The sequence below is a fragment of the Myotis myotis genome, unplaced genomic scaffold (assembly GCF_014108235.1).
Source record: "Myotis myotis isolate mMyoMyo1 unplaced genomic scaffold, mMyoMyo1.p scaffold_m19_p_6, whole genome shotgun sequence".
Lineage (NCBI taxonomy): Eukaryota > Metazoa > Chordata > Mammalia > Chiroptera > Vespertilionidae > Myotis > Myotis myotis.
This window is the reverse complement of record NW_023416368.1, coordinates 30,096,973-30,385,330: the sequence shown is the minus strand read 5'-3', so window position 1 is coordinate 30,385,330 and position 288,358 is coordinate 30,096,973. Positions and strand designations below refer to the sequence as shown.

General features: G+C 42.5%; 2 protein-coding genes, 1 non-coding gene and 2 pseudogenes across 4 annotated transcripts; 1 reads left to right on the top strand and 4 right to left on the bottom strand.

The window, feature by feature from the left end:
- Positions 1-104,856: 104,856 nt before the first annotated feature.
- CTNNA1 (catenin alpha 1) lies at positions 104,857-287,377 on the top strand. 2 transcript variants are annotated; one of them, XM_036313850.1, is made up of 18 exons: positions 104,857-104,974; positions 141,735-141,841; positions 143,951-144,146; positions 158,422-158,588; positions 159,106-159,225; positions 166,935-167,204; positions 169,387-169,590; positions 239,722-239,802; positions 245,023-245,175; positions 263,857-263,949; positions 270,750-270,906; positions 278,815-279,015; positions 279,768-279,919; positions 282,278-282,388; positions 283,490-283,671; positions 283,777-283,882; positions 285,354-285,488; positions 286,174-287,377. In XM_036313850.1, the coding sequence occupies exons 2-18, from the start codon at positions 141,737-141,739 to the stop codon at positions 286,459-286,461; spliced, it is 2,721 nt and encodes a 906-aa protein (XP_036169743.1). In that variant the 5' UTR covers positions 104,857-104,974; positions 141,735-141,736; the 3' UTR covers positions 286,462-287,377. The 2 variants fall into 2 exon arrangements, with proteins under 2 accessions (XP_036169743.1, XP_036169744.1); XM_036313851.1 differs by lacking the exons at positions 285,354-285,488; positions 286,174-287,377 and adding an exon at positions 284,314-285,347.
- Positions 118,491-119,929, bottom strand: LOC118658378 (annotated as a pseudogene).
- Positions 215,605-217,837, bottom strand: LRRTM2 (leucine rich repeat transmembrane neuronal 2). Its single transcript, XM_036313852.1, has 2 exons — positions 217,696-217,837; positions 215,605-217,354 (listed from the first exon to the last, which is right to left on the bottom strand). The coding sequence occupies exons 1-2, from the start codon at positions 217,697-217,699 to the stop codon at positions 215,805-215,807; spliced, it is 1,554 nt and encodes a 517-aa protein (XP_036169745.1). The 5' UTR covers positions 217,700-217,837; the 3' UTR covers positions 215,605-215,804.
- LOC118659404 lies at positions 238,342-238,446 on the bottom strand. Its single transcript, XR_004968536.1, has one exon. It is a non-coding gene; the product is annotated as a U6 spliceosomal RNA (small nuclear RNA).
- On the bottom strand, positions 271,455-274,421 carry LOC118658377 (annotated as a pseudogene).
- Positions 287,378-288,358: the final 981 nt, after the last annotated feature.

Here is a 288,358-nt window from a genome sequence, read left to right as displayed (position 1 = left end):
CCGGCAACCTTTTGGTACATGTGAGGATACCCAACCAACTGAGGTACATCAGCCAGGACTTTATTGATTGATTGATTGATTGATTTTTAGAGAAAGAGAGGAAGGAAGGGAAAGGGGAAGAGAGAGAGAGAAAAACACACAAACCATTGATCTGCTCTTCCACTTACTTATGCATTCTTTGGATGATTCTTTTTTTTTTTTTAATTAAATCTTTATTGTTCAGATTATTACATTTGTTCCTCTTTTTTCCCCCCCCATAACTCCCCTCCTCCCAGCTCCCGCCCCACCCTCCGCCCTCACTCCCCACCCACTGTCCTCTTCCATAGGTGCACGATTTTTGTCCAGTCTCTTCCCGCATCTCCCACACCCCTTTCCCCCCCAAGAATAGTCAGTCCATTCCCTTTCTATGTCCCTGATTCTATTATGATCACCAGATTATTTATTCACTTGATTCTTACATTCACTTGTTGATAGATGCATATTTGTTGTTCATAATTTGTATCTTTACCTTTTTTTTTTCTTCTTCCTCTTCTTAAAGGATACCTTTCAGCATTTCATATAATACTGGTTTGGTGGTGATGAACTCCTTTAGCTTTTCCTTATCTGTGAAGCTCTTTATCTGACCTTCCGTTCTGAATGATAGCTTTGCTGGATAAAGTAATCTTGGTTGTAGGTTCTTGGTATTCATCACTTTGAATATTTCTTGCCATTCCCTTCTGGCCTGCAAAGTTTCTGTTGAGAAATCAGCTGACAGTCGTATGGGTATTCCCTTGTAGGTAACTGGGTTTCTTTCTCTTGCTGCTTTTAAGATTCTCTCTTTGTCTTTTGCTCTTGGCATTTTAATTATGATGTGTCTTGGTGTGGTCCTCTTTGGATTCCTTTTGTTTGGGGTTCTCTGCGCTTCCTGGACCTGTAGGTCTATTTCTTTCACCAGGTGGGGGAAGTTTTCTGTCATTATTTCTTTAAATAGGTTTTCAATATCTTGCTCTCTCTCATCCTCTGGCACCCCTATAATTCTGATGTTGGTGCGCTTGAAGCTGTCCCAGAGGCTCCTTACACTATCTTCATATTTTCGAATTCTTTTTTCATTTTGCTTTTCCAGTTGGGTGTTTTTTGCTTCTTCGCATTTCGAATCTTTGACTTGATTCTTGCGCTCCTCTGGTCTGCTGTTGGGTGTCTGTATAATATTCTTTATTTCAGTCAGTGTATGCTTAATTTCTAGTTGGTTCTTTATCACAACATCGAGGGTCTCATTAGATTTCTTGAGGATCTCACTACATTTATCGGCGGTCTCACCAGTCTTTTCGAGGGCCTTACTAAGTTTATCGGCAGCTTCTAGACAGTTCTTAAGAGACCTTAAAAGTGTGGTTCTGAACTCAATATCCTCCATTGACAGTTTTGTCCTGTTTCTTTGTCTCCGCATTTTTTATGCTTTCTTGGTGCACCCCCTAGTGGTCTTTGTCCGCAGTCTTGTTGCCTTTAAGCCTTGATTGATGTCAGCAATACCGGGGTGATTTGACCTCCAGGCTAACTGGCTATGAGAGTCTGCTGTGTCTGTAGTGGGAGGGCTTCTGTGCTGGATCTCTAGGGCGGTGCTAATCTAGCGTTTGCCTGAGGCTATCCGGCAAATGGTTCTGTGCAGGGCTTGGGCGGGGCGGGTCCCCGGGGATCTACAGGGCGGGGGAACAAGCAGTTATGGCGACTCTCAGTTCCTTCCCCAGGGGCTCTGCCTCCCAGCAATGGCTGCAAACCTCGGAGAGAAAGCTGCCTTCGAGTTCCGACCGAAGCCAGACAGTCCCGTTTCTCCCGTTTGAGTCTCGGTCCCCAGAGACTCGCGGGATCTGGAGCTCAGAGTCTGAAACTCCCTCCCGATTGAAAACAACAACCGCGCCCTCCGCCGCCAGCCCGCTCCGCGCGCACACTCCGCACCTGAGTATTTCACTTCAGCACTGCGCCTCCTCTGAGTCTGAGTATGATATTCTCTTTCCTCCTAGTTGTAGAATTTCCACTCAGCCAGCCTTCCCGTGGTTCTGGGTGATGTCCGTTCTGTCCTTTAGTTATATCTCTGAAGTGGTTGTTTGAGGCAGCGATCTCCGGCGTTAACCTATGCCGCCATCTTGGTTTCCTCTTTGGATGACTCTTGTATGTGCCCTGACTGGGGATCAAACCTGAAACCTAGGTGTATTGAGATGACACTCTAACCAAATGAATACCTGGCCCGGATATTATCTTACACTTGGGATAGATTTTGTAATGTCATGCACTGGTCATTGGAAAATATAGATTCTCTTGAATTATACAGATCTTCCAAATGTTGATACATTTCATTATGTTTTCTAAATCACATTCATAATATCACCATCAATCTCTTTAGAGAAATCTTAAAGCATTGGGAAGCTGTCATGTTCATGGTGGTAGGTACAAGTGTTCCAAAATTCTGATTTTTACTTGTAAGCTTGAATTTTGTCATTGGCAACAAATGCTTTCGGTTGTTTTCCTTGAAGTGACAGGCTCGCTTTGTTCATTTTGGGGAAATTGTCTGCCAAACACTCAAGTCTGAATAATCTTAGTTTCTCTTTCAGTTCTTTCAAGTAAAAATGATGTTCCATGAAGAGAGAGGCTAGTTCAGCTTGAAACTCAAACAATTGCAAAAGTGCTTTTCCTGGAGACAACCACCATTGTACTTGGAATACCGAAGACCTGTTTTATGTGTATTTTCTATTTCGCCAGACAGAATATTAAAAACATTACTCAAGCCCTGACCGGTTTGGCTCAGTGGATAGAGCGTCAGCCTGCCGACTCAAAGGTCCCAGGTTCGATTCCAGTCAAGGGCATGTACCTTGGTTGCGGGCACATCCTCAGTTAGGTGGTGTGCAGGAGGCAGCTGATTGATGTTTCTCTCTCACCGATGTTTCTAACTCTCTATCTCTCTCCCTTCCTCTCTGTAAAAAATCAATAAAATATATTTAAAAAAAAAACAACATTACTCAAGGGTTGAGATTTAGTAAAAATTAATAATTTGTACTGTTTATCAAGGCTATTCCTAAGTGAAAGTGATTTTTTTTTTAACTGCATATGTATGGCAGAGAGGAGTAGGAGGACTGCTAGTACAGTTTAGTGCCACTGCTTTGATTTGTGCTAAGGTGCAAGCTATTTTATTCACTATTGCTTTTGTACTATTAGTACAAAAGTGAACACAGTGAAAAAGACCAATAATGTCTGAAAGTGTTAGGAAAAGAGTTTTGACCTTGTGGACTCATAGGGTCTTGGAAACCTCCTAAAGGTCTATGGATCACACCTTGAGAACCACTGCCCTAAATGACATGTCTGAGTTCAGGGTTTGACCCTAGGTCCTCTTTTCTTTTTCACTCTCTACTCTCTTCTTAGGTGAACTCCTCTACTCTTTTGAACAACCTCTGAGCAAATGACCCATACATGTGTTATCAGGAGCCCTGACTTCTCCTTGGAGCTCCGGAACAACATATCTAGCTGCTGATTCAACATTGGTACTTGACTCAAAGACTCCTTCCGGATAACCTGTCTAAGACTTCACTTGTGGTCTTCTCCCTTATTGTCTTTCATCCATTTACATTTAAGAAGCCAGAATCCTTGTCCTTACCACATTCACCTCCCCCTTATACAATAAAATATCAAGTCTGTTAATTTTATCTCCTAAATCTCTTTTATTAATATTTTTGGTGAGAGAGGGAGAGAGGGGAAGAGAGAGAGAGAGATTTGTTAGTCCACTTATTTGTACATTTATTGATTGATTCTTGTGTGCACCCTGATGGTGAATTGAACCCATAATCTTGCTTGACACATAGAGACGACATTCTGTAATCAACTGAGTTACCTGGCCAGGGCCTCCTAAATATCCTTTTATTTAAAAAAATTTTGTTTAAGTTGATTTCAAAGAGGAAGGGAGAGGGAGAGAGAGATAGAAACATCAGTGGTGAGAAAGAATTGTTGATCAGCTGCCTCCTGCACACACCCTACTGGGGATTGAGCCCACAACTCGGGCAGGTGCCCTGATTGGGAATTGAACCGTGACCTCCTGGTTCATAGGTTGACACTCAACCACTGAGCCACATGGCTGGGGCTAAATATCCTTTTAGTCTATCACTTCTTTCTATCTTTACCACCACCTCCACTATCAAAGTCAAAGACACCATTATCTCTCGCTGGAATTACAGCGGTTCTCCTACAAGCTATTCTCTAAAGTTGAGTGATCTTTTCAAAACACAGATCTGATCATGCCAAAACCCTGCTTAAATCTTTCAGTGACCTTCCCATTGCTGCTTTCACAATGAAGGTCAAAATCTTTAACATAGTCTGACTCCCAATTCTAGGTCAGGTTCTTTGGTATATGCTCTCCTAGAACATGTTTCTTCCCTTCATAATGCTCATTATGGTTTGTACTATTATGAGTGGGATTGTTTGATTATTGTCTCTCCCTGATGAGCTCCTAAGTTCCATGATAGCAGACATTTTATAAATATTTAATTTACTGAGTCAGTGATCAAATGAGGCCTAGGACAACTCCTCTGAGCATAGATTAACCATTGAAAATTAAGTCTTCTGCCCTAGGCCCCTGAGTTTGGGGAAGACCTATTTTTATTTCTATTGTCTCATAGCATTTCAAAGAAAAATGCTGCCTTGTCCTAGGCTTTCCATCAAAGTGTCCTCCTAAGAGCTGGGGCACATTAATCTTCCTTTTGACATAGGAGCCCTCAATGCTCCCCATCACTTATGCTGCCAGTGGTTTTTGGAGGTTAGCTAGCAATACTGGCCTTTCAGGAATATAAAGGAGGACACCTCATCTCTCTCCTACTAGGTGCTTGGCTAGGAGGCCTATTTCAGCAAGAGAGAATAAAATATATCCAGGAGCTAAGAGGGGGACAAAAGGAGAATGAGTCATGATGTTTGTCCTCAGGGAGACTTTAATCTGCTGTAGAAGACAGAACCCCTATCTTGGTTCATTTTATTTTAGCTGAGGTAAATATAGCACTGAAAGTGGCCTTTCCTATAGGAAGGAAGGGAAACCAACATTTATTACACACCTGCTGTGTTATTAACCCTTTGCGGTCCAATGTTATTTTTGGAATTCAAACAGTCTGGTCCAAATTAATTGACGGGATTGAATGTTGAACTTTTTAATGTTCTTATTGCTTGACGTTGGACCTGCTCCTAGCGCCTGGTCTGTCGAGTCAGCCTCAAGGTTGGACCGAAAAGGGTTAAGCACCTACCAGCCACTTTGACTTTTGTTCTCTCATTCAATCTTTACAACAACCATATGAGGTTGAAATTATTGTCCGTTTATATAGATGAGAAAACAACTGAGGCCAGAGAGATTAAGTTACTTGTATATTTAATATAGTATATTAGACCTATTGACCTACCCATTCCACAGCCCTTTTTATGAGACTCTGTACTGGCCAAAACTTGGCTGCAGGCCATATTCTATACCACATGACCCCTCACCCCCAGTTTCTTAAATCTTCACTCACCTACCTCCTCTGCCCTAGGTGATTGGACCAGAGGGAGGTTCTGACCAAAGTCAGTCAGTAAATAGGCTGGCCAGTCACTCTAATTTATGGCCCCAGTGGAAAAAAGACGAACTGGGCCAATTCGATTCCCTCTCTTGCAAACCGCAACCTAAAGTAAAGGGTTCTCAGCAGCAACCAGAGCCTGGGAGAGAAACAAACTTGCCCAGTGTGTCCGATTTACATTAAGGGCAGTTGGAACTTGGCAAGGAAGAGCTATGACCTTCAGCCATTGAGGAATCTTCAGTCTAGATTCCTTCCAGTTTGAGCACCTGTCCCTGGAGTGTCCTGAGAAGCCCCATGTGGCTCCTCATGCATTCTGACACTAACCTTCCGTGTTTGAGCTAACTTTACCTTAAGAGTTGGACTCAGATGGTCTTAGAATTACAGTGTGAATAAAAGGAGCACAAGTTGTGTGGTCAGATGGTCTTAGAATTACAGAGTCAGAACCTGAACCCAAGCCCATCTGACCACACAACTTGTGCTCCTTTTATTCACACTGTAGAGGGCGCATCCCTGAGCAGTCAAGGACTCAACACCCTGGAATGAACACAGTTAATTTTGGAGAGAGGTACCAATTTAAAGAAGGATGTGCTATGTGCTCTGAGGTGGTCAAAAGCCTCATTAATCATGTCTGCCTTTGTTTTGGGAATCCTTCCTGAGAAGTAAAAATCATGCTGACTAGAAGCCCTCCCATTGCCAGCCACAGTTTGGTGTGTGATGTTATGTGTGAAGTCACTAGTGGTCAGTGACATCACTCAGCAGTGCCATTCACATAATGGCCCTAGACCTTGGGTAGCTCAGGGTGGGGAACTACAGAGAGCACAGCTTTGGAATAGGGTAGAGTGGGATTCAGATCCTCTTCTTGTCTGTCTTTCCTCAGGAAAGGCAGCACTACTTTCCCAGTCTGTTTCTTAGTGTCTTCATTGGTAAAATGGGGATTCCTATCTCACAATAAAGATTACAAGAGATAAATATGCAAGACCCTACACTGGGGGAGTTAGTGTTTAATGGGTACAGAGTTTTAGTTGGGTAAGGTGAAAAAGTTCTGGAGAGAGATATTGGCGATGGTTGTCCAACATTATGAATGTACTAATGTCACAGAGCCGTACATTTAAAATGGTAAATCTTATGTATATTTTACATTAAAAAAACACACCAAACCTTTACACTGGTCTTCCATGTAACAGCTGCCCTGTAAATGTTGGTTTCTATCTTCATCTCCTGTAGCAGAAGCCAAGGTCCAGTCAATCCCAGGGCCCTTAACCCAAGGCAACCCTCTCTTCTAAGACCCTGCGCCCTGAGACCCACTGTAGCCCTCTGCCCTAGAGAGCTGGAGGCCCATTGGGGCAATGAAGTAAACTCTCCAAACCTGGGAGATTAGGACTGCTATGATATGAGCACTTTCCAGGGCAAGAGGCCAGGAGTTAGGCTGGAGAAGAGTGAATGGTTGAACTGCATCTCTGCTGGAAACTCCAGAGCTCTTCCAGGCGGGTTCCTTTCTAGCCATCAGTTTTCTGATCACACCACTGGCAATGCTTACTGTGTGCTGTGTGGAGCTGGCCTGGTGCCCCCACCTCTTCCTCACAGCAACCTCCCTGCCTTTTTCAAAGCCGGTGCCTGTATTAATGTGATAATGCCATGATAATGGCCAGGACATGACTTCAGCTAGCTGATTAGGCCGTCTGGAATGGCATCTGAGGCACTGCCTTCATTCTCCCTGGTGAGGAGGCAGCACAGGCACTGACTAGGAAATTGCATCTGGGAAAGCACTGAGGGGGAAAATTGGAAGTACCAGAATTTCCCAGGTTGCTATTCCACAGGGGCCAAACATCGTTAGCAGCAGCACTAATTACGATCCAGGAGAGTCAGGCCTGGCTGCTAGCCTGCGCAGGCAAGTCCTTGACAGCGGCCTTGGGAGCCAGCAGGGCAGAGACAGAGCTACAGGGAGGCTGGGCTCCGAAGCCTGAGGAATCCAGGAGAGGAGAGACTGCAGGGTCATTCAGACACGTGGGCACGGGTGCCCTCATGTTTTTCAGAATGCTTGGAACTATGATAGGAAGGGTAGAAGTTAGATTGCTGGAATGATTTCTACATGCCCAGAATTCAGAGTTGTCTGTACTTCTTCTCTTTTCGTTCTGTCTTGTTCTCTACGCTCCACTGAAAATTCTCGTGTCAATGTCACCAATGACTTCTCTGTTGCCAATTTCAGAATTCATCTCTCTATCCTCATCTTATTCATCTTAGCAGAAGCATTTGTCATGGATGGTCACTCATTTCTTCTTAAAACACTCCTTTTATTTGGCTTCCAAGACACTTCTTTTTCAGTTCTTTTCCTACCTGTGCTGGCTCCTCTTCATCTTCCCCATCTCTGGGATGCCCCTGGACTATCATCACACCTCTATTCTACTTTATCTACTCTCATTCCCTAAGAAATCCCATCTATCTCAGGACGTTAAATTCAGCTGCATGTCGATAAATCCCAAATGGATATCGTCAGCCCCTACATCTCCCCTGAACTTTAGAATCATATCCAGCTGCTACTTGACATCTCCTTGTGAGTGTCACTCACAGTCCGCTCAGACACACTGGTTCCCCAGTCTCCTCTGTTGCAATAAATGCAACTCCGTTGTACCAGGTTCCACACTTTGAAGTTATTCGTGGCTCTTCTCTTTCTGTCATGCCCCCTTATCCAATTCCTCAGGAAATGCTGTCAGTTGTACCCTTTAAATTATCTCCAAAATCTGGTCACTTATACTACTCCTACCCTCTTCAGAGCCACCATCATTATTTGCCAAGGCAATTCCAATCACCTCTGAATGAGTTACAATTCAAATGAAGCTGTAATATCACAGTCTCCAAAATACAGTGTTTTATTCAAGATAGAAGATTACTTATTTCTCAAGTATGACCTGTGCAAAGTAGTCTAGGGTTAATACAGTCACTCCACAATGTCGGGATCCTAGCTTTTCCTGGCTTGCTACTCTGTCATCTTCAACATGTTACTTTCATCTCGTGGCCTAAGATAGCTGCTCCAGCTGCCACATCATGCCCACGAGATTCCAGTCTGTGGAAATGGGAGGAGAAGTAGAGGGCAGGCCCATTCCTTTAAGAACATGACCTGAAAGTTGCAGATATCCCTCTGTTCACTAGGATGCTCTCAACACAGCAGCCAGAACAGTCCTGTAAAATCAGAACATGTCATTTCTCCATGCACATCTTCTAATGACTTCTCTTTCAAAATGAAACCTAAAATCCAAGGCCCTCTGAATTCATCTCCTGCATCTGTCCCTCTTGCTCATTTTACTCCTGCCATGCTGGACTCTTTCAAAATGCTTCCATCTCAGGGCTTTTGTAGTTGCTGTTCCCTCTGCCTGGAATACTCTTCCCCCAGATTGCTGCAAGTTTAGCTTCTCCACTTGCTTCAGATATCTGCTCAGATGCCACCTGAAGTAATATTATATGTTTATTTTTGTTTTTCCCCACTAGAACATAACCTGTGGTGCACATGCTTGTTGAATGAATGATAGATGAAGATGGCAGAGCCTGGGCTCAAAAATGGCAGGAAGGGGCTTCTTCCCTAATTATTTCAGGGAAGACCTATTTCTTTTTTTTTTATTTTATTGATTTTTTACAGAGAGGAAGGGAGAGGGATAGAGAGTTAGAAACATCGATGAGAGAGAAACATCGATCAGCTGCCTCCTGCACACTCCCTACTGGGGATGTGCCCGCAACCAAGGTACATGCCCTTGACCGGAATCGAACCTGGGACCCTTGAGTCCGCAGGCTGACGCTCTATCCACTGAGCCAAACCGGTTAGGGCAAAGACCTATTTCTTGATCTCTGTCATGGTTCCAGTTTGGAAGCAGAGACACTTTCATTTCTTGCTTCTGAGAGGTCTCTTCTGTTCAATTTATCAAATATTCATTAGCCACCTAGTGTGTTAGGTGTCAAGTGTGGTGGATATAAAAGGAGAATAAGCTATAAATCAGTATTGGCCCTCAAGAAACTTACAGGTTGGTTAGGAGCCTTAATTTTGTCCCTTCCTCCCCCCACCCCCTTTTCTTTGCAAGTATGACCACTGAGGTACAGTGCAAAAGGTCAGGGAAAGAGCAGCTCCTTTCTTTTTGGTGGCACTATGAGGGAGGATGGTAGGGTATACCAGTAAAGAGAAACTGACCCATTATAGGTTATAGTTCTATGTTATGGTGGGCTTCTTTCTCTGACTCCCTAGGGACTAGGGCCTCTCTTACTGCTGGTCTCATTAAGAAACAATTTGGCCCTAGCCAATTTGGCTCAGTGGGTAGAGTGTCAGCCTGGAGACTGAAGGGTCCCGGGTTCAATTCCGGTCAAGGGCACATGCCTGGATTGCTCAATCCCCAGTAGGGGGCATGCAGGAGGCAGCCGATCAATGATTCTCTCTAATCATTGATGTTTCTATCTCTCTCTCCCTCTCCCTTCCTCTCTGAAATCAGTTTTATATATCTGTATCTATATCTATATCTATATCTATATCTATATCTATATCTATATCTATATCTATATCTATCTATCTATACACATACTAGAGGCCCGGTGCATGAAATTTGTGCACTCAGGGGGGCAGTCCCTCAGCCCAGCCTGTGCCCTCTGGCAGTCCAGGAGCCCTCGGTGGATGTCCGACTGACAGCTTAGGTCGGGCTCCCGGGGAGTGGGCCTAAGCCGTCAGTTGGACATCCTTTGTGCTGCTGTGGAGGCAGGAGAGGCTCCTACCACCACCACTGCGCTTGCCAGCCATGAGCCTGGCTTCTGGCTGAGCAGTGCTTCCCTTGTGGGAGTGCACTGACCATCATGGGGCAGCTCCTGTGTAGAGTGTCTGCCCTCTGGTGGTCAATGCGCATCATAGCAACCGGCCATTCTGCCCTTAGGTCGATTTGCATATTAGCCTTTTATTATATAGGATATTTTATTTTAGTTTAGTTTTTTTAATATATTTTTTATTGATTAAGATATTACATATGTGTCCTTATCCCCACATTACTCCCTATCCCCCCTCCCCCCCGCTCATTCCCTCACCTCCCCGTTGTCCGTGCCCATTGGTTAGGCCTATATGCTTGCATATAAGTCCTTTGGTTGATCTTTCCCCCTTACCTCCACCCTCCCCTACCTTCCCTCCAAGGCCTGACAGTCCAATCAATGCCTCTCTGTCTCTGGATCAGTCCTTGTTCATCAGTTTATGTTGTTCATTATATTCCACAAATGAGTGAGATCATGTGGTATTTATCCTTCTCTGACTGGCTTATTTCACTTAGCATAATGCTCTCCAGTTCCATCCATGCTGTGGCAAATGGTAACAGTTCCTTTTTCTTCTTCCTCTTCTTAAAGAATACCTTTCAGCATTTCATATAATGCTGGTTTGGTGGTGATGAACTCCTTTAGCTTTTTCTTATCTGTGAAGCTCTTTATCTGACCTTCAATTCTGAATGATAGCTTTGCTGGATAAAGTAATCTTGGTTGTAGGTTCTTGCTATTCATCACTTTGTATATTTCTTGCCACTCTCTTCTGGCCTGCATGGTTTCTGTTGAGAAATCAGCTGACAGTCGTATGGGTACTCCCTTGTAGGTAACTGACTTTTTTTCTCTTGCTGCTTTTAAGATTCTCTCTTTGTCTTTTCCCTTGGCATTTTAATTATGATGTGTCTTGGTGTGGTCCTCTTTGGATTCCTTTTGCTTGGGGTTCTCTGCGCTTCCTGGACTTGTAAGTCTATTTCTTTCACCAGGTAGGGGAAGTTTTCTGTCATTATTTCTTCAAATAGGTTTTCAATATCTTGCCCTCTCTCTTCTTCTGGCACCCCTATAATTCTGATGTTGGTACGCTTGAAGTTGTCCCAGAGGCTCCTTACACTGTCTTCATATTTTTGGATTCTTTTTTCTTTTTGCTTCTTCGGTTGGGTATTTTTTGTTTCTTCGTATTTCAAATCTTTGACTTGATTCTTGGGATCCTCTTGTCTGCTGTTGGATCTCTGTATATTATTTATTATTTCAGTCAGTGTATGCTTAATTTCTAGTTGGTCTTTTTTCATATCCTCCAGGGTCTCACTAAATTTATTGGCGGTTTCCATAAAATTCTTGAAAAACCTTATAAACGTGGTTTTGAACTCTATATCCAGTCGTTTGCTTTCCTCCATTTCTGTCATTTGTGACCTGTTTCTTTGTCTCCGCATTTTTTTTGCTTCCCTGTGTTGGTAGAGTGGTTTTGTGTGCTAGGTGTCCTATAGGGCTCAGCCTACCTAGTTACCTGAGGTGGACACTCTTGGTGCACCCCCTTGTGGGCTTTGTGCACAGTCTTGTTGTAGTTATGCCTTGATTGTTGTAGGTATCACTGGGAGGACTTGACCTCCAGGCCAATTGGCAGTGAGAATCAGCTGTGTCTACAGTGGGAGAACTTCTGTGCTGAAGACACCCTTCTGGGGCAAGACTTGCTTCAGTGGGGCTTTGGTGCTCACTGAGTCTGCCCCCTGAGTGTGTCCCTTATGGATCTGAGGAGTTGTAATCTGGATGGTCCCACTCTGACCACTGGGTACACTGGCTCTTGGATCTAAGGAGGTGCTAATTTAGTCTCTCCTAGCAGGAGCTACGAAAAGATCTGCAGATTCCCCTTCCTTTTTTGGAGTTTGGAGGTGCCCAGATGAGGCCCAGCTGTGAAGCAATGCAAGCTGCTGTGGGGCCTTGGGCCTTCTCTTGGAAGTTCTGGGTCTGTCTGGCCCAGCTGTAATTTGTTAGGTAATTTTCAGGTTGCAAAGGGCCAGGGCATTCATATGCAAAAGCCTCTGCCACAGCCTGGGTGGGGCGGGGTCTCAAGGAATCAACAGGGCGGAGCAAACAGCTATGGCAGATCCTCAGCCCTGCCCTAAGGGGCCACGCATCTCAGTGTCCCGGTAATTTAATTGCTGCAAGTACCTCTGAGAGAAAGCTGCCCTCGAGTTCTGAGTTCTGCCCGCTGCCAGACAGTCCAGTTTCTCCCCATATGAGTCCTGGGTCCCCAGAGACTTCCCGGAACTAGAGTTCAGAGCAGTCGGGAGCTTGTGACTCCCTCTTGATTCAAAAAGACAGCCGCGTCCTCAGGTACCAGCCCCTTCCCGCGCACGCTCGAGCCTCCGTACCTTTGCACTTTACTTCCGCAGCTCCTGACTCTCAGTGTGCTTTTCTCTTTCCTTCTAGTTGTAGAATTTCCACTCAGCCAGCCTTCCTATAGTTCTGGATGATGTTCGTTTTGTCTTTTTGTTGTATTTGTGAAGTTGTTGTAGGAGACAGCAAGTTCGGTGTTTACCTATGCCGCCATCTTGGTCTCCCCTATATAGGATATTTTAAAAAGTAACAATTTGAACCAGTTATCACTCAGTGGATGAGGGAAAAGTGGGGTGGCCAGAGGGTGGGGGGCTGGAGCGGAGGAATAGAGTGAGGAAGGGCTGCAGCTGAAGGACAAGGGAGCTCAGAAAAGCTGAGTAGGAAATATATTACCTAAAACAATTGTTCCATTATCTTTTCCTGCTCAGGGCAAAATGCAAAAGGTCAGGGTTGGTTATTTTCCCCAGACTCTTCCATGAAGGGCCACTTGGACACTGCTTTGACATTTACAGCCTGAGAAGAGCAGAGCCTCCTCTGAGGCCTGACTTTGAACTTCCACTTTGGGAAAGTTCCAGTTTTTTTTCCTCTTTGGAAAAGGCTGCTTGTTGCATCCCCTTCTAATTTTCTTTCTCTTTTGACAACCCCCTTACATGTCAGAGGTAATGCCAAAAGCAGTGGTTCTCGAACTTAAACATGCAATGGAACCACTTTGAGGGCTTGTTAAAAGAAGATTGCTATTGTCATCCCCAGAGTTTACTAATACAGTACATCTGGGGTGGGGCCTGAGAATTTATATTTATAGCAAATTCTCAGATGCTGCTGCTGCTGCTGGTCCCAACCACACAGGCTAATGGGGGAACAATTAGCCCAGAACAACTAAAAATGTCCCATCCTTGATCTTCCACTCCAGTCCTTTCCTTCCACTCTCTAAACACAGGGAAGTGGGCCTTGAGTTATCACAAGATTAATTCAAATTAAATGCCAAGGATTTCCTGACCATCAGAGTTGTTAGCCAAGTCAGTCTCAGGAATCTTCCTCCATGTAAATCTTTGAGAATCTCTTCCACTCCCATATGTCTGGGTAAGTGAAGATCTGTTATTCATATACAACTTTAACCCCTGCGTACAACCCCTCAAGGTAGGGAATCCCTGGATCTGAGAATTGTAGAAACTTGCAGGTGGGGAATGGGAGAACAATAGATGCAGAATAAGCAGAGAGAACCTCTCCCCTCCCACACTTCTATTACTTTGAAATTAAAATATTTGTTTGTTCCTGGGCTCTGCTTAATGCTGATGTCTGGGAAACCATTTATGCTTAATGTCTCCAACCCATTAGCAGCCTGGCATGGGGCTCTGCTAATCAGATTCCTTAATGGCAGTGCTGTGAAGAGTGAGGTTGTGGGGTGTCTGCATCAGCACCAGCCCCAGCTTCCCAGCCCCAGCTGAGGAGGAAGCTTCTAGACAGAAATCAGGACCCAGATAGGTTCAAAGGTGTCCTGAAAATGATTCATGCCGGTGTAGGAGGCTCATCTAATGGTATCCTGTCCTTCCACCTACATTTTGGTAGAGATGCCAGAGTAGACCCCCTAATCACCTTGGGTGAAATAGCAAGACCCCACCATCCCTCTCCCCTCCCCCCCATTCCTACTCTAGCTTGCTCTCTCCTCACATTAAAGGACAGTGGGCTCCTTTTGAAGCATATTCCTGTACCACTGACCCTCATCAACCATTTATTGAGGACCTCTATGCATGAAAGTCTCCTCTCCCACACCACCTGCTTCCCCCTCCAAAATTCAAAATCCAAATGTTGTTCTGTCATTAATAGATGGTGAAATCCTTTGGCCTGGGGATCCCTGAGGACTGTTTAGCTCTAAGAATCTGTGGTTCTGCCCTGACTGGTTTGGCTCAGTGGATGGAGCGTCAGCCTGTGGACTCAAGGGTCCCAGGTTCGATTCCAGTCAGGGGCATGTAATGTACCTTGGTTGCAGGCACATCCCCAGTGGGGGGTGTGCAGGAGGCAGCTGATCGATGTTTCTCTCTCATCGATGTTTCTAGCTCTCTATCCCTCTCCCTTCCTCTCTGTAAAAAAAATCAATAAAATATATTTAAAACAAATAAACAAAAAAAACCAAAAACAAATATGGACATGAGTTTAGAGGCAAGAGGTTTTAAAAAAAAAATCTGTGGTTCTGTGTTGGCTGCTACCTCTGCAGCTGCTCTTAAAGAGTTCTGTGGGGGTTTTGATCTACAGGCGGAATATTGGGAGTGCTCTCATTGAAAGGTAACCAGATAATATTCTCAGAGAGGAGGATATGTATGCCTTGAATCCAATCTCAAAGTATTTGTCTCTTGCTCCTCTTGACATCTCATGATGCTTTTGGTCCTACTATATAGATAACTCAAACTACTGGTAGCTCCACAAAATGCTTGGAAGCAAAGACTCCCTTCCACCCCCACCTGCTTCAAAGAAACACTAGAGAGAGAGGAGATGAGTTTCTGCTGTTAAGAAGCATGGAAGAAGCCAGCAAGTGCCAGTGACTGGTTCATGCTCACCCTCCCCTCACTCTGGGAACTCCAGGGCCTGGAACAGGTTGAATAACTCTAATGGGGATCCCAACACTGAGCCCCAACTTCCATCAGAATCACAGGGCTGGACAATGTTGATTTTTCTCCTTCTATGTAGGGAGAGCCCATATGGACACCCATATTCCAGACAACCAAAAAGCCACTGGTTGGCCAAGAGTTTGGGGCCTCCTCTTTCCTGCTTTCTCCATCCTGGCTCCTCACCCTCAGGTTTGAGCTATGGGGAGCCCTCTCCAATTTGCTGGAACAGAACTTCACAAGCTGCTCCTATTGTGGTCTGGGCAGCCAGCCCCCCAGCCTGCTGCTCCTGGAAGAAGGCTGTGATGTCAATAATCGGTCTACAGCATCCCTCCACATGCCAATCCCTTCATTGGGGGGTGGGGGGGGGCATTTGGAAAGAATCACATTTGAAGCAGGCAATTTGGAGAGAGATGGGCAGAATGGAGGAAGGGAGAAGTGCTAGGTCGCCAACTGAGCAAAGCCAGGCCACATTGTGCCTACAGCTCAGCCTTCCCACATGGCCGGTTCAGACCCATCTGCCCGACTGTCATCCCCTCTCCTGCTCCTGGGCCCTGGAGAAATGCCAGCATTCCCCCTCTCTGTTCCTCTGCCTTCTGGGTCCCACCTGGCCCATTCCCAAGATGCACAAACCTTCCAGCTGGAGGATGGCTTGCAGGCAGGCAGTGTAAGTTGGGCAAGGTCTAGAACTGTAGGCCTTAAACTCATGATCCTGTGTTTTCAAGCCAAGAGTAGGTGGGCACATTTAGCAAATGAAATGTCACCTGCTTCCTGGTCCTTTTCCCTACCAGGACATGATCTCCCTGAAGCAGGCTTTAGAGGTGGAAGTCCTGTGCTTGACACAGATTTGTTCCTTTTCTAGCTGGTAGCTTTGGGCAAGTTCAAGTCAACCCTCTGAGAATCTACTTTCCCCATCTATTAAATGAGGACATTAAGTAGGGTAATTTGAGAGGGAATGAGTAAATCTGGAACTGCAGTACAGATCTTAGTTCTCTTGCCCTATTCCTTTGGGTGCCCCTGGATGCTGGTCACACAGGAGATGCTCTCTTGTCTGCCCGTGGGGTCAGGATGCCCCTAAGAGGTAGGCCCACTCTGCCCAGGAGCAGCCAGAGCTCTGAAACCTCCAGGAAGGGATGTGTGAGTTCGTATCTCTGTTATTTTTTCCAAGGACCCAAGGGAGGGGAGGTGGGTGGGAAATAACTTAGGTCAGAGGAAGCACTGTGAGTGGTGGGATGGGTTGGGGAGGGGAGGTGGGTGGGAAATAACTTAGGTCAGAGGAAGCACTGTGAGTGGTGGGGTGGGTTGGGGAGGTGAGGATGGGGTGAGGAGGAGGGATGGGGTGGGTTGGTGAGGTGTCATTGCCTCAGAAGCCCCCAGTGTGTGTGTGCGCAGGGTTTTTCTCCTGCCCAGCCATGGCCCGGTTTGAAGAAGGAATCCCCATTGAATATTGATGTCACAGACTTACCTTCCCCCTCCCCCAACCTCCTCCTTGGTGGTTTAAAGAAATTATTTGGACATAGGAGTTAATGGAAGTAGGTTGCTAGTGTGTGGGCGAATTCATCACTGTCTCTTTGTATTCCCAGAGCAGATCTGTCTTTCAGGGTGAGATATCTTGCAGTGACTTCCCAAGGTGTGAGAAATACAGGCTACTGTGGGAGGGCAGGATTGGGGCAGCCTGGATAGGGATTTTGGGAAGCTGGGGTGACTGCAAAGTGGCTGTAGAGATTGACTGGGAAGGCTTTCCCTTTTGTTCTTTAATTATGGAGGGAAAGGAGGCAGAGGATATTGGCATTGCTGGGAATTCTGCTGCCCCAGACCCCCCTCCGCCAGCTGTCTCTTGCCCTGGGAAGTAGGCATATCCCCTGCAGCCCACTGCTCAGGGTGAGGCAGGCTGTTTTTTGCAGCTGTTGTTGGCAGTGATGAAAGAGATGGAGAGGAGGGGAAGGGAGATGAAGGGGGTCTGTTTGATGGGATTGTGCTCTGGAGAGAAGACAACTATCTCTCTTCCCTTCCATTCCTTATTGGAGCAGCTCAGCACTTCCTGAAGGTAGCACTCAGGGAGGGAGTTTTTTGAAAGCACAAAGACCTGGTGCTGTAAGGCTTGGAGTCTGGGAGGGGGGCGGGGATGTGAACAGGGAAGATAATTATGCAGCGGGGGGGGGGGGGGGGCGCAGAACTCTCTGGGCTGAGAGGGAGCAGCTGCCCCCTCCAACCCCGACACAGCTAGTCCTTCCCCACAATCTAAGCACGTGTGTGTGTACACATGCATGCACTCCTCTATTTAGTGTGATCACAGAGATACAGCTATGAAATGTTTAGAGGGAAAATTACTAGAAACTATACTGAGGCTTGTTCCCTACCTTTCCAGCTGTTCAGATGGTTTTTCTCTGATATTTATTTGGGTCTTATTTGGTCATCACTCCACTCCTTATTCTTGCTTCTTCTCCCTATTCCTCTGGTTTTCCAGTGTTCTCATTCATTCTCTCTCTCTCTCTCTTTCTCTCTTTCTCTCTCTCTCTCTCTCTTTCTCTCATCTTGAAAATGGGATGTGTTGGACAAAGTTCTCTCTCATCATGAAAATCGGATGTGTTGGACAAAAACCCTTTCTTTTAGCTGCCACTATTCAGGATGCAGCAAGATGGATTTAAATCACATAAAAGAACGAACTAGGAGTGGGGAATAGTGTGTGGTCAGGAAAGAAGGCAACTACTGGGGTGGACTATGGAATCCTATAGACTCATAGAATATTGGAGCTACAGATACCTAAAGACTCTACAGATATGTAGCCAGAGGTTCTTAGATAAACAACTATTATTATCTGTTATAATTTGTATTACCAGTGGTACATTTGGATGTGTCCCACTGGTACCTGCGAAGAAGTGGGGTCTCTCCTGTGCCCCCTAAAAGGCTGGCAGATCCCCCACCACATACTCACTGAGATGATTCACTGAGTATGGAACAGCCTCTTTCCTCTGAGGCTCAGAGGAAGGGGTTGATTGTACTACCCAAAACATGAAGCTAGGGACATCTGCAGACTGGACAGCCCTCATATGCCCAGAGGCCAGGCTGTAGGGCCCAGTATGTTGTCCTCCTCCCAGACTGTTCTCTAGACATTCCCTCCTCAGTGACCCCGGGGGAAGTCCAGCTCTGATTCAGGCTCTGCAGTGTATAGAGGGGGCAGTATAAAGTAAGGTCCCTCCTGCTGGGGCAACTAGAATCTGTTTTAACCAACCTACGTTCCTTCCCTCCCTCCCTCCCTCCCTCCCTCCCTCCCTCCCTCCCTTCCTTCCTTCCTTCCTTCCTTCCCCCTAAAGCTGGCTTCAGCCAAACAAGGCAGCAGGGGGCGCTCCTGGGTCATCCCAGGAGAGAATTCTGGGCAACAGGTTTGTTCAGCCTGGACTCAAAACACTGGAAATTTTGTCTGTCTACTTATCAGTCTGAGGGTGAGCAGGGCAGACCTTTTGAGAGCTGGAAACAATATTTTTTCTAGCAGGCAGAGTCAGAGATGTGAGAGAAAACTGACTTTTCTGACTTGTCCCTGAGATTTCTCAGGCAGGAAGGAACCTGACTTTTGCCTCTGGGAGATCAGCTAGTAGGGCAAGTCTCCATCCTGGGGCCATTGCCAACGCCAGGTGGGTCCCAGTTTGGACACGATGCAACTCCTGGCCCCTTGCCTGTCCCCAGCAGCTGACTCTGGTTTGGCTCTCTTTGGAGAACTGAATCTTTTTCAGAATGACTTCCAGATTAATCTGTGTAGCTATTGCCCATACCTTGCCCACTAGGTTCTTCATCGCGGGAAAGGAAAACAAAAGTCTTTTTCTCTTTTCTCCCAGATCTAGCAGAGTGCTCTGTGACTGTTCCTGGACCCATTTGGGATTCAGATGGGAATGGGGTGAGGCAGGGAGTGCTGAATAGGTCAGTAGAGTGTGGCACATTCCTGACCTTAGCTGACACAGCCAAAGCTTTCTGGGCAGCAGCTGCTTCCCAAGACTCCACTCCTGCATTCTTCTAGTCTCCATAAAGCCACGGACACTTAGGAATTCCTCCTTTCCAATAACAGGGCCTGTTTAGACACTGATTTATGGATATAAGGAGGGTAAGATGCCAGTATCAGGTTACACAGCCCCCCCTCAAAAATCTGGCCTTTAGCTCTAGCACCTCCAAGTCCTCTCTATTCAAAGAACAGGGCATGGTGCCTGGTGTGGAGGATGGGCTCTCCGGGCTGGAGACAAAGGCTTTGTTGCCAGCAGAGCTGAGGGCACAGGCCCAAGTCTGTGAATTTATTCTGGGAGAGGACATATCCGAGTCATCCTCAGATCTGGTTTCTGGCATCAGAACCGAAGTCACTGGTTTTCCCTAGAGTCTGGCTCTGTCAGAGCACCAGTGCGCCCCACAGGGCTTCAGGGTTGCTGGGAGCGTAAAGGCAGATGGTATTCCAGACTAAGGAGGGGTGGATAACGCCAGTGTTGAAGGCCCTGGGCATGTATAGCATGAGAACTGCCTCGCTTTCCTCAATGTCTTACGGGTCCTGACAGCCCTAGCCCACTCCCACCCTACCCTACCCCAGGCATTACCTTACAAGCTCTCTAGGGCAGTAGAGGTTAGGGATTGGGCCTTTTCTGATTAAAAATCTGCAAAGAAACAGATTCTATAGCTTGCCTGTAGCCTTTTCCATGTGTCTCCCACCTCTTTTAACCAGAACATTTTCCCTGAGGTTTCATCTAAGTTCTTCCAACTATAGTTTTATTTTTATTTTTTTAAATATATTTTTATTGATTTCAGAAAGGAAGGGTGAGGGAAAGAGAGATAGAAATATCAATGATGAGAGACACCGACCGGCTGCCTCCTGCACACCCCCCACTGGGGACCGAGCCTGCAACTCAGGCATGTGCCCTTGACTGGAACCTGGGACCCTTCAGTCCGCAGGCAGATGCTCTATCCACTGAGCCAAACCAGCCAGGGCCTAACTATAGTTTTAGCCAACCCTTTAGCTTGTGGCACACTCTGGAGACCCCTGGGACACCCATCTATGCAATTCGTGTGCCATTAGATAAGTGAGGCGCAGATGTGTGGAAAGGGCTAAGAATGAGGAAGACTGCATCCCAAATCAGCCTATTCATGGGTCTGGAAGTGTTACTGGGGGGGAGGAGTGTTGGTGTTTTCAAGGAGGAAGATGGTGAGGGTTTGGGAGCAGTCTGTAGTTGCTTAGTCATATCTGAGGTCTCCTAATCCAAATGAGGCCTCAGCTGGACCAATAAAAGACAGGAACCTTTTTGATGCATTGTAGCCCCACCTGCATGGTTCTGTCATCCGTTTTCTTGTGTCTCCTATCCCAGCCTGGCATCTGACCCTCTGTGTAGGAGCAAAACTTTTTTCCATTCTAAATGACCATTTACTCCTTTCCCCAGTGTGCTGGACATTAGGAAGACAACAGCCTGCTCAGGAAACCTCAGGACCCTGAGATGGAAATGAGGGAGTGCAAATGTCAAAGGCTCATTCTTGGTCTAGACATGAGTTGGAAGTTCACTAGCATGGCCATTAGGAATGACCGATCCCCACCCACTCACCCATTACAATTCCAGAAGCCTCATTTTCACAGCCCCTACTGCTTAGGGAATTAGGAGTTTGGGTCAGCTCAGTGATGGCTCCCTGGTATATAATCTGAAAGCCTTGAGGTGAAAAGGGGGATGTAGAAATCATAATAATAGCAGCTCCTATTCATTGAACACTTTCTATGCTTAAGGTATTGGTCTAAGCATTTCACATGCTTTATCTTTTATAATCTTTAAACAACCCATTAAATAATGAGCCCTATTTTGCAAATGAGTAATTTGAGGATTTAATGACAATAACAATTAAAATAGTAATAATGAAAACATTTTAACCGCTTCAATTTTTATTTATTTGTGTTCATTTTTATTGTTTGTTAATCTTTACCTGAAGATATTTTTTCCATTGATTTTTTAATTATTTTTATTTTTAGAGAGAGTGCAAGGGAGGGAGGGATGGATTGGAGGGGAGAGACAGAGAGAGAGAGGGAGAGAGAGAGAGAGAGAGAGAGAGAGAGAGAGAGAGAGAGAGAGAGAGAGAGAGAGAGAGAGAGGAACGAGAGAGACACATGGATTGGTTGCCTCCTGCACATGCCAATTGATACCTGGGCTGATGCTCTAACCGTGGAACCACACTGGCCAGGCCTAATTTTGTAAAGCTAATCCAGTGGCAGGCCCTGCAGAAGAAGCACATTATATGTATGATATTAAGTCCTGGGAATTTACCATATTATCCCCATTTTTAGCTAAGAAAACAGACTGAGAGAGGTGACTTGCCCAAGGTCACACAGTCTTAGAAAGTGACAAAGCAAGAGCCAAACCCACTTCTGTCTGATTCTAAAACAGCCTGTGCTCCTCATAATTCCTTAGCAACACTGCCTCCCAAGGGGCCATCATGAAGGGAGCAGGTGGTTATGGGAGAGAGTTCTACTGGCATTTATTTATTTATTTTTAAATTCTATTGGCCTTTAAAAGCAGGGGGCCCATAGACTCAGCCAGGAACTGAAACATCTGCCATGCAGGGAAGCTGTGGAAGAGCATCCCCCCTATTCCCACCTGACAGTGAGAGAAGCTTTGATGCTATCTTCTCACCCACCTGGTAGTGCAAACCCACAAACTGCAGGAAAACAGACCCTGGAACAGGCTGGACAGGGAGGCAGGGGATGTTAGCTTTGGCTTGAAGCTTCTGCTTCCTTGCTCATTCTGAGATGTGTACCCTCACCCTGGCAGCCTGCTCTCTTTCCAACCTCACTGTGAATCTTACTGGGCTATGGTTGCCTTGGTAACTTAATGGGGAACTTTTGAGGCTTTCTCGAACCAGAGAGGACTATGGAGGGAGGAACCATGTTCTGTTAGGCAGCCAGTCACAAAAGAGAAGAAACCATTCCAGTACTCACTGCCCCCGCCAGCCAGCCAGCCCGCGCCAGCCAGCCAGCCAGCCAGCCAGCCAGCCTGCCTTCCTTGGGTCTGGCCTCATACTCTCTGTTGCATCTGTAGAAGCTTTGCAGCTTTGGAGTCTGGGCCGGTGGGGAGGGAGCTGTTAGGTACTGCTGTGCCCTTGGAGTTGGCTCACTGTTGCTAGAGCTCCCTGGACTCCTGCTTGCTCCTGTGCCCTGACTCTGAAATTTTAATTGGTTTTATGATGTTCAATGAGTATTTCTTATGAGACAACTAATTTCAATGAGGGGAGGTCAGGTCCTCCTCTGTTAGACTTGGTGGGGCCTCCAGATTGCTGACTCCCCAATCAGCACCAGGCAGACTGATGAGATCCCAGTGGGCCGGGGCAGGTTGGTGGGGGAGGGGGAGATAAGCTGGGGATGGGAGGAGGTGCCAAGTCTCTGTGATGAGACCAAGATGGAGCATGTGCACTGCCTGACCTTTGAAGAAGCCCACACATCTGAGGTGGGCCCCTGCAAATGCTGTCCTTAGGAAAGGGAGGGAGAGATGTGGATCTCCTTCCAGGGGCCTATGGCAACTCTCTCAGGTTTCTAGGGAGATTCCTACATGGGGTTGTCCTGGCTGTGTGAAGAAATCCTCAATCTTTTTATTTTTGCAATAAACATTAATATTTCAAGAAAAACGATTTAAAATATAATAATACATGCAATAAACATTAATAGTTCAAAAAAAATCTTAAATATAATACTAGAGGCCCAGTGCATGAAATTGTGCACGGATAGGGGCCCTAGGCCTGGCCAGCGATCAGGGCCAATCAGGTTCCCTGCCTCCCTGCCTCCTCCTTCCCTCCACCACTGCTGGTTGCCCATCATGTTCTGTGCCGCCCCCTGGTGGTCAGCGCACATCACAGCAAGTGATTGAACTCCTGGTCTCCCAGTCAAACTCCCAAGGGGACAATTTACATATTAGCTTTTTATTATATAAGATTACCAAAACTATACTAACATAGTATAATATCACAAAAGTAGGAGATATTAAATATCTGCAAATAACAAGATTACTTCTATTCTAAGATATTCTTTTCTCTGGCTCTATTTTTGTTCATCAGTTTATATTGTTCATTTTATTCCACAAATGAGTGAGATCATATGATATTTATCTTTCTCCAACTGGCTTAGTTTGCTTAGCATAATGCTCTAATGCTCTCCAGGTCCATCCATGCAAATGGTAAGCGTTCCTTTTTTTTTTTCTTCTTTCCTTTCTTTTTCTTTTTCTTTTTTTTTAAAATATATTTTATTGATTTTTTACAGGGAGGAAGGGAGAGAGATAGAGAGCTAGAAACATCGATCACCTGCCTCCTGCACATCTCCCACTGGGGATGTGCCCGCAACCCAGGTACATGCCCCTGACCGGAATCGAACCTGGGACCCTTCAGTCCGCAAGCCGACGCTCTATCCACTGAGCCAAACCGGCTTTGGCTCCTTTCTTTTTTTTACAGTAGCATAGTATTCCATTATATAGATGTACCAGTTTTTTAATCCACTCATCTGCTGATGGGCACTTAGGTTGTTTCCAAATCTTAGCTATTGTAAATTGTGCTGCTATGAACATAAGGGTGCATATATCCTTTCTGATTGGTGTTTCTGATTCCAAGAAATCCTTAATCTTGACACCATTGTTACCTATGGAGCTGTTTCTTCTTCCTTCTTTCCTAGTCTTCATCCTTTTCATTCTCCCACAGTCTCAGTCTAAAATATGGCTTATTTCTTCCTTAGGTCAGTCTTTATGACTGGTCTCTGTTTCTCTCTTGGTCTTTCCCCTCAGTCCTACCCCTGAATTAGTCAATCTATCTATCTATCTATCTATCTATCTATCTATCTATCCCCCTCCCTTCCACCTCTCTCCCTCCCTCCTGCTCCTTCTCTCCTCCCCAGGTGGGAATTGACTTGCTGCCCATTACAAGGGCAGCTCCACTCACTCACTGATTGCTGGCACAGACGGCGTCTGCTGACAGTGGGGGATGGACAGTGCAAGAAATTCTACCAATGCTGGGATGGCTTCCCTCTAACCCTCGTGTTCAGGGAGAGCATGGGGGCCAGAGGTTTACTCAATCTCTCTAGGCTAGAAGCTGCCATCCAGGTTTGTGACTCCCAGCTAGGCTGAGAGATTGGCCCTGTCTCTAGACCAGGCTGAACAGCTCTGTGCCTTCCTCCCTCTGGGAAGGATCTTTGACAACCTGTTCTGGTTCTAGTTACAGCCTGTCTGATCTCATGTCCTCTTCCAAGGGAGAGAAGGTGGCTGACCCATTCATGGCAGATACATAATTGCACTTTCAGACAGAGCCAGTTACTGGATATGACTGGCAGTGGGACAGAATAAATTCAGGAAGACACTTACCTTTTCAACATATTGTCAAAGTCCCTCTTCCCTTTGTTTTCTGACTCAGTGGCCAACTCCCCAGGAATTGCTTTCTCTTTAAAGTAAGTCCAACCTTGCAAGGAAAGAAGGAAGGAAGAGACTGGAGCTGCCTAGGTCAGGAGGGCTGGAGTCCTTGGCTTCAAAGATCAGGCCCTCTTTCTTCTCCTCCCCCTCCATTTAATTAGCTAATGTCTGTAAAGGGCTAGATGGCAGGAAAGCCCTATACAAATATTGAGTACAATTTCATTTCCAAGATTCACCAAGAATATACGAGTATTTGCAGACTTTAGCTTAAGGTCACTGGGCCTACCTGGGAAAGAAGGACTCCCCCCTGTAGGGCCCAGAGAGAGGAGGTCCCTCAGAAGCTGGGGCAGGTCAAGGAGAGGCCACAGTGGAGGCCAGGGTCCTGTCTCCTTGGTGTTTCAGCTGAGCATCTTGGCACCATGCTTGCTTTGCACTGTTCATGTCCCTCCTAACTGCTAGGATCCTAGAGGCTCAGCCCTCTCTGCAGGGACCACCCTCAGAGACTTTCCAACAGGAGATTATGCTAATATGCACAAGAACTAATATTTACTGAACACTTACTATGTGTCAGGCTGTATGAGGGGGAGGGGAGCTTTTCAGCTTGGGGAGAAATGGCTCCTTCTCTGTGGCAGTGAGTGGAGGAGCTTTCCAGTAGGTGAGCCCTGTGAGCTGTAAGCCAGGTCTGTAGGAAGTCCCTCTAAAACCTCTAGGAGCTGGGTAGCACTTATGCTACTCTGACCCAGGAGAGGAATTTCTGTTTGCAATCCAGGTCCCTCTACTGTGATGTTCGCCAAGCTTCTGGACTGTCCCCTTCTTTTCCCAGTGACAACTCATCTGGCCCTAAATCCTTGACAGGCTCCATGTCCAAGGGGCAACTTTCCAGAGTTTGTGCTCCAAGGCCTGCTTGTGTGTCCCTGTCCCTGTCAGACTTCTATGTTATCCAATACAGAGGAGTGGTTCCCTCTATCCATCTCTGGGCAGGACTTGGTTTTGGATGAGGGCCAGAGTGGCAGAGGCTGGGAGAGTGGAATAGCCAGGCTTATTCCTCATAGCTCCATAGTCCGGGTGAGTGCATCGAGAGGGCAAGATAGTCAGCAAAGCAGGGAATAATGGAGGGTTCCGGAAGAGGCAGGCAGGCCAGGCTGGGAATATTGATAATGTGTTTCAAACATCTCCTGGGCCTCCTTTGTCCCCATCCCTTACCCTCTAAAATTTGAACAGAGCTGGAATGGGTTCTCTGAGAGACAAGGTCCTTTAGCCCCAAGCATTGCCAGCCTCCACTCTGTCCCCAGTTGTTCTCTGGTTTCTCTCCAGAGCCCAAGGGCCTCCATATATCATCAGTTCATTCCCATTCTGATAAAAGTCACTAGTTCTTGAAAAAGCATTGACCCCCCAGCTGAGGCAGCCCCGCACAACCTGAGGAGGAGTACAAATGGATGGAGACATGGGGGTGAGGGGCAGACACACACACATAGGTGCACAGACACAAACAGTGATACTTGGTCCCAGGGGTGTATTAATGGACACAAACCCCCTGATGCATACAGCACACATACTTTTGCACACGGACATGGGGATTTTTTACATGCCCAGGTGTAGTTATACTAGAGAGCCCACAGAGCTGATTCACTGTAGCCACTCAGTTGCTTACAGTCCCTGAGAGTCACTCAACATCTAGACCTGCAGTGCAGCATCCAGCAGCCTCAGCCTCCTGCAAACACAGAGGCCAGCTCCCCAGACTCAGGGGAGGGGAATGGAATGTGGAAGCAGAGGTTAGAGATCTGTGAGTTCCATTAGCCAAAAGGAGCATGTCTGGAATCTAAAAGCACAGGGACAAGGGCACTGCAGAACAGTTCCTGACAGCGAGTTCACATTTCCCACCCCCTCCCCAGCAGGAAGAGCCTCACAGTCATAAAGACATTTAGGGATTAGAGCAGCTCCCTCAATAAAAGCTGCTTGTTCAAAAGGTGCCTCAGACTCCTTTCACTGTCCCCCTTTTAAGGCCCTGACAACCCCCATTCCTTCCTTCCAGGCTCCTCTCCTCTCTGCCCCTACCGGTGGGCACAGGTATGAGTCTGGTTGGGCCATGCTTTTCAGCAACCCAGGGACCTTGATGGGGAGTGGAGGTGATCAACACTAGCCACTGACTCATGATCCATAGAGGGGCAGCTCCAGGAACATCCAGAGTTTTCCCAAAGGAGAGGAAGGAGGACCAAGGACCCAGGGAATGATCCTAGTTTACCCAGGGTGACTGCCTGACCTAGGGAAGGACGAATCTATTTACTGCTTACAAGTTGGGGTACAATGGAGGGGTAGGTAGAGTCATTTTCAACTTCTAAGACTTCCTCTGGCAGCCACTCCCATGCATTCAGTTATTTCAAAGAATAATTAATACCTACTATGTGCCAGGTTTTATGCTAAGCACTTGGAATACAGTGGTGAATAAGACAGATTCTAGTCTAATTGGGAAAACCACAAAAAAATGAGGAAATGAATACAGGATTACTAATGATATAATGAGTACTATAAAGTGAACAAACAGGTGCTGAGATAGAAAGGGGAACCTACATCAGATAGAGTAATCAGAGAAGGATAGTAACATAGCAACAGACCAGGAAAAATAGGAGCCAGGGGAAGAGCATTTTAGGTTGCAGGAACTGCCAATGCAAAGGCCCTATGGCGGGAGTGTTGGAAAGCAGAGACTGGTGTGGCTGGAGTGAGGTAATGAGAGGAGGAGTGGTACTTGATGAGGTTGACCTGGTTAAGATGGGCAGGGTCAGGTCTTGCGAGCCATGGCAAGGAATTTGGTGTTATCCTAAGGATGGAGGGAAGTTCACAGAGAGATTTAATCAGGGGATCAGAGCCATGAACTGACCTTCATTCAGCAGGAGGATGTGTAAGAAGGGTACTAGTGGATGCAGGTAGGTCAGTAAGGAGGCTATTGCAGTCATCCTAGCAAAGAGGGCAGGTTCCTAAAGAGGGAAGGAAAGCAGCCAACTTTTTTTTTTTTTTAGGGAGAATCAAAGTCCTCAAGGTACCTGCTAGGAACTAAAGATGAAGTCCTCTCTTGATTTGTTCTCTTATCACCAAGGTACATCATGGGATTTGCCATCCCAGCTCAGGACAAAGCCATGGCTGGTGCCTTCTCATCCCCATATCAGCCCATGGTGAGGATGCTGTCTTTTGAAGATTCTCCAGGGAAGGTGCCCACCTGCCGCCTTCTGGCACATCCTGCAGGACTGGGAGGAGTTTGCCATTCTAGGGGGAGGGGGTAAGTTTCAATGTCTTGCCCAGTTGATGTGGAGCATGTCCATAGTGCTACACACTGGGTAGTGTCCAGCTCAGACCTGGCTGAGTCAGGAAGACACAGAGCCACCCACCTCCACTCCCTAAGACAGAGCTCAAGAGACCTTGGAGCAGTGGTTCTCGAGACGAGGCCCAGAAATCAGGATTTTTAAAAGATTCCCAGGTGATTCTAATGTGCAGCCAAGGTTGAGAACCACTGCCTTAGAGCCATTGCAGCTCCCAGCTGCCCCTCCCACCATCAATCAGGGAATAAGAAGGATGTCAGAATCAGGACTAGGGGAAGGAGGGGCCTGCTCAGGGCCTGAACCACCCCCCAGGGATGCAGGAATATGAGGCAAGGATCCTGAGCTTGAACATTTACAGGTAGCACTCAGGATTGAAAACTGATTTATAGTCTGCCGGCAGGCAGGAGGGAGCGGAAGGAAGGTGGGGAGCTCTGCTCTGTGTACACTTCAGCCTTGTTGGGCAGTGGTAATTATATATTACATTGAACTGTCCTTGTAGCACACTGAAGGGCAGTGGGAATGAGACTCTAAATCACACTTCCCTGATGCTCCCCATAGCTCACCACTGTGATGTGGCCCCAGAGCCCAGGACTGACACTTCTACACACACACACACACACACACACACACAGCTGGGGGTGGGGCGGGGGGGACCAGCCTGACAGGGGACCCACAGAGCAGGAAGATGGGATAGTAACACTTCTGTCAGCTTCCAGGATCTGCTCATCCTAAAAGCCTCATTGTTTATTACCCCCCTCACCTCCCATATTCTCTATCCCCCTTTTTCTACTGGGGCTTGAATATGGGCTCTGTCATTTGAAGAAGACCTCTGTCCACCCTTCATTCGTTTGCTCCTGCAGCATCTCTTTTCACACCACAGCCACTACCTTGGTTTGTTTGGGATCTCATTATTTTACTCATGAATTTTCGTAACTGTCTCCTAACTCACCCTTACCCCTAATCCAATATTCTTTGTTGCCAATGGTGACCTCCCTAAACACACCTCTGACTATAATCTTGATCTCTTTGGTCAGGGAATTGTAAGTGTGGGCAGAAATGGTCAAAGACTTTGGGTTCTTGAGGGCTCAGGAGGGAAGAATTCTCCCCAGGCTCTTTGCAGGTTGGTGATTGCTGGCTCTCTGCCCAACCTGAGCCCAGGAGGAACACTGGTACTCCTTCCTTCCCTGGCTAGACCTTGGTCCTTAGACCAATCACTTGGACTTCCTACAAATACCTTGTTCCTTTCTCCAGGGCCCCAGCCACAACTTTCTGGTTCATTAGGGAGGTGGTTGTACTTAATGATGATGAGAAAGGGCTCTCTGGGATCAAACAGATCTGGATTTGAATTCTGGCCAGGACCATGCACCAGTTATTTGAGTAGTGAACTGATTAAGAACAAGAACTATGTGCCCGGCCAGTGTGCTCAGTGGTTGAGTGTCAGTCAATGAATCCGAAGGTCATGATTCGATTCCTGGTTAGGGCACATACATGCCTGGGTTGTTAGCTCAATCCCCGGTGTGGGGCATGCAGGAGGCAGTTGATCAGTGATTCTCTCTCATTGATGTTTCTATCTCTCTCTCTTCCTCTCTGAAATAAATAAAAATATATTTTAATAAAAATAAAAAAAGAAAAGAACAAATACTCTGCAGCCAGACTGCCTGGGTTTGAATCTTAGTCTCTTACTCTTTAGTCTGGCTAGGGCAAGTTATTTAACTTCTCTGTGTAGTTTCCCCATTTCTCAAATAAGGATGATAATAGCACCTAGCTTGTAGGGTTGTTGTGCAGATTAAAGAAGTATAATATGTAATAATATTTGTAATCTTCCCTGGATCGTGAGCTATTTATTATTGTAATTTCACCTCTCAGAGTCTGTTTCCTTGTTTATAGCAAATCTCCATAACATATCTCTTCCCTACCTCAAACTCTCTAAGACTCTCCAAATGTTAGGTATTATTATTTATCAGGTACTTGCTTCTTGAGGTTTTCAAGGTTTGGGCAAGAGGTTCACCTTCCCTTTAACAACCAAGCATTGCCTTCATCTTCCTCCTTCACCAGCCTCACAGAAGAAAATGGTGGCATTCTGGAGCTAACAGCAACCTTGAAGGCCATAGGGTCCTCTTCTGCCCAAAGGAAGGGGCATACTAGGCCATTCTGGCAGATGGGCCTCTTTGACAGAGAGAGATGGTTTCAAATGAGGCTGATAATTAAGACCAGAGAGTTTAATCTCTTCATTGCAGAAGTTAACCCAGGTTTATTACAATTTGGGGAATCCCTCTTTAAGAAAAATAGTATAAAATTATAAACATAAAATTAAGAGCAGGCTTTGAACAGGGCCTGTGCAAATGAGAAGCCCTAAAGCTTAAGTTTCATTAGCTTCATGGAAAATCCACCTCTGCCACCGCCACCACTTCAGGTGGGCATTTGACAAATACCTGTCAGTTTTTATGACCAAAACAAACCATTTTTACTGTGGTATAGACCAGGACCTCCAGAGCTCTAGAGTGGGCACTTCCTCCACCCAGATTCCAGAAGCACCCCATTATGAGGACTGTGGCACTGCCTTCACTCCAGACTGACTGTTCTTTTTCAATTCATTTGCATGTGATTTGCATGACCTTAATATTCACACTCATATTTGGAAACCTTCCTTAGTCTCAGTGTAAGCTGGATTCTTGGTACTTAATTAGCACATGAGATTGAACTCTCTTCCCAGATGTAGAGGGTAAAATACAGTCAAGTTGGGGGTGGGTGGGAGAAGGGTATGATGATGACATTTGTCTTAGAGTCAGTTTCTAAAGTTTCTAGCCCTACTCAAATTCTCCTCCACTTATCCCTATCCCCTGCCAACCTCATCCCTTCCCATTTTCCTCATGATTATGAAGTTGGGAATGCGCATACAGTATTCAAGGACACACATGCCTATCCAAATGCTGGGCTTCCTGTGGCTCAAGTGTATGGTCCCTGAAATCAAGAGGCACGCGGCATCAAGATGCCAGCAGACAAGAACACATGGAGTTCTTCCTCAAATTACCCCCAGGAGAATCAGCCCCCCAGAGTCCTTTAACATTGTTTGGAAGCCCAGATTTTCCCCCTTACTGACAGAAACAGATGATGGGTGGGAATGTGTATGAGTGAGAGTGTGTGTGTGTATGTGTGTGTGTGTGCAAGCATATGCACATAAACTGTACATACATATAAAAAGTGTGCACACATTTGTGAGACAGTGAATGACCATGTGCACATTAGTACATCTACTAAGTCAGGCAGAGGAAGTGGAGGTGAGGATGTGGGAAGGAAGGTCTCAGTCTAAGAAAACCACATTGTGGTTCTAAATGACATCAAAGGTGAAATCTGCTTCCCCAGACCTGCTCTGTAATGGAGAGGCAAAAAGAAGCTAATAAGTCAAGGAAAGCTCTCAGGGCAGGGATGGGGTGCAGCTGCCAGTGTCACCACAGTTCCAGCAATGACATCACTCTCCCAGATTGCTCCTCTGAGGTGGTGAGTCACCTGGAGCCCAATCAATACTGCATTACATTCGTCTATGCCATCTTTTATGCTCTCATGAGCCAGTTCATGCTTTTCTCTTCCATGTATCCCAGTCCCTGCCTCCTCTGTACCCCTGAGGAGCCTGAGCCTACACCCTGGGACTTAGCTCTCTTTTAAACTTCTGTCAGATAAGGCAGGAATCCCTGCCTCTGGGCGAGGCAATCAGAGAGAAGAGAGGGAACAAGAGAAATAAAAAGAGACATTCTTGTATGTATAGGGGGGGTCTTGGAACAGAAGGTAAAAACTTGCAGAGCCAGCTTGTGAATAAGGAGAGGAGAAAGTGGAAGAGGCAGAGGAAGGAAAACGGAAAAGAAAAGAAAACCAAACCCTAACCGGTTTGGCTCAGCGGATAGTCGGCCTGCAGACTGAAAGGTCCCGGGTTTGATTCCGATCAAGCGCACATGCCCGGGTTGCGGCTCAATCCCCAGTAGGGGGTGTGCCGGAGGCAGCCGATCAATGATTCTCTCTCATCAATAATGTTTCTATCTTTCTTTCCCTCTCCCTTCCTCTCTGAAATCAATAAAAATATTTTTGAAGAGAAGAAAAGAAAAATAAGCTTAAGAAAGAAAGAAAGAAAGAAAGAAAGAAAGAAAGAAAGAAAGAAAGAAAGAAGGAAAGAAAGAAGAAAGAGAGAAAGAAAACTGAAAGGAGAGCCAGAAAAAAGAAGAAAGAGGGAACTGGGATTGGGAGGGGAGGTGGGATGAGGTGAAGCTGACATCTGTGGTTTCTCATTTCTCAGGATCTTAGGATTGCTACCTAAGTAGCAATACAGTTCTCTAATTATATTTGGATTCCAAGACTTGGTGATATAGGAGGATACCCAACACTCTAAATTACTTCCCTGCCAGAGGAGCCCCAATGTCTACCCTTTGAGGTCTCATCATAGTCCCACCCTCATTAAAGATGGGGGTGGGGGAGGTAGAAACCGGACAGAGGGGAGGAGCAAGAGTGAGAGGCATGGGAAGGAAAGGCAGCATCCACTGGGGCAGCTCTGGTTTCTCTCTTGGGACTTCAGTTTTTTTCCAAGCCCTTGGCACCTGCCCAACCATTGTTCCCTCTGGCCTGACCCTCATGCTCAGTGGCAGCCTGAGCATCATCCCTTGTCACTGACGGGAATCAGAACAGGGGCCCCTTTATCTGAAATGAAAGAGACTTGACTGCTTAGTCTGTGACTCTAATTTCCCAAGATGTTGTTTGTTCCTGGTGTAAATTGAGCTGCCACAGGAAACAGCCTTTGGGTTTGTGTCTGACTCAATCAGAGAAGTAAGGTTGGGGTTCCACCAGACCACAGAGTGTCGGGTGGAGGAAGACCCCTGTGTTAGGATTTCTTCTCCCCATGTTTTGTGGCTGAGTGTCTCTACAAACAGGAAGGTCAATCTCCAATCTCTATTTCTCAAAAACAATACTGATACCAATGATCGATCGATCTATCTATCTATCTATCTATCTATCTATCTATAAAAGCCTAAGTGACTGTCCGACCATTCAGCCGGTAGCTATGGTGCGCACTAACCACCAGGGGGCAGATGCTCAATGCATAGGCATGGAAACATGGAACAGACTGATGAATCTCCGAAGGAAAGAGGGAGAGGGGAGGGTGGGAGGAGATTAGCCAAGGATCTTATATGCATACTAGAGGCCCATTGCATGGATTTGTGCACTGGTGGGGTCCCTCGGCCTGGCCTGTGGGGATTGGGCTGAAACCAGCAGTCTGACATCCCTCAAGGGGTCCTGGATTGCGAGAGGGCGCAGGCCAGGCCAAGGGACCCCACCAGTGCACAAATTGGTGCACTGGGCCTCTAGTGATGATGATGATAATAATAATAGCTATCATGTACTGAGCACCTAATATATTCCAGAGACTTTGGTAAATGTCTTATGTACATTATTTCATTCAATCCTGTAACAACAGCATGGGATAATCACCACTGTGGAAAGTGAAGGAGGAAACTGAGGTTTCCAGAGGTTGCTTAAGATGTCATAGTTTGAGCCCTGGCCGGTGTGGCTCAGTGGATAGGGCGTCGGCCTGCGGACTGAAGGGTCCCGGGTTTGATTCCCGGTCAGAGCACATGCCCGGATTGCAGGCTCCATCCCCAGTAGAGGCTATGCAGGAGGCAGCTGGTCCATGATTCTCTCTCATCATGGATGTTTCTCTCCTTCTCCCTTCCTCTCTGAGATCAATAAAAATATATTAAAAATATACCAAAAAAAATGTCCTAAGTGGTTTGACTCAGTGGGTAGAGCGTAGGTCTGCGGACTGAAGGGTCCCAGGTTTGATTCCGGTCAAGGGCATGTACCTTGGTTGAGGGCACATCCCCAGTGGTGGGTGTGCAGGAGGCAGCTGATCGATGTTTCTAACTCTCTATCTCTCTCCCTTCCTCTCTGTAAAAAATCAATAAATATATATATATTTAAAAAAAAAAAAAAGATGTCATAGTTTGAGGTGGAGCTGAAATTTAGTCCCAGATCTGTCTGATAGTCCCTGCTTCAACATTGCAGCCTCCTTTTCAATTTGAGTTGCAATTCAAAGCCTTTGCAGTGGGACCTTGACTTACAAGTGTCCCGACTAACGAGTTTTTCGAGATATGAGCCGTCTCTCGGCCGATTTTTTGCTTTGAGTTGCGGACTAAAATTCGGGTTACAAGCCAGCTTCAGATACCCCACCGCTAGTTGGCGCAGCGAACGTCACAGTGAACACCACAACATCAGCCCAGCATCACGTGTCTCACTCGTTCACTTTTTGATTTGACGTACGAGTAATTTGAGTTACGAGCTCCGTCACGGAACGAATTAAACTCCTAAGTCAAGGCCCCACTGTATTTCCAGGAAGTACTCATTCCTTGCTCCCTCCCTTACCTCTCCCTCCTGCACCAGCCTCAGGAAGCCCCTGGTTGCCAAGACTGCCCCTCCTGCAGGCTCTTACTAGGTTTGGAGTTCCCTTTGTAGCCCTTGGGGTTGAAGCAATCTGGCCCTCCACTCCCACTCCCAGAGAGGGTCGGGGTGGGGTGGGTGGGGGAGTGGCTGTCATTTCACACCACAAACAAAAACATGAGGTTATTGGAGAGGTTTAGGGTCACATGGTGCCTTGGACTCCTGGTTCTGTGGAGTCCCACAAAAGGGGATAGAAGAACGTGGAAAACTACCAGATCCTCAAGGGAGCTGAGGATAGGGGCAAAGGTGGAACAAGAAAATCCCTTTCCCATCAGACCCTGTGCCCCAGCAGGCTGATGCTGCTGTTTGGGACAGGGCAGTCACAACTTTTAATGCTGCTTGAGACGCAGCTCAGCCTGCATTACTAGACTCTATGTTCCCCAGTGGAATGAACCTATTCCAGATCTTGGAAGGCCCCAGGCACCTCCTGATACACTCAGAGAAAACAATGTGTTGCCTTAGCTGGTTTGGCTCAGTGGATAGAGCATCGGCCCACAGACTGAAGCATCCCAGGGTCGATTCTGGTCAAGGGCACATAACTCAGTTGCAGGCTTGATCCCTGGCCCTGGTTGGGGCACATGTGGGAGGCAACCAATTGATGTGTCACTGTCACATCAATATTTCTCTTTCTTTCTGTATCTCCCCCTCCCACTCTCTCTAAAAATCAATGGAAAAATATCCTCGGGTGAGGTTTATTAACAACAAAACAAAAACAAAAAAAAGAAAGCAATGTGTTGCTAAGGTTTGAGGCAATCTTGGGGCCACCTTCCACCAGACTGTCTTCTCCAGGCCCCTCTCAGAGGGGATGTTCTGGAGTTCTACTGGGAGAACCGATGTGGACCAAATATTCCTCTCAGAATTGTGAGCAAATCAGGGAGAGATCTGCAGTGTGAAAAAAAAGACCAGGGCAAAGACAACTGGGTATTGTCATGCAGGAAGGCACAGTCACTATGCCACCGAGGAGAGAGCCATAATCACGGAGATGGAGCAGAGCAGCAGAGAACATCGTCCTCCTTTCCGCTGGGGTCGGGGCACATGTGCTGCAAGGTGGCTCTAGGCAAAACTTAGGGCAACCCTCCTTTTTAAAAAATCTTAATTTTCAATTAGAATCTACATTCAATGTTATTTTTAGTTTCAGGTGTACCGCATAGTGGTTAGACAGTCATTTTACAAAATGATTTCCCCCACATATCAAGTACCTACTGAGCAGCCCCACTTTTCTTTTTCTTTTCTTCCTCTCTCTCTCTCTCTCTCTCTCTCTCTCTCTCTCTCTCTCTCTCTCTCTCTCTCTCTTTGAGAGAGAGAGAGAGAGAGAGAGAGATTTATTGGTTACTTCCCATACATGCCCCAACCAAGAATTGAACCTGCAACCTAGGTATGTGCCCTGACTGGGAATCGAACCCACAACCTTTTGGTGTATGGGATGACACACCAGCCAACTGAGCCACCTGGCCAGGTGCTCCTCTTTTCAATATAAGGAAGTTGAAGCTCAGAGGGGGACAGAACCTGCCCTAGATCATACCACTCCTGAGTGGGTCTTCCAGTCAGTGTTCTGGGGCAATGAAAAGAGGCAGCTCTTCTCCAGCTGTCTTCTCTAAAGCAGGGAGGTCTGAAGGGGAGAGCTCACAAGTTCCACACTCCCTCCCCTCCCCCACACGATATCAGGGGCTTTGTCTAGCATCTGTAAAATGCTGTGAGCCCTCAGTCCCCTCATTAATAAAAACAAGGACAAGAATATCTGCTTTTCTTCCTAGCAGCGCTGTTATTGTGAGGATAAGCTGGAAATAATACACAAAGAGCTTTACAAGCACAGAGTGTTATTAAGTTTGTGATTAGAACAGGTCAGTGAGGGCTGCAGGAATAATGGGAGGATTAATGCCGATGCTCTGGGGAGGAGGGAGGCTAAAGTCTGCTCTGTCCCCTTCTATGGGTCACCTGCCCTGAGAGAAAGCAGTCGGTGTTGGTGTTTCCAAATTGACTTAAGTAAGAAATGTGTTACAGCAGCCGGCCCTCACTCAGTCTTAACTTGCCCAAGGCAGAGACATTTTAATTTTCGAGTCATAATGAGAAAAGAAACTCAAAATTAAAGAATATTTCAGGGAAGCAGTCAGAATAGCTGCCCAGACTCTGAATTGAGGGGAGAAATGTAAATTAAATTTCCTTCTCCCTCCCTAGCTCCAACTGGACTTGAAGAAGCAGGGCAAGCTAGGACACAGCTGGACAAAGATCCCACAACCCTGGCCCTGAGGTCAGATGGGCCCTGCCCCCACCTCAGGGTGCTGACAGGATGACAAGCCGCAGAGACCTTCTACCCACTCACAAGAGAGATTTACCTCCAGCAAGGTCGTCTTTTCTCAGGCCATGACCCTGCTGAGTGAGGTCAGGCCCTGAATGTTGAGTTCAGAGAAATTGGGGGTGACTCCTTGGTCCCCTGCAGTCTAGTTTTCTGAGGCACAGAGATGCTGTGGCCTACTTTTATCTCCTCTTCTCTCAAATGCTGGCTCACTCATGTACACAAACATCTCTCTGTTCCCTATAAGTTATGGTAGGGGTCCTGGGGATGGGGAGGGGCTGCCTGAGCCCTCAGCTCACATTTTTCTGAGCTTCTATCTGTTCCCAAGGGAACACCCTTTTAGGCGCAGTTGGCTTTCTCCTTTCTCCCTCTCCTTTTCTCATTTACTTATCCAAAAAGCATTGTGGGGTTGGGGGGTGGGGGTAGTTGTGTGCCAGGATCTATGCTGGGGTCTGGGACTATATAAGTAAACCAAATCCAGTTTTTGTTGTCAGGTGGAAGAGAAAGACAGGTGGACTGAAGATTGCATAGAGCATGCTCAGCAGTCAAATGCATAGTTATTGGAAAACTCTGGAGTCAGACTGACCTGGTTCTGAAACTGCCTTCATTCCTCACTCCTAATGGTGTGACTTCAGACAAATTGTCTAACCTTCAGTTTACTCATCTATAAAATGGAGATATCTCCTTATAGGATTGTTGTGAAGATTAAGTGAGATAATCCTGGTAAATTGCTTGGAACAGTGCCGGGCACACAGTAAACATGCACTAAAGGCCAGTTAATATTATTTGAAGTGTCCTAATGATATTGCTGACATTTATTACCCTTTATTGGGTGCTTATTCAGACAGTCAGGGTGCTATGGATACAGCAGTGATTCAACTGTAGCCCTTGTCCTTAAGGAGTTCATAATCTCTTAGAGGTGACAGATATGTAAACAGACCACTGAAAAATTATTACCACTGCCAGCATCACTTAAGACCTGTCATTTTCTGGCCCTTACTATATGACAGGCACAATAATAGGTTTTAAAGATACATAAAATACATTTTCTCTGTCCTGGCTGGTGTGGCTCAGTTGGTTGGAGCATCTTCCCGTACACCAGAAGGTGGCAGTTCAATTCCTGGTCAGGGCACATACCCAGGTTGCAGGTTTGGGATGTATGCAGGAGGCATCCAATCAATTGTTTCTCTCTCACATCAATAATGTTTCTCTCTTTCTCTCTCCCCCTTCCTTCCTCTCTCTCAGATCAATAAAATATCTTTTTAAAAAAGATACATCATCTCTAATTCCTCCCTAACTCTGCAAGGGCTATATTACCCCCATTTTATAGAGGTTTCATAATAATTTGCTCAAGATCAGGCTGTTTGCAGAGTGAAGTACTGACTTGAAGGAGAGTGATCTCTGTCTGAAAAGAGATCAAGGAAGGCTTCAGAGAAGAGGTGATATTTGATCAGCATTTTGAAGAATGAATAGGAGTTTTCCAAGAGCCAAGACAGGAAAGGAACAGAATAGCACAGCACTTCTATGGGTCTACTGGAGGACTGGAGCTACAAGCAGCACCAGCAGAAGTTCCTCAGGCCTGGAGGTCTTCAGGTCTCACACCAGGGAACACTAAACCGGGCCATGGTTACCTGCACCTACCCTGACAACCATTTCCTTCTCAAGACCATATCATAACCTACATGAAAGGTGATTATTTTAGGGAGAATATAGTCAACAGGCCTGTGATCCCAGAGGATTTCACTGAGGCATGGAGTTAAAATAATTGCATGGCATTGGAGCCCCTCTCCCCATACCTGTTGACTTAGCCAAGGACCCAGTGAGTCAGGGGTATACATCGGGATCCCCAGGGAATCTGAGAGTCACTGCCAGGGCTGGTATCCGGGAGATAATCTCAAGGGCCTGCAGAAGACCCCACCAGATTTGGGGCAGATAAGTGAAACCTCTTCCTTTGTTACAGTAATTTCCACTTCATTCTTTCTCTCTTCCTGTCACTCTGCTCACACTTTCCACAGCTGCAAAGGAGGCGGCCATCCTGGTGCAGTCACAGGTCTAATGATCTGAGCCCAGATGGCATTAGGATCCATCTGGCTGTCTCCATACCTGGGAAAATTTGGACTCATCATCATTAACTTTCTGTTTCCCTACTCAGAGCAGGTAGAAGGAGACATCTTGCACGGACAGCAGCAAGGGGAAGACTCCTAGAGCAAAGCAGCCTTTAGAGCAGCCGTGGGCAAACTACGGCCCGCGGGCCGGATCCGGCCTGTTTGAAATGAATAAAACTATTGAAAAAAAAGACCGTACCCTTTTATGTAATGATGTTTACTTTGAATTTATATTAGTTCACGCAAACACTCCATCCATGCTTTTGTTCCTGCCCTCCAGTCCAGTTTAAGAGCCCATTGTGGCCCTCGAGTGAAAAAGTTTGCCCACCCCTGCTTTAGAGCCTAGCTCAGTGGTTCTCAACCTTCCTAATGCCGCGACCCTTTAATACAGTTCCTCATGTTGTGGTGACCCCCAACCATAAAATTATTTTCGTTGCTTCTTCATAACTAATTTTGCTACTGTTATGAATCGTAATGTAAATATCTGATATGCAGGATGTATTTTCATTGTTACAAATTGAACATAATTAAAGCATAGTGATTAATCACAAAAACAATATGTAATTATATATGTGTTTTCCGATGGTCTTAGGCGACCCCTGTGAAAGGGTCGTTCGACCCCCAAAGGGGTCGCGACCCACAGGTTGAGAAACGCTGGCTAGCTCAAGTCTCAGGGCCACCACCTTTAGCCAGTATAGCAAGGGGCTCCTGCGCAGTCGGGGGGTTTTGAGGCAGACTTTGGGGGAAAGTATATGACCACAAGTTAGTGAGGCTTCGGTGCATGTGACAGACAGATTGCAGGTGCTCTTCAAACTTCTGCTTGAATAACGTGGCTTTGGGGGAAGGAGGAGGGACAAGATAAATGTCCCTGAGGCTGACCCATTCTCCATCCTCTCCTTGAAATGGCCTCCACTGGCCTCTCAGACCTAATTCATTCCTCACATTAGAAGTGGCCCTGAGGATATAAAGGACAGCAGAGGGAATATAGTTAATAATATTCTAATAACCGGGAAGGCCGGGGAGGGTTGAGGGGCAGGAGGGAGGGGGGTAAGAGATCAACCAAAGGACTTGTATGCATGCATATAAGCATAACCAATGGACATAAGACACTGGGGGGTAGGGGAGGCTAAGGGCAGGGGGAAAATAAGGACACATATGTAATACCCTTTGTAATACTTTAAGCAAAAAAAAAAAAAATTCTAATAACTATGTATGGTGTCAGATGGGTGACAGATTTATCGTGATGATCACTTAGTATGTTATATATATAATGTCTAATCACTAGAGTATACCTGAAGCTAATATAATATTGTATGTAAACTATAATTGAACAATTAAAAAATGACTTAAAAAAAAGAAGCAGCAGCCCTGGGAGGGAATACCCGCCCCCCCCCCCCCAAAAAAAAGCTGGAAACACGTGCACATTCCAATAAAACACTCAAAGAGGCAATTATTTCTGGGCTGCCTATCCCAGGCCAGAGTACAAGCAGCCAGATTTCCAGAGCTGCTTCCATTGCCTCTGGCTGTTGGCAAAATTAAACTTCTTGATAAATGAGGATGAGCTGGCCCCCAGGGTTGGAATCGTTCACCTGCCTGGGGCTGAGGGTGCCAGGGGTGGGAGTGGGGACAGGGGTAGATTATGGAGGAATCGAAGCAGTATCATAAGCCCCCTACCACGTAGCACATACCTGTGTTATGTGCACATTGAAATGTATTCAGAACATGTACCAAGTCTTCATGTCACCTACTAGAATGTGGGCTTGGTGAGAGGCTCTTGATAACTGCCTGTGTTTCCAGTGCCTGGTATAGTAGATGCTCCCTAAATAGATACTGATTCCTGAATAAATATAGTTAGTTACCAGGCCAGAGTCTCCTGATAAACACTGTGAGAATCCTTCACGGCTGTTAGGGAAAGCCCCAAAAGTCAAATTCAAGAACTGACATATACCTTATTCAAATGCATAAGAGTTTTAATAAGAGAAACTTAACATATGCGGAACAAAGCAGCTGCTTCCAGTGGTGGCCTGCCAGGAAGACTCCTTATCCTTCTTTTTATAGGGGGTTAATAGTAAAACCACCAGTAAGAACCGATGCAATCTAAGTTAACAGATGACATCAGGCAGTTATCACACTCTGCATTCATTAACCTCCTTCCTGGGAGGCACTCCAGTTTTCTGGGTAGTCAGCCACGCCTGAGGCTACAAAGAGTTAAGTGTCCACCATTTCCCTGATGCCTTTGCTGCTGGAGTCATATTGCATCTCAGTGAGTTCCCCTATACTAGCCTTTCATTCAACATGGATCACATGCAGGTACCTTGAGGAGCAAATTAATGCTTTTCCTCCTTACCTTTCCCATGGATGATGCCGTGGATACTTAGTAAATTCCCCAAAAAGTCAGAAATGGTTTCCTTGGCACACAAAGGGGTGGGCAGTGGCCTGATTGGGTGCCTTACAAACAGGAGGTGCCCTCTAGGGCCTCAGATTACTACAGTTCCCTCTTCATCTGTGTCAGGAACATGCGCCTGCCCAGACCAGCTTCTACCCCCCTCTTTTGATATACACAGCTCTCCCTCGTATCACAGCCTCCCTTCCCAGTGTCATGTGATGTCCCTCTTACTCCATGGGATACCTCTTGTGCCCCACTTCAAATTGTCCCAGCCTTATCTCTACTGGCTTCAACCAGTTTATGTGACCTTACCTGACAGCACCTTCCCCTCAGGCCCCTGACCTTACTTTCTGGCTTTCTGCCCCAAGGGCTTCTTTGTGGCTAGAGAACTGAAGTGTAGGTAGTTAATACCCTGGAGACAATTCTTGACAATAGGGGTAGGAATCACTGGATAAATATTTCCCTCTTGTCCCAGTTGCCGATTTTGAGACCCTTCAGAAATGTTTTCAGAATGTTCCCTGGTTGCTTAAAGCTGTAACCAACTCAGTAACACATTTGTACATTGTCACATGAGCTCTCCTCTGTCTCTGACCCTCACCCCTGCTCCCTGGATCACAGTCTTTGTTCCATGTTTGGCTTTCAAGGGTACTCAGACTAAATCACTTCCCCTTCCCTTTTGTTCTCTGTCCTAGCCACACTGGTTGCTTTTCAGTTTTTTTTTTTACTTTTTCCCACATCAGGATTTTCAAACAAGATTTTCCCATCACCTGGAGTGCTTTTCTTTCTGCTAGGGAAGCCCCTTGGCTGAGACCTGAAGGATTAGGAGGCAGCCATGAGAAGGAAGATCTGGGAGAATGTTCCAGGCAGAGAAAACAAGCCAATTGCAAGAGCCCTGAGGAGGGATTAAATGTGGCATGCTCAGGGGTCAGCAAGAAGGCCTTTGTGGCGAGAGCAGAGTGAACGGGAAGAGGGGCACAGAATGCAATCGGAGAGGGTAGGGGCTAGACCAAGTGCAGTTTTGTGGTGCACAATAGAGTTTGTATTTTATTTTATTTTATTTTTAAATATATTTTATTGATTTTTTACAGAGAGGAAGGGAGAGGGATAGAGAGCTAGAAACATCGATCAGTTGCCTCCTGCACACCTCCCACTGGGGATGTGCCCGCAACCAAGGTACATGCCCTTGACCGGAATCGAACCCGGGACCCTTCAGTCTGCAGGCTGACGCTCTATCCACTGATCCAAACCGGCCAGGGCTAGAGTTTTTATTTTAAATGCATCAGGAAGTAAGCTCCTTTGAAGCAGGGATTATGTTGTTTGATTCACCGATGGTCTCAGTAAGTAGTAGGACTCATAAATGTTTGTGAAATAAGTGAATAAACATGCTTGCCTGTACTCCTTGTTGACATAAGAAATGTCCAAACTTCTAGAGTATTTTTATGAATTTCTTTGTGCAAAACTGAGGAAAATTACCAGAAAGCAAGATCTCAAATGTCTGGAGAATGGCAGCTTTGCAGCTTTTTCTTACGCATTTGAAGTTAAGGAGGGAACATAAAGAAGATTACCTGAAGGTGAGGGAAAGCCTGGTGGGGATTGGATTACGGGATGGCTAACAAGATTATGTGCTCTCTTATGCTTATTTCAAAAGTGTGTTAACTTGGATGCACAAACACAATGGCCAGGGAGGGCTTCCTTAGGCAAAGATAAATGTTTTACTAAAAACATTTATATGCTCGCAATGTGACTACCCACCATGACCTGCCCAGTTAGGAATTTATGATCATATCACCCGTGAGGTTACTTTCTGTAGAACTCCTTTTTTTCCCCAAGCCATGTCCCAGCCACCTCTTGTTCCACACAAGGTGACAGATTAGTTCTCTTTTCTAAAATGACAGCTCCAGGAGGGATGGGGTCAGGCTAGTTTTGTTTTATCCTGCGAGAATCCTTTGGGAGTGAGAGCCCTGCCTGCTTTGCACACTGTCTCTTCTGTCTTCTCTTTTCTCCCACACTCAATTCTAACACTGTTGCTCATTTCTCTGCTCATGCTGGGCTCTGCTCCTGACACCATTAGTCACCTCCCTCAGATCTCAGCTTCCTTAATGAGCAGCTGTCTTGTCTTCAGTCTGAGACAGGCCTCCCCCTGCCTGCTGCTTCCTGGGTAAACCAAGGTCTGGGGTGGGAGTATAATACTCAGAGAAGGATCACAGTCTTCTTCCCTGTTCCCTCACCACTCCATGTTCTGAAGGGGGTGGGAGAAAGCAAGGATTATCTCTGGATAAAACAGGAGGTAATTGCAAGACATCTAAAGTTTAGGGGTAGATTATAAAGGAACGCCCAGCTTCCCTGATGGAAAGAGTCTATGGCGGGGACAGGAACAGAATGAGAAAGCAACAGGAGTAACTGAGGCAGGGCTGAAGGGGAGAGATCCCATTCTGGTGGGCAACTGAAGCCAGGGGGCCTTTGCTTGGCCAAAGGCCTTTCCTGGGCTGGCCAGTTTCTGCCCTGTTAATCTTCTTCCTGTGAAGAGGCAAGGAGGTGACAGAGTAACTTTTTAAGGGCTCTGCCTAATACCAGAAAACACTTGAGATTCTTTGATTGTTGGTTGATCTGAGGCAGCCCTGGGGAGGGACAACCACCAAGGGGCCAGGGTGAACAGAGAGTTTCCATACTACCGTGCCACAGTAACAGGCTGTACCTGGCAGGGGCCCTGCAGAAAAGAGATAGCACACTCAGAAGGTAAGTTGAAGAGAAGCTAATGAAGGGAATACTTCCTGGGCTGGGTTACAGGAAGCAACAAAGGATACAGAGACATCCAGGGCCTAGCCACAGAAGAAAGACTAACAGTTCTTGGCTTGATGGGAAAGGGGTAAAGCAGGGAGTGGTGTTGCCAGTACCTGGTGAGACCTGTATGTGGGAGAGCCCTGGTCCTACAGGAGCTGTGGCCTTGTGTAAAGGAATATACCTGCTGCCAACACTGAGGTCCAGCAGAGCAGATTGACACCTGCCAGTGCCTCCCATTGACCAAACCCAATAGGGAGCTAAGGGTGAAGAGCCAGGGCATTACAGTCCAGAGCCTAGGAATTCATAGCTACCTGGAGTACTGAGCAAAGCAGAGAAGAACATTCTCATCTTCTCATCCTGATGTCACCTGTCCCTGGGCCTGCCTTGTCCCTACCTGGTTCCTAAAAAGCTTATAAGTTCCTATGCCATCTGTGCTCAGAACCCATAGCATCTCTCAGGCTAGGTGGGCCTGGTCTGGGCCAGGCTCAGGGGATGCCCCAACCATGTGGGGAGGATTTCAGTTGCCCTGAGTCTACCTCTACCTCAGCTGCTTAGGATCAGGATTCCTAGATGGCCCCATTCTCCTTATGCCAGGCTGGGTAATTACACTTTCCTAACAAACCCTTGCCTCCATTTGAGTCTCTTTCAACTAGATGAGGCAAGGGGTTTTCCCCTGCTTCTCCCCTATCTGGATCTGTCCCTTATTATCTGAAATTCCATTTTGATCTGAGGAGCCTGGAGAGCTGGGAGGGGGTGGGGGGGGGGCGGAGGGGGCACTCTGACCCACTCAGCATCTCAAAAACTAAGAAGGGGTCTATTCTTGCTTGACTTATCCTAGAAATGCTAAGGCCCTTCCTCCTCCCCCTTAGAACAATTAAATTATTAAATTCCATGGGTCCAACACTGTCCTGGGTTTCCACCTTGAACCTTAATTGGTCCCTTCCCCACACCAGCTCATTTCTCATCCTGGGTCTCCCTAAAGTTCCTAAGGGAAGAGCTTGAGGTGTACTCGAAGCTCTGAAGCCTAGGAATTCAGTCACAAATGTGTACTGTGTCATTCAGGGTTCTCCAGAGAAACAGAACCAATAGGAGCTATAGATATAAATATAGCTATAGATATAAAATTGAAAATCAGATTTATTATTGAGAATTGGTTCACACAATTATGGTGGCTAAGAAGTCCCATGATTTACCATCTGCAAGCTGGAGACCCTGGGAAGTTAGTCTGTACTCTGAAGGCCTGAGAACCTGAGAGCTGATGATACAGATTCCAGTCTGGAACTGAAGACCTGAGAACCAGGAGCACTGAAGGCAGGAGAAGACTGATGTCCCAGTTCATACAGTCAGGCAGAGAGAGAATTCAACTTTCTTCCACCTTTTTGTTCTATTTGGGTCTTCAAAAGATTGGTTAATTTTATGTGTCAACTTGACTGGGACATGTGATGCCCAGATATCTGATTAAACATCATTTCTGCGTGTATCTATGAAGGTGTTTCTGGAGGAAATTAGCGCTTGAATTGGTAGACTAAAGTGAAACAGATTGCCCTTGACAATGTGGGTGGGTAATAATGTTTAACCGGATATCTGACCACCCTGTGTTCCAGTCAAGTTGACGCATAAAATTAACCATCACATATACCTACCAGTTTAGGTAACTGTTTATTCTTCCTCTCTCCCCAGCATCCAGGACCAACTGGGCCCTAGGTTCTACTAGTGCACACACTTGGTAGTAGAAGACTACTGTTTTGACCTGTCTAGCATTCATTTCCCCTGGCACCAGCTTTGGGGATTTGGCTTGGGGCACTACTTTAGTAGTTATAATCTTGGTAGACTATTATTGAAGACTGCCTCAATTCCTTGGCCAAGGAGTTGGCATGCAACCTAAGCTAGGCCAATCAGAGGGACTTTCTCCCTTGAATCTTGAATGCAATGACATGAAAATAGAATTCATTTATCCCCCAGATAGCACCCTGAAGAGATTGTTTCTGAGCCCCAGTTCCCTTGATTTCACTGTCCTGGTTCCTCATCTTGCTAGAACAGCCTCTTCAGTATTTTCTTTTCTTTTTTCAAATATATTTTTATTGCCCAGCCATTGTGGCTCAGTGGTTGAACATCAACCTATGAACCAGGAGTTCACAGTTTGATTCCAGGTCAGGGCACATGCCTGGATTGTGGGCTCGATCCCCAGTGTGGGGTGTGCAAGGGGCAGCTGATCGATATTCTCTTATCATTGATGTTTCTGTCTCTCTCCCTGTCTCCCTTCCTCTCTGAAAGCAATAAACATATTTAAAAATTAAATAAATAAATATATTTTTATTTCAGAGAGGAAGGGAAAGGAAAAGAGAGATAGAAACATCAACGATGACAGTATGATCAGTTGCCTCCTGCACACCCCCACTGGGGATTGAGCTCGTAACCCAGGCATGTGCCCTGACCAGGAATTGAACTGCAACCTCCTGGTTCATAAGTGGACACACAACCACTGAGCCACACTGAGCCTCTTCAGTATTTTCTTTGATTCTGTGAGCTACCCCATTTCTTTCTAGTATAATCATTTTTTTTTGTTTGTTTCAATTAGCTAAAGTTTTTCTGTTGCTTGCAACCAAACATTCTCACCAATAAAAATTCCACATTTTTCTAGGAGCTGAGGGGTTTGTCTCTAGTGGGTTCATGTCTGGAATCTCTGGCTTGGATGCAAATCTCATCTAGTTCTGGAATGAAAATGAAAGAGAGCTCCCATTGCTAGTGGATGCTTGTCACACACCTCATCTTAGGAACCTGTTCTTCGTCGCCTGACTCAAAAAGAAGCACTCCCAGTCTGACTTCCAGCTCTCCACACTCAGGTCACAGCCTGAAATAGCCACACTTATCTCCTATGCCATGACTCCCTATCACAAGTTCAACAGCCAGGTCAGGCTGGTCTTCTTGTTATTTTCCACAAATAGCAAACTCTTTCCTGTGTTGTGCCTTTGCTCATGATGTTCTTGGACACCTGATAAGCTGCTAGCCCTCTGCTGAGTGTCTGAACCCCTCTCAGCCCTTAAAATCTTGGGCCACATCCTGCCTCTTTCTTTCCTAAGCCTCCCCACGGCTGCTTCTGAATCAAGCACCTCAGTGGCCACTCTTACTTATGTGGGACAGAGCAAATGATTTGTGTGGTTGACTTTATTTCCTTTGTAGACTTAAGTCTTTGAGGACTAAGATGTCTTGGTATTTTTCCTGTATGGGCCTTTGTGTATGAGCCTGAGAACATAGTGGATGCTCATGTTTATTTCTCCACCCCTGGTTTGATAATTGTCTTGGTCCTATAACCCATATTATTCTTTCATTCATTTACCCAACATTTATCACCCACCTACTAAGTGTGGGTTCTCTACTAAGCTCTGGAGGTACACAGTGAATAAAACATAGACAAAGAATTCACAGTCTAGCAATGAAGATTTATTGAGAATTAGATGTAGCAGGATGACTTACTGGGAAAATAACCTTGTCTAGTTTTTCTCAGCTGCAGGTTCACCTCAAAGGAATGAAAAGCATTCCACCCCTCCTGGGGGAAAAGCCTGACAGTCTTTTTTCCTTCCTTCCTTCCTTCCTCCCTCCCTCCCTCCCTCCCTCCCTCCCTCCCTCCCTCCCTTCCTTCCTTCCTTCCTTCCTTCCTTCCTTCCTTCCTCTCTCTCTCTCCCTCTCTCTCTCTCACTCTCTCTATTTTTTAAGAGATTTTTTGACAGAAAGAGAGAGAGAGAGACACTGATTTGTTGTTCCAGTTATTTATGCATTCATTGATTGCTCCTTGTGTTTCCCCTGATGGATGGAACCCACACCTTGGCATATGGGACAACACGACAACCAACTGGGCTGGCCAGGGCCAGAGGTTTGGACTTTCTTGAGCCCCACGAGGATTTGTATGTTTCTGGGTAGAAAGGGGAAACTGTAAGCAGCAGACTACCCAGAGGACAATTCCACACAAGCTTTCCTAAAGAGATTAGGATTGGTAGCTTCTTCCCAGTTTGAAGAGTGGTGGGCCCAACTCAGGAGGGTTAGTTGGAATTCTCAAGACTAGAATGGGAATGAAGGTATGAATTCCACCAGAGCAGAGGGACTGAGCTCACCTGACTGCAGGTCTTTTGAGATGAGGCGACCTAGAAAGATTATTTGGGCAAACAAATACATAACAATAGTAACAACCAGTATTCACACTATATGCTCAGCACTATGGTAAGCACTTTATATATATTCATTTATTCCTCACAAGAACTCTATGAAATAAGTAATATCATTGTTTCCATTTTTTTTTGTGTTTTTTTTTTCTACATTGTTTCCATTTTATAAATGAGGCAAAAGAATTGCCCAAAGTTATAGACATGAGACTCAAACTTAGGTAATCGCTGAAAGCCTTGAGTGCCTATGAGGCCTGAGCACAAAGGATCACAATTCTGGGATCCTTGGCAAAGGTCTCTGTGGCTGGACTTTTCACAGAGAGGATAGAGCAGCTTCAGAACCTGCACCTTCAGATGTATGTCATACATACCCCAGCCCAGGCAGAGGGCACAACTGTGGCAACTGACATGAATTGAGGACTTAGTAATCTTGGTAAGAAGGGGCTTATATCAGTTAACAATGGCTACAATAATGCTGTATAACAATCACCATATTTCACTGCATACAACAGTGAGCATTTATTTAGCTCTTGTGCTTGGGGCCCAGCTGGGGGCCAATTGCTTATAGGCTGGCTTTGGCTGGGGAGGTTTGGCTCTGCTCCGTGTGTCTCACCCGTTTCCTAGGACCAGCAGGCTAGTCAGGGAATGTTTTATCTCATGGAGAAAGAAAAAGCACAAGAGTAACAGCCCCAATGTGCAAGCTCATTTTAAGCTTCTGCTTATGTCAAGTCTGCCGAAATACCACTGGTCAAAACAAGTCATAGAGTCAAGGGTTGGAGAAAAACACTTTATCCACAGAAGAAAACTCCAAAGTTACCTGGCAAAGAATGTGGATATATAATCCTGTTAATAGGCAGGAGGAAAGAGATGGAACAATAATGTAGTGTTCCACAGTACTTAAGTTGGATTTTATTTTCATTTAGAGTGATGATGAAATCCTACATTATATCATGGAGCAGTTCAGGCCTGTTAGAAAGATAAAATCTATATTCGGGGATCACAAAGTTTGCTATGTGAATATTTAAATTTTTAGTTTTTATTTTCATGAATATCTTTAAAATGCCTTTTAACAAGAATATGCTCTGGGGCCCTAGCCAGCTAGCTCAGTTGGTTAGAGCATCATCCTTATACGCCAAGGTTGCCAGTTCCATACCGACTTAGGCACTTATAAGAATCAACCAATGAATGCATAAATAAGTGGAACAACAAATGGATGCTTCTCTCTCTCTCAAACCAATCGGGGGGGCGGGGGGGAGGAAGAATATGGTCTGGGTGGTCTAGATGGCTACAAGAGCTACCTTACAATTTTCAAAGTCCCAGTGATGACTTAGAATAACAACATTTAACTTTTTAATGCAGGTTTCTCAAATTAGGGTCTGTATTTTTAGGGAGTCATGCATTTTCAAGGTTGGAATACATTAGTGAGAATGATCTTCAGCAGACAATGCATAAAAGAGGCCCAGATATAGTCCTGTGGATATCTAAGGGTGCGGGCGGCTGGGAAGCTATGGGACTTAGGGGAAGACTTACTCAAATGTCACCACCACAGAGAAGATGGTGGCATTTGAATAGGTCTTGAAGGATGGTGGACTGGGGTCCTGGGAATAATCTGATTATATGTGGATATAATCCGATTTTTAGTTTCTAGGGCTTCCCTGGGCAGAAAGAGCTTTAACTTCCACCTCTGCAAATCTGAAATCTGTTTATGCTTTTTTGTTTTTTTGCATCAAGGTCTTGTCCACATATATGCTGCTAGCTTTTGAAGAAGAGGTTGTGGAATGTCAGTGGCTGAACTTCGTAGATTTGAGCCAGGCCAGCCAGGGTTCAAAGCTTGGCTTTGGTATTTACCAGCTCTGGGCCCTTAGGCAAGTTGCTTGAACTCCCAAAGCTCCAGTTCTCTTGTTTGAAGAAGGGAATCCTAATTCTCTCATGGGGTGTTTAAAGAATTTAGAGCTCTCTAGTGAAGCCTATGTTTCCTTTGTGGAAGATTTTTTTACTTCTGATTTAATTTCTATAATGGTTATAGGATTATTCAAATTTCCTATTTCAAATTGAGTCAGTATTAGTAAGTTATATATTTAGAGCAATTTGTTATTTCACATATATCTTTTATTGGTACAAATTTTATTCATAATATCCTCTTATTTTCTTCCTCATGCCTGAAGTATCCATAGCAATATCCCTCTTTTCATTCCTGACATTGTTTATTTTTGTCTTGTTTCAACTTTTTCTTGATCAGTATCATCAGATTTATCAGTTTTCACAGAATTGGCTTTTGGCTTGGCTGATCCTCTCTGCTGCTTATTTGTTTTCTATTTCTTCAATTTCTATTCTTCATGTTGCTACTTCCTTCTATTTTCTTTGAGTTTATTGTGCTGTGTTTCTTTCTAACTTATTAAGATAGATCTTTAGCTCATTAATTTTCCATCTTTTTTCTTTTCTAAGATGTGCATTTAAGGCTCTACATTTCCTTTGGAGGTTTAATGAGAAAGATTATATTTAAGTGCCTGGTCCCAGATAGGCCCTCAATAAATATCTTACCACCACCATCATCATCATTAACCAGTGTCAGATGTGATGAGACTCCCTAGCAGTTTCTAGTTCTCTAACCCTAATGTGACACGTCCCAGAGTATTCATCAGTGTACTATCTGAGGCCTTATTCCAGCCACAGATTTCCTCTCTTTTGGGGTTTTGGGGAGGGTCCTCTGAATGTTAAGGTAGGGCACATACAGGAACATGTATCTTTGGCCCCATCTTCTTCAGAGAGCTCAAACCATGTCTTCCTAGGATGGCTGGCAAGGTCCCAGGCCCATGGGTTCTAATATACACACCTGTGGCAGATTTTATTTTGCAAAAATGACTATAATATTTCCCATCCTATATGCTCTTCTAGAACCTTCTTGTTTTCCATGCTAAGAGGTGGAATATAGCTCCTTTCCCCTTTAGTTTGGTGGGCTTTTGGCTCTTTGTAGATTATGGATTATAGACCATGGGTTGCAGCATAAATGATGTGGAGAAACTTCTGATGTTTGGTCATAAAAGGAGATGCAGCTTCCACCTTGTTCGCTGAAAAACTAATGATTGGAGTCCTGAACCACCACAGAGGAAGTCTGACTACCTTGTGGCTGCCATGTTGTAGGGAAGCCAGACCACCTAGCAGAGGCTCTATGCAGCCTCCAGTCCTCATCTTCAAGTCAACCCCGGTCAGCATAAGATATGTAAGTAAAGGAGCCTTTGGTGATTCCAGCCACTAGCTGTCGACAGACCTACATCCTTCTAGTCTTTCCAGTGGAGGCCACAAACACTGTGGAACAGAGACAAGACATATCCCACTGTGTCTGTCCAAATTCTTGATCCAAAGAGTCGTCGTAACTTAATGCAGGTTCGGCTGCTTACCACAATGAAAGCCAAATTTGTGAGACATAGGCTGGTGAGAAGGAAAGCAGTTTATTCAAATGCTGGGGAACTCTTGTCCCAAAGTCCATCTTAACACCTCAGTACAGGCAGGGGTTTTTATCAGGAGGGAGAGGGAAAGCAGAACAAACAAAGAAATCAAGGGGGCGGGGGTTGAAGGTTCTCTGCGTGTAAGTCAGCACAGTCCATTCCAATGATTATCTTGAAACCGGTCAAGCAGAGGTCTGGTTTTTATGATTGAGAGTTAGCAAGTCTCCTGGAGCCAGAATGTCCAGTTGTTGAAGTCATCCTCCTTCCCCGAAGCTAGTTTCCGGAACTTTTACACAAATATACTGGTAATCTGTGGTTACATATTAGTTAACAATTCCTCTTTTATAAAAACATATTTAACAGAAACAATATTAAAAGAATGGAGGAGTGGGTTACAACTCTTCAGTGTCAATTCTATCCTCCACAACCCTGGAGGGAATTATTTTTTGGTAATGTTTTAATCCTGATTTAATTTATTATGAAAAAGGTAGACCTGCTGTGAAGCAAACCTATGCAAATTAAAAACTGGTATTCCTTTTATGATAATTAGCTAGGTAGATATATACTTATGCAAGATGAGCAAGCCATCATAATTTTTTAAAATATATTTTTATTGATTTTAGAGAATTTGGTAATGTAGCAGGATACAAAATAAACACCCAGAAATTGATGGCATTTTTATGCTCTAATGAATTCTCAGAAAGAGAAACTAAACAAACAATCCTATTTACCATTGCAACAACAAAAAAATTAAGATACTTAGGAATAAACTTAACCGAGGAGGTAAAAGACTTGTACTCGGAAAATTACAGGTCGTTGAAAAAGAGATAGAGGAAGATACAAACAAGTGGAAAAATACACCGTGTTCATGGATTGGTAGAATGAACATCATTAAAATGTCCATACTGGCCATAGTTAGTTTGGCTCAATGATAGAGCGTCGGCCTGCGTACTGAAAGGTCCCTGGTTCAATTCCGGTCCAGGGCACATGCCTGGGTTGCGGGCTCGATCCCCAGTAGGGGCGTGCAGGAGACAGCCGATCAGTGATTCTCTCTCATCATTTATGTTTCTATCTCTATCTCTCCCTTCCTCTCTGTAACCAATAAAAATATATTTTTAAAAAATGTCCATACTGCTGGGGCAGTGTGGCTTAATAGTTGAGTGTCGACCTATGAACCAGGAAGTCATGGTTAGATTCCTGATCTGGGTACATGCCCAGGTTGTGGGCTCAATCCCAGTGGGGGACATGCGGGAGGCAGCTGATTGTGATTCTCTCTTTCTCATCATTGATGTTTCTTAAATACACTCTGCTGGAATTTTATAAGGAATTTCAAGATTGAGCTTCAGTAAGCCTCTGAGGGCAAAGAAGCCAAGCCACACAGTTGCCTTCAGGCTCTGCCTGCAATACCTACTACAGGTTTGGATGGAGTCCTCAAGTTCTTGGGGTCTCCAAAATGTCTTGAGGTTCTCTCCTTGCCATCTCTCAGGAAAGCAACCTCCATTCCTTACCTGGAAAGATTGCCATGAACAATGTGAATAAGTGAGGTACCAGGCCATTTCTCCAAGAGGCTTTTATTGGCTTCAAAGTCATTCTTCATTCTTTAAAGTTTTCTGGTGACATCTAGAGTCTAGGCATGTCTCTCTCAGACATGACATTCCAGTCAAAGTCCTTGTTAATAAAACCACAATTGGAAATTGGTTTTATGTGTCCTATTATAAAGAAATCAGATTCTTATCACATTCATGCAAACAAACATATTGCCATGGAAATAATATTCGCTCATTAAGAGTTTTCAAATTCTGGAGGTATCAGGTAGGGAGAACAATATAAGTGCCTCCATATTGCCTATGAAAGTATAATTACCAAATTGCTTTATGAAAATTAAGTTTGTTTTTATCTGGAAAGTAAGAGGAAAATCCTTGCCCTTTTAACAAAGTGGAAAAGAACCAAACTCCAACTCTGTATTAGCTTACTTTAAAAAATAATTTTTAGACCTTTTAGCCCATGTCACTCGGCGCTTAGAGACTCTCCCACAGCAAGCACTGAACCTCTCATCGGTTTCTCCCCCCTTGCTCTGTTATGCAGTCTGGAGGCTGGAGAGGATGCTGGCTTTTGACAGCCATGTACCCATGAAATAGTCGCATCACCTTTGGGACTTGTTCTTATTGGTTCCCTGTTACTGCCCCACATTTAACATGCTCTACAATGTTCCTCCCATTCTCCCAAGTTTCCCCCCAAATAACTCCCATTTCTATCAACACAATCTTCACTGTTCAGTTGTCTGGGCTTAAAAACTTGAAACTTTTAGTCACAATATTTCTATTCCCCTTAGGGACTGTCCCAAACCTTCACCCTTCTTCTTGTGACCTCATTGGAACGCCATCTTCTTCGTTCTTCACACACAACTTTGTCTACATCATGGAGGGTACTGATACCAGCAAGGGTGAACTACTTGATCTTCCTGCCCTCATCCCTAGCCTAACCCAAAATCTTATCTAGGATGATCTCAAACTGTGATACAGTCATTACAACAAGATCTGATCAGATTAATATCTGAGGGCAGAAACCACTCCTATTCATCTCCGCATCTCAGCCTGGGTACAGGCCTGGCTCAAAGTTGGCTTCAACAGATATTATGAAAGAAATAAAGGAATGAATCCCATAAATGCCTTGTCCTCTGTTATATGAATGAGGTCAGGGGAGAAAAAAAAATAATTTTTAAAATTTATCTTAGAGAGAGAAACATATATTTGAGAGAAACATCAATCAGTTGCCTCCTTATGCATCCTGAGCACCAGGGCTGGGATCCCCCAGGGTCCCCACAACCTGGGTATGTGATCTGACCAGATTCCAACTGGTGGCCTTTTGATATACAGGATGACACTCAACCAACTGAGCCACACCAGCCAGGGTGTGTGTTAGCTTACTTTTGATCTTTAAATTCACTTACTGAATTAAATTCATTATTCAGCTTAACTATATAATTTCCTTCATAAACATTCTACAACTTTCCTAGTTCCTTTTAGTTTTTGTTTGTTTTGTTAATCCTCACCTGAGAACACCTTTCCATTGATTTTCAGAGAGTGTGGAAGGGAGGGGGAGGGACAGAGAGAGAGGAAAAAAAAGAAAAACATTGATATAAGAGAGACACATCGATTGGTTGCCTCCTGCACACTCCCCCACCAGGGCTGGGGATCAAGTCTGCAAACACGGTACATGTCCTTCACAGGAATCAAACCCAGGACCCTTCAGTCTGCAGGCCGACACCCTATCCACTGAGCCAAATTGGGTGAGGCTAGTTTGTTTTTTATTTTTTTAAAAATTTTATTGAGAGAGAGAGAGAGAGAGAGAGAGAGAGAGAGAGAGAAATATCGATGTGAGAGCAAAACATTGATCAGCTGCCTCCTGCACGCCCCTACAAGGGATTGAGCCCACACGCTGGGCATGTGCCCTGACTGAGCACTTATTACTAACTGACCTTATCTTGCTGATTTATTCCTTGTTTATTGTATGCTTCCCAGACTATAATGAAACTCTGAAAGCACAGAGAGCTGTCTGTCTTGTTTATTACTGTAACCAATGCCTGGCACAAAGTTGGTGCTTAATCCATATTTTTGGTGAATGAATGATGGAATGAGGGATATGCAAGTCTCTCCTTAGGCCTGAGATGTGGCCTGGCACCTGCTAAAATGTTTGACATTGGAGAGATATCCCTGCCTGGCCGTGAGCTTCACTTGTGCCTTTAGGCAGGTCCCTCCTAGACAGTGGGAGGCCCCCTGTGGCCTTGCCCTTGTCTTCTGTCATGTCCTAGTCAGCCTGTTTCTTTCCATGCTTCCAGCAGGCCACAGGGCATTAATGATTAAAAGTGCAAACATGCTCAGGGCCCGTATCAATTAGATCACATGCCCACCATGTGGGCAGCTCATTAATTCCAATAAGCCAGGACCCACTCTCACAAAACCTTCTATCTGTGTACTGCATTTGATAACTACAAAGAAAACAAATAAGGTTATTATAAAATTAATTTTACTGATCATCACATTCTTATCACATAATAAGAAGCAGAATGTTTCTGTTACCTAAGCATTTAACTAAAATCATTGCTGTAGTGATAAACTGAATCCAAAAAAACAATGAAAGTCACACTGGAATATGCAACTATAAAGAGCCAATATATTTTTCTTTTATGACATTATGAGCAAAATAAATTATGGGATTTTATTTTCAACAAAACAAAAACTCATCTTACTGCTGCAGTGGAAGAGAGAAGCCAGCAGGATGAAGACTGAGGCTCGCTTTGCAAGGATGTCACCTTGTTGTCTCGCCCATTTCCCTGACTTTGGAAGACTTCTTTTTTCTTTTTTTTTGTCTTTAATATCTAATTTGAGAGTATCTTTTGGATATCAGACTGGCTGACACAGGCAGAGGAAACAAACAGAAAATCCATAAAAACCTGTGTAAGAACATTGGGAGAACAATTTCCAACAAAATTTTGAAAGAGGTTTGAGAGAGAGAAGCTGGCTCTGGGCTGGGACCTTGGTTTGACAAAGCCAAGAAGGGCAGAAGAGTCCAGCCAAAGGCTAGCATGCTCTGGACTAACTTACCAACCACTGCAGGCAGCCCTGTTTGGGCAGTTAGATGGGGTGGGGATGAGAGCTTCTATATGCTCTCAGAGGCTGGCAGACAGACTCATCTTGCTCTCCATTATTTCCTCCCAATTCCGCTGCTTTTGGCTAGCTAAACCATTCAGCATTCCCTGTGTAAGCATCCTACTTTACCTCTTTTATGGCATTCTCATACTATCCTGCTAGTATGCCCTGCCTTTTTCATCTATGTACATCTAGATATTCTAGTGTTGTTCAAAACCCAGCCCAAAGGCCACTTCCTCCAAAAAGCCTTCTCATTTTCCCAACTGGAGAGTATTGCTGTCCCCTTTGACTCCTAATGCCCTGAATCATAGAATGCTGGTCACTTTCTATTGTATATGAGTGCTTACATGCTTCTAACCCTTGTTTTGTTTTGTTTTTGTTTTGTTATATATTTTTATTGATTTCAGGGAGGAAGAAAGAGGGAGAGAGAGATAGAAACAACAATGATGACAGAGAACCATTGATTGGCTGCCTCCTGCATGCCCCCTACCGGGGATCGAGCCTGCAACCTGGGCATATGCCTTTGACCGCAATCGAACCCGGGACCTTTCAGTCCGCAGGCTGACACTCTAGCCATTGAGCCAAACTGGCCAGGGTAATATTATTTTTTACAATTATTTGCTTTTCCTCTCTATAAAAGTGTTATACATCTCCAAATATCACCATGCAACTTCCAGTACCTCTGTGGAAGGAGGCTACTTCATTACCCCATTGCTACCAAGTTTTGTTATGTGGCTTGCTTTGACCAATCAAATGAGAACAGAAGTGATCAGAGTAGAAGCTTTAGGAGTCATAACAGTATCTTTTGAAAAATGCCATAATTTGTCCTACAAGATTCTTTGTGATCTGGCCCCTGCCTCCTTCTTGGCTATCATCTCTCTTTGTTCTCTTCCTGGCTCACTGCTTTCTACCCACACTAGTTTCCTTCTGTTCCTTGAGCAAATTCATTCCTGACTTAGGACCTTTGCACTGGCTATTATATTACCTCTGCTTTGACTGCCCATCCATAGATCTGCCTATAACTGACCTTTAGAGGCCTCCCAACATAAAGTGAACCCAGTCTCTACCACACCACCAGGTTTTATTTTCTTATGGGAGAGCATGCCCCTACATGCTGAGTCCCTGGTTCCAGTCCCTGTGGCCTTGGTTCTAGGCTTTCTTTGACCCTTTGATTAGAATCTTCCCCAAGTTTGAGAGTCAACACATTCAGTTTTTGCTTAAGAATCTGAGGGAGGTTTCTGACACTTTGAGTAGGAAGAGTTTTACCTAACCAAAAGCTGAGGCTAGTCTCTACAAAATACCCCACCCCAAGGAAGGCTGCTCCTAAGTTGAGGCCCTGCCTGTGCAAGAAGCCCCACTGGCTAATTTATGTTAACATCCTTAAACCTTCTATCCTGATAGGAAAAAGCCATCTCCAGCTTCCACCAAGGGTAGAAGGAGGCAGACTCACAGTTTATCTCCCAAATGCCATGACACCACCAACCAGCTATCAGAGTTTTCGGGGAAGCAGAGTAAGACAGAAGAATTTAGGGAGAAAGGAACCTCAGGGAGGTGTCTGCATGATCTGCAGTTTGCTACCATCTCCAAAGAGTTGAAAGGAGCTCGGCAGCTCTGCCTGTCTTCTGGTGGGTGATGATCACAATTGCATTTACTGAGCAACTTTTGGATGCCAAGCACTGTGATAACACAACTGCTGCCATTTGGGGAGTATGGTCTCTGGACCAGGCACAGTGCTAGGCACTCTAGAAGCATTATAGCACCTAGTTCTCCCAACAGTTCTCTGAGATAGGTGTTATCCTTACCTAACAGATGAAGAAATAGGCTCAGTGAGCTGAAGGGACTTGCCAGGTGATTCCTATTGCAAAGGTGATCTTCCTTCTACATGGCATTGTCTCTTTGCTAAACTTCCTGGTGCCTGATTCCTAGCATGAGAAGAACCAGTGACTAAATGCAGGTACTTTGACCTGCAACCCAGCCAATGAATTACCAGAGTGAGGACCTACCAGCTCAGGAATTTGACCCTCAAGGAAGCTACGCCAGACCTTTAACAGCTGTGCGTCAGAGGGAGATACCAAGGTCTGAGTCACTTCCTTGGGAACTCCCTTACAGAGACTGTCCTTGGAATAATATAATTCAGGAACCTGAGCTGAACTGCCAGTGGGGCTGATTCCTGCCAACTGCCTCAGGTTACTTACCTCTGACTGGTAGCTGCAGCTGAAGGTGAGCTTGGAGCTTCTCCAAATATGGACAGGCGTCTTAAATAGAAACTACCAGGGTAAGACAAATAGCAAGTGTAGAAGGCTCCATGGGGGCAGAGGTCTGGGAAAGGAATGGAGTGGGCCTCTGTCATCAAGAGAAGGATTCCTAAGGCCTCTCTCTCTCAGGGGCATAAGATTCTGAGATTCTGTGGGTTAGGGATAAGGCTCCATTAGTGAAAGGCCTGTGCCTTGACCTCCTATAGGAGACAGTGAGATCATTGGTGTATACATATGTATGGCCAAGAGCTCAGTAGGGATTTGGTGGACAAGAGTAAAGAGCTCACCTTGGATGCTGACACAGGCCTGAGGGTCCTGGGAGAGTCATACATGGTATCTTAGCAATTGAAGCCTTTAGGGTCATGGATTCCAACCTCTTTGTTACACAGGTGGAGAAACCACAGCCCAGGTAGGGGAAGTGGCCTGCTAAAGGTCCCACAGCAAGTGAGTGATAGAGCTGGCACCTCCCACACTTATATACCTTCAGGTGAGAAATCCCTCATCTCTTTCCTCTTATAGCACTAAGAATAGAACATATAGTAGAATACAGGAAAGGAGCAGTGTTAGCCTGGCTGCTTTGGGGAGATCCATGTGCCTGAGCCCATGTGATGCCCCCTGAGTATCCCTGGAAAACCAAGTTGACATCCTGAGTTGTGTGGATGGGGTTCATGCTTGTGCTAATCATACACCAACACACCTCCAAACGCAGAAGGGTGTTCCTGAAACCCTCTGGGCACGGAACTTTGCCTGTGATTTTCCTCTGATGATATCTTGTTTTGCCAACTAAATTAAGACTTTGACAGAGAACAGAGACTACCTCTAGCAGTTTAGTTCAATTAAGATTTCACATCAACAAATTAAAATGCATCTTCACCGTCTGCAAAGTAAATCTGCCTGCATTTAGGAGGAGGCTCTGTCACTGCTGTTTAGGCACCTAGCCTATGATTGCTGAGCATCAAAGAGGACCCACCCCTTCTGGGCCTGGTTTGGGGTTCAGGGCCAGGGTTTGTCTCCAGGGACGATAGCTTCTGGGCCAGGGCTTCCCAATTATAAGTGTGAGGACTAAGCTGAACCTTTGATGAAGTTTTCCCTGGTCCTCTGTAAAATGACAGAAATGAGGAAGATGGCGGCATAGGTAAACACCGGGAAATTATTGCCTCACACAACAATTGAAAATTACCGCAAAGGACTGAGCAAACATCATCCAGAACAACAGGAAGGCTGGCTGAGTGTAAATTCCACAACTAGAAGGAAAGAAAAGCACGCTGAGAGCCAGAGGCGCTGCGGAGGTGAAGTGCAGAGGTACGGCGGCGCGCGCGCGAGGAAAGGGGGTGGCGCCTGAGGACGCGGCTGTCTTTTTGAATCACAAACTCCCGACGGCTCTGAACTCCGGTTCCGGGAAGTCTCTGGGGACCCAGGTCTCACACGGGGAGAAGCTGGTCTGTCCGGCAGCGAGTGAACTTGAGGGCGGCTTTCCCTCAGAGGTGCTTGCAGCCGTTACCGGATCACTGAGACGCGCGACTCCGGGGCAGAGAATCGGCCATGGCCGCTTTCTCCGCCCTCTGACTCCCTGAGACCCCGCCCCACCCAGGCTGCGGCAGAGGCTTTTGCATGTGAATGTACCTAACTGCAGCCGAACCAGGCAGACCTGGAACTTCCAAGAGAAGGCCCAAGGCCCCGCAGCGGCTTGCATTGCTTCACAGCTGAGCCTCTTCGTGGCTCCTGCTGTGTGGCCTCAGGCAGAGGCTGAATTAGCACCTCCTTAGATCCAGGAGCCACTGTACCCAGTGGTCAGAGGGGGTCCATCCAGATTGCAACTCCTCAGATCCATAAGGGACGCACTCAGGGAGCAGACTCAGTGAGCACCAAAGCCCCACTGAAGCAAGTCTTGCCCCAGAAGGGTGTCTTCAGCACAGAAGTTCTCCCACTTTAGACACAGCTGATTCTCACAGCCAATTGGCCTGGAGGTCAATTCCTCCCAGTGATTCTACAACAACCAAGGCACCAAGAGTGCACCAAGAGTGTCCACCCCAGGTAACTGGGGAGGCTGAGCTACTGGGCCCTACAGGACACCTGGCGCACAGGGCCACTCTATCAACACAGGGAAGCTGCCAAAATGCGGAGACAAAGAAACAGGTCACAAATGGCAGAAATGGAGGAAAGCAAACGATTGGATATAGAGTTTAAGGCCACGGTTATAAGGTTTTTCAAGAATTTTATGGAAACCGCCGATAAATTTAATGAATCCCTCAATAAGTATAGGGAGACCATGGAGGACATGAAAAAGGACCAACTAGAAATTAAGCATACACTGACTGAAATAAAGAATAATTTACAGAGATCCAGCAGCAGAAAAGAGGATCCCAAGAATCAAGTCAAAGATTTGAAATACAAAGAAACAAAAAATACCCAACCGAAAAAGAAAAAAGAAAAGAGATTCCAAAAATATGAAGATAGTGTAAGGAACCTCTGGGACAACTTCAAGCGTACCAACATCAGAATTATAGGGGTACCAGAAGGAGAGAGAGGGCAAGATATTGAAAACCTTTTTGAAGAAATAATGACAGAAAACTTCCCCTACCTGGTGAAAGAAATGGACTTACAAGTCCAGGAAGCGCAGAGAACCCCAAACAAAAGGAATCCAAGGAGGACCACACCAAGACACATCATAATTAAAATGCCAAGAGCAAAAGATAAAGAGAGAATCTTAAAAGCAGCAAGAGAAAGACAGTCAGTTACCTACAAGGGAGTACCCATACGACTGTCATCTGATTTCTCAACAGAAACCATGCAGGCCAGAAGAGACTGGCAAGAAATATTCAAAGTGATGAATAGCAAGAACCTGCAACCAAGATTACTTTATCCAGCAAAGCTATCATTCAGAATAGAAGGTCAGATAAAGAGCTTCACGGATAAGAAAAAGCTAAAGGAGTTCATCACCACCAAACCAGCATTATATGAAATGCTGAAAGGTATTCTTTAAGAAGAGGAAGAAGAAAAAGGAACTCTTACCATTTGCCACAGCATGGATGGAACTTGAGAGCGGATAAATACCACAGGATCTCACTCATGTGTGGAATATAATGAACAACATAAGCTGATGAACAAGGACTGATCCAGAGACGGAGAGGCATTGATTGGACTGTCGGGACTTGGAGGGAAGGTAGGGGAGGGTGGGGGTAAGGGGGAAAGATCAACCAAAGGACTTATATGCAAGCATATAGGCCTAACCAATGGACATGGACAACGGGGGGGTGAGGGCATGAGCGGGGGTGGGGGGGGGGTGGGGGGTAGAGGGTAACGTGGGGACAAGGACACATATGTAATATCTTAATCAATAAAAAATATATTAAAAAAAAAAAAAAAGAAATGAGAAGAATGTAGTCGCATTTCCCATAAAACGAAGTCAATTTAAACCAAAGGACTATTGACAAATACTTTTCGAGTGCCTAATTTGTCAGTCACTCTTCAAGGCACTGAGGATACAGCAGTGAACAAAGCAGACACAAATCCTGACTCTCCTGGAGCTTTTTTTCTATGGGGGAGAGACTGATAATAAACAAGACGAATGAGTGAAATATGCAATAAACTAGAGAGTGATTAAGAGCTATGGAAAAAAATCAAGCCAGGAAAGTGGATAGGGTGTATGCAGGGCAGAGGAGTAGTTGAGAAGGGCATGAGAAGGTGACAGTTGAGTCAAGACATGAAAGGTGAGAAATTGAGCCATAGGAATTTGGGGGATGTAGGAGGCAGTACTCTGGGGAGAGAGTTGCCGGGTACAAAGACTAATGTGGAGCCCTGGCTGGGTAGCTCAGTTGGTTAGAGCACCCTTCCGATATACCAGGGTTGTGGGTTCAATCCCCAGTCAGGATACATACAAGAGTCAACCAATGAATGTATGAATAAGTAGAACAGATCGACATTTCTCTCTCTCTCTCTCTCTCTCTCTCTCTCTCTCTCTCTCTCTCTCTTTCTCATCAATTAAAAAAAAAAAGACTAATTGTAGGTGATGTGTGGCTGGAGCTGAGTGACAGAAGGGAGTGGAGGAGAAGAGGAGATTGGGGGAATGGGACTGTAGGCCTGTAGTCCATTGTAGGAACTCTTGAGTAAACAGGAAGCCATTGCAGAGTTGCAGCAAAGAGGCCAGCTCTGTCATAGATTTGAACAGATGGTACATAGAGAGAAGGAAGGCAAGGTTGGGAGTAGGGAGACCAGTCAGGAGACTATTGTAGTGACTGAAGTGAGGTAATGGGTGGCCAGAGTGATAGCTCCAGAGCTGAGGGAGACATTGGTTCAAATGTTTGAAATTAGTAACATCCTAGGAAATCCAGCATGTAAGGTTGGCATCCCCTTGAGATCTTTGCCAAAAGGCAATTCCATGGGTACTTAGCTGTGGGAAATTGTGACAGGGCACTCATCTCCTTAATAGCAGCAATGTGGGGCTCCAAAAAGTGGACCTTTTCCTCTGTAAATGAGATGAATGATTTTTTTTTATAGAGAAGGCAGGTAAAGGTGTTTCCTCTTTGAAAATTAGAATAGAGAACCTGATAAAATGCAAGCCCAGGAGGGCAGGTACTGTGCCCACATCCTATTCTCAGATGTTCCCCAGCACCTATTTCAAATCCCACGACATGTGTGCCCCCAAAATAGTCGCCAAACACATTTTAGGTAGGAATTAAGACAGTTTTAATAACAAATTCTGAAGATGTATCTTTCTCTCTCTTTTTTTTTCTTTAACCCAGAGGGCTGTTTGTGTGAGAGGTTTTTGTGTGTGTTTGTTTTCTGTGAATATAAAGAATTATCATCACATAGATAATGTCCTCACTTCTGAAGAATATGGGTAATTTGGGGGTTGTTTTCAATCTCTTCCTTCCTCTTCGTTTGTCTGTTTCCCTTCTCCCTCTTCCTCTGTAATCTTAGTTGGCCATCATATAAAACTGAATAGAGTTTTATGCTTTCTGTTCTTACTACTTAGTCGGTAAGTGGAGTGTTTTTTATTTCTATCTCTTAGAAAAAACCAACAACTAAATTAAATTTTTTTTTTTTTACTTTTGTAACTCTCAATTGATTTTTCTCTCACTGTATGCCAGCATACTCACTTTCTGAGCCTAAGAAATGGGTACTACTTCCTGGTGAGAAGGAAAACATATTCAGCAAGGCACTCTGGACTTTCCACTACTTCAGCCTTCTCCCTAGTTAATTTGTATGATAATTTGCATAGATCTACATATGTTAAGCAATCAGCCTCTCTCCTTTTATATTTAAGCCTAAAATAATTTTGATTTTATGATGTTTTTCTTCTCTGCTGCCTTCTTTATTTCTTACTGGCTCTGAGATTTAGATTTTTGTAAAAGGAATTGATGAAAGGCCAAGGTACATACACCTTACCCCAGCAGCCATGGAGGAGAGGCAGACTGAGGAGCAGCATGGTGAGATTGTCTTTAGGATTCATTTATTCATTCACCAGATGTTTATTGAGCACCTACTATGTGGTAGGCTCTGTGCCAGGTGCTAGAAACACAGCAGTGAGCAAGGAGGCACAATTCTTACTCACATGAAGCTTTCACTCAACTGAGGAAAAGAGACAATAAACAAGCAAAACACAAACAAAAACATGATTTTTGATGCTAACAAGTGCTAAAATGAAAAACAGTGACTAGAAAATTGGTTTAGATTGGGTAGTTCATAGAATGTCTCTCTGGAAAGTGACATTTGAGCTGAGGCCTGAATGATCAGGAGATAACAATGTAAACATCTCTGGAAAAGGGTCCCAGACAGTGGGAACAACTTTGAAAGGAGAAAGAGTTTGGAGAGTTTGAGGAACAGAAAGGAGGCGTATCATTTAGAGCACTTTCGGTGGAAAGAAAGAGAAGTTGCTGCAAATTCGAAATGGCACAAAAAGAAGGACTTTTATTACCTCACATAAAGAAGCTTGGGGGGTAAAAAGGGTAGAATTTTAAATTGAGCAAATCAACATCACCCAGGGCAGCTATTTTCAACCTTTCTCATCTCATGGCACACATAAACTAATTACTAAAATTCTGCGGCACACCAAAATATACATTATATTTTTTGCTGATCTGACAAAAGTATAATTTTGATTCATTCACACTGGATGGCTATTACTGTGTTGGCTGTTGTCATTTTTTAATTTGACAATCTAAGTGAAAAGAAGTTAGTGCCCCTGACTGTTGCCAGTGAAAGCAGCACCAATTGTTATTGGCGATTGGAGCTCAGTTCAGCAACCTCAGTTCTTGAGTTCTGGCTTAGAGAAGAATTCAGAGCCAAGACTCAAATTTATAAGAGAAAGTTAGTTTTGACAGTCACAGAGGTAGAAGCAGTGAACTGTAGAAGAAATGGGCTTAGGAAACAAGTTACAGGGGCAAGAAGAGGGGCTCTTAGAACTCGGGAGAAAGAGAGAGGCAAGGAAAATGTGAGTGGGTAAGTCACAGGTTGTGTGTGTGTGTGAGAGAGGGAGAGAGAGGAGGGAGGGAGGGAGGGAGGGAGGGGGAGAGAGAGAGCGATTCTGTCTTGGGGGATTTTATCTAGAGGTCTTCAGGGGAGGATCTCAATAGAATATTCATTAGCTTTCCAGGTATGTCCCTAGGTCTCCACTGATTGGTTGGCACCAAGGCAGGGGGATCATTAGTCAATGTAGCTGGTCCTGAGGCAGCCATGAAGGGGCTTGTCTGGTTTTGCTGCTTTTCTGGGCCTGGAGCTGAAACACAACTGAGGCCTAGATGTATTAGATAAAGGTCAGAACCTCGTTGTCCTGGGGATTTAATGCTTAAAGGCTATTTTCTGGCCCCCTTTTTAGTTCCCCCTCTAAGGGGGTTTAACGCAAATGACTAGCAACATTCCAGGGAAGGATCCAAACTGCATGACCAACAATACGCTAGGGGAGGAAAGGTCACCGAGGTTCCAGCCCAGATTTGCTCATTACTAGGTACCCAGGGCTTTCCACCTAGTGACCTTCTGTATGTACCTGGCCTTTCATCCTTGCTCTGCTCAAGCCTGTCTAACTGCCTACCATGTGACTAAGTATTCAGATACTGCATGCTTTTAAAATTCTTGCAGCACACCGGTTGAAAATCGCTGATCTAGGGGCAGACTATTCCCTTCTTTCTGTTCAGCCACCCTCTTGTGGTGACTTCCTTTCAGATGCCAAGCTGACTGCTAAAGCTCCAACCTCATACAACTTCCTCATTCTTGGCATTCACAGGCAGAGAGAGGCAGAGGACATACCCTTCCCTTTCAGAACAAGGAAATCCTTCCCTTGACTCTGTGAAGATTTCTCTACACATTTCAGATATCACAACATAACAAAATTCATCACATACTCATTCCTAAAGTGATCAAGAGGAGAAAATGACTCAGATTGGTTTAGAATTGGGCGGGGGAGCGGCCTAGCTTCTACTAAACTTTGTTGTAGAACCAGTGCTCCCAAATTTTGATTAAAACCAGGCTTCTGAGAGTAAAAGCAGGTTTCTGTGAGCCAGGAAGAAGTGGAGCACAGCTTGCTGTAGTTGGTGCTCAAGAATATTGGCCATAGGAGGCCAGTGTGGCTGGAGCACTGGCATAGGAGGAGCTTATGGAGATGGAACTGAGGAAATGCAAAACTTGTTTCAGGTTCTTCAAATGTAATCTTTCAGAAATGTGTAAGTCTCTGTAAGCCTTACCCCATTTTGCACCAGTTACTCCCTCCAGAACTACCCCCACTAGAGGTGCCACCCCATCTCTGGGTGTGGAGTTATAGAAAGACTGTTCAGATATCAGACACTGACTCAAACACTGACTGATGACCCTGGGTAAGTCACTTCCCTTCTTGAAGTCTTCATTTCATTATCTATAGAAATGATACAACATTTGTTCTGCTAGTCCTTCAGGGCAGTTGTAAAGACCAAATGTAAAAAGATTGGCATGTCCTTTGAAAAATGTAAAATGCCACAGTTGTTATTATTGCTACGGCTGTCATTCCTGTTCCATGAGAAACGAAGGGGTTTGAAATTTTTGAATAGTCACATCCTAGCTTCTTGGGAAAGGATGGTATCATTTTGGAAAGCTGCATAAGGAGGGCATCCTTGGGCATCCTTTTGCCCTTCCTTCCCCCAGACTTTACTTCATTGTCTCCCAGCCCCCCAGCAGCTTTCTGTACTTCACATCAGAGATGTCCTTAGAAACAAGCTAGGCTGATGTTCAATGAAATGTAAGCTAAAGCTGGCTGAGCTATTATCTTTTTCTCTTGATAAAAAGAGGGGATGTATTTTCATTACTGGCAGAGTGCTTTTAGCTGGGGAGGACAATTAAGCCTGGAAATGCAGCAATCCATTTCACACTGAGAGGAGATTTGAGAGATGGCTCTCACCATACATCCAGGCCCTGGGGGAGCCGAAAATATGGCCACCATTCCCAACAATAAAAAGCCATAGAATTTTTGTGGTAATATGCTAAAACAGCCCCCAGATGCTCTCAAGTGATTTGCAGTAGAAGGGAATGCTGCTGCTGCTACTCCAGTGAGAGCTGTGACCCTGACACTTCTCCACATAACTCTAGAGTCAGACCCTTCTCAACCATTCTTTTCCTTATTTTCATCATTTCTTTAGGTAGACAGGGAGAAGTTCCATGTTATGGGTGGCAGCTTCTACCAAATGTTACATTTTAGGTTTAGACACTCTTGATTTTCCTTCATAATCTTTTTTTTTTAAGTTAATGATTTTTAAAAAAATATTTTTATTGATTTTTAGAGAGAGAGGAAGGGAGAGGGATAGAGAGATAGAAACATTATCAATCAGCTGCTCCTTGCACGTTCCCTACTGGGGATCGAACCAGCAACCTTTAGGTTCCTCAGCCACTGAGCCACACCAGTTTGGCCTTCATAATCTTTTGATCATCTTCTGCACCCCTCAAGCCAGACCCTGTGTCCATAGAATCAGTTCTCTAAGACCAACCTAGTTGTCCATTCAAAGCCCTCTTCTAGGATAGGACAACCCTCCTCCCTCCTCTCTACTTAATGTTTTTTTCTTTTTTATGTTTCTTATGTTTCTTTCTTTTTTAAGTGATGAATTTGTAGCTCTGCTTCCCAGCTTCTTGAGGCAGAGATGAGATGACTACTTCCTCTCTACCTTCCCTGCTCCAATGCAAGCGGGGGTGGAGGGGGGCAGGAAGAGTCTATGTCACCCTTATACTAAGAAGTAGGGACAGTTTTCCCCACTTCCTTCATCTCTACATCTTCTGCAGACACCACAGTGCCTGGGACAGTCAGCTCTCAGATGTTTGGTGAATGAATGAATGAGTGAGTGAATAAACAAATGAACAGAGCCACCTCTGTGTTGGTTCATGTCTCATGGCTTTATCTCTTTATTCTGTTCTATACCCACAGCTCCCCCCATTATAACTTAGAAAGTGGAAATTACTTCAGAGATGCAGGGACTGAGTGTCAGTGGAATGATAGCGATCTGGTACATTATTACAAATTTTTTTTCTTAAACCTCTTAAGCAATAGTTTTCCTCCTGATTACTGTTAGAAGGAATCCCAAATCAGTTGTGAACTTTCGCCTGCCTTGGGGGAGTAAGAGGAGAGGGCTGGGGTAGTTGTCCAAGCTTATAATCTTCTCCATTACTCAGGCACGCTCCCCTGAGCTTTTGCATGATTTTATTTTAATGCTGTTATTTGTATTAGGCTAGACTCCAGCCCAGCCAGGCCAAAAAGGGAGGTGGGGGAAGCAGGGAGGAAGTGATGGAAAAATAAACCCTGAGGGTTCATGATGACCTGACCATGGCTTTAATATAAATCAAATTTTCTCTAACCTGCCTTCCCACAGTCAGCATTTCTTTTAGAAATAATTTGTAATTATCAAATTCCAGTTAGGCCAGAAGACTCCTTGCAAAGGACTTTGATGTGATTAGGGGAAGGCTTGGAAATACATTTGCATGGTTGTCCTCTCTGCCAATGACATTCCTGGAGAAGGCACATTGTCTTTCCTGACAAGAGAAATTCCAAGGGCATGTAAGATCTGGGGACCAGACTTCAGGGTCACTGGGCTGCTGCTCCAACGCTGGCCCAAGAAGAAGAGCTTTCCTGGAATAGTGAGATTGACAGATTTTCCATCTCAGCATTCAAGAGCAGAGTCAGTGAGTGGCCCAGAGTGGGACAGTGCCAGGTTTGTGCTAACAACTGTGCCCAGCACTTCAGCATGAAGGCTCTTAGGTAACTGCCCAGCACCCAACATGGGTCATCTCAGGGGAGTCCTGGTCTTGCCCCTAGCTAAGAAATAATGACAACTTGCTCTACCCCTTCTCACATCTTAACCCTTCAACTCTGCAGAAGCTGAGCCAGGGAGAGACAAAAGTTAAAGGTACAATGAAAAATAAAAAATATTGTTTAAAGAAATTAAAGAAAACTTAAATATATGGAAAAACATTCTACGTTCATAGAAGACTCAATTGTTAAGATGGTCATACCCCCAAAATAAATCTACAGATTCAACTCAGTTCCAGTCAAAATCCCAGCTGCCTCATAATAAGAAAAATGCTGAACAGTCTTGGCTGGGTAGCTCTGTTGGTTAGAGCATCATCCTGATATATCAAGGTTTCGGGTTCCATCCCTGGTCAGGGCACAAACAAGAATCAACCAATTAATGTATAAATAAGTGGAACAACAAGTCCCTCCCTCCCTCGCTCCCTTCTACCCTCCCTCCCTCTCTCCCTCTCTCCCTCTCTTCCTCTCCTTTCCTCTCTCTCTCTAAAAAAAATCAATACAAGAAAAAAAATTTTAAGCTGAAAAAACTGAAACGTTTTCTGGAATCCATTAGAAACCAAGGTCACAGGACAAACTGCCACCCTAAAACTAGAGAAACAGGTAAATACATAGAATACAGGTCAGTTTACCTGAAACAGAAGCTGCTGGAGCCAGGAACCAGTAGGAATCCGGTACTGATACCTGCACAATATAGATGAGCCTTGAAAGTATTGTGCAAAATAAAAGAAGCCAGACACAAAAGGCCACACAGTATATGATTCCCTTGATATGAAATATTCAGAATAGGCAAAGTCACACAGATAGAAAGTAGATAGTGGTGGCCAGGGCTGGGATGAGTGGGAAATGAGGAGTGACTGCTAATGGATACAGGGTTTCTTTCTTGGGTGATAAAATGTTCTAGTGTTAGATAGTGGTGATGGTTGCACAATTTTATGGATATTAAAAAAAATTGTACATTTTAAAATAGTATTATGCTGCCCTGGCCAAGTAGCTCAGTTGGTTGGAGCATCGTCCTGATGCTCCAAGGTTGTGGGTTCGATCCCTGGTTAGGGCACATACAAGAAGCAACCAATGAATGCATAAATAAGTGGAGCAACATTTCAATGTTTTCTATCTATCTATCTATCTATCTATCTATCATCTATCTATCTATCTATCTCTTTCTCTCCCTCTAAAATCAATCAATAAAATTTTTAAAAAAATAGTATCATATGTGATACTATTATATGATTCACATACATGAATTATATCTCAATTAAAAAACAAAAGTTTAGCAAAGGATTCGGAATGGAAAGTCCACATTTTTCTTCATTTTGAGCCTGCAGACCATTTTCAGGAACCAGAGCCTTTGTAGGTCATTTCCCTGCTGACTCACTGACCAACCTAGCTCTTGACCATTCTGCTCCCAACTCTCCACACAGTACTTCCTGTGTTTTGCTGATTTGATAAGAGGAAGTCTGGGAAATGGAAGGAAAGAGAGTGAGGGAGGAGCCTGAATAAAGGTGGCTAGGACTGGGAAGTACTTGAAATGAGACTCCAGAGCCTCATGATCCTGCTGCTCTGCAGGAGGCCACCCCCTCCATGAAATCTCTCTGTTTTTTTCTTTCGCTAAAGCATTTCATCTAACATACATCATTTTGACCAAAAGACCTTACACTAGATCCTTTACTGCCGTATAGGCTCTCTGACTGTTCCATAGATAGACATTTTACTTCTTCCAGGTGTGTGTTCTCTCCACAACGTCACAACCTATTCCATAGCAGGACCCCTATCTTGGTCTCACAGATCCTTAATCCAGGAAAGAACTTTGGGCATCACCTGGCCCTATCTTCCTAATTTAAATGTATCCAACTATTGGACTCTTGAGTTTCTCCAAGTCTCTCAGCGTCCTGGGGTCATCTTTCCCTCTGTGTTTGGCTAGAAGGACCCACCTCATGTTGTCCCCAACCCCCAGTACAATAGGAAACCCACGTCCTGAACTCTGTCTTTGGGAATTCTTGAGGGGCAGTAGTGTGTAGTGTTTAAGAGAATGGGTTTGAAGCCTGGGTTCACATCCCAGCTTTGCCACTTACTTGTGGTATGACCTTGTATTAGTTATTTAACTTTATGCCTCAGTTTCCTTGTATATAAAATGGGAATAGTCAAAGTTCCTCCTTTGCAGGGTTGGTATAGCATTAAATGAGTTACAAACAATATACAAATATAAAGCACTTAGCACTGTACCTGCCACTCCATTATTTCCAATAAAATTATTTGCTTTTATTACCTGTTTCTGCTGAATTCTTGACCTACTTTGTGCCTTGTTGCTTTCTCCTCTTGTTATCCGGGGAAACTGGGTATTTCCTTTCCCACTGGGTGCTGAGGGTGGGGTCCTTACAATATCTCAAGAAAAAGAATTTTCTGAGACTCGCACGGGAGGATAAGTGATTTTTACTTGAGTGGAATTACATCCCTGGGTCTCCAAAGTCCTATTCCAGTCATAGAAGAAGAGTAGCTGGGGTTTCACTAACGCTAGAAGCAAAGCCAGTATCCAGTTTTCATTCCATGTTGCAGCCAGGTCCAGTTCAACATCAGGCTAGTTTCAGTCTATTAGTCCATTGTGTGTGGGGTTCGTGAATGCCAGGAAGCGGGAGCGAGAGAGCACCACAAGCCAGGAGTCAAGTGCAACATACCAAGAGGAACCAAGAGAAACTAAGAGCAACAAGAGAACAAATGCCTTTGTTTAGGGGATTAAATATCCCAAATTTTATGCCCTTGCCATGGCCATGCCCATTCTGGCCAATGACCTGTTCCCAGGTGTGACTGACAAGTACCTTCCCAGTGTCACCCCGACTTTATTGGGCATGAGTCTATTCTCCTCCCTGTCCAGTCTTTTTTCCAGAGAGATCTGTAGGGAATACACTGGTGGCTCCCTGGGGAATATAAAGCTTTAGCTTCCTGATGAAGCTGCCCAAATGATATGCCTATAATATTTGGCCTTCTCTTTTGCTCTTTCCTGTTATTAATAACTAGGTAATTATAATGGTATCATTCTCATGTTGCCAATATCTCTTCACTTTCTAAAGCACCTCTAGTTAACGACTATATGTAGTAGACTCACTAAAAGCTTGTGGGAAACAGAAGGGGCCATGTACCACACAGCCAACAACTTAATATTATGTCTCGGGCATCGCTGTTATTTAAAGTCCCTCAGCCCTAGCTGGTTTGGCTCAGTGGATAGAGCATAAGCCTATGGACTGAAGGGTCCCAGGTTCGATTCCCGTCAAGGGCACATGCCTGGGTTGTGGGCTTGATTCCCAGTATGGGGAGTGCAGGAGGTAGCCGATTCCTTTTCATCATTGATGTATCTAACTCTCTCCCCCTCTTTCTTCCTCTCTGAAATCAATAAAAATATATTTAAAATAAATACAGTTCGCTGGTCATTCCTGCCACTGGACATCTCTCAGCCACTGTCCAACTTTTCCTCTCTAATGCCAGCTTGCTGCCTTGCTGTGTACACCCATTTTTCATCAACATCTTCTCACATCTCTTCCTTTCCCCCAACCCTGGAAACAGGAATTCTGTTCTCTTGCTAAGCTTCACTGGCGTGGGGGAGTGAGGTATAGGAAGTGCAAAGAGATATATGTTTGACATTTAAAGAGTCCTTGAAGGTAGTTTCCTAATAAAGACGACTTTCTTACTCACTATAAGGACTTAAGGAAGCCCAGTGGGGTTCAGGGACACCCCAAAAGTTCCTCAGCTAGGAAGAAGTTACCATCTCCTCAAGGAGCATTGCATACCCAGCAAAAGCTATATAAAACCCGCACTGCACAAAGCACTAGAAAGCAGCATAAGTAAAACCAGCGTCTCTGTGCCACTTGCCCTACATACTTTGTTACTAGGCCCGGATGATTGGGGAGTTACTGTTTTTGAGGGAGAGTCAGAGGTGATGTTTTAGCCCATGAAGGCCTCTGCTTCCCAAGGCCCAATTTTCCTCTGGCACCACACTGAACTTTTTCTTTAGCTGCCAAGGAAGGCAGGACTTCAGCAGAAGGTAATTTATGTTAATTTTCCCCCTTTCTGGTCCATTAAGTTTGTAATGGTAATATATCTTACAAGGGGCCTCACTACATGAGCTGCTGCATCCTTCCTGGGGCCTACTGCTGGCACACCATTCAGGGTTCTGTGCCTATCTTTCTCCACTGCCTGGGGACTCCCCACCTTCTGGGCATTGGTCGGGGACAGAGTTGGTTTCCATCTGCTCAGATGAAAGTTAATGGTTCCCTGCAGTGGGACCCCTGAAAGCTCTGGGAGGACAATTGCTACCAACAAAAATCCTCCCTGGGCAGTTTCTTCACAGTTCCTTTAACCACCCCTGTTCCAAGCTCAGCTTGATAGAATCTAATGGGTGGTCTCCTGAAAGGAGGCTAGGGTGGAATAAATTAAGCAACATACATTTCAGGACCATCTGTTACATATGCTGTCATGTGGGGAGTAGAGGCTTGGGGATTAAAAAAGAAATACAAAACACTTCCTGCCCTTCAGGTGCTTTTGTTATCTGGGAAATTGGAGTATCCCTTTCCTCACTGAGTGCTTACTGTGGAGTGGAGTCCTTACAATACCTCAAGAAAAAGAATTTTTTTTTAAAATATATTTTATTGATTTTTTACAGAGAGGAAGGGAGAGAGATAGAGAGTTAGAAACATCGATGAGAGAGAAACATCGATCAGCTGCCTTCTGCACATCTCCTACTGGGGAAATGCCCGCAACCCAGGTACATGCCGCTGACCGGAATCGAACCTGGGACCCTTCAGTCCGCAGGCCGACGCTCTATCCACTGAGCCAAACCAGTTTCGGCAAGAAAAAGAATTTTCTGAGACTTGCATGGGAAGTGAGTGCTTTTTATTTGAGTGGAATTATATCCTGGGTTTCCAAAGTCCCATTTCCCCTAGTCCAGTTCTGGAAGAAGTGGAGTTGGGAATTCAGTAGAGCTAAAAGCAATGCCAGTGCCCAGAGCTTCCGTTCCATGTTGCAGCCGGGTCCAGTTCTCCATTAGGCTAGTTACAGTCCATTAGTCCATTGTGTGAGGGGGTCGGGAGAGAGAGACCCAATGCAGGGGAGCAGGAGCAAGAGAGCCCCGCAAGCCAGGAGTCAACCAAGAGCACCAGAGCACAAGAGGAACAAGAGAGCAAACTCTTTGTTTAGGGATTAAATATCCCAAATTTCTCGCCCTTGCAGTGGCTATACCTATTCTGGCCAATGACTTCTTCCTAGGTGTGACAGATAGTAAGCACCTTTGCTAGTCTTCCCCCCCTCCCGCCCCCCACCAACTTTACTAAGTATGTGTTTATCTCCCTGCTCTCCAGTTCCTTCCTCCCCACCCCCCGATCTGCAGGGAACAGATGCATAAAGCTGTAGCTTCCTTTTCTCCTTTCCTGTTACTAATAACTAGGTTTGATACCGTTGTAATAACCTAGTTATTATTTAATTCTAATTAATTTAAATTTATATTTAAATAGCCACAGGTACATAGAGACTACTGTATTATACAGTGCAATTCTAAATATTGTGCATAAAATATAGACAAAAAAGGAGTGAGAATTGAAGTAGGAAGACTAATTTAGGAATGCAATAGTCCAAATTATAGACAATGGGCATTTGGATGAGGTGGTAGCACTGGGGATGGTGAGAAATGGTTAGATTCTGGATATATCTTGAAGTAGAGGCAACAAGCTGATGAATTGAATATTATAGAGTACTAGAGGCCCGGTGCACAAAATTTGTGCACTGAGTGTGTGTGGGGGTGTCCTTTAGCCCTCAGGAGATGTCCAACTGCCATGGACGTGAGAGAGGCTCCCCCGTCACTGCTGCATGCCAGTCATGAGCAGTGGCTTCTGGCTGAGCGGTGCTCTCCCTGTGGGAGTGCACGGACCACCAGGGGGCAGCTCCTGCATTGAGCGTCTGCCCCCTGGTGGTCAGTGTGCATCATAGCGACCGGTCATTCTGCTGTTAAATTGATTTGCATATTAGCCTTTTATTATATAGGATAAGAGAAAGAAAGGAATTGAAAATGGTTCTTAAATTTTTGGCTTGCCTGTCTCTTGCTGTGGGGAGTGAGAGCTCCAGAGAGGACTTGCACTGATAAGTTGGTGCCAATCTTCTCAAGGGGTATAAAAGATCCTTTCATTCAGGTCATTCTATAAGCATGTTAGGGACAAAGTTTATTCCTTTTTTTTTTTTCATTTTGAGGAGAGTGGAGATCTCACACTGGGATGTGTGCAAAGGCAAGAATAATAAATATGGAGAACCAAGATGGCGGCATAGGTAAACACCTGTACTTGCTGCCTCCCACAACCACATCAAAATTACAACTAAAATACATAACAACTATCATCCAAAATGACAGGGAAAGCTGGCTGAATGGAAGTACTACAACTAGAGAGGTAAAGAAGAAAGCACATTGAGACTGGTAGGAGGTGTAGAGGTGCAGAAAGGGCTGGCACTTGGGTGTGCTGCTTTTTTAATTGGGAGGGAGATACAAGCTTCCACTTGCTCTGAGCTCCAGTGCCAGGCAAGACTCGAGGGGGCCCAGACACATACAGGGAGAAATTGGACTATCTAGCATCGGGGCAGAAACTCAAAGACAGCTTTCTTCCAGATGGAGGTCCTCGCAGCAGTCATTGTTCCCTTGCTGGGACCTCCCTAGTGCAGGGCAGCCATTTCTGTTTGCTCCACCCTGGTGATTCCCAGAGACCCTGCTCCACCCAATTTACAACCCCACCCAAGCTGTGTGTAGCAGCTTTTGCATATGAATGCTCTGTCCTTTCTCAGGCTAAATATCTGTCAAACAAGCTTCAGCTGGGTCAGGGAGCCCCAAACCTATCAATAAAAGGCCCAAGGCCCGGCACCAGCACCAGCCTGCCTTGCTTCACAGCTGGGCCTTGTCTGGCTACTTTCAAACCCAATACAAAGAGGAGGAATCTTCAGATTTCTCTGTAGCTCCTTATGGATGGCCCCAGGCAGTAGCTGAATTTGTACCTCCCTGGAGACCCAAAAGCCCAGTGGTCAGTGTGAGACCATACCAGATTACAACTCTTCAAATTCATAAGCGACACACTCAAGGGGCAGACTCAATGAGCACCAAAGCCCCACCGAAGCAAGTCCTGCTCCATAAGGGTGTCTCCTGCACAGCAGCTTTCCCACTGTAGTCTCAGCTGGTCCCCACAGCCAATTGGCCTGGAGGTCAATTCCTCCCAGTGACACCAACATCAGTTAAGGCTCAACTATAAGACTGTGCACACAGCCCACAAAGAGGTGCACCAAGAGTGTCCATCTCAGGTGATTGGGGAGGCTAAGCCCTATAGGACACCTACTACACAAGGCCACTCTATCAACTCAAGGAGACTTAACAGCTACCCAGTACATAGAAACAAACACAGGGAAGCAGCAAAATGCGGAGACAAACATGTCACAAGTGAAAGAAATGGAAGAAAGCAAACTACTGGATATAGAGTTCAAAACTACAGTGATAAGGTTACTCAAGAATCTTCTAGAAACTTCCAAGGAACTTACTGAGACTTTCAAGAATCTTAGTGAGAATACCAAAAAAAAAAAAAAAAAAAAAGGAAAAGGACCAGTCAGAAATTAAGCATACACTGACAGAAATAAAGAATAGTATACAGTGATTCAACAGTAGACTAGAGCAGTGGTCGGCAAACTGCGGCTCGGCAAACTACGGCTCGCTAGCCACATGCAGCTCTTTGGCCCCTTGCGTGTGACTCTTCCACAAAATACTGACTTCTGCAAATGGGCCATGAAGTTTTAATCGCACTGTATGTGCGCACCCGCACGTGGTATTTTGTGGAAGAGCCACACGCAAGGGGCCAAAGAGCCGCATGTGACTTGCGAGCCGCAGTTTGCTGACCACTGGACTAGAGGATCTTGAGAATCAAATCAATGATTTAAAATACGAGGAAGCAAAAAACACACAACCAGAAACAAAAAGAAAAAAGAATCCAAGAATATGAAGATACCTACTGTAAGGCGCTTCTGGGACAACTTCAAGCATATCAACATCTGAATTATGGGAGTGCCAGAAGAAGAGAGAGAGCAAGATATTGATAACGTATTTGAAGAAATAATGACAGAAAACTTTCCCTACCTGGTGAAAGAAATAGACTTACAAGTCCAGGAAACGCAGAGAACCCCAAACAAGAGGACTCCAAAGAGGACCACACCAAGACACATCATAATTAAAATGCCAAGGGAAAAAGACAAAGAGAGAATCTGAAAAGCAGCAAGAGAAAAGCAGTTAGTTTCCTACAAGGGAGTGCCCATATGACTGTCAGCTGATTTCTCAACAGAAACTATGCAGGCCAGAAGGGAGGGGCAAGAAATATTCAAAGTGATGAATAGCAAGAACCTACAACCAAGATTACTTTACCCAGCACAGTTATCATTCAGAATTGAAGGTCAGATAAAGAGCTTCACAGATAAGAACAAGCTAAAGGAGTTCATCACCACCAAACCAGTATTATATGAAATGCTGAAGGGTATTTTTTAAGAAGAGGAAGGAAAAGAAAAAGGTAAATATAACAAATATCAACAACAAAGTGACAACAAATACATATCTATCAACAATTGAATCTAAAAATCAAATGAATAAAAAATCTGATGAACAGAATAAATTGGTGAATGGAATAGAATCAGGGGCATGGAAATGGAACAAACTGATGATTCTCAGAGGGAAGGAGGTATGGGGGGTGTTGGAAGAGATTAGACAAAGATCTTATATGCATGTATGCATTACTTATAGACACAGACAATAGGGTGGTGAGGACCTGGGGTGGGGTGGGAACCGGGTGGAGGGGAGCTATGGGGGGGAAAAAGAGGGACATCTGTAATAATCTCAACAATAAAGATTAATTAAAAAAAATAATAAATACTTTTCTCCAGCAGTAGATAAAATAAGAATGTGGAGTAAACTAATCTGGATTTGAATCCCAGGCCCCTCCCACACTAGCTGTGTGATTTGGGGCAAGTAATGTCAGTTAATTACTTTTTCTCTAAGCCTCTGTTTACTCATTTATAAATGGGACCTCACAGGTTTGAAATGAGGAACACATAATGTATGCAAAATATTGTGCATGACACCTGACACATAGTAAGAGCTCAGTAAATGCTGATTTCCCTTCCCTGTAAAATTGGCCAACGCTGCTCCTAGTAGCTTTGGCTCCAGACTCCTCTTGTAGTATGCTTCCCAACACCTCCTGTGCTTGACCTGGATTTTTCATGGCTTGCTCAGATCCCTTCATGGCCTTTTCTCCTCTGCGTTAATTCTAAGTACCTGCTTGTTATTAAAGCAAAATTCTCTCTTTGCCTATTACCTTGTGATCTGAAAAAGCAGCTATAAATAGAAAGTATGCCATACACTATTGGCATTTTGCTCTTTAAAGGTTAATGGTCAGGGCTGAACCTTTGTAAAGCTTGGCCTACAGCATTCACCAGATATTATTGTGCAGGGAAAGGGGGCTGAGAGGATGTGGGGAAGGTGTTGAAGGTCTGCCGGCAGAGTGGGATGGTGAGTCTCTATAGGGAGAATGATACATTCTGGTGAAAAAAGATGGACCATTGGAAGGCCCCAGCCATGAGAGGTAGTAGGACTGTGGCTTCCATCCAGCCCCCTTCCTGGACTGAGTTCTTACTGACTGTCTCTTGCTGGGGAGTGAGAACTCCCGAGAGGACTTGTGGTGATAAGTTGTTGCCTGATCATGCTTCACTTGCAATTTATTTAAAGTTGACAATAGGGTTTCTCCCTTTTACAAGCAGATTTTCAGCACTTAAATCTCTGAGGTTGGATTTTTTTTTTTATGAAAAGGTAGTTCAATTTCACACTTATTATAGCACCTGGCATCTTGTGCCTCCAGAGACTTTATAAAACTAATGAAATGAAACCCTCAGCACCATTGTAAACAAAGAAGGGAGAGGAGAGACCCCATATCCCCTCCCCACAGGACACGAAGGACCAAACATGCCTCACTTCCACCTCACAGGTGGACCCAGATTTTTTAACCAGATTTTTAAAAAGTCAATCTTCAAAGGGCTTTTGGTTGTTCCTCAGAGGGTTGCTAGCTCAGAGCTTCTCCTGGAGGTCAGGATCTGCCTAAAAAATGGTCAGTCTGGTATTAGCATACAGATATGACCTACCGGAGATGAGGCCTTCAGACTCAGGTATTCTGCTCCTGCTCTCCAGGATCAGTATCAGACGATAATTAATAAAAGAAGTTGGATTAATCTTTGCCAAATGTCCCCAGGAGTTGCAGTATGTGAACCTGTCTGCCCAGAGGGAAGATGAGTACAGGATTTGAGGTGTGGTTCAACTGAGGAGAAGTACAACTATATGGTTCTCCTCAACCCCATAACCCAGCTAATTCTGATATCCTGTCCATGATTGGGTCCCTATCGAAAAAACAATGAGCTTTATAGTCAGAGACCTGAGTTCAAATCATCATTCTGTCACTTACTAGCCTTAAAACTTAATTTCTCCAAGTCTCAGTTTCCACATCTGCACAACAGGAATAAAAATATGGTATGCTATTGTGGTCATCACTTTGTAGTGTATACAAATGTCAAAGCATTATGTTTTACACCTGAAATTAATATGATGTATGTCAATTACACTTTAAAAAAACAACAATTTGTCATGCTCACAGATTCTGAGAGTCAGTAATTTGGACAAGGCACAGTGGGGATTGGTTGTTTCTTCTTCATGATGTTTGGGACTTCAGCTAGGATAACGTGAAACTTTTCTCAGTTGTGACTGTTGACAAGAACATCTATTCATGGCCTCTCCATGTAGCTTGGGCTTCCTCACAGCATGGTGGCCTCTGGAGTCTGGGACTTCTTACCTGATGACTCCAGGTTCCAAGAGTGAGTGTCCCGGCCTACAAAGCAGAAACTTCAAGGCCTTTTATTACCTGGCCTTGGGAGTCACAGAGCATCACTTCCACCATACTCCATAGTCAAAGAAGTCACCAGCCTGCTCAGATTCAAGGGGAGAGGACACAGAATAGACCCCTCCTCTCAGCGAGAGGAAGAGCAAATAATTTGAAGCCATGTTCTAAAACTATCACCAAATCTTCCCTTACTTGGTTCCTATGAGAAAAGAAATAACAATCTTGTGCATAGTATGGACTCGATAGTTTTCTGTATTCGCCATCTCCTTTCAGAATAATTTGCACTGCAAAGGAGAGAACACAACCAGTGTTGCCAGTGTAACTAAAAATGCTTCTGTCTTTTCTGTCTTATGTATGGGGAAATCATCCCTCAATGCCAAATCTTAGGGTGGTGACCTGGGGCAGAAAGGTGGTTTAATATTCCTTAGGAATTTTCAGAGCTATTTCTCAGGATAGAAAATTAAAGCAAAAAATGGAAAACCAAGTCCAAGATAGAGAAGCTAGCCTTATGATTCTGTCCTATGAACGTCCAAGCCTTGCACTTAAAGCTCTAAGGTAATTTTGTGTTTAAGTGTGTCCTTTCTTTATGCCCTTCAAGGAAACCACCCACAGAAGTGTTTGCATATCTCTGATGGAAAGAGCCGTCCGATGAGGCCGAGAGTCTGAATCAGAGGAAGGCAAGGAAGCTTTCAGGCTTGGAGCCCACTCAGAGAACACAAATTCCAGATTTAAAATTCAACTCCTATTTTTTGAAGTCCAAGTTCCATTTGCTTTTGGCAAGCTCACTTCTTTTGTTCACAGAGAAAGTAGAAGCTCTAAGGGGCTCAGAGAGAGACCTCTCTCACACCAAATCACTCTCACAAGGCCACAGGAAGAGCTGAGTGTAAATGAATCAGGAACTTATAGCTTCTTCCCCTGCCCCTTTGAATTGTATAAGGAAACATAAATTAAGGGGAAATTTGCTAAGGGAAAGAAGAGTGTGCAGGGTTTTAGCTAACTTTAAGGCTTTGAAAGCACCTTTGGAATCATGTCATAATACTTTCTGTTGGGCACCAAGAGATGCTGGTGAGCAGGTGGACAATGAGAACCATATGGGACAAGCAGAAAGGCACTGGATATCAACGAGGTGATAAGGTGAAAGGTGGTATATTAGTTATCTGTTGCTGTAATAAATTACCCCCAAATATAATGGTTTAAAAATAAACATTTATTATCTCACACGGTCTGGGGGTCAGAAGTCAGGGAGCAGCTTAGCAAGGTGGTTCTGGCTCAGGGTCTCTCGGAAGGTTACATCAACTGGGTCTGCAGTCATCTGAAGGCCTGACAGGCTGGAGGATCTACTTCTAAGATGTCACTGATGTGGCTTTTTGCTGGAAGTCTCAGTTTCTCCATAGAGATGCTTATGATATGGCAACTAAACCTCAGAGCAAGAGAGAGAGAGAGAGAGACTAAGAAGCTGAAATGTCTTTTGTAACCTAATATCAGCGACATACCATTAGTTCTGCTGTATTCTATTGGTCATGTAGACTGACTCTGGCATAGTGTGGGAAGGAACTATACCAGGTGTGATTACCAGGAGGCCGAGATTATTAAAGTCTAAATACAGATGAAAGGGCACAGAAATCAGGAGGACAGGTGGTTCTGGGCTCCTCCCCTGAAAGCTTTTTGTTTCAGAAAAGGGCAAACTTCCTATGATCTCCACCCTATCTTCACTCCTAATCTGCTGTAAACTCTATGAGGACTGGGGCTGTGTAACTGTGTTTGTCTTATTCACTGCTCTTCCTGGTGCCTGGCCTATGTCTGGTATATAATAAAGCCCTCGATAAATATTTGTTCATTAATGTAACACATAGGAAAAGACATCTGACTTCCAGGCTCAGGAATGTGGACTTTGTACTGTGGGTGAACAGAAGCCATTGGTCAGGGCACCCTCAGGTCCAGTTTATGTGCGGACTCTTTCTGTTTCAGCCGCCTGGAACACTCTCCTCATTCAAGGAGGGGAGCTGGTAACAGAACAGTCTTGGAGGAAGCAGGGTGTATGTGTGTGTGTACAAAAGGTCAGGTGGAAGGAAAATATTCCAAGCCCAGAGCAAAGGAAAAAAGAATGGGCGGCCAAAACCGGTTTGGCTTGGTGGATAGAGCGTCGGCCTGCGGACTGAAAGGTCCCAGGTTCGATTCCAGTCAAGGGCATATACCTTGGTTGCAGGCACATCTCCAGTGGGAGGTGTGCAGGAGGCAGCTGGTCGATGTTTCTCTCTCATCGATGTTTCTAACTCTCTATCCCTCTCCCTTCCTCTCTGTAAAAAATCAATAAAAATATATTTAAAAAAAAAAAAAGAATGGGTGAAGATTCCAAGACTTTGAGGTGGAGAAGAGGGACTTTTTAAGGCCACAGGGACAAGAGAAAGGAGGAGTGAGGGAGCTTTGCACTGCCTTGCCTAACTACTAGGAATGATGAGGGAAAGGGGGGGCGGTATCTTGGTGCGGGGCTGTTTAGTTTCAAGGAACAGAAACCCACTCAAATTGGCTCAAGTTGATTGTAAAACTATGGCAGTTTGCAGCAAATGTTGCTGTTGCCCTGCTCAAATTCTCTCAGTGCTCACCTCTACATGCAAATACCTGAGGGCTTTGTTTTGGGCACAGGAACTCCTTGGCCTCTGTACAGGGAAAATGGGAAGTGCCAGGGAGTTAATGGCTCAGCTCTGGAAGCAGCTCTCAACCAATGACAGAAGTGTATGTATAGCCCAGCCTCCTCACCCCATGAGGCACCTTCTACATTGTCTTCCAAAGTTCCAGCAAATCTGAGCTCCAGTTGTCCATGTAGTTACACCTTATAGCCCACCCTTCTGTGGCTTCCTTCCCCTCTTTGTCTCACTTTCTTACTCCCCTACCAGCATTTCCTGGAATCACCTCCCAAATACTAGTAAATTATTTCCCTTTGAACTTTTGTTTTAGAATCTGTTTTAGGGGAACAAAATCAAGACAGACATCTCACAAAAACACAAGCATAGATGTCAGTCTTAGGTCTTGCTTGTTAGAAATGAAAGACAGGGGCTGCTTTTTCAAAGCCCAGCACTGCGATGAAGCGCCTACAAGGTGCTTTCCCTCTTCTGGCATACTTCTGGTGGTTATTATGTTAACAGAGCCTCTGTCTCTTTTTTCCATCTGTTTATAACCTACCTTCTAATTGCCTAGTTTGGTATATGCCACAGTCTCTGCTCTGTCCCATATACCCTTGAACTCATCTTTTTGTGTCTGATGTGTCTGGAAGAGCTGCCTAAGCTGTAAAGTGCTGAGCAAATAGAACAGATGAGAAAGAGGGAAGAAAAGAAAGAGGAGGAAGAAAAACAAGAGGGAGGAAGATGGAGGAGCTAGAAAGCGGAACACATTAATGCAGAATCAGACACAGAAGGCAAAGGCAGGGAAAGGGAGGCAGGTTACAGAAAACGGGCACAGGTTGGGCCCTGAGCTTTTTTCAGAAGCCAGTATTGTAATAAGGCCCGTGAAAAGCAGCCATGGGCCTCAGCTTGTAGCAGGTTCTTTGACTGCATTTTAAACAAACCCTGCCATCAGGCTGGCATGTGGCAGACTGGAGCTGCAGTGCTGATGCTGGGCTGCTCACAGCTGGGCTGTGTGGGGTGTCTTCATTTTCCTCTTTGTTTTTGTATCCACCGGCATCTAGCAGGTTGGGTGGCTCAGATGACTTGCAGAACTGAGGCATATACTCTCCTGGGTGTGTGGTACTCTGAGCACAAGGATCCCTCCCGGGAGCTGACCTGCATACCACCAGGCATACAGTATGGGCTTTCTTCAAGGTTGACATCCCAGGCAGGGATGAGAGTGAGCTGGGGAGTGGGGGTGGGAAGCTTGGGTCAAATGTCAACAAGGCCAATCTGGCCCCTCTGGACTTTCTGGGGAGATAAGGCAAGGACTGCAAATGTGATGAACAAAGAATGCAGGGTGGCTGGGATGAAAGTTCTCTTTGCCCTTTTCCCACCTGGAGGCTTTGTGCTTCATGCCTTCCTGGAATGCTCCTGCCAGGTGAGCTGGGCCCCAGGAAAAAGTCTGGCTTTGCTGCTTCTCAAGGTTGGGAGGCAGCAAATCAACAGTACACAGAGGAAACAAGCCTGGTGAGGGAGAGGTAAAAGGCTCCAACCAGAGTGAGACAGTATTTGGGTGGGGAAAGAGTCTTTGTTGTGTTCATGCATGTATGCATTCATTCATTCATACATTCATCTACTCACAGGCATTTCTTAGTTGCCTAGGAGGTGCTGAGCTCTAATGCACAAAGCTTTCTGCCTGTGTGTCAGGATGCTGTCCCTGGGGATATTCCCCTGCTGTGATGAAACCAATGTTCTCTGTTCTTTGAGGAGCAAATTACAATTGCTCAGGCATGCAGGTAGATATAAATTCCAGGCTGCTGCCTGTGGAGGGGATGAGCATAGAGGCCCGGCAGAACATGCAGACCCCTGGCCAGTACTTTCCTGCCCATCCCCCACATCTCCCTGAACCTCAAGGGAGGTCCCTTTTACTTGGGCAATCTGCCTTTTTGCTTCCACTGTTCTTCCTTTCAGTCCACAAATATGGGAGGGACTTGCAGGATGACGTATTTTTCCTTCTTTCATCCTTTCTCTTTCCTTTCCTTCTTTTCCCTGAACATCTACCAAGAGCCCGGCACTCTAGTAGGTGCCCTCCTTAAAGCTGTTGAGAGAAATGGTGCTTTCCAAGCAAGAAGTATTATTCTGTCATTCTTCTTCTCTCTCTGGCCTCAGGGAGCTAGGTAGATACGCTTTTCCTCCCTTTCCTTTTCCCTGCCTCAGTTCGGTTCTCTGAGATCACAAAAGCTGGCTCTTTGCTCCCTCCCTGGGGACAGTCCATTATAGCCCTCCATTGCTTTCCCCACTCTCTGGCACCGATAAGCCAGATGAGGCTGAGGCACGGTGAGTCCTGCTGTCTGTGTCTGTGCTCATCCCATTAGCACTTTGGTCACCTTGGGGCTTCAGAGAGCCAGGGGATTTTCATAACCCCCAGAGGAGACTAAAGTTACCCTAGCTTTCAAGATGCCAAAGGTTCCCTCTCATGTGGCTCCCAACTCAACAACCTACCCCCTTGTGTGTGTGTGATTCGTTATTTATTATTTATTTATTTTTTGGTTTGTTTCTGCCTCAGGCACATTTTCTCTGTAATTTTTGGAACCCAAATATAAGGGAAATCTCATTTGCTCCATTCTGACTCATTTACAATTAAATACACTTGTTCCCATCTGTGTCTGTATACATCTGCATACATTTGCTATAGCATCACCCTTAATTTTGGAAAATGATGTGGCTGGTGGTATTTTTACCCTCACTGTCAAATTGGCTGAGAAGACCAGTGGGTGTTCACCCACCCAATGACAACCCCCACACAGGCATTTTCCTGAGACAGGTGGGAGTGACATTTCTTTCATGGGCAGGACATGCAGACCCCCTGGCCAAACTGGTGTTTGTGGTTGCCTATCTTACTGGGTCCATCTGCCAGGACTGGGTGTGTGCCTGTCCCTTTCAGTGCTTAGGCCTCACTGACCACAGAGATAGGCCTTGACTCCCTATGACACTTGCTGGCAGATGCTTCATCGAGCATAGAATTTGGAGGTGGGAGTGGGAGAGGGCTTCCTGACTCTCAGGGAAGGTAACACTGAGGAAGTACTGCCAGGTCATTGAAGCCCATCCCCTCCCAGCCTGGGCAAAGTGAGGAGCTGTCTTTACCATTCAGAGGGATGTGTGGGCACCTGCCTCACCTATGTACCTATAAATACCACACCATGATTGTCTACTGCTTTTTTAAAAAACCCGTTACATTGTAAAGCCATTCACATTTAATGAAATGATGGTTCCTGTCAGCACACGTTGAGCCCTTTTGCTATTATCTCATTGAATAATGTTATTTATACCCATATGTCAAAATAGAACTTGGCCAACAAGAATTACAGGATGCAGAAAATATGATGTCGACTGCTGCCAATCAGAAAAAAGTTAACATCAGAACAGTATTCGAAACAATACTTACTTTCTGCTGATCTACAGCCTCTCTTGGAAATTCTGTGATGGGCAGTGCTGCTGCTGCTATCCTATATGATAAAAGGCTAATATGCAAATCGACAGAACAGTGGAATTACCGGTAGTTACGATGCACACTGACCACCAAAGGGCAGATGCTCAACACAGGAGCTGCTCCCTGGTGGTCAGTGCACTCCCACAGGGGGCGTACATTTCAGCCAGAAGCTAGGCTCACAGCTGGCAAGCACAGCAGTGGTGGCAGGTGCCTCTCCTGCCTCCGCAGCAGCGCTAAGGATGTCCAACTGATGGTTTAGGCCTGCTCTCCAAGGGCTCCTGGACTTCGAGAGGACTCAGGCCGCAGGCTGGACTGAGGGACCCCACCCCCACCCCCAAGTGCATGAAATTTTGTGCACCAGGCCTCTAGTTGATAAATAATTCAGAAAAACTGGACCTTCATATTTTTTCTTTATCACTTCTATGATACTAGACTCCATACTTCATGTTGAACCAAGTGCACTTCTAAGAGGCTTAGGATGATGCCAGCATAGTCCAGAGTGTCTTCCTGTTGCCTAGGGCCTCTTTAGGCTGAGAAATAATGATGCTATGGGCACCAATTACAACCAAGGGTTCTTTTTGTACTTGGTATTGTCTTGGGCCTATTGACTCCGCAGAGGTGGAGGAGCCCCAATATTTTCAGTTTAAGGTTGGGGATCGGTTAGTTTCTCTCTTCTGGTGGGTTCCTGGGTATCTGTTTTCTCCATTGAGAACCTCTGTTCAACATTATTTGACTGGTTAAGATCTTATCCCTTGCTCAGTCTGAGCTACACACACACACACACACACACACACACACACGAGTCATTTTTGGCACTCATGGGCAGAGTCAGCTGTTCCTTAGACAACCAAACCTATTATTCATAGCTTCCTTTACGTAGGTTCTAGCTTCACAGTACCTCTTAAAATTTCCTCTCTTTTGCCTGGTTAACTCCTTGACTTAGCCACCACTTTCTCCAAGAAATCAAGCTGGGCTGGATGGCCCTGCTCAGAGTCCACACAGTAGTATAGTATAACTGCCTGGAAATGTGTCTATGGTTCTAGTAGGCTGCATGCTTTCTGCAGGCAGGACCTGTGTTTTGTATCCCTTGTGTCTAGTGCAGGGCCTGATGCTTGGTAGCTATTTGATAATTATGTGTTAAATGAATGGATGAATGAATGCATTCATAACTAATTTTTAGAATCCAAGCTCCATAGAGTCATCTGCAATCAGTTTATTCTGGAGAAACCGGTTTCCTTAAAAAGAAACGAATACTGCATATGTAGAGATAAGCATTTAGAGTGATCTACCCCAAAATGAAACAGTAATGACAGTAATGGTTAAAAACAATCTGGGGTAGTAGAATATAGGTGATTAATTTCTTCTTTTTACTTTTGTGTATTTCCTAACTTTTCTATGATGAGATATCTATAACAAAAGAAGTATATACCATGCACAATTATATAACTGCCTTAAATTCTTTTTACAAATTTGCTTTAAATGCCTCTTCCCCTTCCCAAAAAATAAGTGATAAATAATGTTTATTAAGATTAGACTATTGTCAGTCTGAGAAAGACAAGTATCCCATGATTTCACTTATATGTGAAATCTAATGAACAAAATAAACTGATGGACAAAAAAGTTTCAGAGGCACTGCAGCATGGAATAGACTGACATATATCAGAGGGCAGGGGGAGGGGGATGGGAAGAGATTAACCAATGAATTTATATGTATATATGCGTAGCCCATGGACAGACAATAGTGTGGGAAGGCCTGGGGAGGGGATGGGAGAAAGATGGAAGGAGTCAATGGTGGGGGGTGGGGGACATCTGCAATACTTTCAACAGTAAAGATAAATATAAAAGATATTATGCTGTTGTGACAGTATGGTCCTCTGAGAAACAGACACCAAGATGAGATTAGGCGTGCAGGAGGTTAATGGGGGAGCATCTGTGAAGGAAAAAGTGAGAGGGAGCTGGGGAAGATAATGAGAGTCTTCAACTAAGATGCAGGTTTAACAATCTAGAAAAGGAGATGAGCAATTAGGGATGATAGGGTAAGAAGAGCTTCAGACTGTAGTACAGTTCTGAAAAAGTCTCAGGCAAGCTGAGTGGGAGCCCCTGAGCAAAGCTTGCCCCTCTGATGAAAGGATTAACAAAATGTGGTAAACATATATTATGAAATATTATTCAGCCTTAAAAGGAAGGGAATTCTGACATGTTACAAGATCTCTGAACCTTGAAAACATTATGCTATGCAAAATAAGCTGGTCACAAAAGGATAAACATTGTATGATTCCACCTAGAGTAATCAAATTCATAGAGATAGAAAGTAGAATGGTGGTTGCCAGGAGGTGCGGGGAGAGGGGAATTGGAAGTTAATATTTAATGGGTATGGAGTTTCAGATTGGGAAAATGAAAATGTTCTGAAGAAGAATGGTGGTGATAGCTTCACAACAATGTGAATGTCCTTAGTGCCACTGAACTGTACAGTTAAAAATGGTTAAAATAGTAAACTTTATGTTATGTATATTTTATCACACACACAGAACATTTGCCCATCAGAGGAGTCCCGTGTTGGGCAGGAATGGTCCAACTCTGGTATTCCAGTTGTGCTTAATTATGGGCTGAGAGAAGCCAAGAGGAAGCATGGCCTTGGTAGGGATGCTGTGATGAAACCCCAGGTCAGTGAACTCTGCTTGCTGTAACAGTTCTCTCAAAGGCAAATCTGAGCAGTGCATCTGCATGGCTGCCTTAGCTGTGCAGTGCCTCTGGACTCAACCGTCTGTTTCAGCACCCAGCTCTGACACTTTCTGACTCTGAGACTATGGAAAAATGATTCAACTTCCCTGGGCCTTAATTTCTTTATCTAGAAAACAGGGGTGTTGATGTTGGTAGCTACTTTATAGGGCATCACATAAATGAGTTGTAAAGTACTTAGAACATTGCCTGTCATAAAGTATACTGTTTGTAAGAGTTTGCTAGTGTCATCATGAAGCATATTTTTTTCATGTAGGCACCATGATAATGCTTCACAGAGACTACTTCAAAAGAGCCTCCCAACAACCCTAAGAGTCAGGTAATAATCTCTCCATTTAGAGATGGGGAAACTGAGGCTTGGTGAGACCACACAGTCAGTAAGAAGTCAAGTCACAGGTGGCCCAATGGGAGAGTCCAGGTCAGCTGCTGGGCAATGCTGCATTCTGATCAGCCCTTTGCCTGTGGTGCTGACTCTGGCTTCATTGTAAGATAAGGGTTCCCTCCTGACCCTTGTCTCCAAGGATGGCATTTTCATCGTCATCATTGTAAAACATGCCATCATCTTCATCAGCATTATCCAAAGGGACTTTATTGAAAGCATCTAATTACACATTCTGCTGTTCTGTATTTTAGACAATAATGATTATATTTCTAGGAGCTTAGTAAGTAAAGCTTGGATGAGCATGTTAAGGTCTCCCAAATAGCAGAATAAAGGCAAAGCTAAAGAGCAATTCACTCCTAGTGGTGTCTCCTCGGGCAGGCTGCTGGACGTCTGTGAGCCTCACTGGTTGGATGAAACCTACTTTCCTTCCCCCCAGACGCTAGTGAGACAAGGTTTGAGGATGTGCCTGGTGGAGTGGGAAGGACTGTACAAACTTTAGCTGGCACTTCTCCCAGACCTCCTTGATTGATCCTGCCAGAGGTGATAGTAAGAATACTCCTGTACTTCTCACCCATGAATTAACAGTTATTGCCCACTTGGAAGTACATGGATGGTGAGAAACAAGGTCTTCTTGGCCATAACCACTCACTTTTCTTCTTAGTTATCAGAATTCAATAGGGTGTTATTTTCCTGGTTTGACCCATATGAAGGAGCTGCCTCTCTGTAGTTCTAGATTTATGACAACCCCGCCTACCACTTCCATAAAAATGCCATAGTTTCCTAATCCATCTTTCTCTGAACCATATTTTTCTATCTAGTCAATCAACAAACATTGTTTTTCAAATTCATGACTCCTGCCATCCTGGGCTGGGTTGTGGGCGGTAGGGAGGCAGTAAAAGGGTGGCCAATGTCTTTTGCTAAACTGGTTGTTGCTCAACCCAGAAAATCTCAAAAAAGATTTCACTGAGGGCATGAAGCAAATTTTCCATAGGATCTTTTCTGTTAGATAAAGTGTGGCATGTTGTGGGGCCTCAGCCCAGTTTCCTCTCTGTGTCCAGAGAAGTTTCTAATATTCCATGTGGCCTGGTTATTCTCCTGCTTGACACTGTTTAGCAGTTCCTTGCTGTCCCCAGAATGAAGTTCAAAAGAATTTATTAGCATGGCATGATTCTAATCCTAGTCACTTCTCCATTCTCTTTTATCTTCTTGTTCCTTTCTATAACCCAGCCGTACTGAACACCTTGCTTTTCCCCAGAATTCACTATGTTCTGTTGCCCCCATGCCTTTGCACAAGCTGTTCCCTTGCTCTGGAATGCCTTCCCTTCCCCTCCAAATCCCCTACACCTGGCTAACTCCTTGTCTTTCAGGCCTTTTCTAACCCACAGAGCGGGAGCTTGAGCTCAGTAGGCCCATACCACTCTTCCCCTCCTGTCTGTCTGTCTGTCTATCTATCTATCTATCTATCTATCTATCTATCTATCTATCTATCTATCTAAGCTTTATTGAGGAATAACTGAAAAAACTTCCTATCCTTTTTTAAAAACTTATTTAACTACTTACCTGCAGCTCATCCCTCAGGTCTCCTGAGTCCTCCCAGACTATACCAGGCTTCCCTCTTACACATTCTCACATTATTTTCCATTCATAGTTCATATCACAAAGGATAATGATAGGTCTGGGAGAGTATTTAATTAACGCCCGTCTCCTCTACTAATCTGTAAACACCATGGGGGTATGTGCCTTGTCTGTTTAGCTCACCACTGCATCCCAAGAGCTTGGCACATAAATATTTACTAAATGAATGAATGAATGAATTCCTCCCATAACACATGGAGATTACTTCCAGCATAGCACTTAGCTCATTATTTTGTAAGAGCCTACATACTTCTCTGTCTCTCTCCAGCTGTCTTGTAAGCTCCTTGAGGGGAAGAATGATGTTTTGCCCATCATGATTTCCCAGAGCTTGGCACACTGCCTGGCAATTAGGCTCTCAATATTTTTGAATAGATGAATAAATGAATGAATGAATGGCAAGCACTCACTCACATTCCCTTATACTTCATTCCTAATACAGCAAAGTAACCTTTTAAAAATGCAAATAAGATCATGTTAACTCCACTGTTTAATCCCCCAGGGGTTTCCCATTGTCTTAAAGGACATCCCAAACTCCCGTACTACCTACATACTTTTCTGACCTCATCAAGTACTATTGTTTTCCTCATTTACTACCTCTCAGCACACTGGCCTTTCTTCTGTTCTTTATTCCTACCCTAGGGACTTTTCACTTATTTCCTGCTCTGGGATATTCTGCCCCATCACAGAGCTCATTCTAGTCATTCAAGTCTCAGCTCAAACATCACCTTTTCAGTGAAGTCATTCTTTACCCCTCTACCTATATGATCTGCCTCCTTCCTATCACTCTTAGCACTTATGCCTATTTGAAATCATATTGTTCATTTAATTTTTTCTTACTGTCTTCCTCCCTCTCTCTAGAATGTAAATTTCATGAGGGCTGCTCACTACTGCATTGCTAGAGTCTAATACAATGAATGTCACATAGTAGGTGCTCAAAAATATTGGTCGAATGAGCAAATAAATGGATGAATGAATGAATATGACAATAGCCTTCTGTGATGGATGGGCTGGTCTTGCCAGACTCACAGGCAAACAGAAGAACGATTTATTGTGATTAAATAAATTAAGAAACAGGACTGGTCAGAACTGATGGAAGGAGCCAGGACCGAATATGCTGCCAGATTCCACTGTGAGCTCATGGAGTCCAGGAGTCCCAGAGCCTATTCAGCTCTGACTCCAGTCAACCCAGAATCAAATTCACCCTGGGTAAACCCAAAACAAAGATGGCCCCAGCTTTTCTTCTTTCCACTTTTTCTTCTGTATTCAGAATGCCCATATGGGAATGTAAGGGGCATGCAAAGATTCCTGAATGATGTATCTCTCTGCTGTGTTCCAACAGGTTGTCTTTTTCTCAAAGTTTCTTGGAATTTAGAAAAATTGTTATGCAACAGAAGCAATCAATGGAGACAAACAATTCATTTACCAATACATCTGAGATCTAAAGGGTATTAATGAAATTAAGTTTATATTACAATGTAACAATGATTTTGATAGCACTTTCCATATGCCTACAAAAATCTAAAAATGCCAGACAAAAAGTGAATTTTTAGAATGGTGAATACAAACAATCAAGTTTCCATAATAAAGCCTACTGATACTTGAAAGAGACGAATAAAGCACAATCCCGTTCCTCCAGCCTCCTCCCCTTTTAAAAATATTTCTTTTTAGATATAATTTTGCTTGGTTGCCACAGTGTAACTTTTTTCCTTTTAGGTTCTCTTTCTCCATTGTTATCAACAAAAATATGAGCATGAAAGGGCGGGAAGTTGCCGGGGTCCAACCCCAGCGGGTCCAGGGGTCCCCAAAGGTGTGGACGGAGTCGGCAAAGAAGGAATGACACGGAGACAGCGTTCAGCTGATCAGCAGCCTAGCCAGGATCTCTAGCCAAGTTCTGGTCAGGATCTCCAGTGAAGTTCTGGTTAGGATCTCCAGCCAGGTTCTGTGTCCATGTTGTCTTGCTAGGTTCTCCAGCCAGGTTCTCCAGGTTCTCCAGCCAGGTTCTGTAGCCAAGTTCCCTCGCTAGGTTCTCCAGCCAGGTTCTCCAGCCAGGTTCAGTCACCAGGTTCTAGTCAGGTTCTCTTGCCAATTTCTGTAGTCAGGTTCAGTCTAGGATCTTTTGCCATGTTCTCTCCCTAGGTTCTGTCTCTAGGTTCTGAGGCCAGTTTCTGTCCAGGATCTTTTGCCATGTTCTCTCCAGCGAAGTTCTTCTGTCTCTAGAGAACGTTCTGTGTAGGTTCTGTGCCTAGGTTCTGTCTCTCTTGGTTCCGTATACTAAGTTCTGTGTCTTGCTGTCTTATTACATCTGTATTTATACCAGTTGATTCAATCCTATCAATCTCTATTACAAAGGTTAGGGCGTTTCTTATCTCCATTCCAGGGAGTAAAGATTATGTAGCTTAAGCATGATTGTTCGTAGTTAAAGTGATTAATTACCCACCTGGCACTAGTTAAGAGGTTTTATTCCCTCCCTAACTTCAGGGGAAAATCCCTACCTGGGGAAACAACCTTTCTCAGAGAGGAGACCTTGGTTAAAACACATAGTGCCAAGAAGGTGAGCAAACATATTAAGAACAGTATGCCATATATGCCAGGTCCCTTGAAACAGCAAGCATGGACCGGCTCCTGGCAGGAAGTGATTGTTTTGTGTACATATCTTTGATCATATGAGAGAGGAAAGAATCATGAACACCTACTGCTGATTGGTTTTAAGAACTAAATGTTGATTTCATTTTCTGTAGGGAAGAAGAATAACGTGAATAAAGAAACCCTTACACAATTTTCATAAGTGTCAAGGGCTTGAATTTGGTTCTTTTTTTTTTTTTTAATTGATTTCAGAGAGGAAGGGAGAGGGGAAGAGGGAGAGAAACATCAATGATGAGAGAGAATCATGATTGGCTGCCTCCTGCACGCCCCACACTGGGGATTGCGCTCACAACCCAGGCATGTGCCCTGACCAGGAATTGAAGCGTGACCTCCTGGTTCATAGGTTGACGCTCAACCACTGAGCCACGCAGGGTGGAATAAGTTTGGTTCTTTTATTTAAAACTTAACTCACTGGTTAAAGCCAACAGCATTCTCTATTAGAAAAGACCTGGAAGGGAAATAAGCCCCTCTTCATTCCTACTCCTACCTCCACACCAAAAGCTCCCAACTAACCCCTTGTCAAACTGCTTAAAGCTGTGTGAACCAGACATTTAAATTACCTCAGTCATGGTATAGTTTTGGCATGGAAACTATTTTAAATGTGGCTTTTTCAACAAAGATTTTCAGAAAGCCATTGACATTTCAGAGGTTAAGTCGGGGTGGTGAAGAGCCTGGTTCTGAATTCTGGCAGATCTAGGTTCCAGCACTGCCACAAACTCCCAGTGTGACCCGATCCTGTTTTCGAGTTTACAGGATGAGGAATGCAATAGTAACTACCTTAGGATTGGTAAAAGGCTTGGATAAAATGTGTAGCTCTTAGCGCAGAGCCTGGCATGTACCAAAGACTTGATAAATATGAGCTATTATTACTTTTAGTCATTGAGTGTTAAAATAATATTGTATGAGCAAGTGAATTAATGAATGAGTGTTAAGTATATTTTACTTTGTTTTCAGGCTCAGGCTTAGAGTAGGTATCAGTGATTCTCAACTCTGGATGCACATTAGGATCACCCAGGGATGCTAAGATTTTAAAAATTCATAGTCCCTAACCTAGAGCATTGCCCCAATACTCCAAGGTTGTGGGTTCAATCCCCACATAGGACACATACAAGAATCAACCAATGGCCCTAGCTGGTTTGGCTTAGTGGATAGAGCTTCGGCCTGTGGACTGAAGGGTCCTGGGTTTGATTCCAGTCAAGGGCACATGCCAGGGTTGTGGGCTTGATCCCCAGTAGAGGGCCTGCAGGAGGTAATCAATGATTCTCTCACACTGTTGATGTTTGTATCACTCTCTTCCCTCTCCCTTCCTCTATGAAGTCAATAAAAATATATTTTTTAAAAAAACTACTGAAGATTGCACATAAAATTTCTTTAAAAAAATCAATGAATGAATGCATAAATAAGTGGAACAAAAAAATCGATGTATTTCTCCTTCTCCCTTCCTCTCTTTTTAAAATCAATAAATTTTTTTAAATGTCTAGTCCCTACTTAACAACAATTGAAAGGAACCTCTGGGGGTGGTCTCTGTATAGCATATATATATATTTTAAATATATTTTATTGATTTTTTACAGAGAGGAGGGGAGAGAGATAGAGAGTTAGAAACATTGATGAGAGAGAAACATCAATCAGCTGCCTCCCGCACTCCCCCCACTGGGGACTTGCCCGCAACCAAGGCACATGCCCTTGACCAGAATCGAACCCAGGACCCTTGAGTCTGCAGGCTGACGCTCTATCCGCTGAGCCAAACCGGTTAGGGCTGTAAATCATATTTTAACTAGAGGCCCAGTGCATGAAATTCGTGCATGGGTAGGGTCCCTAGGCCTGGCTGGCAATCAGGGCCAATCAGGGCCTTCCTTCATTCCATGCCACCCCCTGGTGGTCAGTGCACATCATAGCGAGTGATTGAACTCCCGGTCTCCTGGTTGAACGACCGCCTGAGGAGACAGTTTGCATATTAGGCTTTTATTATATAGGACTAGAGGCCCGGTAAACAAAAATTTGTGCACTCAGAGGGGAGAGGGGATCCGTCAGCCCGGCCTGTGCCCTCTCGCAGTCTGGGACCCCTCAGGAGATAACGACCTGCTGGCTTAGGCCTGCTCCCGGGTGGCAGAGGGCAGGCCCAATCCCTAGGTGCAGCCCCTGGTCGGGCTCAGAGCAGGGCCGATTGGGGAGTTGGGGCGCCGCCCCCTGTCATGCACAGAGCAGGGCGGATCGGGAGGTTGTGATGCCACCCCTAGTCACGCTCAGGGTAGGGCCGATTGGGGGGTTGGGGCACCGCCCCTGTCACACTCAAGGCAGGGTCAATAGGGAAGTTGTGGCGCCACCCCCTGTCACGCACAGAGCAGGACGGATCAGGGGGTTGGGGGCACTGCCCCCTGTCATGCACAGAGCAGGGCCCATCAGGGGGGTTGGGGCTCTGTACCCTGTCACACACAGAGCAGGGTTGATCAGGGGGTTGGGGAGCTCCCCCTGTCACGCACAGAGCAGGGCCGATCAGGGGGTTGAGGAGCTCCCTCCTGTCACGCACAGAGTAGGGCCAATAGGGGAGTTGGGGCACCGCCCCGTCACACACAGAGCAGGGCGGATCAGGGGGTTGGGGTGCTGCCCCCTGTCATGCACAGAGCAGGGCCCATCAGGGAGGTTGGGGCTCTGTACCCTGTCACACACAGAGCAGGGATGATCAGGGGGTTGAGGAGCTCCCCACTGTCACTCACAGAGCAGGGCCCATCAGGGGGGTTGGGGTACCGCCCCCCGTCACACACAGAGCAGGGCAGATCAGGGGGTTGGGGCGCCGCCCTCTATCACCCACAGAGCAGAGCCGATCAGGGGGTTGGGGCGCTGCACCCTGTCACACACAGAGCAGGGCCGATCAGGGGGTTAGGGCGCTGCACCCTGTCACACACAGAGCCGCAGGGCGATCAGGGGGTTTGGGCGCTGCCCCCTGTCACGCTGATCCCGGTTCCGGGAGGCCTTGTGGCTCCGCTTTTACTATATAGAATAGAGGCCTGGTGCATGGGCGGGGCTGGCTGGTTTGCCCTGAAGGGTGTCCTGGATCTGGGTGGGAGTCCCCACTGGGGTGCCTGGCCAGTCTGGCTGAGGGGCTGAGGGCCGTTTTCAGGCTGACGGGTGACTGAAGTTCCCAACTGCTCCTTTTTTTCTTTATTTCTTTTTTATTCTGGGCCAGCTTTAGCTCTGAGGCCTCGGCTGCTGAAAACAGATTTCTGGCCTTTGTTTACCGTCTGTATTTGATACAATGTTGCGGTCCGGCTGGCTGAAGCCCAGCTGAGTAAAGCAGGTTTCTGGGCTTTTTTTAGCTTCTATATTTGTAACATAGTTGCTTAGAGTTGCAGCTGAGAGGTCGGCGAGTCAGGCGGGGAATGTTGGAGTCCTCCATCACTGAAGCAAGCAAGCCTCATGTTAGTTTCAAGGTGCCTGGCTGCCGGCCGCCATCTTGGCTGGGAGTTAATTTGCATATCTCCCTGATTAGCCAATGGGAAGGGTAGTGGTCGTATGCCAATTACCATCTTTCTCTTTTATTATATAGGATAAGCTCTCATGGTGATTCTAATGTGCAGTCAGAGTTGTGCATTACTGAGCTACACAGAAATGAGGAAAATACCCTAATGTTAGCTAAGTTAATAAATAAAACTGCCAGGATGGGCAGGCTTTACTGCTTTCCCCCCAACCCATCAGAAAGTAACTGAAAGGCAACCAGGGTCACCGGGCATCCAATTGCTTTTGACTATGATGTGGTCCCACTCTGGTTTATTGACTCTTGTCCAAATCTGACCTTCTTTGTTGGCTTTTCCCAGGCTAAGACAAAACTTTCTTTGATTTCTTCTTTGGAACTTAATGGGAGAAGGGATGGATGCCATCATTTCATGGTCACAACAAGAGGTAAAAATTTTCCAATTTTTCATACTAAAGCTTCCAAGTCAGTTCTCATCTTCTTCATTCTTGGATCTTCACTCATTTTGATTCTACCTTCCAGAAGAATTGTGGAGAGACTCAAATGAGGTCACATTCAGAAGAGTGCTTTGTAAACAGTAAAGCTATTTAACAACACAATGTATATAAATAATAATGAAGCCCTCATAATGTAGAGAATATCTAATATTCATCTTTATTGAATTTTGACATTGAGTTATTTTTTAGAATACTACATAAAGTCTTGCTGATTTACTTTTTTAGATTTTTTTTCTCCCCCTTGACATTCTTGGTGCAGCTTATCTCTCGTGATTATGTGCACTATGTTCAGTAACCTGAAGTAAATTGAAACCTGAAGTTTCAACCCAGATGTCATCAATTGATATTAGTGACTAAGTCCTTGGTTTCAATGACATGTTTTTCCCTCCTATATCCATGGCCAAACTATTCTGCAAATAGTTTTAAAGTACATTTTATGTTCCAGGCATTGTATTAAGTTATAGGAGCAGAGAAGTGAAAAAGTAGGACAAAATTCCTGTCTTCCTGGAGCTTAAGGTCTAATGTAGGAGACAGAAAGTAAACCAGTAGGCAAACAAGACGATTCTAAAAAGGGATGAATGCTATAAAGATTAGAAATGCAGTAATGTGGTGGAGAATTACTGGGATGTGGGGGAGTGTAGTCAGGGAAGGCCTCTCTGACCAGGTAGTATCAAAACTGGCCCTGAAGAATGAGAAATGGTGTGGAGTGACAAACAGGCAGACATAGAAGATTTTTAGGGCAGTGTTATTACACATTTGTTCCAACTGGTTGATGTACAAGAATGAACATAAACTATGGACTTTGGGCGATTATGATGTGTCAATAGGTTCATCAGTTTTAACAAATGTACCACTCTGGTGGGGGATGGTAACGGGGGAGGCCATGCATGTGTGGGGACATGGGTTATATGGGAGATCTCTGTATCTTCTCAATTTTGCTCTAAAATATTAAAATAAAATCTTTAAAATGGCTTATAGGTTGGGAAAAAAACCAATACAAATAGTCTTAAAAAATCCAATATGTAAGACGTTAAGTGAAATATTTAATTAAAAAAAAACAGAGTAAGAAGGAGGCAAGCTGAAGAGTTAGGGCAAAATGATTTTCAAATAGTAGGTACAGTAAATGCAAAGACCCTGACTGTGGGAAAGGATTTGGTGCATTTTAGGAAAGGAGATGAGGGATCTGGGTTGCAGAGGGGAATTCAGTCTCCTGTTCTGGCTCCTCTTCTTATTGGATGTTGGTCCTTGGCTCCACCTCTTCTTGCCGTATATTCCCCAGGTGCAGGTGACTCCCACAATTCTAGCTCCACTGAGGTCTTTCCTGAGATCAGATCTGGACATACCCCTGTCTACAGGCCATCTCCTCTTAGAGGTTTGGTAGGTACTAAAACTAAGCATGACCAAAAATAGCCCTCTGTCTACATTATTTTCCACCCTCCACCCCTATGCGCTTTACCTCCAGGGCTCTCCATCTGGGTAAATGGCACCACTATTTCCTCAGCTGTTCAAGTCTGAAACTTTTATATCCAATCCACTTGTAAGGCTGAGGATCCTCTGTCCTTTTGCATAGCTTCCAAATCTACCTGCTTTTTTCCCATCCCATAACACTTAATATATTATATACTATCCTATATACAGTAAACCTGAAAGTCCCTCTATCCCCTCCTGCATTTAACCACTGTCATACTTAGCTGAGTATCCTTACAGACATGTAACTATTCATTCAACTGAGAATCTGTTACCTGCCAGGCACAGTTCCAGGTGCTGGAATCACAACAGTGAACAGAAGAGAAAAATATCTGCTTTAATGATACTATATTCCATTGGGGAAAACAGCAATAAATACATAAATAAATAAATAAATAAATAAGCATATAATGTATTAGGTGATGACAAATGCTATGAAGTACAGTAGAGTAAAGAAACACAATGAGAAGGGAGGGAAGGGAAGTTGGTGCTAGTATTATTTTACAAAGGTGGTAAGGGAAAGCCTTTAGGACAAGGTGACATTTGAGCAGAAATCTGAAGGAAGCCATGGAGTGAGCTAAGGGGAAAAATGTACAAGAGGGAGAAGACCATTTCAAGCAGAGGGAACTGGAAATGTAAGGCTCTGAGGCAGGAAAGTGCTTGATGTGCCATGGGCATGTCTAGGACCCCAGTGTGGATTAGAGTGGAAAGATGGAGGGAAAAGCCAAAGATGGGTCTGAGTTGCTGGGAAAGATAATATAAATTTTATTCAGAGTGAGATGGGAAGAACTGGAAGGTTTTGAACAGATGATATGTTTTAAATGGCTCAGCTGCTATGAGAGAAAAGCATTAAAACAAATATGTATTCATTGTTTAAACATAAAAGGAATATTATGTGTATTGCTTTACAATCTGTTTTTCAAAGTGAATTAAAAAAAACAAAATATGGTCGTTATTTCTTTGTTTAAAATTCTTTGTGGTTTTCCCTCACAATGAAGTCTAAAACCTTATAAAACCCTGTCTAGTCTGGCCTCTGCCTACCTCACCAGCTCCTGAATTACAGAACTTCTTTTCCTGGAATGGGACTCAGGGCCTTCAAATGTGCTTGTTTAGAATAGAACCCTTTCCTTCCCTCCCTATCCACCTTGTCAATGGCTTTTCTAGATCCCATTTACTAATTTTTTCATTCATTTAACTAATATTGATTGAGAGACCTGCTAATGTGCCAGGCACTATTCTAGGCACCAGGGACATAACACTGAACAAAACAAGCTCTTATGGGGCTTAAATTCTAGTGGGACGAAGACAGAAGAACACAATAAATTAAAAATATGATATATACATATTTATATATATGATTATTTTATATAATAACCCTATATAATAAAAGCCTAATATACTAAGTGTCTGATCATCTGTTCAATCAAAGTGTAATATGCTAATGATATGCTAAGACCGCTCAACTGCTTGCTATGATGTATACTGACCACCAGGAGGCAGGCGCTCCAACTGGTAGGTTAGCTTGCTGCTGGGGTCTGGCTGATGGGTGGGGTCCCTTGGCCTGGCCTGCACCCTCTTGCAATCCAGGACCCCTTGGGGGATGTCGGAGAGCCAGTTTGGGCCCAATCCCGCAGGCCAGGCTGAGAGAGCCCTTTGGTGCATGAATTTGTACACCTGGCCTCTAGTAAATATACATAATGACTTTATATGTCAGGTGGTGATACACCCTAAGGAGCATATAAAGCAAGTAAGGAGGGATGGGATGTGGGGGGAATGGGTTACAATTCTAGATAAGGTGGCCAAGAGAAAGCCTCACCATGAGAAAGCAACAGCTGAGCAAAGACCTGGGGGAGGTGAGAGAGTGAGTCAGGCAGCTATTTGGAGGAGAGCATTCCAGGCAGAAAGTAAAGGCTCTAAGTAAGAGCCTGCCTGCTGTGTTCCAGGAATAGTAAAGAGGCCAGTGTGTCAGAGAAGTGTGTAGGGGGCAGGTGAGCTCTGGAGGCCCTTATAAGGACCTTGCCATTTACTAAGTGAGACAGGAGTCATTGGAGGGTTTTGGCAGAGTAGGAGTGACATGTTCTGATTTCCATTTTAATAGGATCTCCCCAGTCATTGAATTGAGATTAGACCGAGGGAAGCAAGGGCAGAAGTGGGGAGACCAGTTAGTAGGTTCCTGTGAAATTCAAGCTAAATGATGGATATTGGATTGATTCAGGATGGAAACTGCAGAGATGGTAAAAGGTTGGTGGATTCTGAATATATTTTGAAGGTAGAAGCACAGAATGTCCTGAGAAATCAGACATGAAATGTGTGAGAGAAAGAAAACTTTGGATAACTCAAAAGTTTTTGGCCTAAACAAGTAGAAAAACTGAGTTGCCATTTAATGAAATAAGGAAACTGTGGGATTAGCAAGTTTAAACAGAGATCAGGAAATCAGTTTTGGACATATAGACACACCAAGTGTGAGATGCCTAGATGCCTACTGGATATCCAAGTGGGAGGGACCAAGTCAGGAGCTGGATATGGGAGTTCAGAATTCAGGGGAAAGGTTCAGGTTGAGATACAAACATGAGATACAGACTGGATGAGATGGCAGACAGACATGGTTGCTGGCAGACAGAAAAAGAGGTCCAGGGATGGAGCGTGGGACACTCTAACAGCAGTTTTTAAACTTTTTGATCTCAAGATCCTTTAATACTCTTAAAAATTTTAGAGGATCTTAAAGAGCTTTTGTTAATGTGAGTTTATCAACGTTTATTGTATTATTACATGTTATCATACAACATTTTAAAAAGAAAAATAACCATGTTTTATAAAAGAAAAGAAAATTGAGGGATGTCATTGTTTTGCATTTTTGTGAATCTCTTTAATGTCTCATGTAATGAAAAGGTAGCTGGGTTCTTGTATTTGCTTCTGCATTTCATGAGATGCGGTATCATATATCATGTAGCTTGTGGAACACTCTAATGTGTACCATGAAAGACTGGGAGTGAAAAAGGCAACTGGTATTTTAGTATTTTTACAAAAATAGTTTTTACCTTACTACCCCCTGAAAAGATCTCAGGAGTCCTCAGATTGCACTTTGAGAACTGCTGCTCTACCATTTGCAGGTTGGGAGGATTAAGGAGACTAAGAAGTTGCAGTGAGGGAGGTTGGGGGGAAATCAGAATAGCCTGGTGCCTTGGAGGCCCAGTGAAGACAGCATTTCAAGGAGGAGAGTGATCAAATGAAGTCAAACATGGACAGAAGACTGACCACTAGATTTGGCATCATGGAGGTTATCAGGGATCTTGATAAAAGCAGTTTTGGTGGAGGAGATGAGTATTAACATCTAAATGGAGTGGGTCCGAGCATAAAAGTCACTTCCTTATGTCACTGAACCCTCGATTAGGTTAAGCTCCCCCCCTCAAATCTACTTGCATCTCTCCCCTATCTCCACTTTGACCTCCTTTTTTTTAAAAAAAATATATTTTATTGATTTTTTTACAGAGAGGAAGGGGGAGGAATAGAGAGCTAGAAACATTGATGAGAGAGAAACATTAATCAGCTGCCTCCTGCACACTCCCTACTAGGGATGTGCCCGCAACCAAGGTACATGCCCTTGATCGGAATTGAACCTGGGACCCTTGAGTCCGAAGGCTGATGCTCTATCCACTGAGCCAAACTGGTTAGGGCATTGACATTTTTTAGTTTATCAGGGATCAAGTCATTTTTATTCACTGCTGCTTCCCCAGCAGATCGCAAGTGCCTGGGATATATCAAGTCTTTCCCAGTAAGCTTTTCAAGTTTCTCAGAGGTAGGGAACTGACTCCCCTTAGCTGGGGTATACTGCACGTCTCTCATCATATTCTTTCTGCTACCTGACCCTTCTTTTCACCAAATAAACCTTGTACTTTCATATCTAGGGACTGTCTTAGTCCATTCGTGTTGCTATAACAAAAATACCACAGACTGGATAGTTTAAGAACAAAAACTTATTTTTTTAAAAAAATATATTTTATTGTTTTTTTTACAGAGAGGAAGAGAGAGCGACAGAGAGTCAGAAACACAGACGAGAGAAAAACATCAATCAGCGGCCTCCTGCACACCTCCTACTGGGGATGTGCCCGCAACCAAGGTACATGCCCCTGACTGGAATCGAACCTGGGACCTTTCAGTCCTCAGGCCAACGCTCTATCCACTGAGCCAAATCAGCCAGGGCCAGAAACTTATTGCTAACAATTCTGGAGGTTGGAAAGTCCAGCATGGTCATTTTTAAAAAATATATATTTTGATTGATTTCTGAGAGAAAGGGAGGAGAAACATCAGTGATAAGAGAGAGTAATTAATTGATCAGCTGCCTTCTGCATGCTCCATCCTGGGAATCCAGCCCACAACCTGGGCATATGCCCTAGTCAGGAATTGAACTGTGACCTCTTGGTTCATGGGTCGACACTCAACCAGCTGAGCCATGCCAGGCCGGCCAGCATGGTCATGTTTTGGTGAGAGCTTTCTTGCAGTGTCTTCACATGGCAGAAGGGGGAGGGGATCTATTTGGGGCCTTTTTTTTTTTTTAAATGTTAAATAAGGCACCAAGCCCTCATGACCTAATCACTCTGCAAAGGCTTATCGCCTAATACCGTCACCTTGGGCAATAGGTTTTCAACGTATGAATTTTGGGGGATACAAACATTAAACTTTTGTAGCAGGGCCCCCTGCTTAGAAAGACCTCATGCTTGGTTTAATACTCTGCTGTTGGTGTCTTGAAATTGTTAATTTTTGAACAAGGGGCCTCACAAATTAAGTAGCTAGTCCTAAGTGAAGTGATGGATATACAAAGTTATGGAGCATAATCCTTTAACTCTATCTTTTGTTAGTTCAATCAAATATTTGTTGATTGACTACTATATTTTTAGGTAGCCAAGTGTAGTGCTGGGGAAGCCATGCCCACTCCAGGCAGGAGCGACCAAAGGGGCAAATATTCTGAAGTTAGAAATAGAACAGAGTGTAATAGGATAAGAATAGCCTTGTTAAGGTTTTGGGCACATTCATCCACAGATGTTAACTGGGCCCAGAGGTTCTCAACCTGTGGGTCGCGACCCCTTTGGGGGCTGAAGGACCCTTTCACAGGGGTCGCCTAAGACCATCAGAAAACACATATATAATTACATACTGTTTTTGTGATTAATCACTCTGCTTTAATTATGTTCAATTTGTAACAATGAAATTGGGGGTCACCACAACATGAGGAACTGTATTAAAGGGTCGCGGCATTCGGAAGGTTGAGAACCACTGGCCTAGGGGCTGAGCATTGTGCTGAGTGCTATCGGGGATACAGCTCCTGTCTTCCAGGAGTTTGCATTTCCCAGGGGGAGGAGGAGGGAGGTGTGAGTAGTAAAGGGTGAACATGCTGAGGGCAGGTCTCCCTAGCACCCTGCTCAGTACTCAGTACTAAGTCAGGAGTGGCCATTGCCTTGCATTATTTTGGATTTATAGCCCAATACTGAAATCAACCTTGTTCATCACCCTACGGGGCTGACAGTGACTATGTAATATTGTTTTGTTTTCTTTGTAGTGTGTTTTGTTCTTTTGAGCGTTCACCAGGAAGGTACGGGAGATAGTGGGAATAAAATTCCCTAAATGGCGGGAGGGATAGGGATAGAAGCTAGGCCGTTTTGGTTTCCTCGTCTGTCAAGTGAGCGGATGATTTCCAGAAGGGCTTCCCTCTCGCATTCTGAGGTCCCTAGGGTCGGTTCTTGTGCCACTCCGCCTCGAGCTGCGAGGCCTCCGTTGCTCTTGTAAAACAGGGGGTGGGCTTAGGGCACCTTTCTGGGAGCCAGGGGCTCCTCAGAGGCCGGTGCCCAGGTCCTTGAAGCAGCAGCCAGGGACGGGGCCTGCGCAGGCCGCGCCCGGAGACTCACCTGTGTGCCGAGCGGTGACTCACCTGCCCTCCCGCCCACTCTCGCTGTTCCAGGAATCACCGCTCCTCCTTCCTCTGGGGTCACTCCCGGCCTGAGAAGCCGCTAGGGGTCTGGAATGAGGTAACTGTGGGGTGAAGGGCGGGGTTCAAGAGGTCCTTTTGGGGGTCCTGGCCCGGCGTCTCCAAGCTCTCTTGGTCGGGGGCTCGGTCCCCAAAGCGAGGGCCGGGAAAGCAGGGCAAAGGCGGGAGGCGACTGGAAGAGCGCGCCGGAGGGAGGTGCCGGGAAGGGCGGGCGGCGCCCGGGCCGCGGGGCGGGGGCCACGGGTGGGGGGCGGGCCGGGGGCGGGGGCGTCGGGCGGCCGACTTCCTCCTTGGAGCCGGACGGGAGGGAGACAAAGCGGCGTCCGTCAGTTTGGAGCCTCGGGAATTTTCCTGCGCTCGTCCCGTTCGCCGCAGGTAACTCTCGGCCGGGCTGGGAGCTCCCTAGCGGGGCCGAGGGGCCCTGCGGGCGGGGCGCCGTGTCCTCTGCGACGCCGCGGGGAATCGGGCTCCGGGCGGGCGCGGCCGGCCCGCTTCCCCGGCGGGGCCTCGGGCCTGGGCCCTGGCGGCCGGGCGGGGCCGGCCTGGGCCGGCGCTCGGGAAGTTGAGGGGCCACGGCGGCGGAGCCCAGCGAGCCTCAGCCCCGACCGCACGGCCGCCGCGCTTCCTCTCGGGAAACTTTCTCCCGGTTCCCAAACTTTGTTCAAGTGGCCTCGGGGCGCGCGCCCGGCCCGCGCTGGCCCCCTGGGCTGCCTTTCGGGGAGGAATCTGCGCGTAGGTCCCGGCACGGGAAGGTTCTGGAACGGAGTTTTCCGGGGAAGTGATTGTGGTTTGTGGTTTCCGTGGCCGCCGCCCCCCCGCCCCCGAACTTGCCCGGTCAGCTGGCCGGGACGTCGCCGGGTCCGCACGCCGCCTCCCCCGCGCGAGCGAGCGCGAAAGTTCGTGCGCTTGCTTTCCCCGACCGTCGGCGGCGGACGGCGCGCCACACCCGCGCGGACCGGGCGGGGACCGAGTTAGCCCTCGGAGGCGACTTCTCAGGCTCAGGAAACTCTCAGCTCGGGTTCGTTCTAGCTCTCCCGGTGGGCGTTAGAGGCTTTTTGGTTGACTTTGAAAGGAAAATGTCGACTGAAGGCCTCACCTTGGCCTGGCAGGAATGGCTTCCCAGTAATGCAGGCGGCGGTTGGCTCAAGTCCAGAACTGACACCCTCTTCTTGTCCTCCGGCGTCTTTTTAACATTTTTGTTTGGTTTGTACCGAAGTTAACACTAAGTTAGAAGAGAATATGTTAAGTCTCCGACAAAACTAAGGGTATTTCATATTTATGTTGAAGGGAATGATGTTTTATTTTGTTTTATAAGAGAGGAGAAGTTATCCACGATCTCTGCCCACTTATTTACCCTCCTTGACTTTTATTAAGTTAAACAGTAATTTCCCCCCCACTTTCTTAAGGGCCCACAGACGATTAAGGTACGGTCTCTACCCCAAGAGCTGTCAGTGTGATCAGGACGGCACACACCCAGGTGTAGAGCAAGGCAGGCAGATCGCATTAAGCGCCATAACAGTACTGATGAGAAACCTGTGTGTGGGTCAAATCTTACATAATAAGAGAAACTTGTAGAGGTATGAAGACGGGGGCTAGTTTTCTTTGGATTAGGCCAGAAAAGCTTCTAGGAGGGGGTGGCATTTGAACTGGATGAAAACGAGTAGAGTTAGGCCGAGGGAGGAAGTATGAAAGTGTATGGGAGTCTGTGGAATTGTGATATGACTGTCTTCTGGGTTGCCTTCTCTTGGCTCTCTCCCCCGTCCCTCCCCCCAGTCCACTCACAGCTAGGATTCTATCCTGTATATCTCAGCCCTTCACACCATTGATGTGGCATTGCCCTCACTCCCATAAGGAATATCTCAATCTCATGCCATACAGTGACTTTGGAGATCAGGGGTGCCTTCTTCATCCAAGTTGAGAATCACTTCTCTGCACAGTCTTCCTGTCATCAAACTGACATGTTAAAGTCCAAGGTTCTACTTTTTTATTTAAAAAATATTTTTATTGATTTTAGAGAGGGAGAGAGAAAAAGAAACATCAATAATGAGAGAGAATCATTGATCGGCTGCCTCTTGGACACAACCTACTGGGGATCGAGCCCACAACCAGGGCATGTACCTTGACCTTCTGGTTCATAAGGCTGCCACTCAACCACTGAGCCACACCAGCCAGGCCCAAAGTTTCTTTTTTATTTTTTTAAATAAAGTAACACATTTTTAAAAAAGTGAAAAATAATATATTTATTGATTTCAGATATGAAGGGAGAGAGAGAGAAACATGAATTATGAGAATCATTGATCGGCTGCTCCTGCACACCCCCTACTGGGGATCGATCCCACCACCTAGGCATGTGTCCTTGACCAGGAATTAAACCTGGGACCCTTCACTCCGGCAGGCCGACTCTCTGTCCACTGAGTCAAACTGGCTAGGGCCCAAGTTTCTATTTTGAGTAAAGATCTTACCTGACCCCATGGTCAACTGTGCACAAGAGAACTACATGTTGTTCCAGGGGCTTCTCAAACTCAGCATGCTCAAAATGAGACAACTTTTTTTTCTGGAGACCTAAACCAGAGGTGGAGATCAGTAATTGGCAGGGCACTGGAATTTCTTTGAGAACAGAACAATAGTGTGACATACCTGGTTGTTGGGGGTGGTGGTATGTATGCTATTGAAGATCTGAACAGAGGGAACAGGGTCCTCTGGTCCTGTGCTGTGTAGAAGTCCTGAGACAGGAAAGAGCTCCGTGTGTTTAGAGACCTAAGAGAAGACCCGTGTAGCTTGAATACTTTTGGGGTGAGGAGAGGCCTGCATGAGATTGCCAGGAAATGCCAGGTCACATGTTTGGATTTTACTCTAAGGAGTCATTGTAGAGCGTTTTCATGCTCTGATTTTCTTTTTAAGATCACTAGCACTAGTGCTTGCAGGGCTTGTATTTGTATACAAGTGGAAGTAGGGAGTTAAGCTAGGATGATGTAGTGAAGGTGTTAGAGATGAAGGAGCTGTATTTTCGAGCAATGAGATAGGGCTTAAATATGGATTGGATGTAGGTGGTCTAGGCTCATCTGTAACGTGTTTCCTCAGTGATGCACCCTGCAAGAATACCACTCCTTCCCCATTTATATTCCATCATTTTCATGATGAACTCTTAATAATATCTCTGGACTCAAATCAGCACTTTACTTTCTGGTAGCAAACCTCTTCTCACCGGATGGTGTACTCCATTGTACTATACTATTTATTGATGTCTGTCTTTGCCTTTCCTGCTATTAAGTGAACCTGTGAGCATCTTGAAGAGAGGGATGGATAGCCTTTAGTCTTTGGCATAGTAGGAGTTGTGGAGTGCAAATTAGGTACTTTGTTGAGTGAAGGAGGAGAGAGTCTTTTCTGTCTGGAGTATAGCTTGTGGGTGGGACTATGGTAGATGAGGAAACAATCGGATTATGGAGGACCTTAAATACCATATTGCTGTTTTGGGCAAATTGAGAACCATGTCCATTTCACTCTTCCTTTTTATCCAGATCTAATCAAAGATGACTTCTTCTCCATCTTATATAAATACTTTTTTTCCAGTCTCTATATTTTTACTCTAGTTTAGGTTATCCTTTTATCTTAGAACTTTTATTCTTTTATATATGAAACTACTTGTTTTCTGGATAAATTGTTCTGTTTGTTGCCTTTTATATATATTTTTCTGCACCCCTCTTTTCCCCCTCATCCATCTGACAAACTCATTTATTCTTTAAAACCCACCTTAGACTTGGCTGCCTCTGGGTTTTTTCTTGGATCTCAGTGCTTCTTAGGTACCTTGTACAAATTCTGTGGTTGCATCTTTTATACTGTTTGGTAAATATTTTTAAGGTATGACTTCCAGCTGGGGTTTTTTTAGAAGGGGGGTCTAGGCCTTTATTTTTTTTTTAACCCTCACCAGAGGATTTGTTTTTATTGATTTCATTAAGAAGAAAGGGAGGGAGGATGGGAGAGAGAGGGGAGAGAGGAGGAGAGAGAGGAGAGAGGGGGCGGGGGAGGAGAGAGAGAAAAAGAGAAAGAGAAAGAATAATGTGAGAGAGAAACGTCGATTAAACTGCAACCTAGGTATGTGCCCCGACCAGGAGTCAAACCTGCAACCTTTGGGTGCACGGGATGTCGCTCCAATCAGTTGAATCACTGGCCAGAGCTAGGCCTTTAATTTTGATACAATTTTTAAGACATTAAAGTATAACATAAATAAAAGTATAATATACATATAGAAAGTATTCAAATCATGAGTGCCTGCTTAAGGAATTATTTGAGTGAATACCACCCATATCCACCGTCCAGATCAAGAAACAGAAAATTACCAGTACTCCTTTTTGTTCCATTGCAGTCACTACCAACCCTTCCTCGCCCTTCACTTTTTATTTTTTTCTATGCCTGGAGCACCCCTCTTTTTCCCCTAGTGAAGGTGGTGGTATGTATGCTATTGTAGGTTGCAAATACTTAAGCTGAGACATTAAGGTTGCTCTGTAAGTAATTGCCGAAGTTAGTTGAATTTCTTCCTGTCTTCCCCTTCAATCATTTTGTCTTTTCCATACAAGCAATACTCTCATTTGAGAAACTTACTGCTATCTTGTTGTTGCACTGGTTAGGCTCTTAGACTGGCATTGGCACTCAAGGTCTTCTAAATTCTGACCCTAACTTACTTTTTTAGGCTATTTTCTACTATAAATTGTTGCTACATGTCCTTTGCTGGGCAATTTGTACTGGATATTCCATTCTTCTTCTTCTTCTTTTTTTAAAAATATATATTTTATTGATTTTTTACAGAGAGGAAGGGAGAGGGAATAGAGAGTTAGAAACATCGATGAGAGAGAAACATCGATCAGCTGCCTCCTGCACACACCCCACCAGGAATGTGCCCGCAACCAAGCTACATGCCCTTGACTGGAATCGAACCCGGGACTCCTCAGTCCACAGGCCGACGCTCTATTCACTGAGCCAAACCTGTCAGGGCCTCCATTCTTCTTTGACACAAATGCTGCCCATCTCTCAAGGCTGATTAACATGTTTGTTTTCATTGAGACATTGGTTATCATTGCTGAAAGTGATCTTTAATTTATCTGAAATTCTAAAATTTGCACCTGATTATGATATTCTCACTCATATATCCTGTTTTTGGATGTGCTGAAATACACATTCATTAAATAATAATTTCCTTTTCCTGTCCCCCAACCCCTGGCAACCACGATTGTACTTTTTGCCTACTTGAATTTGACTACTGTAGGTGCCTCATATAAGTGCATTATACAGTATTTGTACTTTTGCGCCTGGCTTATTTTACTTAGCAGGATACCTTTAAGGGTCACCTGTGTTGTAGCATGTGTCAGAATTTCTTTTTAAGGCTGAATAATATTCCATTATTTATTTATCTATTGATGGACACTTGGGTTGCTTCCACTTTTTGGCACTTACGAATGTTGCTCTGAACATGTTTGTACAAATAAGTATTTGCCTTCCTGCTTTTAAGTCTTTTGTATATATTACCAGAAGTGGAATTTCTGGGTCATATCATAATTTTGTGCTTATATTTTTGAGGAACTGCCATACTGTTTTCACAGTAGCTGTTCCAGTTTACATTTTTACCAGATTTATATTAGGGTTCCAATTTCTCCACATACTCACCAACACTTGTTTTATTTATTTATTTAATAAAATAGCCATCTAATGGATGTGAGGTGATAGCTCATTGTGGGTTTGATTTGCCTTTCTCTAATGATTAGTGATGTTGAGCATTTTTTTAATTTGTTTATTGTCCATTTGTATATTTTCTTTGAAGAAATCTCCATTCAACTCCTTTGCCTAATTTAATCAGGTTGTTTTTGTTGTTGAGTTGTAGGAGTTCTTTCAATTGGATATTAGTTTCTTATTAGATATATGACTTACAAATATTTTCTCCCATTTTATAGGTTGTCTTTTTACCCTGTTGATAATGTCCTTTGATAATGGACACTAAACAGTTCTGAGGCCGCCTGCCACTACTTGAGCCAAATTAAGCAGAGACAGGGTTGAATCATATGTGAGTGTTTATTCCAATAATGCTGGTATTTTGGAGAGAGCATGTCATCCTAAAAATTCTGCTCTCCCATACCCCATTAGCTGGCTGATTATATAGGGACTAGAGGCCAGGTGCACAATTTGTGCACAGGTGGGGTCGGGCTGGCCAGCCCTGATGGGGGCCTGGCGAGGGGCAGGGGCTGCAGGTCGTTGGCCGGCTGGCCCAGCCACCGATTGAGGGGAGGAGGGTCAACTGGGGCCTGGATCAGGCTGATTGGCTGCCACAGTGTGCGTCATAGCCACTGGTCGTTCCAGTCGTTCTGGTCATTCTGCCATCCGGTTGCTGGGGATACACACACACACACACACACACACATAGACAGACAGACTAGAGGCTTGGCGCACGAAATTCGTGTGTGGGTACAGTCCCTAGGCCTGGCCTGCGATCAGGGCCATCTTCCCCAGATACCCACAGCCAGCCCTGCCCCCTGCTGCCACCCATCCCCGGTTCCCCGTTGGCCATCGGGTGATCGGTGCCTGATGGCTAGGGGAAGGGACCGAGAGGTCAGCTGTTCCTGCCCACTCACCAGTCCCGCCCCTGCCACGGGTAGCCATCAGGCGATCGGAGCCTGCTGGCCAGGGAAGGGGACCAAGAGGTGGTCAGTGTGCCTCGTAGTGACTGGTCCAGTGATCGTTCTGCTCTTAGGGTCAATTTGCATATTACCCTTTTATTATATAGGATAGAAGCCTGGTGCACAAGTGGGAGTTGGCTGGCCTGCCCTGAAGGCAGCCCCAGATTGGAGTCGGGGGGTCCCTGCTGGGGGAGGGGCTGGCCTGGGTGAAGGGCTGCTGGGGGTTTGCAGGCCGGCCACACCCCCAATTGGAGTGGGGGTTCCTGCTGGGGGAGGGGCTGGCCTGGGCGAGGGGTCGTGGGCGGTTTGCAGGCCGGCCATGCCCCTGACTTTGTCAGGAAGGATGTCGGGAAGATATCTGGTCTATCCTGTCTGATTAGCATTTATCCCTTTATTATTATAGACTAGTAGCCTGGTGCACGAAATTCGTGCACGGCGGAGGGGGGTGTTCCTCAGCCTGGCCTGCACCCTCTCCAATCTGGGACCCCTCGAAGGATGCACTGCTGCTGGTTTACAGGGATCGGGCCTAAACCGGCAGTCGGACATCCCTCTTACAATCCGAGACTGCTGCCTCCTAACCACTCACCTGCCTGCCTGATTGCCCCTAACCACTCTGCCTGCCGGCCTGCTCACCCCCAACTGTCCCCCCGTTAGCCTGCTCGCCCCCAACTGCCTCCCTGCTGGCCTTCTCACTCCAAACTGCCCCCCCCCCACTGTCCTGATCACCTCCAACTGACCCCCACTGGTGGCCTGCTTGCCCCCAACTGGCCCCTCTGCTGGTCTGCTTACCCCAATGGCCCCGCCCCCCACCAGCCTGATCACCCACAACTGCCCTCCCCTCTTGGCCTCTAACTACCTCTACCTTGGCCCTGCCACCATGGCTTTGTCCAGAAGAACGTCTGGAAGGTCTCCTGGAAGGTCTCCCAGTCTAATTAGCATATTACCCTTTTATTAGTATAGACAGAGGCCTGGTGCATGGGTGGGGGCCGGCTGGTTTGCCCTGAAGGCTGTCCTGGATCATGGTGGGGGTTCCCTTGGGGCATGGGGTAGCCTGGGCGAGGGGCCTGTGGTGGTTTGCAGGCCGGCCACACCCCTATGGAGTGAGGGTCCCCACTGGGGGTGTGTGGCCAGCCTGGGTAAGGGGTTGAGGGCTGTTTTCAAGCTGGCCACACCCCTTCAGGGTGGGGGTCCCCGCTGGGGTGCCTGGCCAACCTGGGTGAAGGGCTGAGGGCTGTTTGCAGGCTGGTCACACCCCCTTCAGGGTGGGGGTCCCCGCTGGGGTGTCTGGCCAGCCTGGGTGAGGGGCTGAGGGCTGTTTGCAGTCTGGCCATGGCCCCGGGCAACCCAGGCTCCCAGACCCTCCTTGAGCGGAGGTTACAGTGGCTGGAAGTAGGTATCTGGGATTTATTTATCTTCTATAATTGAAACTTTGTAGCCTTGAGCAGAGCCCACAGCCTGCCAGGGCAGGCAGGAAGCTTGGCTTCCTCCATCGCCAGGGGCAACCCAAGCCTCCTGTTCGCTCCAGCTCCGTGGCCGCCACTGTCTTGGTTGGGTTTATTTGCATAGTCGCTCCTGATTGGCTGGTAGGTTTGGCTTGTGGGTGTAGCAGAGGTACGGTCAATTTGCATGTTTCTCTTTTATTAGTTAAGGAATAGCGATAAGGAAGAAGGGCTATGTACAAGGGGAAGAGGGGCAGTATAAAGGCTGCAGGGTCCATGGTCTGTGCATCTCTTTCCAGTATCTTGAAATCCGATAATAAGGTAGTTAATCTTCTATGATGTTAAACATAGCTCAGCATGTTCCTGGGTCCCGAGAATGGTCAGCATTCCTGAGGCAAACTCCCAGAGAGGATCTGAGTCCAGCAGTCAAGTCAAAGTGTGTCCTGTCCTTGGTCTGCTCTCAAAATGTATTTTCTTTTCTGAGAAATGGACCCATCTGGACTCCAAGGTGTCTTTTTATAGCCCTGTTTTTCTTCTTGCAACACATCCTCCAGTTTTCCAGGGTCTGTAAGATTAATAATCATTAAACAACTGTGGTTCTATTACTATTATGTGCCCCTTTCCCTATCACTTTGACTCAAAAAAGTTTATTTTTTAGTTGTTGTGTTGTAAGAGTTTTAAAAATAATCTGAATATTTAAAACAATGTTTTCATTGATTTCAGAAAGGAAGGGAGAAGGAGAGGGAGAGAGAGATAGACACATCAATGATGAGAGAGAATCAACACATCAATGATGAGAGAGAATCATTGATTGGCTGCCTCCTGCACGCCCCCTACTGGGGATTGAGCCTGCAACCCAGGCAAGTGCTCTGGTAATTGACCCTGGTTCATGGGTCAATGCTCAACCACTGAGTGACACCAGCTGGGCTAAAATATTCTGAATATTAATCCCTTATCATATATGATTTGCAAATACTTTTTCCCATTTTATAGGTTGTCTTTTTACCCTGCTGATAATGTCCTTTGACTTTAACTTTTTGTCAAGTTCAGTTTATCTATTTTTTTCTTTTGTTGCCTGTACTTCTGGTGTCATATCTAAGAGATCATAGCCATATCCAATGTCATGGAGCTTTTCTCCTATTCTCTCCCTCCTCCCCCTTCAGCTGAACTGTGGGAACCTTGAGAGCAGGAACTAGGTTCCTTTGTAGCCACTTTACCTTCCAGCACAGTGAACACATGGTAAGCTAGGACGACCTGGGGAGAGAATTAAAAGAAATTCTTAACAAGTCATAATCCTAATATATAAAGAGCCAGGGTCCGTCACGACCTAAACGTCTGGATGGACGACCGAATACCAGGCTAGGGCCCCGGCTGGTGTGGCGGAAGTCAGTCCTGGGTCCCGTGGGTCCCGACTGCCTGTGGTGTGGCGGTGGGAGGGAGCTGTGGGAACAGAGCCATGCTGCCATCAGACTGGCCTCTGGGTCCCTCCTCCTGCCTGCAGGCTCCGGGGAACCAGAGCCATGCTGCGATCTGACTGGCCTCTTGGTCCCTCCCCCCACACGCAGGCTCTGGGGAGCCAGAGCCATGCTTCGATCTGGGAATCTTGGTCCCTCCTCCCTGGCCCACAGGCCCGGGGAACCAGAGCCATGCTGCGATGGGTCTGTAGACCCTACCCAAGGGGTTCTGGATTGTGAGAGAGTGCAGGCTGGGCTGAGAGGCTCCCTGCCCCGAGTGCATGAATTTTTCTGCACCTGGCCTCTAGTAAACAATAAAAAGGTGTGTGGTAGGGTATCTTTTGCTGTTGCTAATTTGTCATTGATTATATGTCTACTAGAGGCCTGGTGCACGACATCCGTGCACTGGGGTGGGGTGGTGGGGGGTCCCTCAGCCCAGCCTGTGCCCTCTCATAGTCCGGAACCCCTTGGGGAATGTCCAACTGCCGGCTGGACATCCTCTGAGAGGTCCTTAGCACTGTGCTCACCAGCTGTTAGCCCAGTTTCTGCCTAAGCGGCATTCTCCCTGTGGGAGCACACTGACCACCAAGGGCAGCTCCTGCATTGAGCATCTGCCCCCTGGTGGTCAGTACACATCATAGCGACTGGTCGTTCGCTGTTCAGTCCATCTGTTGTTCGGTCGATTTGCGTATTAGGGTTTTATTATATAGGATTACCTGATGGCTGGTGATTATGTGCTTTTTTGAGTTTTTAATCTTATGAGTACCAGCCTGAGAGTGAACTTTGTCATCTGTGTAATGAATAAGATGATTTATAAAGGACTAGTGACCCGGTGCATGGATTTGTGCACATCGAAAGGAAATTAATTAGAAGGTGGCTGGTGGGGTGGGACTGGGTGAGACAGGCTGGATTCACCCTGGAGCCAACCTCCCGTGGTCCCTCCCTGGCCAGCTGCACCTGGGGTGGTACTGAGGCTTGAAGGGCGTCTGCGGAGTGAGCAGGGTCCCTCTGGCAGGTGGGGTCCCTCGGCCTGGCCTGCGTGGATCAGGCTGAAACCGGCTCTCCAACATCCCCGAGGGGCCCCAGAGTGGGATAGAGCACTCTGCAGAGTTGCTGTTGTACAGGGTGTGGAACGCAAACACAGGTGTGCAGTAAACCAGATTCGGGGCCAACAGTGCCCCAGCAACAACATAACTCACGGCTGAAGGTGAAATCATGCAGCCCCGTGAGGAATCGGGCTCCCTCCTCTCTGGTTTCAAGGTGCGTCACCCAAAAACCACTGCTGCCAAGTCACTAACTCGGCAGTTCCTGCGTTGAGCGTCTGCCCCCTGATGGTCAGTGTGCATCATAACTACCGGTCGGATGGACACTTAGCATATTAGCCTTTTATATGTATAGATATTTATTTTAGCCTCTAATGTGTTAAAATGCTAATTTATTCTTTCAGTTTTGGAGTGCTGGACAGTACAAATTTTTATCCATATTAAGTGGGTTGTCCCATAAATAAAACCAGTGAACTAGTTCAGTTTTTAAATAGCATTAAGTTGCTGATTTACCTTCCTTGAGATTCTTCTCCAGTGGTTCTCAACCTGTGGGTCGTGACCCCTTTGGCAGTTGAACGACCCTTTCACAGGGGTCGCCTAAGACCATCCTGCATATCAGATATTTACATTACAATTCATAACAGTAGCAACATTACAGTTATGAAGTAGCAACAAAAATAATTTTATGGTTGGGTCACAACATGAGGGACTGTATTTAACAGGCCAGAAGGTTGAGAACCACTGTATCTAGACTGTAAATTCTTTTGTCAGATGCTGAGCTTCAAGGCAATTACATTCTTTTGTAAATCCTTGTCTTCTGTGATACCTGACTTAGTTCTAAACCCATAGCAGATACTCAGTAAATACTGAATTAGTTATAGTAGATGTACTTAATGTTATATGTAGAATTGTGTCATGTTGATATGGGGGTGAATGGCTTTATACCCAGTTTATTAAAGTTTAAAAAAACTTATTTTTTTCTTAAGTAAAGCTCATTTATATCACCTAGAGATAAATACTGTTAATATTCTGATGTATAGCCTCTAACCTTGTGTATTGATTATGTATAGCTTTTATAAAAGCAAGATGTTACCTTATGCTTTTTGTAATCTGTCCATGGATTGTTACTTGAACATTTCCTGTGTTAGTAGTTTAAGATTAACCTTTTGTACCGCTAAGAAAAAAGAAAGACTGCCAAAAAACTAGGAAATGCCATCAGATGTAAGATAATCCAGATTTTTGACTTAAAAATGTGAAATGCCCATGTTTCAGAATTGATGAAATATGATTAATTGCACAATGCTAACATAGCAGGTTTTTTTGCCTTTGATCAGGTTTTTATTCCAAACTAGTGTCTCGGTGCATGGATTTGTGCACATTGAAAAATTAATTAGAAGAAATATTTTAATATTGCTATTCACATCTTGCTAATGAAAAGAAAATAAGATTCCACCAAGTCTCCTACCTACCTACTCCAGGACTTCTGTGAGGATCAAATGAGAAGAGGCACGGGAAAATGCTTCACAAACATTTGGTTAAACTGTAAAATGTTTGCACCTGGCTATAAAGCAAGTCGGGTTTCTGGGCTGAAGAAGCTCCAAGTAGGCTAGTCACTAGAGAGAGGAAGCTGGTGCTGCTATGTGATGTTATTACCTGGCGCCCACAGCCACTGTTTCTGGGCTGGGCTGTGGGCCACATTTTGTTCCATGGGGTCTCGGCAGCGTTGGCTATGATTTGGTGGGCTGTCACTCCGGGATGGTGGCAGGGCCTGTGTCCCACTTGGGGGAAGCCGAGTATTGCTTTGTTGGTACCAGGTCTGCAGTGCCGTTTCTTTGTAAATGGCCAGTGTGTGTCATAGCAGCTCCTGTGTTGAGTGTCTGCCCCCTGGTGGTCAGTGTGTGTCATAGCTACTGGACGGACAGACACTTAGCCTTTTATATATATAGACTAGAGGCCTGGTGCACAAAAATTTGTGCACTCGGGGGGTATGGGGGGTTCCTCAGCCCAGCCTGTGCCCTCTCGCAGTCTGGAACCCCTCAGGGGATGACCACCTGCTGGCTTAGGCCTGCTCCCCAGGGGATTGGGCCTAAGATGGCAATCAGACATCCCTCTGGCAGCCCGGCAGCCCTCGGGGGATGTCCACTTGCCAGCAGGGAGCAGGCCTAAACTGCAGTCGGACATCCTTAGCGCTGCTGAGGAGGCAGGAGAGGCTCCCACCACCACCGCTGTACTGGCAGCCATCAGCCTGGCTTGTGGCTGAGCAGAGCTCCTCCCATGTGAGAGTGCCCTGACCACCAGAGGGCAGCTTCTGCATTGAGCGTTTGCCCCCTGGTGGTCAGTGTGTGTCATAGTGATCAGTCATTCCCAGTCCTGCTGTTAGGGTCAGTTTCCATATTACCTGTTTACTATATAGGATAGAGGCCTGGTGCACGGGTGGGGGCCGGCTGGTTTGCCCTGAAGGGTGTCCCGGATCAGGGTGGGGGTCCTGCTTGGGTGCCTGGCCAGCCTGGATGATGGGATGATGGCTGTTTGCAGCTGGTCACACCCCCTTCAGGGTGGGGGTCCCCACTGGGGTGCCTGGCCGGTCTGGATGAGGGGATGATGGCTGTTTGCAGCTGGTTACACCCCCTTCAGGGTGGGGGTCCCCCTGGGGTGCCTGCCCAGCCTGGATGATGGGATGATGGCTGTTTGCAGCTGGTCACACACCCTTCAGGGTAGTGGTCCCCACTGGGGTGCCTGGCCAGTGTGGGTGAAGGGCTGGCTGAGGGCTGTTTTCAGGCTGGTGGGCGACTGAAGCTCCCAGCCTCTCCTTTTTTCTTTTTCTTTTTTTAATTCTGGGATTAATTTACCTTCTATAGCTGTCACTGGAGCTTAGAGCAGGCTCCAGCTCTGAGACCGTTGCCGGCTGAAAGCAGGTACCTGGGTTTGTTTAGATTCTATAATTGAAACTCTGTTGCCATCACTGACCACTCTAAGCTCTGAGGCCGCGCTGGCTGAAAGGTTTCTGGGGTTTGTTTAGGTTCTATAATTGCAACATTGTTTCATCTGGAGCTCAGAGATGAGCTGCGGCCGGCAGGAACATTGACTTTCTCCATCACTGGAGTAAGCAAGCCTCATGTTCGCTTCAGCTGCCTGGCTGCCGGCCGCCATCTTGGCTGGCAGTTAATTTGCATATCTCGCTGATTAGCCAATGGGAAGGGTAGCAAGGTTATGGTTAATTACCATGTTTCTCTATTATTAGATAGGATTAGCTGTGCAAAGTGATTTGACTTTTATGGAATAAACATTTAAATTTATGCCACAAGCGTCTTTTCTTCTGTAGTGGGCTTCTTTTCTGTGGACTTCTTTTCAGCTGCTGGTTTCTTGGTAGCTGTAGCTTTTTTCCCCACCCAAAATTTCTGCTTCATGATTCCCACAGCCTTCTTTCCTTTCTTCTCTACTACAGGGGTCTTGCCTGAAACCTCCTTCTGATCTAATTTGACTTCTAGCACTGCAGCAGCTACTGCTGCTGCTTTATCCATCTGGAGGTTGTGGTTCTAGGCCTGATGAAGAATGGTGCTCCGGTGCATGGTCTTTGTATATGGGTTTAGCGTCAACATGATTATCGGGTTTTCCAGTGGATTCTTTTTTAGGACTCTGCCATGAATCTTCTTGTGTAGTGCTTTGGCTGGGCATTTCAAGATTCTGCTAAAATATGTATTGAGCTTCTTGTGAATGGGAAGGTTGTAGTTACTATTGAGGGAGGCAGCTTTACGCCAGGTGCCATACAGATCATCTTAATTTGTGGAAAGCACTTTCAATCCAAATGCAGAAATGGCCCACATCCCCACCAGGAGCAAGTTTCAAAATGTTCAGTTTGCTTACATGAAGCAGAATAATTCCAGGGATGATTCTTCTGAAGCTTTGATACCATTGTCCTCATAGAATTCCGTGGTCAGCAAACTGTGGCTCGTGAGCCACATACGGCTCTTTGGCCCCTTGAGTGTGGCTCTTCCTAAGCCTTAGGAGTACCCTAATTAAGTTAATAACAATGTACCTACTTATATAGTTTAAAAAATTTAGCTCTCAAAAGAAATTTCAATCGTTGTACTGTTGGCTCTGTTGACTAATGAGTTTGCTGACCACTGTCATAGATGATGCAAGGTCCCCTGTGCTGGATATGATGACTGTTTCTCATTAGCTCTCATTCACTTTTTGATATAAGTCCAGGTCTTAAGTTTCTTAAGAAGCAAATCGGCCTCTTTAGTTTTCTTGTAGCCTTCAACTTTATCTTCCACCACCAAAGGAAGTTCAGAAACTTCCCCAATATGATGACCTTTAGACATGACTAGTGCTGAGAAGGCTGAGGCAGCCAGGGTAGAGAACATGGCATATCGCTTCTGTGTTGTGTTCATTCTGCAGTGCCAATGGCGCCAGGTTTTAGTTGGTGCAAACATGCAGCCTCCATAACACATATTTCCAAAAGCATCCTGGCCAGAATAACGAGTTTGACCACCTCCAACCCTGGAGATTTGAGCCACAGTACCCCAAGACTCAGCATGTTTTGATAATCTGCCAATTCACTGACAGCTTAGGGCCATCTGTTGCTTTTGTGCAAGTTGGTGTGAGCAAAGTTCACAATATCTGGTCGAATAGGAGCCTTGAACGCAGCAGGTAAAGTTACTTTTTTGCCTGATGACTCCACCTTTTTAGAGTACACTGATATTAGTGGAGGAGCACATGCCATGCATGAGAGGAGAAGGCCACACTCCTATCTACCCGGTGGCTCCCATAGGAAAAAGTAACATATTAATGATCCCCTTCTACTTTATTATGTAGCTTCTTTGATAAGTTAGACATTTAGTTTGTTTCCAGAGCTGCTTTAATTTGTAGGTAAATCTTTTGCCCATGCTTGATTATTTCTTTAGGATAACTTCTTAGAAGTGGAATTCCCGGGTAGGGGGAGGTGGGAAGACTTGCTACACTTTAGAAAAGTTTTTATTGTGGTTAAATATACATAACAAAATTTACCATTTTCACCATTTTCAAGTGTTTCAGTGGCATTAAGTGTTGTGCAGCCATCATCAATATTCATTTTCAGAACTTTTTCATCATTCTAAATAGGAACTCTTTACCCATTAAAACAGCGGTCACCAACCCGTGATCTGCGGACAACTGGTGGTCCGTGAGATCCGAAAGGTTGGCGACCGCTGCATTAAACAGTTACTCCTCATCTTACCCTTTCCCTAGACCCTGGTATACTCTGTTCATTCTTTCTCTATGAATTTGCCTATTCTAGGTACTTCAGAAAGTGGAAACATATATTCCTTTGTGTTGGGCTTATATCACTTAGCATAATGTCTTCAAGATTCATCCATGTTGAAGCATGTACCAGAGTTTCCTTCCTTTTTAAGGCTGAATAATACTTTACTGTATACATACAACCCATTTTGTTTATCCATTCACTTGTTGATGCACACTTAGATTGCAAAATTTTAGCTACTGTTAATAATGCTGCTAGAACACAGGTGTACAAATATCTCTTTGAAACCCTGCTTTCAATTATTTTGAATATATACCCAGAAGTGGAATTGTTTGATTATAAAGTAAATTTATTTCTAATTTTTTTTAGGAACCACCATACTGTTGTACAGTAGCTATACCATTTTACATTCCTACCAGCAGTGCACAAGAATTCTAATTTCTTCACATCCTTACCAACATGTACTTTCTTTTGTAGTAGCCATCCTAATGAGTGTGAAATGGTATCTCATTGTAGTTTTGAATTGCATTTCTGTAATGATTAGTGGTGCTGAGTATCTTTTCATGTGTTTTTGACCATTTGTGTATTTCTGGAGAAATGTCTATTCAAGTCTTTTGCACATAATCAGGTCGTTTGGTATTTTTAAAAAGAATATATTTTTAATGATTTCAGGGAGGAAGGGAGAGGGAGAGAGAGAAACATCAACGATGAGATAATCACTGATTGGCTGCCTCTTGCATGCCCCCCACTGGGATCAAGCTCACAACCCGGGCATGTGCCCTTGACCGGAATCGAACCTGGGACCTTTCAGTCTGGAGGCTGACGCTCTATCCACTGAGCCAAACCAGCTAGGGCAGGTTGTTTGGTATTTTAATTGTTTAAATTTTAGGAGTTCTCTATTCTAGATGTTAATCCTTTATCACAGCACCACCAGTGTGGCTCAGTGGTTGAGTGTCGACCCATAAACCAGGGGGTCACGGTTCAATTCCCAGTTAGTGCACATGCCTGGTTTGTAGGCTCAATCCCTAGTAGGGGTCATTCAGGAGGCAGCTAATCGATGATTTTCATCATTGATGTTTCTGTCTCTCTCTCCCTCTCCCTTCCTCTCTCTGCAATCAATAAAAAACAACATAATCCTTTATCACATATATGATTTGCAAATATTTTCTTCCATTAACTGGGTTGCCTTTTCATTTTGTTCATGTCCTTTGATACTCAAACATTTTCATTTTGAAGTCCAATATACCTATTATTTTCTTTGGTGTCATATCTAAGAAATCATTGACAAATCCAGTGTCATGAATCTTTTGCCCTATGTTTTCTTCTAAGAGTTTTATTGTTTTAGCTCCTACATTTAGGTCTTTGATCCATTTTGAATGAATATTTGTATATGATATTAGATAACGGTCCAATTTCATCCTTTTCCAGTTGGATTTACAGTTTTCTCAGCATCATTTGCTGAAAAGTCTGTCCTTTCCTCATTGAATAATCTTGACACCCTTGTCAAATATCATTTGACTATACAGTAGATGTGGATGCTTGTTTCTGGGCTCCATTCTATTTTGTTGGTTCTGTTTTTCTCTATGCCAGTACCACAGTGTTTGGATTACTGTAGCTTTGTAGTAAGTTGATGGACCAAATTAGCGTTTGAAGCTAATAATATTTTGTGCACTTAAATTCTATGGTTTAGTTGTATGTACGTGCTGTTGTTAAAATAAAGCCCTTTAACTTTTCTGTATTTTTATTGTGGAGGTGATTGCACAACTGTGAATTTGTCAAAACTCAGAATAGTACATCAGAGTGAATTTCGCTGCATGTAAGAGGTGAAAAAAATAAACAGTTAAAAATTAAATTCATTCACAATGTATATTTTTGCTAGTTTTTGTATGCTATATAATAAAAGCCCAATATGCAAATTGTCCCCTCGACCAGGGGCCGGGGCCAGCTGGCCAACTGCAGGAAGGGAAGCCCCGGCCGGCAGCCAGCAACCGCTAGGGACCCTACCTGTGCACGAATTTTGTGCACTGGGCCTCTAGTATAGAATAAACAAACAGTGAAAGATGTGGAATCGTTTATCCTTTTTGCTTTCCCAGTCCAAATCATATTTTCCTCATGAATGATTGTGAAGCCATACCCTTAGAAGACTTAGAGGAATTTTGGTTATATTGTACATATTGGAGGCTTTAAGTTTTATTAGTACCTCCTGTTTTCTTTTAAGAAGTTAAACATATCAGGCATCTGGAAGAATCTCAGAGCATTAGTTCTGAAAATTTGCCCAGATGCTGGTGTGCTTGCTTGCGGACCTGGAAGGTGTTGCTTGTGCAACTTGGTAGTGTGCTCAGCACACCCATGTTGTGGCCACGGGTTTAGTGGGCTGAACATTTTGGGGAAGTGGACAGTCTGGCTTGATTTGCCCTATGTCACTCTGTTTGCTCACTTGCAAGAGCACTATACTAAATGTATCCATTATTGAAAGTTCAAAGTGTGCAGAAATAACCACACTTCAAATAAAACTTCAACATTGCCCTTTCTCTGTTGGAGCCTCTAAATGTTCATTATTTTCTTCTTTAGTTTTTTTTTATAACTGTCAAACTTATTTCTTATCCTTGTGCAAGCATGCCCCAACCCCATTTCTAATGGAGCTTGAAATTAACATGCATTTCTTTTTACTTTCTGATGGACTCATCTGTCATCTGTCAACCCCACTTTTTGATTTGGATTAATTTGTGCTTTATCACTGCTTGCAAGTTTGGAGTAATGCACATAATGTAAATACAGTTTGAAAGGACTCTTCAAGTGTTATTCTAAATATTTGTAACAAAGACTTGATCATATGGAACAACTATTATATGGATAGTGTGATTTGATTTTTAAAGTGTCTTGTTATCTGGTCCATGTTCCCATTATAGTAAAAGAAGAGAGGGAATTATGGAAGTTACTATAATTGTGATTTTTTTTAAGACTTTGAGGGCTTTACAGAGAAAAGAACTTATCAGTTGCATTAAAATTTTGTAATGAGCCTGTCTGGTGTGACTTAGTAGTTGAGTGTCGACCCATGAACCAAGAGGTCACTGGTTCGATTCCTGTGCCCGGGTTTCAGGCTCAATCCCCAGTAAGGGACATGCAGGAGGCAGCCGATTGATATTTCTATCTCTTTCTATCTAAAAATCAGTAAAAACATATGAAAAAATATTTTGTAATGAATAATTTAATCTAATTTAATCTTAATGTTAAATAACTACTCTTATTCTTTAGTTGATAATTTGAAGGCTAGTTTTTTCCTGGATTGTTTTGACTATTCCATTTCATTATATTGAGCTGTGGATTTCCCTCATTTTCTTTTTCTGAGATTTTTTATTATTAAATATTGTTATACATAAATAAATCATCAGTTATATTTTGAAAATGTTTTATTGCTATGGTTTATTTTATTTTGCTAGTATTTGACATTATGAGTTGAAGGTGTGAATTTGAAGCCTGGTTAATTATCAAGTTACATAATCCTGTACTGGTTTATTAACCAGGTTAGACTGTAGACTGTTCTTGAAAGTGAAAGTGCTATCATAACTCAGAAAATGCATTTATTGTGGACCATTGCTAGTGACATGAAGGATAGGAGTTTTTGTTAATAGTCCATTTGCCTTGTGCAGCTTCGAAACCTGCTTTCTTTCCAAGCAAAGATGCATTGTTACTATTCTTTCACGGTATATTGAATATTTCATAATGTTAAATATTTCAGTGATAATCCAGACTCTTAATCATGGTTTGTGAAAAATGATAGTGCAGTGAATAAGGCAGAAGCTGAAAGGGTAAGTTATAACTGACATGTCAGTATTCATGAAAATACTCTATTCCTGGGGAATCTCTAAATTGACAAAGGTTTCTTATAATCATCTGTTATTTTCTTGCTTCCTTGGACCTGAGGTCATCGTGTTCTCAGAAAAGCTCTGGACTGACTTTGAAGTGTATCTTTAGAAACCTGTCATTTTGCAGAGAAGTGCTAAGTAAAATGTGAGCTTGATAGCTTGGGAGAAGGGGGGAAAAATCCAAAGAAGTGAAAGATGGCAACCCTTGAGAAAAATTTAAGCTTCTTTAGGGTCATTAAGACCAGTGAAAGATGTGATTTTTTGGGGTATCTTTATTGAGTCAGGGTCTAAGGAAGTATTTAGTTTGCTATATCTCAACTGTCATGGGAAGGGTTCAATTAAATATTATACCTTTACTAGTGACAAGGTGCATGGATTCATGCACATTGAAAGGAAATTAATTAGAAGGTGGCCGGCGGGGCGGACTGGGCGAGATGGGCTGGACATGCCCTCGAGCCAACCTTCCACAGTCCTTCCCTAGCATCTGTGGAGTCAAATGGGGTCCCTCTGGCTGGTGGGGGTCCCTCAGCCTGGCCTGTGGGGATTAGGCCAAAACCGGCTCTCCTACATCCCCGAGGGGCCCCAGAGTGGGAGAGGGCACTCTGCAAAGTTGCTGTCGTACAGGGTGTAGCACGCAAACGCAAGTGTGCAGTAAACCAGATTCGGGGCTCACAGTGCCCCAGCAACAACATAACCCACGGCCAAAGGTGGAATCACGTGGCCCCACGAGGAATTGGGCTCCCTCCTCTCTGGTTTCAGGGTGTGTCACCTGAGAAGCCCGAGAACTGCTGCTGCCAAGTTACTGCAGCTCCTGTGTTGAGCGTCTGCCCCCTGGTGGTCAGTGTGTGCCATAGCAACCGGTTGAATGGGTAGAGGGACACTTACCATATTAGCCTTTTATATATATACTAGAGGCCCGGTGCACAAAAATTTGTGCACTGGTGATGGTGGGGGGGGGGGTCCCTCAGCCCGGCCTGTGCCCTCTCGCAGTCTGGGACCCCTTGGGAGATAACGACCTGCTGGCTTAGGCCTGCTCCCGGGTGGCAGAGGGCAGGCCCAATCCCTAGGTGCAGCCCCTGGTCGGGCTCAGAGCAGGGCCGATTGGGGAGTTGGGGCGCCGCCCCCTGTCATGCACAGAGCAGGGCGGATCGGGAGGTTGCGATGCCACCCCTAGTCACGCTCAGGGTAGGGCCGATTGGGGGGTTGGGGCACCGCCCCCTGTCACACTCAAGGCAGGATCGATGAGGAAGTTGCGGCGCCACTCCCTGCCATGCACAGAGCAGGGCCCATCAGGGGGTTGAGGAGCTCCCCCTGTCACGCACAGAGCAGGGTCAGTCAGGCGGTTGGGGAGCTCCCCCCTGTCATGCACAGAGCAGGGCCCATCAGGGGGTTGAGGAGCTCCCCCCCTGTCACTCACAGAGTAGGGCCGATAGGGGAGTTGGGGCACCGCTCCCTGTCACAGAGCAGGGCGGATCAGGGGGTTGGGGCGCCGCCACTCTCACACTCAGGGCAGGGCCTATGGGGAGGCTATGGCTCTACCCCATCACACACAGAGCAGGGCCCGTGGGGGGGAGGGGGGCGCCGCATCCTGTCACACACAGAGCAGGGCCGATCTGGGGGTTGGGGAGCTCCCCCCTATCAGGCACAGAGCAGGGCTGATCAAGGGGTTGGGGCACCTTCCCCTGTCACGAACAGAGCAGGGCGGATAGGGAGGTTGTGGCCCCGCCCCCTGTCACACACAGAGCCGCAGGGCAATCAGGGGGTTTGGGCGCTGCCCCCTGTCACGCTGATCCCGGTGCTGGGAGGCATATTACCCTTTTACTATATAGGATAGAGGCCTGGTGCATGGGTGGGGGCTGGCTGGTTTGCCCTGAAGGGTGTCCTGGACCAGGGTGGGGGTCCCCACTGGGGTGCCTGGCCAGCCTGGGTGAGGGGATGATGGCTGTTTGCAGCTGGTCACACACCCTTCAGGGTGGGGGTCCCCACTGGGGTGCCTGGCCAGCCTGGGTGAGGGGATGATGGCTGTTTGCAGCTGGTCACAGCCCCTTCAGGGTGGAGGTCCCCACTGGGGTGCCTAGCCAGTCTGGGTGAGGGGCTGAGGGCTGTTTTCAGGCTGGCGGGTGACTGAAGCTCCCAAATGCTCCTTTTTTTCTTTTCTTTTTTATTCTGGGCCAGCTTTAGCTCTGGCTCCAGCTCTGAGGCCTCTGCTGCTGAAAGCAGGTATCTGGTTTGTTTGGATTCTATAATCGAAACACTGTATCAACTCCAGCTCTGAGATCCCAGCCGGCTGAAAGCAGGTTTCTAGGGTTTTGTTTAGCTTCTATATTTGTAAGAATGTTTCAAACTGCAAGCTCAGAGGCCGGCAGCAGCAGGCGGGGAACGTTGGGAGTCCTCCGTCACTGAAGCAAGCAAGCCTCATGTTCGCTTCAAGCTGCCTGGCTGCCGGCCGCCATCTTGGCTGGCAGTTAATTTGCATATAGCCCTGATTAGCCAGTGGGAAGGGTAGTGGACCTAAGCTAATTACCATGTTTCTCTTTTATTAGATAGGTTAGATTGTAAGTCTGCATTTCAAAGCAGGTGTTGGGGGAGATTTTAATGTGGGAGTCACCCATTGCTAATAGCCTCAAGGGGTTTACAAACGAATGGGATTAGCCTTAGTAATATCACTTGATAGTCAAAAATTAGCAATCTATACCCATTTTTACTAATCTATAATAAGAGACATTTCTTATTTCTTTCTTCATGCTAGATGAAACCTAAAACAGTTGAGCCAATTCAATTAATAAGGTATAAAATGTTATTAGATGAAAGTTACCGTGCCTAAAAAAGCCATGGTCCCTGTGCTCAAAGAGCTTTCAGTTTCTTGGGAGATAGACACACTAATATAGTGCTCTGTGGCAAGTGTTGTAATAGAAATGAGATGCTTGTAAAGTATTGTGGGGGAACCCAGAAAAGAGTGAACAGAAGCAGAGGACATTTGTGTAAGTCTTGAAGGAAGATGGAAAAGCCTGGAAGGGTTCTCTGAGCAGAGGAAAGGGCTTGCTTGTACAGAGCTCTGGAGGCACGCACAAACTGGAGAAGAGTTTCATGGAGTGGAGGCAGGTTATGAGGCTGATATGCTAGCGTGGGTCATGTTTGTTCGAAGGAGTTTTGGCTTCATCTTGTCTGTGGAAGCAGATTACTAGGGTTGTTAGAAGACTCCTAGGTAGTCTAAACCAGGACCTACGCCACATCCTTGAGAACGGGAAGGGTTAGTAGGGTGAGATATTTATTGAGGTACAGAGGAGGGGGAGGGAAGAGGAGGAGAGGGGATTCTAGAATCTCTTTCTAAGGGACCCTGATTTGGTGGAGCTTTAGTCAGTGAAGATGGGGAAGGCCACAAGGGGAATAGATTGGAAAGAAGATGCTTAGTTTGGGGCCTTTGGAGTTTTGAGGAACTCATCTCTGCAGTTATGTGTGTGAACTCATTTAGATTGGGGAAATGCCACAATGGTTAGGAACGCACTTGCTAGTTGCTTTTAACCTTCACTATGGTAACTGTAAGGTGGGGTTCCATTTTTTTGGGGGGGGGGTTCCATTTTTGAGTGGTGGTGGTGGTGATGTTCAGGATTTCTTAAGTAACTAGTATAAACAGTAAGAATAATAAGTAAGAATAGAATGTCCCAAAGTATTTTTAAATTAAGAAAGGTGAAATCCAAATCTCTTAACTACTTTGCTTATCTTTCAGCCTTATCCTCTGCCATCTCACTCTTCATCATCTTTTTTTCACTCACATTTGTGGTTCTTGGAAGGTGTCAAAGTTCTCTAGTGTTGTTGCCCCTTTGCAGAACCTGAAACAGCTGCCCCCTAACTCCATCTGTACATTGGATCCTGAGTGAGGACTTGCTGGCCAGTTGGGAATTCTTTCCTGGGCACTCCTCTTGTGCACTGATGGAGCAATTTATAACTTAATACTTTCTGTTGTATTGTAACTATTTTCCTGTCTAGACTGTGAGCATTTTTCCCCAACTTAAAGAAAGAATCTTTAAATGTACAGAAAAGTTGAAAGAATAATACAACGAACACTTAATTTATCAATTCACGTAGATTAACCAATTATTAACATTTTCAAATTTGCACAATTCCTCTATATAAACATTTTTTTCAGAGGCATTTGAAAGTAAACTGTAGATACCAGGGTACTTCACCCTTAAGTTCTTCAGTGTGTAATGCCTAGGAATAACATTATTTAGTTCCTTTTAAAGAGTGGCCTAAGAACCAATGTCAGCTTTCCTGGGACACTTGTGAGAAATGCAGACTCTTCCTACCCTAGACCTACTGAATCAGAATATGCCTTTTAACAAGATTCCCAGAAGTATTGCTCTCATGCACAGTCCATATTCATATAAATTCCACCAGTTGTCCCAGTGATGCCCTTTATAGTTGTTGTTGTTTTTTTTTTTTTTAAATCCAGGAATTAGTAAAAGATCACATACTGCATTTAGATGTCATGTTTCTTTAGTTTTGACTTTCAGCCTTTAAACCCCCCTCGCCCAATACAGTAACACTTTTGGAGAGTTTAGGCTAGTTTTATAGATGTCCTGCATTTGAATTTGTGTAATTGTTTCCACGTTTGGCAGGATACTACCTATGTGAAGATGACTCTTTCTCAGAGTATTGCAGTTGTTGGCAGGTTGTACCCCTGATGGTGATGCTAAGTTTAAACACTGCTTAAGTGGCATCTGCCAGATTTCTCCATTGTAAAGGCACCTGGTTCCTTTTGTACTTAATCATTAATTGCTGTGATGATCTGGTAGGGGTTTCTAATTAGTCTTTGTGTCTAGCACCTAGCAGGATCCGGGGACATGATAATTGGTCAGTTATTTACCAATTCATGAATGACAAAATAGGTTATCAAAGGTATATATTCTACAATACAATTCTTTCTTGTTTTCTCAGTCTGGTTAACTTCCTAGACTCTAGTCAAGTGCAGGCATCTTTTCTCCTGGCTCTCCAAGAAAACTATAGTCCTCTTCTTCCTGTGGGGTTCTCCTCAGCTGTGTTAAAGTTTCTCTGCCTTGTAGTCCCATTGTTCTAAACACAACCTCTCTTTCCTTTTGTCTCTCTTTTTCTTTTGTGCCTCCAGTCCAGATGCTGGTTTCATCTTTTTCTTTTCAGAACAGAAGCGTCCAGTTTCTTATGGAAGCAGAGACCTCCTGTGTATCCATAATCAGTTGTCTGTTAGAGTTTACTGTAGCTTTCTGTTAAACACTTCCATTGTTAATGTTCTAAATCATATGGGGTGAAAGCTAAGTAAATAACATAGATATCCAGTTCTTAATGCAAATAGTCACTTCAGTAACTCTGGAGGGCCCCTCCCCCCACTTGATCTCTCACCTATTCTTGTTCTATGCTCTAGCCACATTGTTTTTTTTTCCCTAAGTCCTAGGAGATGCTGCCTTGTCTGTTACTTCTGTCTGCAGTGCTCTTCCCCCTTGATCAGGGGTGGGCAAACTTTGACTCGAGGGCCACAATGGGTTCTTAAACTGGACCGGAGGGCCGGAACAAAAGCATGGATGGAGTGTTTGTGTGAACTAATATAAATTCAAAGTAAACATCATTACATAAAAGGGTATGGCCTTTTTTTTTTTTTTTTTAGTTTTATTCATTTCAAATGGCTGGGTCTGGCCCGCAGGCCGTAGTTTGCCCTCGGCTGCCCTAGATACTCACTTGATTGCCTCTTCCTTGACTTTCAAATGCTATCAAGAAAGAAAGGCCCTTGAAGGAACCCTACATAATTTCATTACCATTGCCCTCTTAAAAATGTTTTTCCTAGCACTGATACCTGTCTTATTTATGCCATTACTACCTTGTATTTTTCATGGAGGCAGAGTTTGTAGCCTTGTTCTGTGCTATCTGGAATAGTGCCTCTAGGGAGAAGGCACTCAAATATTTGATGATTGAGTGGCTAAATGGTTGACAGTTTTTAAAGGTTTACATTTTGCCTTTTGCTTAGTGTTTTTGATAAATTTTGTGTCCCATTGCCTCAAGAAAATAAAGAATAAAATGAGAGTGATTAAATGTTTTATTATGATTAAATATAATTGTTTAAAAATAATTATAATCATAATCTTTAAAAATAATAAAGATCTAGCCAAGTGTTGTTTTTCTCATAGATTTGTATAACTGGAAGGAGTGTGACAGCGTCTATGTGCCATATAAGTGCCTAGTATAAAACGTGTTTGTATATGATGGGTTGACCACATATAAATGATGAATTCCGTCACTCTGCAGTAAATGGGAAACATTTTACTACTCTGATTATGTGTTATTTTTTTTTTAAAAATTTGTCTTTATTGTTTTAACTGAATTTATTGGGGTGACATTGGTTTGCAAAATCAAACAGATTTTAAGTATACAACTCAATAAAACATCATCTATACACTGTATCGGGTGTCCATTGTCCCAAGCAGTCTCTTTCCATCTCCATTTTCTTCCCTTTGTCCACCTCCTCCCCCACCACCCCCATCTTTCTCTCTGGCTGTTTCCATACTGTGGTCTGTGTTATGTATGTATGTTTTTTGGTTAATCCCTTCACCTTCTTTCATCCAGCCCCTGAAAGCCCCCCTCCCCTCTGACAGCTGTCAGTCTATTCCATGTATCTATGCCTCTGTATTTTGTGTCAGTTTATTTTGTTAGAGTTCACATGTAAGTGAGATCATATAGCATATTTTCTGACTGGCATATCTCACTTAGCACAATAATCTCCAGGTCCATCCATGTTGTTGCAAAGGGTAGGATTTCCTTCTTTTTTTATGGCCGCATAGTATTCCATTTTCTAAATGTACCATATCTTTTTTTATCCACTCATTTTCTGATGGGCACTTGAGCTGTTTCCAGATCTTGGCTATTGTAAATAACGCTGCAATGCCCTAACCGGTTTGGCTTAGTGGATAGAGCATCAGCCTGTGGACTCAAGGGTCCCAGGTTCAATTCCAGTAAAGGGCATGTACCTTGGTTGAGGGCACATCCCCAGTGGGGAGTGTGCAGGAGGCAGCTGATCAATGTTTCTCTCTCATCGATGTTTCTAACTCTCTTTCCCTCTTCCTTCCTCTTTGTAGAAAATCAATAAAATATATTTAAAAAAAATAACGCTGCAATGAACTTAGTGGTACATATATTCTCTTGAATTAGAGTTTCGGATTTCTTTAGATATATTCCCAGAAATGGAACCGATGGGTTAAGCAGTTCCATATTTAATTTTTTGAGAAAACTCCATACTCTTTTCCACAGCGACTGTACCAGTCTTCATTCCCACCCACAGTGCACATTCTCCACATCCTCGCTAGCACCTGTTGTTTGTTGGTTTATTGATGGTAGCCATCCTGGCAGATGTGAGGTAATATCTTGTGGTTTTAATTGGCATCTCTCTGGTGATTAGTGATGTAAGCATTTTTTCATATGTCTGTTGCCATTTGTCTATTCAGGTCCTTTGCCTGTTTTTAAATTGGATTGTCTGTCTCCTGGTGTTGAGTTGTACAAATTCTTTATACATGTTGGAAATTAACCCCTTTTCAGATGTATCATTGATAAATATGTTGTCCCATTCAGTGGATTCCCTTTTCATTTTGTCAGTGATTCTTTTGCTGGGCAGAAGCTTTTTAGTTTGATGTAGTCCCATTTGTTTCTTTTTTCCTTTTGTTTCCCTTGCCTGAGGAGATATATTGGCAAAAATATTGCTACAAGAGTTGTCTGAGATTGTACATTTTAAATGTAAATGAACATTTAAAGTCTTTTAAGTAGGTGTGTAGCTCTTTGCACTAACGAGGTAGTTTGCCAACAATCAGCTTCCTTAGTTCTGATGGAGCTATGCTTTTATTTTCTGCTTGCTTCTTCATTTCTCTGTCATAAAGATTGCTGGTCAAACTCCTTCATCTCTGCCCCTTTCTGAATTTATAGTTAACTTTTGCTTTGTAGCCGGGATTGCTCTTTATAAGGTAATTAAGACTGAATACAGTTTAACTTTTTAATTCCACTAAGCATGATTTCTCCTGTAAAAACCTAAGGTTGTTGTAATTCATTAAGGTTGGCTAGCTTTAGTAGGTTTTGTAATAGATCTTGTGAAGGAGTGCTCTGTAAGTTAATTGGAAAACTTAGAAACTGCCAAGAGTTTGAAACTTATTTGTTTAGCTACTCTAAACAATATCATTAATTGTAGAAAAGCAGAAGATATGACTAAGATTAAGGCAGGAGCTTTGTCTTGGTAGGCTTGTAAATATTTTAAAATCAGGTTGCATAAATTCAGTTAAACCAATACTGTGTTCTGCATAAAACACCTTTATTTGCCAGCAACTTAAGGGATATAAAGAAACATAAGCATAGTTATCCTCCTTAAATTTAAAATCTAGCTAGGAAGACCACAGGCGAAACCTGGGGAAAATTACACTCAATAAAACAATATAGAGGCTATGGAGAGATAATATAAATGAAAGGAATACTAGAATTTCAGGGCTGGAAGGGCTTAGAGCTTGGAATTCAACCCCTTTCATTTTATAGATGAGAAAACTGAGTACCCAGAGAGGTGAAGTGATTGCCCAAGATCAGATAATAAGTTAATGGCAAAGCTGGTACCAGAAGCCATGTTCTTTCCAGAGAACATATTCTCATTAGATTTTAAATACTCCACTACTTTTTGGGATCCTTTTAGGGTTGGGGTCACCAAAAGCATAACTTGGCTCTGTAGTTTAATAATGTTCAGTATCATTCTTGGCAGGGCCTTTGATTAAAGATGTCGTACAAGGCAGTCTACTTCCATGATGGTAATTGAAAGACTTGAAAACACACTGAATGGGTTTCCAGTTTTCAAGTGTCAGTATATTTCAAGTTTCTCGATGTTAGTGAATGATTGAGTCCTTTGCCTAACACCTTTAGTGGGAGTCTGCCTCTGTTGAATTTTTATGGGGAGGCTAGAGACTTCTCAGAGATATTAATTACTTAAGGGAATGTGGAATTCTGGAATGTAGAAATGGAAGGGATTTTAGGGGAGAGTCTTGTTCAGTGTCTGCAAAGTATTGACAAACAGGGCAAACCTAGTTTTCAGACACGTTTGCTTGTCCCACACAATGGTAAAATTTTTTTGAACTAGTTGCTAATGTTAAAGTTGGAAGATTTCACATAAAAACCTGAATCTCTGGATCGCTTGAAAAATTGGACGACTTGCTAACCCTAGACCTACATCATAAAGATTGTTTGGAGCTGATGGGCAGCTGGGCAAGTTTTCCTGATTAATCAGTCCTGGCCCCTCCTAACAGTCTCCTCAGACTCAGATGTCATTGGCAGTTCATTATTGTGCTTACACTTTGCCTTGGTTAGAGTTAAGAAGAGAGTGAAATTATTTTTTACCCTAAAGTGTCAAAATTTGGAAAAGAGAAAACAAAGCAGGCTTTTTTAAAAATGAGAACATTTTAAATTATCAACATCTGTACAAATCTTTTTTTTCTTTAATATATTTTTATTGGTTTCAGAGAGGAAGGGAGAGGGAGAGAGAGATGGGAATATCAGTGATGAGAGAGAATCATTGATTGGTTGCCTCCTGCATGCCCCACACAGGAGATTGAGCCCGCAATCTGGGCATGTGCCCTGACCGGGAATCAAATCAGCGACTTCTTGGTGCATAAGGTTGATGCTTAACCACTGAGCCATGCCGGCCAGGCTGTCCAAATATTTTTTTTAATCTTCACTTGAGTATATTTTTTTCCATTGATTTCTGGGGAGAGTGGAAGAGAGGCGGGGGGGGGGGGGGAGGGGGGAGAAAGAGAGAGAAACATTGATGTGAGAGAGACACATGGATTGATTGGTTGCCTTCCGCAAGCACCCGTACCAGGGCTCTGCAACTTGCTACCAAGGTACTTGCCCTTGACTGGGAATCAAACCCACGACCCTCGGTTTACAGGCTGACGCTCTGACCACTGAGAAAAACCAGCCAGGGCTGTACAAATCTTAAGGGAGCCTTGTTCTTTAAGTATCAGAAGCCTTTTCCCCTGATGGGACTGGCCCATTCTTTGCATGCTCACCTTGGGCAGCTTCCTCCTCCTTTCCTCCTTCCAGGTATCTCCAAACAGCGTTCCTTCTGCTCCACAGCTTCCCTAAGCCTGAGACCCTATTTCTCAGACCAGAATGCTCATCTTGGTTCTCAGTTTTTTAATTTTTTTTAAAAAAATAAGCTTATTGATTTTTAGAGAGGAGGGGGAGGGAGAGAGAGGAACATCATGAGAGAAAAACATAGATCAGCTGCCTCCTGCATGCCCCCTACTGGAGATCGAGCCTGAAACCTGGGCATGTGTGCTAAACAGAACCAGCAACCTCTTGGTGCATGGGATGTCTCTCAACCAACTGCACCACACTGGCGGGGGTTTGGTTCTCAGTTTTGCTTATGTAGGAAAAGGGCCTGAGCTTCGGTTCTAAAGCAATAGGAATGCGTGTGTATGCTGCTTGATTTGCTGGTTTTCAGAAGTTACAGAGTCCTCAGACCTAGGGCTTTGCCCCAAGCTGGGGTTTAGCTAACTGTCCTTCCCTGGGCTCCTGCTTTTGAAGAAGGCTTTTTTATTTCAAGAAGAAAAAAAAATAGGAAGAGTTTATTTCTTTGGGAACACGAATTGTTTGCTGTACTTGCTTAAGAATTAAAACAAATGTGACCACATGACCACTTCAGCTGGCTTCATTTATTTCTTGGCTCCCTCCTACAACCCTTGAAGAGTTTTCTGTTATATTTGTGTTAGTTGATGCAGTGACTGGGGAATGCTAGGATACAGGAGTGCAGAATCCATGGGATAAATCATTCTTTCTAAAATGTCTTATCTGTGACATTTGATGACATTTGCTTGAACTGTTATTAGCCCTTTAGCAATCTAGAGCACTCCATCTTCTAAAGTTTACTGATTTGGGCTCATCAGATTAGTGAAAAAATAACCTTTAAAAACCAAAGTATAGGCCTGACATATCAGTGTAGAGAGCATATTTGCCCACTTGTAATGAAACAAATTCCCTGGAAACTGGCATTCTGTATTACCAGATTAAGCAAATCCAAAATCCAAATTCCTTTTGGCACTCCGTCTCCAATTATTCTAGAATTTTTTGATGCTTAGATAAGTCTTGGTGAAATATTAAATGATACCTGTGCTGATATTTTCAGCAATATCTAATGGGGTCCAGCTATTCATTGTCACTCAGGCATGCATTTATGGCAGATGATATACAATTTTTTTAAAAAATATATTTTTATTGATTTCAGAGAGAGAGAGAGAGTGAGAGAGAGAGAGAGAGAGAGAGAGAGAAACATCAGTGATGAGAGAGAATCATCGATTGGCTGCCTCCTGCACACCCCCTACTGGGGATCGAGCCCATAACCCAGGCATGTGCCCATGACCAGAATCAAACCTGGGGCCCTTCAGTCTGCAGGCCAATGCTCTCTCCACTGAGCCAAACCAACTAGGGTTATACAGATATTTTTATATTAAAGTTGTTAAGAGTGGGCTAGTCACAGACATGTGCTTTTCTATCTTGTCCTAGTCATCATTTTATAATCTTTTTTTCTGGTCATCATTTAAAAACAGATTTTAACATTAATTAAAATTAAATAAAATTTAAAAATCAATTCCTCAGCCACACTAGCCACATTTGGAGATATCTCTCTCTTCTCTTCCTCTGTTCTCCTTCTCCTTTTACCTTCTTCGCTTTCCCCTTCCTCTCTATTCCTCCTCCCTTCTCTCCTCCTGCCCCTTTCATTCTCTCCATCCCTTCTCCCTTCCTGTCCCATTTTTCCCATTTCCCTCCTTTTCCTTCCCCTCCCGTCCTTCCTCTCTCACTCCCTTCTCTCTTCATCTAACTCTCTGTCCTATTTTCCATTTCTCTCTGTATATGTATTTATATTAGAGGCTCAGTGCATGAAATTTGTGCACTCGACGGGGGACGGGGGTGGTCACTCAGCCCGGCCTGTGCCCTCTTGCAATCGGGAGCCCTCAGGGGATGTCCTGGTTTCTGGCTGAGCGGCGCTCCCCTGGTGGTCAGTGCATGTCATAGTGACCGGTGGTTCCCCTGTTAGGTTGATTTGCATATTAGCCTTTTATTATATAGGATTTAATTATTTTTTTCTGCAATATATGAACATTGTAGACATCATGCCCATTATATGATACAAGGACATAACTACAATATAATGATGAAAAACTGAAAATTTAACATTGATATAATGCTATTATCTAATTCATAATCCATTTTCAAATTTTATCAATTGTCTCAATATTTTTTTCTTCTAGTACAATTTGAGTCCAGAATTATAGCATTTAGTTATCATGTCTTTTTAGCCTCCTTTAATCTGGAAGAATTTTTCAATTTATCTTTGTTTTTCTTACCTTGACATCTTTGAAGACTACATGTTTTTTTGTTTGCTTAGTGGTTTTTTTTAAGTTTTTATTTCAAGAAAAACGATTTTAAATATAATAATATTACATGTAACAAACCTTAATATTTCAAGAAAAACGATTTTAAATATGATGTTACATGCAATAAACACCAATTAGTCAAGAAAAATGATCTTACATATAATATTAAATGCAATAAACATTAATATTTCAAGAATAAAAGGATTTTAAATATGATAACGTTACCAAAACTGCACTAACATAGTATGATATCACAAAAGTTGTAGGAAATATTAAAAATCTGCAAAAAAAACAGGATTACTTCTATTATATTCTAGAGTATTTTTCCCTCCTGTGGCTCTATTTTTGTTCATCAATTTATGTTGTTCATTATATTCCACAAATGAGTGAGATCATATGATATTTATTTTTCTCCGACTTTCTTATTTCGCTTAGCATGATGCTTTTCAAGTCTCTTTTGTTGGATATGAGTATTGCTACTTTAGCTTTTTTTTCTTTTCCATTTGCATGGAAAATATTTTTCATCCCTTCACTTTCATCCTGTGTGTGTCTTGTTTTGAGGTGGGTCTCTTGTAGACAGCATATAATTGGGTCATGTTTTTGTATTCATTCAGGTACCCTACACCTTTTGATTGGAGCATTTAACCCATTTATTTAGGGTTATTATTGAGAGGTACTTATTTTTAGCCATTTTAATTCTGTATGGCTAGGTTTCTCTGTTTCTTCTTCTGAGCAATCCCTTACAGCAGTCCCTTTAGCATTTTTTGTAATGCTGGCTTGGTGGTGATGAACTCCTTTAGCCTTTTTTTTTTTTTTGTCTGGGAAGCTCTTTATTTGACAGTCTATTTTGAATAATAATCTTGTCCCAGATCCTTGCTTTCCATTACCTTGAGTACTTTATGCCATTCCCTTCTGGCCTGTAGAGTTTCTGATGAGAAATCAGGTGTCAGCCTTATGGGAACTCCTTTGTAGGTAACAGTTTTCTTTTCTCTTGCTGCCTTTAAGATTCTCTCTTTGTCTTTAATTTTAATTATGATGTGACTGGGTGTGGATCTGTTTGGGTTGTTCTTGTTTGGGGTTCTCTGTGCCTCCTGAACTTGTGTGACTTTTTTCTTTACCAGGTTAGGGAAGTTTTCTACCATTTCTTCAAATACCTTCTCTATCCCTTTCTTCCTTTCTGCCTCTTCTGGCACACCTACTATTCTAATATTGTTATGTTTCACATTGTCCCACAGCTCTCTCAAGCTGTCCTCCTGTTTTTTTAGTAGTTTTTTGTTTTCGGTTCTCTAATTGAGTAATATTTTCAACTCTATCTTCTAATTCACTGATTTGATCCTCAGCTTCCCCTAATTTGTGGTCAGCAAACTGCGGCTCTTGAGCCACATGCGGCTCTTTGGCCCCTTGAGTGTAGCTCTTCCTAAACCTTAGGAGTACCCTAATTAAGTTAATAACAATGTACCTACTGTATAGTTTAAGTTTAAAAAATTTGGCTCTCAAAAGAAATTTCAATTGTTGTACTGTTGTTATTTGGCTCTGTTGACTAATAAGTTTGCCAACCACTGCCCTAACCTGCTGTGCATTTCTTCCAATGTGTTATGTCATTCTTTATCTCACATTGTTCTTTTTTCATATTACTATATATTTTTTCATGCTGTTGAGCATCTTCACCATCAGTACTCTGAACTCTGTTTCAGATAAATTTTTTTTAATCTCTGCTTCATTTATCTCTTCTGGAGAATTCATTAGTTCTTTCATTTGGGGGTTCTTTGTTTCCTCATTTTGTTGTCTGTCTGGGTTTGTGACTAAGTTTTAGGTAAATCCTCTACACCTCTCATCTCTAGTGCAGGACAGTGTTAAAGGCAGTTTCTGACTAATTGGATCAGACAAAGACTCAAAGCCTCTAGAGACTACCTCTGTCTAGAGCAGTGGTTCTCAACCTTCCTAATGCTGCGACCCTTTAATACAGTTTCTCATGTTGTGGTGACCCCCAACCATAAAATTATTTTCATTGCTACTTCATAACTGTAATGTTGCTACTGTTATGAATCGTAATGTAAATATCTGATATGCAGGATGTATTTAGGTGACCCCTGTGAAAGGGTCGTTCAACCCCCAAAGGGGTCGCAACCCACAAGTTGAGAACCGTTGGCTTAGAGACTAATAGGATTCCAAGTTGAATTGCCCCCCAGGCAATTGTCCTCAGGTGTGGTGAGAGTTTTTTCAACAGGGTGGGGCAGTTGCTCCTGCCTGGAGGCTAATTGTTACTTTAATCTCTTAAGTGGCCTCAGGGCAAGGTGTTTTCCAATAGGGTGCATCAACTATCTTCCCCCCAGGCAAGGCAGGTGTCTATGTGGGAAAGATGTCCTCCGGGCTGTATGAAAGAATGACAGCACAGGAAACTTGGGGTGTCTGCCTTCTGAGCTCTATCCCCCGAGTCCCCAGTCCTGGGTTCTGCTCTCACAGCTCTAGTCCACTTCACCCTTCCTCTGCCAGAGCACAAGGTGGGTGCCTCCACAGGGAATTTTTGTGGGTTGGCCCTTTAAAAGGGTGCTCAAACTTTCAGTTGCCACTCCCTGGCAGACAGCACCCCACTGCTTTTCACAGCCAGATGATATGTGGGTACCCTCCTCAGTTTGGTGCTCTCTGCTGGGGGGCTCAGCTTCAGGATTAGATCCCAGAGTTCTCAGTGGCACAGCTGAGATATCTTTCCGAGACTTCAGCTGCTGTCTGGGTGCTCGGCCAGCCCTTTTGTGCCTCCACCCCTCCTACCAGTCTCCATGTGGTCTCCACCTTCAGTCCTTGGGTATCAGGGTTCTTTCCTGTGAGTTTTCCATTGATTATTCAGGAAGCCTTTCCATATTTCTTTTTTTAAAAACATATTTTACTGATTTTTTAACAGAGAGGAAGAGAGAGGGACAGAGAGTTAGAAACATCGATGAGAGAGGAACATCGATCAGCTGCCTCCTGCACACCCCCCACCAGGGATGTGCCCACAACCAAGGTACATGTCTTTGGCCGGAATCGAACCTGGGACCTTTCAGTCCGCAGGCCCACGCTCTATCCACTGAGCCAAACCAGTTAGGGCAGCCTTTCCATATTTCAGTTGTAATTCCAGCTGTTCCTGGGAGCATACTCCTACTCTGCCACCATTTTAATCCTGCTTTGTGGATTCTAGTTCTAGAAACAATGACAGGAACTGTAGGCTTGAAAAGGATCTATCCTTCAAGAAAATGCTTACCGCTAATCCAGGGATCTGGGGCCTTTTCTCTGGAAAGGGCTGCGTGTTACATATTTGGCTGCACAGGCCTCGTTCGCCGCCATAGGCCTTCTTGTAGCACAGCCTTAGGTGGATTTTGAAGTTATTTTATAGCATGTCCCTCACTGTGAGTTTGATGTTTCCTCATGACGAAATTGAAGTTATATTATTTTCGTAGATAGTACGAAACTTTCGCAGAAAGTTATGTATCCTTTCTCAGAGTGCATCATATCAGGAGGTACATGATGTCAATTTGTACCATTATTAGGGATGTTAATTTTGACCACTTGATTAAGGTGGTCTGCCAGGTTTCTCTAAAGTTATATTTTACCCCCTTTGAAATCAGTAGTCTCTTCGGAGTTACCATGAGACATTGTAAATACTCAGTTTTTCAGTAAACTTTCACCCAATCAGTTTAGCATTCTTCAATAATTCATGCCTGAATTCAGTTATTATGATGGTTCCTGAATTGGTTGGTTGTGATTTATTCAGTGATCTGTTTGAAATTTAGGTAGTTTCTAATAATGTGTGGTTGTGAACATCATTTGCTATGTAGGTTTTTAACATGCACCTTAATATTACATTTAGAGTAAAATTCTAGAAGTGAATTTTTGGGTCATAAGAATGCATCCTTTTATGGTTTTAAAGTTCTATCAACAGTGTGTTGTCTGGAAAGTTTATATTAGTGATTACCTCAACTATATACCTCTCCTATCTTTTTAAAAATTTAATTTTTAAGGCATTACTTTTAGAAGCAAACACTAACTGCTTGGTATTTTTGTTGAAGTCTTAATGCCTCTGTCTAATGGAAGTTTATCTTAATACAGATACAGTGATATTTGACTAAGTGTGACCTGGAATTTCTCCTGGCTATGAGTGATAATAGTTGCAGGTGCAGAGGGCAGAAGACCTTTTTAAACCTTATGTTTTAATATAGAGTAAGACAGGATGTTCTCTAGGGCCCTAGCCAGTTTGGCTCAGTGGATAGAGCATCAGCCTGTGGACTGAAGAGTCCCAGGTTCAATTCTGGCCAAGGGCACATGCCTGGGTTGCGGGCTCGATTCCCAGTAGGGCATGCAGGAGGCAGCCAATCAATGATTCTCTTATCATTGATGTTTCTATCTCTCTCTCCCTCTTCCTTCCTCTCTGAAATCAATAAAGAAATATATATTTTTTTAAAAAAAGATGTTCTCTAGGAATCCATCAAAAAACGAAGTGAGGTGTATCATTTAGATAATAATGTACTATAGCCCTGGCCAATGTGGCTAAATTGGTTGAACATTGTCCCCTACACCAGAAGGTAGTGGGCTCGATTCCCAGTCTGGGCACATGCCCAGGTTTTGGGTTTGATCCCTGTTTGGGGAGCATGCAGGAGGCAACTGATTAATGTTTTTCAAAATGAGAATCTTTTGTATTAGGGTTCATTCACTTTAGCGTTTCATCCTGCTTCTAAGTTGGCGTGGAAATACTGAAAGAAATGCTTTGGTGCCAGAGAAGCCCAAAGGGAAAAGCTCTCTATGTTTGGGAATACCTTCTTATGGTACCCCTAATGTTTGTAAACTCGAAATCTTAAGAGGTTGTAAGAGTTATTGGGCCCTCATGTATAGGCTAGTAAAAATTTTTTCCATCTTGTGGTGAACGTAGCTTTCCTTGATATAAAATATGATATAAAAGTCCTTATGTAGGAGATTTGTTACATATTTCATGTTTGCGTTTGATGTTTGTCTGACATTGACTTTTTGTTTCTCTTTTAGAAATGACTGCAGTTCACACAGGCAACATAAACTTCAAATGGGACCCCAAAAGTCTAGAGATCAGGACTCTGGCAGTTGAAAGACTGTTGGAGCCTCTTGTTACACAGGTAATCATTTGAAATCAAATTCATACATAGTTATTGTAACATGGTTCCATAGCAGTAACAAACATAGAACAAAGTTATTTAGTTTAAAGGTTTAATTTGAGCGTTTGAGTTTAGGTTGATGGTGCTTGTTACAAATACAAATATCATAGTGGGATGGCATTTCATTAACTGTTAGCAACTAGATATGCACTTTTAGTTTTCTGGCACAGTTTACTAGTGTGAGTAAGAGAGAGAGGTAGATAGTCAAAATGTAGTGGCATGTGCTATCTTTTTAAAAAAATTCTGTTTCAACTGATAAATATAAACTAGTATGTGTATATATACATGTACATGTGCACATATATAATTTTTAAAATATGTAGGAGTGTGTGGTCAGACTCAGGTATATTTACTTTCTTGGAGCCCATCTACTATAACTCTTAGTAAATCTTTTGTGTGACAGGTTACTCTAATAACAAATCTTCAGTCATCTTCATCCTATAGATTATCTAGTATTATATGTATTTACTAGTGGCCCAGTGTATGAATTTGTGCACATTAAAAGGGAATTAATTAGAGGAAATATATTTTTTAAAAATATTTTTTTTTTATTTCAGAGAGGAAGGGAGAAGGGGAAAGAGAGATAGAAACCTCCATGATGAAAGAGAATCATGGCTCGGCTGCCTCCTGCATGCCCCCTACTGGGGATCGAGCCCGCAACCTGGCAAGTGCCCTTGACCGGAATCGAACCTGGGACCCTTCAGTCCACAGGCTGATGCTCTATCCACTGAGCCAAACCGGCTAGGGCTAGAGGAAATATTTTAATATTGCTACTTGCCCTTTCTCTATAATAGAAGTGTCAGAGATGAAAGAAATTTAGTAAAATGTATATGAAAATCTTCCTCCTGTCAAGAGTCTGGGGCATGCCACGGGACCCAGAGTCAAGTCCCTACCCACCCGTGTGCACCTTGAAATCACGCGAGACTCAGACCTGGCTGGCCCCCACCACCATTGGACGAGATCCAGCCCCAGCCAGCCCCTCCCCAATCAAGCCCCGTCATTTGGGGGGGTGCAGCCTCAGGGCACCTGTCAAGCCCTGCTGGGCGGGGGGCATAGGCTCAGGTCCCCCGACCTGGCGCCGGGCGGGGAGCGCACCTTCAGGTCCCCCAGTCCAGCCCCGAGGCGGGGTTGCAGCCTCAGGTCCCCTGCCCCAGCGCCACGCAGCCTTAGGTCCCTGCTGATTGCTTGTTACGGCTCATTATGGGAACCTTGCCTCCACTGTGGGCACAGCTATCTTATGTTACGGGAACCCTGCCTCCACTGTGGGCGCAGCCATTTTGTGATGGCGTGATGGAGTGAGGGTCCATTTGCATATTACCTCTGTATTATATAGGATATAGGATAGGATGATGGTTACTGTTCTTGGACTCAAAACACCATTGTGATAGGCTACTTTGGGCAGTTGTTCCTTCCTTTCTTAAGGGTCTTCACTAATTAATTGCTGAAATTTGTGTGAAAAAACAGTAAAAAGATTTCAGAAGTAAGTTATCTTAAAACATTTTACTTAGGTTGAAAATGGGAAAAATGTGATCTTCAGTTAAAACTGAATTTAGTGTTGACCTCTTTCTGGAACTCTTAAAAAAAATTGAATTTGTTGGGGTGACATTGATTAATATGATTATACAAGTTTCAAGTATACAATTCTATAATATATCATCTGTATATTATATTGTGTGTTCACCACCCTAAATTAAGTTTCTTTTCATCACCATTTATCCCCCCTTACCCTATTCTACTCCTCCTGACCCCCTGCAACTTCTTAATGACAGAGTAGAGATATCTAACTTGTTTCTAATCAGTTTTTAATTTATAAGAGAACGAAAATCTAATATTCATATTTGAGGAATTAAGATATATTTCTTATACATAAGAGTTAAATTATTTGAGAAACTAGAGTATCATTACTGTATGTTTTAAACATGGAGAGAGTTGTGTGTTATTTGTTAGTGCTTGATGGAATGTCATAAATGTGATGTTATGAATAATTTATTTTTGCTATTTTAGAAGCTGTTAGTCTGTTATTTTCATTTTAACTGACTGTAGTTTAATTTTTAAAAATGAAACTTTTAGGTTACGACTTTGGTAAATACTAATAGCAAGGGGCCCTCTAATAAGAAGAGAGGTCGTTCTAAGAAGGCCCATGTTTTGGCTGCATCTGTTGAACAAGCAACTGAGAATTTCTTGGACAAAGGGGATAAAATTGCAAAGGAGAGTCAGTTTCTCAAGGAGGAGCTTGTGGCTGCTGTAGAAGATGTTCGAAAACAAGGTAGGTTAATATTGCTTTTTATATATAGAGGGGCAGTCCTTTTTAGAAAATTAATCCTGGAAGGTGACTTTTTGTGGTCAATATTTTCATTTTTATGTTTGCCAGTTGCTTTAATTAATCATATTCAGTTATTAGAGATATATTAAGTTGTGCAGGCTTAAATTTTAATCAGGAGAGATAGTAACAAAGGAACAATTTTTTTGGAGAATTTGAATTCACTTCTCATGGGTGTTCCAAGTAAAAGTTGAGTCTTAGAAATGTTGTCAATTTGATAAAAAATAAATGGGGCAGAAGTTTACATGTCATCCTATGCAGTATCTCTTTTTAGTTCATGCTGAAGACATAGGGGTGATAAAATATAAAAATGTCCAGCAATTCTGGAAATTGTGCCGGGCCAGCACAGCTAAGGGTTTGGTGAGCCTGAGGGGGGGTTGGAGAAGGATGTAGAAAAGACAAAGACAATAAGCTGGGTGTAGGTGGATCACCTGTGCCTGGCTAAGGCCACAGAGAGAGATCCAGATGGCAAGCTTTGCCTTTAGTATATAGCCAGAGGTAAACAAGGTAGTGGTCAACAGAGTTACAATGTTCTTGTGAGTTTCACTTGTTTTGGCAGCACTTGCTACATCTCCCTCAGCCCATTAGCTACCCAGATAAGATCTAGGGAGCGTCATAAGGTCAAGCCTAATTATGCTAAGAGGGCTGTGCCCTCTAAGCTGGGACTTGTTTGTGGCTTTGCCAACAGGTCAGTACAAGGCTTAACCCTATAGTGGCGCCCTACAGTTTTGTGTTAAATTTGTGTTACTGGGCTTTGTGAGCACCTCAGTGGATCTCTGATAGCTGACAGCAATGTGCATGCATTGTCCATTAGAGTCTTAATGTCAAATTCATACCTGTGTCAGTACCCCAAAAGAGACAATGCATTAAATGGGCGATGCTATCTTTAGTTGTTCTGAATTTGTGAACTAAATATTTTTCTCAGTTTTCAGGCTAAAGATAAGTATTCTCATACTGCAAATGACGAGACTATTTAAATTCCATAATACTAGCTAATTGGATGTATTAGTTTCCCAGGGCTGCAATCCTATTTAATAAAAGAGTAGTATTCAAATTGTCCCCTCCATCGGGAGGTCATCCGGGAGTTCGACCAGGGGGCGGGGCCGGCTAGGGGAAGGGAAGGAGGCCCCGGCTGGCAGCTGCCAGCTGCTAGGGACCCTACCAGTGCACAAATTTCGTGCACTGGGCCTTTAGTCTACATAATAAAAGCCTAAGCGACCATTATGGCCGAATGACCAGAACAACCTGTTGTTATGATGCGCACTGACCACGATGGGGCAGATGCTTAACGCAGGAGCTGCCTCTTGGTGGTCAGTGTACTCCCTCAGGGAGAGTTCGCTCAGCTAGAAGCTGGGCTCACAGCTGGTGAGCGCAGTGGTGGTGGCTCTCCTGCCTCTGCAACAGCGCTAAGGAGCAGTGAGCCAAGTGGTAAGGAGCAGTGAGCAGGTGGGCGGTAAGGAGCAAGGGGTCCTGGACCTTGGGCGCAGGCCGGGCTGAGGGACCCGCCCCCCACCTCCCCCCAGTGCACACATTTCATGCAGCGGGCCTTTAGTAACACATAAGTTACTATAAACTTAGTGGCATAGAACAACAGAAATTTATTCTCTTACATATCTGTTGGCCAGATATATGAAATCAACGTGTCAGGGTTGACTATTTCTTGGGGGCTCAGAGGAAGAATCTTCCCATTCTTTTTCCTAGTTTCTGGTGGTTTTGCAGAGGTAGGATTAACTTGGAGTTGAAAATCAAGACATGATTGCATGTGTCTGTAATGGTTTTAACGGTGGGACCAGATTTATGGTAGTCTTGGAAAAGGTGGTAGAATTCTGTTGAACAGAGCAAGGATTGTAGCTAAAGCCAGTGACTTTTACTGCCTTCCAGGCCATTTGGCTTGATTTTTCTTCCATGACTGCCATACCACTAATTACAACCTGTTACCTCTCATGTATGTACTGTTATTTACATGGTAGACAACATGAAAACATCTGGATAATTCACTGCAGCCTCTTCTCCAATATTGAAAAAACATTTAATAGTGACACCTACATATACCTTCTCTCCAAATGGCTAGAAGGTGAAAGTAAATTCCTCATCCAATAAATAGAAAGCAAATACTTTAATGTTTGGCTTGTAGTTTCCCCCCTTTCATGTCTATTTATGTTTAGGCACTATTTGTCTTAGGATTTTTTTGAAAGTATTCTTTTGAAGTTTTGGTTTTCAGATCATTATTTCATTTTAGGTAAACTTTTTTTTTTTTTAATATATTTTATTGATTTTTTAGAGAGGAAGGGAGAGAGATAGAGAGTTAGAAACATCGATGAGAGAGAAACATCGATCAGCTGCCTTCTGCACATCTCCCACTGGGGATGTGCCTGCAACCCAGGTACATGCCCTTGACCGGAATCGAACCTGGGACCTTTCAGTTCGCAGGCCGACGCTCTATCCACTGAGCCAAACCGGTTTTGGCTAGGTAAACTTTGATTATAATGAAAGTGCATTGTTTTTTGAGTAGAAGTAGGACTTCAAATCCCTGAGAACAATCAATGTTATTCAATACTAAGTCTCAACCGTTACAAGAACCTTTTTTTTTTTTCCTGTAGAAAGTGTCTTGTCATTTTTAGAGCAAGAAAGCATTACTTATTGGTCTACTAAAACAGTAGAGTTAAAACTATTGAGTTTGGTAGCATCTGTGTTATTTTAACAGCTATAGTTGATTGATGGGCATACTCTTTAATGGTCTTATTGCACAGATAATTTCTTAGCTTTTTAAATCTTGAAAGCACAGAATTTCCCAGTCAGTTAAAACTGATGGTCTCTTAGAACATTGCCATAAAGAAGGGATAGGCAATGAGGGTTTTTAATTGATACTAATTAAGAGACATTCTTTTATATATTTCAGTAATTGTGTAGTGAACTTGACAAAGATGCCATCTTCCTTGGTACAGCTTCAATGATTTCTATATAGGGGGAAAAAAGGCATACATATGGAGAGGTGTGTGTGTATGCACGCACATATATAAGTATGTGTGTATGTATATGTTTGTGGATATATATATATATATATATATATATATATATTTATTATGAATCTTGGCAAGGCAATTTTAAGGAAAATGATAAATTTTATCCTTGACAAAAGGATGGATATTGAGCACAAGCTGTCAAGCTCTTGAGGCATAATTTTCTCCCTGGCAACTGACTAGAATCAGATTGAGGGAGGTGAAAATTGGTAGCCTGTCCAGTGCAGATGTTGATAGCTTCAGACTGATATATTCACATCTAATATAGGCAGCCTGGAAGATAGATGTTAAGAGGCAGATGTGATCAGGACAAAGCAGCTGTCAGTGATTGTTTGAGAGGTAGACAGGAGACAGAGTAGAGTCTGGGTTTGCTAAAAGACTTGAAATATAGCTTTGAGGAGCTTTGTGTGGGTGTGAGAGAGATTGCATTTTAATTTGTCTGGTCTTGTTAGTGTGGTTTTAATCAGGTTAGCGCTATAAGCTTGATCTTATATATGGGCTCTTGAATATTTCACAGGAGAAAAATGACAAGTATTCCTATCTAGAATGTTGAGTATGGGTTTCAAAAAATGCTAATAATGCTCTGGAAGAGCAATATCAGAGAAACATTTAACATTTTGAAAAAGCTGAAAGTTAAGTTAATTAGGATTTCAGATTAGTGTAATCACAAGAAATTAAACCTAACAAGAAAGAAGCTGGTTTTTCTCATTCTCTTCTTGCTTTTGAGTCTGGCTTCTCATTTGTTATCCTGACTTTTCCCCTTGCCATTTTGGTAGATTTTTCTTCCTGTTTTCTCCTCTTACTTTTGTGGATACCTCTTCATGTGATCCCCTAATGGCTGGGTCTGTTGTTAGGAAGTACTCCCACTCCAGTTCCTACCCTTCATATGTTCCTGAAGACTGTGATTAATTTAACACTTGTTCATTATTGACCCCCATTTCTCTACTCTCACAATTTAATCCATTTTCTTTTGCTCTTCATTTAACCTGAGCAGAAAAAGCTAAATATAAATTCCAAAAAATCATTAGCTGGTTGCCATTCAGGTGTTTTATGTCTTAAAGTTGTCTGTCTGACTTAAACTGTAAGTCTCTAGAGTGGAGGCTGTTTTTTCTTTGACTTGGGATGTGTCAAGGATGCTGTCTGTTTTTGGATCACTACCCTTGTGTGAGCATATGCTGCTCTGCAGAGACTCAGATTCTGGTGTAGCTGGCTTGAAAGTGAGGAAAGGAAAATGAACTTATTAAATTATAATGTTTGCTGTGATTTTGAAATTGCTCCTCTTTTTTTTTTTTTTTTAATCTTGTGAAACAAAGATAACACTAACCAGGATAATGATACTACAGCAAATAATATTAGTGCCTGGTATCCAATGTACCTGAGGACGTTATCTCAGGTATTACAGTTTTGACTTTGGCATGACTTCAATCATGATGTTGCAGTAACGTGGTGTCTACTAGTTAATTTCTTAAGAAAGTGATTCCCAAGTTGAAATGCATGTTATGCATTTATTTGAATGTGTAATCAGGATGTAAGTGCCTCTCTTTGGAGTGTTTCTGAATGACAGTAGGGCATGCTTGAATTAGTAGAAGAACATGAATATGTGTGGTACTCTATTTTAATGTTTTTGATAAAATCAATCTATTCTGTTGACTGTTAAAAGTCGGAATTTCCGCCGAAACCGGTTTGACTCAGTGGATAGAGCGTCGGCCTGCGGACTGAAGGGTCCTGGGTTCGATTCTGGTCAGGGGCATGTACCTGGGTTGCGGGCACATCCCCAGTGGGAGATGTGCAGGAGGCAGCTGATCGATGTTTCTCTCTCATCGATGTTTCTAACTCTCTATCTCTCTCCCTTCCTCTCTGTGAAAAATCAATAAAATATATTAAAAAAAAAAAAAAAGTCGGAATTTCTAAGCTTTGTTCCTTACTGCCATGGGATGGGGAAGGATGTAATTTAAGAGTTTTTCTGGGTATGTTTTGAACAGATTCTGATGGGCTTTTAAATGTTTATTTCCTGGGTTGATTTTTCAAAAGATACACATTGACTCAAGTTCACTTAAAGCTTCTTTCAGGAATTCTTTGAATTGTCACTTTATCTATAATTATGGAGGTATCAGGTGTCTGTGATTTTTGCCAAATATCACCCATTGATGAACGGAAAGGCAAAGGTGGGAAGGATTGAATGTTTTATTCAGATTCATCATCATATCATAGGGCATGCGGGTTATGCCAGATAAGTATCACCATTTGGCTCCTTCCCATAGGACTATGAAATTTGGTATCCTTTGCAATTATATTGCCAGTTTATCTTAATTGACAAGTGTGGAAAATGTCTTATTACCAGACTATGGAAAATGAATTTTAAAAATTGGGGAAGAGGGGAGGGAAAGGGAGTGGGACAGCTTGGGAAATGGGTGTTAATTCTTGATTATTTTGGAGTAGCAAATAATTTTGTGAAGCCTTGGCCCTGTCAGTTTATTATCTTGTAAAGTAAAAGTTGGTGGAATGATAAAAATAATTGTGTCATTTTCTGATGAGATCCTAAATTTAATCAAATGTATTTAAGAGAATTTGGTGTAAAGTAGTTTAATGAGTGGAGATATGGCACTAAAAAAGTAACTTTCAAGAATTAGGAATCCCATGATAGGGGAGTTTTAGATATTCAAATTCCAGGGCTGAATGGTTTTTATTTTCTGTTTTGTAAAAAGATGGCAAACCATTAAATATGGGAGTTGGGGGCGGTGTTATAACAGACTTACCTGTGATGTTGCTTGCTGGCTTGCTCTTTTTTTCCCCTCTTTCCTTGGCTATTTCCTGGGTAGGTAGAATTTGAAACATTTTTTCTTTAAACAAAAGTAATTTTCTGCAGTATACATGCTTTTAATAGTAAGAGCAAAAAGAAGAAAATAAAAAGTAGCTATAATTTTTGTTACCCAGAGGTGAAACCAATGTTTAACATTTTGGTCTAAACTCTTCCAGTTTGTTTTTTATGAATGTATTCATGTGGATAGACATATATTTTGCTTCATTTTGTCATTTTTTTTTCACTCAGTGGATCCTGAACATCTTTTAATATTAATATTCCTACAGTGTAATTTTTAAATATATATACTTTTTAAGAAAAATGATCTTAAATATAATATTACATGCAATAAACATTAATATTTCAAAAAAAAGGATTTTAAGTATAATATTATTGCCACAATTGTACTAACATAGTATGATATCACAGTTACAGGAAATATTAAAAATCTGCAAGTAACAGGATTACTTCTATTACATTCATATATATATATATACACACATACCTGGAATGGGTGGATTATGTACTTTACAGAAGATAAGCCATGTTCCTCTGCTGGGCTGACAAAATTCTTTTGGCAATTGATAGCAAAAATATATATATTCCCTCCCCTCCCCTCCCCCCCTCTGGCTCTCTACAGTGTAATTTTTAATGACTGAATAATATCGTCTACAGAGTAATATGACTTAAGGAGTCTATTTTGAACCAGAAAAACCAAAGACTTCTCTAATGTTATGGTCAGAGTTTTATTCACTTTTCAAATATTTAAAAGAAGTGTGGTAAATAGGACAGTTTTTATTATATATTATTTTTATTTATTTTGAATATTTTTATTTATTTCAGAGAGGAAGGGAGAGGGAGAGAGAGAAGCATCAGCGATGAGAGAGAATCCTTGATTGGCTGCCTCATACATGCCCCACACTGGGGAATGAGACTGTAACCCCCGGCGTTTGCCCTGACTGGGAATAGAATCGTGACTTCCTGGTTCATAGGTCGACACTCAGTCATTGAACCACACTGGCTGAGCAGGACAGCTTTTATTTTAGAGACTGAAGGCTGTGGAGAAATTAACTGGGAAACTTATGTGCATGTATGTATATATGCACAGCCTGTGGACACAGCTGATAGTGTAGTGAAGGCCTGGGAGGGGCAGGTAAAGGGTGGGAGGGGATCAGTGGAAAAAACAAGGGATATCTGTAATACTTTCAACAATAAAGATAAAAAGAACGACTTCGGTAAAAAATACAAGACTGAGGGCTGTAATTGATAACAAGTGTAGTATGAGATATTTGAGGAGAAAAAAACTTTTTTTTTAAAAAAAATATATTTTTTACAGAGAGGAAGGGAAAGGGATAGAGAGGTAGGAACATTGATGAGAGAGAAACATTGATCAGCTGCCTCCTGCACACCCTCTACTGGGGATGTGCTCGCAACCAAGGTACATGCCCTTGACCGGAATCGAACCTGGGACCCTTCAGTCCGCAGGCCGACACTCTATCCACTGAGCAAACCAGTCAGGGCAGAAAAAAAAACTTTTAAAATCATTTTAAGGTAAAGAGACAAAAGAAACTTGAGCACGGGCATCTGGGAAACCTGTGGGAGAAGAGGAATTAGAATTCCACTTAATAGCCATGAAATTGCTTCTGAAATGAATAAATAATTTGAACATGTTGATGGTAAATGTCTTTTAACTCTTCTGGAAGCTTCTGTCATTTCCACACAAGGCTGTTTTTTGCTGCTTCTCAAAAGCACATTCAGGTGGATGTCTAAAAACAACTTTGTTGGATTTGGCAATTGATAACAAACAGTATGCTCTCATAAAATGTTTTATTTAAGAAATGTCTATTTAAAGTCTCTGTAACAGTTGAACTTCTACAGCAACTAAACAAAATATAATGACGTGTGATTGGCCTGCATATGCCTCCTTCCCCTTGTTTTACCATCTATGTTTTAGATAAGCGTTCAAGACAGATGATTCACAAAGCATTCATATTTCATAATGTACGCTAATTTTACTTTTTCTTTTTGCAGTGACTCTAATTGCCATGAGTTTTTTATACTGTAGAAAAAATATTTTGTATATAGACATTTTGAGTGATTTAGGTTATTCCTTTCTAGGAAACCCTGAGTTTTATGTGTCATAGACAGGAATTAAAGATATTTTACATTTTTTGATCATTTAAAAACTTTTCTTGTGTGTGTGTGTGTGTGTGTGTGTGTGTGTGTGTGTAATAGAAAATTTAAGGAAAGCACACGAACATAAACAGCAGGAAATAATCACCCTCAGGCTATGTCACCTCATGATATACTACCTCTGTTAATATTATCGTGTTTATTGGTGTGGTCTTCCTCATCCCATCTTTATAACATAAACATATTGTGTTCTCCAATCTCATTGTGCAGTATAAATTGTCCCATATCTGCTATTTAAGGTGCAAATAAAATTTTTCCCCATTAATAAAGATACCTGGAATGGATGGATTATGTACTTTTACAGAAGATAAGCCATGCTCCTCTGCTGGGCGGACAAAATTCTTATTTTTTTTGGACCTCAAGGTAGAAATGAGCATATTAGAAGTATCCTTAGTATTATTTTGCTCTATCTATTGGGTCTCCTTGGAGGACTTTTGAAGGCTGTAGAGCTATTTACATAGGACCCTCCCTATGGCATTGTGGTTGGGAGCTGTTCTTGAAGTATGAAGTGAACTTTTTTGTATATGGAGTTGTAAATGGGATAGGTGAGGCATTTGACAAGTTGCTAAAAACAGGAAGGAACCTTAGGTTGGCTTAATTTCTTTTTAAAAAAAAAAAAAGATGGAAAAGTTAATGCCCAGCAAGTAGAACTACTGTAAGTCAAGCTTTTTTTTTTTTTTTAAATCTTTATTGTTCAGATTATTACAGCTGTTCCTCTCCCCCCCCCCCCCATAGTTCCCCTCCATCCGGTTCCCACCCCACCCCCTGTCCTTACCCCACCCCCTGTCCTTACCCCACCCCCACTGCCCTTGTCCATAGGTGTACAATTTTTGTCTAGTCTCTTCCTGAACCCCTCACACTCCCTTCCCCCCTCAGAATTGTCAGTCCATTCCCTTTCTATGCCCCTGATTCTGTTCTATTCACCAGTTTATTCTGTTCGTCAGATTTTTTATTCATTTGATTTTTAGATTCACTTGTTGATAGATATGTATTTGTTGTCACTTTGTTGTTCATAATTTTTATCTTTACCTTTTTCTTCTTCTTCCTCTTCTTAAAGAATACCCTTTAGCATTTCATATAATACCGGTTTGGTGGTGATGAACTCCTTTAGTTTTTTCTTGTCTGTGAAGCTCTTTATCTGACCTTCAATTCTAAATGATAGCTTTGCTGGGTAGAGTAATCTTGGTTGTAGGTTCTTGCTATTCATCACTTTGAATATTTCTTGCCACTCCCTTGTGGCCTGCATAGTTTCTGTTGAGAAATCAGCTGGCAGTCATATGGGCACTCCCTTGTAGGTAACTAACTGCTTTTCTCTTGCTGCTTTTCAGATTTTCTCTTTGTCTTTTGTCCTTGGCATTTTAATTATGATGTGTCTGTCCAGCAAGTAAACTACTGTAAGTCAAACTTTGTTTGTAGCTATTACCATAAAAGGACCAGTTAGTTTTTACTACTTTTTATGCTATGGAGAATGAGTGAAGGAGGCTCCCTCTTTACTGCTTCAACATTACAAATTAAAAGCTAGTTTTTCCTTCATGCTTTAGGAAAATTGCTAGTATGACTTTATTTCAAAAAATGTGAAACAATTGGTGTATGTACAATGATCATGTTCTGAACAGATTTAAGAATTGAAGATAGTAGATAGGTAGTGTGAAAGTGGCATGGAAGTATTTGTTGAGCTTCACATTTATTACCTCATTTAATTTTCAAAACAACCCAGTGAGGTGGCAGATGGTATTCTCATCTTATGGAAAACAGGTAGAGATAAAGCAACTGAAAGGCACACAGCTGCCAAATAACCAAGTTGGGATTCAGATCCAATTCCAATACCTTGTTTTATCTGTACCAGACAGTGTTCTGGGAGAATAATGTACAGTTGCCTCTTGAATAACACGAAGATTAGGGGCACTGACCCCTATGCAGTCAAATCTGAGTATAACATTTGACTCCCCCATAACTTAGTTGTCTCTTGGTATCTGCTGTGTATTGGTTCCAGGACCCCTGGCACAGATACCAAAATCCGAGGATGCTCAATTCCTCTATATAAAATGGCATAGATCTGTGCATACAGTGTTTCTTCCTTATCTGTGGACTCCCAACTGCAGATTGAAACAGTGCAGGTATTTATTGAAAAAAAAAGTTACGTTTATGTGGACCTGTGCAAACCCTTGTTCAAGGGTCAAGTGTATATTCATTAACATTACTTTGTGACATTATTTGTTTTAAAGGAACAGCATAATAGAATATCTCATATTTTCTAGGCTCATGTTAAAAAAGAAAAACCAAGCTTTTTTCATTTTTACTGTCTCTCTTTCATGCACACAAACACCTACAGTTTTTAGACCTGTCCTTTCCTTATAACTTTTTAAAAAGTTGGATTGCTTTGAAGAGAATTCACTCAAGATATTTGATGCTTTAGAGAGGTCTTGATCTTGTCCTGTTCTAATGTAGAACTCTGTGTTTTTTTGTTTACTTCCTTTACAATTGCCCTTTGTTCTTGTTTTGCTCCAGAGGAACTTAACTTTTGTCTTCAGCTTAGTGAGGGGAGAATGCCAGTGGATGAGTATATTGACAGATCTGATTTCATGACAGATAGAACAATAGTAGTGGGTTCTTAAGTTTCATCTTTTTTATGTCTTAGTTAATACCAAATGTAGTGTAGTTGACTAGAGACAATTGGGACCAGGCCAGAAGACCCAGTTATATAACCCTAGTTTGAAACCTTTAAGTAATCTTTGATGCTTTCTTTTCCTTCACTCTTCATAATCAAAGGTTATCATATAATTTGACTCCTGCCTTTATTTTTTACTTAAATTGTTTTAATTTTCACCCGAGGATATGGTTTTTTTTATTGTTTTGTTTTTGTTTTTGTTGTGTGTTTTTTTTTTTTTAAAGAGAGGAAAGGGGAGGGAGGGAGGGAAGAAAGGAAAGAGGGAGAGAAGAAGGGAGAGAGAAACATCAATGTGAAAGAGAAACATCCATTGGTTGCCTCTTATATGTGCCCCAAATGAGGATTGAACCAGAAACCTAGGTATGTGCCCTGACCAGGAATTGAACCTGAAACCTTTTGGTGCACAGGATGGTGCTCCAACCAACTAAGCCACCCAGCTAGGGCTTGACCCCTCCCTTTATAATTTACTTTTCTTTCCTGGGCTCTCACTGTAGCTTTCTGACCTATCTCTCTGGTTAGGTTTATTGTATTACTTTTTTAAAAAATTAAATATATTTTATTGAGGTTTTACGGAGAGGAAGGGAGAGGGATAGAAAGTTATAAACATCGATGAGAGAGAAACATCGATCAGCTGCACACCCCCTACTGGGGATGTGCCGGCAACCAAGGTACATGCCCTTGACCAGAATAGAACCTGGGACCCTTCAGTCTGCAGGCCGACGCTCTATCCACTGAGCCAAACGGGTTAGGGCTATTGTATTACTTTTGTTAGGTTAATCTTGTGTATATATGGTTTTGAATTTGCTCTTTGGTTCAGGGATTCTTCTTGGTACTCTCTCCATCCCCATCTTCCATTAATTTGAGAACTCAGCTCCCAGACATGCCTTCTTTTTATATACCTCATCTTGATAAGTGGTTATAAGAATACAAGCATTGGAATTACAAAACCTGGTTGTACACATTTACTATTAGGTAACTGTGATTAAGTTAGTTAACCTACGTTTTAGTTGTCTTATTTGTAAAGAAGGGCTAATATTAGCCTAACTTTCTAGGTGGTTGATATGATTAAATAAAATGTAAGAGTGCCATAGAGTGGGCATTTAATAAATGTTGGATATTATTATGTTGCTTTTTCGTTTTTTAAAGTGCTAATTCTTTTAACTCCACTGCCCAAAGTCCTTCCTATCCTTGGAGGGCAGAGTCTATTTCAGAGTGCCTTGTCTTCTATAAAAATTGCTGGTCATTAGCATCTCCTCCTTTGAAACCTTGTAGTACTTCGTGCCTTTCTTACAGCTTGTATGTTAACATGCTACATGATTTCTGTATAATCACATTCCTCTTTTCTGGACTAAACCGCTTGAAAGGAGAGATAGTCTTGTTTAGCTTTGTTCACCTGCCAGTGAAATTGTTTGTTTTAGTGTGTAATGAAGAAGCTCTCAATAAATAGGTGAAATTCTATTTATTGTATCTCGTTTAATACTAATGTTGCCTAAGGCAAAAATCTTTTTCTGTAAGGCTTTTGAGACAACTTCTTCTATGAGTAAATAGCTTTTCCTACTATCTTCCCATAGCACCATGTCCACAGTGCCATTGTAAGTCTGATTGCATTGTGATACATGCTAATTTGTGAGCCTTTCAAGTATAGGTGCCTTGTCTTAATTAGCTTTTAATTGTTTGCTTGTCTGTCTTTCCCCTTCCATAGAGCTTGAGGATATGGGTTGTTTCTTGTGCACTATATCACTACACTTCATACAGTCTTTGATGTATTGTGGGTGTTCAAATATTTGTTAAATAAATAAATAAATGAATAAATAAATAAATAAATGTGCTTTGTCTTTTTAAGTACCATGAGGTAACATTTTAATGTCATGTATCCACATAATAGTTACCATATGTCTGTATCTTCATATCTGTGTATTTTACATACAGAAAAAAACTTTTAACTGTGAGATTCTTCATTGTGAGTTATTTCTGACCCAAGAGATATGCAGAGCCCAAGCCTGTCTTTATTCTTAGTATATATGGTGCTTCTAAACCTAATTAATATATGAATCTGAGGATGAATTCCCACCTGCACCCCCAGCAGCTCATGGTATCCAAGTAAATTTGATAGGAGAAATTTGGTAGATCTCTTCAGAAGTGGCTAGGTTTCTTTAGAGTGTACGTTTTACATTTGTGGAAGAGAAGCGAGAGTGAATGGCCTTTAAGCTTTAATCTGAAGTGGACACATTCAGTCAAGGGAAGAAGTATATGATTCTCCAAGTACATAAACAGTCACCATATAGGTACTAACAGTGTAACTGGTGGAACAGACGTAGCCCTGGTCCTCTAGTTGTTTCCAGTTATAAGAAAAGAGGGACGATATAGGCACCTAAATGATTACTAATAGAAATGAATGACAAAAACTGTGTTATTTTACAAGTTTCTAGGAAATGTTATATATAAATTTTTAGCACTGTATTTTAGGGTTATATAAGCTGGATATTCCTAATAACTATAGTAAAATGTATATGTTTTTAGGTTAATTTTCTTTATTATGGATATAATACTTGTTTGTTATATAAAATGTAGTTTTTTTAACCCTTACTACTTTAATCTTTCTTTTTTAAACCCAGATTACACACATTTATAATTTCTTTTTTTCTGTTTAAAGTTCCATCATATGCCTTAACATTTTTTCATATATATGTTTATATTTGCAGAGTAGTCAATTATAAGTTAAATCATAGTTTATTTAACTAGATTCTTATTGTTGAGCATTTGAATTCTTAGCAATGTTTTACTATGAGAAAAATGAATGCCAGTGTCTGAACTCTGTCTTCCACATACCAGTGAGTCTCTGTTACTGTTAGAGCTGTACACATTAAATAGTTGGGATGGTTAATGAAGTGTGTGGTTGGTAGTCCTGCATAATGGTTCCTATATTTCTGTATAATTCTGTGGATGTGAGAATAAATTGCATTAGATCCATTTTTTCTCCCACTCAAATCTTGGATTTAGTTTTCTTAGGATACATATAATGTTACTTTTTGAAAGGAGTATTTATTAGATTATTGGAAAGAAGTATTTTTTAAGACTTTTGATATATAGTACCAAATCATTTTCCAAATATTGTGCTTTCACTAGCAACATATGAGGGTGCTTTTCTCTTAGTAATAGTTCTAAAACAAATGAAAGAAAAATACAACAACAAAAATAAAAATCTTAAACTAAATTTCATGCATGAAATATACAAAGCTTGAACTATTTTATTTCACTTATTTTATTTTTTTAATCCTCACCCGAGGATATTTTTCCATTGATTTTTAGGGAGTGGGAGAGAGAGGGAAAGAAACACTGACTTGAGAGAAACACATCGGTTGGTTGCCTCCTGCATGTACCCAAACAGGGCCCTTGACCAGAATCAAACCCAGGACCCTTCAGTCCGCAGGCCGACGCTCTATCCACTGACCCAAACCGGCCAGGGCTATTTTATTTTTTAAATGTAGAACAGCTCTTTGGCTCATTTCTGCTGTTTGTTTTCTTCATTCTGTAAAACAGGTGATTTGATGAAGAGTGCTGCGGGAGAGTTTGCAGATGATCCCTGCTCTTCTGTGAAGCGTGGCAACATGGTTCGGGCAGCTCGAGCTTTGCTTTCTGCTGTTACCCGGCTGCTTATTTTGGCTGACATGGCAGATGTCTACAAATTACTTGTTCAGCTGAAAGTTGTAAGTACAGGCTGTGTCTGTAATTTGTTTTCTCTATCACAGTGAAAGTGCTACTGGCCATACTTAATTCAGCATTCCTTGGGATATGGAGTGGTTTACCTAAATGAACCAGGGATGTTTTTGTTTCATTTCCACTTATTCCTTTATTCTAATTGTATTTCATACAGGTTCTACTGTGACCTGTGTTGTCTTGATTCTAATGAAGAACTTGTAGCAAATGTTTTGTTTTGACTCCTTTCTTTTTTGTAATACTGATTAAACATTTCCTTGTACCAGTAGAGTTCCAGAGTTGAGAAACCAAGATATGTTAAATTGTGTCCTTTAAATAGAAATCAGTAATACTGTCCTTTTCAGCTCCCCTAAAGCTCCCATGTAGTAGCTGCTCAAATGTTTGAGTGCCATGTAAACTAGAGAGAAAGTTTGAATTGCTGTCTGAATTGCTGTTGCAGAACATAAAAAATTCTTTATATAAGAATTGCTTAGAATTTTTCTTTTTTTGGGGGGGTATATTTAATAGGTGGAAGATGGTATCTTGAAACTGAGGAATGCCGGCACTGAACAAGACTTAGGAATACAGTATAAAGCCCTGAAACCTGAAGTGGATAAACTGAACATTATGGCAGCTAAAAGGCAACAGGTATAGTCATGATTTAGGGATATATTAAAACTATTTATATTATTACTAGTTTGAAAAATTCATTTTACCTAGGTTTTACAGTATCTCTGTCTGCCAATATAGTGCCATTAAAACATTTTACTATTTTAAAAATTAAGTTGTATTCACGTTATGCTTTTATTTTTAGTCTCTTAAAAATTTTGCTTTAAGTAGCTTGGCAATTTGTGATAGTGTAGGAGAGGTAATAGTTATGTGCATTTGAGGATTAACTTGAGTTGATAATGGAATTTATCTCAGGTTTTTAAAAACCTTAAATCAGTTCAGACATACCAGAATGACTTCTATATCAGAAAGGATTTTTCCCCTCTCCCCATATTTTTTCACTATATATGTATATTTTAGATCTGAGGAGGTGGAGGACCAACTAGTTAGTTATGCATAGATTTTCGAATGGGGCGGGGGTGGGGGGATGTTCACACCTGCATTATTCAAGGCTCAACTGTATTTCTTATTAATTGCTATTAATAGTTTCCATAGTGTTAGAAATTTGTGTTATGTGGCATGTGGATCAATGCTCTTATTTTCAAGCTTTGCTAAATCTTTGGGGTTTTTTGCTGTTAGGATGCTTTGAAGTCTTCCCGTGCCCTTCCTGTTGGATGCTGTGTGTTAGGTGTGTGTTCTGTAGGGGAGATGCATATGTCACTGTTCAGCCTCCTACAACTTCCATAGTCCTGATCAAGCTTTTAATTCCTATTTTTAAAGAAGCCCAGAAAAATATCAATTATTATTATTGTTAGCCAATACCTAACCCAGTTAGGATATTTTACATTGCAGTTCACAAAAAAAGCCAGCTCCAAAACTACTTAACAATGGAGGATTTATTTTCTCACTTATTAGAAATCGCAAGTTATATTTCTGACTTCAGGATTGTTAAAGGCTTTGCAATATCAGCAAGGATCCAGGTTCTTGACATTTTCCAGCACTGCCATCTTCAGTGCCGGGCACTGGATGGCTGCTGAAGCTTTAGGCATGACATTTATGCACATCAGTATGGCCAGTGAGAAAAAAAAGAATTGTTCCTTATGTCTATAAGCAAGTAATCTAGAAGCCCCTAACACATTTGCCCTAAATCTGAATTGTGTAACATAGCCATTCCTCACTAAGCATTGGTAAGAGGAAAGCAGATACTATATCTGACTCAGAGTAATGAAGATCTACCTTTTGGTCCAGGATGGGGGTAGTTTTCTTGGGGACAGAACACCCAACAAGAGCTCTGACAAACATGAGAAAAATGGGGTGAATACTCTAAATGTCCCGTTTTTGACAGCCTTAGCTCTGAAGACTTCTTAGTAACTTTCATTTGGTCATATTTACATTAGTATAAAACTAATGGATTAAATTAATAATATATGTAATATAGTGCCAGGCAGTGGGCAATTGGTGAATAGTAGTTATTGCTCATATTTCAAGCTAGAAGATGTGATCAGATTGAATCTGCACCACATATGAGATCCTGTTGTTTTTTTTGTGTGTTTTTTTTTTACATATGATAATATAGTGAGATTTGGTATACTGTCTGAGTAATATAGTTAGTGTATGATCATTGTACTTTTAGCATTTGTCCTAGTCTTGGCTTATGTCTCTATCACATAAATTTCAAGTAATTTTTTCCTTTTGCTGGAGCTGATTAATCCTTAGAACAGCGGTTCTCAACCTGTGGGTCACGACCCCTTTCGTGGTCAAACGACCCTTTCACAGGGGTCGACTAAGACCATCCTACATATCAGATATTTACATTACAATTCATAACAGTAGCAACATTACAGGTATGAAGTAGCAACGAAAATAATTTTATGGTTGGGTCACAACATGAGGAACTGTATTTAAAGGGCCAGAAGGTTGAGAACCACTGCCTTAGAAGAACTTGTTATATATAATAGTATGGTAATTCTATAAATAACACAGGCTGGCCAAATTATGTCTATAATTTATTTTACTTAATATTCTTGATATAAATGCTCACTTGAATACCTGAAATAAATATTAGTTATATTTAAAAAACAAAGTTTGCAAATAGTAGCACTGCTTTAAAACCTAGTCAGTCATATCTTGGTTTATGAAGACTTAATATTATGTGAAGAAAGTGAGAACATTTAGACTGATACTGTTGTATATCTTTGTAAAATGGTGGGGTAAATAAATCAGTGTTGTTCTTGAGATAAAACATAATAGTCCAGAATTTTGTATGCTACTGGAGAAACTTACTGGAAATGCTGCCAGACTTTTAATCCTGTGTGCCATGAATCCATCAAGAGTTTCAAACATTTCCAAAATAAGATGTCATAAAAATCTTGAAGTTATTAATTAACATGCTGGATGATCTTCTGTTTGCCCTTCCATATCTGTTTTCTGGCCTTGTGCATCCTTCTCTCTGGCCTAGGAACTTCACCTGTCTAGACTGTATCCAGGGACTCCTTTGCCCTCTGGCTCTTGGTTGCTTTGGCCAATGGGAGCATGAATAGAAGATCAGAGGACATAGGAGAGTGAGGCTGGGGTTTTATTCTCCTGGCTGGGTGCCCTTGGGTGGCTAAAAGGCATATCCTATGTCTGGTGGTATTCTCCACACACCTACCTGTTCCCTAGATTATGGTATCCACTGTTTCCTCTTGTCTCTTCAGGCCTAAGTGCTCTAATGACCTTGTGGTTTCCCTGTATTTTGCCCAGACCTTTGTAGCATAGTCCCTAAACCATCTTAGAATTACCTAGCTTGATTTTACTATCTGTTTACTGCTGGTATCTTGAGTGATACGTGTTCCCATTTTAAAGTTTGTTTGGGGTTTGTAGTATGTGATGGTTATTTATAGATTTCCTCGGGTTTAACTCTTTAACCTTTAACTGTTAGCCTTAACCTCCTACAATAAAATCCATTGAGTAGGCTGGCTATAGGCTCCTGTGTGCCTCCTGTTCATAAAATGGCCTTTCATAGGTCTGGGCCTTGGTATGTATTCTTATAAACTAGTGCTTTTCTTAGGAAGTAGACTGCTACTCATTTTATCCTAAGGTACCAGCCTGGTGGAAATTTTCCCTTTTGCCTATTGCCCACTGGCCTCCTTTAGTAACTGGTCCATTTTTCCACACTTTTTTCCTGGCGGACTTCCTCTATTACTGTATGCTTAGTCCCCTAGACCAGCGGATACCAACATTTTGGACCTCTCGGACCACCGGTTGGCGACCGCTGCTTCAAAGGTTTTCTTAAACCAGCAGTCGCCAACCTTTCGGACCTCACGGACCACCAGTGGTCTGCAGGCCACCAGTTGATGACCGCTGCCCTAGACTGTTTTCACCTTTGACTTTTTCATCTGTTCCCAGGCGTGGTATGTAATAATTTACCTCCTCATTGAGCCTCTTACCTTTGCAGGCAGCCCTAGTCCATAAAAGGGATATTTCCTCAAGAGCAGTGTTGGGTTCCATGTGTATACTGGCTCCCTTAGCCTCCCTTGTATCATTTAAGCAGCAGCCACCTATTGAGGAAATGTTAAACCTCATAAGGTCTATAGGCTCTATGGAATTTATCTATTTCTTCAGGTTTTTCTGAGCAAAAACATGTAAAAGAGTTTCTTCAGGGGTAGGGGATATCATTCCATCTACCCATCCACCTACCCACCCACCCATCTATCCGTCCACCTGCCCACATAACCATTTATTCATTCACCCATTTCTGCCCACTCTCCTTGCTCCCTCCCTCCCTTCCACAAATCATCTCCAGGCATATAAAGTCTGGGTTCAATGCAAACTGTCCTTTTAAAATAGTCAGGAAATCTGCTACAACTTTTGGCAAAGTCGAATTTCACATGTCAAAACTCACATTCTTACACATTCTCTCTTCCCAGTATTTTTGGGGATCCCTGAGGGTTCATTCAAAGGACCTGGGTGGGGATTGTTTGGAGACCAGAGTCCACAAAACTAGGAGTTCCATCCTAGTGAGGGCTGTTGCTAGAAATAATGAATAACTCTAAAAAGGTGTTTACTGTGTGCTAAACACTGTTATAAGCCATTTATAAACACAAACTCAGTCTTCACAAAATGGTGTAAGGTAGATACTAAATTGATCAGATATTAATTCCAATAGATGAAGGAAATATAGCACAGAGAGATTAAATATTTTGGCAAGGTCATTCATCTAGTAAGTTGTAGAGCCAGGTTTTGAATTGGGGCTCTCTGGCTCCAGAGGACAGGGATTTTGTCTGTTTAAATATCTACCATAATCCTTAGTGTTTAGAACATTGCCTGGATATGCTCAATAAATATTTATTTTACAAGTGAGTGAATAAGTGAGCCACTTACCTGTACTACACATCCATCCTGGAATGAAATTGTGCATGTGTTTCTAATCTTTTACTTTTCTTGGGCTAGAATGTTATTGGCTGACTAGAAGTGCTGAATTTCCACTAGGCTGTAGGCTTTTCTTTGACGATAAGGGTAAAATAGATGGGGCAGAGGTTAGTCATTTGAGTCCAAGAGAAGACATATCAAATTTTATATTAAGAGGGAAATGAGAGGAAACTTCCACTTGAATTTCCAGCTCTTGGTAAGAGAGAGTGTTATAGATTGCTTAGAAGTTAGCTTCTGTTTCTTGGTAACTGCATGTGATGTTGGTTCAGTTACATTAAAAGCAGTCATTTCTTCCTTGTGTTTTCTGTTTGTTCCTGAGTCTGCCTGAAACATAACTAAATTGGTGAAGTTGAAGAATCATGAAGATTAAAGTAGACCAAAGGACTCTTACTTCATAAGTAATTTACTAATATTATATTGCTTAATAACTCACTTTTCCTACTAATTTGGATTACTTTAAGCACTATATATCTTGAAAAGAATACTTATCATTGATTATTATATTTATAGTAAATAGTGCTGTCTTATGATAGTGTCCATTTTCATACCTGTACTTAACAAACTCTACTTTCTTTGTGTTACAACAAAAGCAGTTCTAAAGAGAAAGTAGTGCTCCAGCCGGGTGGTTCAGTTGGTTGGAGCATTGTCCCGTACAACAAAAAGGTTGCAGGTTTGATTCCGGGTCAGGGCACATACCTAGATTGTGGTTTCATACCCGGTCGGGGTGTGTACGGGATGCAACCGATGGATGTTTCTCTCTTTTATTGATATTTCTTTCTTTTTCTCTCCCCCCATTCCTCTCTCTAAAATCAATAAAAAAAATCAACATCCTCAGGTGGGGATTAAAAAAATAATAATAGTGAAAGTTAAGGCACTGTGGCAGTTAGGACAAATGATGATACTTAGCTGTCATAGATTCAAATATATTCCCCAATACTTGGTAAATAGGAATCTATTCAGAGATACAATGTGGTGAGGGCAAGACATTTAGAAAATGCATACAGAACATGTGCACCAGCTGCTTTAGCATAATGGTTAGCCCTAGCCCCTTGTCATAGCTTGAATCTTGAGATGATAATTAGTTCTTTAAATCCAGGGGATTCTGTTCTGCGTATTTAACCTGATGTAGTCTTTGGAAAGGTAGGTTTTTTTTGTTTTGTTTTTAATTCTCCAAATTCAAGCTAAACTTTTATTTCATATGGTTGAACTCCCTGGGCTTCTCCTAAGCCTTGCTATTTTCCAGGAAAACATTCTTTTATATCCTCTTTAACTATTTAAGCAAACATGTGATATTCCATTTAAGAGCACTCCTGTTGGTGCCTGATTTATGTTACTGAGCCTACACTCGGAAGGAATTACATGGTGTGATCTAAAAACCAGGCTGCAGTCCAGGTGGCAGTCAGTTCCCAGGGATGGTTTAGGTCTCTACTTCCATCTTCCAGTGACTCTGACTGACTTCAGTGATCCAGCAAACAGGTGTGATGTTCCTGCTGGAACTCCAGCACGGAGATTACCATCATGTTGTCCTCCATGCTGCGGCCACCCCCATGCCTCAATTGTAGACTTTTATCATACCAGGCCAGGCAGTGGCTTTAGGAAAGTCAGGCGTTGAATAGTAATTCAGACACTATGTATTAACTTTGGGTGACCACAAGTGTCTTTAATAACCTTTGTAAACAGCTGTACTGATCTAGGTTATAGGTACAAAGAATGCCAAAGCTGATTGCAAAACATTTGTATTAAAACAGAAGACAAATACAAGTGCTTCAAGGCAAATGCCTTCCTAGCAGACTTAAAAGTCCTTGAGATTGTGGTGAGGGCAAGACATTTAGAAAAATTCTACTCAGAATTTGTGCACCAGCTGTTTAAGCATAATGGTTAGCCTCAGCTCCCTGTCATAGTTGGAGTCTTAAAATGATCACTGACTCTCTAAATCCACAGGGTCCTGTTTCTGAATATTTAGCCTAATGTACTGTGGTGTGCTACAGGGCGTTTGGAATGCTGTGAGCTGTTACTTGCAAATTCAGATTTCAAATGAGAAAAGAATTCTAGGAGGAATAGAAAGCTGTCATACAAGGTTTGAATAAAGATGCAAGTCTAAAATATATAGTGAGATGAAGTTTCAGAGTTTGGTGTTTCTAATGCTTAGTTAGGAACTCATCTAGAAAGGTGAGCATTAAATAGTTGAATCGGACTTTGAGTAATTGATTTTGGCCTTTCTAAGTTAGTCAGTTTTCTCTTACATGTTTACACATTTAGTATTTCTTTTTAACACATTTAAATTTGTACTTTAGGATTCATTTGGTGACATTAACATTGAAATTCTGTGATCACATAAAATAGAGTTGGGACAGCTCTGGTTGTCACTTCTCTTCTATGGTGGCAATCCACATTGATTGGTACTAAAGACTTAGTTTTATTTGTTTGAATAATTTCAGTAACAAGGGGATATCAGAAGTACCCCCTTCACATCTTGCTTATTGTTGGTATCACTTATTTGTCACTTAGTATATTCACCCTACCAGTTAGAGGCTAGTAGTGTAAACCATGAGAAACCTCAAATCCTTTTAACTGTAGACTATAATTATGGGGTAGAGGAAATTGTAAAGGACATTTTCACTTAAGACCACATGTACATAGAGTATTATAATGAAATATAAACCTTTTGATTTTCAGTATGGAGCCCATGAGCCTCAGCTTTGTGCCTAATGACCTGTGTCCTAAGGTGGTCTTTGGGGAGGGGGAAGGGAGGGGAGGAGTCTTGTACTTGGGAGAATACCTGGTTCATGTACACCTGTGGTATCTTATCCTAAATTTCACAAAACTCCTGTAATGAATTTTATAACTTAATAAAAAACTCCTTATAATAAATCTTACTTTAAGTATTTCTCTGAATGATTTTTCTATTTTGGTTGGAATAGGTACATATATCTTTATATAGCTGTAATCAAGATGCTAGTCAGTTTTAAGTTTTACTTTTTATTTAATGCTGTGCTAAGTACTTTATGTGCATTATCCCTTTTAATCCTCAATACAATGATAAGAGAGGTACTATTATTGTTTCTATTTTACAGAAGGTAAAACTGACTATGGAGACTTAAAGTAAGATCACAATAGTTAGGAAAAAGTAGAGCTGGAGATTGAAATCTAGGTCTGTGTGGTTTGGAAAAGTTTGAACTCTTATCTACTAAGCCATATATTGCCTCCTTTGTGATGAGCTTCCAAGCCAGACTTAATGAAAATATTGTGTCTATTTAGTAAAAATTCTAACTTTCAATATTTACCGACAAAATTTTATATGAATAGAACTGTTAAAATTTATTGCTTTACTCTTATAGGAACTGAAAGATGTGGGCCATCGTGATCAGATGGCTGCAGCCAGAGGAATCCTGCAGAAAAACGTTCCGATTCTCTATACTGCTTCCCAGGCATGCCTGCAGCACCCTGATGTTGCAGCCTATAAGGCCAACAGAGACCTGATATACAAGCAGCTGCAGCAGGCAGTCACAGGCATTTCCAATGCAGCCCAGGCCACCGCATCGGATGATGCCTCCCAGCACCAGGGCGGAGGAGGAGGAGAGCTGGCATATGCGCTCAATAACTTTGATGTAAGTTATACTGGGAGGAAACTTCAGGCTCTTGACCATCCCCTAAAGTTAGATTTCTGGGGAAATGTGATCAAGGTTTCTAATGAAAGCTCAATTTCTACTTAGATATGCAATCTAAGTTGAAAAAAATTTTATGAATCATCAAGTCTACTTATCTTGACTTGTCCTAAAGCATTTCTCTTTCTTTTCTTTTTTAGTTTGATTAAACTTCTGAATTCTTTAATGCATCTTGTGTTTCCTACAAGGTTGTTCTTTATTGAGGATATGAGTTCAGTTTATTTCAACCAAGATTTTAACCTTTTGGTAGATGGGAAGCTATGGGAGATACAGAGGCAAATGCACAGTCTGGTTGCAAATAAAGACACATAAATGACTAAAACAGAAGTGCCATCATCTTGTCTGTCGAGATATACTTGTTTTCCTCAATGACTAAATTGTAATAATAGACAAAATTTAATCAAGTGGAAGCAAATTTGGGGTTAAAATACTTTTATAGCATAATGCCATGTAATTATCTTTATAGATGATGCTTATACATTCTGTGTACACACTATCCTATGTATCTAATCTTAAATTTTTTTGGTGGGTTTGTTTTTTAAATTTTTACCCACAATGCCTCCTGGTTCCAGTAGATGACAGCAGTTTAAGATTTTTCAAAAAAATCTTATTATTGTTATTTTAATTAACATAAGAAAAATTGCTTTTCAGGTTGTCAGCATCTTTTCATAAGTAGGAAATGCTATAAAGTAATGAATCAATACAATGGAGTGCATTCTATTTTTAATATTTTTTTCCTTGCCTTTGCTTTGTCTCAGTACTTTACTTTGGTGTGGGTAACTGATCCTTGCTGATATGAATGGATGATTTAGTACTTCTCATAAATTATGAAAACATGGTGTTAGAACTGAATTTTTACTCTGGAACCTTAAGCATTAAGTGACTTTATAGCAAACTCTGATGATACATCTTATAATTTACTGGCGTTGTTGTTTTCCCCACTCACATATTGGTCTCTTTCAAAGCAGTAAGAGTTACATTTTGCCCTAAGTTGAGTAATATCAGAAGCTACTTAATTCATATGTGAGGGGGTTGGACTGAATGATCACAGGTGGGTTGCAGCGCTATGACTATTTAAGTTCTGGGACCATTAATTCCTCATTCCTGTTGGTCAGAATGCATTGTGTGTTCTGTTTTGACCAGAGAAATCCTGTAGTAACTTAATCTGGTAAGAAAAATGATGAGCTAAAATGTAGGTTAATAATGAACTCAAGGTATGCATGCTAAATTTTGAAACAGGGTTCTTTGAAAGGGAAAGAAGAAATGTACACTTATAAGGGCAAGCTTTTTAAAGAAAAACCTTGGCATTTAAGTTTAATTCAATAAGAACATAGCCCCCATGAAGAAAAATTAAAAGTAAAATAGTTGCCCAGACATTTACCAGTATAAGGATAAATTGTATCAAGTGGAGAAGTTGGAGGGAGACCAATAGCCACTGTCCTGGGGGTGTTGATATTTGACCTTGTACCATAGCTTACTTGTGACCTCACTCATCACTGGTAAAGCTGGATATAAGTGGAGTCAAGGGAATGAAGGGGAGATAGGAAAGACTTATTCTTATTGTGGCAGTTATATCATAGAGTGGCTTTTTTGGGACAGATTGCTACCATCTTACTGAAAACTTAGAGATATAGATTGAAATTGATTATAAATGCATTTCATTCTGAAAATTTGAAGACAGGTGTCAATTTTATTAATTTTTTTGTGGTGAAACAGTTCTGCCAGTGTCGTGTAGCAGTTGTATACTCTGTACATAGAAAAGAAAGAGAGCTAACTTTTATTTTCCCTGTAATTTTCATTTGGTAATTTAACTTAATACTACATAGGCTGGCTTCTAAATGTTCAGATTAAGTAGATTGAACATGATTTTTATGCTGACATATTTTTGTTTGCCATTTGTGGTATACCTTATCCAGACCCTATTCAGATGGATAGTACTGCTTCCAGTGCTGCTTTCGAGAAGTGATCCATAGACCAACTTGTATAGTACGGCCCTTCATCTGTCAAGGAGTATAACTTTCAGGCATTGTAATTTTTGTGTTTCTAATCGGCACTTTCCTCACCTTCTGGAAATAATGGAGGGAACAGAGATTAGCAGTAACATTTAATAATGCTTCCTCTGCAGAAACAAATCATTGTGGACCCCTTGAGCTTCAGCGAGGAGCGCTTTAGGCCTTCCCTGGAGGAGCGCCTGGAAAGCATCATTAGTGGGGCTGCCCTGATGGCTGACTCGTCCTGCACTCGTGATGACCGGCGTGAGAGAATTGTGGCTGAGTGTAATGCTGTCCGCCAGGCCCTGCAGGATCTGCTCTCAGAGTACATGGGCAATGTGAGTATCAGAACTTTTCTTTCAAATAAGAGTTTTCCATACAGATGTTGGATCTGAGATGTTTTAAGTATAAATGGCAAATATGTTCTTGGCTCCTTGACTCTTGGGTGAAGCATAATTTTCAAGGAATAGATAAATGGCTTTCTATGTGCCCCTTTCCTCCCCAACTTTTTATTTTGAAAAATGTTAAACTTATGGCCCTGGCCAGGATGCCCAGTTGGTTGGAGCGTTGTCCTCATATGCTAAGGTTGTAGGTTCTATTCCCGGTCAGGGCACATAAGAATCAATCATTAATGTATGGATGGGTGAAACACAGATTGTTGTTTCTTCCTCCTGCCACCCCCCACTCCTCATCCCCGTTTCTCTCTAAAAAAATATTACAATTTTTAAAAAATTTATAAAAATAATACTATGAGCGACCTTCTATCCTTTATCTAGATTAACTGAGTAACACTTAGAACATGTGCATGTTTGTGTATATAAATGTACGTGCTTATATGTGTCTATATACACAATCTTTTTAAAAAAAATATATTTTATTGACTCTTTACAGAGAGGAAGGAAGAGGGATAGAGAGTTAAAAACATCAATGAGAGAGTAACATCGATCAGTTGCCTCCTGCACACCCCCTTCTGGGGATGTGCCCGCAACCAAGGTACATGTCCTTGACTGGAATCGAACCTGGGACCCTTGAGTCCATAGGCCGAGGCTCTATCCACTGAGCCAAACCAGTTACGGTACACAACCTTTTTAAATGAAACATTTGAAACTGAGTTTTAGACATTGGGTTGCTTCAACTCTAAATATTTCAACACACATCTCCTAAGGATAATCACCTTCATTACCCCTAAAATTCTATTATCACATGTAGGTGGCCACTTAATTTTGAGCAAAACAGAATGCTGAAAATATATTATGTATATATACATTGTAGTTGCTGAATTTTATTCATGACCTATATAGAATGTCATAAGAGCAGGTAAAAAAAATTTTTTTTTTTTTAATATACCTCATTGATTTTTTACAGAGAGGAAGGGAGAGAGATAGAGAGTTAGAAACATCGATGAGAGAGAAACATCAATCAGCTGCCCCCTGCACACCCCCCCCACTGGGGATGTGCCCAAAACCAAGGCACATGCCCTTGACCGGAATCGAACCTGGGACCCCTCAGTCCTCAGGCTGATGATCCATCCACCGAGCCAAACTGGCCAGGGCAGAGCAGGTAAATTATTAAGTGAGCTGTATTAGGTAAACTGAGTAGTGTTTTTGAATTTTTAAAGTTTGGATTTAAAAGACCTGATGCTGTGAAATTTGACACTTGACTTTTTTTTGCCATAGAAAATACTAGTTAAAAAAATTTTGGGGGGTCTATTGTTAATGTCTTTCTTTTTCTTCCCTAATCTTTTTTTTTTCCATTCTAGTTATTTAATATTAATTTAGGCTTACTGTAGTTTAGACCTTGTACCCAATATTTTACTGACAAAAGAAGGAATAAATGAAATATAAAATTATATAAAGTCATTTGAAGGGAAGAGTGACAATACAAATTAGTTCTCACTAGTGATTTTTCCCTATTTATTTATTTATTTATTTATTTATTTATTTTTGATTTTTCCCAATTTAATACTTTTCAGGAAAAGATCTCAGTACTTTCTCATTTGCTCATTTGCCATACATCTTTGTTTACTTATATGTGAACAGACTAGTGAGTAATGATGGAATTCCAAAGGTGAAGATGAATGCCTGCCTGTGTTTATCTTATTTCTACCATATTGTGAAATTAGTGAAGCATATTGAGTTTTTTAAGCCATTGGCATGTTTTGATCATATGCAATCTACCTCTGAAAAATGAGATGAGAGGCTTAGTTAAAAGGAAAAAGTGGTTGATAAATCACAGTGAAAACATAGGACACATTTAAAAATGTGTATCTAAGCTTGGGAGTCTGGCTCACGATGTTGGAGATTTATACATGGAAACAAAGGACTCCTGGTATGTAGGTGGATCACTTATCTGCTATCACATGTAGTGCTGAAGTGTGCAAAGTGTCCAATGCAGTTATGATTAGGAAACCGTTTTAAAAACAGCCTTTGGTGGGGAGAATATGTGGTAAATCTGTTCTCATTGCTACATATTAGAGCTTCCTAACCAGCCTACAAGATACCCCTTGAGTCTTGGGATTGGTCAGGTTTCGGGCTAGTTATCCTGGTCATGACTAACCTTCTGGTTTCTCCCTAGAATATTAGACACATAGTACTTGATATTTGAGCCATGGATGTAAGTAAAGGTGGGAAGCACTCATTTATACTGAAGTCATGGAGACTATAACAGCATACTTACGTAACACTGTATTTAACATGTAAGTGAAAACCAGAACAGTGATTGATGTTTGGGTGAAATATAAGGAATATGGTAGGGGTTTTGAAAGAAATGATCTTGATTCAGAAATATATTTTAAAAGATGGTCTCTGGGCATGTTTCTTCTAAAGATAAAAATATTTTATTTCCTTGTATCAACTCATGTAACAGTGAGCAGGCTAGGTTCTGTCAAAAAGGGATAGAGTAAGGCTAACAGTGGGGAGCAGTAAAGCACACTTGGAAGCTTAGAATGGTGAAAGGGTCTACAAGAAGCAGAAGCAACTGGGGATATATTTTTACTTATTAAGGAAGCATTCAAAAGCATTTAGAACTTCAGGTGACAATCAGAGCTTAACTGGCAGTGTCTGCCTGTCAGTTCATATTGAGTATGTGTCATGTGCCAAGTAGTATGCTGAGCACTGTGTAAAAGGAGGAATGAGGCACTGATTCCTCCTTTCTGAAACAGACTAGGTCTCTACAGGGCATTTGTTGGAAATGCTGCTCTAGGTACTGCTAAACTTGTAAATTGGATGAGATTATTTCTGGTGGGAAACCCAGGAGGACTTTATGGAGGATTTATTTTATATTCTTTAGATTGAGCTCCACCTTAACTTTTAAAAGATGGTTCTCTTTGTTTTGATTATTTCTGTTGAAAAATATTAGGCCAATAATGATGGTATGTGGAGAACTGAGACAGTCTGGATTAATTAAAACTGGTTTACTGCATGGAACTTTGTAGACAGAGTATGGTAAAGTCCAAAAGAGTTCACATATTTTTACTTTTTCATTTCCTGGATTTTCTCAGTAATGTCAGTATTTTTATAGATCTCTCAAAATCTTTCACTAATCTTTTGAGTCTTTCTTCCTCATCCTGTGTTGCTACTTACCAAGTTACATTGGTGTTTCTTTCTAAGGAAATGGGTTCTTAACTTTGGATGCACATTAGACTCCCTGGGGAACTTTAAAAAAAATCCTGGTATTTAGGTTGTCTCCCAGTTAAGTCAGAATCACTGGATTGAGATCTAGGTGTTGTTAGGTCGCCAAAGGAGGGATAACGAATTTATTCGATCATCCACACAGCAGGTAGCTGAGCCTGCATGGCTTCAGCACCCCAGTGACAGGAGTCAGCGGTTTTTAAAGAACTCTTGGTGGGCTTTTTCTGGGCAGAGAATTCTCTGTGCAGGTCCGGATTCTGGGAATCCTGAGGGGAGAGATAATGGTCTTAGCAAGTGGAATGTGGTCTAAGCAAGTGCAATGTCCATTGTGAAGTGGCCTAACGGTCAGTTCCCAGGGGAGGGGGTATTGATTCAGTTACTTGCTCAGACTTAACAGGTTTCAGTATTTTTAAAGTTTCCTAAGTGGTTCCAGTGTATAATTAAATTAAGGTGGAGAAGCTGCTCCGATGGTTTACTGCATTTGTCCCTTTCTGTCTCCATTAGGCTCTATTCACTCTCTATTTTTCTATCTGTCCCGCCTGCTCAGGTAGTCTGAGCTCATGCCTTCAGTAGAACATTGTTTATTATGTTTTTAAAATTCTCTCCCACCTGTTTAAATCAAACTTATTTTTTCTTTAAGGCCCACTCCCTCCTCACCCCAATCTTTTGCTGAAGGCCATTTTAAACTGTATCTTTCTACATTATCTTTTCCCTGCTTGAAGTTTTGCACCTAATGGTTTATATCCTTGAATTGTTGCTTAATTGTATTTCCTTTATCCATGTAACTTCTGTAACTAAGTTTTAAGCATTTTAAAGATGGGAATTATTTTTTAAATATTATTTTCAGGGTTTAGTGTAATGCTAGAAGAGGTACTTAATAACTACTCATGCTGACTTGGGAGAATGCATAAAATGAACAATTTTGGATATTCATAGTGTTAAGGATACATTAACAAAGATTCTTGCTCTTATTGCCTTACATTCTAGAACAGTGGTTCTCAACCTTCCTAATGCCGCGACCCTTTAATGCAGTTCCTCATGTTGTGGTGACCCCCAATTTCATTGGTACAAATTGAACATAATTAAAGCATAGTGATTAATCACAAAAACAATATGTAATTATATATGTGTTTTCTGATGGTCTTAGGCGACCCCTGTGAAAGGGTCGTTCGACCCCCAAAGGGGTCGCGACCCACAGGTTGAGAACCGCTGTTCTAGAAGGTTATGGGGGAGGAGGCCATGGGTTGGTTTACCTCTACTTGTAGATCTTTCAGTATACAAATGACATTTGTAGAGAAAAATTAAACCAAATACACTGAAATAAAGTAGTGAGTGAAAGTGATATTTTAGATCAGAGCAGATTTAAATTTAATTCTAACATCAGATGAGGGCCAAACTCCCTGTTAAAGGCTCCAAGGACCAGGAGTCTAGCAGCCTTAAATAATGGTCCTGCTTGAATTGTGGTTTGAAGAGTTGGAGGGTATTCTTGGCTCTATTGCTAACTTGCTTTAGGATTCTCTAAGAGATATTGATGTTTAAAGTAATGCATTTGACCCCTATTTACCTAACATGAAAATCCTTCAGGTTATTCAGTGGATCTTTGTAGTTCCACAAATGACTTTCAGGTTTCCTTGAAATGAAATGTGGTTATTGTGGTTAAGTTTAATTTGTTCCTGCTCTATCAGCCAAAGGTTACTCTGCCCATGAGGGTTCTAGAGAAAGAAAAACAGCTTGCATGGGTGTCGTAATCTTAAAAGGTTTAAAAGTAAATGGATTGAATTAAAAGGAAATATAATTGAATTTGAAAAAAGTTATTGCCACTTTATTTTTTCATAATTGAAAATCATACATGTATGTTAAATTACTGAACCACCATTACTATTAACATTTAGGAATATGTATTTCCAGTTCTTTTTCCTTTCTTCTATGCAAGTGTTTTCAAATTTTAAAATAGTTTGACCTTCTTAATGTTCTCTGCATATAAACAAAATATTTCTATACTAGGGTTAAGCTATTAAATTAATAGGTTAAAACAGACTACCAGGTTAATGGATTAAATTTTTTGTTCCTTAAATATGTAGCTGACTTTGGAGCCCTGTTGTGTGTTACAACATTCTCTGAAGATATTTCAATGTCAGTGAAAAACCTCATTCTGAAGAGCCCTGTACTTTATACAGCTGAATTCTTTATGCATACTTTTCATTCTGCTGAGGAATATGCAGGTTCTTAATAACATTCCTTTCTCTCTCCGTTAGGGCATGTATTTTGAGTTGTTTTTCCAATAGTAGAACTTACTGGGACCAAGCTTATTTGTCTCTTCAACTCCTGACTCTTCAAAAACCAAATAAACACCCCCCCCCCCCCCAAATAAAACAAACAAAACCCACACACAACCCAAACTGAAAACACTTAACAGTGTCAGAAATATAGAAGACCCTCAATCTTTGAAATGAATTTCATTTGGTTTTGGCCTAAGCAGACTTGCTTAGCAGTTCATGGTAGTGTGTTGAGTGACTGAAGTTAGGATTTAATAATTGGTAAGAAGCATACATGTCTTGATTGGGCTTGAGTAGCTCTCAAGTATGGTAGCCAGTATCCATATGTGCCTATTGTGTATTTAAAATATGACTAGTCCAAATTAAGTACAAACTATACACCAAACTCGACTGAATACATAGAAAAGAATATAAAATATTTCACGAAGAGCTCATTGATAATACTTTTGACATATTGGGTTAAATAATATCTGTACTTAAATTTACCTGTTTGTGATGTTTCTTGCTTGCATTATATTTCTCTTGGATAGTTCTGATTATTGGATAACCAACCAGCCAAGGTGAGTAGATAAGAGTTTAATATCAGCTTCATTGAATGCCCAGAATGGAACAGTAATCCATACATGTAGGTATTATAGCTTATATATATATTTTATAGCTTAAACTATAGTTTTAGGCAGAAGAAAATTGGTACAGCTTAGGGCCTGGTGAGGATGCTACAGCTTAAGGGTTTATTTTATCTTTGTTCTTGCCCCAAACAGTAGATGCAGTGATTGCAAAATCCTAAAAGAGGAATGCAAATAATTGGGTATTTTTTGTATTGGACTGGGTATGTATTTGAGGAGGTTCATCATGTTAACATATCAAGTATAAACTTTTTATTTGATTTGGATAATAGTTTGACATGGAATATATGAATAGGATGCAGTTAATGTTCACTTTCAAAGATATATTGTTATTGTAGTGAAGGGAAGCAGTTAATTTAGATGCTAATCTCTTCTCAGTTTTGCAAAAAGACTTCCTGGAATCATTTTAGCATAGCCAGAGTTTCCCAGCCTTTGAAAGACTCTGCGAAGAGTTTGTTACTGTTATTTTATGACTGCATTTTTAAATTTTTTTAAGGATGAAAATAGCCTAATATTTTTCTAATTACAGAAGTTCTGTGTTCATTATGTATCATTTGTAATCCTACCACCTATTTTTGGAGTATAGCATTCCAGGCTTTATTCTGGGCATGTGAATATACACACCTATCTGTTCCTTTCTTACTGTTACTTCTTTTTTTAAACAATAAAAATAAGGATTATCTGTATTATTATATGGCTTACCATATGCTAGCCATTGTGCTAAGAGACATACATTATTGCCTATTTTACTCAGATAATGACTTTTATTGAGTTATTTGCGTAAAACTACACATACATACAGCTGACATTGGAACTCAGATTTTTCTGATCTGAAAGTCTGAGCTCTTAATACTTTCATCATTTCATATCTCTGCAAGTCAGCAAATAAGATTTTACATCATCATCTTTAATGGCCGGTGGAATTTTCCACTGTAGAACTTTATAAGTGACTGACTGTTCTGAAATTAAATACTTCACACTAAGATAGATTTGTTTCTGGTATAGCTGCTTGAAGTGAACAGAACTGAAACCAGACAACCAATGGGTCCGGGCTGCCTGTCACTACTTGAGCCAATTAAGTAGAGACAGGGTTGAATAATATCTGAGCATTTATTCAAATAATGCCATTTATTTACAAAAATCTGCTATACCCCTCCCCATATGCCAGCTGCTTATATTGAAGGACAAAGATTACCTGGGAAAGTAGGAATTACAGGTATGAGGAAGTAGGCACAGTATAATGGTTACAGGTTGCTGGCAATGTGGGTTGGGGGAGGGGGTCACAAAGGGCGGGCGCCTCCCAGACCAGATAGTTTCAGCAACAAGGTTGTCAATCCTTCCATGATGATAAGCAGTTCTTGGAAAAGGAGGATGGACTACATTCCAATGTTAACTCCTATGTCCTGGGGCATACAACTGTCAGCCAGGTTAGAATGTGCTTTCTCTAATCAGAACAGAACAATTAACAGTTAACAGAGCATGATTAACAGTTCTTATAATTATAGTTAGTCCCCACTATTCTATTTCTGCCTCTAAGAGATCAAGAAAGCTTTTTAGCATATCCTCCCATTCTAGACTGGCATTGAGTGATATAGATGTTTCAATTGGCTCTGTGAAATGCAACTACAGGGGCTGAGTTTTATTTTATAATATGCTAGAATTTTTATTTTTGTTTGAATCCTTAGGTTTACTGCAGTAGATACTCACCTGTATTGCCAGTCCATAGTTCAGTAGCTTTGTATGCCTATAATTTTATTGATTGTTAGTGTAAGCTTTTCTGTGAGTTGCCTAGTATATTTGGGAGAATGTGGATATATATAGATGTTGCATTGAATGCCAAATTTGAGCAAATGTAGGACTTGCTTCTCTTGACAGAACAGCATTTATTTAATTTGAAAACCTTATTTTTCAAAAATTAATGTGTGATTTTCTTATGAATGAGAGGTTTAAAAGATGTAACTCTGAGGAAGACATCTCACCCCAGTTATCCCATATAATAAAAGGGTAATATGCAAATAGACTGAATGGCAGAACAACCGATCAAAGCATTATATGCTAATGATATGCTAAGGCTGCTGAACCACTCGCTATAATGTGCACTGACCACTAGGGGGCAGACAGTCAACTGGTTGACCAGTCGCTATGATGTGCACTGACCATTGGGGAAAGATGCTCCGACTGGTAAGTTAACTTGCTGCTGGGGTCCGGCCAATCAGGACTGAGCAAGATGAACCGGACACACCCTGGAGCCCTCCTGTGGTCCCTCCCCGGCCCGATAGTGCACCGGTGGGGTCCCTCAGCCTGGTCTGTGCCCTCTCACAATCTGGGACCCATTGGGGGATGTCGGAGAGCCGGTTTCAGCCTGATTCTGCAGGCCACTCCCCTTGGAAGGGTGCCAGATGCAGGGCTCATGGCTGGTGAGCGCTGCTGTGGCAGTGCCAGCATCGCCCGATTGGGACTGATTGGGCGTGAGCCTATGTCAGGCACAGTGGGGCCGGGATGTCTAAGAGGTTTGAGATACTTCCTATGTATGCTACTCTGGCATTATGAATTGAAGTTTTTAAGAGGCAAGTTCTTAACCTTTTATATGCAAAAAGATGCATGTTTATGTAGATGAAATGGTGCTGGCCTAATGGAGCAATTCTTGAAATCAGAATGATGGAGCAGACATGGAAACCTGCCTAGTTTCAGGCGCAGATGGATAGGGGTTTAGCCTCTAAGACATTGCTATTAGACTGTCTGTGGTATTACTTTCTACTCTTTAGATGTCAGGCAAGCTTGAAAAGGTTTCATATATAAAAATGTTTCTGGATTAAAAGGTAACCTCTCAGAATACTACTATTAGTAATTAGAGGCCCGGTGCATGAAATTCATGCACGGGGGTGGGGGGGTGGGGGGTGTCCCTCAGCCTGGCCTGCACCCTCTCCAATCTGGGACTCCTTGGGGGATGTATGACTGCCGGTTTAGATCCAATCCCTGGGATTGGATCTAAACCGGCAGTCATACATCCCTCTCACAATCAGGGACTGCTGGCTCCTAACTGCTTGCCTGCCTGCCTGCCTGATTGCCTCTAACTGCTTCTGCCTGCCAGCCTGATCGCCTCCTAATCGCTCCCCTGCCGGCCCGATCGCCCCCAACTGCCCTCCCCTGCCGGCCATCTTGTGGCACGTGACGCCACCTAGGCTTTTACTATATAGGATTGTTACTAGGTGGTGGTATGATAAGCAATATAAATTTTCTTGTATATTTTCCCCCACATTTTTTTTTAATTTTATTGATTTTTTACAGAGAGGAAGAGAGAGGGATAGAGAGTTAGGAACATCGATGAGAGAGAAACATTGATCAGCTGCCTCCTGCACACTCCCCACTGGGTATGTGCCCACAACCAAGGTACATGCCCTTGACTGGAATGGAACCTGGGACCCTTGAGTCCGCCAGCCAACGCTCTATCCACTGAGCCAAACCGGTTAGGGCTCCCCCACATTTTTGACACTTTCTTATGGCCATAATGACTTGGATTTTTAGGTTTGTTTATAATTCATATACTGTTAGGGTTGCTGAAGGAGGAATGCACGAGGCCAAAGTGGTAAGGGATTGTGAATTTATTAGGTCATCTGGATACCAGATGGGCTGAGCCCCAAAATGGCGCGCCAGCACCCAGGGATAGGGAGTCAGAGATTTTTAAAGGATTCTAGGTGAGCTTTTTCTTGGCGGAGAATTCTCTGGGCAGGTTTGGATCCTGGGAAGGTCCCGAGGGGAGAGATAATGGTCTTAACAAGTGGGATGTGATCTAAGTGAAAGGGAATGTCCCTTGTGAAATGGCCTAAAGGTCAGTTCCCAGGGGAGGGGTATCGATTCAATTATTTGATCAAACCTAATATATATTATATTTGTTTCTAAAGCAGATTAACAGGAAAAATTGAGGATTTTTCACCTTCAAAAGGTCTCGATTCATCTTTTTGAGGTAACAATTCAGGGCTAGTTTGACTAAAGGGGTGATTTGTGTTTTTATTTGTTTACTGTGTTATATATTTCTAATAAGTCTTGGTGAAAACAGAGTGTATGATAGCATTTGTATTATCCTTTCTTGGACTAAAAATCAAAATGAGTTTTTGACCATGAAAGATAGCATTTGGAAGTGACACTAGTATCATCTAGTGCAGCGGTTGACAAATTATAGTTCTCAGGTCAAGTCTGGCCTGCCACCTGTTTTTGTAAATAAAAGTTTTATTGGGACACAGCCATGCCCATTTGTTTACTTGTCAACGGCTGCTTTTCCACTACAACAACATAGTTGAGTAGTTGTGATAGACAATATCTCAGAGCCTGAAATATTTGCTATCTGGTCCTTTTCAGAAGTTTGCTGAGCCTTAATCTAATCCAGCCAACAAAATTTTTTGAAGATTTTAAATTAAAAGATCCAATTTCTTTAATGGGCATAAGATTGTTTGGGTTATCTGTTTCTTCTTGGATAAATTTTGGAAGTTTGTGCCTTTTAAGGAAGTGGTCTATTTATCCAGTCAGTCCAGTTAGTCAAATTTTATATACAAAGAGTTGTTGGCAGCATTCTCTTACTATCTTTTTAATGTTTGTGGGGAGTCTGTAGCCATATTCTCTAATTCATTCTAATGTTGATAATTTATATCTGCTTTATTTTTTTAAATTTGGCTACAGGAGCATCACTTCTATTATCTTTCGAAAGAACCACATTTTGGTTTCATTGATTGTTCTCTATTATTTTCAATTTCACTGATTTCTGCCCTTTACTATTTCCTCTCTTCTGTTTCCCTTGGGTTTATTTTGTTCTTCCTTTTCTAGTTTCTTGAGGTGGGGACTTAGGTTATTTGTTTGAGACCTTTCCTCTTTTAAATGTAAATATTTAGGACAGATTTCCATATAAGACTGATTTTCTGCACCCATAAATTTTGATATATTGTGTTTTCATTTTTTTTAAAATACATTTTTATTGATTTCAGAGAGGAAGGGAGAGAAGAGATAGAAACAATAATGAGAATCATTGATTGGCTGCCGCCCCTCTCCCCGCCCTCCCCCCCCCCCCCCCAATGCAGCCCCATAGTGGGGATTGAGCCCGCCACCCACACCACCCGGACATGTGCCCTGACTGTGACTTCTTGGTTTGTAGGTCAATGTTCAACTACCGAGCCACGCCAGTCAGGCTGTATTTTCATTTTTGCTCAAAATATATATATTTTTAAAAATATATTTTTATTGATTTCAGAGAGGAAAGGAGAGGGGAGAGAGAGATAGAAACATCAATGAGAGAGAATCATTGATCGGCACGCCCCATACTGGGGATCGAGCCCGCAACCCAGGCATGTGCCCTTGACTGGAATCAAACCTGAGACCCTTTAGTCCGCAGGCCGATGCTTCATCCACTGAGCCAAACCAGCCAGGGCTGCTCAAAATATTTTTAAGTTTTCCTTGACTCTTCCTCTGTGACAGGTGGCTTATTTGGAAGTATGTTGTTTAATTTACAAGTATTTGGAGATTTTCTTATGTTTCTGTGCTGGGGTCCGGGTCCAGGGGTCCCCAAAGGTGTGGACGGGGTTGGCGAAGAAGGAATGACACGAAGACAGTGTTCAGTTGATCAGCAGCCTAGCCAGGATCTCTAGCCAAGTTCTGGTCTGGATCTCCAGAGAGGTTCTGCTTAGGATCTCCAGCCAGGTTCTGTGTCCATGTTCTCTTGCTAGGTTCTCCAGGTTCTCCAGCCAGGTTCTGTAGCCATGTTCCCTCGCTAGGTTCTCCAGCCAGGTTCAGTCACCAGGTTCTAGTCAGGTTCTCTTGCCAATTTCTGTAGTCAGGTTCAGTCCAGGATCTTTTGCCATGTTCCCTCCAGCGAAGTTCTTCTGTCTGTAGGTTCTCTGTAGGTTCTGTCTTGTAAGTTCTGTGCGTAGGTTCTGTCTTCGGAGTTCTGTGTTCTAAGTTCTGTGTTCTAAGTTCTGTGTCTTGCTGTCTTATTACATCTGTATTTATACCAGTTGATTCAATCCTATCAATCTCTATTCCAAAGGTTAGGGCGTTTCTTATCTCCATTCCAGGGAGTAAAGATTATGTAGCTTAAGCATGATTGTTCATAGTTAAAGTGATTAATTACCCGCCTGGCACTTGTTAAGAGGTTTTATTCCCTCCCTAACTTCAGGGGAAAATCCCTACCTGGGGAAACAACCTTTCTCAGAGACCTTGGTTAAAACACATAGTGCCAAGAAGGTGAGCAAACATGTTAAGAACAGTATGCCATATATGCCAGGTCCCTTGAAACAGCAAGCATGGACCGGCTCCCGGCATTTCTGTCACTGATTTCCTAATTTAATTCAAATTCATTAGGTCAGAGAATATACTCTGCATGATTTCAGTTCTTTAAATTGTTTATTGAGGTTTGTTTTACAATGACTTAATGCTACCTATGTGAATGTTCTGTCTGTACTTGAAAAGAATATGTATTTTGCTGATGGAGTTTTTATATATCTGATTGATGGTATTCTTGTTCTAAGCATTATTCAGAGTGTTGCAGTCTCCAAGTACAGTTGTGGATTTAGTTCTTTCTTGTTTCCATTGCATTCAGTGGTATAGAATAGTGGTTCTCAACCTTCTGGCCCTTTAAATACAGTTCCTCATGTTGTGACCCAACCATAAAATTATTTTCGTTGCTATTTCATAACTGTAATGTCCCTACTGTTATGAATTGTAATGTAAATATCTGATATGCAGGATAGTCTTAGGCGACCCCTGTGAAAGGGTCCTTCAACCGCCAAAGGGGTCGCGACCCACAGGTTGAGAACTGCTGGTATAGAAAGAGTGGAATGTGTTTATTTAATGTTAACCAGAATTGAAACCAATCATCCATTTTCAAAACAGCCTGAAACTAGAAAAGTAACTTGGCCATGATCATACTCAAGATTAGAACTGAGGTTTTTGATTTTTAGTCTGTAGTTACTCCAGATGATGCTTTTCACATGTGATTCCATAGACGGTGGATAATAAGCTGATGCTTCATAGAATAGGACTCATTAAAGCTTAATCAAGTAACCTCCCCAGTGCCGTCTAAGCTGTAAAATGGGGTCAATAATAGCTGCCCCTCTACCTGACCTTGTTAAAAGGTGCAGAGAACCACTCAAACAAGTAAAATGATGAGGATGGGATAAATATCAAAATGCTTTGAAACAAGCAGAAAATGTAGCCAAGAACAAGGTGAAAAGGGATTTGGATAGGCAGAGGCAGGCTTCCTTTTTGGCTTTGTATGACAGCTCTGTTCCTTGTTCTGTGCCTGCAGCAAAGAGCCACCAATCTGCATGATCTTGTAGTTCAAATGTCTAATTACAGCTGACAGAAAGGGTCTCTTTCTTCCTCATTTAAATCAGGGGAGATACCATATTTGATATGAACATAAAACTATGAAGTGCTATACATGTACAACTTGGTATTTTAGGAAATTATTACACAGTTCTTCTTCCTCATTTATTCTTTTCAGTCCAAGGAGTAGGCTTTACTTTTGGCAGAGTTGTCATGTTGATAAGAAATCAGTTCCTTTAAAATTATAATTGTTTAAATGTAGCAAGCTAGGTGTTTTGGGAGGTTAACTGTTTACCTTAGACTGCCCATATATGACAAACATGTAACAGTAAAAGCTTATCAGTCATAATTTTCTGCCTTAATGTTTTATGTCCATTGATCTTAAAAACATTCTTTTTTTAATTAGGTGTTTTAGAGGACTTAAGATAGTTAATAAACACTTGCTGAGTTGCCAAATTGTTCTTTCCAGGGATAGGTAGAGCCCTGTCTGCCAGGAAATTCCCTCTTCTCTCATTTCAGACCTGCTCTCTTGAAAGTGACTATGGTTTCCATATTTCTTAGTCATAATATGAATATAGAAGGGTGAAAGTCTGGAATGTGATGTTTTTCTTCTCTGAGTGAAAGTCCTTATTCTTTCTGTTTATTTTGGGGTTGAATTTGTGTTCACATCTGGTGAATGCTAAGTGAGTACTTGACAGTCACTAAATAGCTTACTTATTTTAAAGTGGAATTTTGGATATTTAGAATCAAAGACTGCTGAGAACTGATTTTGTTTGGTCATTCTCTGCAAATGGCATTAGGGCCTTTTCATAATGTCATAGTTTGGAGACATACTCTAGGGAATATATTTCCTTTGAGTTGCTTTATGCTGAAACAACATCTGGGTAGTAAATTGTCTTACCAGTATTATTTTCAGATGTGTTGAAATTGTCTTCCTGTTCGGGTTTTACTCCAGTTGCAGATATTCTTTTGGTTTTGTAATTTGCAGTTTGTAATAATGTACCAGATAGAATGGATCTTATTTCAAGACTTCTTGCTAATTGTCCTTTAAATTTAACTTTAATTTACTTGACCTGAATTATGTCTCCCTGCTTTTAGAAAGAATTATTGGTTTTGACGATTCAAATATGAAACTCATCTTCTAGGAATGAAAATATTTATGTTGGCTTACCCTTGTTCTTGTGTCTACATGAACATTGCTTATTATTCCCTATGTAAAATAACTTGAAATATTTTATAGTAAAAATCGGGAGTATTTGATCAATTATAATTTTTAAAGCTCATAGCAAAAGTATTTGTTAATGTTGCATTTAAGATTCTGTATTATTGATGAAAAATAGATAAAAACTTTTATATGGGAAAATAGTTTGGTTTTTAAAAGTTGATCATTCACATATATATACTCTTATTTAGTGATTTCTGTTGTGATAAAGGATATCCTTGTCCCCTTATCCTTTTTGAACTATTAAAATTTCTTAATTGAGAAAATGGACTCATAGCTTTAGGAAGACATTTGTTGGATTTTTTTCATTTTCAAAGCAATACTGAATTTTGTAGCATTCAGAAAAAAATTTCAATTTTAAAGTTGGAATTTCTAGTCACATTGTTTTTAAAAACTCATTGCATTCACTAGCTCTTATTTAGTGTCTATAGCTCTTTGATTTTGGCCAACTCTAGATGCTAGAATCAACCTATTCCTTTTTGACTAGGTTTTCCCAGCCAGTGCAAAATGAGCCATTTTCTTAAAACTACTCTGAATCAAGAATTACATTAAATTTAGGGTTACGATGATGAATGTCAGTAGCTATATGTTTTTGATTTGAGGTTTTAGTCAAGTGGCAGTTCTTTTAACTGTCAAGATTTGACAAGATTTGAACATCCAGATAGGAACATAGGTTTATGGGGAATGTTACATAGAAGAGAAGCCTTATGAAATGACACGGTCTTAGATTTGTTTTAGAATATTCCAGCAAAAAACTAATGGGGTGATAAATGAAATAAGAAAACAGAAAGTTGGCGGTCTTTAAAGCTTGGAGATGTTGCATAAGGAAGTCATTTACTATTCTCAATCCTTTTAGATATGTTTGGAAAATCACATAATAAAATGTTTTAAAATGCTATCCTGTCATCAGTATGACAATTAGAACAGGCGTCGGTATATTACATGTTTAAGGGTACAGTTCTTGCTATGTTTACAGCCCTTTTGAGGGCATTTCCAGTCTTGCAACCTTAGGAAGGCCTTATTTTATCTTGCCCAGCTCCCTTCTCAGTCCTTAGTTCATAGGTTGACCTATGATGTCTCTTAGGCCAATTCGATTCTGTTGGGAATTTGTATGGGAAAAATAATGGGAAAATGGTGCAGTTAGTAAATGGGGACCGAAGTAGGAAATTACGCTATTAAGTGGAGTCAGAATCATGAGGGGTCCTGACAAAGTGAATTTGTGGTTGAGTAGCAGCTATAAATAGGCAGCATAGAGAGTAAGAAGAGGTTAGGTATTTGAGATTGGAGAAGGGTGCAGCCAGGTAAGAGGAGGACCCTAGGCATCCCCGTTGGCTGCTCCTAAGGCCAGTTGCCCAGCTATGCTTGGGTTATTGTGCACATGTACCTTTATCACTAGAGTGGATTTAAATCCCTCGTTTCTCCAAAAAGGGCGTAACTAGTGTAATCATTGGATGATGCAGAATTTTCTTGGCTAAATTATTAGTAATCACTTTTTTTTGGAGGTCAGAAATGGTCATTGCTTAATCATCTAGGCATTCCATAGTCCAGTTCCTCAAGCATTACCAGAACCATTGCCTTCCTGAGTTAGATTTTTAAAGTTCTATCATGTATATAGCAAGAAACCTTTTGTTTCTTATTTACTTGACTGTTATGTAATTTAAGTACTGATATTTACATTGTTTAGTAGACCTTGATTGAATGGAATATAATAAATGGCAGAATCAGAGTTTTTTTGTATAAGGAGGGCATGACTTGTCAGCTGGGCTCCCAAGTTTCCTATTAATTGAGAAGTTGCCTTAACATAATTGTAGGTTAAACACTATTTTGTCAGCCAACATGATTTCATATTCCTTACTCTTGCTGTTATTAAAAGACATGGCCTCTAGAGAAAACCTTTTTGACTATAACCATCCTATCCACTATTGTCTTTCTCCGTTTTTCCTTTTTTGGTTCTGTTTTGTGGGCAAAAATAAGAATGAGGAACTCTGGCTTAGAAGAGAGAATGTTGGTACAATGGAGGTTCAAAAAAAAAAGCATAAATGGAAATGTTTTATTATAAAGCACTAGAGAAACTATAAAACTATTAAATAGGATATACAAAGCAGAAAAATATGGTTGGCATTGATTATCATGGAGAAATGGGCTAAGGTAGAAACAATAATGGATTTAGAATCAGGAATTAAATAGTGTGCAGGGGATGACAAACATCTTGGCTTGGTGGGAATGAAGAACCATTAAAGAACCATATTGCTGGGGTCCTGCCCCAGCTGTCCAGGGGTCCCAAAGGTGTGGACAGAGTCGGCGGAAAATGTTTTACACGGGGACAGAACTCTCTAGCTCTCTTTAGTCTCCGTGGATCTTCCTGTGCCTGGCTGAGGCCACAGAGAAAGATCTTGAGGCAAGCTGAGCCTTTATTTCATAGTCAGAGGTAAACAAGGTAGTGGTTACCAAAGTTACACTGTTCTTGTGAGTTTTACTTGTTTTTGTTCTTGTTGCACTTCCCTCAGCCCATTAGCTTCCCAGGTAAGATCTAGGGAGCATTATAAGGTCAAGCCTAATTATGCTTAAGAGGACTATGCCCTCTAAGCTGGGACTTGTTTGTGACTTTGCCAACAGGTCAGTCTGAGGTTTAACCCTATAGCAGCTCCCCACACCATATTATAAGCAAGACTGGCTAGAAGCAGTTCTCTTTTCCTCTTTGTTGGGCGACGTTCAACAAAATTCTCTTCACTGACATTATCCTGGGAATTGTTAGCTTTTCTCCTTTTAATTTGCTCGTGTGTAGAAAGTTACGACTTTCTTGTAGGGTGGATTTAGCCTTTGATACATTTCTTTGGGCCCAAGAAAATTATATGCTAAAGTAGAAAATGAATGAAACTATTCCGTTTAGCCTCTAGACAGTGACACATTAAGGACTAATGACTGCCAAAAGGAAATGTCAAACACTAAGCTAGTCTACTTTCTTTGGCAGCTGAGAATCCGGTGAATCAACAGTTTTAGGGGGTGTATATTTAATGTGGGTGGAGGAAGAGAGTGTCTAACATTCTTTAAGGCCCTGTTAAATAAGTTGGGCACAGTTGGACTTGGAGCCTGTTTCTACTTTTCTAAACCCAAGAAAGGCATGTACTATAGAATAAAGGCAGTTATTTGTCATGTATGTAGTATTTTAAAACACATTTAAAAAGGTTTTTATGGGCTTTGTTTTTATGTATTTTTAATTGTTGGTGGGTGCTAAAAAGTGGTGCATTTGTATGTGTGAGGGAGTTTTGGTTGCCTTAGTACCCTTTTCCACAAACAAGAATTATCTAAAAAAACCTTTTGAAAGAGAATGGATACTTTTGTGATACTGGAGTTATAAGGAGCAAATTTAGACTGAACACTAAAAATTACTTTTAAGGAAAGGACAACAAATTCTGAGATTTTAAACTTATAATCAAGTGTGTTTACTATGTTCTGGATATTTAAAATTTAGCACTTAAATATACACATGCAAGGATGTGATAGCTAAATTGGAGGTGATGAAAATGTTCTAATGGTAATGGTTTTAAATATCTGTAGATGTACTAAAAATGAATTGTACTCTTTAATGGGTAAATTGTATATGAATTGTTATCTTAATAAATTGCATATTTAATCTTTTAAAAAATATTAACATCCTTTTTCACATGTATGTATGTTAATGATGTGATGTTGGTTTTATTTTTTAGGTATATTTTTATTGATTTCAGAGAGGGAGAGAGAAATAGAAACATCAAGGATGAGAGAGAATCATTGATTGGCTGCCTGCTGCACGCCCCCTAATGGGGATCGAGCTCACAATCCAGGCATGTGCCCTTGACCCTTTAGTCCGCAGGCTGACACTCTATCCACTGAGCCAAACTGGCTAGGGTGTGATGTGTATTTTAAATTATATTTCCTAGAGGAGTCAAGGTAATTTGTTTATCCTGTATGAAGTAATGTCCCCTTTTTGAAATGAGGCCTGGGTCTCATTGCCATCAGAATGACATTGTCTACATTAAAAGCCTACATTGTGCACAAAGTTGGCCTCTTTGATCTCTTGGCTTTGTATCAAACAGACTAATGGCCTGCAATTTTCTGTGGCTATTTCATTTAAATTATGAATATATCATGTTAAGGGTTGTTGAATCAAAAATAGTTGAAAAACTCAAGTAAGTTAGATACAGACCATGTTTTATTTCAAGCTATTATTTTTATTTTGTGTTTGTGAAAGAGTGGTGGAATCATACAGTATGAATATTGTGCCCTGGTTGGGTGTGGCTCAGTTGGTTGGGTGCACCAAAAGGTTACTGGTTTGATTCCCAGTCAGGGCATGTGTCTGGGCTGCTCTAGGTTGGGCTCGATCCCCGATGAGGCAGCCGATTAATGTTTCCCTCTCACATCGATAATTTTCTCTTTCTCTCCCTCCCCCCCTCTAGAAATTTTTAAAACAAAACAATATGCATATTGTTAGCCCCCAATTTATCACATTTAAAAATACTTATTTTTAATTTGAAGATTCTGCATATAATAACCTAATTTGATTATATAACTCTGAAAATGAATCAGTTTTTATATTAATTACAATCTTTTTAGATTTTTTTTTTCCTTTTTATTGAACTTATTGGGTGCAACACTGGTTAAACAGATTATATAGGTTTCAGGTGCACAATTGTACAAGACATCATCTGCACACTGTATTGTGTTTTCACCACCCCCTATACCCTCTTCCACCTCTGCCCACTCTCCCCATCCCAGGCAAGCACCACACTGTGTTTTCCTTTTTTTTTTTTTCTTTTCCTTTTTTGCTCTATCCCTCTATGTCTCTCTCATACCCTCCCCCCCACTGCCGCGCCCCCCCCTCCCCGCCCCCAGCTGTCAGCCAGCTTTCTAGCTATGAATCTGTCTCTATTTTGCTTGTTAGTTCATTTTGTTCATTAGACTCCACTGTTGGAAACGCAGATTGGTGCAGCCACTGTTGAAAGCAGTATGAAGTTACCTTAAAAAAAAAAATTTTTTTTTGGGCGGGGGGGGCGGTGTGTGAGGTCAGAGGAATATAAATGGATTTTGGGTTGAAATAATGGTGCTCATAAATATATAGTAGTATCACAAAGCTATATTCTTTTTCTTATTGTTTAAAGTATTACAAATAGTAGTACATATGTCTCCTTTTCCCAATTGACCTTCCCCCAGCCTCCCCAACCCCCTGTCACATGCCCTCACCCCCCTCCCAGGGTCTGGTGTCCATTGGTTATGCTTATATGCATGCATACAAGTCCTTCAGTTGATCTCTTACCTCCCCCCGCCCCCAACCCTCCTGAGCCTTCCTGCTGTCGTTTGACAGTCTGTTCGATGCTTCTCTGCCTCTGTATCTATTTTTGTTCATCAGTTTATAATGTTCTTTATTATGCATAAATGAGTGAGATCATGTGGTATTTTTCTTTCTCTGACTGGCTTATTTCACTTAGCATAATGCTCTCCAGTTCCATCCATGCTGTTGCAAATGGTAAGAATTCCTTCTTTTTTATAGCAGCATAGTATTCCATTGTGTAGATGTACCACAGTTTTCTAATCCACTCATCTGCTGACAGGCATTTAGGCTGTTTCCAAATCTTAGCTATTGTAAATTGTGCTGCTATCACAAAGCTATATTCTAAGCCCACTTGAACTTTAAGGAAAATTGCACAAAAAGTGCAGCAGAGGTTGTAAGTGAAGTGGCTGGTTTTAAGCAACATTAATTACTTTGTTTGCCTACTATAGACTTTTGCTCTTTTTACTTCTGTGAGAAGTACTTACAGCTCAACAGCATGGATCTTCAGTTCGGGTCAGATGACTTTTCCTGTGGTACACCTACCAGACCAGCATGGCTGATATTATAGGTTTACTGCTGCCCTGTGGAGCGATGCTGCATATCTACCAACTTTGCTGAATCCTAGGGGCTGGCCTTTTCTGTGATGAAGAGCTGGCCAAAGTTGGCAGCCTCCTTACAGCTTTTAGTGATCCCGAAGCTTTATCACAGAAGTTTGTTCAGTTCTATAATAGAAGCCAGTAATAACTTAACAAGCAGAAAATAAATTTCACTCTACTCCATGTGTATATATAAAAGCCTAAGCGACCATTACGACCAGTTTACCAAACGACCAGTACTGTGACGTGCATTGACCACCAGGGGGCCGACACTCAATGCAGGAGTTGCCCTGGTGGTCAGTGTAGTCCCACAGCAGAGCAGCCGCTCAGAGGGCTGGGGTGAGTGGCACTCCCACAGTGGGCTGATCCCCACAGGCCATGCCCCCCACTAGGGCACGAATCTGTGCACCAGGCCTCTAGTGTAATATAAAATTAGTTACAAACAAGTGATCAGGTTAACCATAGTGACGTTTTCCAGGGTTTCCCCATTAATGTTAACTTGCTATGTAGTTAGTTCCTTTTATCTACTAATGCTTTCTACCAGATCAAACTGTAACAAGCATCAAAACCAAATTCAGAACTGAAAACATTTCTTTTTAGCTGTCATAATTCCTTAGTGAAAGTGTCAGTTGAGAAAGTCAAGTATTATTCCTTTCCCTTACTTTTTACTATTGTTTTATTAGGGAGTACTTGCATTCCCCCCCCCCTCCCCCTTTTTTTTAAGAAAATTCTCAAAGAGAAGCCTAATAGTAGAATTTCAGGTACTGTGCCGGAAATAAGAGAGTCATCCTCAGGTCAGCAAGTGCTGGTGAAGCCTCTTTGGGGGAGGCAATCTCTCTCTAACTTGATATCCTGAGAGATGGAGCTTACCTTTGCTGCCCCAAATAAATTTTCAATGAATTATGAAAGGAAATATTTGGGCAGCCCCCAGTTCTACTGCTGCTGTTGGAGCTTGGCACTAATGAAGTTGGTGCTTCTTTATCTGAGACTGAGGAGTTGAAGGTAGAAGCTGAAAATGACAAATTGTATAGGCTAGTATATCTCTCATTAGTTGTGACATTACCCCAGGGGTAGTTACTGTTACCTGTATTTCTGGAGATGCATCAAGTGGCTCCTCTATCTCTCTAAAATTCTCTTTGCTTAGCTGGAATTTTGTGGTCCCTCTACTGAGGTGGTAAGCTCTATTTAATTTGAAACTTTGTTTTCCCTCCAGAGATGTTTGAAGTACATGTTTTCTAATGCGTACAGATTATTGGCATTAAGATAAATTTCTCCTGGAAGGGATTTTCTGTGAAGCTACATTGTTTAGCTCTTAACAGTTGCACTAAGCATGAAGAGTTACCTGAACTCCTCAAGGCTCAGTTGCCTCAACACTGAGTTTGGAATGATGATAGTGTGTGATGTGCACACAGCATGGTTGCGAGGGTGTAAAATGGTCTTTGTGGTTAAAATACTACTACTATTAATAAATTTTAGAATTTTGAATGGTTTAAAACTCCAAGGTTCTCTGTTTTTGTTTTGTTTTTTAATTTATTTTAACTTGTTCTGCTTTCCAGTGATTTCTTAGAGTAGTTGCATTTCTCATCCTGCTGAGTGAAAACATTTAATTCCTTCTCTCCCTCCACTTACCGCCCCCTTTCTCTTCAATAGTGGTCAAATAAGAAGGGAGAATTTTCTTTTTTTTATGTACATTCTGCTAATAATGTCTAAAGACTGCATTAATTTTTAGCGAGTGTGTCCCTACTGACTGTGTTGCAGAGGTTATTTTATTGCTCTCCATTTGTCTTAACTGTCTTGCCTGAAATTGGTGACCTTATTCCCAGATTCATGATATGTTCTCGTTACTTTTAAAATGTACATTTTGCTCTGGCATACTTCTTTATAGTTAATTCTGAGTTATTACACATGGGGAAGGGAGGCCCTGATTCTCAATGTTCATTCTCTGAGTTGTGTATTGTATAGGCATAGCTGTATAAGATCTCTTCATTATTCTTTCCTACCCATTTTGGATATATTGGTGATTGCATTTGAAATAGATTTTTTAATTTGAATACTATAATAATACAGTTTCTTTTCTTGTTCATTTTCTACAAGTGGTATTTATATTTTCTCTCGTTCATTAGAACATCTTTCCAGTCCTAGAGAAAATTGGTATTATAAGACTTTTTTTGGTCTTATTAATAAACCTACTAACTCATTGTTTAAGAGAATTTATATACCCTTGAGCTAGTTAAATAACCAAAAATAATACGTTTAGGCATGTCCTATGTAGTGTAAAAAGACATAGGACTAGGTAGTGGATAGTCTAGAAGTTTTCTTTCCCTTTCATGTTATAATATTTGTCTCTCTTTAGAGCTTTAAAATGGCTGAAGAGAAAAATCTTTATAGTTAAATTAGGCTGACTTGGAAGTGAAGCATGTGGGCTGTCTGGAGTCATCACTCTACACTTAGGAGATATGAACAGTTGCCTTCAGATGTTATCTGTGAACTTGCTCATTAGATCAATGGTTAGTTGCTTCAGAAATGATACTAAAGCTAAGAGTAATAGGAAAATGTTCCATTTACTGGCTCTGATAGGTTTGTTTTGAAAAAGGTAGGTCTCTGTTGAGCTGAGATCCATATGACTGCATTATTTCTTAATACCTAATAAAAAGTTGTTTTTTAAATTCTTAACACAGGCAATCTATACTAATAAAAGGGTAATATGTTAATTAGACCTAATAGACCGGATGTCCTTCCGGACATCCTACTGGACAAAGCCACGGTGGCGGGGGCCGAGGCAGAGGCAGTTAGGGGCGATCAGGCGGCAGGGGAGAGCAATTACAGGATATGGCCAGCCAAGGAGAGCGGTTAGGGGCGATCAGGCAAGCAGGCAGGTGAGCGGTTAGGAGCCAGCGGTCCTAGATTGCGAGAGGGATGTCCCCCGAGGGTTCCCGGATTGGAGAGGGTGCAGGCTGGGCTGAGGGCTCCCCTCCCCCCATCCCCCGTGCACGAATTTTGTGCACCAGACCTTTAGTATATTTATATGGTTAAAAATTAAAAGGGTATAAGAAAGAGCATATATCGTGAGTTCCTTCTTGTTCTTATTCTCTAGCCATGAATTTCCTTTCCTTATAGCTTCTTATGTCTCCTTCCAGAAATATTTTATGTAGATGCACTAAAGCACATACATAGACATACACACACATGTTAAAGATTACATCTGTGTATGTATTGAGAGTTATATTACTTGATTATAAAATAAGTTTTACTATGATAATTTGCTGACTTCTGCTTTTTTCCTTTATAAAATGTTTTCCTAAATACTATATATACTTTGCTCTTATGGTCACTGAATATCGTTCCATATCACCTTCTTTGGCCAAAACTTTCTGCACTCTTTTTTTTTTTTTTTTTAAACTCCTAAGAAAGCTGTTTCCTGTTTGTCTTTGCTTTCCTGCTTCTTTCTTGTTAAGCCCAGATTTCAGGATCCCCAAAAGACCATCAGGGAGCCGAGTCCGATGCAAAAGCAAAAGAGCCTTTATTTGAGCTAGCTCGAGCTCCCCATCCACCACACTCACCGACACAGTGGCAGGAGGCAGAGAGAAAGAGTTCTGTGGGGAGAGGGGTTTTATAGGGGGGTTGGAGTAAGGGGAGGAGAGAGGACTGTGGGCCCTGCTGATTGGCCAGGCACAAGTCGGGGTCTTGTTACACAGGATGTGGTTGCGTCTATGGCGCGCACTTCCCTTGATTATCATTGGTTAAAGAAATCCTAGGTGTGGCTAGCAGAGGTTTGGGCTTCCGGGAAGAAGCTCCTTGCTGAGCACATGGCTAATGGCTGCTGCCCAAAAATGGAGGATCCGGGCCGGGGCAAGATAGAGGGCGTAGCCCTCGCCCTTTCATTTCTTAGATATTTAGTCTCAGAAACCTCTGTTACTATTTTCTCTACTGTGACATCTATGGTCCCTTAATGCAATGAAGTTCTCACATTTTTGGAATATAATCATTGTGTCTTGCTTCATGTCTGAATTGTTTCTCAACCAAGTCAGATGGAGTGGCCTTAGGTTAGGTACTTTATTAATTGACTGTTCTGTATAACATTGAGGTTACTTCTATCTAACAAATAATTACTATCAATGATATCACATCTTAGTGTATTATAGTCAATAGGCATTTACTATTTTCTTTGAAATGTTTATTCCAGAGTATCAGGTCTCTTTACATTTTATAATTTATTACCTTATCAAAGATGGTTTAAAGTAGTCTTTATTCACCATAACAACTTGTAAGGTTTTGTCATTTCACTATAGTCTCTTTTGTTTTTGCATATCTGGAAGCTCCCATGGTCTTTAAGTCCCTAACCCTGGTTCTTGTCCAGAAAACCTTCATTTGTTATTTCTTAACTTTGAGTGATGCTCTCTGGTTTTGGAGATCCAATAGCAATACCTCTACAGATTTAAAGTTTGTCTATAACTATAAAAATTTTAAGACAACCACAATGAACCCTGTCTAATAAGCCCTTTTTTGGTGGCTTATAGTAGTTTCTGCTTTGTAATATTGGATCTTTAACTTTAGCCATGCACAGAGTTTTTTGATATTCAGTTTAGGGGATAATGAGCATCACCTAAAGCCATGGTGAAATGGAATGCTATGCTCTAGGAAGAAAGAAGACTTTCAATAAACAAACAAACAATAGTACTCTTTGCCTTGTGCCAATAGAAAACATGCAATGTAATGTTACCAGTGATATATACCTGGGAAATGTAGGTTCAGGATAATTATACCAAATACACTGTCTAGAGCAGTGGTTCTCAACCTTCTGGCCCTTTAAATACAGTTCCTCATGTTGTGACCCAACCATAAAATTATTTTCGTTGCTACTTCATAACTGTAATGTTGCTACTGTTATGAATCGTAATGTAAATATCTGATATGCAGGATGGACTTAGGCGACCCCTGTGAAAGGGTCGTTCAACCGCCAAAGGGGTCGCGACCCACAGGTTGAGAACTGCTGGTCTAGAGCATGTCATAGATAATAATCAGGAGAGGAGAACCCACATTAACATCTTTGTTTTCTATATTGGGGTCCTATCTCATGGAACCTTTCTATCCTGCTGGTAACTGACCCCAGGGCTTCTGGGGCCCTTGTCTTCACATCCTCTGGAGGTTGTCTGTTTGATCTGAGCACTTGGTCATTCTGGGAGGTGATGCTGCATTGCATATGAGTAAAGATGGACTAGGATGGTGTCATTGTGGGGATGGATGATTAGTGCTTATAATAGTAGGGGAGATCAGTTAGTACATATACATCTGGTTAATGTGTGTGCTAATCAGTCAATTGTGTTAGTGTTGGATTAGAATTCTGGAGGTCTGGCATTACGTGTGTGTGTGTGTGTGTGTGTGTGTGTGTGTGTGTGTGTGTAATATTGCAGTATTTTTAACAGTGCCTCAGTGCATTCTCATGAATATGAGCCTTGCCTGTGAGGTTGTGGGCCAATAACCAAACCCCATCCACCCATATTAACATTCCCTGCTTCCAGACCCAGCTCAGGGAGGTACTGTCTTTCACTTCTTTCTTGGGAAGCAGTCCAGGACAATGATTTCAGCCTCCTTTCCACTGTACATCTTCTTTTCCACTGCCTTTCTTCTTCCATTTTCTGCTTTTTTTCTTTTTCTTTTTACATGATTGTCACTTCCTTTCTAGGACCCAGTGAAACTGATGACCACTGTAGTTTAATTATAGTTCCTTCCTACAGCCTAAATTGCCTTTTAAAATATTATAAGCATAAGAATTCAGGCTTCGCTTGTAACAAGTGCAACTATACAATACAAAATCGTATAAAGGCAAATATAATCCTCTTTTTAAATTCATAACATTCACACCTACAACACAGTTTTTCCATAAGCGGGATCCATATACCCATGCTGGGCCCTCTTCTTTCCCCCTTTTCTCTCCCCTTCCTCCTTCCACTCAGATTTCTCTTCCATCCCATATCTTCCTCTCCCAAAGAACCAGTGTTAGCATATGGTATGAATATCTCTGTACTTTTTCTATACCTGGGAAATGTAGGTTCAGGATATGATAGATCACCAATCTCCTTTCTATTCTATCCTATCTAATAAAAGAGAAACATGGTAATTAGCGTACAACCGCTACCCTTCCCATTGGCTAATCAGGGCGATATACAAATTAACTGCCAGCCAAGATGGCGGCCGGCAGCTAGGCAGCTGGAAGCTAACATGAGGCTTGCTTGCTTCAGTGACGGAGGACTCCAACGTTCCCCACCTGCCGCTGCCGGCCTCTGAGGTTGCAGTTTAAGAAGCATTGTAACAAATATAGAAGCTAAACAAAACCCCAGAAACCAGCTTTCAGCCAGCCGGGATCTCAGAGCTGGAGTTGATACAGTGTCTCGATTATAGAACCTAAACAAACCAGATACCTGCTTTCTGCAGCAGAGGCCTCAGAGCTGGAGCCAGAGCTAAAGCTGGCCCAGAATAAAAAGAAAAAAAAGAAAAAAAGGAGAGGTTGGGAGCTTCAGTCACCCACCAGCCTGAAAATATCCCTCAGCCCCTCACCCAGACTGGCCAGGCACCCCAGTGGGGACCCCCACCCTGATCCAGGACACCCTTCAGGGCAAACCAGCCGGCCCCCACCCATGCACCAGGCCAATATCCTATATAGTAAAAGGGTAATATGCCTCCCAGCACCAGAATCAGAGGAACCGTGAGGCCTCCCAGCACCGGGATCAGTGGAGCCGAGAGGCCTCCCGGCACCAGGATCAGCGTGACGGGGCAGCGCCCAAACCCCGATCGCCCTGAGGCTCTGTGTGTGACAGGGTGTGGCGCCCCAACCCCCTGATGGGCCCTGCTCTGTGCACGACAGGGGGGATCTCCCCAACCCCCTGATCGACCCTGCTCTGTGCGTGACAGGGTACAGAGCCCCAACCCCCCCGATGGGCCCTGCTCTGTGCGTGACAGGGGGCAGTGCCCCAACCCCCCGATTGGCCCTGCTCTGTGCGTGACAGGGGGTGGCGCCGCAACCCCCCAATCGGCCCTACACTGAGCGTGACCGAGGGTGGCATCGCAACCTCCCGATCGGCCCTGCTCTGTGCATGACAGGGGGCGGCGCCCCAACTCCCCTATCAGACCTGCTCTGAGCCCGACCAGGGCCTGCACCTAGGAATTGGGCCTGCCCTCTGCCACGGGGGAGCAGGCCTAAGCCAGCAGACCTAAGCCCGAGGGGTCCCAGACTGCAGAGGGCACAGGCCGGGCTGAGGGACCCTCCCTTCCCCCCGAGTGCACAAATTTTTGTGCACTGGGCCTCTGGTCTAATAATAGAGAAACATGGTAATTAACCGTAACTTCGCTACCCTTCCCATTGGCTCATCAGCAAGATATGCAAATTAACTGCCAACCAAGATGGCCGCCGGCAGCCAGGCAGCTGAAGCGAACAGGAGGCTTGCTTGCTCCAGTGATGGAGGAAGCCAAGGTTCCCCGCCTGCTGCTGCCGGCCTCTGAGCTGCACTCTAAGCAACTATGTTGCAATTATAGAAGCTAAACAAGCTCCAGAAACCTGCTTTCAGCCAGCTTCGGCCTCAGAACTTAGAGCGGCAGTGATGGCAACAATGTTTCAATTATGGAACCTAAGCAAACCCAGATACCTGCTTTCAGCCAGCCGCAGCCTCAAAGCTGGAGCGGGGCCTCAGAGCTGGAGCTGGCTCTCAGCTCCAGTGACAGCCATAGAAGGTAAATAAATCCCAGAATAAAAAATAAAAAAATAAAAAAGGAGAGGTTGGGAGCTTTGGTCACCAGCCAGCCTGAAAATGGCCCTCAGCCCCTCACCCAGACTGGCCAGGCACCCACCCTGAAGGGGGTGTGACCAGCTGCAAACAGCCATCATCCCCTCATCCAGGCTGGCCAGGCACCCAAGCGGAACCCCCACCCTGATCCGGGACACCCTTCAGGGCAAACCAGCTGGCCCCCACCTGTGCACCAAGCCTCTATCCTATATAGCAGGGGTCCTCAAACTTTTTAAACAGTGGGCCAGTTCACTGTCCCTCAGACCGTTGGAGGGCCGGGCTATAGTTTAACAAAAAAACTATGAACAAATTCCTGTGCACACTGCATATATCTTATTTTGAAGTAAAAAACCAAAACGGGAACAAATACAATATTTGTATTTGCATGTGGCCCACGGGCCGTAGTTTGAGAATCCCTGCTGTATAGTAAAAGGGTAATATGCAAACTGACCCTAACAGCAGAAGGACTGGGAATGACTGGTCACTATGACACACACTGACCACCAGTGGGCAGACGCTCAATGCAGGAGCTGCCCTCTGGCGGTCAGGGTGCTCTCACATGGGAGGAGCTCTGCTCAGCCACAGCCAGGCTGATGGCTGCCAGTACAGCGGTGGTGGGGGAGCCCCTTTTGCCTCCTCAGCAGTGCTAAGGTCTGCTCCCCGCTGGCAAGTGGGCATCCCCCGAGGGCTGCCAGGCTACCAGAGGGATGTCTGATTGCCGGCTTCAGCCCAATCCCCCGGGGAGCAAGTCTAAGCCAGCAGGTGGTCATCCCCGAGGGGTCCCAGACTGCGAGAAGGCATAGGCCAGGCTGAGGGACCCCCTACAAGTTTTTGTGCACCAGGCCTCTAGTGTGTATATGTGTGTGTGTGTGTATACTAGAGGCCCGGTGCACAGAATTCATGCATGGGTTCGGTCCCTAGGCCTGGCTAGCAATCAAAGCACGAGTGTTTGGCATGGAAGGGCAGGTCCCAGCTGACCTCTGGGCCTTGTGGCCCCCGGGTCCACACGAGACCCCCTCTGCCTAAGTCATCGGCCCCCGTCCAGCTCCCTCAGTGCCTGGGAGTGGGGTGATCAGGCCCCACTTGTATGCGCCTTGGCCTGGCACCACCTTCTCACCTGCTCCACCATCCTGCCACGGTCCCACTCGTTGGGGCCCATCGGGGCCAGCAGTGCCTCCACTGCCTCCCGCTGCCAGTGCTGCATCGCTGATGCCTGCTATGTTCCACATCAGCCCCTGGTGGTCAGCGCATGTCATAGCAAGTGGTCGAACCCCCCATCAAGGGGACAATTTGCATATTAGGCTTTTATTATATAGGGTAGATGTTTGCTTGATCAAAGTGGGATTATTATTTACAAACCTGCATTTTCTTTTTCAGCAATACCTCATTAAAATAATTTCAAGTCTCCTGGTTTATCTCTAATTAATTATTGTAATTGCTGAATAATATTTTATGGTGTGGATATACTATCAATTATTTGACAGATCCTCTCTTCTTGCAGACATTTGTTTAAAAAATTTTTTTAAACCATGAACATTGTTGCAGTACCTGGTGTTTGTGCTTTAGTTCTATGAGAGAGGTTCTGGATTTTATTTCTATTGAATTGCTTGGTTGAATGGTATATACATATTTTGATTTGAATGGATCTTGGTAAATTATTTTCTAAGAGAGGCCAAACTAGTTTCAGTTTTACCACCAATGTAGGAAAATAGTCTTTACTGCATAGCCTCTCTAACATAGGTATTACTTGTTTTAATTTTTCTAATCTGATGGGTATGAAATAGTAGCTTATTACTACTTTAATTTGCATTTCCCTGACCACTTTAGAATTCAGATCTTTTTTATATACTTGTCTGGTCACTGGACTTGCTATTCTGCTAATTTTCTATTCATACCTGTGCTCATTTTTCTAATGGCTTGTGTATCTTTTTTATTTCTGGAGCTCTTTGAATATTACAACTATTAACCTAGTATTTGCCATCTATGTGGCATGTATTTTTTCTAAATCTGTCATTTGCCCTTTGACATTGCATATGGCTTTCTTTTCACCATATCAAAATTTGTTTTTATTTTCATGAATATGTGTTTATCTTTTGTTTTATGGCTAGAGGATTTCCTGTTTGGGGTAAAAATGCTTTCCCAACCTTAGATTAATTACACACACACACACATCTTTGTGTCATTCAGGGTTTAGTCACAGAAGCAGAGCAACTGTGAAAAAATATATAAGGAATTTGTTACAGGGATTTGACATTATGTAATCATGGGAACAGATTAAATAGTTTATGTGAGGTTGTTGCTATTATATCTGCTGCTGGAGCCAGAAGTTAGCAGGGCATGCAATCAGTAATAGAAGATGCTTTGTGTGAAGCAGGGTTACTTAAGAACATGAACTAAATCCCATGAGGACAGCGGAATTCATATTGGCCTCTTTTAGCAGAGATTCTGAAAGAATTGTACAGTGAACACACACACACACACACACACACACACACACTCATTTCCTAGATTCTGTGATTAACATCCTATATAATAAAAAGGTAATATGCAAATCGACCAAATCAGGTGGAACGACTGGTTGCTATGATGCACACTGACCACCAGGGGGCAGAAGCTCAATGCAGGAGCTGCCCCCTCGTGGTCAGTGCACTCCCACAGGGGGAGCGTTGCTTAGCCACAAGCCAGGCTGATGCTGGTGAGCGCAGTGGCCCGCCTCCACAGCAGTAGGACATCCCTCAAGGGCTCCCGGACTGCGAAAGGGCACAGGTAGGCTAAGAACCGCCCCTCCCCCCGAGTGCACTAATGTGCATCGGGCCTCTAGTTTAGTTATATTTGCTTTATCACATATTTATCTAACCCTGTATCCATGTTTTTGTTTTGATGCATTTCAAAGTCAGTTGCAGACACCTGCATACTACACCTCTAATCATTGCAACATGCATGTCATTAACTAGAGTCCAGCTTTTTTTTTTTAATATATTTTATTGATTTTTTACAGAGGAAGGGAGAGGGATAGAGAGTTAGAAACATTGATGAGAGAGAAGCATCAATCTGCTGCCTCCTGCACACCCTCTACTGGGGATGTGCCTGCAACCAAGGTACATGCCCTTGACTGGAATCGAACCTGGGACCCTTCAGTCCCCAGGCCGATGCTCTATCCACTAAGCCAAACCGGTCAGGGCTAGAGTTCAGCTTTTTAATGGTAAATTTTATACACAGTGAAATGTACAAATTTTAAGTGTACTATTTGATGAGTTTTGATACACACACACATACACATACACATACACATACACACACACACACACACACACACACACACACACACACACACACTTTATAACCCAAACCTCTGTCAAGATACAGAAAATTATATGGTTACTAGTGGCCCAGTGCATGAAATTCGTGCACAGGGGGTGAGGGAAAAGTGTCCCTCAGCCAGGCCTGCACCCTCTCCAATTTGGGACATCCCTCTCACAATCCGGGACCGCTGGCTCCTAACCGCTTACCTGCCTGCCTGCCTGATTGCCCCTAACACTCTGCCTGCTGGCCTGCTCGCCCCTAACTGCCGGACTTCTCTCTCCCAACTGCCCCCCTTGCCGGTTTTCTCGCCGCCAACTGCCCCCCCAGCCCCCCCACTGGACTTCTCACCCCCAACTGCCCCCTCCTTGCTGGCCTTCTTGCCCCCAACTGCCCTTCCCTGATGGCCTGCTTGCCCCCAACTGCCCTTCCCTGATGGCCTGCTTGCCCCCAACTGCCCCCCCTGCCAGCCTGCTTGCCCCCAACTGCCCCCCACCCCCACCGGCCTGATCACCCCCAACTGCCCTCCCCTCCTGGCCTGATCATCCCTAACCACCTCTGCCTTGGCCGCGCCACCATGGCTTGGTCTGGAAGGACGTCCGGAAGGTCTCCGGTCTAATTAGCATATTACCCTTTTATTAGCATGGATCTTTTTATTGAATATTTGGCTGTCTTATAGTTCAAGTACATGAACTGTACATTAACCCCCAAATTAAAACCTGCTTTTCTAATTGTTCCATGATCTCTCATAGATTCTTTATTTACCTCACTGAGGGCACGTCTATCTTCAGTGCCTACTTGCCATAGAGAACATACTCAGAAGTATGATGCATGATGAACTCATGGTAGTCATCATGTGTGCAAATCCTTAATTGGTAATAGTTCCTTTGATATGTACTGTTTCAGATTATTTTAATGAATTAAGTTGACCTAATCTTACTAGTTTTCCAATAGAACATTGCTTGAGTGTCTTTGATGTTGAGGGGATGCTGCCCTTGAAAACCCATCCTCCTTTTATTGACTGGCATTTGATAGATTCCTCAGACTGGTGTGGTTCTGGAATTTCTTGTCCATCTACTCTCATTCACTTGGTGATCTCATTCAGTCTCCTAACTTTTAATACCTTTACTCACTGATATTTGCAGCCTAAGTCTTCACTCTGAACTTCTCTCTACTTGAATGGCTAACAAATACTTTAACATGGTAAAAACTGAATCTTAATCTTTCCCATCCCACTCCTTCCCAATTTGTGCCATCTGTAGTATGCTTAATCTCAGTTGATAGTAGGACTGGAAATTTAGTTAATTTATTTATATTTAATCTTTTTAAAAATTGATTTCAGAGAGGAAGAGAGAGGGAGAGATAGAAACATCAGTGATGAAAGAGAATCATTGATTGGTTACCTCCTGCATGCCCCAAACTGGGGATCAAGCATGCAACCCAGGCATATGCCCTGACTGGGAATCGAACCGTGACCTCCTGGTTCCTAGGTCACTGGGCCATGCCTACTGGGCAAATTCAGTTAGTTTAAATGCTAGTTAATAACATCAGAATAAAGAGGGGCCTCTCCCTGCTCCCCAGTTTAAACAGAGGAATCTATCCTATCTAATAATAGAGAAACATGGTAATTAACTGTAACTTCGCTACCCTTCCCATTGGCTAATGGCGGCCAGCAGCCAGGCAGCTGAAGCGAACAGGAGGCTTGCTTGGTCCAGTGGTGGAAGAAGCCAAGGTTCCCCGCCTGCCGCTGCCGGCCTCTGAGCTGCAGTCTAAGAAACAATGTTGCAAATATAGAAGCTAAAAAATCCCCATGCTTTCAGCCAGCCGGCCAAGCTGGAGTTGCAGCAGTGTTTCAATTATAGAAGGTAAATAAATCCCAGAGACCTGCTTTCAGCAGCCGAGGTCTCAGAGCTGGAGCCGAGCCTCAGAGCTAAAGCCGGCTCTCAGCTCCAGTGACAGCCATAGAAGGTAAATAAATCCCAGAATAAAAAAATAAATAAAAAAAGGAGAGGTTGGGAGCTTCAGTCACCAGCCAGCCTGAAACGGCCCTCAGCCCCTCACCCAGACTGGCCAGGCACCCCAGTGGGGACCCCCACCCTGAAGGGGGTGTGACCAGCTGCAAACAGCCATCAGCCCCTCACCCAGGCTGGCCAGGCACCCAAGCGGGACTCCCACCCTGATCCGGGACACCCTTCAGGGCAAACCAGCTGGCCCCCACCTGTGCACCAGGCCTCTATCTTATATAGTAACAGGGTAATATGCAAACTGACCCTAACAGCAGAAGGACTGGGAACGACTGGTCACTATGACACACACTGACCACCAGTGGGCAGATGCTCAATGCAGGAGCTGCCCCCTGGTGGTCAGGGCGCTCTCACATGGGAGGAGCTCTGTTCAGCCACAAGCCAGGCTGATGGCTGCCAGTACAGCGGTGGTGGTGGGTGCCTCTCCTGCCTCCTCAGCAGTGCTAAGGATGTCCGACTGCAGCTTAGGTCTGCTCCCCGCTGGCAAGTGGACATCCCCTTAGGGCTGCCGGGCTGCCAGAAGGATGTCTGATTGCCAGCTTAGGCCAAATCTCCCGGGGAGCGGGCCTAAGCCAGCAGGTGGTCATCCCCTGAGGTGTTCCAGACTGCGAGAGGGCACAGGCCGGGCTGAGGGACACCCCCCTACCCCCCGAGTGCACAAATTTTTGTGCACCGGGCCTCTAGTATATATATATAAGCCTAAGTGACTGTCCAACTGGTAGCTGTGATGCTTAGTGACCACCAGGGGGAAGATGCTCCGACTGGTAGCTGTGATGCGCACTGAGCGCCAGGAGGCAGATGATCAACACAGGAGCTGTCAAGCTGCGGTGACTTGGCAGCTGTGGTTCTCGGGTGATGAACCCAGAACAAGAGAGGAGGGAGCCTGATTCTGGGGTGCGTCAACTGAGAACTGCTCTTTCGCAATCCGGGACCCCTCGGGGGATGTCAAGAGAGCTGGTTTCGGTTCTATCCCCACTGGCCAGGCTGAGGGGACCCCACCAGTGCACAAATACGTGCACCGGGCCTCTAGTTTAACATAAAATACTTAGAAGATGAGATCATTACAATATTGATTGTTGTTTTGGGAAACCTATAGATTTTTGTGTTGTGTTTTTTTAAATATATTTTTTATTGATTTCACAGAGAGGAAGGGAGAGGTAGAGATAGAAACATCAATGATGAGAGAGAACCATTGACTGGCTGCCTTCTGCACGCCCCCCTGGGGATCGAGCCCACAACCTGGGCATGTGCCCTGACTGGGAATCAAACCGTTACTTCCTGGTTCATAGGTCAATGCTCAGCCACAGGCCAGATTTGTGTTTTTAACAAATATATCTTTAATAATTTTTTACTAATCGATGGTGATGTATTTGGTAGGAATGTCAGCTATACTAAGTAAACCCTTTACAGTTTGTACTATTCTTCACATTCTCTCTGTAATTTATCTCACATCTAATTCTAAGCAAGCACAAATTGAGTGTCTAGATCAGCCGTGGGCAAACTACGGCCCGCGGGCCGGATCTGGCCCGTTTGAAATGAATAAAACCAAAAAAAAAAAAAAAGACCGTACCCTTTTATGTAATGATGTTTACTTTGAATTTATATTAGTTCACACAAACACTCCATCCATGCTTTTGTTCCGGCCCTCCGGTCCAGTTTAAGAACCCATTGTGGCCCTCAAGTCAAAAAGTTTGCCCACCCCTGGTCTAGATGATGATATTGTTTATGCACTGTAATGTTTTTGACACTTCAGGAATGCTAGATCAAAAGGAAGAAAATTCCTGACTGCCTGGTATTAGGTTTTCATGTAGAGTAGTAGATAAACCTTAGACTGGCAGTTTTAACATAATAATAAAATGGACTCTAGTTGTTGGAAGATGGTGGCAGGTGTCAGAGAGCTGTTTTGCACATACCGACATGAAGGGATTGTCAGGAGAAAATAGGGATATGAGGTATTATGGCACTACCCCAGATCCCTTCAGGAGTGTGTTGAGGGTAGTAGATTCTTTTTCCTTTTTTTCTCACTGCCATTTTTCCCCCTGGTGAATTTCAGGGGAAAGTTAGGGAGGTTGATCAGAGAGAAGTAGCACTCTGAGGAGGTGCTTCTGAGCTCAGTTCTTAGTGTGTGACACGTGCAGGTTTTGGAATGATGCTGGTGTGGTTTTTTTTGGAGCAAAAAGTGGCAGAACACACTTTCACATGAAAGGTCAGTGTTTTTGTGGTCAGTTCTATGGAATCCTGACAAAACTGGTATGAAATTTTAGAGCAGTGATGAGAAAAGTAAGGGTTGCTGCCTATCATTACCCCAAGAATTTGACATATCTGAAATTTTCACTATCATGTCTTCTACTCCCTTGTCCTCTGTGTCCCAAAGTACTTTTCCCACTCCCAAACAAAACTAGCAAAGTAGCTATCTTATGTAATAAAAGGCTAATATGCAAATCGACTGAATGGCAGAATGATAGGCCGCTATGACGCACACTGACCACCAGGGGGCAGACACTCAACGCAGGAGCTGCCCCCTGGTGGTCAGTGCGCTCCCACAGGGGAAGCCACCACTCACCCAGAAGCCTGGCTCATGGCTGGCAAGCACAGCAGTGGTGGCAGGAGCAGTCAGACATCCCCCAAGGGGTCCTGGACTGCAAGAGGATGCAGGCTGGGCTGAGGGACACCCTCCCCGCCACCCCTAAGTGCATGAATTTCATGCACTGGGCCTCTAGCTTATATTAAAGATGTGAAGAGCCCTAACCAGTTTGGCTCAGCGGATAGAGTGTCCGCCTGCAGACTCAAGGGTCCCAGGTTCGATTCCAGTCAAGGGCATGTACCTTGGTTGCAGGCACATCCCCAGTGGGGAGTGTGCAGGAGGCAGCTGATCGATGTTTCTCTCTCATCGATGTTTCTAACTCTATCCCTCTCCCTTCCTCTCTGTAAAAAATCAATAAAACATATATTAAAAAAAAATAAAGATGTGAAGAGTGGTAGGGATTTTATTTGATCAGAGAGCTGGAGTGAGTGCTAATTATTAAAAGTAAAATTTTATTCTTAAAACTAGAGGCCTGGTGCACGAATTCATGCACGAGTAGGGTCCCTCGGCCTGGCCAGTGATTGGGGCAGATGGGGGCCAGCTGGCTGGGGAGGGATCGTGGAAGGTTGGCTGGCCGGCCCTGATCAGAGGGCTCCAGGGTGTGTCCGGCCTATCCTGCCCAGTCCCCATCGGCTGGACCCCAACAGCTCCTACCGGTCGGAGCATTTGCCCCTTGGTGGTCAGTATGCGTCATAGCAACTGGTCGAGTGGTTGATCAAACGGTTGACTGATCGGTCAGACCCTTAGCATATTAGGCTTTTATGTATATAGATAGATGGCTGGTATCTGGTCTTTTGAAAATAAAAGCAAACTGAATAAATATTATTTGATACTTGAATCAATATAAAGGGAAGGGTAGACTGAGAGGACAATGCAGATGAGTGATTGTGTTTCTAGTAGTATTTCCTAATTTGCATAGATCAGTTTGCAGCTTATAGGCACTCAGTTTTGTGGACTTGAGAAATATTTTAAAAATCAGAGACATTTCTTAGAAGGTAAGTGTTCAGCAGTGAATATGGTGCAATTGAATGTTTTTTTCATTTAATAAAGTGATTATTCTTGGTGTTTGGGGAGCCATGAGGAGAAGCAGGTATGTGAAAAGCTTGTTCATGTGTTGATAAATAAGAAAGAGAGCAAGCCCAGGGTCAAAAGATGTGAGAAAGTAGAGAAAAGTTGTGGGTAAAGGAGGAGATAAAGTGATTTTCCTTGTTGAATAAACTGGATCATGATCTTGGAAAGGCAATACCAAGAAAGAAGTTTTTGATTTGAAAAATCTGGGCCATGTGATCTGCAGGTTCTAATAAGGTTAAATGTGTATATTCTTTCAGACAGATTAATTCTGAGCAACCTTTCGATTTAATAGAGATTTTAGTAATAAGGGAGGATCACTATCCAGCAATCACAAATCAACCCTCCTGTGTGCATTGGATTGGTGGGTTATCTTTGAGTTTTTAAATTCTCATACCTCCCCTATTCATACCCCTCAATAATTCTGGCAAGTCTGCCTATGAACCAGATTTGTCATGATTGGAGGGGCTGCTTCCTAAATTAGGTGTGGTAGACTTGAAATACATTTTTTTTTCTAAGCAAAAAAAAAAAAAAGGAACATCATAGTGATCCTTAATTCTCACTTATGTATTTTGTTCTAAAATTGTCAAGCTGTGATATTAATGAGATTGTTTATTTCTTTTGAAAAATAGTATTTATAATGATGGATAGAGTATGTTGTCCTATATGATTTTATTGAACAAGGAAAAGAGACATTACTTGATATTAAGTGACTACTTTACCCAGAAGGAATTTTAGAATTCCTTCTAAATCTTTTGAAATTTAGCCTTGATTCATAAAGCCAGACTAGAGAAATGTCATGTCTAATATTATAATACATTTTATAAAGAAGATTATTTGACTATGAGATAATGTGGTCAGGTTTACATCAGTAGTAAATATGTTTTCAGGCTGTTGGCTTTTTAAAAGCTCTCACTAATTATCAGTATTTATTTTGGAGACTATACGTGAACTTAGTGAGGAAGTAAGACTAGAAAGTAGAGAGTTTTGGGGAGCAATACAGGGTCTAACATGTCTTTAATGTGATTGTATTCTCTACTTGATGAATCTGTCACATCTAGTTCTCCACATTTTGCTATTAAAAATAAACATTTATTGAATGTTTACTTATGCCAGCCTGTTCTCAGGACTTTACATATATTAAATGTCCCTGTGGTTGTTACTGCTATTAATTTCCTGTTAGGAACGAGAGGCCCAAGGATTGTCCAGGATTATAGGCCTAAGTGTGGAGCAGAACTCAATCCTTGTGCTCTTTGTTCCTGTTGAATTATAGGTGGTTTTTCTAATGGCGTGTGGAATGTTTTGAATTTTAAAGAGACAGTTAAATTTCTGATAGCTATTTAGATCAGTGAAGGCTTTATCTTTTTAAATGTGTTCTTTCTTAGGAAATTAGTTATCATCTTATAGATTCTGTTTCAAGGAGCACGCTTATGATATCACCAGCACAACTAGAGATGATGGCTGAAATATGCTTCTCTTTTTCATTTTAAATTGTACTCCTAGTGTAGAAGATTTGTAATGTAGTAGAGGAGGTATGTATTGGATGCTCCTTATGTGATGGGACACTATAGTTTGGGTCCCAGGGATGTGATAAGGAGGAAACATGGACTCCTAAATAGGTGCATGTTCATTCTTGCTGGCTTTATAGGTTCCAGTTTTGAGTCACCACAAAGGTTAGATCACAACAAAGCATGCACCATGCTTTTGTAGTTTCCTTACCCATAGCTTTTTCAAGGATTGACATGAAGAATAAGTCTGTCTTATCTAAAACCTCCTTGGAGATACTGTCTGACATGTTTCCTTATTGTTCCTGTAGCTGACTCTCTTTTATAAATAATTCATTGACTTTTGCTCTCCCCAAATAAACTAGTGTGCTTCCTTTATCAGATGCAAGAAGTGTCTTCCCCACCGAATAGGCCAGTTTGCTTCTTGGATCAGTTGAAAGCTGTTGGCTTTGTTCTTTGCCATGGCCACCAGGAAGATCAAGGCCAAATTTGTGTATACTAGAAATAACTATTTCATTGTTCTACTAGGGCTTTTTTGGTGAGTTATCAAAACCCTTAGGATCTGATGAAATCTCTAGACCTACACAATGTTTGTATTATTATTTTTAAAGGTTCTTCCTGTGAAACATATCCTGCACCCTTAGAGTTAAGAATCCCTGCTCTTTAATCTTTTTACATTCTTATTTCAACCATTCTGCACTTAATGTATTATGCTAAGTTTACTTGGCTTTATAGAAGTAGGTTGTATGTAAATGATACATGGTTTTCAGAAGTTTTAGTGGGTAACCAGTTGCCTTCCATGTGTTTGGCAGCTCAGGCCATTGAAAATGTTTTTATTTATCACACAGGGAGCTTTTGGTTCACATGATGATGAAACAGGTGGGCTAATATAAATGGCTGTAGTGTTTTATCTGATGATTTTCCAGAAAAAACAACCTTGAGGTTGTGTGTGTATGTTTTTTTTTTTCACTGAACACAATTGTGAATGGGTATTCGGTAAACTTGTGACATTTTTACATCTCTGCATTATGGTTCTTAGTAAAGTCTCTGGATAAAAGTTGTAAAAAAGCCTTGGGTATTGTCTCTGGGGCTGCACTTATATAGTCCCCAAGTGTGGGAAGAGCCTTTTCTCTTTGATGGTGATGGAGCCATTGGCCCCTGCTGTCAGGGTTGTTCACAGGTCCTCTTTCATGTTGGGTTTCTAGTGGCAGGTTTGAGTTGGAGACCGTGGGGTAGGCCAGTGATGGTGAACCTATGACACGCGTGTTAGAGGTGACACGTGAACTCATTTTTTTGGTTGATTTTTCTTTGTTAAATGGCATTTAAATATATAAAATAAATATCAAAAATATAAATATTTTTTATGCTATGGTTGCAAATATAAAGAAATTTCTATGTGTGACACGGCACCAGAGTTAAGTTAGGGTTTTTCAAAATGCTGATACGCCGAGCTCAAAAGGTTCGCCATCACTGGGCTAGGCTTTGCTCTTGGGCCTCCGTGTATGAAGGGATGGTATATTCACTTTGTGGACTTTGTACTCGCCTTTGCAGATCTCTTGCTCTTTAATGTTTCCTTCAGATAGGGGAAGGGAAGCTCAACATCTCTCTGTCAAAAGTGTTCCCCAAACAGTGGATCATAAAGAGGAACTCATACTAAGGAAAGATGTTTGGAATAGCTATGATTTTCACCTCTTTTTCCCTTCTCTCTTTATGAAAGACAATTTGTGGTACATTTTGTCTCTTTAAGAAAGACTTGAGTACCCAGCTGGTTAGATATATTTAAAGAAAGAAAAAACTGTATTTAAACAGACCTTGAGGAAATCTATTATAAATTTGAGTGTGAATCTGAGAATGATGTGGTATTCAGGCAAAACTAATTAAAATAACTGATAAGGAAATCAGATGTAGCTTTACATGGGATTTTTCAAGGTTAAAATGTATGAGAATTATGTTAATAAGCTGTTCTTTTAACTCCAAAAAGTATAGGAATTTGTTCCTTTGTACAATTTGAAACCACCATCACCTATGCCCTCCAGTACATACTGGATGAGTTTGACAGTAAAATTTTGTGCTGTGCTTCCTGCCTCTGCCCTAGTTACTGCTGAGATTTGTGGTACGAGAGCTCTCTTGGCCTCTCTGGTTCCCTTATCCCTGGGTGATGGGAAAGGGGGTAGCCTTGTTTCTTTCTGCCTGTCTGGTCTTGCTGCAGTGCTGTAGGCCTGGAGAAGCAGTAAGTGCATCCTGGCAAGTATGGCAGACTCCTGACAGTCAACTCCTTAAGGCCAGGGCAGTTTCTGCCCCCACTGCTGCCCAGGCATAGCATCCTGTCTTGGGGATGTTTACTTACGCCTAATGAGGGATACTGGTTAAAAAAAATCTTGCCTTCCTTTCTCCTATCCATGCTTAGTGAGCTGGCATCTAGGGTAGAGTAGCTCATGTAGGGATCCTAGAGAATGCAGCATGTTTAATACCTGTGGTCATCCCTCCCAGGAGTGTTGTGCAAGGTGTGCTGCTGGGTTGTACCCCAGTGAACCCCCAAGGTAGAGGCCAGGTTGCTGTTTGCTGGGGATAGGCAATTGAGTGCCTTTTTTGAAGCTCCCCAGGCTGTGGCAAGTTGGGGAGCAGGTTAAGGAGGTTGGGGAATATGGGCAGTTGTTTGTCCACTTGCTGAGGCTCATGACAGAGCAACTTCTTATTGCATGACTTATTTATTGGCATGATGGTTTTTTTAGTCAGTTCCCCTTTCACCCCCTCCCCCCCCTTTACCTTTACTTTCTTTTTAGCCTGGTTTTGCCTATCTCTGAATGAAGACAGGTGATGATTAGCTGCCCCTTTATCAGCTGGCATATTTGGCATTATAGAGAACATGGTACAAAACAACTGTTCATTTAAGTTTCTACATCTGTCACAAAAGGTTTTTCAGGTTCCACATGTCAAAAATGATAGGTTACCAAGGAAAAGCTTGGGAAAAAAAAAAAAAAAGACAGTCACTTTTTCCAGTATACACGATTTTAATAACAAAACTTTCTTGTATAGTACACTGTTAACTATCTCCCTCAAGCCCCCCCCCGCCGCCGCCCCCCCCCCCGCCTGCCCCGTGTAATAGTATTTTCTCTCCCAACCCACGTGTGTGTGTGTGTGTGTGTGTGTGTGTGTGTGTGTGTGTGTCCCATGGCTCTTAAGGTGATTAAACACAATGTGTTTGGATTGTACTTTTGGTTTCCAATCTGTGTTGATAGAAAGGTTCAAAAACATTCCATAGATGAAACTTTTTAAAAAATTACCAAGGAAGGATAGGTTAGTTGAAGGAAGCAAATGTTTCCAAATGTTTGCAATAATAGTATGAAAGCTTAAACCGTCATTTTCTGTTGTTTGTTTGTTTGTTTTTTTACTTTAAATTATTGGCCTTATCACCTTTGTCTTTTTCTAGCTGAAGCACTTTAACCAATAAGATATGAAAAGCATGTCTCAAAACAGATTTTTGAGACAAGTCTGTCACTGTATTGCTCTATTAGGAAAATGGTCATATAAGTCAGCTTCTAAAATTATTCTTTCAAATTTTATTTTGATAGCTACACTTTAGAGGGAGAACAGCATTTATAGCCCTCTCCCCTTCCCGGCTCTGTGTAGGAAGTATAGAAAATGAAATGCCTTTTTTCAATTTTAGGATTCAGACCTGGTGTTACATGGGGCTCATTTTTATTGGAAAGATGGAATCTCGATCTTGGTGACTAGCATCAGAATAAGCAGATGGATTTTAATAATTAGTGGAGTTGGGAAGTTTAGTCAATTCCATTCATTAAATTGGTACAGAAATTAACTTAGGCACATTAAGAAATTACATGTGTTAGTACAGATTTTTGGCTTAAAAATTAGTATCTTTGCTATTTGATGTTGGCAGTGGGTATTCTCTCTGAATTGTGTGTGAATTTGCAAATTTGTCAGCCACTCTCGTTTTGTAAAGGTGATGGAAATCCCTGGCAGACTACAGAAATGAATATAAATGATTCCAAACTAGCTCTTGATTACTAGGTGGGTACAGTATATAACCTTCTTTAGCTTTTCTTTTTCCAGAGATTTTATTATTTTTCTAGTTCTTGATAAGTGGTCATTTTCCTCTAATCTTGAAAATGGGGGAGGGAAAAACGGGGTTGGTGGGAAGAGGAGACTGAGGAGGATAAAACTAAACCAAAAAACAAAAGCCCTAACATTGGGTTAGCAGGATCTGCAGTGTAGCTGCGATGCTCTTCCACTCTAGCCAGTTGGTAAAGAGAGCACATATAACTAACAGTCTCATCTTCAAATCTGTGCTGACACTGAAACACAAAAAGACCAAAATTAAATGGAATACTGCCTTCAATAGGCAATTCAAAAGGGAAGTTTGTGCTTTAATGAAGAGGGGACATGCTGGTTGGCATTGTTACTCGCTTTTCTCAGAGAGCATTACCAAAAAAAAAAAAAAAAGAAGAAGAAGAAGAAAAAAATATGCAGGGCAAAAAATCAGTTGTTTTTCATCTTGAAAGTATGCCGGGGTGGCCTTGGTTCTGCTGTTCCCTGAATTACTAAATGGCTTGCTTTTCCAATTTACTTTTCTACATACATTAAGAATTTTGCTGATTAATGGTCCATTTTACTAACTGTAATCTTTAGGATTAATGTGGGGATTCCTAGCCAATATTTCTCACCCTTCTACTCACAATTTCAATTAATTTGGTGTGGTGGAAATGATAGAAAATACTTTTTTGCTATTCTTTAGGGCTAATGGAATCTTATGTGTTCAGGACAGAATATTGTGACAAAGCTTTTCTCTGACAAATGGCCATGGTTTGCCTGATAAATGAGTTGGTAAATTTTACCTGTGGAGCTTTCATTTGTAATGGGGGTTTCAGATCCAGCCCTGAAGGGAAGTGGTGAGCTGTCCTCTGTGCCATTAAATCAGCTTTTGTCTCTGTCCAGGCAGGCCTAAGATCTGGTTTAACAAGAAATGAAATGCTCACTGCTCAAGATCACCTGAACTTTACAGACAGAGACTTTGCCAAACTAATTTACCCACCTTAAGAAATTCAGAGAATACATTTTTACCATAATATGTGATCTTGTCAGCATTTTACTGAGACGTTTTTGTGTTTTTTGTTTTTTTGAAATGTAGACAGACACCCCTCTCTTTAGTATTAAAAAGAAAAAAAAATTACAGGTAAACCTCATAGGTTAAACTGTAGTCTTAACATGTTTTCAGTTTAGTCCAGGGAAGAAAAAATATGCCTTGAATGAAAAATATGTTTTAATGGTCGTATTAAGGGAAAGGTAACTTTCTTCTTTTATGGTAGTGGTTTTCTCTAAGGATTTTCGCCTTTTTCACATACAGTTGTAAATGTCAGTTATAAAAATGTTCATTCTTCTAGAACAGGGGTGGGCAAACTTTTTGACTAGAGGGCCACAATGGGTTCTTAAACTGGACCGGAGGGCCGGAACAAAAGCATGGATGGAGTGTTTGTGTGAACTAATATAAATTCAAAGTAAACATCATTACATAAAAGGGTACGGTCTTTTTTTTTTTTTTTTTTTTTTTTTTTTTTAGTTTTATTCATTTCAAACGGGCCGGATCCAGCCCGCGGGCCGTAGTTTGCCCATGGCTGTTCTAGAGTCAAGTCAGTAGTCTAATGTCTTGGGTTTTGCTGCTGCATACATAGAACTTTGTTTATGGAAAAATTCTGTGTGAATTGGTAACTTGCATCTGAATCTTAAATATGTTACAGTTTCTCCATAGAAATCATAATTGAAGAAACGCAATACATGTGGTTCTTTTTCACATGAAAAGTGTGGCATCATTATCATTTGTTAATTGTGGAATGTTTATATTAACACTAGGGGACCTCCTCCTCTTCATTTCAGCTGTAGGTCATGGTGCCTGTAGATAGTGTACAGCTACCCATTTGCCTCACTCTTGGCTGCCTCTTAACTTCAGCTAACCCGTTTCTGTGAGTCAGATTTCAAAATGCTGCCTTTCCCTTTCATCTCCCTCCCCTCCATGCCACCTTTGAGTTACCACTGCATGGCTGTATAAGCATGTTGGTGTTAGTTGGTGTTTTACCATAAAAAGGTTTGCTCTGTAATCTGTTGTTTCTTTCACTTGGAAGGAACTGCTCTTATAATGTGACTATGTATCCTTATTAAAAGGCCAGATTTCAGAATATAACATTTAGAAAGTGGTTTTTAATGTTCCTTTATAATATATATTCTATTAAGAATCATTGTTATGCCTGTTGCTAATTATTTTTTATTTGGATCTGAGGTGTGAGGATTAGGAAGAAAACAGAAGAAAGAGTTTAAACCTCTTTGTAAGGCAACTTAGATCATGACAGTTGAGAAAGGGAGAGAATGTTGTGTGTGCTTTCAAACTAAAGGGAGCAGGTCCTAGGATTAAGTTGACTCAGTTTCTCTCTTTTCTCTCCAAAATAATGTCTAAATCTTTTTTCACATATAAATGTAAATATAGGATTTAGTAAACTAATAAGTAAAATGGTAATGTAATACTAGTTCAAAATAATTGTCTAAAAATGCCACAAAAGGTCAACATGTTCATTATAAGTTAAACTAGAGCTGTATGATACAAAGTCAGTGTAATCATTTAGTATTGAATTCATTGTAATGAGACCTTTTCCACATTCACTTGGATTCATTGTTTAAATATATTAAAGAGTTACTCAGCTTATTAGAATTACATAAAGGGTTCTAATTTCATGATGTGGACTTTGATAATATCTATTAACCCAGGCAAAAACTCTGGAATAAGAGTGCTTAATATTTACCAGTCTTTATAGCATAATGAAATTCTACTTCCCACACTGGCAGTAAATTGTAAATTTAAGTAAATACCAAATTATCATACAAGAGAACTTTGCTAAGTCTCCTTTTAAGCAACAAGCCAATGGTGGTACTTGGGATGGAAAGCAATGATCAAACAAGTATTGATTCATATCTTTTTCTGCTCAGTACCTTCTTTCCAAACTGTTTTTAGTAGGAAAAGAAATAGCATATGTTTACACTCAATAGTATATAGTCACATACATGAAATGCCTTAATTTGAAGTAAGCATTTTTAGACTTTCCAACAAGATTGCAAATTAATGTGAGCATTGCTTCATTTAACACTTAAAATATGGTTTCATTAAAAAAAAAATTAAAAACACTTCACTTCAAAAACTTAAGTCTCCACTTGGTTTTGAAAATTAGGCTTAATGTCACCATTGTTAAAAATTAGATATTTAGCCCCTACTATGTAAAATAGGTTACTTATCTGATGTAATTTTTGATGATAGGTAGATATTATACTTCACATTCTTTGTATGGCAGTTGCTGACACTTGCACTGTCCATAACCATTAATGATGATGAAGGGTCCTTCATGGGTGGGTTCATATTCATTATACGGTCCTTGGTCTGACATGTTTGACATATGGAGTCGTGTTTGGGATCGGAGCTGCCTGTGGTTCTGAATCATTGAGCACTGTCTAATTCTTCTTAAAGTGGGAGGGCAGCACTTCCTGGAGATGAACACTATGAAAATAATAAAAAAGAAAGAAAACAATAAAGCCATTGTTCCTGTAATTACCCGCTGAGTGAAGATGGCATTGTCTGGTTCGGGAAAGTGTTCCTCAGTAGTAACTGCTGTGCCTGCAGTAGTTGGGATTTCTTTGTCTCCCACATAGTAACTTGATGAGCTTATTCTTTTTGTATATTCAGTGGTTGGATCTCTATAAGTTGTAGCCATGGCTGTGATGACAGTGGTTGATAAATTCCAGCAGAGCTGAAATCCATGGACTGCATCTAGTATATCCTCTCCTTGGGTGTGGTCAGGACTGTGGCATAAGATGGAATGCTCCCACCGACCTTGGAAATTGCCCAGCCAGGAGGCCAAAGCACATATTCTAGGGCTGCATTCCCACAGATTGCCAGAGAGGCCAACAGTTGTGAGGGATCTCAGGGAATTTAAGATCTTGGAATCCAGGCTGTTTAACTTGTTGTTATCCATTAGGAGTATTTTAAGATTAGGCATTATTTCAAACACTGTCAGATCGATGGCTTTGATTTCATTTCCAGTCAGGTCTAGTTTTTCTAAAGTGCCCCAGGTCCATTCCATCCCACATGTCAAGTTGCTGATTTTGTTCCATTGTAAGAAGAGTGTGTGCAGACTACTTAGACGTAGGAAATGAGCAAAATTAATCTTCGTCAGCTGGTTGTGCTCTAGGTGAAGCTCTCTCAGTTTGATTAATCCCGCAAATCCATTTCGAGCCAAACTTCGCAAACGGTTTGTGCTCAAATCTAGAAACTCCAGACTACGGCAGTCCCAGAACAGGCGCACTGGGATGGTCCGCAGGGAGTTGGACCGTAAATGCAAGGTCTGCAGCTTCCGAAGGCCGTAGAAGAGCTCTGGGTGCAGAGATGACAGCTGATTAAAAGACAGGTCCAAATTTTGCAGATTAATCAGTTGGGTAAAAGTTGTATTTGGCAAGTAAAATATTTTGTTGGAGCTTAAGATTAATTCCTTAAGTTTATATAGTCCTTGAAAAGCATCTTCTTTTACTGTTGAAATTTGATTGTGATCTAAGTGGAGCCAGGTAAGTTGACTGAAGCTGGCAAATTGATCCCTTTCAAGCTCTGTGATGTGATTGTGCCTCAGGGAAAGGCCCAGAGAGCCCTTGTCTGTGGCGTTTGGCACGGAGTGGAAGCCCTGAGAGTCGCAGTAGAAGAGCTGCTTCTCGCAGCGGCATTTAGGTGGACACGCCATTCCCAAGGCAGGCAGCATTTTTAAAACCATACTCATTGCATATATTGCTGCCAGCATAGGGGCCCCTAATGGCCACTTGAAATGTAAGCCTGCAGAATATAATTTAAGGAAAACAAGAAGATAGGATATATTTTAGCAGAACGTATGAGCTATTAAAAAATGAACATAACAATATGGTGAAATATTTCACTGCATATAACTTATTTTTCATTTGCTGCAGAAAAATTAACCTTGCTAGTATGACTGGAACAAAACTTAAACCATTAAGAAGATAAAACATAGCCTGTTACCATCAATATATGCTTTTTCTTAAACCTCAGGATCCAAAAATGTGACAGTGATTCCCCTCATAAAATGTGAATTCAGTGGTTTATTTTAAAAAGCGTGATTTGTTGCTGACTGTACAAGGCATATAAATGCATGGACTTACCCATTCTTCTGAGCACATTGGAGGCTGCATTCAGTCGCGGTTGTTAGACTCAACGCAGTGAGTCTGTAAAAGGCTCTAACATGCAGGAGCCTTTGACCAGTTTCCTGTTTTCTATGTCCCAGGCTTTCTGAGTAAAATTTAATCCAGCAGGGTGAGTTGTTTTTTTCCTTAGGATATTCTTCTCAATAGCGTTGGTTTCATTTTTCGTGACCACTCTGTTTCCTTAAATCGCTTCTGAATATAAGTTATTAATTTCGTCCTCCTCTAACTGCTCAGCTGGTTAATCAAAGCATCAGTCTTTCCTTTCCGCAGCTGTTAGTTCTCTCGGTCTTAACTTGTTGATGGCAGATGGGCGGCTTGTTGCAGAGAAGAGCTCCTGGAGCAGCATGAGTGCATTTACTGAAAAGCTTTTCTGAGAAACGGCACAAGAATGGATTTGCTTATGTGCTGCGACCACACAGAACTGTATATAGGCTGACGTCACCGGGTGACGTGTCTTTTGTTTGGGTTTTCCAGAAGCTTTACTGTTATAAAGCATGATGCTTTGTAACAGTATCGGGTCGTTGTAAGACCCCCAATTACAATAAAGCAAGAAAGAAGAACTCCTGACTTAAAAACATGCTATTTCTTCAGTGTAGGAGCAGCAGTGGGGTTGTAATAAAGACTGCATTCAAGAAGACCCGTCTGAACAGTGAGTTGGGTTAGCAGAGAGATGGTTTTATTGCCTGTGAGAGCCAGTGTCAGACTGCCGATTCTGCATAGAAAGATCATGTAAATGGTCAGGAGCCTGCAGGATTTATGAAGTGCTGATCTAATGCCAGCTTATGCAAGTTATTGCCCGCTGCTCTGGTAGTTTGGGAAGCTACTCAATCACCTTGTTGTCATGCTTGGTTAAAATAGAAGTACGACTACGATTTGCTTTCAGTGTGTTGGTAAACTAGATATGTGGGTTTGGCTTCTTTGTCACTAAGAGCTTAACACCACAAACCAAGAATAAAGGGTGGGAAAGCTTGCAAAGCATTTGATTATTTTGTTCTTTGAGACTTTCAGAGAAACTCTAATTTAAAAGATTTCTCCTCTGTACTATTTTATAATAATGTTTTATCACAGGAGAAAAGGGTAGGTTGACACAGTCATTTAATACTGCATGCCCTAAGCCTTAACAGTGGAACAGAAATGATTTAGGAAAAGTGATACAACATGGCTGAATCTAACACAATCCCTTGTATTTACCTCAGAATCTTAACCTACTCCTTCAACTGAAAGCCTCCCGTGATGCTGGGATTGGGCCATTGTGGTACTCAAATAATAGAACATTTATTTGCACACTTAATAGCTCCTACTGGCACACTTAACAACTGACTTTAAGTGTTTTAACTTGACCTAACTCTATCTTCTTGCTGTTGAATAGTATTATCACTTTTCAGAGCTTGGTTATGAATGTACAGCTCCATGTTTAGTGTTGTGAAAGCTATTTTAGCATGAAGTCAGGGTCATGTTTTCAGGCCTGACAAAGGTACGTCCTGTTACACATTTTACCTTACTGATTTAGCCTTCCATGCCAATTTCTCTTATACCATTGGCACGTACCCTTACTGCAGTGGTTCTCAACCTTCTGGCCCTTTAAATACAGTTCCTCATGTGGTGACCCAACCATAAAATTATTTTCATTGCTACTTCATAACTGTAATGTTGCTACTGTTATGAATCGTAATGTAAATATCTGATATGCAGGATGGTCTTAGGCGACCCCTGTGAAAGGGTCGTTCTACCAGCAAAGGGGTCGCGACCCACAGGTTGAGAACCGCTGCCTTATTGGGTCTTGTTTCACACCTGAAGGCAGAAATCTCAAAACTACCCATGTTGTCTGTGAAACATCATTGGCCTGTTGGCTTCCACGGCCTTCATCCTATGGGCATGTCTAAAAAGTCATTGTTTTAAGGGGCATAGATTCTGTGTTGGTGGTACTGGAGTAAGAACTGGAAGACTTCAAGGCTACTTCCTTGGGGCCCTGTGTAAAGGTGTGAAAATGCAGCAACTGTAGATGTGTAGTTTTAGAAGCAGACCCCAAGACGGCATTAGAAGTATGAGTTTTGTTAGGGAAAATGCCTGGGAAGTATAAAGAAAGAGAGAAGAGCCCTAACCGGTTTGGCTCAGTGGATAGAGCGTTGGCCTGCGAACTCAAGGGTCCCAGGTTCGATTTCGGTCAAGGGCGCACATCCCCAGTAGGGAGTGTGCAGGAGGCAGCTGATTGATGTTTCTCTCTCATTGATGTTTCTAACTCTCTATCCCTCTCCCTTCCTCTCTGTATAAAAACAATAAAACATATTAAAAAAAAAAAAAAAAAAAAGAAGACAGCAGGGATACTCTGAGGGCCGGTAGAATCTTCAGACCACAGGGCAGGTCTGACATCTCTGAAAGCAGAGGAGAAGGAAAGATTGGACAGGTAGGGTTTTAGACGACAGTTTCCCCAGGCCAAAGAGAAGCCCTCAAACCAAAGTTGCCCATGAGTGGAACCCCACATTCTCAGGAACGAGCCCACATTAGTACTCCTATCATTTTCCTGCTTCCTGGTTAAGAAACAGAGGAGAGTTCCTGTTAGACTTCAAGGATGCTCAAGACTAACCTTGAGCCTTTCCATAGTCTATCTCTCTATAGGCTAAAAGTTCTTAACCTGGCTTCATAGACTGTCTTGTGGAATTTTGTAGCTTGTACATTTTTCTGTGAATGAGCTTTAAACAGATTCTTAGAGGGTCTGTGACCTTAGATTTCAAAGTTACCGTTCTTCAGGAACTTGATCCCAAAACTTCCAATGGGGGGATCTGATAAAGGTGGTCTCTTTAATTTACTTTTTTAAGGAAAAAAAGCTCTTGAGATACTGTAAATGTCTGCATTGAAGTCAGCCACCCTTTGATAAAAAAAAAAAAAAAAAAAAAGAAAGAAACCTTTGCCAGGCAGGAGGAGCTGGATTAAATTCTTCCCTGAAGTAACCACTTTAGTTCCATGTGGAGAAAAGCATTAGAGTCAATTGGATTAGAGCAATCATGATTAGGAATGAGTTATATATGAAAATTTAAAAGGAAAATAATCTCCTTCCTTTTAGACTCTTGGTTCTCCTTTCTGCTCTCTAGGTTACTCGGCCTACATCTTACATACTAAAAAATGGGAAATACTTATATTATCCCAGTACAGTTATTACAGATTTATGCACAACAGAAATTGCCCAGAGAAGCACCAATGGAATCACAGCTAATTATATTTCTTTTAAAAATATATTTTTATTGATTTCAGAGAGGAAGTGGGAAGGAAAGACAGGTGGAAACATCAATGATGAGAGAGAATCATTAATTGGCTGCCTCCTGCACGCCCCCCACTGGGGATCATGTGCCTTTGACCGGAATTGAACCTGGGACCCTTCAGTCCACAGTCAGATGCTCTATCCACTGAGCCAAATCGGCTAGGGCTGGAATTTTGTATTATTTTTTGATCTTTACCTTTCTTTAACAAAGAGAACTAAACAGAAACCCATGTTCTTCCTGAATTAAATTATTTCTTGGTTTCATTTTAGAACAGCTTTATTCTGCATACATATATCTTTGACTGAAAGTGGCAGTACAACCTCTGAAAGGTACTATTCATATCATCTGTTTAAATTTTCATTACTTTAGTTGTTCATGACAAGGCAAAGGAGCAGTAAAATCTAACCTGACCATTTCTAAATGTGTTTAAGCAGATTGAGTTAAGCAGCAGGGCTTTCGTGCTGTAGTTACTGGCATTCCTCAATGTGAAATTTGCTTTTAATGTGTGTTGATGATTAGGGAGAATTATTTCTCCACTTAGAGAGCACATGTACAGAAATATACATGGAATCACTTATTCTTTTGTGGTAGAGATGGAGCTTGATTTTGCTTTATACTGAAAGATCAAATGTTTTGTTAATCATGCCCAACTCCAAAAATTGTCATATTCCAGCACCAGAGGTCTTGCATAGAGGTGCTCTGGAAAGTATGTTAAAATAAATCTTGTTGGCCCAGCTGGTGTGGCTCAGTTGGTTGAGCGTCATCCCATGCACCGAGAGGTTTCTGGTTCGATTTCAGGTCAGGGCACACACCTGGATTGCTGGCTCAATCCCCAATAGGCGCACTGGAGGCAGCTGGTCAATGTTTCTCATCGATGTTTTTATCTCTCTCTCTTCCTCTCCTTTCCTCCCTTTCTAAAAAATCAATAAAAACATTTTCAAACAAACAAACAAACCTTGTTGGGCCCTGGTCAGGCAACTCATTAGGTTAGAGCATCATCTCGATAAGCCAGGGGTGGGGAACCTTTTTTCTGCCAAGGACCATTTGGATATTTATAACATCATTTGCAGGCCATACAAAATTAGCCTCTTATATATTTAAAAATTAGCCTGTTATACATTGCTGTAAAAAAGAAGGAACTCTTAGCATTTGCAACAGCATGGATGGGCCTGGAGAACATTATGCTAAGCAAAATAAGACAGTCGGAGAAAGATAAATATCACATGATCTCACTCATATGTGGGATATAATGAACAACACATACAGATGAACAAAAATAGGTCCAGAGACAAAGAAACACTGAACAGACCATCCAACCTCAGAGAGAAGGCCGGGGGGGGGGGGGGGGGGAGGGGGGCGGGTAAGAGATCAACCAAAGGACTTGTATACTTGCATATTAGCATAACCCAGTGATGGTGAACCTTTTGAACTCGGCATGTCAGCATTTTGAAAAACCCTAACTTAACTCTGGTGCCGTGTCACATATAGAAATTTTTTGATATTTGCAACCATAGTAAAACAAAGACTTATATTTTTGATATTTATTTTATATATTTAAATGCCACTTAACAAAGAAAAATCAACCAAAAAAATGAGTTCACATGTCATAGGTTCGCCATCACTGGCATAACCAATGGACACGGACACTGGGGCAGTGGGGGCTTGTCCCAGGGGGTGGGAGTGGCAGGGAGGGGTGTTAATCGGGGAAAAAGGAGACATATGTAATACTTTAAACAATAAAAAAAAAGTTAGCCTGGTATAGTTGGTCAAACATTTAATTAACTCATGCCTAATGACTTGACAGGGCCATACCAAATGATTTCTCAGGTTTTATATGACCCATGGGCCAGACGTTTCCCACCTGAATGATAAGCCAAAGTTCCGGGTTTGATCCCCTGTCAGGGCACATATAAGAATCAACCAATGAATGCATAAATAAGTGGAACAACAAATCCATGCTTCTCTCTCTCTCCCTTCCTTTCTCTAAAATAATCATCAACAACAATACCTTGTTGCTACCAGTCTTGATCACCATTTGGAAGATATCTTTGCATTTCAGAAGTGATAGTCTTTAGGGTGGAGGCCCTAGATTTTTTAAAAATAGGATTTTATTGATTTTTTAGAGAGAAAAGGGAAAAGGATAGAGAGTTAGAAACATCGATGAGAAAGAACCATAATTGATCGTCTGCCTTCCGCACACCCCTTACTGGGGATTGAACCCGAAACCAGGCATATACCCTGACCAGGAATTGAACTGGTGACCTCTTGGTTCCTGGGTTGACACCCAACCAATGAGCCACACCGGCCAGGCAGAGGCCCTAGATTTTATGAGTCTGAGTACATTCCTTGCTATGAACCTTTTGGGATTCCTGGTTGGCAACTTCCTACTTGGGCCTATATAGTATCAAGGCCTATATTAGAGGAAGTGGGTTTTACTAGCCTTTATTTTTTTGGAGGGAGGAGGGAAAGAGGATGCGAGAAGATTATGGTAAATCCTGGAATTGTTCACTGCTTTTGAACATGCATGCATTTGGAGGCAAATGTGTAACTTCTTATAAATTTTTTATTTGCTCTATAAAAACAGGAAAAATTACTGGGGTTTGGTGCTAAACACTAACTTGTTATCTTTGAAAGAAACAGAATCTATCTGACGGAAGCACATAGAATATGTAAGGATTAATGGCTTTACTAATCTCTCATGTTGGAGGTGGGCTCAAGAGTAGTTGATAGTCCCAGGTAGAGCTAGAGGATCTAAGAGCATTCAAAATTCTAGGCTCCTGGAGTTTTATTTGTTTTTTAAAAATAAATCTTTATTATTGAAAGTATTACCTATGTCCCTTCCCCCCCTCCCCCCAATTGCCCTCCCCTACCCCCTTCCCTCCAAGCCTTCACCACCCTATTGTCTGTGTCTATGGGTTATGCATATCCTATCTAATAAAAGAGAAGCATGGTAATTAGCCGTACCTCTGCTACCCTTCCCATTGGCTAATCAGGGCAATATGCAAATTAACTGCCAGCCAAGATGGCGGCGGGCAGCCAGGCAGCTGGAAGCGAACATGAGGCTTGCTTGCTTCAGTGACGGAGGACTCCAACGTTCCCCACCTGCTGCTGCCGGCCTCTGAGCTTGCAGTTTGAAACACTGTTACAAATATAGAAGCTAAACAAAACCCCAGAAACCTACTTTCAGCCGGCCGGGATCTCAGAGCTGGAGTTGAAACAGTGTTTCGATTATAGAACCCAAACAATCCAGATACCTGCTTTCAGCAGCGGAGGCCTAAGAGCTGGAGCCAAGCCTCAGAGCTAAAGCTGGCCCAGAATAAAAAAAGAAAGAAAACAAGGAGGGGTTGGGAGCTTCAGTCACCGCCAGCCTGAAAACAGCCCTCAGCCCCTCACCCAGACTGGCCAGGCACCCCAGTGGGGACCCCCACCCTGAAGGGGGTGTGACCAGCTGCAAACAGCCATCAGCTCCTCAGCCAGGCTGGCCAGGCACCCCAGTGGGGACCCCCACCCTGATCCAGGACACCCTTCAGGGCAAACCAGCCAGCCCCCACCGGTGCACCATAGTAAAAGGGTAATATGCCTCCCAGCACCGGGATCAGTGGAGCCGAGAGGCCTCCCGGCACCAGGATCAGCGTGACAGGGGGCAGCGCCCAAACCCCCTGATCGCCCTGCGGCTCTGTGACAGGGGGCAGGGCCACAACCTCCCTATTGGCCCTGCTCTGTTCGTGACAAGGGAAGGCACCCCAACCCCCTGATCAGTCCTGCTCTGTGCCTGATAGGGGGGAGCTCCCCAACCCCCTGATCGCCCTGTGGCTCTGTGTGTGACAGGGTGTGGCGCCCCAACCCCCTGATCAGCCCTGCTCTGTGTGTGACAGGGTGCGGTGTGCCAAACCCTCCCCCCCCCCCCCCCAACGAGCCCTGCTCTGTGTGTGACGGGGTAGAGCCATAACCTCCCCATCGTCCCTGCCCTGAGTGTGACAGTGGCGGCGCCCCAATCCCCTGATCAGCCCTGCTCCGTGGGTGATAGAGGGCGGCGCCCCAAACCCCCCCCCTACCCCCCCACGGGCCCTGCTCTATGTGTGACGGGGTAGAGCCATAACCTCCCCATCGGCCCTGCCCCGAATGTGACAGGGTGCAGCGCCCCAACCCCCTGGTCCACCCTGCTCTGTGCGTGACAGGGGCAGCACCCCAACCCCCTGATTGGCCCTGCTCTGTGCGTGACAGGGGGCAGTGCCCCAACCCCCCAATCGGCCCTACCCTGAGCGTGACTGAGGGTGGCATCGCAACCTCCCGATCTGCCCTGCTCTGTGCATGACAGGGGGCGGCACCCCAACTCCCCAGTCAGCCCTGCTCTGAGCCCGACCAGGGCCTGCACCTAGGGATTGGGCCTGCCCTCTGCCACGGGGGAGCAGGCCTAAGCCAGCAGGTCGTTATCTACCGAGGGGTCCTAGACTGCGAGAGGGCACAGGCCGGGCTGAGGGTCCCCCCCTCCCCCCGAGTTCACACATTTTTGTGCACCAGGCCTCTAGTCTATAATAATAAAAGTGTAATATGCTAATTAGACCCACCGTCCTTCCAGATGAATCCGAAGCTGCGAGGGAAGCCTGGGTCCCAGGTGCCTGCCGGCAGTTAGAGGGAAACCCGGGTCCGGGGGTGCCAGAGGGAAAGCCGGTGCCGGCAGCCAGGGGAAGGAAGGCCTACTTTTGCACAAATTTCATGCATCGGGCCTCTAGTATACATATAAGTTCATTGGTTGATCTCCCCCCCACTACCCCCCCCCCCCGCCCTCCCCCCCCGCTCCCCATCCTCCCATCTAAGGTTTGACAGTCTGTTTGATGCTTCTATGTTTCTGGGTCTATTTTTGTTCATCAGTTTATGTTGTTCATTAGATTTCACATATGAGATCATGTAATACTTATCTTTCTCTGACTGGCTTATTTTGCTTAGCATAATGCTCTTTAGGTCCATCCATGCTGTTGCAATGGTAAGAGTTTTCTTTTTTACAGCTGCATAGTATTCCATTGTATAGATGTACTAGTTTTTTAATCCACTCATCTGCTGATGGGCACTTAGGCTGTTTCTAAATGATAGCTATTGTAAATTGCACTGATAGGAATATAGGAGTGCATATATTCTTTCTGATGGGTGTTTCTGAGTTCTTGGGATATATTCTATAACTGAGGTCACTGGGTCAAATGGTAGTTCCATTTTTAATTTTTTGAGGAAACTCCAAACTGTTTTCCACAGAGGCTGCACTAGTTTGTATTCCCACCAGCAGTGCACGTGGGTTCCCTTTTCTCCACATCCTTGCCAACACTTGTCGTTTGTTGATTTGTTGATGATAGCCATTCTAACAGATGTGAGGTGGTACCTCATTGTCCTTTTGATTTTTGTCTCTCAGATGATCAGTGACTTTGAGCACTTTTTCATATGCCTTTTGGCCTTCTGTATGTCCATTTTGGAGAAGTGTCTACTTAGGTCCTATACCCATTTTAGGCTCCTAGAGTTCTGTTGTGGTCACAGGGGACCACTTTTGAGTGTAAGTAAGTATGGTATATCAGTGTTGCTGGGAATCTTTTCCTTCAAAAGCCTTTAAAAAGAAGACTCCCCACATTAGGCTCCCAGAATCCTCCCACCCCCCTTTATTTGTTGTTAATCCTCACCCAAGGATATTTTCTCCATTGCCTTCCAAACAGAGTGGAAGGGAGAGGGAGTCAGAGAGAGAGAAGCATCAATGTGAGAGAGACACATTGATTGGTTGCCTCCTGCATACACCCTAACTGGGGCTGGGGATTGAGCCTGCAACTGAGGTATGTGCCCTTGACGAATCGAACCAGGGACCCTTTGGTCCATGGATCATCTCTCCAACCACTGAGTCAAACAGGCTAGGGCCAGAACCCCCGTTTTTTTTTTGTTTTTTGTTTTTTTTGTATTTCCTGTTCCCATCCCAATCCTTGAATGATTTTAATTTTTAAAAGTCCTTTTGTGCCGAAACCGGTTTGGCTCAGTGGATAGAGCGTCAGCCTGCGGACTGAAGGGTCCCAGGTTCGATTCCGGTCAAGGGCATGTACCTCGGTTGCGGGCATATCCCCAGCAGGAGATGTGCAGGGGGCAGCTGATCGATGTTTCTCTCTCATCGATGTTTCTAGCTCTCTATCTCTCTCCCTTCCTCTCTGTAAAAAAATCAATAAAATATATTTAAAAAAAAAAAAAAAAAAAGTCCTTTTGTTCTTTGGTTAGTATAACTGAGAAAGCAGTAGGAACAGTGATGATTACACTAGTGATAGTGTGTGTTCCTTTTGATGCTGCAACTTAAAAAGTTTGGGGTTTCTTTCATTCTCTTTTTTGGTTGAACTATTTGAATCTTACATATGTCCCCTTTTCCCCCTGCCCCCCATTGACTCCTTCTAGCTCCCCCACAACCCTATCCCCCTACCCCAGGCCTTTGCCACCCTATTGTCTGTATCATGGGTTATGCATACAAGTTCTTTGTCAAATCTCAGAGGGAAGAGATCAGCCAGTCTGAGGTTCTAGTTTTGGAGGCATGTGCTTCTGGTATTTGTTGTTCTTGGGATGTTGCTGTGTTAGGATCATGTGACAGCCTAATTCTGCAGTGCTAGCCTTGTATTCTGTGCCCATGGCTAGGTAGTTTGTCAATAAATCCGAGAATGATGCACCTGAGTCGAATATTAGGTGAAGGAAAATCTTCACATGGGGAGAGGTACATTTAAACCATGAAAATCTTTTATTTCTCGCACCATAGACATAAAACCAAACCAAACAGAACAGACTTGAATTCTTGATTAATGCACAGACTGATAGAAATTTATATTGTCAAGCCTTTTACTTACTCTTGTTTCCAATGGATTCATCATGTTCATGTTTTCCTCTTCCTCTGTGCAAGTCAGGCTGCTTCTTTTTTTTCTTTAAATTCTGAAATGCAGCCAAGTTTGGATTTGCCCTTCCTGTTTTTCCCTCTCTACATTTTGAGTAGCTTTCTATTTATATTTGTTTTCTCCTGTCTACATAGATGGCCACAGGCCATATACAAAGCCATTTGCACAGGATAGAATTAAGAGTAAGATACACATTCATATTTTCTTGAAGAATCCCTTTCAATTTAGAGGGCTTTTTGACCCAATTGGCTAAATTTAAAAGGGTAAATTTGCATGTATATTGGCTAGATGCTAGCAAGTCTTGGTTGCTGAAGCTTGGAAATGTCATTCCCTCAGAACCATCTTAATGCACTCTGGGGTAGAGGGACAAGTGACATGTGCTAAGGCAAGCAAAAAATATTCAACATGTGATGTCATCAGTGCAGAGAAAATCAATAAGAAAAATTTGGCCCAAAGAGAGATCATTTCTTATTATGAAAGGCTATATAGCAGCATGTAACATTGATGGCTGCGGTTTATCCCCATATTGCTGAAATGTGGCTTGCGCTCCTGTGGTAGCTGATTCTGTCCTGCTGCTTGTTCCATGTGGGAGCAGGGTGAGAGGTTCTGTCTGTCTGTCTAATGGCTTTATAGTTTTTCCCCAAGTGTGTTTGTAGATATGAGTTTGTAGCTAAGACTGCAGTTTTCTCCTTATATGGCTATACTATAACTTATGGATATGTAGTTTGTTTTGAGACTTTTAGCTTTTGCAGACAGTGTAAAATGAATATCTTTTTAAATGTCTTTGCATTCTTAGGCAAGTTTATATTGACATAAGTTCCTAACCATAAAATTTCTGGGTTATGGGGCATTTTTAAAATTTAAAGACATTGCCACATTGCCTTCCAAAAATTTTTAAGCTATTTTATACTTCCTATAGTATGTACTAGCCACCCACACTCTCTCCTGCCCACCCACCCCAAACACCATATTAGAAGCCAGCAAACTTTTAAAATATTGGGAATCCAATAGGTGAAAAATGCTCTCTTTGATTTGTTCCTCTTTAATGATGAGTGAAATTGAGCATCATTTTGTATATAGGTATATTGTCAGTTTTGTTCTTTTCTGTAAACTGCAGTTCATTTTTGCTCATCCCACACCCCACTCCTAAAATTGGTCATTTTCTTAAAGATTTTTTAAGGCATTTTTCCTTATTAAATAAATTAACTTTGCCAAATATTTTACATATGTTTAAGTTAGTCATTGTTTTTTAAAGGTTTTATGGTTTTTGCTCTGTATTCTTAATTTTCATGAATGGCTAAACTGATGAGAAGCTTTTTCAATATTAGAACAAACTCACACTTGCCACATTATGTCAAAGATCCAGCACCAGTTGGTGAACATAAGATGTTGTAGAATCTTCTGTAAACAAGGATTCCCTGTTATGTTTAACCCATTATCTTAAGTAGGGCAAAGAGGATCGGAGCCCTTTAGAAAACTTGTTTTTTAAAAATTAACATAGAAGGAATCAAGATGGTGGCATAGGTACACACCTGTACTTGCTGTCTCACACAACCACATCAAAACTACAACTAAAAGACAAAATGGATATCATCCAGAACCACGGGAATGCTGGCTGAGTGGAAATTCTACAACTAGAAGAAAAGAGAAAAGCGCATTGAGACAGGTAGGAGGTGTGGAGGTGCGCAAGTGCGGAGGTATGGCGGTGGAAACTGGCTGGCAACTGGATGCGCTGTTGTCTTTTTCAATCGGGAGGGAGATACACGCTCCCAATTGCTCTGAACTCCAGTTCCAGGCGAGACTCTGGGGACCCAGACTCATACAGAGAAAAACTGGACTATCTAGCATTGGGACAGGAATGCGAAGGCAGCTTTCTCACAGAGGTGCTTGCAGCGATCATTGTTCCTGCATGGGGTTGCGGGATACAGAGACCCGGGGAACTCTCTGAGGCAGGGCTGATTGGCAGCCATTGCTGTTTGCTCTGCCCTGGTGATTCCCTGAGACCCTGCCCCACCCACTTTACAACCCCACCCAAGCTGTGAGCAGAGGTTTTGGCATATGAATTGCCTCTTCTTTTGTGATTTAAAACCTAACGAACTGCTGCTGGGTCAGAGAGCACCAAAGCTTCCAAAAGCAGGCCTAAGGCTTGACAGCAGCCTGCATTGCTTCACAGCTGGGCCTCATCTGGGCACTTCCAAACCCCAAACAAAGAGGAGGAATCTGCAGATCTCTCTGTAGCTCCTGCTGGGTGGCCACAGGCATTGGCTGACTTTGCACCTCCTTGGAGATCCAAGAGCCAGTGTACCCAGTGGTCAGTGTGAGACCATAACAGATTACAACTCTTCACATCCATAAGCAATACACTCAAGGGGCAGACTCAGCACCAAAGCCCCACAGAAGCAAGTCCTGCCCCATAAGGGTATCGTCTCCAGCACATCAGTTCTCCCACTGTGGACACAGCTGGTCCTCACAGCCAATTGGTCTGGTGGTCAATTCCTCCCAGTGATACCAACAGCAATCAAGGCTTAACTACAACAAGACTGTACACACAGCCCGCAAGGGGTGCACCAAGAGTGTCCACCTCAGGTAATTAGGGAGGCCGAGCCACTGGGCCCTATAGGACACCTAGCACACAAAGCCACTCTATTATCAACACAGGGAAGCAGCCAAAATGCAGAGACAAAGAAACAGGTCACAAATGAAAAAAATGGAGGAAAGCAAACTATTGGATATAGAGTTCAAAACCACGGTTATAAGGTTACTCAAGAATCTACCAGAAACCTCTGAGAAATTTAGTTGAGACCCTCAAGGATATGAAAAAGGACCACTTAGAAATTAAGTATACACTGACTGAAATAAAGAATAATATACAGAGATCCAACAGCAGACTAGAGGATCCCAAGAATCAAGTCAAAGATTTGAAATACGAAGAAGCAAAAAACACCCAACCGGAAAAGCAAAAAGAAAACAGAATCCAAAAATATGAAGATAGTGTAAGGAGCCTCTGGGACAACTTCAAGTGTACCAACATCCGAATTATGGGGGTGCCAGAAGAAGAGAGAGAGCAAGATATTGAAAACCTATTTGAAGGAATAATGACAGAAAACTTCCCCTACCTGGTGAAAGAAATAGACTTACAGGTCCAGGAAGCGCAGAGAACCCCAAACAAAAGGAATCCAAAGAGGACCACACCAAGACACATCATAATTAAAATGCCAAGAGTAAAAGACAAAGAGAGAATCTTAAAAGCAGCAAGAGAAAAACAGTTACTTACAAGGGAGTACCCATACAATTGTCAGCTGGTTTCTCAACAGAAACTATGCAGGCCAGAAGGAAGGGGCAAGAACTATTCAAAGTGATGAATAGCAAGAACCTACAACCAAGATTACTTTATCCAGCACAGTTATCATTCAGAATTGAAGGTCAGATAAAGAGCTTCACAGATAAGAACAAGCTAAAGGAGTTCATCACCACCAAACCAGTATTATATGAAATGCTGGGGGATATCCTTTAATAAGAGGAAGAAAAAGAAAAAGGTAAAGATAAAAGTTATGAACAACAAATACATATCTATCAACAGTGAATCTAAAAATCAAGTGAATAAATAATCTGAGGAACAGAATAAACTGGTGAATAGAATAGAATCAGGGGCATAGAAAGGGAGTGGACTGTTAATTCTCAGGGGGAAAGGGGTGTGGGGGGTGCGGGAAGAGATTGGAAAAAAATTGTACACCTATGGACGAGGATAGTGAGGGGGAAAGGGCCTGGGGTGGGGTGGGAACCGGGTGGGGGAGAGCTATGGGGGGAAAAAAGGAACAACTGTAATAATCTGAACAATGAAGATTTATTTAAAAAAAATTAACATAGAAACCAAGAATTCCTTGGCTTTTAATAAGTCTTAGCCCAATTTTACCCGTTAACTGAGCATTTGAAAATCCTTTTGAAATATCCTCGCAGTTTAGTTTTTTGATTCTTTTTTCTGAGTTATTAGTAAGTTCAAAATTGAGGTCTTATTCTATGAACTTTATGTATTTAGTTTGTATACCTGTTTGCTTTACTAGTATATACCTGTTTGTGCTTCTCAGAACTTCCCAGCTTATTATGCATAGCAGCTATTTAACAAGTTGATGATTACTATCTTTAAAAAAAATACTTTTATTTTAGAGAGAGAGGAAGGGAGAGGGAGAGAGAGAATGAAACATCAATTGGCTGCCTCGTGCACTCCGCCTTTCAGGGATTGAGCCGGAAACCTGGGCATGTGCCCTGACTGGGCATCAAACTGGCAACTTTTCGGTGAATTGGACAACACCCAACCAACTGGGCCAGGGCAATTACTGTCTTTTTTTAAGAAGAAAGGACCTGCCCTGGCCAGTGTGTCTCAGTGGTTACAGTGTCGATCCACTCATTGAAGAGTCTCAGGTTTGATTTCCAGGCAAGGGCACATACCTGGATTGTAGGTTCGATCCCAGTCCCAGTTGGGGGGGGGTGTATGTGGGAGGCAGCCAATGGATGTCTCTCTCACCTCAATGTCTCTTTCTCTTTCTCTCCCTCTCCCCTTCCTCCCTTCCACTCTCTAAAAATCAAAGGGAAAAATATCCTCTAGTGAGGATTAACGAAAAAGTAAAAGAAGAAACCTATTGTCTCAAAAGGGATTTGGAATATCTCAGCTACATGCTTCAATTTGTGCCAGGAACCTTTTAATATTGGCTCTCTAACTGTTCTTAATCATGGATTTTTATCTCTCTTCCCCCCACCCCTCCCTCTGAAAGAAAAAGGAATAGTTCACATGCTCATTCTGAGATCCCAGAATTTGGTGCAAAGGTGCCATATTTGATTCATTGTGTTTCAGTTAATTTTAGTTCTGTGCTATAGCAGCCATGTAAACTGGACCTGGTGTAGTTACACCATGGTGGAATACCTCAAAAGCCATATTCTAGCATGTGTCTGTGGCCAGAGCTGAAAATAGCTAAGCTAATTATTATAACTGATAGGACATTTAGAGCTGAGAAAAATCTAAAGGTGGTATGCAAGCCTGGCTGTCATCTGAGAAAATACCCAGGCAAACCAGTAAAGCTCATTTCTAAGCTTCTGTTCTCTATTGAGGGGAAGAGAAGGAAAATGGGGTGTCTATAGTATTAGCATTCCCTACCATTTTTTAAATTAAATTTTTAGGATGAAATAGGTAACAGGCAAACTTATGTTCTTTGTAAGTGAAGGAAAGGGTACTCCATGATTAAGAACAGTTAGAGAGCCAATATTTAGGAAAGGAATTTAGGAATGCAGGTATATATAACCATGCTATTCTAATATTGAGCTACTTAGTCTTTGCCTAAGGCTCCCAGGGACTCTTACCACCTATATAGCTTATGCAGAGCCCATCAGCCATCTGTGGGCCAGGTAGACCAACCAGGGTCAAATTGCTAATCATGTTATTCACCAAATGTTTATTGCACGAGAATGTGTTGCCCAGTCCACAGCAACGTTTTATTTTAGTTGTACTCATGAAGGTAGATGCTAGTCTCCTTTGGTTTTCAAGCATTTTTCTTGAGTGTATTTTTAATATTATAGCTCCATATTCTTCTGAAGCTTTCCAATAGCACCTTAGATAACACTTCCTCACTCCGGTTTTACTTAAAGGCTCTACTCCCCTTTTTGTACTAGTACTTGATGATGCTGTTTCATTCCTTTCTCTCATTGTCTTGGGGGTGGGGATGGAGAGCACTTCAGATGCCCATTCTGACATGGGTCTTGTGGAATGCCATGGTTCTTATTTTTTAAATTTGGTTTAAGTTCTGGTGGCTGATGGAGGCATTGTATCTAATTAGACCTTCCTGTTGAGTTTAATCACACCTTCTTGTTTTCTTTTAAATAGTCCTTAAATGTTTCATGGTTAAAACACTGGATTCTCTGGTACTCTCTCCAGCCTTACTTTAGATGAAAATGAAGATAGAAAGCAGTATTGGGGGTTATTTGAAAAGCCTTATCTTTTCACTAATAACATGAAATCAGGAGACTGATAATTTGCCACATAGATCACACTTTAAGTGACTTTTAAACATGTATTTAATTGGTCACTAGTTTCTCATTTCATTCATGTCCAATGGGAGAGGGACAGGTATGATTTGAAAATGGCTGTGAAGGTAAGTGTAAGGTGCTGTGGGAACACTCCACAGGGGCATTTAACTCAAACTCAGAGTTGAGGGTGGCTAGAGGAAGCATGATACCTCACCTAGAGGTAGGATAGGAATTAGAAGAAATGTGGGAAGAATATCCCAGGTTGGTGAGAGAGAGCATGGCATGTCTGAAGAATTAAAATGTGGGTAGATGGATTGTGGCATGGAAGATGGCAAGAGTGACAATAGTCATTAAAGTAATGGTAATGTCTGGGCTCCAACAGGAAGAGTGAAGAGTAAGAAGAGAAGGAAGCCTTTGGCAGAAGATCCCTCCCTGAAGGGACCATGTAGAGCCTTTAGCACAGTGGTTCTCAACCTTCGTAATGCCGCGACCCTTTAATACAGTTCCTCATGTTGTGGTGACCCCCAACCATAAAATTATTTTCGTTGCTACTTCATAACTGTAATTTTGCTACTGTTATGAATCGTTATGTAAATATCTGATATGCAGGATGTATTTTCATTGTTACAAATTGAACATAATTAAAGCATAGTGATTAATCACAAAAACAATATGTAATTATATATGTGTTTTCCGATGGTCTTAGGCGACCCCTGTGAAAGGGTCGTTTGACCGCCAAAGGGGTCACGACCCACAGGTTGAGAACCGCTGCTTTAGCATATAGCATGTTCCTTCTCTGGAAGTGCTGTGAACATTTTCACAGTGTATTTTTCCCTGGAAGCACTGAGTTTATGTTGTGCTTAGGTTGATTAGTCTTTTGTAGACTCACCTGGGAACCTTTGTCACATTATTTCTAAGGACTAAAATGCACCTTGAGATGCCACCAGCTATGCTAGGGACATATTTCATCCCTTCCTCACTGTTACTTATTTTACCTCTTCCCGGAGGGAAGGGTTGGAGTGGAGTCAGGGCCTTTAGAGGAAGATTAGGTTATGGGTGAGGAATTAGTGGACATATGTGCCAGCCACAGCAGTGAGACCTGGTATCATCTGTGGCAAAGGTCTGAGTGGTTGGAGAGGTTGTGAGTTTGTTAATGGGAGAATGCTTACTTTTTCTGAAACGGGGCAATACTTTGGAAGAAAAAAAAGGCTTGTTCTTTCGGATGTTACCTCCAAAATTTATAAAATCCTCCATGAAATTTTAGTTAATACTTTTTAAAAATCAATGCCTAAATTAAATGTAACCCTCTGCATAACTTTTACTTATTCCTTTGACCCACTATTATGTCATGCATAACTCCTGTGAGGCCCAGCATGATACAGGGTATTGCTAAATTTAGGTGTCATTTTATCTCAGATTATAAACCCCTTGAAAGAAGGATTATGACTGATACTGCCCACTCCAATGGATGCAGAGTATGTGCCCAGTAAAGAGTGTGCCTAAAGAAATAGAAGTCTGTCCACATAGGATGTAGGAAGGGGGAGGAGCTTCGTCAAGCTTCTGTTAAAGATGGGTTTTGAAAGCTCTTTCCTATCTCTGCCAGAACTGTTGCTAGAGGCTGTCCCAGCTAACAACCTTTGTCTCTCTTCAGCTCAGCTTATATTTACTCGCAGAGGAGAAACTTTATGTTAAAACCTTAAACAAGCCTTATCTTTTTCTTATCAAGCCCTTTCCTCACTGCTTAGCAGGGACATACATAACAAAATTGAGTGAGCCTAGGTCAGGGGTGGGCAACCTTTTTGTGAGTGCGTGCCAAAACCAGCAAAATCTCTGACTCAAAATTCTTCTGCGTGCCAACCCTAATTTTTTGAGAACATGTTACGCCTACTTGATATCTCTTAAGGTCAGGGGTCCTCAAACTTTTTAAACAGGGGGCCAGTTCACTGTCCCTCAGACCGTTGGAGGGCCGGACAATAGTTTAAAGAAAAACTATGAACAAATTCCTATGCACACTGCACATATCTTATTTTGAAGTAAAAAAACAAAATGGGAACAAATACAATATTTGTATGTGCATGTGGCCCGCGGGCCGTAGTTTGAGGACCCCTGCTTAAGGTGTATGTATGTGAAGAACCTTGAAGAAATAATAAAATTCATTTGAGCGACAAAAACACAGTATATGATGATGAAAAATGCATTTATTTTTTAATGTATACATGTACACTGGTAGTCCGACAGAAAACTTTATGGCTCCGTTTGATATTATCAGTGGGACTTTTGCTGCTGCATCACTGATGACAGAGATTTTACATCAGGTTTATATTTTGTGACCTTCAGAGATATGCACGAGCTACTACTTTCATCCGTCAAGCTACTCCTATTACGAGACTTAACAAAATTCATCACTGAGATTCGCAAGTGTATGTGGATGAAACCAAAACACTGGTCGGATCTAGGAAGGCAGGGAGAGTTAAGGCAGAGGCGTAGAAATTGCTCTTCCCCTCTCTCGTCAATCCATGTCTATGGTCTTTAAGATAACTTGTTATGTAAAATTATTTATTTATCTAAGATGCACCTACACTGAATTTATCTGAAAAATAAAAAAGTCGATATTAAGAAAAAAATTGTAAGTGGAAGATTATAAGAGAGGGTTTCGTGTGCCAGCAAAAGTTACCGGTGTGCCATATTTGGCACGCGTGCCAGGGGTTGCCCACCCCTGACCTAGGTGGTCTCTCTGCTCAGTGGAATAGAGTCTCCTAATTAGGCAGGAGCTGAAAGTCAGTTATTTTAAAGATTCATTGAGCAACTTTACTTTGGCCTATCTAAAACTAGAAATAAAAAATCCAAACAGATCTAATATCAAAGACAAGTAAAATTTTATTTTACAAATCAACCAGCTTTCTACTTTCATCAGGTTCATCATAAGTGTGTGTATGCATATATACTCACACTGATTGTATTTTAAATGATTGGATGCTTTGAGTTAAAAGATGGTCTAATACAGTGATCCGAACCTTTTGAGCTCGGCATGCCAGCATTTTGAAAAACTCTGGTGCTGTGTCACATATAGAAATTTTTTGATATTTGCAACCATAGTAAAACAAAGACTTATATTTTTGATATTTATTTTATATATTTAAATGCCATTTAAAGAAAAATCAACCAAATAATGATGTCATAGGTTTGCCATCACTGGACTTTAGTATAACCTAAAAGCTTCAGTAAATAAATGCTTCTGAACTGCCCCCTCCTCATTCATGAGGCATAAACCTCTTATTTCCGTAAGTAACAAGAAAGACAAATAGATTTTTTAGGGTAGTTGGACAAAGAATTAACAGATTCATGATGTGTTTTGCATCTTAAAGTGAATGTTGTTGTGAGACTATAATTCCCTCAAAAGTCAGTTTTAAGGATTTGCTTTTATATAACTTTCCAAGGAAATCCTTCCACCCAAATTGAGGACATTTCTGGGCACTTGAGGTTACAAGTACTTGGGCCTTCATGAGATTATTGAACCCAACCTTGGGTTTCTGATAATAGATGTTTTTTTGGAATAAATGATCTATTACAAATATCCAAAAAACATGGCTAGAAACAATGACAGACTTTACTGGGTTTATATAGAGGAATATTTTTGGCGTGCTGAGTACCTAAGGAATATACTGGGACTTTCTTGATTAAAACATTAATTAGGAGGTCAGTTTTTTGTTTTTTTGTTTTAATTGAAGTGATGGGTTCCCCCATCCCATTTTTAAAATTTTTAAAAAATGTTTTATTGTTGAAAGTATTACGTATGTCCCCCTCCAGCCTGCCCCCGGCCCTCCCCTGCTCCTGCCCCAGGCCTTCAGCATCCTATTGTCTGTGTCCATGGGCTATACATATATGCATACCAGGTCTTTGGTTGACTAACCCGCCCCCTTCCCTCTGAGATTCCACATTCTGTTCCATGCTTCCATATCTCTGCATCCACTCCGTTCATCAGTTTATTTTGTTACTTAGATTTCATATATGAGTATGATCATGTGATACTTGTCTTTCTCTGACTGACTTATTTCACTTAGCATGATACTCTCCAGGTCCCTCCATGCTTTCTCAAAGGGTAAGAGATTCTTCTTTATTACTGCTGCATAGTATTCCATGGTATTAACATACCACATCATTTTTATCCACTCACCTACTGATGGGCACGTGGGCTATTTCCAGATCTTAGCTATTGTATATTGTCCTGCTTTGAACATAGGATTACATACATTCTTTCTGATTTTTTTTTTTTAATTAAGTTTCAGATACCTTTCCCTGAGATCCTGGTATTTGATCTTTGAGATTGTCAGAAATTAATTATACTTGTCACATTCTTTTCTTACTAATGGCTATGAATAAATCACAGTTTATTCCTGCAGGTAGAAATTCTCATACCTGAATCGCTTTATTTTGCTTTAAATATGGAACGCTTCATGAATTTGTGTCATCCTTATGCATAGGCCATGCTAATCTTTTCTATATTGTTCCAGTTTTAATACATGTGTTGCTGAAGTGAGCACCAAATCAGTTTTGTTGAAACTCTTATTTTTTACCCATTAATATTAGTGGACTACTTAATTTTATTGGCAACACAGGAATATTGCGGCGAAAGGAAAGGAATGTGACCCTGACTAGATTTGATAGTGACCATATCAATTTATCACTTACATTTCAACTTTTAAGTCTCCTTTTTGTCCTCTGCAAACCTATATCCTTCAGTATCCCTTCTCTTCTCCAGCAGTCCATTAGAAGTGGGGGCAGAGGGAAAGTGTCATTGTTCCCATTTAACAGATAGGGGATAAGAGAGAAAGCAAGTAACAAACATACATAAAAATGCACTCAGAAAACAAAACCATGTCTCCTCATCCCCAACCAGTCATTTGCTGTTATGGTTATGTACTAATGACATATCCATACCAGAATGTCTTGAGGGCACCCAAAGGTAGAAAACTGGGTTAAATTCCTTTGCCTGTTTGTCTCTCTCCTGTGATTACTATGTATTTTACAGAAAGAGCCACATTTTTTGGTTGAGCATTTTATAAGGAAAAACTTTTGATATACTTCATAGTTTAACCTCGCAGATGTCTTATTAAATATTTCTAAGCACATGGCTAGCTCTATCAAGGATAATTGCCTTTGTCCCTTTTCTTTCTGTTACCATCTATTTTGATTCTGTGCAATACAACTGCATTAAGCTTAACCTTGAATTAAGAAAAAATATGGCTGAAATAATCTCATAGCACATTCTTGTTCAAGTTCCATAATATTCATTATTAAGTTTGACCCACCATGGTACATCTTAGTTTTAAAATTCGTTTTTCACATTGTTTTAGTGCTGGGTGCCAACTTTAATATTTTGACATTTTTCAAATCTCAGAGTTCATCAGAATCAGATGTAACCTGTTTTAGCTTGCATTTCAAGAAGAGCTGGTTTGTTAATGAAATTTGTGTATGCTGAACCTTGAATTAAAATATAAATTTAATTTTTCAAGTGGAACTTTTAAGTGATAGTCTAGTTTTGTTCCTTGGCTTTTCTTATTTTGATAAAACTCCCTCAGTTCCCATCATCAGATGATGTGAAGCGTAAGAGTTGTAAGGTTATGTTTTTATGAACAAAGCCAAATGATCCCCTGTGTCCCATCCTCCCTTACTTCCCCTCAGCGTATTTTCTAACTTTGGGCTAAAAAATGTTGACTGTTTTTTCAATGTTAATTTGAACATAAATAGCTATTGACTATCATTAAATGTTTTGTGAATCACTAAAAGGAGCATTTCTTTATTTTTTTTTTTTCCAGGCTGGACGTAAAGAAAGAAGTGATGCACTCAATTCTGCAATAGATAAAATGACCAAGAAGACCAGGGACCTGCGTAGACAGGTAAGCTAAAGAAAGTACCGATTGCTTTCCCAAGTTCTATCTCTGTCTGTTTTGTTGCTCATAAGCTTCTAAATGGCTAATCAAATGTCTTGGGGACCTGGACTAATATGGTCCCACTGGGATGGACTGCATAAATTAGCTGTAGTGTGAAAAGGATATACAAATAAGAAAATCAATTTAAAATGACTTGGGAACTGAAAATACCCTGAAGGATCTTGTGATACTCACATATTAGTAAATATGGAAATTCTAGTTATTTTCTGACTTGCCCAATTCTAATTACACACTCACAGTTCCTTTAGATCCTTGGTGGAGATGTATTTCCAGGATACATATGGTGGGTATAGAGGAAAGAACTTCTTATTTAAAGTTAAATAATTCCATTAACATTTTGGAATCAAATTAACTTTTACTCTTTAAAATGATAAGGTTGAATTTATAGAAGATGTTTGATATGATTTCAGTCTTCTTGAACTTGTAGAGACTTGTTTTGTGTCCTAACATGTGGTCTATCTTTGTGAATGATCCATGTGCACTTGAGAAGAATGTATATTCTGTTGCGTTGGGGTGAAATGTTCTATAAATGTCAATTAAATCCATCTGATCCAGTGTGTTATTTTGAGTCTCTGTTTCCTTGTTAAGTTTTTGTCTGGAAGATCTATCCAGTGAAGTCAGAGGGGTGTTAAAGTCCCCTACTATCACTGTATTGTTGTCAGCCTCTCCATTAAAGTCCTCTAGAAGTTTTTCATATATTTAAGTGCATATATGTTTACCAGGGTTATATCCTCTTGTTGGATCAACCATTTTAGTATTATGTAGGGACCTTTGTTACCTCTTGTGATGGCCTTCATTTTAAAGTTTATTTTGTTGGATATAAATATTGCTATTTCAGCTTTTTTTTCTTTTCCATTTGCGTAGAAATTTTTTTCCCATCTCTTCACTCTCAACCTGTGTGTGTCTTTTGTTTTGAGGTGGGTCTCTTGTAGTTAGCATATAGTTGGGTCATGTTTTTGTATCCATTCAGCTACCCTACAACTTTTGATTGGAGCATTTAGTCCACTTACATGTAGGGTTATTATTGAGAGGTATTTACTTATTACCATTTTAATTCTGTATGGCTAGGTTTCTCCCTGTTTCTTCTTCTCATTACAGCAATCCCTTTAGCATTTCTTATAATCCTGGCTTGGTGGTGATGTACTCCTTTATCCTTTTTTTGACTATTTTGAATGATAGCCTTGCTGGATATAGTAATCTTGGTCTCAGATCTTGTTTTCCATTACCTTGAGTACTTTATGCCATTCCCTTCTGATGTAGAAGTTCCTGATGAGAAATCAGGTGTCAGCCTTATGGGAACTCCTTTGTAAGTAACAGTTTTCTTTTCTCTTGCTGCCTTTAAGATTCTCTCTTTGTCTTTAATTTTTGGCATTTTAATTATGTGACTGGGTGTGGGCCTGTTTGGGTTGTTCTTGTTTGGGGTTCTCTGTGCCTCCTGAACTTGTGGACTTTTTCCTTTACCAGGTTAGAGAAGTTTTCTGCCATTATTTCTTCAAATACCTTCTCTATTCCTTTCTTCCTTTCTGCCTCTTCTGGCACACCTACTATTCTAATATTGTTACATTTCACATTGTCCCAAGCTGTTTTTCTGTTTTTTAATTGGTTTTTCTTTTTGGTTTTCTGATTGAGTGATATTTTCAGCTCTGTCTTCTAATTCACTGATTTGATCCTCAGCTTCCCCTAATCTGCTATGTATTCCTTCCAATGTGTTAGTCATTCTTTATCTCAGACTGTTCTTTTTTCATAGTTACTATATCTTTTTTCATGCTGTTGAGCATCTTTACCATCATTACTCTGAACTCTGTTTCAGATAAATTTCTTATATCTGCTTCATTTATCTATTCTTCTGGAGAATTCTGTAGTTTTTTCATTTGGGGGTTGTTTCTTTGTTTCCTCATTTTGTTGTCTGTCTGGGTTTGTGACTATGTTTTAGGTAATCCTCTACACCTCTCAATCCCTAGTGCAGGACAGTGTTAATAGGCTGTTTCTGATTAATTAGATCAAGCTTCCAGAGACCGCCTCCGCCTACAGACTGATAGGATTCTAATTTGAACTCCCCCCTAACCCCCCATTGCAATTGTCCTCAGGTATGCGGGTATGGTGAGAGTATTTTTTCAACAGGGTGGGGCAGTTACTCCTGCCTGGAGGCTAATTGTTACTTTTAATCTCTTAAGTGGCCTCAGGGCAAGGTGTTTTCCAATAGGGTGTGCCACCGTCTTCCCCCCAGGCAAGGCAGATGTCTGTGTGGGAAAGATGTCCTCTGCTCTGAGGGAATGACTCAGCCCAGGAAACTTGGGGTGTCTGCTTTCTGAGCTCTATCCCCTGAGGCCCCAGTCCTGACTTCTGTGCTCACAGCTCCAGTCCACTTTACCCTCCCTCTGCCAGAGCACAAGGTGGGTGGCTCCACAGGGAACTTTGTGCGTTGGTCCTTTAACAGGATGCCTGAATTTTCAGCTGTTACTCTCTAGCAGACAGCACCCCACTGCTTTTCATAGCCAGATGTTATCTGGGTACCCTCCTCGGTAATGGTGCTCTCTGCTGGAGGGCCCAGCTTCAGGATTGGATTCCAGAGTTCTCCGTGGCATCCCCCCCACAGCTGAGATATCTCTCTGGGACTTCAGTTGCTGTCTGTGGGCACTGGGCCAGCCCTTTCGCGCCTCCATCCCTCCTACCAGTCTCTATGTGGTCTCCACTTTCGGTCCTCGGGTGTCAGGGTTCTCTGCTGCAAGTTTTCTGTTGATTATTCAGGAAGTTTTTCTGTATTTTAATTGTAATACCAGTTTGTTCCTGGGAGTATGTCCATGCAGCACCCACTTACTCTGCTGCCATTTTTTAATTATTATCATTTTTTAAAATATATTTTTATTGATTTCAGAGAGAAAGGGAAAGGGAGAGAGAGATAGAAACATCAGTAATGAGAATCATTGATTGGCTGCCTCCTGCATACCCCCTACTGGGGATCGAGCCCACAACCCGGGTATATATGCCCTGACTGGAATCGAATCTGGGACCCTTCAGTCCACAGGTTGACGCTCTAGCCACTGAGTGAAACCGCCTAGGGCTCTTCTGCCATTTCTAATCTCCGAAGTTGAATTTATAAAACAATGTATCAAAACGTAAAGAGTGGTAGTAGTAATACAATTTCCATACTTAATGGAGGGACATTTTATTGTTATGTCTGATATAATGCAGAATTAAAGATGGACTGTATCTTTTTTTTTTTGATGAAGTATCAGAAATGGTTATAAGATGACCTTTCAGTTTATTTTATTTTACTTTATTTTGTTTTATTTCTTCACTCAAGGGTATGTCTTTACTGATTTTAGAGAGGAAGGAAGATACGTTGATGTGAGAGAGAAACATTGATTGGTTGCCTTCCGTATGCACCCCAACTGGGGCTCGAACCCACAACCTAGGTATGTGCCCTGACCGGGAATGGAACCCGCAACTTTTCAGTGTATGGGATGACACTCCAACCAACTGAACTACCAGGCCAGGGTGGATGAGCTTTCAGTTTTAAGGTTCAGGAAGCTAATCCTGTTCAGATAAACCAGAAAGGACATTTTTCCTCTCATTTTTATTTAGCCATTTAGGCTAATACCTATATTCCAACACTCTGTGTCAATTTAACTCAGAGCTGCTTCTCCTTTAAGATAGAAGCTTTGTAATTCCCAAGAGAAAAAAATTTAATGTTGAAAACTGAGATTCTATTGCTGGAATGCTCTAACTGTGGCCTAAACTAAGCATGTCAACTCAAAGGCTAACACAGGCCAAATAAACAAGGCTTAAGTTTATGTGGGCCACAAAAAAACAAAAGCTTCATTTTCATAGAAACGTAGGTTTATTTCGATAGAGACATGCTGAATACAAAGGGCTGAAATAAATGACTAATCATTAACATAAAACAATGGAACATTTTAATAAAAATTAATATATTTTATTGAACATTAACTTACCAGACACTGAATAACTGCACAAATTAATAAGCGTGATGCAAATAAACCTATTTTTCTTGTTCTCCGAAAGCAAAATATTTCCTGTTGCACACACCAAACAAGTCAGTCCAAGACTAATGATGTGGCAATCGGCTGCTAAAATATTCACTGCTAGTATTAGTGGAGAGAAACAGTGTGCCTGCGCGTAAGGGAAATGAATGCAATGTTGTGCCCAGATTTCATGATTCCCAAGAACCCACAGGGAGCCAGCGAGTCCGATGCAAAAGCAAAGAGTCATTCACTTCAAACCTAGGTTTGGCTCCCCTGCCACACTCACCGATGCAACGGTAAGCTCCAGTGGCCGAGAGAGAGAAAACTCTGTGTGGAGAGAGGTTTTGTAGGGGTTTGGGGCAAGGGGAGGAGAAAGGACTGTGGGCCCTGCCGATTGGCCAGGCGCGAGTACACAGGATGTGGTCATAGTGATGGCGTGCACTTCCCTTGACTATCTTCTGGGAAGAAGCTTGCTGAGCACATGGCCAAGTTAAGATGAAGGGCATAGCCCTTACCCTGGGGCAAGGTGGAGGGCGTAGTCCTCGCCCTTTCAGCAACACGATTATAGTAATCAATCATTAGTGAACGTTGTAGTTTGTTATTAATAATTATATATAACAGGATATTGTAAAAATTAAGTTATGAAATTTTTATTAAAATGTTTCTTACATACCATTATATCGGCTGGTCTGAAAAAAATATTCATTGTGGGTGCCAAACCGGTTTGGCTTAGTGGCTAGAGCGTCGGCCTGCGGACTGAAGGATCCCGGGTTCGATTCCGGTCAAGGGCATGTACCTTGGTTGCGGGCACATCCCCGGTGGGAGGTGTGCAGGAGTCAGCTGGTTGATGTTTCTCTCTCATCGATATTTCTAACTCTCTATCCCTCTTCCTTCCTCTCTGTAAAAAATCAATAAAATATATTTAAAAAAAAAATTCATTGTGGGCCTCATGCAGTCCATGGGCCATGAGTTTGACATGCTTGGTGTAAACTATTATCTCTGCAATCATGTTTCCTATGTTGCAGATTATATAACTGAATGGATCACATTGGGGGGGAGGGTCCTCATTTAAGTGCAGCGAAGCTATCATAAGCTTCAATTAGATTTAAAAGTATAAGAAAAATAAGCAATGTAACTTCTTGTTAAAAATAAAATCAAATTTTTACAATTTAATTATTAGCTTCGCAAAGCTGTCATGGACCATGTGTCAGATTCATTCCTGGAAACCAACGTTCCACTTTTAGTGTTGATTGAAGCTGCAAAGAATGGAAATGAGAAAGAAGTTAAAGAGTATGCCCAAGTTTTCCGTGAACATGCCAACAAATTGATTGAGGTAAGTCTGTTAGCAGTTTTATTAATTGTAAGTAACTTGATGGAATGTGGTGATTTTTTTAGTCACATTATTTAATCAGCTAAAAAATTTAGGAGCTCACCTAATATACAATATGTATAAGATCATTACTACCTAACATCTATCTAAAACTACCATTTTGGTCAGTTACATTGATTATGTACATGATTAAATATAGATAATTCCTATCCTGGAAACTTAACATTTCTATTTAATGTTGTGCTAATAAAGGTAGATTATGACATGACTAAACTCACAAGACACAGTAGAAGGGAGTAGTGGCTAGAAGACAGAGCTCTAGTCACACTGTCTGGGCTTGTATTCTGGCAAATAACCACCTTACCCCACTACCCCACCCCAAATTCTCATTTCTTATCTGTAAAATGAGGATGCTAATAATTCCTATCTTGGAATTATTTTAAGGTCTAAAAGAAAAGATGTATGTTAGGTGCTTAGCACTTTACCTGAGACACAGACTCAGTCAGCTTGTTTGAAAATTGAAGACACTGACCCTTAACAGTGCTGCTAATTAGATATGTTTGAATAGTAGAAATATGTATGTAAGTGGTTGGTTTGTAAAGTGATAAGAAAGAGGAGTGAATTGCTATTTAGTTTCCAGGTAAGTTAGGTTGCTTTTACCTTTTGCTAACTGAAATAATGTTATTGTTTAATTTAGTCATTATTTATTTAAAAAATTTTACACATAGTAAGCATATATCCAAGTTATTTGTTTGTGTGTGTGTGTGTGTGTGTGTTTTCTTTTTTTGTTTGTTTGTTTTTTTCCAAGTTATTTATTTTTGTAACCTTTTGTAAAACATCTAATATTTGGAAAAGATATTTCATAGACCATTTTGTAAGTTAGTTGTTATGTAAGAACAGAAAATGGGGCTTGTATGTAAAATCTATCTCTTGTACGTTTGGATTTATAGTGACATTAGGCCAGGTTAATACCATAAAACTATTCCAAGGAAAACATCAGTAATCACATTAAATGCATTGCTAATTTTACATCTAGTTTTCTTTGAACATTATGAATTAATTATGTATATAATACATAGGTCAGTGTGCTATTTAAGGGAATGATTCCGGCATTTGGAGTTAAAATGGGAAGACTTTCATTTTCTCTCTCCATTAAGCATAATCTTGTTCACAATAGTTACATGACAGCTTGAGGTATAACCTCCAAATGTATAAAGATTGTCTTCAGAAAGCCAACCTCTGTAAGTAGCCTACATATTAGAAAGTATGCCTGTGAAGTAGGAAGCAAGGACACTACCAGCCCAAGGCCTTGGGCAACAGGTACCAATAATGGCATGAACAGGGCTCTGTGTGGTAGCTGAACCTCAGCGGGAAGCCCTAGTCTGTACTGCCGTTTGAGGGCCCTTTGGGCCTGCCTTGTCATCCTCAGTCTCAGAGCTGGCACTTGCTGAGCACCCTGCTGTGTATCATATGCAACTGCAATGTACTTTCTACAACATTTCTCAGGTGAGGAAACTTGAGCTTAGAGTTAAATAACTTGTCTTAAGGCTTCCTGGCTTGTATCCATCCAACAATGAAGGCTATGCCACTTGTGCTTATTGGCTTAGTGGACAGCCTTATTCCCATGGGAAGCATTAGGTGGTCCTGGTAGCCTTGGAGACCTTGCTTCCAGGATTTTTGTCCATGCTTACGTGTACTTTTCATTTCATTCTGAACATCAGTTACCAAGGGCGCCTTGGAGTTTAGAGTTAGGTTCCCTCTCGCAACTCAGTTCTGACCCCTTTCTCACCTCTCTCCCCTCTCTGTGCCCTCTACCTTCTCATCCCCCACACAGATATATGTATTAAATGGTTTTTCATTGCTTGAGTCATAACCAAAGGCTTTGTAGCACCATTCTGCAAACAGTTAATTACATCTATGGTGATAGAGACACTAGGATATATAATTGCATATGTACATGAAAAGAAAATGAGCGTTTAAAGTGTTATAGAAGCCTCAATTTCCTGACTCAAGGCAGAACTTTATTCTTCAGTGACAAGGCTTCTCCTCCCCACACTACTTTTATATTATAATAAAACGCCCGAACTTGTTTCAAGCAAAGGTAAAATACTTCATTGTTACTGTTTTGATAATCTCTTGGCTTCTTCCTTTTCATTAGTTCCCTCTTAAATGGAGCCAACTTTGATTTGATGGGAGATTTGCCATTTTTCCTGGGGGTTTGGAAGTAAGAGTGCTGTGTGAAAGTTGGGTAGGACTGGTGGTGATAGGCCTCCGGCAGGAAAGGAAAGATTCTGTAGCCACTGAGAATTCTATCAGATGTTTGTTTTCCTAAAATAACTGCAGTACAGTTCTATTAGCTTACCACTTGGAGTTACCACAGCTGCAAGTTTGGGGGTCCCCAGTCCACCTGCACTTCTAACTTGCGACAGATTTTGAGGGTTACCATGGCTTATTTCAGTTTCAATAATTTGCTAGAACAACTCATAGAACTCAGAATAGTGCTGTACTACTTACGATTACATTTTATTATACAAATCGGGACCAGCCAAATGAAGAGACACATAGGGTGAAGTGTGAAAAGGCCTTGTTAAGAAAACACACAAAATTCAACCAAGTAGATTTGAAAATCTAATGGCTTTATTAAGAGATTGATGAGTCAGGCAGCATCCCACCTAGCAACTAGAAGGGCACTCTAAGGGTTGTACAAAATGGAAGGTTTTATAGAAGGGACAGTGGGGCCAGGGACTATTAACAAAGGAAAAGAAAGGATTATTTCTGGGGGAAAGAGAACCCAAAAACAGATTGCCACTTCTTTCTGTGCAGGGGGGTGCCGGGAGCCGGTCCATGCTTGCTGTTTCAAGGGACCTGGCATATATGGCATACTGTTCTTAATATGTTTGCTCACCTTCTTGGCACTATGTGTTTTAACCAAGGTCTCTGAGAAAGGTTGTTTCCCCAGGTAGGGATTTTCCCCTGAAGTTAGGGAGGGAATAAAACCTCTTAACTAAGTGCCAGGCGGGTAATTAATCACTTTAACTATGAACAATGATGCTTAAGCTACATAATCTTTACTCCCTGGAATGGAGATAAGAAACGCCCTAACCTTTGTAATAGAGATTGGTAGGATTGAATCAACTGGTATAAATACAGATGTAGTAAGACAGCAAGACACAGAACTTAGAATACAGAGCTTAGAACACAGAACTAAGAAGACAGAACCTAGGCACAGAACCTACAGACAGAAGAACTTCGCTGGAGAGAACATGGCAAAAGATCCTGGACTGAACCTGACTACAGAAATGGGCAAGAGAACCTGACTAGAACCTGGTGACTGAACCTGGCTGGAGAACCTGGACTGAACCTGGCTGGAGAACCTAGCAAGAGAACATGGACACAGAACCTGGCTAGAGATCTGAAGCAGAACCTCTCTGGAGATCCAGACCAGAACTTGGCTGGAGATCCTGGCTGGAGATCCTGGCTAGGCTGCTGATCAACTGAACGCTGCCTCCACGTCATTCCTTCTTCGCCGACTCCGTCCACACCTTTGGGGACCCCTGGACCCGCTGGGACAGGACCCCAGCAGGGGGGAAGGGGTGTTATGGAGAAGGGCCCATGTGACTGATTACTTCATTGATGTTGACCAGAAAACACAGACTGGTTGATTAAGATTATGTTTCTGGGAGAGGTTGAAACTGCATTTAAAGTCTGGGTTTGGTATCGTGGGCTTTTAGTATGAGTGATGCCATTTTGGGCCTGTGGCTTTCTCTGTAACAGTCTCAAAGACAGTTTTCTCCCTGGAATCAGAGCACTTTATCCTCCCGATACAGTGATGGCTTGCCAACTAGGAAGCTCCACTGAGTTTCAGTGTCCATAATTTTTATTGGGGTTTCATTATGTAGGCATGATTGATAAAACTGTGATTTAATTGAACTCAATCTCCAGTTTCCCTTGCTTCCCTGAAGCTTGGGCTCTCCTGAATGTCCCAATCCTCTACACCAGTGGTTCTCAACCTTCTTAATGCCGCGACCCTTTAATACAGTTCCTCATGTTGTGGTGACCCCCAACCATAAAATTATTTTCGTTGCTACTTCATAACTGTAATTTTGCTACTGTTATGATTCGTAATGTAAATATCTGATTTGCAGGATGTATTTTCATTGTTCGCGACCCACAGGTTGAGAACCGCTGGATTGAATAACTTGGTTGTCATGGTGGCCTGTCTCAATCCTCAGTCAGCCATTAGCATTACATATCTAGGTCCCCCACCAGGAGTTACCTCATCAGCATAAACTGTCAGGGCCAATGATGAATAATGAGGACCTTCCTATGACTAATGAAATCTCAAAGATTTAGAAGTTTTCTCCCAGGAATCCAGGCCTAAGACCAAACATTATTATACAGTACCTCCCAATCTTGAAGTTATAGGGAGTGCCTGGTTTTCAGATAGCTTGCTAATGCAGCCATAAACACTTAATGAAAGAGGAAAGACAGGGCAGGTTTGTTTCTTGCAGCTCTGTTAGCTCTTGTTTGTGGCCATTTCCCAGTGACTTAATACTCTTACCTGGTACTCCTCGTATTGTTTGTTCTCCCTTTCCCTCTAGGTCAGTGGTTCTCAGCCTTGGCTGCACATTAGAATCACCTGGTGATTCTAATGTGCAGCCAAGGCTGAGAACCACTGCTCTAGGTTCTCCCATTTGGAAGCCAGGTTTTCTGTCCTTTCCAGGGAATTGGGTCGATCTGTTTACACCTCAGTGAGGGATTCTTTCCTCACAGAATCTATGTCTCACTCTGGTGTATAAATCCCTTCTGTGGAACATCCCTGAATTGTCACTTATGTTTTCTTGGAGTTTTCCACTACAGAAGGAGTCCTTCCCTTTAGATATTGAAGATGTGGTATGGAAAATAATGTAAAACTTTCATTAACTTTTTATACTGATTACATGTGAAATGTAGTATCTTGGGATTAAATAAAATACATTATTTTTGCTAATCTTCACCTCTCTAAAATGTGGCTACTGAAAATTTTTAAAATTTTTTGTAACACATTGTATTTCTATTAGATAAACCTTATCTAGATATTTCCTCAGGCCTGCCTCTTCTCTGAACGCTGACCACTCAACCAGCCCTTATGAACACCTGCGCCAGAGGGGAGGCAGACCGAGTAGAGCAGCCAAGGCCCCCATCATTCCAGAAGGAGGCTTGACCAGTGTATCCCAGGTTGGCTTTAGCTTTTTGGGCAGTGACAGTCTGTAGTTTGAGCTCACAGGCAGCCCAGGGTTTTCCCTCCAGAAGTGCTGCTGTTCAGTCCCCTTCGCTTCATTCTTGTGTGTGTAGGTACAGTTGTTGTTTGACTCTGTGTGGTTTTGACAGTCACTCAGTATATACTTCTTAGATTCAGTCTAATGTTCTGTCCCGACAGGATGTTGCTGGCATTACTCTTAGTATTATAATGGCCTCCTTCTCTCTCTTGCTCGCTTGTGCTCTCTCTCGCTTGCTCTCTTTCAAATAAGTATCTTTTCTCTTTTATTCAATCTGATGTTTAGAAAATTATATAAGACTAGTGGCTCGTTGCACGAAGATTCGCACAATAGCCCTTCCTTCCCCTGGCTGCCGGCACCGGTTTTCCTCTGGCACCCGGGACCCAGGCCTTTGGTCCGGCCGCAGCAGCGAGGCTTGGCTTCTCCGCTCCGGCTGCTCCCAGCCCCTCCTTCTTTTTTCCAGCTCCTCGAGCAGAGGCTAGGGCTGGCTGGAAGCCTGGATTGCCCCCAGCAACCCAGGCCCCCAGCCCCTCCTTGAGCGAAGCCCAGGGCGGGCTGGAAGCCTGGGTTGCCCCCGGCGACCCAGGCCCCCAGCCACTCCTTGAGCAGAGTCCAGGGCTGGCGGGAAACTTGGCTTCCTCCATCACCGGGAGCAACCCAAGCCTCCTGCTTGCTCCAGCTCCGTAGCCACTGCCATCTTCAGTTGTCTTCAGTCTTTGCTCCACACCTGCATATGCAAATTGACCACCATCTTTGTTGGGTTAATTTGCATAGTCGCTCTGATTGGCTGGTGGGTGTGGCAGAGTGACGGAGTGGTGGTTAATTTGCATGTTTCTCTTTTATTATATAGGACAAGGCATAGAATAGAACCTTTCAGCTTGCTACTAGAAATCATTCTCTTGATTGAACAATTCTTTGCATATAGTTGGCCTTTCAGGCAGTTAAGAATCCCTTTCTTTTTGTCTTGCTCTCTAAATTAATCGAGATGAAACATGTCTACCCTGTTACCCTCATTTCCTTTTTAGTGTCCTCATTAAAATTGGGGTAACTATAGAAATCACATATATGCTATTTCTAAGCTATATTCTAGCAGCTTCTTTGTAGATTCCAGATGCCTATCTGCTCCCCAGAGCAGGTTCTGTTATGCTTTCCAGTTATATCTTCCTCTCCATCTCCCCATCCCCCCCCTCTAATTTTCTCCATAAACACTTGGATGTTGCTGTATATCAGATAGATGAACTCTTCTTACAGCTGATTCCTAAAGGGTATAGTCTGATTTATTGGGTGTTAGAAAATGTGCCCTTCGACACTGAAGTGAAGCCAGGCCTCTTCTCAGAACCATTTGGGGATGCTGTGTGATTGCTGCAGTAGGGATCTAGATGTACATAAAACTTTCACCAGCCAATTTGCCCAGGGTTGCTCTATGGTAACACTGCTAGGCTTATTCACCCAACTTCTTTATTAGAGATAAGAGCCTCTGAAAGCATCCCTATGCAGCAAGGTGTTTGGGGAGAAAAGATTAAAGTACCAATTTAGATTAGATACCGTTAGGGGACAGTACCATTTAAAAATATAGCTTAAAAAAAACTATAAAAGAAATACAAGTTCATTTTAGAAAATTTGGAAAATAAGAAGGAATAACATTTTGGAGTAGATTCATGCTTATTTTATCTATATGTGGATTGGTTTTTTAGAAAAGTCTTCACAAAATTGATATACTGATTTGTGGGGTTTTTTTTAGGCCAGTGGTATCAATGTTTTATGATGTAATGTGTTTTTGCCTTGTTTATCATATCCATTTCATTGTGTTATGAAGTACTCATTTATAGCATTTATATTGATTGCTTACATTTGTTAGTCCATTTATGTAACCAGTCCCCTATCATGAGGCATCTAGGTTATTTAGGTTGTTTTAGTCTTTTACGATTTCATATAGCAGTCTGAGAAATATTCCTTTACTTTTTATTTGCCATTGTCCCACCTAGTTGTTCAAGCCAAAAGTCTAGTTGTTATCCTTGATTCTTCTTTCCCCCTATTTATTTTTCATGGTCCATATTAATTCACAAGTCTCCATATCCTTTATTTCCATGGTTACCTCCCTAGTCCAAGCCATCATCTCTCACTGGACTTCTGCAACAGCCTCCTAATTGATTCTTTTGTTTTCACTTTTGCCCATCTCTAGTCAGTCTTTCTCTCTCTCTCTCTCTCTCTCTCTCTCTCTCTCTCTCTCTCTCTCTCTCTCTCTGGCATAGTCTGATACCTTTATGTCATTCCTTTGTTTCAGGACCCATCAATATTACCCTCCCCACCATCACCTTTCATGGCTTTTAGACAAAATTGGGATAAAATCCTAAAATCCAGATTCTTAACTATGGTCCATAAGGTACCCTGACTGCCTTTCCAACTGCCTATTGTCCTATGTCTTTCTTACCTTTTAGTCCCCCCATGCTAGACTACTAGTACTTCTTTCTCTTCAAGCATACCATACCCAGACATGTCACCACCTCGTATCTTCTTCACTCCCTGGGCCCTCTGCCTGGAATGCTCTGTCCACTTCTCATCATACAGGTCTCTGCCCAAATGTTACTTCTGCAGAGAGGTTTTTGTGTATCCCTCATTCCCTCCATACCACCCTTTGCCATTTTTTTCATTCTGTCACCTGATATATATCCCTCATAACACTTTTCACTATCTGAAATTATTGGGTTTGTTTCATTTTTTTCTTCTCTGTCCTGACACCATGCTCTAATAGAATATAAGTTTTTTTAGAACATGGGCCTAGAACAGTGCCTGGAACATAGTAGGTGCTCAGTAGCAATTAGAGGAATGAATCTACTGGTTCTCAAATGTAATAAGCATAAGATTACCTTATTCTAAAGAGAGAGTGACAATCAAAATAAATGTATATAGTGTATATGTTCTTTATAATGTAGCATAAATGGTGCTGAGATTATATGTGAAAAAAATTATCCATTTTATCAGCATTTGAAAGGAAGCTGAGCAATAGCTGTTATTTAAGCAGCATTTTAATACGTGACCAAAATAAAATTGGAGCAGATGTATTGGCGCTTGCTAATATGGTTTGTGGAAGTCTTTATTGCTTTAATAGAAATACTTTCCCCTCTGACCAGATAAAATAGTATAAAAAGGTTATGCTTTAATTTGGGGTGCCATGTAAAGTTGCTTCAAATGTATTAATAGTTTTTGAGTAGTATTAGGGATAACACCCACTTAGAAAGGGAAACCTTTAGTGGTGTCTTCTTTGTATATCACATTATGGAAATACAAGCTTAGTTTCAAGAATAAAGCCACATACTGACTCTTGAGGTTTTATGTATGAAGAGAGAAATTTCTCCAGTCCCTCTATGTGCACACAGTTGTTCGGAAGGCTGTGTGCTGCTGGGTACCTATTGGATCCTTATTAAACGACTTTTGTGATTTTACTCGAAAAAGCAAGTAACAGTGTTTGCTGTGAGGTTGCTCTGAACTTATTTTCACAAAGTCTGGCTAGGACCTCTGACTAACTCACGTGCAGCAGTTGTCAGTGAAATCCAGTACCTTCCTACATATTGAAGGCATTGAAGCCTGCTTTCTTATGTGAAGGGTGTGTAGAGGTTGTGCTGTGCAAGGCCAGGAAGTAGGGGAGTAGGAGCGGAGGGTCAGTGTTGGTGAGCTGGGTAACACTTCTCTTCACCATTTTCTTCTGTTTCTAGCACTGAGGGCTTTGTTTTCATCCTATATAATAAAGAGCTAATACTAATTAGACTGAACAGCGGAACGATCTTCCGGACAAAGCCAGAGCATGGGCCAGCCGAGGCTGCGAGAGCTGAGCCCCTTGCATAAATTTCGTGCATCGGGCCTCTAGTTTGTTTATAAAAGGGCATGGCTATACTTCAGGAAGTGATAACTACCTTTTATATTTGACTCTTCCTCACATTAAGTTAATGATTTCTTTAAGTTGTTCTTCCATTTAAAGTGTATTAAGGTGAAAATTTATTTTCTGTCAGAAATAATACCTTTTTGCCAATAATGCAACACCCATATATTCTTTTTACTTGCTTCATTCTTTGCCCACCACCTTTGTAAGCAGCTTAGTAGCTGAAGATCAATTTGTTTTCCCCTTTAATTTTGCTCTCTTCTGAGCCCCTTTTCAGTTTCACAAATTCAGAGTGAAATAGAAAAAAAATGCTGTTCATGAAATCTTGCCTGTAAAAACTATATATCATTTAGTATCTCTTTTCCTTTAGCCCCAGGCATTGTATTAAAATGGGCCCCTTATTATAATGAACTTGCTACAGTAAGATGATATCTTGTTCTTTGTCTTGAGTTAAGAACCAAAATGTAAATGTAATTGGTTGCTGTTGAGCTGGATTATCATTACTTGTGGGGCTCCCCTTCCACCTTCCAAGTATTTCCCATTATCCAGGACTTCTAGGGTATGGCTTTATTGGCTTGAAATGTGTTTGAACTGCAAATTGAATGATCTGCATTTTAACTTTTATTCTGTGGTATGCTGATACTGTGTAGTAAAGTGGCCTTGAAGAAGACTGGAAGGAGCATTTGAATTAAACACTGACCTTATACGATCTACCTGTGATATCTTGGGTATTTTCTCATTGCCTATGTATAATACTATAGGATGAAATTCTTGCAAATAGCAAATTAAATGAAGCTTCAACTTTTTAGGACTATAGGACATTTGCATGAAAGCAGTGAGGTGTTCTTGGGGGGAATGCTAGCCTTAGATGCCAGAAGAATTTTCTCAGCATATTGAGTGTGGTCTTCTCACATTTTCAAAGGTCTAGTAAGTTCAGATTAATGGGGCTGTGTGTGACAAAAGTGTCTTGCATGTGCTATTTTAGCACCTTATCCCCTAAGAGACATTTTTGGCTGAAATTAACCACCCAGTCAAACTTTGGGACAGTCAAGTGAAGGCAGTGGGTGAACATTGTTCTCAGGAGCATCAGGATTCTTTTCTCTTGGACTACTGATAAGGATGGTTAAGGAAGCACTCTGCCCAGCCTTGGCCCTGATTGAGGAAAGAGTGTAGGCCTCCTATTTCCTCATCAGTTGAACAGATGGACTAATATTTAGACAGGCACCCATTCTACCTTTACTAATAGATAATTCAGGTAGTTAGATATAAATAGGGAACTTTTAAAGTGGTATATATGTTGCCACATAAATGGAACTAACTACAGTATCATCTGGGTGGTGATTTACAAATGAAACCCTTTTAAAAATACAAAATATCCAAGTTTAAAATAGTTTATGACGTTTTAGTAAATCCACTACTCCTAATCCTGTTGCTAGAGATACTTACAGTTATATCTTACCTCTTCCTAAAATTAGATTTGACATAGCTTATTTAGAATAAAACCATATAAAATAAGTTATATGCAGAAAGCCAGACCCTAGAAAAAGAGTAATAGACAATGATGATCTATAATTGCCAATCTTGAGTTCGGATTTGACACTGCACTTCCTGGTAGCAGGGAGAAAAGGATGAAACAGTTAATTGTGTAGTCCTTGTCTTTAAAATGGAGGAAGGATGCCCCCCCCCCTTTTTCCCCAAGGGAAAATAAGCCTATCCTAAAAATAAAATGTAAAAAGAATCCTTACAGCCTGGTTGGCTTGGCTCAGCAATTGAGTGTCGACCTAGGAACCAAGAGGTCACTGGTTCCCAGTCAGGGTACATACCTGGGTTGTGGGCTTGATCCCCAGCAGGGGGCATGTAAGAGGCAGCCGATCGATGACACTTATCTCTCATCAATGTTTCTATCCCTCTATTCCTCTCCCTTCCTCTCTCTCTCTAAAAAAAAAAAAAAAAAAAAGAATCCTTACGTAGGGTTTTTCTATAAGGGACAGTTAATGATTAAGTAGGTGTGTGGGGGGGTCCTCAACATTTTAACATATAGTGACAGATTCCACATGATTTTTTTGTAAGTTTCTTCTAAAAAGGCAAGATCATAACATTCCATTGCTACTGAGTTGAGATCCAGGCAGCTGTGATCTGGTGAGGGGCTAACCAGCATATGGCCTTCAGCCTCCCAGTGACAATATTGGGAGGACAGAGGGCTGTGAGTCTGTGTGCTTTCTCCTGATCATCCCAGCATTGCTTTCTCTTTAAAAATAAACTTCAACCTTTGTTTTGTTATGTTTTAAATCTACATTGTAAAGAGCATATGCTTAGTTGTTATTCAGCTTAGCAGGATTTTTCTTTTCTGTTAGTTTAGTACATATACATTCATTATTATGACACGTGGATTCATTTTACCATTGCATTTTGTTCTCTCCTTTTTGTTTTTGTTTTTTATAATTTTTTTAAAAAATTATTTCAGCCGAACCGGTTTGGCTCAGTGGATAGAGCGTCGGCCTGCGGACTCAAGGGTCCCAGGTTCGATTCCAGTCAAGGGCATGTACATTGGTTGCGGGCACGTCCCCAGTGGGGGGTGTGCAGGAGGCAGCTGATCGATCTCTCTCATCGATGTTTCTAACTCTCTGTCCCTCTCCCTTCTTCTCTGTAAAAAATCAATAAAATATATTAAAAAAAAAAAAAAGATATCACAGTCCAAGCTTTCTTTTAAAAAAAAAAAAATTTATTTCAGAGAAAGGGAGAGGGGGAGAGAGAGAGAGAGAGAGAAACACCAATGATGAGAGATAATCATTGATCGGCTGCTTCCTGCACACCCCCCACTGGGGATCGAGTCCACAATCTGGGCCTGTGCCCTCCACCAGAATCGAACCTGGGACCCCTCAGTCCGCAGCCCGACGCTCCATCCACTGAGCCAAACCAGCCAGGGCTGTTCTCTCCTTCTTATTCCTCTGTTTCTATCCTTCTTTCTCCTCCTGTTTTTGGATTGATTGAGCCTTCCCATTTCCTTTTTTCTTTTTTCCGCCCTTCTTGTTTGGAAATCATATACCCTCTGTTTCATTAGTGGTAACTGGCTATTTTAGCAAGCATGTTTAACTCAGAGGATAAAGTTAATCAGTATCTTTTTCTCCTAAAACAATGTAAGTCTGTTAGAACAGTGGTCGCCAACCGGTGGTCTGTAGTCCATGAGGTCCGAAAGGTTGGTGACCACTGTCTTAGGATGTTTTAACTCCATTCTCCAATTTAAATATTGTCCAGTATTTTGATTCTCTTAAATTATAGCCCCTTGAATTAGATTCTATTGGTATTGCTTTATTTGTTTATTTCAAGTTTGCATAAATTTTACCTTACACCATATTTTTATTGCTTCCCATTTCTTCTTGCATATTAAACCTCCCTTCTGAGATTATTTCCCTTCTTCCTGAAGCATAGTCATTAGAAATTCCTTTAGTGGGAAGGAGGAAGATATGTCTGGAGTAAATACTCTTAAGTTGTTATTGTTTTAACTTAATGTCTTTATTGTGCTCTAATTCTTTTTTTAAAATATATTTTTATTGATTTCAGAGAGGAAGGGGGGGAGAGAGAGAAACATCAATGATGATAATTGAGAGTCATGGATTGGCTGCCTCCTGCACGCCCCCTACTGGGGATTGAGCCTGGAACCCTTCAGTCTGCAGGCCGATGCTCTATCCACTGAGCCAAACTGGCCCGGGCTGAAGATATTCTTTATCTCTGGCTTCCATGGTTGCTGTTGAAAAGTTATCAGTCATAATTTGTATTTACTTTCTGGCTGATAAAAATCTTGTCTTGCCCTACCCAGTTTGGCTCAGTGGATAATGCGAACTAAAGGGTGCCAGGTTCCATTCCAGTCAAGGGTGCATGCACAGGTGCAGGCTCGATCCCCAGTGGAGGGCATGCAGGAGGCAGCTGATCAGTGATTCTCTCTCATCATTGATGTGTCTCTCTCTCCTTCTCCTTTCCTCTCTGAAATCAATAAAAATATATTTTTAAAAAAATTTTGTCATTGTTGTTCTAAAGCTTCATTACAGTGTGTCAGGGTGTGGACCTTTTTTTTGGGGGGGGTGTGTGGTTAATCCTCACCCAGGGATATTTTTTCCATTGATTTTTAGAGATAGTGGAAAGAAGGGAGCGGGGAGAGAGAAAGAGAGAAACAACGAAGAGAGAGAGAGAGAGAGAGAGTGAGATATCTCAATATCAATAGGTTGCCTCCTGCACACGCCCTGGGGCATGGTACATGCCCTTGACCAGGAATCCAACTTAGACCCTCCTAACCACCAAGCCAAACCAACCAGGGGTAGATTTCTTTTATTTATCCTGCTTAGAATTTGTCTTCCCAAATCTAAATTTCATTCACTTTGAAAAATTTAAGTATTGCCTCTGTTCCATTTTTTTTCTGTCTTTCCTTCTGAAATTCCTCATGGTTGAATAGTAGTCCTTTTCAGTTTATCTTGCATGTCTCATAATTTCTTTTATGACTTCTATATTATAGAAATTTCTATTTTTGTTGTTTTTTTAAGTAATTCTTAAGTTTGACTTTACAAGTTAGTAATTCTTCCTTCAGCAGTGTTTAGTCAAGATTATTTTAAATTTCTGGAAGTGCCAGATGCTATAACTTTTCACGCAAAATTGAATTTTTTTTTTTTAATATATTTTATTGATTTTTTACAGAGAGGAAGGGAGAGAGAGAGAGAGTTAGAAACATCGATGAGAGAGAAACATTGATCAGCTGCCTCCTGCACATCTCCCACTGGGGATGTGCCTGCAACCCAGGTACGTGCCCTTGACCGGAATCGAACCCGGGACCCTTCAGTCCGCAGGCCAACGCTCTATCCACTGAGCCAAACCGGTTTCGGCGCAAAATTGAATTTTGATCTTTCTCAAATCTGCTTAGTTTTCTTGTTTTTTTTTTTTTTTTTTTTTAATCCTCAGTAATTTAAAAAAAAAATCCTCACCTGAGGATATGTTTTGCATTGATTCTAAAGAGAGGAAGGGAGAAGAAAGTGGGAGAGAAAAACATTAAGAGAAACATCAAATGCTTCCCGTTTACACCCTGCCTGGGGCTCAAACTCATAACCTAGATTTGTGCCTTGCCTGGGAATCCAACCTGAAACCCTACTGTGCATGAGATGAGCCACACAGGCGAGGGCTCAAATCTGCCTCGTCATTTTGAGTGTGTTTTTTCCTTGTCTCTACTTTGGTTACTTTTTTTTTTTTTTTTTTTAGGTCTATTAACATAAGAAATATTTTTAATATTCCATGTGTGATCATTTGAGTATCTGTAGTTATTGTGGATTTGATTACTCAGTTCTTTTGCCTACTCTACCCCAGATGGCTTATTTCCTTATGTACTTTCTGCATTTTTATTGTGACTTCACATTCTGGCATTTCGTACATGGGGATTCTTTGAGACCTGGGATTAGATCACCTTTCATCCGAGAAAATTTCCATTTATATTTGCTTCTGCCAGTTGTTTAGGGATACTACTAACACATGACCTCCTAAGCCTGAAAGTTTTTTGAGCCAAGTAAATAATGTAATTTCTATTCTTTAACCCCTGTGGGGGGGTGTGCAGGAGGCAACCGATTAATGATTCTCTCTCATCATTGATGTTTCTATCTCTTCCTCTCTGGAATCAATAAAAATATATTAAAAACAAACAAAAAACAAGTTCTGATCACAGAATAGTTTGTACCCCATTCCCACCCACCCCTACTCCAAGTGAACAGTTTTCAGTGCTTGCTTGCCTGCCTGAATTTCTGCTTTCTCATTTCTAGCCTCTGACAGTTTCCTTTAATCACTTACCTGCATTAAAAAATAAAAACAAAAAACAGCATTATTGAGATACAATTTATGTAACATAAATATTACCCATTTTAAGTATACAATTCAGTGATTTTTTTACTAAATTTACAGTACGATGCAAACTTCACCACAATCCAGTGTGGAACTTTTCTATCACCCATGCATACTTCATTTTTTGGTAACATACCTTGTTCCTCCTAATAAGGTAGCCAGCACCCTTCTCTGGAAATTGGGAATATGCAGGTTTGACCTCTGTTCCATCATCATTTTCCCTGTGGGTTGGGGAGTAATTATTAGAAGTTTCTTGAGTGGTTTTGAAATTTATATGACATGCAGTTGGGACTTCTCAGATATACGACAAGTTTGGAAAAGTTGAGTTACTGTTATTTTGGATTTTTTGAGAGTTCAGACTCAATCATTTTAAAGACAAAAACTCAGGTGGTAGCTTGACTTACAGCCAGTGGCAAATGATGCAGGTTGTGAGCTTATGGCCTCTTACCTAGGTCGTGATGTTACCACTTAGACGTTAAAGCTTCCTTTTCCACAGTTTTCTACTTGTTTTATGCCACAGAATGGATGAGATGTTAGAGTAGGTCATTAATTTATCACCAAGAACAGAAAAAACCTTCCTGCACAGGTTCCAGAGTAAGGGGCAGTGTCACATTTCATCCGAATGTAAAGCCATGTGCCGTTACTGAGAGCAGTGGGAAGAACTGTATGTGACTTGAACAATCTGCACTTTATTTAAAGTCATCAGTACATGTACAGTAGAGGGAAATAGTCATAATGGGACATTTTATTACTACAAACTTGGTTTCATAAATTTTATTTAAGGAAAGAAAATCAGGTGTGGAGTAAAGGTGGAGCTTTTCTAAATGTCTGAAAAGTTGTTTTTCTGTCATGTACAAATTGTCATATTTGTTGATCTGACACAGCCCGGCTGTGACCGTCTCCTTCACAGCACAGATTGTTACTGGACTAACTCCTGAAACCAGCAAAAACCCAGGGCTGTTTTTTTTTATCAGTGAGTTGCAAGTTTTCTGAAATATTCTGCTCTTTAACAAGATCCAGACTTACATGGGTTAGGCAGTGCAAAAGAGGCCTTCATGCCCTGGCCGGGTAGCTCAATTGATTAGAGCGTCATCCTGTTTATGTCAAGGTTGGGGTTCAATCCCCAGACAGGGCACGTACCAGAAACAACCAATGAATGCATAAATAAGTGGAACAACAAATCAATGTTGCTCTCTCCTCCCCCTCCCTTGCTCTCTCTCCCTTCCTTTCTCTCTAAAATCAGTTGGGGGTGGGGGGGAGGCCTTCTTGATTTAAAAGCTAGTAGTCATAGTGTCAGTCTCAGCCTACCTCTTGGATTAGCAAGACCAAAGACATTTAAATTGTTAATACCTCAAGTTACTGTGATAGCAAAGATATAATAATTTATTCCCAGAACAAATGTAGAGATACTGCTCATTACTAAGTCTCAGCTCTGCCAGGTTCTCTGGGAGTTAGCTGCTCTGAGTGTTTTTAATTCACAGTCTCAGTATTAGCTGCCATCCCACATTCCTAGAGCCCCAGAAGGAGGCATTTAGGAAGCCCTCCCCTCACCCTGTTTTCACTGTAGCCTGGCACTACTATATGAGGTTAGCCTCCCAGAGAGCTATGGTTGAGATACTGCATTTGCACATTTGTCATTGTTAGAAGTGAGTAGCCTGTCCCTGGGGGGTGAGTTGAGCATCCATCTGGAGAAGACTGTCAGTGACAGGCACCCGCTGCCTCCTCCCAGGTTAGGCAGGGTGGCTTCCTGAACAGGCAGCGTGCTCCTGTTGAACATGACCGCTTCAGCAGTACGTTAGAAATGTTTTTAAACGGTGTTTTAAAATAAAGAACAAGTCTTCCATAACCTTTGTTTTGTTAGGATTTATATCAGGAAAGATGCTTTACAGAAGTCAGCCATTTCACCCTCAGCCACACACACTCATGTGTCTGACCTATAGTAGAAAACACTTTATATAATCTGTTTGCTTCTTAATTTAAATATGTTTTTCCAGATTCATACAATTGGGAGAACATAAATTGAAAGGAGAGTGTATGAGTAGAGACTAGAGCATGGAAGGCAGAAACACAGTGACAGGCCTTCTGCAGCTAACATTTGGCTGGTCTCTTCAATGGTGGGCGTGGGCGGGGTGCTGGGCATTAGTACACTTACCTCACAGGGGTCTCTGTTAGTTCCAAACTGCTAGATTAGTGTCACCCTCACATTTTACATTTGTTTTTAAAATTCCTTCTTATGACAGTAGAAGTTGTAGATTCATGAACTCATCTAATTTAAGCTTTCTCTTTCATTATAGCATCATAAAATGTATAATTGAGGGATAGTGTTTTTTAAAAGTTTACAAAATTTAGCTTAGTCATATTTCGTAGTAATTTCAAAACAAATAGGAATCTTCAATCAGCTCTATAAATTGTCATCATAAAGAGCAAAGTGTCTCTTGGCTCAGGTCCCGGCAACACCAGAAAGTAGGATTGTAGTCTTCAGGGAGTATATCTGTTACTTCTTTATGTGATTTTGAAGGCCACTAAACATTAAAGACCTGATTTAATTTTGTTTCCTTACCTTTTATTTTTAAATGCATGTTCGTTCTTTTGTTTCTTCTTGTGATTAGCATTGCAGGATTCTGATAGTTAGCAGTCTTACAGAAAAATGATAATCTCCAACTGTAACACAGCAAACAACAGCCATTTTTCTTGTGCCTTTGTGTGCTTAAATTGGGTGGAGGAGTGAAAAAAAAATCAAAGGTTATTGTCACTGCCCTTGTTTACTCTGGCATTTAAATTCTTGGAAAGTACCTCTGATATTCAACTGCCATTCATAATTCACTTTGCAACTGGGGGAAAGATGTGTCTCACCACCATGTGTTCAGTTGGTCTCCATGTTACTAATGGAATTAGCAAGCCTGTTCATTTAGGAACATGGATAGTTGGTCACAGCCCTAGCAGTCACTACAGAGCAGCATTCTCAGCATAGCCAGAGCTACAGCAGAGGACGTATGACACAGCTTGGAAAGATTGGCATGAGCACTGTCACTGAGAGTTGGAGGGGAAGGTAAAGATTTTAGTTCAAGTGAAATAGCATTGTTCAGGAAAGAGTCCAGCTGTCAGTGCTTTTGAGAACCCAGCTGGAGGACAGTTTTGTTCTTAATGATAGAACATCATCCCTGTTTCTTCTTCCTTTCCTGATGAGGATGGCCTTGATGTTTTCTTAATGCTATTTTTTTATTTGAAAAATAACCTTGTGTTCAAATGAAAAGCATCCATTCACATGTCAAATGAGAATAATAACTTAGAATTTCTATTTCCTTACTTCAAGAACAGCTGCAAAGTACATTTTATTTGAGTATATCAACAATTCTTTCCTGATGCCCTTGATGCCACAGCTTTTCTCATGTTATTGCCCTCACTAGGAGAACCTCTGTCTGAAGTTACTGTTTAGGCAGGTTAGAGCCCACGTCAAGCCTGTGAGTTACAGGCCGTGGGATGTTTCAAGGTTCGGCCACCAGCTTACAGTGTGACCTGTGTTACGAATCTATAATTTCCTCAGCACAGAGCTAGAAAAAAACCAAACGTGTCCTTATAAGCTGTAAAGGTCAGGGATGGGGGTAAGTGTACGTTTGTTTTTCTTTGCAGTCCAAGAGAAAAATCTTCAAAGATCTTTTTATGTGTTCCTTCTTCTAGGTCGCCAACTTGGCCTGCTCTATTTCAAACAATGAAGAAGGTGTAAAGCTTGTTCGAATGTCTGCGAGCCAGCTAGAAGCCCTTTGCCCTCAGGTAAAGTATGACCAGCAATGCTGTAAGATACCAACAGATTGAATTTTGGTTAGAGTGGAGATGAGGTTTATTTTGTTGGTTTTGTTTTTAGGTTTTTAGATAGAAGTCTTAAAGACAAAACACTGATTCAGAGTCTGCAAATCTTGGAGAAATTTGTTTAACTACAAGTGACATTTCCTCAGGGCATCACACGTTCTATCCTCTTGCCCTTCATTAAAAATGCGTAGTACCCTGGCCAGTTTGACTCGGTTGGGCATGGTCCTGTGCACTGAGAGGCCTCAGGCTCAATTCCTGGTCAGTGCACATGCCTGGGTTGCGGGTTTGATCCGCTGTAGGAGGTGTGCAGGAGGCAGCCAATCGATGTTATGCTCTCATATCAATGTTTCTCCCTCTCCCTCTTCCCCTTCCTCTCCCCCTCCCCCTCTCTCTAAAAAAATCAATTAAAACATCTTAAAATAAAATAAAACATCTTAAATAAATAAAAATGCATAATGTCCTCCACTGTTCGCAAATAGTGGGTGTGCAGTGACCACACTATTCAGTCTACATCCTTCTTGAACGAAGGGCTACCTGCAACATCTGGCAGTCCTGTAATCATGATGGCCACCCCACAAGCCTAAAAGTATAATAGCTACCCACCTGCCCTCCATCCTAATGCCCAGTATTTGGGTGTTTCTGTGTTGGGGAAGGAGGGAGAAAGATTCAAGAGCTGGAACCCTTACTCTGTAATGTTCTAAAGTAGCTTTATGATACAGATATTAATGATGTAATTAAGCCAGCTACCAAAGTAAAAGCTTGAGAACTTTTCTCCATTTATAATGGCATATTGGAAGACTGGTGATGGGATTAGGTTAAGCGAGAAATACTCTGAAGCACATAGAAGAATGGTGTATCCCATGAGGGGAACGGATCCTATTTGTGTGGCCTGGTATCCTTGCCACTCCCAGGCAAAATAAGCAGTGTAAATGCTGCTTCGGTGGAAGAGATTGCCTCTCCCATTTGCCAGATAGAGAATGCTCATGGGCATACTTTGAGGATTTACATTTACCTCTCTCTAAATGACCTGCCAGATGGCAGTGGCCACGGATAAATGGGAATAAGCAAGGGAACTGGAGTAATGGAATAGAGATCACAGGAAGGAAGTTTCTGTGTTACGTCTGCAACCAACTTTAAAATATACTCTGTCCAGTACTCTTTCATATAAATAATTCCTGACACTCAAGGCAGGTGATCGAAATCAGTAAACCCGGTTACTAATTTGAGATCCTAACTGGTATGGAGGTTAGTTTAGGGCATTTGTTGTCATTCTCAATCATGTGGCTAGTTTCCCAATGAGAGTTGCTTCATCTAAATATTAGTGTGATGGGCTCAGTTTGTGAATCCACATTATGTGATTGACAGTTCCTCAGCTTTAATCCAGTGATGAAATCTACTAGTGATTGCTAGCTGTACAGATAGATAATAAACACAATGGATTGAATAACCTCCAGAAAGTTAATGTATGACCAAGTTGTATGAAATAAATTTAAAGCATGTTTCTCAAGATTTGGCATTCTCTCCTTAAGTTTGCCATTTTGCCCTATCAGTATTTGTTTTTAATGTCTTTAGTTCTCCATTTGGTTTTTAAATGTTTGAAAAGCGACAATGCTTTCACATATCGGCTGAAACAGATGGTAACATACGCTGATCACACCTACCAAGAATATTTATATAAATGATCTTAAAGCCGAGGGAAAAAAATCACACGAGGAGTCTAGTAGATAGAGCCTAATGAAAATGGGGATGTGCGTGTTGCGAGGTCCTTTCATTATTTTTAAAGAGAAGTCAGCAGTTCAGATGTTTCTGTCAAGTCTCAATTTTAAATGATTGGTAACAAATTTTAAAATGTTGCAATTCTTTGAGGAGGGTAAACCAAACACTTTTGGGAGCTGCATGTGGCCTGCCTTGGTCCATGTATTTCATGCTCAAAGGACTCTCCCCTTCAAGGTAGCTGTTACTTTGAGGAAGAGGGATTTGAGTGGAGCCCTCTCCTTTCTCTTCATCCTGATGCAGACACTGAGCTCAGGCTCATGGGAGTGGGTGGGGGGGGGTTTCTAGCCCTCTGGTATTCTCTTCTGCAGTCAGTGGCTTGTTTGATAACAGACTCGAGTCAAAGCCAATGATCGAAACTAGATTAGTTAGTTAATTCACCAGGAGTTTAAGGTGGTATTTAATATACTATAGCATATAGACAGTTATTACATTAACCCTTTGAGTGCCAGCCAATATCCTAGGAACTATGCTAAAATTGCCAAGGCATTTTTGGTGATTTTACAGCAGTTTAGGAAAAAAGTTATGAATCACAAGTAAATGAAGTTACATATTCAAAAACTTAAGGAAACCTTTACTACATTGACATATTTAGCAATATCGTCATCACTAATAAAAGCAGACTTAGAACTGGATGCCATTTCAAAGCTTTGATAGCACTACCGGCACTTTTGGCGAAAGACAGGAGCGCGATGGCGCTCCCCGGCACTCTAGGGGTTAAAGTGTATGTTTCCTTATTGTGACACTACTGTCAACATCTGTCTAAGGATGGAATGCCTGTTAGGATTTTCCAGGCTGTTTTTTTTTTGTGCTTCATGCCCAGGGTCCTGCATTCAGGCAGCCCTGGCCCCTCTGCTGGGTGCAGCTTCCCTAGGGGCAGCTCTTTAGTGGCCCCACCTACAGTTTGGAGTTGGCTCCTAGTTCTCATTGTTCCTTTCTGGAGGGGAGAGAAGAGTTTTTGTCCCCATTTTCCAGGTCCCCTGTACCAAAATTAACTTTTGGAAATGGGAAATTCTGTTCTAAAATAATAACTTTTTAGTAGTCACTTGACTTTAACTTCAAATATTGGAGATTAAACTTGAATTGAGGAGGAAGTAATCTGAAAATGGCTTTATTTTGTTGTTTGAGGGGAGAAAGCACCCACATTTTTGGTGATTTGCTGTTCTCATCACCAACAACAGGTTTCTGACAATCGAGTCTTTAAAATTTGAGGAGGGCATTTTAGAGATGATCTCTCTTTTTTAGGGTGACATTGGTTAATAAAACCATACAGGCTTCAAGTGTACAGTTCAGTAACACATCATGTACACACTGCACCATGTGCTCACCATCCAAAGTAAAGTCTCTTTCTGCCCCATTCCTCCCGCCCCCTTTGCCCACCTGCACCTACCATCACCCTCCTTTCCTTCTGATTATCACCACATCTGTGTCTGTGTGTTATGTATATGTTTATTGTTCGTATTTTTTGCTTAATACCTTCACCTTTTTCATCCAGCCTTCCAACTCTCCTCCCCTCTGACAGCTGTCAGTCTGTTCCATGTCTCTGTGTGTATTTTGTCCGTTTATTTTGTACATTAGATTCAACATATAAGTGAGATCATATGATATTTGTCTTTCTCTGACTGGCTTATTTCACTCAGCATAATAATCTCCAGGTCCATTCATGATGTTGCAAAGGGTAGTTTCCCTTTTTTACGGCCATGTAGTATGCCATTGTATAAATGTACCACAGCTTTTTTATCCACTCATCTTCTGATGGACACTTGGGCTGTTTCCAGATCTTGGCTATTGTAAATAATGCTGCAATGAATATTAGGGGTGCATATATTCTTTTGAATTAGATTTTGGGTTCCTTCACATAATTCCCAGAAGTGGGATCGCTGAATCATAAGGCAGTTCCATTTATCAGGTGTCCTTTGTAAAAATGAGAAAGTTTTGTAGTCAAATGAGAAAGTTAACCTTAGGCAAGGTGCTGTTCCTCCATTATACTGTATGCAATAAGATATATTACAGAACAAAAGAAAGCAATTTCCTCTCTGTGAGGGAAAATTATCTTAGTATTTAAAACATATAATTAAGTCCTGGTCTATGTTTACTTGGCTCTCATTGGAAACATTTTCTTCAGACAAATATTCTTACAAGGCCTTGTTTCACTCTAATTCATTGAAACATGAATGAATTAATGAGTTAATTAATGAAGTTAATAGTCCACTAGGTGAAGCACCTAGTGGTAATGAATGGCAAGAAGAAAAAGAGACAAAAAACAAGCCTTGAAATGATGAAAATATGAGAGACCACAGCATAACACGAGAGAGATAGGATGGCTTTTCTTCCAAATAATTTATCATTCAAACCCATACACTTTAGAAAGTAGTGGGCTATTAGTAATTACTAACTGGATGGCATAGTCCCCATATGCCTTGGAATCTTTTACTGATTGTCTTGATAGTTTTCACTTCCTGTTGTTTAGTGGGAAAGAGGAACAGTTGCACCAGTCTAGCAGGTCTAATACTTCAGTTTGTTACAACTGCAGTTTTGGGGGGCTGATTCTTTGGCATATCCCTCCAATCATTTGGGAATTATACACATGACCTGTAGTTATTTGGTTCTTTTTTTTTTTTTAATATATTTTGATTTTTTACAGAGAGGAAGGGAGAGGGATAGAAAGTTAGAAACATAGATGAGAGAGAAACATCAATCAGCTGCCTCCTGCACACCTCCTACTGGGGATGTGCCTGCAACCAAGGTACACGCCTTTGACCGGAATTGAACCTGAGACCTTTCAGTCCGCAGGCTGACGCTCTATCCACTGAGCCAAACCGGTTAGGGCTGTGGTTCTTATTTTACCTAGAAAAAAACCATCCCCAACTCATACCATCAAGTTTGTGTTATCAAATGCCTGTTTAATAACTATTTTTCTGCTTCATCCAGATCTCCACTCCATCACCATCAGTTTCCTCTTATCTTTGCTTCCCTTCCAAGTTGCATTAGAAACATTTATTTTTAATAACCCATAAGCACCTTGTACTTAAACTTTTAAGTATTTTTTAAAATTTTGGTGGTTTTTTTGCAGCACCACTTATCCCCCATATACCCTCTTCCACTCCCACCCCCACCCCCAACCCCTCCACCGCATTCACCACACTGTTGTCTGTGTCCCTGAGTTCTCTCTTTTTTCTCTTTTGCTTAATTCCTTCACCAACCCTGTAGCACTCCCTTCCTACCAGAGCTTAGAAATCTTAATTTATTATTCTCTCAGCTCATTTTCATACTACTTTCATTACTCATTCAGTGAATACCAAGAATCTGAGTAGATATTTCTCTAAAGAATTTATACTAATGGTCAGTAAGTGCATAAAAAGAACTATACCCATCTAGCCATCATGGAAATGAAAATCAGAACCACAGTGAGGTACCACTTCACACCCACTAGGATAACAATAATTTTAGAAAAAAAATCAAGTGGGGAAAGTGGAACCCTCATACATGCTGGTGGAAATGTAAAATGCTACAGCTGCTTTGGAAAACAGTAAGGCAGTTCCCAAAATGTTAAACATAAAGTTAACCATATAATCCACCAATTCCACTCATAGTTATATCCCAAGAATAATGAAAACACAAAAACATGTATTTATAGCGGCAGCATTCGTAATGGCCAAAAAGTGGAAACAGTTCTAATGTCTATCTACTGGTGAATGGATAAATATAATACAGCCGTATAATGGCATATTATCTATATATATATAAAAGCCTAAGTGACTGTTACAACCGGTCAACCAAACGACTGGTCACTATGACATGCACTGACAACCAGTGGGCAGACACTCAACGCAGGAGCTGCCCCCTGGTGGTCAGTGCGCTCCCACAGCCAATCTCCTGTGGCAGGCCAACCTCCTGTGATCCCTCCCCGCAGGCCAGGCCAAGGGGCCCCACCCATGCACGAATTCATGCACTAAGCCTCTAGTTGATTAATAAAAAGGAATGAAATACTAATACATTTTATAGCATGTGGATGGACCTCAGAAACATTAAGTGAAAGAAGCTAGTTATAAAAATACACATATTAATATCATTTCATTTATATTAAATATCCAGAATTGACAAAGCCACAGAGACAAAAAGTTAAGTAGTGGTTGCCAGGAGATAGGGTTAAGGAATGTTGATGGAAAATGACTACTAATGGATATAGGGTTTCTTTTTGGAGTGATGAAAATTATGATTGTGATGATGATTGTACAACTGTGAATATACTAAAAATCATTGAATTGTACAGTTTAAATGGGTGAATTGTTTGGTATGTGAATTCTATCTCGAAGCCATTTTTTAAAGAAATAACTTTTTAAACTTCACAAATTTTATACTTTATGTTGTTATATGTCAAATATGCCTGTTAGAAAAATGCTTGGAATTAGAATACAATATATTATTCACAATTGTGCTTTGATAATGTATCAAGAACCTGAAATGCCTAATGTATATCACAAGATTATTAAGAATGGTGGGTAACTGGAACAAACGTAGATATCCTACAGTAGGAAAATAGTGATGTGCATCCATAAGATGGAATAAACAGTTAATTTTTTAGACTTAAATTTAATGATATGGAGAAGTATTTAAAAGAAATAAGATAGTTTTATGTAGCACATAACTCTAATTGTGTATTTTTTGACATGCATATATACATATGTATATGAGGAGAAAAAAGCCTGGAATATAATAGAGTTGCTATCACAGAGTGGGGAGATTAGATATTTTTATTTGTTTGTGATTGTCCATATTTTCAGTGTATTACTATATCTCTATTGCAAATGTGTTGCTTCTACATTCACATTTCTCTATTCCAGCTTTGTGTTATAGTGAAACGTGTGGTATCATGTGTCCTGTAAAATGCGTATGTAACAAAGCCATCACCACTCTACTGACCATGTTATCCCACCTGTTTTGTTTTCATGACTCTGAAAAGTAAACATTGAACTTGATGATCTTTGCAGGTTATTAATGCTGCATTGGCTTTAGCAGCAAAACCACAGAGTAAGCTGGCCCAAGAGAACATGGATCTTTTTAAAGAGCAGTGGGAAAAACAGGTCCGTGTTCTCACAGATGCTGTCGATGACATCACTTCCATTGATGACTTCTTGGCTGTCTCAGGTAATCAGCTGGTTCCCCAGAGAGACTTGTGAGGATGTGCATAATTACTTTTGCCTAAGGTACAATAATGGGCAATCATAACACCCCCAAGTCTGGGCAGGTAAATTATTGTAGCACTAATACTGTGCTGGTTTTCATTTTAATTAAAAAAACAAACAAACAAACAAGAAAAGCTACCACAGACTCCTGAGCAGCGGGAGGTGGCATTGGAGTTGTTTCCCATGTGGTGGGGCTGGTCTTGATCTTAGAAGCTTCAGTTAGAAAACTGGCTGGCAGAGGGTTTTCCCTGTTTGTTAGAGTAGGGTTTTGCAGCCGGCCTGTACAGCACCAGACCACCCACCAGTCTTCCTACTGTGTGTTTAGAAAGATGCCGTGTGTCCTGGTAGAGGCCGCATGAAGAAGTGAAACTTAGGAGAAGGGAATCCCAGCACCATCACCTTTACTTTCTTTTTTGAAACAATTTTTCCTTGCTTGGAAATCTCTCTCCCTCACAAATGATCATAGTTGAACTGAGTACTTTTCAAAAGACAGAAAACAGAGAGGAAATATTTAAATGCCTTTTAATTATGAACTTGCAAAAAATAAATCTGGGCAATTCACCTCACAAAAACAGTTGATTTCATTATATAAACATAAACTGGTAATAACATGGTAAAGTGCATTCATATAGAAAATGTCTGTCAATTGCAATTCACTGTTTATCGCACAGAGATAAATTTCAATCCATCTCCTTTGAGTTAAGTATAAATGCATTCTCCCTTTAATGGATCCTCTGCTGCCCTTGGCTGCACTGCTTGCTGCCTGGAGGTGCCAGACATCCTGAGGCCAGTGGTGTGGGCAGTCAGTGCTGGGTAGTTGTAGGGCTGAAACTACCTTTTGCCCCAGGGAACCACAGGCTGGAATGTGGGAGTGTGAGTGGCAGTGGGGCTTGAAACAGAAGCGGGGCCTAAGTACATGCACGGCACAGCCTCCTGCAGTGACCTACATGAGGTGACAGTGTGCTCCGCATACCGATGTCTCCCAGTCTCTGCCTGCTTTCCTTGGGATTGGTGGCTCTACTTGATAGAGTAAGGAGCAGGCAATCCATAAACCTCAAAAAAGGGTGTAAACCGTGCTGCTGCAGGAACCCCAAATTACAGATGCTGGTACTTTAAAACACTCATTTGGAAGCACATCTTTGCAGGTGCCAAAAATGCAGCAAATGGCTTTTTTTGGAAATCTTGGCCTTCCGTTGTTTTTCCCAATGAAGTACTGAATTAGTCTTTTTCATAGGTTTAGAAAAAAACATTCTACCTTCACAGCACACTTTCAAGCAAACAATAAATTCAGAATTCTCAATGCAAAGCACCCCTCTGGAGCTAGCTAAGCCATTCCTAAACTTCCCCTCTCCTGATTAGAGTGGGTGGATCAGGCTTGTCTCAAGGGATTTTCATTCTTACAGCAAAATAAAATGAAAGAGAATCAAATATCCCTCATACATCTTCACATCAGAGAACAAAAGGGATTCTGCAGTAATGGTATGTGACATAAAACAGCAGAATGGTAAAGAGAAATAAAATTCTTTAACAGATACACCTCTGTGTGATATATTCAATTTTTATGCAACGGTGGAAAGTATAAGGGTTGACTTGATGGAAAGGAGTTTAGACAGTTTCTATTTAGCATATAAAAACACAGAACAATTCTTCTAGTCAAAAAGTGGTGGTATTTTTAGAGCATCTAAATTTTATAGGTGTACCCCGGTGTGTTTTTCGAATGTTTTGTCACAGGCTTGCTTAGCAATGTCAAGTAATTAAATAATGAACAATTCCTGATTTTTTGATGTGCTTTTTAGGGGCACAGGATGAAGGGAACAGACAAACAAATGCCTGTACAGAGTTCTCCATTAACCAGTTAATTTTTAGCATTCAGAATCTTTTATACCTTCATGTATCTACCTCATCCATGGCAACTTTAGCACTTTTTTTTCCTTTCAAATCATTTAATGTGGCAGTCAAAATATGAAAAGCAGACTTAAACTTGTTCCCTTTAAGGGGGGGTGCTACCATGATTGCTTCACACAAGCATGATCAAAGGTAATGATGACACCGATTCCAAAGACTAAGAAGGCTTCAAGGCTCAAGACTGAAAAGCTTGGTTTCGGAAAGTCTCAGAGGGGTCACAGGTGGCAGGAGAGACATGAAATTGAAGGGACCTTCACAATACAGGGCACAGTTGCTGGGTCATAGGCACCTTGAAACATTTCTTGATGGTGATTCAGTGTCGAGAGTATTTGCCGTCTGGGGTGAAACCGAGCAGGATGGGCCGAGCAGGTCTGTTGTCCCATAGGATCAAACTTCTTCAGGGTATAAATAAACCTGGCCTCCCTGTTCATTGAGGTGATAGTGGAGAAACATGATCTTGCTGAAGCAGGAGGTTCCAATTCCATCTGCAGCTCAGTCTACTGAGGGTCTCACCCAGCGTTAGCAGTTTTTGTGTGTGGGGAGGGGTGGCTAGAGAGGTCTCCCCAGTCATGACACATAGCCTCGTAGGGTAGTCTTGGCTGGATCTCCTTGAGCAGAACCTCACTTAATTGGGCAGCCCCCACTGGTCCCAGTTCTTGATCCTTGTGCAGCTAAGCATCTCTGGATATGCACCATGGAATGGAGAGCAGGTGTCACTCTGCATGGTCATGGGCATTCTTTAGATGAGAAGCCATGTCTTGGCCTCATGCTGATCTTCCCTCTTGGCCAATTTCCTCTTGCCCTCACACACACTGGTGCTTCAGTAGTCCCATCAGTTTCTGAGCAGGGGGCTACCAGGTAAGTCCCACCACGGGTGATGGTTGTCTGGGGAGAACCGAACAGGATGGGCCTTAAGATGGTGGGCTTCATAAAATGTTGCCAAATGAAAAGTGGTAATGCCACTTGACTCCTTGGAGTGGTTGTTCTCTACTGTATTCTGGTGCCTTGTGGCCCGTTGGCAGTGTGAGGGTTTTTATAGACTATTTCCACTAATGATTTTCCACCATCACTTTCCCTCTTGGAATCCATGGGGCCTGGATGTTTGCTGTAGCCTATCCAAGGGGAAGTTATTTAGGGATCAGGACTGAGAGGACCCTATTATGCTGCGTTAGTTCTGTTGTTCCTGGATATTCTGTTCCATTGATCCCTAACTTCCCTTATACTTATCACAAGGCATATCCTAAATTTGTGGCTCAAAAAGTAGCGGTCATTTTGCATATCATCTGTAAAGCCACCAAGACCCTGTCACCAGTGTTTTCTGAATCTGCAGGGCAAGGAGAACCTGGGTTACTCATATCCAATTTGTCACTTGAAAATAGAGATGCATGCATGCCCCACTCAGGGAAGAGGAAATGGGGATTCCTTTCCCCCAAGCTGTTCTGTTCATAATGTTGCCTTGTAAATATCGGAGATGGTTTAGGGCAGGGGTTGGCAAACTGCGGCCCCTTGAGTGTGGCTCTTCCACAAAATACCACATGCGGGCGCACACGTACAGTGCGATTGAAACTTCATGGCCACACTCAAGGGGCCAAAGAGCCGCATGTGGCTCGCGAGCCGCAGTTTGCCGACCACTGGTTTAGGTAGGATACTAGGGAGCATTCAGCAAATCATGAATGTATTTGCATTGGCTGATCCCATAAGGATGGTGGTTTGAAATTTAACAAAGTGATAAAGACTGTTTGGATTTCATTTGAATTGTATTTGATAAATGTTTTCCATGGAAATGCAATTTACTTTCTCATTCATTTACTCTGCTTACACATGGAAGTTTTGGTTGCTTTTTAAATTTTTTTACTTTTAAAGATGCAGGTGGTTCTAATTGGTTTATTGCTTTACCATATGCTCTTAGAAGCATATAACATACTGCATTAGATACTTTGGGGCAATATACAAGAGTGGTAATTTGTACTTTTTTCTTCATTATGTATCAGTGTGCCCAAAGAATTTGGTCTGATTTGGAGGACATTAAATAAAAGGATTACAGTACCAAATTTTAGTTTTTGTGTTTTATAGCAAAAATGCAAAACTGGCCAAAACCGGTTTGGCTCAGTGGATAGAGCGTCAGCCTGTGGACTGAAAGGTCCCAGATTCGATTCTAGTCAAGGGCATGTACCCGGGTTGCAGGTACATCCCCAGTGGGAGATGTGCAGGAGGCAGCTGATCGATGTTTCTCTCTCATCAATGTTTCTAACTCTCTATCTCTCTCCTTTCCTCTCTGTAAAAAATCAATAAAATATATTAAAAAAAATGCAAAACTGAAATTTCCCTCTTTTGAGGAAGTGGCATAGGTAGTGATGAAGTTAGATTTGATTTCTGACTCCAGTGCCCACTAGCTGTGTGGCCTCAGGCAAGTCACTTAATACTTCTGTGCCTCAGTTTCCTCATTAAATTAATTAATGATTTAAATAATGATTTAAATATATATATATTGATTTAAGTAAGTATATATATTGATATAAATAATGATTTAAATATATATATTGATTTCAGAGAGGAAGGGAAAGGTTGAGGGAGATAAAAATATCAGTGATGAGAATCATTGATCGGCTGCCTCCTGCACCCTCCCTACTGGGGATTGAACCTGCAACCCAGGCATGTGCCCTTAATTGGAATCGAACCTGGGACCCTTCAGTCCATAGGCTGATGCTCTATCCACTGAGCCAAACCGTTTAGGGCAGTGGTGATTTAAAAAAAAAAAGGTAGCTGACATTTAGTTAAACATCAAGCACTCAGAATATTTCCTGTTATATAGTAAGTCCTTTGTATAACATTAATATTATCTCCTATGTGTGCATAAGATTGCACCAATAAAGATATCCAGAGCAAAGGGTATGCAGGGTGGGCCCTGCTGTGCATTGCAGACTGAAGTATAAGTTTATGCATCCTTTTTTGGAGAGTGCCAACTGGCTTGGTTCCTAGATGGCAATTAAGTATCAAACATCTACTTTAAACGTGTATGCCTTTGATTTAGTAATCTTGTTGCTAGAGACTTTCCCCAGGGACATTTACACAAATGTTTGCCAAAATATCTGTACTAGGATGTTCACTTCAACCAAAAGGTGTAAGAGAAGGCTGGGTAAGTGATTTATGGCCCTTCCATCTATTTAATAGGGACTGCACAGCCATTAAAATAGATGAGTGAGATCTGTAGAGATAGACTTAAAAAGATTTTCAGGTGAAAAAAAGACATAATAGTGTCCATAATAAATAGACTGTTGTATGTATGTGACTTTTTCCTTGTTAGAAGCACCTACAAAAAAGACTGTAATGAACAATCAGAGCCTTTAAAGGGGTACAGATTGGTGTGTCTACTCATAATGGACCCAGGCTAAGTTTCCTGGGAATTTCAATTAAAGCTTAAGTAATTTCTGGTTAGTGTGGGTACTCCAACCCTCCCATGTTTGCACATGTCCAATGGCACCAGTGTGGAGGGCAGGGTTGATGCTGTGTCCTGGGTGTGTGGTGGCCTCAGCTGGCTGGGGTTTTCCTAGGCACAGCTGTTCGGTGAGGGTAGAGAATATGACTTTAGTTGGCTTCCTGAAACAGAGGCTTCCTTTGTCGCTAAAGAATGGCAAACCCTTTCCTGGTTTGCATTCATCGGGGTGAAAGGCAGTATAAATTCAAGGTCTAAATTGATTTTTAAAAACATAGCTGTCTAGATGAAGGTTAGCGAATCCTTGGTGGAAGTTGGGCCACTTTGTTTAGTGCACAAAAAGAATCATGCTTCGTTGATTCTAAGATGTGCTCCCCCACCCCCATGTATTAACAATCCTGAAACAGGGATGAGTCTTAAAAATCAGTGATATGAGAAAACATTGGTTTATAATTTAGTTAGTATCATCTTAACTTTTTATTCCTTTTCTTTTCTTAGTGATATAAGGTACAAGTGTAAAATTATTAGATTCAGTTAAAAAAACACCACAGCAGTTTTTAACACAAGGTCTACTCAGTATGGTGGGCAGGTGCAGTACCATTCTGTTTAGTTAAAATGAATATGTAGAGAGTTTGTATGTAAGTGATGCTTCTGATGGACTCCAAATCTATTTATTCTTGTAATATCCCCCCTAAAATTTGTTTATGTAAAAGGTTTAATGTTGTCTCTTTGAATAGTACCCTGAACAAGTCTAATTTTTAATTTAGTAGACGTTAACTTATGGTCGTCTTAGCTGTATTGTGGTCATTCATTTTTCCCTTTTGTAATAGGAGTTATTACTATATTCTGGGTTTTCTTGGAAATATTTAAAATTTTATTAATATTTGAAGGTGTTTAAAGCAACTTTTAGGTTCACAGCGAAGTTAAAAGGTAGAGATTTCCCATCTAATACCTGCTTCCACACATGCTCAGCCTTATCCATTTTCAACATCCCCACCGCAGCAGCATATCTGTTAAAATTGAATAACCCAAAGTCCATAATGTGATTATTCACTCTTGGTGGTTTACATTATACGGTTTTGAACAAATGGACCATCACTATAGTATCAGATAAAATATTCCCTGCCCTAAAAAAAAAAAAAAAAAAATCTCTGTGCTCTGTCTATTCATCCCTCCTCTCTCCAACCTGATTTTTTTTATTATTATTTATTTTTTTTTTTTTTACTATCGCCATAGTTTTGCCTTTTCCAGCATGTCGTATAGTAGGAATCATATAGCATGTAGCCTTTTCAGACTCTCTTTCTTCACTTAGTAATATTCATTTATGATTGATAATTATTGTTTTTATATGCACTTTAAATTTTTTTTAATTTTTAAAAAATCTTGGTTGAATGTAATATTTTCCCCCCTATTCACCCCTGTAGCCCATCCCGACCCCGTTATTTCTTTTTAGTGCTAAATAATATTCCATTGTCTAGATCTACCACAGTTAATCTGTTCACCTACTTGAAGGACATCTTGGTTGCTTTCAAGTTTTGGCAATTATGAATAAAGCTGCTAGAAACATCTATGTGCAGGTTTTCATTGTCTTGGGATAAATTCCAAGGAATGTGATTTGCTGGATCATACGATAATAGTTTAGTTTTGTAGCAAAGATGTTTTTACCAGATTTCCTCCAGGATCTAGTGTCAAGCTTTATTGTTTTCAGGAAAAATAGTTTTGGTATGTCTTCCAATTCCAGCTCTGTCACTGGTAGGAGCCACTTTTGGGCTTCACAGAATTCAAGGATTTCCACAAATACCACAACAGGCCCACCTGCAGCCTGTAGGGTTAGGAAATGTTCCCTCCATAGGCTCCCTCGGAAAGGCTTCCCCTGCTGACCGCACCTGCTCCTCTGGGCTGTGCTGACGGCCACTGGCATCTGCCGGAAGGAGGGGTGAGGCCCTGGGAGGTAGCCTTACAGTGAACCTTTTCTTTTAATTTAGACTTTGGGATATATGTAAGGTCAGTGAGATGATTTAAGGGAAAGAGAAGTTCTTGAGGTTTCTGTTATCTGAATCATCTGCTTGACTTATAGAACAACTGTGCCTTACAGATGGGCCTTTTTCTCTTTGTTTAAACCTGGAATAAAGATTGCTGTTCTCGGAGGTGATTATAGGTTGAGTTTCAGTGGGACAGTTAATCTTTTCTCTTCAGTGCAGTAATGCGTGTAAAAGCTTTTGGCACTGTGGCTGGCACAGCGAGCTCTTGGTGAGTGGTACATGCCAACTAACAGTTACTGTCCCCTTTTCAGCACAGGGAATACAGTCAGTGTTGTAATAACTATGTAATGTATGGTGTCAGGTGGGTACTGGACATATTTGGGGTGATCACTTTGTAAGTTATAGAAATGTCTAATCACTGTTGTACCCTGAAACTAATATGTATTATGTAACAATTATAATTGGAAAAAAAAATTTCAAGGCAAAAAAAAAAATTGTCCCCTTCTTTTGAAAGGCCTTCTCCCTCATTCCACTTTTGCTTGTTCCTCAGAGAATCACATATTGGAAGATGTGAACAAATGTGTCATTGCTCTCCAAGAGAAAGATGTGGACGGGCTAGACCGCACAGCTGGTGCAATCCGAGGCCGGGCAGCCCGGGTCATTCATGTAGTCACCTCAGAGATGGACAACTATGAGCCAGGGGTCTACACAGAGAAGGTGCTGGAAGCTACCAAGCTTCTCTCCAACACAGGTATGGGAACTCCCTGCCTTACTGGTGCTTCCCACACAGCCCGGGTGGGCTAGGCCAGGCCCTGTGGGTGGGAAGTAGGAGACCAGGACCCAGGCCTTACGTGTTCTGGGTGGACACTAGACTTGTGAGAAGTTGGTCAGCCAAATTAAGGCCGCACACACACGTTTCCTTCATGTGGGTCCCATGATTAATGAGGGGAATAATTCTTTTTTTTTATCCTCGCCCAAGGATATGTTTTTTTAAATTGATTTTAGAGAGAGAGGAAGGGAAACATCAATTTGTTACCTCCCATACACGCCCCGACCAAGGATCAAACCTGCAAACTAGGTGACTGGGAATCGAACCTGCATCCTTTTGGTGTGAGGGATGAAGCTCCAACCAACTTAGCCGCCCAGCCAGGGCTGAGGAAATAATTCTGAAAGCACTGTTTAAGATTAATTTTGGAGTTAAGTCTTCTGTTAGTGAATAAATACTAATTTAAGGAGGGTCCCATTCTTAAGGCCTCAAATTAACCTTACTTCAATGTTCTCAACCATCAAAATCCTTTATTGTAAAATCTGGTCAGAGACAAAGAGGATGATTCAAGTCTTGGTTGAAATATTGTAAAATATGGCATTTAATTTATTTCAACCATAAATCTCACATAGGTAGAAGTGGAAGCTCTTCATCAGACACCTTGCCTCTTTCTGAGTGAGGGAGATTCAGGGAGGGCTATAGAATGATGATGTCTGCTGGGCCTCTTTTCTCTGCAGTTATGCCGCGTTTTACTGAGCAAGTAGAAGCGGCCGTGGAAGCCCTCAGCTCGGACCCCGCTCAGCCCATGGATGAGAATGAGTTTATCGATGCCTCCCGCCTGGTGTACGATGGCATCCGGGACATCAGGAAAGCGGTGTTGATGATAAGGGTGAGTAACTGCATTTCAGATGTTTTAATAGCTTGTTCTTATCATTTGCTAACCTTGAGAACAATGCATCATTCTGGAACTCAGCAGATGTATTGGCAATATATTAAAACCATGAATCTAAAAGCTGTTAGAATGAGATATATTTAATTACATTGTCTAAAATGACTTTTAGTTGCAAGTTAGAGCCCAAACTCAGACTGAGAACAGGAGCTAGTATGAGTTGCTCCTGATGATTTTAGAGCACACAATCACCACAAATAGGTTTCCATTTGCCTTAGAGGGAAACTATAGAAAACAAAGGCTTTTTAGTTAATTTCAGAGAAGGGAGTATTCCTTATTGCAGGTTGAAGTTATTCTTCACATGGAGCTCTCCCTCCTCCTTCCCCCCCTCCCTTTTGAAGGGGTGGCAGGCAGGATGCTAGAACCCCAGTTCAGGGTGAGGAGGAGCGACTGTGGCAACCCCTGGTCATGTTCCCTGGCTCAGGGCCCCCATGTGGCCCATTGTCTCTGAGAGCAGCAGTTCTCACCATCTGAAAGTCCAGCCCCTCTGGGTTGGCATAAACAGGTTTTGAGAAGCTCCAACCCCTCTGTAATGTATCCCCAGGGTGCTCGGCCTGGGCCTCACAGCTGCCTTTCCCATAGCAGTCATCCTTCACATGCTGTTCTGAGCATAAGTGTGTAGCCATCCTCAGCCCCTGTCCGCAGAATAGGTGGCTGCTTTGCTGTCGATCTAGTTGGATCGGAGGAGCTTCATTCACAGCTTCATGGTTTGCTAGTCAGACCTCAAGGTAGGCGGGGATCTGTCTCACTTTTTACCCTCTCAGCCTGACAGCTGCAGAGCCTAGCTGGACTGTCAGCTGGAAAGAGACCATTTCTAAGGCAGTTGCATTAGGCTGGATCCATTTTATATGCAGTGTAAGACTGTACTGCTCTGAGGTGAGGAGGAAAAGAACTGTTCAGAGATGGCCTGGTTGGCTGTTTCTGCAGGCCCCAGGTCACCCCTGACATGTTGGGGTGGGCCAGGAGCTTGTGGAGCCTTTTGCTTTCTTCATTCCTGCTGCTGCTAAAGAAGAACCCATATTATGCAGAGGCCATAGCTCAGTGGTGTGAAGGGATCCCCGGATCACATACACCGGGGCCAGTGAACACAGCCCTATTTCTCCAGAAGCCTTTCCATGATGACAGACACCTAGAAACAGTAAAAGAAACCTTAATGAAGGAGGCTAATGCCTTTGGGGATTTGAGTGGCTGAAACCGCATACTCCAGGAGGTGCTTGTGAATTCCAGAGTCCTTTCTGAGGAAGCAAGTAGGGTTGTGGGAAACCACATCTTAGGGGCAGGCAGCCGGCTTGGCTTCCTCTTCCAGCTCTGGAAGGATAAAATGGGCAATAGTGACGTCATGTTTTGCGCTCCCAACTCGGAGACACTCCGGGATCTTGTGTTGATGTGCTCTTGGTGTCTCATGTACCTCTGCTATTCTCACCTCTTCCCACTGAGGGAGAGGCCTGCCCTTTGCACATGTACATGGCGGTTTCAGGTGCTTCTCACACGTCCTCTCATTTGAGCCTCACAGCGAATCTGGGGGCTGGGCTTGGATCAGGTCCTGGGGCAGATGAGGGCCTACCCTCCTGCCCCCTTACTGATGACTTCCAGATGACATTATGTTTCAAGTCAGCAACTAATCATGTGAGGCTGGAGGCTGTGCAAAATAAGAATTTTATTTCATAATTAAAGCAGAACTAGGACCATTAATTAGTTCCTTTGGTATTTAGACCTTACCTGCCCCATTCTCTTTTCCTTTTATCAAAGGAAAAAATACATAAAAATTCACTATTTTTACCCCTCAAAGCAGCCTTTGGTACCCTAAGAGAAGGCCCAGTATTATTTAATACATTTAATGTTCTTCTTGTCATAAAGTGGAAAAGTTAAGAAACTGCCTAATATTGTGTAAAATACCTCTATTTTTAAATTAAAATACCTTTTCTACCCTGGACAGTTCTCATCTTTTGTCTTTATATGCAGCTGTGGGAGAAGTACATTAAGAAGTATAAATCTTATGTCAAAGGGAGTCTTGACTCAGGGGTGGGAACTGAAGCCCTAACCCCCAGAAAGGAATCCCTTGGCCCTTTGGCAAGTGTGGTGTGGTGCCCTGGCCTACTGTTTGTTGGATGAGCCACCCACAGGTGCACCTGTGAGGCAAGGTCTCAAACGAATAGCGAGTGCTTTTAGCTGTTACCCACATCTGTTTAGAACACTGCACGTGAAAATCCTGGGTGTCCCCTACATCAGGCAGGGTGTGGACTGAGTGGCTCGGGAGGCCTGCGTTGTATCTGGCTCATATCTCTTTCTTGATGGCAGACTCCTGAGGAGTTGGATGACTCTGACTTCGAGACAGAAGACTTCGATGTCCGCAGCAGGACAAGCGTCCAGACAGAAGACGACCAGTTGATAGCTGGCCAGAGTGCCCGGGTAAGGAATCAGTTAGTGTCAGCCTGCACATAAAAGGGTTGCAGGCCCAATCCCCAGCTGGGGTGTGTGTGTGAGGCAAGCAATCAATGTGTCTCTCAAAAAAAAATACAAACTTGTTCTGCAGACCTTCCCTGTCCCTCTCAGGTCTTAGCTTTTCTTTTCCAGGAAAATACTCTATTTTGAGAACCCAATTTTCCCTCTTTTCTTCTGGCCATAGGACTGAAGTTGTGGCACCTGCTAGTCAATTGTAGGTTTCTCCAAAATGTCTCCTCAGTTGTGCCCTGGGGCTTTGGTTTATGACAATCCTGCATCAGGAGAGCCTGAGGATCAGGCACAATGGTGGTTAAAAAGATTGCGGTCTTAGCCCATGTCACTTACACTGAAATATTTACTTATGGGTTAAATAAAATAACAGTGGTACATTCAAGAGAATCAGTCAGAACCTTTCATCCATTTGAGTCATTAAATCTTCCATCAGTAGCATTTTTGTTTTGGGGAGGATGCCAAGAAATATTTCTAAGGAGTCCTTTCTCACTTCTCAGATATTTTGAACAGCGAGTACATCCCTGCTTTAGGCCCCACTTTGTCATGAGCACTTTGGGGAGAGCCCAGGTGCTACTTTGATAAGGTGTCAATGCTACTGAGCTATACAAAGTGTATATACCTCAGCAGATTCTCTGCCTGCCTTCTTTAACATTTACATTCTAAAGGCACTTCCAGTTCACCTCGAAAAGTTAAAGATGCAATGCGGCCACAGGAAATGCTTGGGAAAGCGCCACCAGCATTAGCCCATCTCTCATCTGCGCTCTCACAGGAGACAGAGGATGAAACTTTTGCAGAACTCAATTAAGCAGGCTCTGTTCCTGGGCCTGTGTGATCCCGAAGTATCCACATTAGCCTTGTACCCCTTACACTCTTGTGTTCCTCCACATTAAAATTTGTTCTTAAAAGTGGGTTGGGAATGGCCCTTCAGGCAAAATGAAACCTATTAAAGCATTATCCTATCTATGTCATAGGTTGCTCGGTGGAAATGCTTTTGGCTAATGTACTGAGAATGTCACATTCTTTCCATGTAAGAGCTTTCTGTGCTTCTGATTTTAGGCAATCATGGCTCAGCTTCCCCAAGAGCAAAAAGCAAAGATTGCAGAACAGGTGGCCAGCTTCCAGGAAGAAAAGAGCAAGCTGGATGCTGAAGTGTCCAAGTGGGACGACAGTGGTAACGACATCATCGTGCTGGCCAAGCAGATGTGCATGATCATGATGGAGATGACCGACTTCACCCGGTGAGCGGTGCCTGGCCCACAGCCGCAGAGGCAGCCGTTTTCTCTTTTCTACTCACTGCCAACTACGAAGGGCTTCACGTACAATGATCCTTATTCTTTTTTCAGAGGTAAGGGACCGCTCAAAAACACATCAGATGTGATCAGTGCTGCCAAGAAAATTGCAGAGGCAGGATCCAGGATGGATAAGCTTGGCCGCACCATCGCAGACCATGTAAGTAACAGACCTAACTGTGGGTCTCAGGCAGCCCAGCCTGGTCCATTCCTGAGGCAGCAATAACAATAATTTTCAGGGGACACAACACTCATCTCAAAAATTGTTCTTAAATTGCCAACCAGCATAGAGTTTTAAGAATTTCTGAATAATTCTTTGATAATTCTTGAGAGAACATACCTGGAGGTGTGTCTGTCCTGAATAACAGCTAAAATCTAGCCTCTCCTGGGGACGTGTGTATTCCTAGTTCTCTTCAGAACTTGAGCTCTGGGCAGGCACTGCTTCCGAGCCTACCACGCTGACCCCAGGTGTGCGAGAGCCTCTTCTCGTGGATCTGCTTCTTGAGAGAACATAGAAGCAGCAGGATAATGTGTCCTCAGCGCTGTGGGTTCTCGACTACCCAGCTTTCATAAACCCTTTATTCCCTGCAGTGATACGTCAGAAAATGTGGTTCCTACCTCCTGGAGAGTTGACATTTTTTGATGCTACAAGACTTATTTACTGGAGATGCTGTTTCTCATTTACAGTTCCCTGCAGTCTAAGCCCTTCCCCTGAGGTATCAAGCCTCTCACCCTGCATCAGGGCTGAGGGACAGCAGTGCCTCATCGCTCAAGCCAAAGATTCAGAAGTCATCCTAACCCCTCCTTCCCACAATCCAGTGCTAGTGCTACACTTATACTGGCCACCATCTAGTCTTATCCCCTCTTCCAGAGCCAGCTCAGGCCGACCTCCACAGCCCATGCCTGGACTAGTACTTGTGGCTGCTCCTCACTGCTTTCCCTCTCTCTCCTCCACGCCATCCTCCACGCAGCTGCTAGTGCAGTCTTCCTACACACTCATCTAAAGTGCATGTCTTGATAGGGCTCTGCTGTGATCCGTAAGATTCTTAAATTCAAAATTTCCAGCACGGTCTACAGGTTTGTCTGTGCCCAGTCTCCCAGAGGGAAATGTTTGCTATAAATACCTGAGAGGTGCTCTGTATTTCTTTCTCTGGGTAAAGCTCCCTGGGCTTTGGCAGCAAGACAGGAATTGGGCAGCGGCTGCCCTTTAATTTCCCAGTGGCTGGTCAAGACCTCGCAGTCTCCCACTGCTTGTTCTCTTGCTTTGATTCACTCATCCTCCATCTTTGCCTGAAGTGAACCTCTCCTTTCACCAGGTGTGTACAGTGTGTATCATAATTGAGCAGAAGAGCTGTTGGGATGGTTGTTAGCAAGCTCAGAGCACTCTGGCTTTTCTTCAGAACCAAGCTCTTGCTGAGGCTTTTTTCACCTTTAGGGGCTTGGGCCCAAGCAGAGGGCAGCCTAGAGCCAAACTGCCCCAGGTAATTGGGTAACTCGCCTCCCAGGCCCTTTGCCCCAGCATGGTGAGAGGACGCCTCTCTTGGTGGCACACAGAGATTTAGGAACAGCCCCCGGGGGTGGGTGTGTTTAGATCAGGCCTGGGTGCTCTGCTAAACTTATTCTCCCGTCAGTGTCCAGACTCGGCCTGCAAGCAGGACCTGCTGGCCTACCTGCAGCGCATCGCCCTCTACTGCCACCAGCTCAACATCTGCAGCAAAGTCAAGGCCGAGGTGCAGAACCTTGGTGGGGAGCTTGTTGTCTCTGGGGTAAGTTTCATCTGTGAAAAGAAGTGGGTGGTGGGAATAGTCTGGCCTTTGTCCACGTACACTCCTTCCCTGCCCTGAACTGGGAAGGTGAGCTGTGGAAAACCCTGAAGTTTCTTCCTTGGAGGCCAAGGGCTGGCTGCACCTCAGTTGCAGGTATATTTTTAATCTTCCCTGTTTTCCTTCCCTCCACAGAAGAATTGAGCCTGTTCAAAAATTGCAAAGATGATATAGCAAGGCTTTCTCCAATCTCCTCTACCTCTCCAAGTGCTTCAGTATTATCCACCCCCCCTTGTCTCTTTACCATGTCACCTGGGGTAGGGCAAAGAGGTGATCTCCTCAGTGTGCTGGGCTCTATTAATTCCCCGGAATTTCCTTTCAAAGAAATTGACACCATTTGGTCACCTGCTACAACGTCAGTGCCCCTGGCCATGGATGACTTAGGCCTCCTCCAGCTTGTTTGAGGGGTGAGGGGGAGGTGACGATGCCTTACATTCTTGTTACTGTTCCCTTTATTTCTTCAGAAGATCTGAAACAGGCCTTTTCAGGGTATTTGAATAAGAACAGCCAATTATATGGGGCTGTGGCCCACCCCTGAAGGGAAGGAGGAGGGGGCTCCCCCCTCACCCAACCTTGGGGCTAAAGGTCAGGCCTGTGCTCCTCACCGCCCCATGTTTGTGTCTCTTAGGTGGACAGCGCCATGTCCCTGATCCAGGCTGCCAAGAACTTGATGAACGCCGTGGTGCAGACAGTGAAGGCCTCCTATGTGGCCTCCACCAAGTACCAGAAGTCGCAGGGTATGGCTTCCCTCAACCTCCCGGCTGTGTCGTGGAAGATGAAGGCACCTGAGAAAAAGCCCTTGGTGAAGAGAGAGAAACAGGATGAGACACAGACCAAGATTAAACGGGCGTCTCAGAAGAAGCATGTGAACCCTGTGCAGGCCCTCAGCGAGTTCAGAGCCATGGACAGCATCTAAGGCTGCCCTAGCCAGCTGCCCTCACCCATCGGGGCTCTGAAGATCAGTCACTGTTCTTCACTCAAATGTATTTGCTAAATAGAGCACTGACGTTAGATTCCACCGGGAAATAGGCAGATGTTAAACCTGGCCAGGTGGTGCATTTTGCAAGGACATACTTTAAGTCAGTCACAGATACTTTCAGAATTCAGGAGCATATTTCTAGCTGTATTTTTTTATAAGCTTAAATAAAAATCCCATAACCAAAGAGAATCCCATATTAACTTGTTAGTGACATTCTTGACCAAGTTGTGTGGCATTAGGGTCTGAGAAAAGGAGAGATCTGACTCACCCCTTTTTCAGGGAGGGATCTTCCACCAGCCCAGGGTCTGGGCAGGTTGGCTGGTATTAAATGCCAAAGATGACCAGGGCAAGCAAACTGGGTGTTTTAGGAAGTGGTCCCCAGAGAGGAAATGTTTCTAGAAAGGTCTTGAGAGGGACAAACCACATGAAACTCAGTAAAACAGTGTATCATGCAGAACACTGATTACTCTCTGTGACGTGGAATGAGAATTGTGATGCATGGTGACAGTCACTAATGTGCTCTGCGGCAGGACATAGTAAAAAGTTGCTTATTTTTTTCCTCAGGCTAGAATGTTATGATGCCATAATCAGAACTTGCTTGTTTCCCTTTGTTCAGCTCCAAATGCAGATACATCACTGGGCTCACTTCTAATAATTGCAGTGTTTCCTGCCTTGGGCTTACTACAGTAGCCTAACAAAGTAGCATTTGCTTAGGCAATAATTTAGACATTACCTTATTTGTGATTAATACAGCGATTACTATAGCTACAAGGTATAATTTTACTATTTAAATTTTATGAATTCGAATTTTTTTTACACTAACTTTTCCCAATAAATTCCACCTTGAAACCAAGCCCAAGAAGTTAAAGTCGTTTTTCTTTGCCTCCAGCAGTCACGTTTTACATAAAACAGCTCCAGGAGACGCTTCCTATGGCTCCTTGGGAACTCAAGTGTTCACCCTTCACGGGGAAGGTCAGAACCTCCATGGGTATCACCCCCTTCTCGTCTGAGTTGTTTCTATCAGCTTATAACCACACCAGGATAACAGCTGCCTCCAAAATAGCCCTCCTAACGCCATGTCCCTTCCCAGCAAAGCTCCTTAGAGAGATGTGTGTAGTGTCCCCTCTTCCTCACTTGCATTCTCTCTGCTATTCCGGCCCCTCTCCTCCCGTCCCCCTTAAGGGAGCTGTCAGCATTACCAGATTGATTGGCTCTTTCCTCATCTTACCAGTCTCACCGTACAAGTGCCCAGGTGAATGGCCTGCTCTCAGAAGTTCCTCACTTGCCTTCCAGAACACTCCATTCTGATTTTGTCTTCCTTCACCGCCGTTTCCTAGTCATTAAAAGCTGTGCTTCCCTGGGCTCAATACCCAGGTCTCTTTGGCTCTACTCACTCTTCCAAACTTAACCAGACTCCTGGCTTTATGTACAGTCCAAATTCTGCCTTCTCCTGTATCCTGACTTATAACTGCCTGCCTCCTAAACTCTCCACATAAATGTCTTAATATCTCATACTCGATCTGTCCAAATTCTTTTTTTTTTTTTTTTTTCCAAATTCTTATCTTTAAAATGTATGGTGGGTCCAACCACCTATTTACTTTCACCTGGTCGTCATACTAGTTACCTATTGCTGTGTAACGAACTACCCCAAAACTTCGCAGCTAAAACAACAAACATTTACTACCTCAGTTTCTGAAGGCCAGGAATCCAGGAACAGCTCTGTGTGAGGTCCTGACTCGGTCTCGCGTGAGGCTCAGTCTCTCTCCGAAGGCCAGATGGGCTGGGGAGCTGCTTCCAGACTCCCTCCTGGCTGCTGGCAGGCGGCCTCGATTCC

Coding starts and splice junctions, on each gene's coding strand:
- CTNNA1 (XM_036313850.1), top strand. CDS start 141,737: ATGACTGCAGTTCACACAGGCAACATAAACTTCAAATGGGACCCCAAA. Junction 239,803..245,022: donor CCAGGGACCTGCGTAGACAG/GTAAGCTAAAGA, acceptor TTTAATTATTAG/CTTCGCAAAGCTGTCATGGA. Junction 279,920..282,277: donor AAGCGGTGTTGATGATAAGG/GTGAGTAACTGC, acceptor TCTTGATGGCAG/ACTCCTGAGGAGTTGGATGA.